We start from the raw sequence: 274447 nt of genomic DNA, 5'->3' as shown, positions 1-274447 counted from the left end.
TATCAAATCTCAGGTATGCAATTTCTGAAATAATTATAGTAACTCTTTTCAATCTGCTTTGTCTAGGTGCTTCTTCATTAATTTTTGTTTTCCCCGTGGAAAACCTCTTTGAGCATCTATGTTGCATCTGCTCAATGAGCAATAAGGAATTAAATATGTTTTAGCAAGCATTTCTTAAAAAACTTGGAAAAATTAAGTTGAATTGTTCTAATGTCCTTGAAATTCTGGAAATATAATGAAAAGAGAGTCACTTTGCTCACTGAAGGTATAGTTTAAGCATGTGGTTCTAACACATATTACGTCCTTGATGCATCTTGTAAGTATTTCCAAGCTAACTGTGCATGAGACTGTTGGTTTAATAGTTGGTAGGTTAAACAGCAGACAATATATGTGCATGAGACTGTTCTGCTTTTCTGCATTATCTCTCTGTGGTTCCTTATCCCGTTTTTTTTTTGGTTGGGGGGGGGGGGGGGAGGTGTTGTTTGGTTGTGGCAAGGAAGATGCAGATGACATCAGTTTGGTGCTTTCTTCTGGTAATGCTTTTAACATGGCAAAGCTTGATTTATAAACTAATCTTTGCAGGGAGGAAAGATCCTGACTGGTGGTTCAGTAATAGAATCTGAAGGAAACTTTGTGCAGCCCACTATAGTTGAAATTTCTCCTGATGCTGATGTAGTAAAGGAGGAACTATTTGCTCCTGTTCTCTATGTTATGAAATTTCAGGTGGCTTTTATCAGAGATTAATCAGAATCTATGCAATTCCTAGTTTTCCTTAATCCTACCTGACAACTAGGCATTATGTATGATCCAAGTGATTTTTATTCTTAACTACCATCGCTTTGCAGACGCTGAAGGAAGCTATAGAAATAAACAACTCAGTACCTCAAGGACTAAGCAGTTCCATTTTCTCCCGCAGGCCTGAGGTTATATTCAGATGGATTGGGTTAGTGGTTCACTTGTACTACGCTCAGTTTACATATGGTTTTGCTCAATGATTTTGGACTTGTATGACTTGCTGCATGCATCAGCCAGCTTTGGTACTCAAAATATTTTCTTTTGAGCTTCGTAAGACACATACTATGATTTTTCCCCCTTTCCCATATAACCTTTTTGTGTTGATTTTCAATTTACCCAAATGGAATACATTGTAAACCTAGCATCTTTTTCTAGATTGTTACTACTATTCTCGCTTCTCTTACTTTGTTTGCTGGAATTCACATGGTAAGTGATGCAGACCTGCAGGAAGTGATTGTGGGATTGTGAATGTTAATATACCAACAAATGGTGCTGAAATTGGTGGTGCATTTGGTGGTGAAAAAGCTACAGGGGGAGGGCGAGAGGCTGGAAGTGATTCTTGGAAACAGTATATGAGACGCTCAACCTGGTAAACATTATTATCCTCTTGGATGAATTCAGTGTATTAAATTTACATCAAGGAACAAGAAGTTTGTTTTCTTCTTTCCCATGGTTGGCTGCTGGGGTTTCACAACTTAGATATGTTTGCAAGTGTCGCATGTAGTGTAGGAGGTTCAAAGGCCTTTTGAACCAAAACCTCATCTGGGCTAATGTCATTTTCCTGCAGCACAATCAATTATGGGAGCGAATTGCCACTGGCTCAGGGAATCAACTTCGGTTGGTAAGTGTGGTTCCTCTTTTGACTGAGATTTTTCTTGCCTCACTTGTAGAAGCACCCTAGTCTTCCTCTGACTATAGTGCGGATATTTTTTTTTATCCTCTGCTTTTCTTGTAGAATTGACAACCTCGGCGCAGCTCGGGGCCCCCACTCAAAAGGCGACTGTAGTATCAGGCGCGATCGAACGTTATGAATAATTAAAATCCTTGATGTCTTAGTTCCTCTGATTTCAATTAGTAGGAGGGGGCAATATTATGTATGGTGTCGCCCTTTATTTTGCCCCTTTCCCCACCTTCTATGCGGGTCCGTATCCCAAGCCATTGGAAGAAAAGAACCATCTGGCAAAATCTCAAACTATGTTATAAGCTGGAGAATATTATTGATTTCTTTTCTCCTGCTTTTGGTATTCGTCAAGAGTGATATTCAATCTGCTTTCGGAATTTGTGGGGGATCTTAGGTGGACGGCTTGGACCCAACGGAGGGAGCAGTTGGTGCAAGGGAAAGCTTATTATTTTTCTTGGTTGAACGAAGAAATGAGAAACCTGAAGTAACAAAATTTGTTGACCGAATTAAAATATTTAGATACTCCAATACTTTAGATTCTCTCGTCGATGAACATTTAAAACCAGATAGATATTGGCACAAGTAAAAAGCTTAGGTAAGAAAAACCAAATCAAGTGACTTTTGGTTTCTCTCGGCTTCTCATCAAAAGAGTTGGCTAGTTAACGTGGTTGAGCTTTCAATGGCAGATTCGAATGATCCCCAAAACAAAGAAACTGCAATTGAATAGTATGGCCTAGTTAACGTGGTTGCTCGGTCATCCAAAGTATGGCCTAGCTTCGTCAATAATTGCCAAGCTTCTCTGTCGGATTGAATCGGACCTCCAATAGTATTAGCCTTTTTATTAGGTGTCGTCCTATGCATGAACAAACAAGTTGTTGTCAGTGATCAAGAATTCAAGATCAATAAAACACACCACCAGCAAGCAGTGGATCATGTCTGTTTTGCTATCCACCCCACCCACTCTCACACGCGCACACACACACAACCCCCCCCCCCCCCCCTCTTCCAAAAAAAAAAACACTACTATCATTTATCTTGCATTATTGAGCAGAGAGACGCGACAAGAACAATTCCACACCTATCCACGAACTCTAGTCTCCACCAGCTTTTCGGACCCATACTCGAGCCGGGAAATGGAGTAAAGACGAGAGGATAATTGAGTTTGTTGTCCGCAGGATTTTGAAGAGAGAGATGTCCTAACTCCCAAGGGAAGAGATGAGGTTAAAAAAAAAAAAAAGAGAGAGAGAGAATATTTATACATATATGTGTATATGGGGACCAGAAAACTGATATTTGTGATCCGTGCCACTACTGGGCATAACAAGTTAGCAACAGCGTAGGTCCCATGATGTGTGGTTATACCATCCATCCTTGTGTTTTTTTTGCGGACATGGAGGGACACAGCTGATTGATCGATCATCAGTATGGGTTTGTGGAATGCGATTGTGTGTGTTTTCGGACACCATCGATGGATCTGCATGATCGAGGGATGCATTGATTGACATTATGTCGCCTCCAAGATTTAGAAATTTGTTCAAGCGTCCCATTTATTTTATTTAGAAAGAATAAATAAATAAATATATTTGCTTCTCCATAATGTTGTGAAGAATTTAATGTGCTTGAACAAATGTTTGTGCGTTTGCATGCTTTAGTCCAAATTTTTAATCGTGCTCCTGAGACACAGAGCCTCTCTGAGTTTCGGATATTTTCATACGGCCTGGCGGTTAATTGTTGCACTATTTAGTAGAAGATGTTCTCTTCTAAATAAAGCCAAAAAGTAGGAGATAAAAACTCTTTCGTTATTGTCAAATTCTCCAACAGACGTCAAGAGTTCTTGTGTTGTCTTATCTGATAAAAAGTAATTTTTCTTTAGAAAATAACAGTCCAAAACAGCACGTGAGCATCTACGTGATTTTCTGGCTCTCTTTTTGGGCGATTGCCCTGGATATGCATGCATCATGAGGACTGAGGACGAATCAGGTTAGCTTTCTAAAGGCCTACTTTCTTTCTTTCTGCAAATCATCAGTAAGTAAATAAAACGGCAGGCTTAGGTTGTGTTTGGATTGCATTTTCCGTCATTTTTCATGGAAAAATTACTGTAGCGATTTGATATATGTGAGGGAAAAAGGTGATAGGGAAATGTGATCACGAAAAACGACAATATTTTTCGACGGAAACAAGCAATCCAAGCATGGCCTTAGTTCTCCCAGTAAAATCAGAAAGCATGAACCTCGGTAGATATGAATATGACGGCACTTGTACTTGTGAGCATGGTTCAAAGCTAGGCCGCGGTAGTGGTTCGATCCGTTCCACATCGGTTTCGACATATCGGTCGCGATTTTAGTGACACGTAAATTTTTTAAACATTTAATATTCTAAAAATTGTGAAAAAACATGACAAACAAAAATAGTAAAAATAATAAAAATTTAAGTTGACTCGAGACGATTCGGTCATTTTTATCCGTTTTGAAAACGTCTTGGCCGAGTTTTTGGTGATCCATTATCTCAGAGTCATCTCGTCCCGGTATCGGAATGGAAAGTCCCGTTCCGATGACGACTCGGCCGAGTCTTTGTACCATGCTTGTGAGAGCCTATTTATGGTTTGTTTGGATAGAGGATTATTTGTCAATATTTATTTGCTTACATCATCATTACAATTTCTAACACATCTTTTTATCTTCCCAATTACCTTTTTATCTCACATATATCACATCACAAAAAATACTACAGTAAAAATATCTCAAATAATTTATAATCCAAACAGAACTACAAGGCGCCAGCCCACCGGAATCCAGAGGCCACATCTTAAATCAAAGCTGTGCTGTGCATATTCACTACTACTAGTAGTATATATGCTCCACCGTCAGGGCACTGCTCGAATACATAAATTTATACTGACAAAAGCAATGAATCAGCCTGCTTACTGATTTGGGGAGATGCACTTTCTCCCCAGTCATCAAGCTATATGCCAGCCAAAGACACAGTCAAAAGCATTTCCAATTTTACCCTTTTTCCTACGCCTTTTCTCCTGTCATTAGGAAGTACCCAAGATAATTACTGAGTTGTAACCGCATTTGTAGTAAACCTTCATTAACCACTAGGAGGAGGCTAACAATAATTTAAATGTAAAATGTAGGACTACCAAGATCCGGGCATCAGGGCAACGCATGAAAAGATAATGCAATGAATCAGAGTAGCATTTGATCGTTGTCAACGCAAGCAAACGCAACAAAAATTTAACCAAAATCAATTGAAGCTTATAAAAGATTACGCCAAGAATTTGGACGAGAAATTATCGAGTTGACGTAACATCATTAGCTCCTCTAATTCCAGTAATACTTACTGGAGCATCTGATGACAAATTTCCATGCCTGAATAATTGAAGGGAACGGTAGCCATCAAGAAAGATAAGAACACATGCATCGACCCACTTATATCACCATCAATGAATCCATCAATCCCAACTCATTTCGTATCAATCGCTATCATATCAACTGCGCAAAAACCAAATAATCCGACCCCAAAACAAAAGCGAAAATAGCTTAAACAAAAAGAAAAGAAGACGAGAGAGGAAAAGCGGGCAAGTTTAAGAATCCTACTACCCCCCTTACTGATCAATAATATATCCACAATGATAAACACAAACTCTTGTGTTTACAAATGAGTGAGAAACGTAAAACTTAAAATAAGTCAAACTACTGGAAACTTTTATTAGTACTACTAAATGTTTGTTTGTTTGTTTCTTTCTTTGTATTATTTTGCACTTCCTTTTCTCATCTAGCGGTGTCCCTGCCGAAATTCAAAAGAAACTGCGCTGTCTACTTCTACTACTAGGGCACTATCGGTTTCTGTACCAATGTCCAACGATTGTCGTTCAGACTCTCCTTCAACCCCATGCAACCCCGCCGAGTCAACAAAATTCAAACTCGGAATGCAGCTCTCCGACCGAGTCAACCCCCCACCGACCCTAGCGCTCTCGGTCGGACTACAGGGCACGGAGCGCAGCATGGATTTGGGAGAATCTAAACTCTTCTTCAAGATGTGCCTGACAGCAGAGATTAAATGGCCGGTGGCGTCGGGAGGCGGTCCGGAGGACCTGAACTTGTTGCAAAAATTGAAGTGACGGCTCATTGCTTCTTCGGTGCTTATTAGCCTTTTGGATCGGAAGACTTCGTCCTTCACCGCCTCCGCACACAGACCGCATATCCATTTCCCCTGATACCGCTCTCGAATTCTTTCGATATACGCCAAGGTGCATTCCTCCGTCAGTCCGCAGCAATCGCATTTTGCGAAATCCACATCAATTGTGGCTGCTGCCAGTTTCGCCGTCACCGTTTGTGAATCGGTGGCCGACGCCGTCGTCGTCATCACGATTGAGTCGGTGATTACCGTTGTCACGGACATCGCTAAAACTGAATTCAAAATCCAAAAAAAAAAAAAAAAAAGAGGTAATGAATTTTTATATGTACAATTATAGTACTACTCGTTTTGTTGTTTCATCCAAATAGGAATTTAGTGTCAGAACCTGTACTCTGGCTTCGTACAAAAATTTAACTCCAAACCCTGAGTAACATGATTATCTCATTACAAGTTTTGATTTCCATCCGGCTACAAATTTCACGAAAAGCAAAACACTAAACCTTAAATTAAACGTAGATGGTAGTATAAAAGAAGCATTTAAACCTAACAAGAAAATTACCTGCACAAGTAAGATGGAAGGGTATAGATATATGAAGGAGTGTGGTCCAAGTTTTTTTTTTGCACAGAGAAACAGAAGAGATGGATCTGCTTCTGCTGCTTATAAAATAATATTCCAACGGGATATTATTCTTATTGCGTTTATCGTTCTCTTTCCCACTCGCCTTCTTCAGCCTTGGCGTCCTCGGGAATGAAAAAGGTATACATGAAAGACATTTTTTTCAGGAAAGATTCTGTCCTTCTTCTTCGGGAAATGGGGAATATCAATCAAGTGGTGAGATGAAGACGAACATAAAAAAGGAGTCAAATCTTCTGTTGCAGAGAACTTTTATTTGTTCGGGGGAGGGTTTTAGGGAGAAAGATGGAGCGAGAGGATATATAGGGAGGGTTGGGGGGGTTTGTGTTCTGGGGAGGATTGACCGACGAGGATGGAGAGAAATATATGAAAGCAAGACAGGGAGGAGTCGAGTCACTGGTAAGAAAGAAAGAAAGAAGGAAAGCGAGCGCTCCGCCAAGGAGTAAGGAGGGAGGGAAAAAGTAGAGAATGGAAGGAGCGATGATTGGAGGAATGGAGGGCGTGGACACTGGGAGGGTGTGGGGTCCAGTAATAGAATCCACGTCACCAATTGTGCTGTCAAAGAAATTCTGGCCTCATATGATTGGGTTTGCCAGCTGGGCATTATCTGCACTTTGTGTTCTGCCCCCCCAAATTTAATATATCTCCATTTTTTCTCCAAAAGGAAACTAGTAGTAGGCCGCAGCAAATTCCTTACCCACGCCTCTGTTTGGGAGATTTTTCTTTCTTTCCTTCTTTGTTTTAAGTTTTCTTCACCAATAAGTTCCCGCCGCCGAAGCTGCGCCTCCATCCCCACCTCCGCCCATTTACAACGCCTTTACCGAATTTCTCATCGTCATATGCGATAACTAGTATTCAAAGGGCGCAAGCACGAGCGTGCGAGTAACTAATAAAAGAAGTTTGTGCTAGATTTTTTGAGAAATCACTTTCTAGAGAATTAATTATATGTTGTAATAGTAAATATATAGAAAATTCGTTAAAATAAGATGTAAAAACAAATAATTATTTGATAGTAATTCATAACCAGGGTTAATAGTTTCTAATAAAAATTAAGGTTTGAATAATAAAATAAACAGGAATATATATTAGTTGGAAGAATGATATATTGAAACTTAGCAGCCCTTTGGGGTTCGGTTCCGTGGTTGTAGTCCCAGTTGGGGGAGAGCCACGTCCAGGGATCGAGTCCCCGGGTTTACCTGGTCGGTGATGTTGGGTAGCCTCTCCCGGTCACCCGGTCACGTAGTGGGATTAGTTGGATCGTACGGTAACCAATCCACGGACCCAGATACCCACTGTGTTGACAAAAAAAAAAAAAAAGATATATTGAAACTTAGCATGGGTGATTTTTCAGTGATAGTTTAGAAGGACTAAAAACTTTTACACCAACTCCTACGTCTTCCTTCCTTCCCTTTATATATGTAAATACATGGTATACTTTACATATATATTATAGACGACGATAATTATTAGTAAAATTTTTTGCGTTCTACCAACTTCCAAAACCGTCCAATTATTTGACTTGATTGTTGCAATTAATTAGTAGCAGTTTGGTTTAATTTGCGTGCGTCCATTGCGGATGTCTTCACACTTTAAAAAAAAAAAAAAAAAAAAGGGGGAAAATCCAGCCTCATACATTACTTAGTCCGTTGTGCCTCACTCACGTCTCTTGACTTCCAGACTTGCATTACGTGTCCCAAATCAATTTCAAAGGGTAGGGTAGGACGTGTGAAAGTCAAAAATTGGAGCAAACTGCACAGCTGTGGTGTGAAATTGAGGAAGGAAATCCCTTTGATTGTAGTTTCTCGCATATGAAATTATTATCCAGCAAATACTGATACATTTCAGTCGCACAATCATTTTATATTGTGACAGATGTACTATTGGTATTTGCTGAGTAGTAGTATAATACTTTCACATGTGGGAGACCAAAATCGAAGGGATGACTACTTATTATATTATGTATATAATCGGTTTTTTTTTTTTTTTTTTTTTTTTTTGGAGAAAACGAGAAAAAAAGCTATAGGTTTTTCAATGAAAAGCATATACAAAAAAAGTGGATGAAAAGGATATAAGCGGTAATTTCATGGTCGATACTTACAATCAAAGTCAAAGATATTAATTAAATGAAAAATTTTCAGTACTTTGACACGAATGAATAAATCAGGTAAAGGGAAGGAAGCTAGACAGTTGGAGGGAAAAAAAAAACTTTAAGAAAGTATCAATCACCAAATTATCTATATCTATATAAATTTGAGAATGCTGAAGTATATGTCATTGCACTTATTAAGGTTTTCTCATAGAAATAATAGTTAGAGTGTTATGTAAGTCAAAATTAACCCCAGAAATGATCGGTGCTAGTAACCAACAACCAACAAAAACCATAATACCCAGATCGAAACTAGGAAAAGAACTGACAATCCATAAGAATAATGGATATTTTTGGTTCGTTTTGTCAGAAATCAGATTAATTAATAACACGAATATGTGACCCCCAATATGAAGATCAATCAGAGAAATCTTGTCCTATTTTCTAGGATGTATGACGAAGGAAAGAAATTCTACAATTGGAACATGTATATATATATATATATATGCGCGCGCGTGGGCCATAAAAAGATAATAATATCAGGCTATATGAAGAAATCCTATTTTTTTTTTGGTTAAGGTGCTATGGTGGGCTTTCAAGTATAGCTCTATTAAGTATTATTCCCATTAATCCAAAAAATTATATAAAGAGAAACTCTCCCATCCCCTTTTTTTTTTTTTTTTTTTTTTGGTGGGAGAAACTCCCCTATCTAATGTACATATATGTCTAGAACTTTTTAAGTCAATAAAAAAGATATCTTTCAAAATGAAAACAAAGCATGTTAATTGTGTTACGAATTGGCTTTTTTGTGTGTACTTTTTACGTGTCGGATAGGACATACGTGGTTGTCGTTCATATGGGGTTCACTATCCTTGCTTGATTATTCCGATGTTGAACATAATACTAATAATCTTGGGTTTCCACTTTCCACTGATTTAGTGAAGGCCGGAACAAGAATATATATATATATATATATATATATATATATATATATGAGGAAATGAGAAGTTCAGTTTTAGCTTCAGAAGCTTTTATATATATTTTTTGAAGGGAAGATTTATTTAAGTGTTTTGTTGTAAGTCTGGTTTATTTTTCTTTGGGGACAAGACTCCAGAGCTCTATCGCTTGAGTGGAGGCTGGAGCGGGCCAGACCAGAAGTCTTCTCAAAAAGGTATTCCATTTGATTCAAAGTCGAACGAGGAGTAAAATCCACGCCATATCGAGAAAAGCCCCATTTCATTATCATTTCCACTTATATTATTAGTGGCTCGAAGCAACAAGGAAGTGGTGTTATTATGTACAATCACTTGTCACTTGTCACTTGTCAGTGGACCGGACCCTTTGGGGTTGCGAAATAGACTCCAGACTCGCATTCATCATCATGTACATATATATAGGATACATATGGGAGTTTTGCTTTGCTTTTTTTGCTAATTATTAGCATTGCATGGACCAAGCAAAAAGAAATGGTGTGATGAATTCTTTTGTATGATTGTGAAAATGACCTCCACCGGTTGCTTCCCATGCTCCACCGTTGCGAAAGATCAGCCGAACATCTCTATCTATGTACCGGCGAACAGGATGAGAAGGAAGGCTTTTAGCAGATCGTTCACGGAAATAAATAAATGAGTCTATTGTATTTATTATGTATATTAATTATTATGTTATTGTTAAAAGCTTTTTATATTTCTTTAGTGTTTATTAGACATCATCAATAGCTTTATATTTCTTTAGTGTTTGTCTCCATAGTTGAGTACAAAAAAGGTACTCCCTCCGTCCCACTTTAATAGTCCTGTTTTCCTTTTTCGTCTGTCCCAAATTGTAGTCCACTTTCCAATTGAAAAATGTAGTTGTATTTTAATTTTTCTAAAATGTCCTTATTCAATGTAAGTTGTTGTTACTATAATAAACCTACCTCATTTAATGAGAGTTGATTCTTTTTTTACCATCAATTCAAGTTCCGGTAAAGTTGTACTTTATTTAATGTGAGGGTATTTTAGGAAAATAGCAATCTAAATTTACTTTTCCAACAAAGTTAATTACTTTTTTTTAAACTGTGTGAAAAGAAACATAACTATCAAAGTGGGACGAAGGGAGTACTATATACAACAATTTTGAAGAAGGGAAATTTCAAATTCTACGAAAAATCTGAGAGTCAGAACTAGAATTTCATTTATAATCGTCTGACTACAAATTGAGTTAGGTCTTGAAAAAAGAAAAAAAGTACTTAAACTATTTAATTGTTGTATTTTTGTTTGGAGTTAAACAATTTAGAAACGAGGGATAAGTTTTAAATTTCTATTATTTTTTCTTCTCCACATCCCCAGTGCAAACTAGGCCCAAGTAGGAAATGGACTAATTAACTTCTTCTTTTTTTGTCCTAAACTCATGACCCTTCACCGTCCATCTATTCAAAGCCGCAAATAATGACGTAGGAGCAGGAGAGTGACATGACTCCAAACTGTTACGTTACGTGCGAGGTTTAGCCACTCACACTCTGCTGCTACTGTCATTGCACGTTTTCACGTGCTTTTGTTTAGGCCAAATAATAATTAATACTACTGTAATTGAATGAACCAACCTGTTGCCTGCCCTTCTTTCAGTTTAGGGAGCCACTCGTCAGACTCATCCAAGACGCAGCCAGGATCAGGATGACGTAGGTACTAGGTAGTAGCCCTACTACATTCTACTTTTCCCTCCTCACTTACCGCCAAAAGCTTTCGCATGGTTATAAATATCAGGGAAAATCGTCCAAAACGTCTCTCACATTTTTTAAAGTGACTTTTTTCGTCCCTCACTTTTAAAAGTGTAATTTTATGTCCCTTACATATTCACATCGGTCAAATTTAGTCCCTAACTAGGTTTCCGATCATTTTTTGGCCGGAATCCATCACGTGCAAGGCACGTGATCATTTTTGAAGGGTAAATTTGTCAAATTATATTTTACATAATCTGATCTATAGTCCTCCACATTTTATAAAACAAATTTTTTCGTCCCTCACATTTTATAAAATGATTTTTTCATCCCTTACATTTCACAAAATGAATTTCTCCATCCCTCACATTTCAAAAAATGAATATTTCCATCCCTCACTAATTATGTATGTGAGGGAAACCCTAAAAAAAAAATGTGTGTGAATACATTTTGTTTAAACACATGTATATGTCTATTTGATTTTGCTTAATAATACGAATAGCATAAATATATGTATGGGTCTATTTGATTTCACTTAACAATACGAATACCATATATTATACGTGATCATTTGATTTCATTGTCAAGTTGGCCAATAAAGCTATTTTCGGTCAAAATACAATAAGAATATGCAAATTAAGGTTCTATTGGTAAATATTAGTCATAATCATACAAAAAGAGAAGATAGCCCACAAGTTGGACCCAATTACATACATGTGTTTATGTTATTATTATTAAGCAAAATCAAATAGACATATACATGTGTTTAAAAAAATGTATTCACACACATAATTAGTGAGAAATGAAAAATTCATTTTTTGAAATGTGAGGGATGGAGAAATTCATTTTGTGAAATGTGAGGGATGAAAAAAATCATTTTATAAAATGTGAGGGACGAAAAAAATTATTTTATAAAATGTGGAGGACTATAGATCAGATTATGTAAAATATAATTTGATAAATTTACCCTTAAAAAATGATCACGTGCCTTGCACATGATGGATTCCGGCCAAAAAATGATCGGAAACCTAGTTAGGGACTAAATTTGACCGATGTGAATATGTAAGGGACATAAAATTACACTTTTAAAAGTGAGGGACGAAAAAAGTCATTTTAAAAAAATGTGAGAGACGTTTTGGACGATTTTCCCTAAATATCAACTAGCGAGGCTTTCCATTTCCTTCACGTGTGAAACAGAGAGATCATCCTATGGGCAGCTATTGTTGCTTTTCTTTTCCGCACTTTCCCTGTAAACATTAATTATTATTAAATTTCATTTCATAATTAAGAGTCAAAACACGCAGTAGCAAATGCACGTAGAAAATTTGAAGAGATTAAAACATGCAAGGAAATGAATTGTGCAGCTGCGGATAAGAATGAAGGAAATGCTTTCCACGGAAGGAAGGGGCAAAGAAAGAAAGAAGAAGACTACCATTTCCCTATATTATCAAATTCAAACTTTAAAAGATGCTTCCAGGTGTCTGATGACAAATGATGGTGAAAACGCACAATAAAGAATGGGGCAGGATCACCATCACACTGCTGCTTACACATTTCTTCAATTGGTGATTCATGATATAATTACACACAGGAACAGGAGCAAGAAGACACCACCACATATGACGTGCGTGTCACACGAACGAGTTTCTCTTCATCTCATACCAAAAAGAACAACAACAAAGAAAAAAGAAGCACCTCCTACTAGTACTAGTAGCAGGTGTCATTTTATTAAATAAGCATCATACCGGAGGGAGCCAGAGGGGAAGGCTGTGTCCGCCTGTGCCTGGATCTGGATGTATCGAATCGAAAGGAAAAATTTTTTGTCTTCGATGTATGTATGTGAACATCTCGATGGCATATGCCTTTTGATGCCTTAATCATCGCTTCCATAATTCAGCTACTGGCTTCAAATAAAATACTCCTGACAAAACAAAAGAACAAATCAGACGTGGCGCCGAGACGGTCAAACATCTAAACTGTCTTCTAGCTAGCAATAAATAGGATTTGGTAAAAGCATGGGTGACCAATGATTTCAGTTTGTATGCATATGCTTTGAGTTTTTTAGGAATCATTCTATGGACTTTATACACAATATGCTTCTTTACGTATAGGTGAAGATATATATATATGCTCTGATGAGTTGGGATGGATTTGGAGATCCCTTGCGAAAGTGATACGTAAAACAAATATTTTTCTTCATATTATGTGGTTTTACCCTTGCATGAACGCCGTAAAATGTTAAGTTTATCATTTGTTCTCCATTTTTATTTTTTCTTTTTTTAATATAAAGGAAAGCTTTTCAATAACACAACAAAATCTCAGCCAAGATGACTGAGGATGCAGTATATTCTCGAGTATGTATGTATCTTTAGGCTGCTGAATACTCGAATTAATTAGCATGTTTATTATATTATCGTTTGGTTATTAAAAAAAAAAAAAAAAAAACTAGCATGTTTATTAGTAGTATAAAAGTATCCCAGATTCAGTAGAAAATGCTGAGTCATGTTCGTTAAAAAAAAAAACATTTTTTTTTCAGAAAGAAACCAAAAGAAATAAAGCAAAAAAATTGAAGCGAACCCTGTCTAGAAATCGATAAAAGATGAGATGAATCATCCAACTCTCTTCCAGAAGTAAAAAAGGTAACAAAGAGCCATCGAAAAAGACCAAAAAGTTAAAAGAGCTACGTTCCTTTTTGGCTTTGTCCGATACGAATATTACAAATTTTTAAGTTGTCGGCATTAATAATGCTTTCTGATGACCGACCGACCATTCAACCCCAATTACTTCTCCCAATTTGTTTGGAGAAGAATCTGTCATGTGGCTGTATTCTCTCACTTTTCTTCAAAATTGATTAGCTTCACTTTTACTTTCCTTATCCTCCGATGAATGAACAAAATTTTTTTTTTTTTTTTTTGGCGGACTTGCATATATTTATTGAGAAAAGTATTGAATTCAGTGGCTGCTCTGATTTTCTTCGGAGAGACAGTTTTAGTTAAAGGGGATGCTGACTGCCAGCAGGATCGACCTTCGTGTCTGTACTGTATACCTATTTGGGTTTCTGATTTTATTTAAATTTAATAGATAATATGGGTCACGGAGCGGATTTATCAGGAATCCTTAAAATTTGGATGGTGCAGCCCATTGACAGCACATAAACCAAGAAATGATTCAGTTTGAAATTGAAAGAGCAACGGGTACTCCATTTGGCTTCTGTTGCATAAGGGGAATCCAGTTCGTTGGCTTCTTGTTTCCATCCTTGGGACGATATTGAAGAGTAGATTGAAGTGGCGGATTTAGATTCGGCTTCCTTCAGGCTCGAGTCTTTGCGAGTTTGTTCCCATATTTAAGTCTGCAGAAAGCAATGTGACCAAATGATGTTGTCGGAGGAGGAAATTTCACACACAATCCATTCATCAAGAAAAGAACTGTGAATCATACAACAGACACATTAGTTGTATACGAAGAAGCAAACAAGCAACCAATTATACGAAGAGGAAAAACATCCCCAGTACTGGTACTTGAGGAAGTCTGTATGAATTTTGAGAGCAGCAGATCAGTCATTAGCAAATACTCAAAAACTCCCATTAGAGTTACAATATACATAGCGGTTTCAACATCATGAAATTCGGACCCTAGAGATGTGGGATATCTTCGTCCAGTGCTCCCCTATTCTCTTTTGGTATTGTTGCTGCAGAAGTGGACAGTTGTGGATGTACAACTTTCGTATGGGAGTCTTCTCGAGCAGGTGATCCGGCAGCGTGTTCAGCTTGCTGCAATCTGAAAGCTTCAAATAGCGAAGATATGGCATAATACTCGGATTTCCCTCTTTAGCGCCTCTATCTTTGCAGGTCATGTCCCATTTTTCCCAACTACTCATGCCTGCAAATTTGAGCTTCTTCAACTTCGGGAATATGGCAAGTGCAGCTGTTGACGGTGCACCATTCGTCTGCATGCATCCACCCAAATCAGGTCCTCCAAAAGGTTCAGTGCCAATAAGCTTCAATCCATGCATGTTCTCTAAGCAGAGATTTTCAAGGGACGCAAGCCTACCCAAAGGAGGCAAAGTGGTACAATTTGGACAATCTTGAAGTCGGAGCTTTCGCAAATTATTTAGTGATGTCATCCAAACGGGGAGGCGAGCACCACCATAGAAACTGAGATGCAATGTTTGCAAATCCGAGCACAATTGAAGAGCATCAGCAACATCTGTTCTCCCCCCAGCTTGCAGTTGAGGATTAAAATCCAAATGCAATTCGGCCAAGTGTTTCTTGTTCTTCAACTGAGCTTTCTCTGCTTGATCTGCATTTGCTACATAACCCAGACCTTCTATTCTGAGACAGCCGTGAAGCTGGTTCAGACTACTGAGATCTCCTATTGTGCAAATTGTTTCTTCACCATCAGTAACGCCAGCTAGAACAAACTTGGTCAGTGTTTGAAGAGAGGGCAGCATTCCTATCCCTTTAGGCAATGTCCTTAGACTACCTGTACGATCAATCTCAAGATGCCTCAAGTTTCTTAGTTTGCCAATCCCTTTAGGTACTTGCCTAAGATGGTCGCATGCAACAAGCTTCAAGGTTTGCAAGTTATATAAATCACAAACTGTTTCAGGCAATTCCCAAAATGGATTATGGGATAAGTTGAGATACCTCAGATTTGTCAATTTATCTATCTCCTCTGAGAGTTCACACAACCTGTTACGACTCAAATCCAAAGCCTTGAGATGCACCAAGCCGTCAAATAAATCAGGTGAGATTCTGTCAACCTCACTAACAATTGGTGGGGAGTCATAAAATGATTGAACCCAAAACGTGTGTAGTTTTCCTACATTGCCTATGGACAAGGGGAAATGGACGTCTTCTGAACGTATCAATGTCAAATGACGGGCCTTATCACAGGATGAATTGATCCGGTGAACCAATCTGCCATCAACCTCCATGACATAGGATTCATTTTTTCTGAGATACCGTGCTAAATCAAGAACCATGTCATGCATCTTCAACCTAGTAGCATTATCCCGACCCTTATCCTTATCCTTTTTCATTTGGAAGAAGGACCTCATCACTAAAGTGTTCAAGTACTCCCTACCAGTTGCTTCCATTTCCCCAGTTCCATTCGCACTAAGATAACCTTGCGCCATCCACAGCTTGATTATATTGTCAGCCTCTATCTCGTAATCCTGTGGAAAGATGGCACAATACGAGAAACACCTTTTCACTGGTAAAGGCAAATCATAATAGCTCAACAGCAGAGGAGGAAAAATACCTTTTTTTGCTTCCAAGTCCCACATATCACTCTCCAGAACATTCTTCCAATCTTGAAGTGAAGTTTTGAAGCGCATTAAACTCCCTATAGTTTTTGCAGCTAGAGGTAAGCCCTTGCACTTGCTAGCTATTCTCATACCAATATCTTTCAGTTCTTGAATGTCTTTCTGGCTTCTTTCAGATAAAGCTAATTGACTGAAGAGAGACCAGCAATCCTCCTCAGTCAATTCCCCCAAACGCAGCAGGTAGCTACTTTCCATCATCTGAGCAACCCTCTCATTCCTCGTAGTGACTAAAACTTTACTACCAGGGGCACCACTGCTAAGGGAGCTTATCAGGGGTTCTAACCTTTCATAATCCTCGGTCCATACGTCATCCAGCACAAGAAGGAATTTCTGTCCCTTAATGCGGTCTCTCAGACGACCCAATACAGTTTCCAGTTCGAATAAGTTTGGTGCACTCCCTTCAAGCGATTCAACGATTGCTTTAGCAACTCTCAGATCATCGAAAGGTTCAGAAACACAAACCCACGACATGGTAGGGAAATGAGCTTTCACCTGTTCAGAACGGTAGACTAATTGGGCAAGGGTCGTCTTTCCAATCCCGCCCATACCCACAATAGAAATGGTGTGGAGGGGCCTCATTCCACGACTACCCTGCATAAGCAATTGGTCCACAAGAGTAGCCTCGTCTCCATCTCGACCTCGGACTTTAGCCACATCAACAAAAGAGGTGGTTTTAGCTCTCACGGGCCCTTCATACCCGGTGACAGTCGTGAAATTATACCTATCCTTTTCTCCGGCAATTAGATCCAAATTTCTATTGATAACCTGAATCTTAAGGGCTATGTCACGACGTTTAGCAACCCGGCTAAAGCAAAGGCAAGGTGAGGAAATGAAAAAGCACACCTTTTTGTGAGGGGTTGCAGAATCTTCGAGTTCCTGAGTTTCTGTCTTCAGAAGTGCCGTGTTCCACTCGTTCAATACATCATCCATGTCGTATACGACTTCTTGGAGCCTCTGCAGCCATTGTTCCACGGAGTTGTCCTTGACTTGTTTCTTCTCAGCATCCACCATCACGGCTTCGATGGAACGGAGGGTAGTTTTAAGGTTCTCGATATCTTTGTCCACACCCACCACGAGTTTCAATTCTTGGCGGACTTGGGTCTCCAGGATGGAACCCAGCTGGGTTAAGACCGCGGATAGAATTGGATCAGACATGGCGGTCAAACTATGTTTGTATAATCGGCTATAGATATCAACGAGGCAAGAAACTGCAAGCTAGGAATTATTAGGAAACTATCAAATGCGAACGCTCTTAAATTAGGTTTATTTGGTTTAAAATGATTGATCATGAAACTGGAAGGAGAAGAAGAAGAAGAACTAATCTAGGACTAAGTACAGTAGTACTTAGTACTTAACAGGTGGACTGGAAAGGGGTGAGCCCGGCCCGGTCAGGTCCACCGGAATCTCTCTCTGCAATTTCAGTGGAAACTAACTTGGGGTAAAAAGTAAAAACTGAAAAGCTTTTGGTCAAAGTCAATGCTCAAAAGTCACGCGTTTGTTTGTGATGGTCCCGACTGCTGATGGGTGCCTAGAAGGCCAAAAGACTTTTCTGAGTTCGGTCTGGTCTTTGCGAGATATTAAGGCACTTTGGGTTCAATGCGTAAAGGTTACTGCGAATTCGAAGAAGATTTAATTGACGGTGTTCTCCTCCCCAGCCAAAGCTTCTCTTGCTGGAATTAAACTAAGCGGGAAGAGTTTAACCAACGTGTTCATCAAAATGGGATGAATTGCGGTGACGGAGGGAGCAGTAACCGTTTTACTTAGGCTATGAGGTGGAGATGGAACACTAATAAAAGTACGGAACTAGTGTATATTCTTCCAATTCCAACAGTTGAAGCATCTGAGAAAGCTGACAACAAAAGCTGATAAGCTGACCAAAAGCTTTATAGAAACTACTAATACATAACAAGAACAAGATCATAAGCAGCAGCATTTGGCATGAATGAATGACAAAAATAATACTAGGCCTCCAAGCATCTAAGATTATAATCTCATTCGTTCAACTAAACTAATGCTGCAGCATCTAAGATTATGATTTCATTCTGTATCTTTCTTGAAGTGCAACGACCGGGTAAGAATACAATCCTCTAAGAATACACTTCTGGGAGCATTACTCCAGAGGAAGAAGAGGACAGGTGAACAACTCCAAGACCCTGTCCTCCAGTTCCTCAACAGAGTAAAGGATACACCTCTCTGAAGAACCCTCTCCGCTCATAATGTGGCTCCCGAAGTTTCTGAGATAGCTCTCATAGGTCGGGATTAGTCTATTCCGTATGGACCGTTGAAGTCCCTCCCGTAGGCCAAGGTCTGGTACAGTCCACATTGTTTGGGCGAAATGGATTTCTGCAAACAGCTTATTGAATTTCTTGAGTCTGTCTTTCGGAACATTTTTTGACACCCAGGAAATGCAACCCCAGCTCACAACACGCAATCCCTGGCTTCTTAAACAATACATGACCTGATCCCAACTAGCTTTTAGGTACCCATACATTGCCTCCCGCACAATTTCTGTCAGCTTGTTTAGATAACACCCTGCCATCTGTCTCAGAACTCTGGACTTCCTAATTCCTTGGACAATGTAGTGAATATTATTCATCACAAACAAATTGGACAGCGAGGGATCTCGATAGGATTTGGACTTGCGCTCCAAGTTATTCAGCAGGACGATAATGGTCCACAACAAATGCGCTGCCAAAGGTGTTTGCCTTTCCAGTTCTGCAACCTCCAATTTGGAACTCAGTCCATCCCCGGAACTGACTGAAGGCTTTGAGAGTATTAGTTTCATTAGAGATTCCTGAAAATCTGTAAGGCCGATGATATAATCCATCACGTACTTTGTCAACCTGTGAATTGCCCCATCTGGAGCCGGACACTCGTCGAGATCGCCGAGAATCGCAGCCTCAAAATCTACGAGAGTGAGTCTAACCACTTCACCCAGCCTGGAAAGTATAACGTCAGCGCGTGCTTGAATGCTCCTAATCTCTTCTTCCGAGGCTCCAAAGGAAGCCTTAATATCCGAGATGAGATGAGAGAAACTCGTATGTAAGAGTAACATCTTTCGCAACCTTTCCGGTGATCGACGACAGGAGCATAGAGCTTCCGGGAAGTCAAGTAACCGAGCTACGGGGTCTTTAACTATCTCAATGAAACACGAGCGTGCGGTACTGGCGTTTCCTAGACCTTGAAAAACATACATTGAGAGTCGCTTCTCAAATGCAAGGATATCCCTAAGGCTACAACGTGCTCCTCGAATCCAGCGCATGATCTTTACCTCCAGAACTTCCCACTCCAACTTCTGGGTATCAGCAGTTCCCATTTGTAAGTTCTGATCCCAGAGGTTTTGAAAGCGTAATTTGATGAAACACTTCCTTTCACTCACGTATTCAGCCTCGAACTGTCCGAGACACCCTTCTGAGTCCATCTTCTCTGCTTTAGACCTGACATCATGAAGCTCTGTCGCATTCAGACTAAGGTCACTCATTGATTCCCCAGCCAGTAGTGCTGCCAAGAGATCGGTTTCGGCCTGTGGCTGGAAATCATTACTTCGTGACTCAAAATTCTCCTCCAATATCCCTGACGTACCTAAAGTAAACGAACTCGTCTCGGTGCTGGTTCTTGGCTCCGGCGTATTAATGGCCATACTAAATTAAAAATCAGCTGGAACTGGAAGTGCTGGTGATCAGTCCTCCAGTTTCATAACTTAATGGAATTTAACAACCGAATCTTGATGAATAATTAGTAATCTAGAGGCTTCAGTTGTCTGAGTGGGAAATATATCTATTGAGCATTTAGACGCTGAGAGATCATGACTCTGGAAGTGGCCAGGAAAGGTGAAGTCAAGATAGACATGCGTGCGAGCGCGCGTGATTCAAAGTCACTGTCGCGGTTACAATCGCGGCCATAAGATGCGAAATTTTAAAATATTTAATATTTTAAAAATTATTAAAAATAATATGATAAATAAAAATAATTAAAAATTAGTAAAAATAATAAAAATTCGAGTTGATTCAGAACGACTCGATATGATTCGACCGTTTCAACTCTTTTCTGATATTTTGGAGAGTCAAATATCGCAAAATCGTACCGTTTCGATATCGCATCGAGAGCGTCGAGACTGAGACGGTGACGACTTGGCCAAATCCTTTGAACCAGGGTGCGGAGTTGACTAGCTTGGCGTCTAATGATAATCATCAGAAGAAGCAGCAGCCAAGACCAGGATACTCTATGGTGGAGGATCAAGCTGCTGGAGTCAAGCGGAACGTGTAACGCATAGCCAGTGACTGAAGTCCAGGCGGGCCCTGGGCAAGGATCACATCACATGTCCGGTTAGCAACCGGAACAAAGTTTAAAATATTCTGATGCGACCCACTGCTAAGTCGAACGAACGAAAGTACACCAAGTAGGTGTCTGATTTTATGTGGAGTCGTGTAGCCTCACGTACCAATTGGCGGGACGTAGATTTTTTTGTGAGGCCTCTTAGATTACTTTTAATTGAATCGTTTAATCGCTGATCTCTTAAGTATTTCTAATCTAATTAGGTGTATGAGTTGACAGAAAAAGTGTAGCCTCGCGTAACTTTGTTTTTATTTGCGTTTGAGAATTTTTCTTTTTTTTTTAATGTGAGGCAAGTACAAGATTCATAAGACAAGTCCATAACTCAAAAATCCAGAACTCAATTTGCTTTGTTAGCTGGGTTTTGACTTACTAAAACCTAACTCACAGAACCCATTAACAATCCTGTAAAGTAATCCCTATTCAATTTAGTTAATCATAACATGCATTAGTTGTTGGCTATTATTCTAATATAAACTTCCTACATTCATTATTTTACATAGTCGCACTTTCTTTCTTTTTTTTTTTTTTTTTTTTTACAATATTTTAGCTTATATTGTTTATTCATGAATATGTTCATTATAATTTTGACATTACCATAGTATGTGCCAGTCGCCAAACATTTGTAAAGACAAAATATATTCTTGTCAATAACATTCACAAACTAGTTTCATTTAGACCAAGGATTTCTCGACTCAATAATGCCTCGTGTTAAATTTTGCTCCCCCTATATGATACATATCATATATGAAAGCACTTAATTTGAATACTCGTCTTTTTCATCTACCTAACAAGGGTGCCAAACATTCTTCAATATTTATCCTTTTGGACATAATTCATGGTTCGTTTGGACAATATACATGTAGGCCTTTGATATCTCTTTTCCCAGGACTTACTATTCAACGCCTTTCATCTTTTTCAACAAATTTGAGTTTTTTTTTTCTTTTCCAAATGATAGTTCTTGTCTCTTTCTAACAACTAATGTTACATTCATTAGTGTTGTTGGAATGCGAAGATGGACTGTTGCATCTTTTGTTGTTTTTTTTTTTTTTTTGTCCTATAATCTAAACTAGCCTAATCTAGGAGAAAGAGGCAAGGGGAGATGATCAACTAAGATCAGCCACATATTGTGACAAATTTGAAGGAGACAGGGGTTGAACCCCTGATTTCCAGCACCATCAAAGAGGGTGATGGTGCATCTTTTGTTATTAACTGCATCTTCAATTGCATCGTTGCAAGACTTTAACTATTAATTCCAAATTACATCTATCAATCTGTTTGCTATAGCTAGAAGTGTTACTGTTGCATTATAATTAGTGCTTGTATACAAGTTTTTAAGTCTTAGAATGTGACTTCATATGTTGTTTTCCATATGTTTTTCCTTGCACTTGACTTTTCCGCAATTTTGTACCGTAAATTTTGTCGTGGGGTTGGGGGGAACCAAAATTCTGCTGCCTCTTTATTACTATTCAATATTCCGTTCCACTCAATGGCCACCAATTTTCTATTCAAAGTCAGCAGCAGCCTGTTCACGCTTCGCGTCATCGTTTACCGCATTACCTGCTGGTTTCTTCACCGTCCCTTTTCTGACTCAGCAGTTTTGCGTGGCTTTACACCACATGGAGATTTCTCCACTAAAGAGGGATCCCTAAAACCAGGTGGTTTGATTTTTTAATAGTACGAAGCTTCGATGCGAATGTTGCGAAGTCTCATCGTGGCAAAAGACAGAAAACAAAACAAAACACAACTTATTGTTCCAGAAAAGAAAAAACTCAGGGAGGTGCTTATGGACTTGAATTCTCTTGAAGGTTAGTAATTACTACTGCTAGTTAAAAGTGGAATCATTCAAATTATGGGCATAACAAATTACTTTTCAATGAGCAGGAAACTTTTACAAAGTTTTGGTTCTGCAAAGTAACAGCAGGAAGTCTATCCCGTGTTTGACTGAACAACTTTGTGATTGATCCGTAGTGGTTCGAGTCCAGAGCCCTTTTTTTCCATCAAGCCATCACCACATCTGGAAAGTACAAACTTACGCTAAGTGTGAGAAAACTGAACGACGCATATTAGCTAATAGCAGGTTAAAAGCACAAAGTTGTTAGGTATTAAGCTGCATTTGGTCTAAATGGGAGACAGGCGAACATCTACATAGATTGAACACAACTACAACAGAAAACCGACCAGGCAAAGAGTGTGCAAACTATATAGACAGACGACAGAATGGACATTCAGTTAGCTTCTTCAATTGAATGGAATGAACTTGTAAATGCTGAAGAAAAATAAAACGGTCCTTGTCCTTGTCGTTCTATGTTCTGATCCCATCCAACATGCAATACACTGCCTGCCTCCTTGCCAATCTACCATTGAGAACAGTCGAACATACTATATAATAGGTGTGGCGAACTGCAGTAGATGCACTTGGGAGCAAACTATTTTTTGTACATGATAACTAACGTCATACATCGTTTTAGAGGTAGCTGGAATAGGAAAATAAACCCAAAACCTTAGCCTCCAATTGCTCAGCAGAGTACATGATATACTTTCCTGATTGCTTTCCCCTGTCTATTAGGCTCCTGAATTTCCCGAGAAAATTCCTATACGGAGGAATCAGCTTATCTAGAATAGACTGGTGAAGCTTCGTTCGGAGCTCAAGGTCCGGTACTTCCCACATCATTTGCGTCCGATGTGTTTCTTTAAAGAGAGTATTGAAGTTCTTGAATCTTAATTTTAGAGCTTTCCTTGACACACCAGAACCGACAGTGAAACCCCAGCTGCCATTCAGTCCCTCATGTCTCAAACAGTACACAAGCACATCCCAAGTTCCACTCACATAATTAGTCATTGAATCCTGCACATTTTCAGTAAGCTTGTTGATATAATTGTCCCCAATCATCTCTGTCAATGCTGCAGACCTTCTAATTTGCTGGACGATGTAGTGAACATTATTCATCATGAACAAATTTGCCAACAAGGAATCTTTGTAACACTTGGATCTACGCTCCAAATTGAGATGTAACACGATAATAATCCACAAAAAATGTGCTGCCAAAGGAGCGCGCCCTTCCAATTCCTTGACATCCAAATCTGAGATCATTAGATTTCCTATGGTCGTTGAAGGCTTGGAAGTTATTAACTCCGTCAGAGTTTCCTTACTTTCTGAAACCAGACTCGTCACGTATCCCATCACATACTCGGTCGAGCGGTGAATTGCCCCTCCAGGAATGGGATAATTACACAGCTCGCGAAGCAGTGTTTCCTCAAAATCTGAAAGAGCAAGGCTCACCACTTCACCACCAAGCCTGGACAGTATACAATCAGTACGAACACGAATCGTCTGGCCAGCTTCTGACTCAAACACAGAGTTAATATCCGACCTCAAACGAGAAAAACTTCTATAAAGGGCTAAAATCTCTTGTAACTTCTCAGGTGATGGACGACAGGAGCTAAGAGCATCAGCAAAATCAAGTAATTCAGCTACATAATCAGTAACAATCGCAAAAAAGCAAGGCTCACCAATAGCATCATTACCAATACCTCTAAAAACATGATTTGAAAGCTGCTTCTCAAATGGGAGAATCCCCCGGAGGCAACAATGCACTGCTCGAATCCAGCGCATTATTTTCGCCTCTAGAACTCCCCACTCCAGCCTCCGGACATCACAGATTCCAGACTTCTCATCCCAAAGCTTTCGGAAATGTGCATACATGAAAGACTTCCTCTCAGTGACATACACATGGACCAACTTATCAAGATGCCCTTTTGCATTCATCTTCTGGGCAATTGATCTGAGATGGGCAATTTCTTTCGGACTTGGACCATGGTACCCTGAATAACTACTCTCCTCCAGAGCCGACAGGCAAAGGCTAAATGAACAAGTCGAGTCAGTGGTGGAGCTGGGATCAGTGAGGGCAGCAGCAACCCCTTTGACCTGCAGATGCAATATGTCTTGGAAATCGTTCTTGAGCCGATCCACTGCAATTTCCATAGCTTCATTTGCTTCAGCAGGAGTTTGATCAGGGGAGCTAGCGTCGGGCGACTTGGTCCCATCATAACCAAGGCCGAGATGAATTTTCTGGTAAACGGGTTCCGTTGGGCTCGACAAATCACGAGAGTTTGAATTTGAAGCTTCCATCACAGTAATAGAATTCATAGCTAGCAAACTTTTGAATTAGGAAACAGTTGGTAATTATGATGGTCAGACTAAACCCAAGTGGAAATTCAACCAAGAACGTAATTTTTTATGGCGACCACTCCACAATCAGCATAGTGATTTCAGTTAGCGGAAAGGTCAAAGGAGAGGAAGTTAATGAGGAGCAGAACCCTAATTGGAGATGGAGCGGAGAGGGGGAGAACGGAACTGAACGGAAAGAGCAGTTGTCCGGTCACTTTTGATCATCGCACGTTGTTCCGCGTCTCGTCAGCGTACAAAACTGGAAAAAGAAATATGGAAAATAACAATAGGTAATTTTATTTGCACTCCCTTTACTTTATCTGCACTCACACTACTCTATTTTTGTCTTGATAATGAAAATTGGGCACAATTATCGCTATTCTAATCTCTTCTCTTGCTTTATCTTGTGTTCACAATAGGGCTGCAAACGAGTCGAGTCGAGTCGAGCTTTGATCTAATCGAACCGAGTCTCGACTAAATTTTACCAAGCTCGAGCTCGAGCTCGAACTCGACGAGCCGGCAAATTTCGAGCTCAAGCTCGAAAAAAAATAAAAAATAATTATTTTATTTTTAAAAAAATAAATAAAATAATATTTTTTTCTTAATAAATAATAAAATATTAAGGATATATACGTAATTTTACTATAAAAATAAAAAATATATATATATATATAATATACATAATTTTATTATTAAATAAAAATAAAAATAAAAAAAATATATATATACCTAAGCTCGCGAGCCGGTTCGCGAGCTAACGAGCTTAATATTCTGAACTCGAGCTCGAGCTCGAGCTTGACTCGAGCCGCTCGCGAGCGGCTCGATTCGTTTGCAGCCCTAGTTCACATGCAAGAAAGTTGGGTACAATTATCGTACTCATCCAAAAGGTAACAAAAAATTTTGCTTCTCTTCTTCTAAATCTACATAGCTTTTTTTTTTTTATATTCTTATTTCAATTTCAATTTTGCAGATTTTGATGAGCGCAATTGAGGTTCAATTGCATCATCTTGATACTAGACGTTGCTATGCTTTTGTTGAAATATGTACTAGAAAGTTTCACTCCCTCTATAGTAGTTATATGAACTATTTTTAGTTGACTTTTTGAAGTATTAGTGTCCTGTTTATGAGACATTACAGTTATACTTAGTTTTTGATCTTTTTGAAACTTGGGATTTATTTATTTATTTGGGTTTGAAGTTTGGAATCTATTCATATTATATTGTTAGATTGATCATTTGCATCATGTAATTTTGTGAGGTTTTGTAGAAAAATACATAATACATATTAGTGACAATTTTAAATTAGTCATTATAATGTATAATGGAATAATTAATTGGTTTTAGAATGTAAGAAAAAAATCTAGTAAAGTTAACTCATAGGCAAGAAGAAGAAATTAGAGAAGGAGTAATATGGTCTTATTAAAGTAAAAATGGGATTGTTGGAGTGCAAATAACATTACCCAATAACAATTAACGCTACGTGTCCTTTTTTTTTTTTTTTTTTTGGGAAGTTTCGAGGAAAAATGTGAATGGCAGTGTGATGCGCAAATTCTAGAAGATGAACAAGGGCTTGACTTAAACTTCAGCACATTGCCCGGACTAATTAATGTACAGGTCTTACTTTAGATTAGAAGTAATCACACTCCGCGTATCCCAGAGTCTCATCAGTTTTCTTGTTTATATATATACATACATATATATATATATATATGGTAGTTCTACAATTATTTTGTGACTTTTAAAAATGGCGTAATGATTTTTCATTTTTTTCCTTTATTTGGTGCAAGACGAAATTATTACTCCTACAAGATTGGATTAGATAAATGGACTGCTAAAGAAAAAAATGTCGTTTGAGTTGTGAGCATTGTAGTGTTAGCTGCTAAGAAATGGTCTGGAGACTGGGAAGCCCAAGAATGGGATGCGAAAACCACTCGAGTGGGTTGAAGATCTTCGAACTAACATAACATTTGAGGAGTCAAAAATCAGAAATCGCCTTTTTTTTACACATCTACGGCAGGCATACTCACTCGACAGATGAAGATACTTTCTGTGTGCATTAAAAGTCCAAAAAGCATCTGTAAGGAAATTTCTCAGCGCCTCAGATCAGATGAGGGCTGGTCCAACTTCCGCATGACAGACGAGAAAACAAGTCGCCGCTAATAGTAGTAAAAGAATCAGTATATGCTAAGAGCAGGTTCTGATTTTTGCACCTGATAATGAATTATTTTACTAGAGATAAGAGCCACATTTCTGCGAATGCACCTGCAAGAGTTCCATTCCAGTCGTCAGTGATACAGAAACAAACTCCGGACCATGCTCTCAAGTTCCTCTTCTGAGTACTCGATGTATCGTTTTGGTAGTTTTCCTCTCTCTCTGTCTGTGGTTTCTGAACTGATCAAGAAACGTCCCGTAGGAAGGAATCAGTTTGTCCAAAATGGACCGTAAAAGTTTCTTACGAAGCTCGGGATCTGGCACTGCCCACATTGCCTGGAGTCTTTGAATATCTTCAACCAAAGCATTGAAGTTCTTGAACCTCCCAGAATTTTGTTCGACACCCCTGAGTGGAACAGGTGACTCACATGTGGTCCTTCATCTCTCAAGCAATCCAAGACCCTTTGCCACGTTCATCTCAAATAGCTGGTTGTTGCCTGCTGAATATTTTCCTTTAACTTGCAGCAGATATTTGTCTCCGATCATCTCAGTTAATTCTCCGGATTGCTGAATACATTGGACAATGTAGCGAACATTGTTCATAATGAACAAGTGTGCCTAGGATGCAGCTTGGTAGTTCCGGGATTTACCCTCTAACTTCAATCCTAAGGTTACAATTAATGATCCAGACCAGAGTGATTGCTAAAAGACGTCGTCCTTCCAATTCCAGGATTCGTTCCAAATCTGGAACTGTTGATTCACCTTATACCATTAATGGCTTTGTAATGATCATCTCCTCAAGAGTATCCTTGCTTGAGACTGACATAGCCCATCACACACTTGGTCAAGCGATGAATTGTCTCTCCAGGTGCCGGAACACTAGACATCTCGTTGAGCACAGCATCCTCAAAGTCCAACAAAGTCAACCTAATGGCCTCAGCAAGCCTAGAAGGTATTGATGTTCCACGAACGCGAAATGATCTTCGGTGTTACCTGAGATTTTTCTTCCAGACTCCGCCTGCAATAGACTGCAAAAATCACACTTGAGTTTATCTCCGTTTTGATTCACAGTGCCTTTCTCCGTGTGCACTTCCTTTCAATTTTGTTCAGTACCCCCTGCATCAAAAACCTTGCTGATTGATCTTCTGTCAAATTCCAAGTCTGGAGCTACATCACATTTAATTTGTGTTCGAAGCTGAAATTTTCGACCAAGTAAACTCATCCTTCGGACCTCCCAATAGCTTTTCAGAATATTCCCAGAAGTTGTAAATGGGATGAAATAATTTTGTGATACCTGAGAAAACATTAAATATTAGAGAAGCACGGAAAACTGGAAAAGGGGGAGACTGGACAAGTCTGTGAGATACATGACAAATTCAAAATGACAGAAAGGGAGGGGAAAGGGAACACTTGAGGAAGAAAAGAATCTGGAAAGTCATCTGGATTCATAAACTCAGTAGTCGACACATTTGTAAGATCCAATAAACCTTGGATTCTATTATAAAGCTGCATTTTGCTGCTAAAGACAAAAAAAAAAAAAAAAAAAAACTTATCAATTTTCTTTTGGATCGCAATAGCGTTACATTATTCATGTAAAATCATCCAGACCAATCAAATCTGTACGCTTCCAACTTCTAAGAGTCTTTCAAGAAAAGAAATGTAATCCTCTGCTTAATTGCTATTATTCCCGAAAAGAGTGGATTAGAACCTAATCGGAACTGATCGCAGTAAGTACCATATATATCACTCCAGACATTCATAAACATCATCTGTCATTTATTACTGGAATGATAAAGGTTACAAAAGAATTTGTGCAGATATTTTCTAGACGTTAAATTCAACATGAATGCGCAAGGGATATTACATGCCTGAGCAGACTAGTAAAAGAATTATTCTCACACGTAAAAGAAGGGCTTCACTGTATACCACTATTTCCAACATACAGCTTAACCTGGCATTTCATCTAATAGTGCAGGCAATTTTCAAGAACTGGAGAAAAGTTACATTCTCTGCTGCTAAATCTTGCCAGGTGTTGCATTTAACCACCTCCTAGATGAGAGTTCTCAACTGGGCCGTCTGATGATGGAGGTAGCCGATGACGCGCAAACAATTTCGTCATGATCAACTCCTCAAGGTCCTTGAGGGAATACTTAACATGTATCCTCTGGACGTACTGGAGGCACATTTTTCTCTGTTTTCCACTCTCTAAATGGCTACTAAACCTCATGAGAAAGCCCTCATAAGCTGGCATCAATTTCTCCAACATGGAACGGCGGAGCTCCTCCCGAAGCCCGAGATCTTGTACTTCCCGTGATGATTGTAGCGACCGAATCTCTTCAAAAACAATGTTTACGATCTTGATCCTTTTCCTCAAAGCACGAATTGACACTTGAGAAGTAAAACACCGACAAACATAGAGTCCCTCGTCTCTCAAGCAATTCAATAACCTTCCACAGGTTATTTCCTGATAGCTAGTCATTGCCCCTTTGACATACCCGTCTAACTTCTTCAGATAATCAGCACTAATCAACTCTTGCAGTTCCCCCGAACCCTCAATTTTTTGTACAATATACCTCACATTGTTCATCATGAACAGATACCTCAAAGAAGGATCCTTGAAGTACTCGGATTTATGCTCCAAATTTGATTGTAAAACTGCTATGATCAAAACCAAATGCAAAGTTAAAGGACTTAGACTCGTGGGGTCCTGAAGCTCCGAGTCTGGAACATTTTGACCCCTAATAGTCATCGAGGGCCTTGACACAATCAACCTCACTAGATTCTTCCTATGAACTACCATCAGATTAACATACCCCATGACGTGTTTTGTCAGCGGATGGACTCTGCCTCCATCATCTGAGATGGTCGAAAGCTCATGAAGCACAGCATTCTCAAAAGCCGAGAGCATCCTTCTGACCTCGTCCTCAAGTCTAGACAGGGTCGCAGCTGTGCCATTTGGTATAGCTTTTGCTGATTCTGACGGGAAAAGGGCACCAACATCCTGCGCAAGAGAGAACATTACCTCGTAAAGCATCAGGACTGCCTCCAGCCTCTCTGGAGATTGGTGACTCAAGCTCACAGATTCGGCAAAACTGAATAAACAAACTGCAGCATCTTTGGCTGTGTATAGGAAACATTCCTCGTGAGTGGCAGTTCTTCCAAGCCCGGAAAATATTTGAGCGGCAAATTGCTTTTCCCTGGTGAAGAGAATCTTGGTACACACCCTAGCAGCCTCTATCCAGCGCTCAATTTTCATCTTCAACTCTTCCCACAAAAACCTCTTAACGTCCCCAGCCTTCAATTCATCAAGCCGAAGCCTCTTGAATACTGCATTCACGAAAGGCCTCCTCACTGACTTGTACACCTCAATGCAGACATCAAGATGCCCGCAAGAATCCATTGTCTCCGCTATGCTTCGGAGATAACGGATCACCTCTGCACTTGGTGTTTCGTGCACTACAAAATCCTCATATCGAAACTGATAGCCAGTGCTGTCAGTTAAAGAGCTCAACTCAGTCGTGGAATTCGAACCCATAGCTGAATCTGTTTGCCTAGTCAATACGGTCCTAAACTCATGCTTGAGCCGAGATACAGCCATGGAAATGATGTCTTTGAGCTCATCATTATCGCTTGCTGATTGCCGAATCTTGACTACCGCCTGCAGGTATTGACTGACTTCAGCACGACCACAATCGAATATTAATCTTTCTCTTGGTTGCGGATGCCAGTTTGAGACTACTTCAACGGCTGATTGAAGTGATTGTGAGGATCCCATTATGAGATATGCCAGGAAAGAAAGCATTACATGAAGGAATTTTAGAACAAAGATTCAGAATCTTCGCATCAGAAAAAAGAGAGAATGAATTGGAATATTCACATCAAATACGAGATTAACCAATAAACTAAAATTGAAAATAGTTTCTGTACGAGTTTCAATGAACTCGTACTTTATTTGTATTAGTCTTCAGACTGGAAGTTTTTAACTTTCGAGGAGAAAAGCCAGGTTCAAAGAGATTTTCTTGGACAGGCAAGCGATGCTAGAGCAGGAAGATAGAAATGTAGGAATTTGGATGATGTTTGAAAAGTTCAGAGCCCACTTTTTGCCCATAGATAAAAGAAACGCGCCTACCACAATATTTCCGGGAAAATCAGAAGACCAAGACTTTAATCATTGTGTTGTGTTGTGTATGCAGCTACAATACAACCCGATGAATGGAAGCTTCCCTTCGTTATGTGAGTTCGACTTTGGTAGAAGGTTGGGGAAGAAATTTCAGAAATACATTTTTAGCAGAATTTGGGGCCCATATCATTCGATGCCAACAACCTTTTTGCTCCTCAAAATTTAAAATAAAAATAAAAATAAAAAAAAATAAACACACACACACTGGATTTTGTATTTAATTGCTGGGTTAAAAAAGGATTTTTTTTTTGGGGGACATAAAAACACATATAATAAGCTCGAGACAGTTGGCAGCAGAAGCGGTGACCCTCGCTTCCATTGATTGTTTCAGTACAAAAAATGGGGATTAACGAATAAGGAGAGATCAAACGGTATAATAGATGCTTGAGTACATTTCGTGATACTACTACTTATCAGTAATTTATCAAATAATAACGGTGGTATCTTAGATATGGTATGTTTGTTATACACGACCATAATGCGAAATTCTAGATGCCAAAAATGTAACACATTATTATTTGACAGAATTAATGGGATATAGCAGACAGGAGGACCCCCCATTGGACATTTTCATTGAACAGCTGACAAAGGCCCATAGCAGATGGGATCCCTAATTTTCCATTCCTGAGTCGCTCAAAGCCTACTTAATTCCTATACACCGGGGAGCGAACTGAACAGAGTCGGGTTTGGAATAAAAAGTTTCTCCCATTTGGGAGATTTTGAGGGTTACAAGTGAGATGACCATGAACAACCAAAGCAACAAAAGATGATACAATGGAGGGGCATCTCCAGACTACAAATCCCCCCTTCATTCATATATTGCCCGCACCAAAGAGCAACCAAAATCAAATTCACTGCCCCCCGACACAAAAACAAAGAATAAATTCAATGTTAAACTATACAGAGACTATAACCCACTAAAAGCAGCGCGACAACCTCTCTTTCCCTTGAACCAAAGGTCCCACCGGAAGGGTCAGTCGAGTTAAGACTTCTTATATTCTTGAGATATTACTTCTTTGTCCTGCAATAACACAGGGCCACAAGGACTTCCAACTTCTGACAATGGAGAAAATTGGAAAGCAGCATTTTGGAGGCAGATAAAGAAATAAGCCTCCTCCAGCATCATTTTCCTAAAATCTAGAATCGGGTGCACTACACAAAATATCTTCTTAAATTTCCTGATCAAAACGATGGCTATCAGAGCTCTCTTCCTCAAGTTCTCTTATGAGCTTTTCCATTTGTCTTCTATAAACTGGCATGAAGTGATCAGCAATCATGGTCTGGGACAGCCTTAGTTTACTATACAATGACCTAGGAGTCAGAAAAATTCCAACTTTTGGCTCAGCTGGTTGACAATGGTCCAAGCTACTAGAAGTAATGCTGTCAATTCCACAGTCCACCTCATCAGTAAGAAGTGTCACGATGTGCATTATTCTTCCCGGGGGGAAAAACCTGTGCACTTCCTTTGTATTAGGCAGTGAGCTTTCAGAGTCACTATCACTTACCTCTGCAATAGCTGCTGCTTCTTCTTCCCTAATCTCCTTCACCACATCAGATTCCTCACATTCAATCTGATCATAAAGCTCTTTCTCAATTTGTTGCCACAACTCAACTTCCGTCATACGATCTTGATGTCTATCATGGTCCAAGACATCCTCGCCCTCATCAAGGTCAGCATCAACACCGCATCTGATCTCACTTGAGCAACTTCCTGAACTCCACACCACCCCTCCTGATGAAGATACAGGGATTTCAGAGCTGTCAATGCTACTTGAGGTCACCTCAGAGGTAGCAAGGAATGGTTCAGATGTTTCTCCATGAATTGCAGAAGATTCCAAAGACTCTGCCCCATCATTAGTGCTCCCTTGTTTATTTGCTGAACGACGTCGAGGACCCATGCATGACCATGAGGATAATCGCATGCCAGGTCTTGATAATGCTGCCTGAGCCATGCTTTGGGCTCTCTTCATAACAACCTAAAGTCAACAACACAGCCAGCAACCATTTAATAGAACATCAACAAAAACGCAAGCAGGAAATTGACCAAAAATGATCTCTTCAATCAGACAATGTCAAGATGCTGGCATAGATAATACTCTGTATATGTTCTACACCAATTTGTTGAAATTCAGACATCTCAAATGGAAGACTGCCACATTCAGATTCCAACAGTAATACAGCAGAACCAGCTAAGATGTAGCAAGCAGCATACAGCGGTCAAACTTCTTATTGATTAAGGGTTCTAAAAGAACTCAACCGGATAGCAAATAAAGAACACAGAACAAGAAGAAAAAAGGGATGACTATTACATTTTCACAAATAAGAGTTCAAACGTTCAGTGCGACATTGAAGAGGCAAGGAGGAGCCCAGACTGGAATACAGCATTTATGATATTTTATATACCTGTGTACCAGTAGATACTGGGCGCAGTATTGCACCAGCACCAGCAACTTTTGCTTTAGCACTTGCCATGGATGGAAGACGAGAACCCAAGGCTGAAGCAGATCGATAAACAGTACTAAGGATTCGAGTTTGTTCAATCTGATTCCTAAGATCATTCAACCAGGCTGATGCTGTCACCTGAAACAGGTAAAATATTTTTCATTCCAAGAGACGCTACATATAATTATAAAAAAGCCCAGAGTACAAAAACATTCTAAACAAGAAAAAGCCCAACTCAAGGGGTACAAAAAAAACGAAACCGTACAGATGTCTGAAATCAGAAAATGTCATTTGTTTAAATTTACATGCAATACAACAATCTAAAGAGCAATGATCGTATGCAGATGACACTTATCAGGCCATCATAGACGTGTGAGATTATTATTTAATTTTCAAAAGTACCAGAACATTCTACCAGATCAACGTTATAGCCATCACTACAACAACGATTTGCCAAAGGAAGTCAGTCTTAATCAATGGTTTAGAGGAAGATCAAGGTTATCCAAGCTAAAAAAATTGCCACACAATTGAGGACTCATGCAGAATAGAGGTGCTTATTGAAAAAAGAGACAATCAGTTATACATTCTTAACTTTACTATCGGAAACCAACTTATTGTGCATGTCCCAATGAATAATTACACAAAATTCTACTCTTGAATACAGGAAACACTAAAGTAAACTCAAAAGCAACTCTAGATGCATAATTACCAATACTGGATCATCACTTATTGATGAAATCCATCAAAATAGATGTATACAGAGTACCCTAATAGAACTAAAATTAGTGCAAAGAGAATTTGACAGTAATATCTAAACAGAAATGAGAAGGCAGGTAGAATACCGGCAAGAAACGCATCATAAGTAAACTACATATACAACCACAAAGTCAACCACTTTAACAGAAACCAAAATACTTCATCGTTGAAAGCAAAAGGGCACAAAGAAATTCAGCTAGTATGACAAGACAAGGAATCAGATTCAAGAATTGACCTCAGCACGAAGGTCATCCACTGAAGCAGCAGAGAATGTTGGCACCAGATCAGCTCCATTTATTACAGAAGTAATGAATTCAGTGCCAGATTCAGCCAATTCCCATGTCATACAAGCAGCTGCATTGAACATTGCGTGAGATCTAAAGCAACTCTCTTTTCCTCATCATAAAGTTAGCACAATTATGAAGAAAAACAAAACGTAGCTAGAAGCAAAGAATCATTAGAAATCAACAAAAACCTCACGTTCCTGGTAGAAAAGCAAGACAATAACCTGGAGCAAATGCTACACACGTAGCTGTTGATAGTTCCTTCTGCTCACGCAATACATAAGTTAAAAGAGCTGCAGTACCACCACCCAAAGAATGTCCTACAATCTGTAACCAGACAAAACAACTTGATTTTATCATTACAAGCCCAGCCACACACACTATGAATAAGAAATTATGCCTAGCTATATGGTGTACACAGAAAGATCTACAAACTCGAGTAGCTGCCACGAATAAGTTGCAACACCAGTCATATCTTATCTGTTAAACTACAAAAGCCTTAAGAAGAATCAGAAAGCACAAGCATGAGGGGCTTGACCAGTATGAATGTTAGTGCCAAAACAAAGGCAGCAGTAACATAGAAGTCAAACTAGAATCAACCACTTCTTAAGACACACAACAATCCGGGCATGTAAGGTTTATCCTGCCAGCCTGCAACGAGATTAGTTGTGTTCTATATACAATCTTATACCTCCCAAACCCAAGTCATCACTGAACTATATTACCATGAGCCAATATTCATCCAGTATTTTGATTTTATCATATGAATAATGAAACCCAAGCAAAGCATCTATTGAGGACCAGCTTATGGAATCAAACACCATCCAACATGTCACATACCTTAAGTTTATACTCAGGATAATTGTTGAGGGCTCTAAGGAGACAAGGAGTTGCAAGTTTAGCAATCCAGCGAGCTGCTGCAACCATCCCACAATGTGCATAACCCAAAACCAAATTGATGACTCCTCCCTCACACACGACAGAGTGATGGAAAGGTACTACTGCTCCAGTAGCAGCTGTCAGAGTATCCTTGATACTGTGTGTTCCACGAATCAATAAGAGGAATGTTTTTGAATTTTGATCAACCAGAACTGTAAAAGCCGGTTTCAGTATCTGCAAAACAATAAAATGTTTAGCATTTCTTCAGGGACAAAACAAGATTTCTGTATGTCTTTCGGCTACAGTCTCTCACTTGCAAAAAAAGTGAACATTTAAGACATCAGAATACACTCTATTTCATCTATCACCCAACTGTATCAAGCCCAGCTAGATACAGGAACAACAAAAGGATAATCTTGTCAAGATGTAGAAACTATGGAAAGAAAGCAATGGCATACAAGGATCTTGGTCAGCATCGACTCCCAACTTGACAAATAGAAGGGATTTATGATTAGCTCATCACCATGGAAACATTTAAATAACTTACTCCGGCCTTAGGTTCTTGGAGAAGAACATTTTCTTGGGAAAAGCCCGTCTCCTCCAAAAACAGTGGAAATGGTTTTTTGGAAAAATGCCAACAAAGCGTCAACAAGTTCAAGAGATGTCTAAGCTCCAATGTAATTTCAGGTCCTTTGAGTTGATGGCTATCATTCCCTCCAAATACGCTTCCAACGTGTAAATTTCCCTGCAAACACATTCACATGCTCGTAATAACAACTAAAGTCCCTATCAATCATCAACTCTTTTTTTATTTCTTAAAATCAACAAGTTCTCGAACTATAGGCTTATTACACCAATCATCAATAACGGGCAAGCATATTGATGCCAACTTGCAATAAAGAACAAAAACCTTACCTGCCTCTTTAACAGAAAGCTGATTCCGAAAGCCAAATCACCAATGGGCCACTTTCCCAGAGTCTCAGAATATGTAAACCTTAGTGTCTCAGATAACGTTGAAATTGTCTCTAACCATGTTGCAGGAGCTTGTATGAGCCTATTTGAAACTCGATCAATCCCTGAATGAGTTTGTGTGTCCACACCACCACTATCTTCATCATCATCTCTCTTAGTGGTACTGGACACTATTTTTCTATTCAATGTATAATACAAGAGAGCAGCAGCACCAGCTGCAGTCGCCATAGTTGCAGTTGCCATAACTTTTCGATCCTTAAATCTTTAAAACAGAGGCAGAAAAGGATAACCCAATTAAATTGGTTGTTTATGGCCGATTGTGCTAAATCTCTTATTTATTCTATGTTTATCTTTTCCGAACTTACAATCAATTGCAAAGCAGCAAGATTTCAAACTGTAACTACCCTTTCAGAATGCAAGTACTGTAGACAGTACAAGCAAAAGTTACCTCTCATCGATTGACTACTAAACGCAATATATATCAAACAGTTAGTGCCTTTAAGGAAAAACAAATAGGCTTTCGAGCATAACTCAGCTTTTTGATTGCTGAAAAATCCAAACAAAATCAGAAAGCAAAACAATAAGCATTAAAGTTTGTGATTTCACGTAAAAGCATAATCTTTCAAACAAGCAAACAAATTTTTTGATTGCCCAAACTTTCACGCTCAGTAAGCAAGCATCTTTGAACAAAGCTCCCCAAAATTTCTGCCACCCTTTTGACCAAATAACTAAAAAATTCACAGTACCGTCAAACCACCTAAAGGTTAATTGGGATTTTTCTTTTCGGTCAAATTTAAACAGCCATCAAATACGGAAAGGAATAAGATGAAAAAAATTAACATCAAAATCTGACCTGTACATGAGTAAAATATGAAAAAGCAAAACCCTAAAGGTCCAAACTTTGAGGGACATGTAAAAGTCGATTCAATTGCGGAGAAGAATACTGGATAGACATAGGAAATAACAAACCTGGGGAAATCCGATACTTACGGGAATTTAGGAAATTTATTGGTGATGAATATTAGACGATAGCTTTGATTCCAAGGTATTCAAAATTGAAGTTAACAAGTTAAGTAACGGAATTTATATTGGTGTGTACGAGAAGACTTCCTTTCCTTTGTATTTTCCTTCTTTATTCTTCTTCTCTAAGTCCTACCCTGTCTTCTGTACTTGGATTTGGATTTGCGGGAATTTAGGCCTCGTCGGGCATTTTGAGGTTTTGACGAACCTTTTAACCCGTTTGCTTAATTCAGATGCACGGGGAATTTTGTCAAATTAATTTTTTCATTATTCAATTTTAAAATAATAACTTTAAATCTCTTATAAAATTAAGTCGATAAAATTTAGTTCAAACACATATTTTTAATAACTTTTTACCTTGAATCCATCATATGTCTCACACGTAATCTTTTTTTTTTTTTGAGTAAAAAGTTAGATTTCATATGTTATGAGACAAATGACCCAAATCATATTCATTTTTTCCTATAAAAAGTAAAATATGATCCAATTTATATTTATTTTTATTACTAAAAAAGTGGAATCTAACTTAATTGCACACAAAAAAATGATGACATATGGGTTATATAGTATTTTCAGGGTAAAAAATTGTTGAAAAGTTATATTGAAACCAAAATTTGCTTACTTGCATTTGTAAGAATCGTAAGGTTAATATTTTAAAAATAAAAATAAAAAGACAAAATGTAAGAGACACTTTAAATAAATTTCCTTTTACTTTTATTTTTTTCTTAAATAACCCCAACCATTTTTTAAATTTTTTATCTCAACTGCAATTAATAATAAAAAAATGCTAAACTAAAAGATCTACAATAATACCTAATAGCATAAATTATTAGAAAAACACTTCCCTTGAAAGGAAAAAAACAGATATAAATTTTTTTCACTTGCATCATAACTACATCTTTCAATCTTTTTTTTTATCTCAAACACTTCACCTCATAAAAAAGTGTTACAATATAATTTTAAATAATTTTTTAAAATAACCTCCTACCCAAACACAAGCATCCAAACAACTTTACAACTTTAAAGAAACTCTTATGCTACGCTATATGTTTATGTGGTAAATCCGTATCTCTTATGCTACACTATAATACTATATGCATGTGCAATGACTTTCCAATCATCTAAAATATGTCATTTATTTCTTTAAGCACATAATGGATTAAATGGTTTCAAAAGACAATACGGAAAAAAACGCGCGAGGTGGTCTATCTTCATATACTTAATGCAAAATCAAAAGAAGGTTGAATCATGATCCAAACAATAATAATAATAGTCATTAACCATGAAATTAATGTGTATATGTGCTTTTTTTCAAAGGGAAAATCATTTAAAATATTGATCATGTCTCGTCAAATGAATTTTTTTTGTTCTTTATTCTTAAGATGCTGACTTTACATCACTTATAAAATCCAATTAGCTTAATGTAGTTCCGACCTAAATTTTTGACCACTTTATAACTTATTTGAGACACCAAGGTAAAATTACATATGTAGTTAAATAAATTATCGAGTTCACATTCACTTTTGCCTGTAAAAAAGCGTGATTCGACCTCTTTGTACATACTGGTCATACAGTGCATCCAAGCTATGGGCCTGTTTGGAACCTGAGTTTTTTGGAAGTTTGTCTAAAACTTTACTATAGTGCACTATAGAAGTTTTTGAAAAAATTTTGTAGAAATTTTTGTAAGGTGAAAAACTTTTTTGTAGAAGTTTTTGTAAGTTGAAAAACTTCTTTTTTCTTTTCTTTCTTTTTCTCTTTCTCTTTCTTTTTCTTTTCTTTTCTCTCTTCTTCTCCCTTCCCCCCCCTTCCCTCCCCCATTACCTCTGCCTTCCCAGTTCCAAGCAGCCATGCCCCTACCATTTTTTTTTCTTTCTTTTTCTCTCTCTTTTTCTTTTTCTTTCTTTCTTTCCTTTTTCTTTTCTTTTCTCTCCTTTTCTTCTTCTTCTTCCTTCCTTCCCCCTCCCTCTTCCCTCGCGGTACCAGACGAATCAGCAGCCCCTCTCCTCAATTTTTTTTTTTCTTTTTCTCTTCCCCTCTTCTCCCCCTCTACTCCCCTTCACCATCCCCCTCTCCCTCCCGAAACAGAGAACCAGCAGCCATGGCACCTACAAATTTTTTTTTTTTTGCTTTTTCTCTCTCCCTCTTCTCCATCTCCCTCTCCCATTCTCCTCCCCTTTCCTACTCCCCTCCCCTTTTGCCCAATCTGGTCGTTCGACCAGATCGCAGCTAAGGAAGCGGGAGGGTGTGGCCAGGGAGGAGAGGGGAGGGAAGGAGAGGGGGAGGGGGAGAGGGAGAGGGAGAGGGGAAAAAAAAGGGGTTGACCGGCGCCGGAATAGGTGGCCGGCACTGGAAACAGCGGTAGAGGTGGTGGTGCCTGGCGGCGGAGGTGATGGTGGCCGGCGGCGGAGGGGTGGCCGATGATGAAGGTGTGGTGGATAGGGGTGGGGGAGAAAGAAGAAGAAAAGAGAAAGTTTTTTGTGTATTAGATATTTTGAAGTGTATAGGTTAAAAAATTTGATAAGTTTTTTTGGGTTTCTGTAGCTAAAATTGTTAAAAAACTAGTAGCTAAAAAACTTGACAAAAAAACTCGATTCCAAACAGGCCCTATAAAGCACCAATAAACTTAGGTTGGGATCAAAATTAGTGAACTTGATTTTATAATAGATGCAAAATCAATATTTTAAAAGTAAAGGGTAAAAAAATTCATTTGATAAATTATAAAAGACGTTTTAAACGATTTTTCTTTTTCCAAAAATTAGTTTTAGAAAGAATCTCAAATCACTTTTAAGTAATTTTTTTATATTACATACGTGTATATGCAAAAATAGATATGGTAATACCTTTTTTTTTAAAAAAAAGAACAAAAACTCTAATCCTTGATTTGTTGTTAACAAGATGAATTTACTCTTTATCATTTGATTCACAGTGCAAATTGTATTGCCATGAAACAAATTTTTTAATGAAAATTTTCTTAAATATTATTTTTCTAGCATTACAAATATATTTTTTAATTAATTTTTATATTACATACATCACAAAACAAAAGTAATACAGCAATATTCTAGATCTATTTCAAAATAATATTCGATCCAAACACATTTTGGCAATATAACTGGCTAATCTACATTTAGGTATTTAAAGCCTATATCAAAAGGTTCACAATCTCACACTGACAATTGTATTCCCGCTGGTTGTGTACGTACAATTGTCAAGTTGTCACGACTCACACGCAACATATTAGAATGAATAGCCAATAGGACTGGAGCACTTTGGCGGTCTACATTAACCACATCTGGACTCCACTACACACTTACACCACCCTACCCTCCCTTAACTTTCAATCCATTTTAGTGGGGTCTTTTTTACTTCGGTATTTACCTCAGTTTACCCTTCATTAATAGCCACCAGCCGGGCATCGGAAGTTAGCTAGGGTTTCTTCACTCCAAAGGCTTTAGCGGCAAAGAAGAAGAAGAAGAAGAAGAAGAAGGAGAGGGGGAAGAATGGGACACTCCAACATCTGGAACGCTCACCCCAAGAACTATGGGCCTGGCTCACGCGCTTGGTTAGTTTGACCCCTGTACTTAGAATCTCTGCGCATCTCCTCATCAATTTAATAATCTAGCAATTGATAGATTTGGCTTTTGTTCATCCTCTATATCTCTCTGTCTTTTTATTTATGTTTTAAAAAGAGTAGCTTTTATTGATATTCTGTTGAATAGAGCTGGTGATGATTTTATTTTATCTTATTTTTTTGGGGGTTGGATCAAATTGGTCAGCCGCGTTTGCGGGAACTCCCATGGGATAATCAGGAAGTACGGGCTCATGTGTTGCAGACAATGCTTCCGCAGTAACGCTAAGGAAATTGGCTTCATCAAGGTCTGTTTTAATTTTTTGTTTACTTTTATTTTTTAATCTTTTGATTGAGCAAGTTTTATCATTTAAGCAGCTTGTATTAGTTTCGTTAGCTCTGTACGATCTTTGTGGTTTTTTAGCTTCTGCTGATCTGAGGGTCGCCTCTGGGTGATTAAGGTGTATGTTCTTTTATTAGGTCTTCACCTGCCTTCTGCAATTAATTGCTCTCGATATACCTCTGGTTTATTAGCATACTTTTCTTAGTTGCCAACTTAAACTTGGTTTGTGGTTTGTAGAGACTCTGAGGTTTTCTTAATTTTCCCCCTTCGATACTGTGTGGTTGTTTCGTACAATTGTCGTGCCTCCTGTCTGTTGTTCTGTCCTTCTCCAATCATAGGTGGAATACCGGTTACTGGTTATGCATTGTCTCGGTGCTTTGAGGTTAAATGTACCTCACAGGATTTTTGTGGATTGGTTTATCCTTTGGCCGTTTTAGGTTCCTTAAAGTTGGGTTCTTGGTATGACTAATCGCTATAGCTAAGGAACTTAATAGCATCTTAAACGTTTCTCAGCCTAAATTTATGAGAACAATGATGCTTTTACAAAATTTTGAAGGCACCAATTATCAACATTGTGTTGCATTTAAATTGATAAAATGTTGACTTTTCGGCTGTAATTCAATTTTCAAGCCTTACCAGAACGTAATGTGTTTCAGGCTCTTTCGTTTGGCCTAATTAGGTTGGGCAACTAAAGACACGGTGAAAGTGAAGGGAATGTGATAGTCTGGCCTTTTGTTGTTGTTCTGTCTCTGATGTTCTGTGTGTGCTTCTTGCTTCAATACCATTATTTTGCATCTCAAATGTCTGTTATACTGGTGTCTTAACTCTGTGTTTCCTTTAACATTGCAGTACCGTTAGGGATGGACTTGGTGCTGTTCTTCGCCTCCATTTGACGAATGAATTTTTTTTCCCGCCCGGGGGGGGGGAATATTTTAGTCACATTGTAGTCAAACCTAGTATGAACTACCTGTGGTTTTTAAGCACAACTTGTAGGGACAATCAAATTGCCCCCTGGTTATTCTGGTTTAATTTCTGCTTGAGGTAACTGGGGGTTGAATTGATTTTCTATGTTACGAGACAGTAAGATATTATTTGCAAAAAGCTATTTGATTGCATCACAAATACGTTTTTGAATGTGTTTTTTATTTTCTCGATCACATTTTTATATCACATTACAAAAAGTGCGATACTAATTGTATCTCAAATAATACTCTATCCAAACACACTCGATATCTGGAGATTTTGAACCTGGTAATTGGCTGAACTGGGGATGCCATCTTAAATGCTTGAGGGCCCATTGCTGTTCACAGAATTAGCTCTAGGCATATCTCACTTTGATGCTGCCTCAGGGGCTGTGGGTATAGGGGCGGCGTACAAGGGGCTTTATGTGAAGCCTTGACCGTCCATGCCTTTTCTCAGGAATGCGTGCCTTGGATTAAGGGATACACTCTGTATTTTGAGTAAAAGACAGTTGTGATAGATTCGTCATTTTGTGTGCTGAAAAGCGGGTGGGATTTCGGCTACAGTTGTCCCACTGGTGTGTCCTACCAGTGCCACTTTGATGGGCAAATGTTTTGTCGAACTTGCCTGGGGATCCCAGCAAAATGGAGTGCCCTGTCATGTATTCGAGCTCCAAAACTACTAGCCTATGGTCATACACATGATTTTCTGTCCCTAAAACTAGCCTATGGTCATGGACATGGTTTTCTGTCTGGAAAAGTTCCAAAAGGGTTTCCCTATTGTGGACTGTGGTCTGGTCAGCGATTCTGTTCTTCTGAACTTCTTGATGCGCTATCGCATTATGACCCATCTCCCTCTCTCCATTGAAAAATGGAAGGCGTGAGAATTTTGAGAAACAAAATGTGCAAGCAGTTTCCCAAGTTATTGTGTAGTGAAAAGATTGAGCGGACAATACTGATGGTAATTCAGAATTTACATTCTTTGTCAAGGAATGGTTACCATTTATACTGGGCGAGCCCTCATTTTGAAGTGAATGAAGCATATCGTGGCAGTAACGACTATAATTCTCAATTCTGCACATGAAATGCAATGTACTATCTATTATGATGAATGGAAGCCGACGACAGTTTTTAAGTTGGGAGTGTGGACAGGTGCGAGCCGCTAAAACAAAAGGCTCCTCGAGTGTTGACCAAATAAGTAAATGCTAAGGCCTTGTTTGGATTGCTTGTTTCCGTCGGAAAATATTTGTCATTTTTCGTGATCACATTTCCCTATCATATTTTTCTCTCACATATATCAAATCGCTACAGTAATTTTTCCATGAAAAATGACGGAAAATGCAATCCAAACACAACCTAAATCTAGCATGATAAATTTCCAAGTGTGACCACGCGTCCATATTGTTTCTAGCTGGTGATGAATACAGTAGTGTTGAGGATTAGCAGAGGTGAGGTGATCAACCCAAGTTGAAGCGAGTCGAGGCGTAAAATGATGGTGTCTCCCTGATTTGAACTTGCAAGATTAAAGCTAATGAGAGTTAAGCAGTAGCATAAAATATGACGGAGCATTAGAATCGAGACTAGATTCATTCGGGAGCATTAGAATCGATGCTAGTCAGAAGGCGATAAGCAGAACACGTCAGCTAGTTTGTTGGATGTGTTTATCAATCAAGTGTTAGGTGAGTGACATCTTTTAAGAATATTTAACGACAAGACAAGACAAGTGACAACGTAAACTTTTTCGATTTCTTTTTGTTAATTTTTGTGGGTCGTAAAAGACAAGTCTAAAGTTAAGAAAGAAAAACATGGCACCGTAATCAACAGCGCTTCTACTGTTACCATATCGACGGTACAATAGTAGCGCTATAAAAGTTTTTTGGGATAATTTCACGAGGTTTCTGACAATTTCACTATCATCCTTTAAAGTTTTAAAAATATCGATTGTCTTCCTTATATGCTATTTGGGATCCAATGCTTATCTTATGGATGATTAAATGACTTTATTATCCTTACAATTTAGGAAATATTACGTAGTTATATGGAGAGAAACAATTGAGTCACTTGCACTAAATTAATCATGATTTGGAACATAAAAAATTTGAAAATCTTGAATTCTAAATTTTGTAACGGTAATTGTTAACATTTTAAAATTCTTTTTCTTCATTTTAACAGTTCTCGTAATTTCTTTCTCCTAAAAAATGATTAAAATTCCAATTGAAATATTATTATTTCATAAATTTTTCATACGAATAATAAGATGAATATGAAAATACACAAAAAAGAGGGTAAAGTATTAAAATATGTTTACAATTAGATTTTATTAAGTTATGGATAAAATGTAACTACACATAATCTATTCTCTCCTTTTTTTTTCAAAATATTTGGTGTTTCTTTTATTTTCTTTTTATATGTAATCCAAACAAGATTGTAAGAAAAAAAAAGTTCTATTTTGATTTTTTTTTCATTAAAATCATACACTTTTTATTAATCCAAACGTTGCTTGAGAGTAGTTTTTTTAAAAAAAAAATTACAAATGATGGAAATTTCTTATTAATCATGTGAAATAATGGACCTTGTAAGTTAAAAAATAATTCAAAAAAATAACATATTTTAGTGTATTTTATATTTTTTATCATTAGCTATCTATTGTGATGTTTTTTTTTTTCTTGAAAAGGCCATACGTCGTCTTGTTCAATTCCTATTTAAAATCTTTCAAATTCTGATACTAAATGTTTAGGAATTCTTGATTCCAAATTAACAAGTTTTCATCTCCAATACTTTGATTTTGCTATTTCATGATGTTTTGTGAAAAATAATCATTGTTACTAAATTCTATTATACTCATGCTAGAGTTTAGCCTTTATTTTTATATTTTTAATTAATATTTCCTTTTGATTCTAAGTCAACCAACTAGTAATAAAATAAGGGGTACTTTTTGGTATGAAATATTCTTCTCACTCGTGAAATCATTTTTTTATTATTGATTTTTTTGAATTGGGCTGATTTATTACAAGAACATTAATTTTAAGGAAGGTTAATGATATTTTTAAAATTTCATGAGAGAGCAGTAGCACTGTCAAAAACTTTAGGGGAGGTTTTTGAAATCATTCCAAAGTTTTTTCACGTATTAAAATTAGTATCCTATATTTAATTTTCAAATATTCCACCTTTCACTTTCAAGTGCACTCCAGAGTCACGACTCAGTTCCCACAATTATGAGTTGCTGCAACGAGGAAAATTTTGCTGTTTGTGGACCGGAAAAAGCCTTGACATTGAATTTGTCTATTTGTACGCCCAAAACTTGGACTGCTACGTCCTTTTGCATTTTTGTGCGCTGTCGAATTTCTGTTGCCATCGCCACGACACAATAGTCAATAGGTCCAGCGGTCCTGGTCCAGCCACCTTGGACCACCGTGGTCCGAATCAATTTTTATTTTCTCGGGCCGGTAGGTGCTCGCTTCTTTTAACCATTAAGAATGACAAGCCATCATGCGTATTAGCCACACATTAATCATCATTATCGGTGTGGCAGACACTAATCAAGTCTTCCGCTTGACTACGACGTACTAGTAATATTATTGCTTTGCATCACCTCTTAAATTATTCAAGTATGAGCACCGCTTCAAAATGTACTAATACAAGAAGAAAGTAAGAGATACCTCGATGTCTTCATTTATACCCTCACAACAAGGAGACTGACTTGTGTCTGAGTTAATGAAAATCGGAGAGGAGAGGCCAGCACGTAGTCTCGATGGACCATAATAAATAAAATAGAGATGACAAAGGACTGTGACTAGCTTTCTTTTTTTTTTTTTTTTTTTTTGGGCGGGGATGGGGGTAGGTTAACTCAAACAAGAAACCATCTAACTGTTTGGATTAGCTGTTTTTTGATAGTGTTTTAAAAATATTCTATTGTAGTAGTATATATATAAAAAATTTATTATAGGATGGTTTTTGAAATATTTGATAAATTATATGGATGAAATGTTGTTTTTTGAATTATTTTTATTTGTGTATTACTATAGTATTGTATTTGAAAAACTTGTTTTTAAAAAATAGGCCAATCCAAACGGACACCTTTTTTTTTAAAAAAAAATTTAACTTATGCTTGGTATATCTTCAATTGTAAAATTGGTTGGCAGGCAATTAAATATTTCAACTCGATACCTTACTTTCTTAAATCTTCACGATATCTAATTATACCCCTTTGATGAATAGCAAGAAAGCTCGTTTTAACTCCTCTTAAATGACTGAGAATATGCTTATCTTGATCACATTCAACCCAATAACCCACAAAATGAACATACTTAGCTTTGTTCATTCATCATCATTATTTTATTTCTTACTGCTCACCTAATACAAGTCCCCAAGCATTTTTAAAACATGGTAGCAAATAACCATTGACTGAAATTCTAGCGTAAACAAACTCGGCTCTCTCTCTCTCTCAATGTTCCAATACAACAGTGAAATTACATAAAAGTCCTATTAAAAGGGAGAAAAAAAAACACTAAAAAAAAGTGCTAGCATACACATATCCCACGTCAAATGTGTCCATTACCCAAAAGCCAATCACCACCAGTTAGTAACCACCACCACCAGTACATACAAGCAGAGAAGTAAGTAATACTTAATAGTAGCAGTAGACGAAGGAAGATCCTCTCGTCTTCCTTGTTTCATCTTTTTCTTCATCATTCCCACAGAAAAGAAGAGCCCATCAATGATCAGTCGCATTGAAAAAATAAATGCGTCTTTCTAGTAGCACTCTCTCTCACAACGGACGTCTACTCTGCTCCAGCCAGCATCAACTTAGTCCTTTTCCTCATCTTCACTTCTTTTAACAGCCCACGTTAACGAATTCATCCTCATCGATCTCTCATATTAACAACCCAAATTAAAAAAAAAAAAGAAAAAAAGAAAAGAAAGAAGAAATGGCGGACCAGTTCTCAAACTCAGTTGAGCTTGGTCTGAAGCTATCCAAGAGAATTTTCTACGGGAAAGAGAGTTCGGCACCGGCGCCTGCGGTAATGGAGAGAAAGTCAGAGACTAATTGGCCGCTCTTGCCCACGGGGCCGATGGTTTATGCAGTGATATCAGAGCCGTCAATGGTGGATAATCCTGACATACCCAGCTACCAGCCGTACGTTCATGGCAGGTGCGAGCCCCCGGCGTTGATTCCGCTGCACATGCATGGAGTGGCCATGGAGGTTGACTGTTATTTGGATACTGCTTTTATAACTGTCACCGGTACTTGGCGGCTGCATTGTGTTTCTGCTAGTAAAAGCTGCGACTGCCGCATCGCTGTCCCAATGGGCGAAAAGGTCTCTACTTACTTTCTGTTGAATTATTTTTATCATGTTTTCCTGGGAAGATGAAATGAACGGCTATGATGCTTGTTTAGAAGGCCAGGTAGTGGAAAGGAGAAAGCTGGGAGTAGAATTACTGAATTAGTAAGGGAAACGGAGATAGTAAGGGTCGTACTCCTGTTTTTAAAACGAACCGGTCTATATGCTATTGGTTTTTCTGTGTCTACGCTTTTTGGTTGGCCATTCAATATGTGTGTGATTAGATAGATCGTGGAGGAAATTTGTGTGTGGCTTAATTTTGTATTCTGTTGTTTCTGTTTTATTGTATGTTTTCTACTGCTAATTTTTTTGCAACTAGCTCAACCTGCAAAATGGTGTTTCTGCCAGTTTTTGAATTTCTCCAACGTAATTTTCTCAAGTATCATCATTTGGCTAACAGGGTTCAATTCTAGGTGTTCAAGTTGAATGCCCTCTGAGATCGTACTCTACACAATTGACAACATTGGAGGAAGACAGAGAAGCAGATAAAGCTAAAGATGGCTTCTTGTTGAAAGGCCACATATATACTTTGAAGATTCCTCAGGTGTACATTCAGTTAGATTTGGTTATTGATTTTGCTTTCTGCTGCTTTTAACTTTGCAGTTAAATATTTGTTAAATAAGGGTAACTGTGGATTTACTGTTGCATTTTTCAGGTTGATGGAGGATGTACGCTTTCAGTCAGGATCAGTTGGTCCCAGAAATTGTTGTGCCAAAATAATCAATTGTGCCTCAAGATACCGTTCACTTTTCCGCAGTACGTCACCCCTGTTGGGAAGAAGGTGTCTAAAATTGAAAAGATACTGTTGAATGTGAACTCTGGTATTGCGGTGGAGATTTTCTGCAATAGTTCTAGCCATCCTTTAAAGGTATCTATGTTTTCTAAATTTTAATTACTCAAATCATATACTGAACTGATTTTAATTCCCCAAACAAATTGCTTCACAGCAAGTAAGTCGCCAAGCTGAAAAACTACAATTTTCATATGAGAGGGAAGCTTCTATGTGGTCAATAAATGACTTCAGTTTCATATACAGTGTAAGCCACTTAACATTGATCACGAGTTTTATATGACTGTTTAATTGCATCGATTCTGCCTAAGCTGATCTTTGGATGATGGTGAGTTTGATTGTTTGAGATGCAGAAACCTGGTAATGAAATGACTCGTATATTTCTTCTGATGACTGCTTCAGGTTTCTTCAAATGACATAGTTGGTGGTGTGCTCTTGCAGTCACCTCCTCTGCATGACTTTGACCAGAGAGACATGTTTTGCTTTTATCTGTACCCTGGAAATACTAATAACAGGAAGGTTAGACTGTTGATCTTCTCATAGTTTATATGTCCTATCTCCATAAATGCTTCAGTCAGGTAAAAGTTTTTCCTTTTAGGCAAGTCTTTTACATTTCATGTTCATGTTTGCAGAATAATGCTTTTTGTTTGGCCTCGTATTCCCAGAACGTTATTTTCCTACTTTCACCTATATGTAGTCTGCAAGGGTATTTAGTTAAATGGCCCAAATTCTTCACTTCTGTAGGTCTGACTTTGATGTCAAAAGCTAGAAAATGTGGCAGGCAGTTGCTATTTATAGAATACCAGATGATATTAACTTTCTTCCTTCATCATGCAGGACACATACTTTTGTTTGCTTTTCCTGAGTTTGGTTTCAGATAAACTTTGTTCTTATAATTGATGCCACTCCATTAGAATATGTGACTTTCAAAGTTTTGCTCATTAGGGGATGCTTAATTTTTTTCCCTTACTGTGGATATAGACGGGCATTTATATTTGCGTGTAGACAGTGTTTGTTTTGAATGAGTTGCTCATGGTCTTCTACCCTTCAGCTTTGTTGCTAGTTTAGGGAGCCTCAGTTTATCTAGTCCGAGGTAGAATATGCCAGACTTAACTTTTTCTGCTTAAAATGGTGCTTAGTTTTGTAACAGGAATACATCCCCTTACTATCTGGTGTAATATCTTTTGTGCCTGTCATCCTCCATCTTTATATTTCATGGAACATGTGGTTGCCCTCTCTTCATTACCTTTTTTCTTATTTTGCAGGTTTTCAGAAAGGAAGTCATCTTTGTAGTTGACATAAGTGCGAGCATGAGAGGAGACCCTCTGGATAAAGTCAAAGCTGCAGTGCTAACCGCACTGTCCAAGCTAAACCCAGCAGACAGTTTTAACATTATTGCTTTTAATGGTCTTAGCTTATTGTTTTCATCGTCCATGGAGCTGGCAACCAAGGAGGTGATTGAAAATGCTAGTCAATGGATTGCTAATAATGTTGTAGCAGATGGCAGTACAAATATTTCACTTCCCCTAAGTCAGGTAGTTAAAGAACTTGGTCATGAATTTATATATGTAATTTTTGTTTTTATTTGACTACATTTGCTGAAATTTTCATTTCAAGAGATGATACAGGAAACAAACTAATCATGAAACCCACAAGTCTAGCATTTGATTTCTCTCAGTTGACTTGTTATCCAGTAGATGTTATTAAAGTTAGAAAAAGAATCTTGGGCTTTTTCGCCTAGTAAGTTGACTGTTGCTACATGACAGCCTGATGCAATTAAAACAAAACCATGGGTCACAATAGCTTATTTTGCAGTACACTTGATTCCCTCCATGAACATCCTTTGACACAGATTTAAAATTTTTACCAGCAGAGCACAATTGTGGACTTAGCTAACAATTTCATCCTCTAACAGTGCCTTTGCCCTATAAAATATGTGCCTTTGATATTCTGATCTAGCATGTATCGTCTGGGTTACCTATGTACTTTGATTGTCATCGTTTGAACAATCTCACATATATCATGTCTTAATATATTTCAATCCCTACAGTAGGGTATGTGTCTGAGATGGTTGTTGAGATTGCTTACTTGCAGAGCACATCTTCAGAATTGGTTAATTTTTTCATTGTTTGCAATTTTTTCATCTCTTGAGTATTTGGGTTTCCTGAAGTGAACACATGCTATAGTATTCCAGTCAAAATGTGCATTTACCTTTATAGCTTACTTATTTTAGGCACTAAAGATGATGTCGAAAGCTGGCGATTTGATTTCTCTTATATTTCTCATTACTGATGGGAGTGTTGAAGATGAGCGAGATATTTGTGCTATCGTGAAACATCAAGCCATGGAGGGAGGCTTTAATTCTCCTCGAATTAACACATTGGCAATTGGTAGGTGCATTGCCATATAGTTCTACCTGATTTTCTTTGTTGTTGACAATTTTATTCTAATCCCTGCGAATAGAACATGCCTCAGATTAAACAAAGAAGCGTCTTTATGTTCTTTCAAACCCTGCAAGACTTTCTCTCTAACCAAGTGTGGCACATAAATAAGCATCTCTTCTACAATCACAAGCTTTTTGTTCGCATCATTGATCATGTAAAATCATCTATACGTGTGGTGCTGCATTGTGCAGTGGTTCATTCAGACATTTGATCCTTGTTATTACCATATTACTCATTTTCATATTTAGATGACAAATGATTGAGTTGCATCTTTGCGATATTAATCTTGGTGGCTCATGGGGTATTCAAAAGATCTCCTCTTATGTTTTTGTCTGAACATTCGTCTCTGAACCATGTTATTTGACAATTTCAACATGTAATACTTCATTGGTTTTTCGCTCTTCAGGTTCATATTGTAACCACTACTTCCTGCAAGTGCTTGCCGAAATAGGGAGAGGTTATTATGATGCTGCATATGACATGGGTGAGTTGCTCTATTTGAGCTGACCATGTTAGTGATGTTTTGCCTTGTTTTAGCATTTGCTTATGGATGATCTTTGCTCTTTTTAGACAAATGGTGTGGAAGTAAACAGGAAAGAGATTTCAGCCCATCTGCTTCTTATGTGATGATCTACTTTATCATCATTTGAGTTCTTAAGTGCTGTAGTTACTTTGGAGTTAAATTTTATTTACATTTTTCAGTATAATGCAAGTTTCATTTACCATTAATCTCAAAGTTATTGAAAACATATAAATCAAATATTCAAGATCTTATGTTTTATCATCAATTTCATGTGGCCAGATTCAATTGACTTTCGGTTGGAAAGACTATTTGATCAAGCATCATCAGTCATTCTTGCAGATTTAACCATTGATTGTCTTGAACAGCTTGATTCACTTGAGGTAAGCTGAACCTGATATTTTTCTAGGCATACAGTGGTATTAGTTGCACAAGTTACATATCAGAACTCATTACAATTGGATATTTTTTCTTCTTGATCTATTTACCACCAATATTTTAAAGTTTATGCTGAACAATCTGATTTCTCCTTTTGGTACTTTTCCTCAGTAATGTATTTGTCTTTTCTTCAGTTCTAATGTGACTATATCTCTCCTCATTGCAGTTATATCCGTTTCAGCTGCCAGACCTGTTGTCCGAAAGTCCATTACTTGTGTCAGGCAGATACACTGGGAAATTTCCTGACTCTGTAAAATTTCGTGGTACATTGGCTGATTTGGAAAATTATGTTATTGATGCAAAGGTGCAGAAAGCAAAGGATTTCCCGATGGAAAGAGTAATGCTTTTGACTTGACCCATGTGAAGTTAACCTATGCTTTTTGTTATGATGTTTTCCTTGAAATCAGGTTTGACACTCCTGTGGTTGGTACTTAACATTGTTATAAATTGAAACACAAAAGAAAATAAAAGCATATGTTTTATTCAAAAGCATGGCTCGACTCTTTTGCAGCTAGGAGAGTTTGAATTGTTTTTGGTCCCCAAGTATCGAAGAAGTCAGTCTACCTTCTGTCTCACAGACATCCAAATTATCAAGTGCAAGAGTCATTCGAAGCAACAAAGCTTTTCCTTTTTGGAAATAATTGATACCGACTGCTCAAATTGATTACAATGTTTCACAAGTACACTGTCAAATAATGGACTTAACTGATTTATATGGATCTCTGGTTCTTTAGAGGTTTATTTTGAACTAATTGAACAGAATTTATGAGAAAAGATATCAGAAAAATGTTCATCGATCATGTTTTTTTCCTGGAGAAAGCTGCAATCAAAAGGATTTCTGTAATCTGATTACTATTTCTATTGCAGATGTTTGCAAAGAGTCAAATTGATGCACTGACAGCTAATGCGTGGCTATCAGAAGATAAACAACTAGAGGAGAAGGTTGGTCTTTACTTCTCCTTCTCATGTTTTGTAGGAAATCTCAACAGGGCAATATATTCAAAAAGTAAGGTTGGCAAGTTATAGCTAGCAGCCAAATCCTCTGGGTGGAGTTCAGTTCATTGTGGGAGAGTGTTTAGTAGCTATCTTAGTTTTGTGCATCTCTATTGGGATACTTTTATGTGTCTGGCCATGCGGCGAGCAATGAAGGCAGATTTTCTAATTCTAAGAAGCATGTTTAGTTGAGGACCACAACCCCAAGAAATCACAAGGGAAATTTTCTTTATAAGATGTTTTTAACTAATTATGTATGACTGCCTTCTTTTTGTGCTTCTAGGAGTTCAAGATCAATAAAAATTGTCAGTGTCTCTTAATGCTGTATATAGATCAGTTGTTAAAGATGTTTACTTTTTCGCCCATTCTGATCCTGGCATATTTGCTTCTTTTGTTACTTGTATGTTACTTAGGCTCGTTACGTATGGTTGCAGGTTGAGAGAATGAGCTTGCAGATGGGCGTGCCTTCAGAGTACACCAACTTGGTTTTGGTAGAGACCAAGAAGGAGAAGCAGGTGTGCGATTCATGCTTTAATTGGGCTACTAACCTATTCTTAAATTTGCTTGTTTGGTTAAAAAAGGAATGCACATTGATGTTCATTGAAATTGCTGCATGACATCGATTAAATGCGCAGCTAAGTGAATCAAGTGGCAAGAAAATAATAGTCCTGCGTACAGTGGGGGCTGGCTTTGGTAGCTTGAAGGCCACTGCAGAGAATGTTCCACCAGAAACAGCAGAACCTAAATTGCATGAAACTTCAGAAATGATAACGAAAGCTGCTAGAAATTTGTGCGGCAGAATGCTAGATTGCTGTTGTTGCATGTGTTTCATTCAGTTCTGTAGCCGGCTTAATGACCAGTGTGCAGTGGTTTTGACGCAGCTATGCACTGCGCTTGCATGTTTCGGGTGCATGAATTTTTGTTGTGAGGTCTGTTTTTCTTGTGACTTCTGCGGTTAAGAAGCCCCGCAAGAATGTATAGCTACCCTTCTTTCAGTGTACACTTTAATGAAGGGTTTTGTGTGTATATAACTATATATGTATATACGCATAGATACATACCTAGACTGAAGACGTTTCGGTTTCTATAATGTTCTATTCGTTGATCATCATCATCATCATCATCATCTCTCTCTCCCTCTCTATTATCTTGTCATGTCTATCAATTCCAAATTTTGATGGATTTTTTTTCAATCAAGATTTTGCTCAGCTTTTGATCGAGACTGGGATTACATTCATTTGGCAACAAAATATGTTGATTTGGGACCTGGATTTTCTGATTTTAAAATTAAAATATTGGGTTTCCTTTTAATTTGTGATTACAATTTTTTTTTTTTAATGGAACACGCAGATGTAGGTTTAGCACGGCAGAAGAAAATCAAGGAATTTTGAAAATTCTAGAAACTGAAAATATGAATCGTGGCAAAACTTGTAATTTGGTGATGAGAAGCGGATGCTGGTACTAGCTTCCCCTGTCAAAACAATACATCCATAGATCTGAAGTCTCAGGTTGTGGTATAACATTCGAACGTCAAGCATGCCATTATATTTATATGCTTCGAGTAGTGGGCACTTATCATCATATTCCTTCTTCAAGAGGTAGAGGAATTGTACAATTGACGCTCACAAAATCCCAATTACATTTTGAGAATTGGCATATGTCATAGATCTTGATAAACTTCTGAAAAGACAACGACTTCTCCTGATAATTTACACTAGGAGTGCACTCGAGTCGAGTCAAATTCGAATAGTGTACTATTCAAACTCGACTCAAGATAGAATAATTGAGTTTCAGTTCGAACTCGTCGAGTTTTTGAAAGTCAAACTCAAGTTCGATTTCAGTTTATTTTACTTGATCTCGAGTTTAATTAAATCTAAATTAAGTCTAATTAAACTCAATCGAGCCTATTCAAATCTAATCGATCTCAACTAATAAAAATTAATATTTACACATAATTTTAAAAAAGAATATAATTAACATTAGACAAATATAATTAACATTATAATAAAAAGAATATAAAAATTAACTTTAGACAAATAGTTCGAACTGAAGTTGAAACCTTGACAGAGTAGCTCACGAGCACAAGTAAAGTTACTTGATTTAGCTTCACTACTAATTCACATGAATATATAAGGAGATAATTGTAATCTCAAAAATATGAAGACCAAAAAAAAAAAAAGACAGAAGGGGATTTGATTTGATTTGATTGGCGGAATCCTCGGCGAAAAACAAATAGCGAATGTTTTTTCCTCTCTGACACCGCCCGACATCGTCCCGTAAACTCAGTTCTGTTCGTTCGGGAGCCGGTCAAAACACAAGAGCCGCCGCGAGTATTAACAAACAGATACTTTTAGTATATTTTTCGCCCACTTAAATTTTCCTCTATTCACAGGTAAATCACTTCTCTTTCTTTCTTTCTTTCTTTTTTTTTTTTTTCTCTTTTCTGCTCAATTATCAATTCTCTTCGTTTCTTTTTACTAGAATACCATTGTTAAATCTTATAGGCTGCTAGAATTTATTTTCCCTGGCTGCTGCAACATAGTATTCAATTTCAGCGCCTTTCAATCTTACACACGAGTCCCATTTTCATTTTCTTGGCAAGGAGATATTAGCAAACTTCTGTTCAGATACTCCATGGTTTCATCATAAGAATTAAAATCCATCCCAGAATTGATTATAAGAATCATAAGTGGTAATGAAGGCAGCAATGGTGCCAATGGGGAGATTTTGATATTAATTGTCCTTCATAAGAAAAAATGATGGAGTCGTTTGAGAAACAAAATACGTTCCGGGACTTGATGTTTTATTATTTTTTTTTGGAGCCTACTTCTAACACAAGTCCAAAGATTGACTTTCTCTGCTGGAAGTCAATTTCCTCGGTACCCATTTCAGTTATAATTACCAGCTTCTGAAGTCGATGTTGAAGAGAGTGACTTGTGTATTTTCTAAAGATGATTAAACAGTCATTTTTTTATTTGTGTATCTTCTAGAGGTGATTAAACCGTCATTTTTTCCTGGTTTTTATTAAACATAAAAATGATATATTGTACGTCTCCCGTGCAATGATCTTTTTTTTTTTGGGTATTCAATCAGTTTGATGCTGTGAAATGGATCTTCACTTCATTACGTTCTTCGAAGAGTTCAAGCTTCTTTTCCTTCTCGTCTCAATACTGCCTTGTCTTCAAACGTAAGCAGATTCTACTGTCACGAGCTGAATCTTCCCAACACCCATCCCCCCCTCTTTCTGTGTTTTCTGCAATTGCATTTCCCGTAAGTAGATACTTTATCTGTTGATGAATTTATTAATTATCAATTCTGATCTCTATGCCAACTTCCAATTAATGAGCTTTAAGAATGTGAGTGATTTACTAGTTTCCTAGGTATGAGGTCGATGAATTGTGATCTCTATAGTAATTTCCATCCAATTAATTAACTTGAAGAATGTGATTTACTAGTTTCCTAGAGATGAGCTTCATGAATTGTGATTGTTATACTAATTTCCAAGTTACGAGCTTTATTCCAATGAGATTTTTCACTTATATGCCAATATCCAAGTTGTGAACTTTATTCCAATGCAATTCCTTAATTATGCCTACATGCTAATTTTTGAGCTATGAGCTATGAACCCCATGCTAATGTAGGTGTTCTGCGGAATCAAGTACAGAAAAAGATTTGACATTTGCTATGATAAAACCAGATGGAGTGTCTGGAAATTACACTACTGCTATCAAGAAAATCATTTCAGAGTTTGGTTTTGGCATCACCAATGAAACTACGGTTCAGCTCGATGAGGAGACTGTGAAGGATTTTTATGCTGAGCACTCCTCGAGAAGCTTCTTTCCAGGCCTTGTCCGGTACATGACCAGGTATTCTTGCCTCGTGAATAATTTCAAGCCCTTTAACTTGGTAGATGGGTAGGAATTTAATGTGGTATTTGCAGTCTGCTTATTTCAATTTTTTTTATTACAAATTGACTTTGGACTTCAATTCGAATGCAAAATGGCAAATCAAGCTTGTAGATTTGCAACTGAGATTGCTCCAGTATCTTCTATTGTTGATTTATGGAAGTGATGCAATATTTTTACACGGTTTTTTAAATCTTTATCTGGTTATTTTTTCCCCTTTCAACTATTTCAAGAACCAATTGGCCTTTGCATGTGGTAATCTGAGTTGCATTGCAGTATGTGAATTTGCCGTATTCCAGACTTGAACATGATGACTTGGTCAAGACAGTCTATGTTATCAATAATTGGAGATTCCAAAAGATGGCCTCGGACCTTTTAAAACAAATTTTTTCTCCCACAACATTTGCGTTCATGTTCTTTGTTTTAGTGGTCCAGTGTTGATAATGGTTTTGGAGAAGGCAATTGCTCTTGTGGATTGGCATCTCTCTCTCTATCTCCCCCCCCCCCCCCGGCCTCCCTCCCTCCCTCCCTCCCTCCCTCATGTTCTTTCTTTGTGTTAGTGGTCCGGTGTTGATGATGGTTTTGGAGAAGGCAAATGCTGTTGCTGATTGGCGTGCTTTAATTGGACCAACAGATGCCCAGACAGCTAAGGTTACACACCCTCACAGGTTTTTTGCTGTCCTCTACTAGTCTGTTCTCTTCTGCCAATCTCATTTCTTCTCATCCACTTTCCAAGTCATTATTTGTAGAGAACTTTTCAAGCATATTTCTTGCTATATTGGTATTTATTTATGAAGTTCTTTTTGCTTCTCCTGCAGCATCAGAGCCATGTGTGGCCTGGATTTACAGAGGAATTGTGTTCATGGGTCAGATTCACCTCAATCTGCAGTGAGAGAAATAGCCTTTTTCTTTGAAAAGTCATCATCAGGTCAGTTGTGCAATTTTAGTTGCATAGCTAAACATTTTCTACATAAAAACTTTTGAATCTTAATTTGAAAGAATCCAGAAGTATGCAAAAAGAGGCATACGTCATAGGAGTAGCAAACCTAGTTGTAGACTCCGTAACATTTCAATACATGTCATTTTTATGATAAATTTGATGGTTAAGACTCCATTCTAGTACATGATCCAACATTTTCTTTTGATCTGTTCACCTTTGTCATTCTACCTCAACAAAATGTACATTAAATACAAGGAGCAGTTCTTAAACAGCTTTGTGTTCCTAGTGTTCCAGATATGGCTTGTACAACATGTTGGATATGATAAAGAAAAAACAACATGTGAAGAGAATAGCTTAATAGAAAATCAGTACTCAATGTGCATGCAATCAAGCTGAGACAGTGCTGATTGGTGTAACTTGGGGAAAGTGACTTCCTGTTCTGGTCATAGTAATAAATGCGTTAACTTGTGATCAAAGAGTTGGTAGCCAGATATAAGCAGACAGGATATGTAAACGAAATTCGTGCAGCAGGCTTCCAATATATAGTGAGATAGGTATTCTTGGATCAAGTGAATTGATGAAGTATTTTTACATGTTTTTTGCTTTTTTGGTTAATATGAAGTGACAAAAGCAACACCTACTACCATATTCGTCATGTCTAATTGGTCCTCTAAAAAACAACTTTATGGAATTCTGACGTAGCATTCTCTCGTAATCTTTTCCATCTTTCAAACATGATTTGATAGGTAATGCTTTTGAGTTGATTGCGGCACCTTCCAAACTTTGTAAATGATTGGTTAAGCTATGTGTCAGTATTTACAACCTCTGCCCTTCTGGATGAATTTAAGACTGGTTTTTTTGAAGATGCCATAAGGTTGCCTCCCTCTCTCTCTCTCTCTACTAGATATAAGCCGAGACATCATTTCACTAAATATTACAAAGAGCAGTATTCAACTTTGACAATAATTTTCTTCATCTCCTGTTTCTATATTGGGAAGTCTTTCGCATTTTGTGTGTGTGTGTTGCTTCTCATGTTTTTCATTCTGCAGGGTTTCTTCCGAAGCATGATGAATTGTAATGATCTAAACACTTGGAGTGCAATAATTATTAAGTCATCAACAGCGTCTTCTGCCAGGCTTAGTGCCCATCATTTAACTGGTGAGAGACACGTTTTCTTTTGGGCAATAGGAGCATAAAAATCTGCTTGGGAATCGAAAACTAAGTCCTTGTGATCTTGTAAAGCTTGCTTTATCAGCATGAATTGTATGAATTCTTTTTTTTTTTTTCTCATAGTGGAAAGCTTTTGACAATGAAGGTGCTCATTCACTGTAGTTTGAGTGGGAAATTTGTGAATCCAAAACCAAATTCGTATGACGTAGAAAATATCTATAGTAAATGATTACAGAATTAAGAGAAAAGAGAATCACTTGTATTGCAAGTGATTGTGTTTCAGCTGATTATAAGTGAACAAGATGTCTGCCACTCAATCAATGGGACAATGATCTACTTTAGCATTGTATGATCTTTCTTCTGTGTGCACTTTTCTTTTGTTCTATATTCTGGTTGTGGTGAATTGGGGTGGAGTGAGGGATTTTTTCTACCTTGATGTTGGAGTGTTGGTTTGATTATCTATAGGATAGAAGGATTTAAAGTCTGCTTTTCAGATTTTGAGTAGAGTCAATTCAGGACATTGCTTTGTCAAGTATTGGCAAATGCCAGGTAACAGCTATGGTGTCACTGTACATTATGGTATTGATATTTCAACTACATAAAATAAGTGCTGCTTCCACATTTCAACACATTGTCCATAGTTGTGCTGGTGAAAACAGTACTCCACATCTACTGTCTTTTAGTTCAGGTGCTTCCATATACTAATCATATTCCAGGGGATTTTTCAACTTGCACATTGAGTGGGGTTCGAAGATTTTAGTTCAGATGGTGGAAGGGTGGGTGCACTGTCCATAGACTGTTCAGAGGGAGCTTGAGCAGCTTATGCATTTTCGTGTTCATTTCTCTCAAGTTTCACATTGTTTTCGTGAAGCTAATTTGCCCGCTGACAGGTTATCTATTGTTGTGGTGCTTGATGCCTCTGACAAAGTTTATGACTCATTTTCAGCTTTTTAGATTATCACTCAATTACTCCCCCCTTAGACCTTAAAGTCTTGGGAAGAACCTTGACCTCCCACCAAACTTGTCACTTAATTGTGGCTAACACCTTTGGGTGGCTTCTTTCGACAAAATTCCCGTCGATTATACTCCCCCTGTTCTTAGATTATGTTAGATTAGATTATACAACTGTTATCGTTGTGAAAAAAAAAAAAAAAAATTCCTTGGACATAGAAAACTCCGTCCTCCACCTTGAATTGCCCTCCATTATCCGTTTGCCAAACTTCTTTCTATTACTGCAAAACGTTGGACAAACTTTTAAATCCACTATCTTTTAGTAAACGCCAAGATTAAAAGCAAAATCATATATAGTAATCCACACTCAACTTTAATGCATGTCAACGATCATATGTAGGAGACAAACGTTTTGTTAATTCTATCACGTACTCACAAACAATCGTATACAAACAGCATCAAACATATGTAATGTATGCAGCCCATGAAAACCATCAACGGCACTAAAGAATTAAGTAAGAAACAAATTGCACTCGTGTCGTATGAACTATGAACCCCCAGTTCAATCAAGGCAACAACCTGCAAGATGCAAGGAGCGAATTGAGCTGATGCTTCCATCCTGCAGCACTAACTAGTCTTTGGCCGAGAATTTTTTGTTTTTATTTTCCCCTTTTTCTTCCCTAGGAGGATTTAGGAAGGAGGCGAGTAGGGATCGTAGGAATGCTAGAAGATGGAATGGAAAGAAGTGCCAGTCAAACAAGGGAGGGTGGGAATTGGAAAATTACAAAAGTCCATGGAGGATAGAGGTCCACATCATGCAGTGCCTTAAACTTTTGGGCAACTCTTGTACGACTTTCCAGATTTGGCAAGTCTCTCGTCCTTCCGCGCAGGGTATCAGTTGGTTTCCAAACCTCTACACAATAAACTACTAGTAAATCTCATTTCTCCCCAATCACACCCTCACATGCGTGCCTCCCCTTCATACTCATTGCTTCTTCCTTCCTTCCTTTCTTTCTTTCAGGATCTTTTTTCTACTTAAAGGTCTTACATGCATCTCGAGGATAGTTCAGAATTTAGAAAGACTAGGTAGGAAGCAAGTTGGTGACCAGTAGGGTGACGTGAATCTCAATTCCCCAACCCCTCCTTCCCCCCCCCCCCCCCCTTTCTCTTTTCCTTTACCACTACTGCGCACAAATATCTATCTGAGCTTGAGCTAATATAGCATTAACACTTGGTCTTTGGTTTTTTCACCCAATCTTTTGCTTGTCATATTATATTTACACCTCACTCGAAAGAATAGGAATGCATTTTCTTGGTGCCAGTTCTTCCTTGAACATTGCCAGAAACTCTCTACCGAAAGGAAAGGCCCTTCATTTCTCGCAGCTGAAGATTCAGATATATTAATGACAATTAGGAAAACATACATCAGCTGTCTCCTATCTAGCTGGCCCTGCAAGTTTTAGAAGTAATAAGTGGTTTCTTTGATTTCTATCATCTTAATGATAAGTTGGTGAATTTGCAGTAGAGTAGCTCCCTGGCCCTTGAATATTAATGACAGAAATTAGTAGTTGTGCGTAGATAATATTTGCGTCCAAATCACAGTTAGTATACTGCCAGCGGCTGGAGCGGGAAATGGGATTATGAGCAGTTGGATCACATGGTAAGTGTCTTGAGGGGGAGAAGCACCATTTTTAATCCTCCAATCAGATGGCTTGGATTAACTAAACATTCTTCTTGAAATTACAAAAGAACTAATAAGTCCGCCATTGAATACCTCTGTCTCTCTCAATCTATCTCTTACCTGTATTATAGCATGCTTATTCATATATATATATATATATATATATATATGTATGTATGTATATACAGAGTACTTAAAGAGCAGAATCCAAGTTAAAATCTTCTTGGGGCAACAGAAGCAGAGAAAGATTATTGTTTCAAGTCTGAAAACCGTACGTATAAAGTAGCAGTAGTAGAATAATAAGATGAGACCTCGTCAAACGCTTAGACCTAAGCTACTACTGCTAAACTAATCCATCCAAGATTGATTTAGCATAGTAGAAGCATTAAGTGAGTGTTGATTACCATTTAACAACGCCAGAGAGCGAGAGAGAGCTTCCCATTGTCGTTGGCAGAACGAGAAATGAAGTCAACCCGACCCCTTTGGTACACGTGTTGATCCGACAACAATTGATCAAGTTTCTCTGTCGCGACACGTATCAATTTGTCCTTCTCCTTTTTCCATTTTTCGTTTTCTATACTTAAAAATAAATTAATATTCTTCTTGGCATGCCAAATCTATCCCCATTACGTTCGTCTACGAAATTTTCTCATCAAAATCCATAAATAAAAGTATGCTCTCGTTAAAATAGATCCCTAAATACTTTTTTTTTTTTTTTTTTTCTGTTTTGGTCAAAATGAAGTTAATAATTATAAGGTAAGCGTAATGAATGTAATGTGTGCATTCACATATTAAATTAGATTTAATTTGAGCACAATAACAAATGCCGATTGGACTGAACGCCTGTTAGAAAAAATACTTCATGTCATTCTTTACCTGCTAGATCTAAGAGGTCATTATTATTATTTTTTTTTTTTTGTAAGTAATTGAGTTGTAAGCATGTCAATTAAGTTTGTCTATAAAAGAAGAATATTAAACTTCCTTTGTCTATCAAGTCGTCCAATGGGCTTGGTTGGGCAGGAGGGTCCTCACTTGTTAATTGTTTGCAAAGCGATATGAAATAAATTAAAGAAGTTTGCACAATAGGTGTGAGTTTATGCATTTGTTTTTGAAAGTGATCATAAATAAAGCGTAAATTAAATAAATATATTAAGCAATGTCCAGTGGTTATTCATAAGAAAAATATACCATCCATTTCTTTGTATATTGCTTGAGCAAAAACATGCTAGCTCACGCATCAATATCATGCCTTTCCATAACTGTTCTTCCCTTTTAATTCTTTTTTTTTTCGGCTAACATTCTTGGGGTGGATTTTTTGACTATTTAGCTGGTTGACAATACACTAATGGTTTCAAAGGAACAAAAGCTACTGTTTTGAAGCAAACGAGTTGCAAGGAAAAACTGAGTAACCTTAGAGCGCGCGTGTTTGGATACCAAAAATTTTCTAAATAATTTAATTTTGCTTACATTACAAACATATTTTTTAATTAATTTTTTTATACTTTCAATTATTTTTTTTATTTTATATACATCACACTAGAAAAAATGTAACATTAATTATTTTAAATAATATTTCAAGAAATTTTTTATCCAACTTACACGTACTCACCAACTAACCTCAAAAATGGTGGAGGAAATACTAATACATATAATTAAACTAAAAAACTCGCACGCAACAACGCTGCCATAAAGCATATTGTGTTAAAGTAAGAGGAATATTATCTCCGCTCCGCTGGATTCCTCCGCGCACTTAACGCGTTCGGGCCGGGTTGGGGCGCCGGACTCGGGCCGCAGGGGATTAGTCGGACCCTGTAAGGATTGACCCGGACATCCCTGTGTCGAAAAAAAAAAAAAAAAAAAATAAGTAAGAGGAATATTGCTCAACGTTCTACAAAAGGTGAACCTACTAGCTAGAAAGGGGGAAAACGAAGAAAGTAAGAAAATAATTGCATAATATTCTATGCGTTCCTCCGGTACAGCGCCTCAGTCCCAGCAATTCTTCCACCTTTCCCAATGATGATTATTTGCAGTACGAACCAAACCTGAGATTAGGCTAGTCCATAGAAATGAATAAAAGTGATCATTAAAAGTTAGTAAAATCCCATGATCAATAGCTAGCGGTTAAGTGAGGTCCTAATGCAGCAACGTTTACGGCTTCAACCCCTGGCATCATCATGACCATCGGATCAATTCTTTTCGAGATCGAAGAACTTTTTAAAGAATTGCTTCAAGAAATACCAAATTGCATTCGAATGGACTTAAGCAGTGCCACGAATGCTGACTTAGAATTCAGCACAAGTACGCCCGCAAAATGCTCACCCATGTGTGGGAATACTAATAATAGAGACTAACCTAACAAATGGGCTTGAACATCATCTAATGTTAAAAGTGGATGTCTTTCTAGCCAGTGGTACTAATGTGCTGGGCTAACTAACTTCATGGTATATTTGGTGAGGATCAGTAGATTTGAGGGGATATTAAGGTTGGCAGCAAGTAGAGTGGGAAATGAGTTCAGTTGTCAAAAGGCCGCGTTTAGGAACTTGAACCAATAGGAAGGAGCTCAGGTTGGCCGTGGTTTTCATCACAACAATATCCAATATATATACATATATATATATATATATATATATATATATATATATATATCCTTATTTATCTGATCATTACTCCCAAAGCTCAGCTAGCCCTAATTGGCTTCTAGGATCTGTTAAATGTTACTATTTCTGTCAGCGTTTTTGCCATAGACCACACCTGACTCTCCTGCCTCCGGAACTCTTCCACAAGGTGGGAACAAGCAATAAGTAAACCATTTCGGCCAACGTTGTCTATGCAAAATGAAGGTGAGAATCAGCGAAAGGAGATGAGTGTTCTTGATCGATCAGAGCCTCGTTACTGTTACGTAGAATTCATTTTCTTTTTATGCCCCTTCCGCTTGGTGTTTTTGGTTTTGGTGATGGAATACTAAAGTATGGCTTGTTTTGCAGTTCTTCAACTGGATGCAAAATAAGTTGAATGGCGGACAAGCCAACAAAAAGCCAAATGCAGTTCCTGCTGCAAGTAGGTGTTTTCTTTTCAAGCTTAATTTTCCTATGCTTCTCTTGTTCTTGTTCTTTATGTTTCTGTTTTCGGAGTGCTCTTTTCAGGTCCATGTATAACATCCCATTGAGAAGGAAGAAAACTTGACTTGTGATAGTTTGTTATTGTGAATTCATGATCCCCTGATAATATGTAAAAATGACCTCAAATGCCACAGGATCAAATGTATGAACAAGTATATGTGATTTTCTTAATCTGGATCTATTACGGAGTACTCTTGGAACTTATTTTTCTTAACTTGTGTTGTTGAGTGGTTTATTTGTTATTACGTTTTCATCCCCCATCATCTTCCATCCCATGCATGTCTGCTTCTCCCAAGCTGTTCCTTCGGTCGCAGTCTAAGAATAATAATTTGAAAACAATAGATCGCAAACACATAATATCAGACCAAACTTTCCATGGCATACATTTACGTGTTTGCTGGTCATGCAGGTTAACTAGACTGTAGAGGTAGTATTTCTGTCACATGGCCGGTTGCATCCTCCCAAAAGGTTAACTAGTTCGAGGGTTAATCTTGATTACTTATTTTTCTGTTCCCTTCAGAAAAGAAAGAGAAGTATTGGAGATTGAGATGCGTTGGAAATCGTCCTGGTAAAAGAGGTTTCTACAGGGCGACAAATTTGTCTTCTTGTGATAAATGATCATTTGTCACTGTAGCGAAAGCTAAACATAATAGACTTAGGAGCTTGCTGAAACTCGGTTAGGGCATATATGATGAAGATTCATTAGATTGATTATAGCAAGAAGCTAGCACCTATGTTGCCTTGATCTAATTTTTCCTTGAACATGCAGATCAAACAAAATTTGAAGAACCCGGCAAAGAAAAATTCAGCGGCTGGTCTAACGGGTTGCTGGCGATCGGAACATTTGGTAACAGAGATCGAAGGGAAGACGAAGAGATCCAACGCGCTGCCCAGATTGCAGAAACTGATAGTCATGAAATCCTTCAGGAAGATCATGAGCAATGCTCATCTCCTGACGATTTAACAGAATTCACACCTGAAGAAGTTGGACAACTACAGAAAGAATTGACAAGGCTCTTGAAAAGGAAACCTACTTCTACCGCTGCTACAAAAGCAACTCCCCTTGAAGGATCAGAAGTTGCGGCTGATCTTCCACTGGACAGATTCCTTAACTGCCCATCAAGTTTGGAAGTTGATCGTACTATTTCGAATAGATTCAGCGTTAATTCAGATTATAGAGATGAGGAAGACATTGACCGAACTATCAGAGTGATTATCGGGAGATGCAAGGAAGTTTGCATGGAAAACAAGAAGGCGGCTATCGGAAAAAAGTCCATTTCCTTCCTGCTCAAGAAAATGTTCGTGTGCAGAAGCGGATTTGCACCAGCTCCCAGTTTGCGAGATACGCTGCAGGAATCAAGAATGGAAAAGGTAATCAATTCTCCATTTATCACTAGATTGCATTAGTTGATAGTAATACGGTGGGATTGAGAAGGCGTGACCGCCTTCTAACTAAGAGACGAACTTTTGAGGTAGCAATGAGGCGTTTTTCACGATCTTAATAGTTCACGCCTTTTTCCCAGCCTCCTATTTACAACTCCACATCAAAGACCAATAGGATAGAGCTAGCGCAAAGGAAAGAAAACTAATTTTACAAAAAAAAAAAAAAAAAAAAACCAGCCTACGACGGAAGCACCCACGACGCGGGATCTGAAACAAAAAATGGGCAACGGATCTTCCGTTCCATATTCTGTACCACTCTCTATCCCACTTTTTATTATATTGCTATTTCTCTTACATGAACATCATGTTTTAATTCTTTTTTATTTTATTAAGATCCAACAACTATTAATTGAGTAATACACAAAATTTAACGAACTCAAAAAATCAAAATGCTTGATCACAGAGCGTGATCTGCTGGAGGGTTGGGGGGAACTGCTTGATTTGCTGTATTTGGACAGAGCCTTATGAGGCCCGGCCCATTTTAATACTGAAACCTTAACCTTAGTAGCAAAACCTTGACCTTAACCATCGGACGGACCAAGGCTTCGTAGGCTGCTGCTGCTGCTGCTGCTGATGAAGCCAAGGAGTACTCTAAATTCCGACTTACTAGCAATAGCATTGACTTACTAGCATAGTAAAATGACCTCTGCTTGCTTGCTTGATGTGTAGTTACACTCCAATCCAATGCAGTGTACCCTTTTTCTAGGACTTACTTTTGTCTTTGAAGTCAATTAATGATACTTACTTGACTACAGCTTTTGAGGACAATGCTCTCCAAAAAGATGTACCCACAAAATGCTCCTAGAGCATCATCGATGAAGAGGATTTTAGTGGACCGGCATACACAGAAGGGAGAAAAAGAGGACGAAACCCGAGACAAAATACAAGAAGTTTGTAAATGGGTCAAGACTGATTCTGAATGTAAGTTCTGAATATATATATATCCTCCTTCCCAATGTCAGATGTGGCACTAGCTAACTTGGATCTGATTTTGTGCCTTGCAGTTATTGTTCTCGATTTAGATTGATCTCCTCCTCTTAATGCTTAGCAATCCCCAAAGATGCCGGGTTTTTTTGGTTGAGGAGGAGGGAGGGAATTTATAAAAAGAATAAGAGGACGACATTCTATTTAGCTCCTTGGTGAGTCGGATCATAAAGTTCCGAGTGAAGGAATGAATGGAAGAGTTTTGAACTTCATGAGCTCAGTGTCTATAAAAGTCTCAGCACTATCACCTGATGAAATTTGATCGTGATTGCTACAGTGTAAGTTGATATTCAAATTCAAGTGGACGATGGTTATGTAAGCGTCAATTGTATAATTGAAGCACCCTCTTCCTTTTTGACGAGGAAGTAGTATCTGTCCTTCCTCGTCTTTAATTTCCTTTCTGTTCCCTTCTTTTTTTCATGGTTGCTTCAGGACGAATGCAAATCATGTTATATGTAATTTATGTAGTTTGTATGAAAAATTAGAGGGATTTTTTTGGGTCAACCTGGAAAAACATTTTCTATATTTTTTCTAGCACTTGCAAACATGTTATTTTCTATATCCACCCTTTTGATTGTGTTGCTTTAAGTAAAGAGATAATAATAATATGTTTCATGATCAGCATAATGAAAAAGGGGTGTCGGAATGATAACATAAAATATATCCAATCCAACCTAGCCAAAGTTTTAAGTCTTTCTGAAATGCCACTTCAAGCTACCTACATCACATGAAAATTTCTCATAGTATTTCAAATCGAAAAAATAAATACGGAGTACTGCACTATTCTCTCTCCAAGCGTTAAAAAGCTTAATTGTTAGATTTTCATTTCATCCGAATACGATAACCGGTGTTTATTGATCTAAAATTGTTATAAAATCGATATACAATGATTTTTTTTTTTTGTTTGGGAAAAGTGTAATATCGCATTCATATATTGGAATTGCAAAACAGATGAAGAAAGAAAATAGCAAAATCATAAAAATATGAAGGGGGGGGCTAAATTACAAATACAAGTATTTTCAGGTACCAACAAACAATAAGCTTTGGGAAGGAGAAAAAGAACCGCGGGGGGGGTGGGGTGGGGGTTGGGAGGATTGACTCGTCATGAGGCTCAGCAAACGACACTCCGCCCTCAATAGTAAAACGTATTATTAGCGGCCTCCACCCCAGATTTGGGGATAGGCCCATATCCTTTCAACCTTAGGGTTTTAATTTTCCAGATCTGAACAACAATACTACTCTTAGGTCAACCAACCCCAATTTATCCCTTACCAACTGGCCCCTTTTCCTTTCTTCTGTAATTAGGAATAGGTTTTTAGACTACTGGGTCTGTGTTCCCCTCTTAAGTTAATTGTTAAGTCAAGACAGGATTTTTATTTTCTGGGTTTGAAAATTTTTTTCAGAAATTGATCAAGTAGTTGAAGGTTTTGGTGTGGGGCAATATTGGAGGGGTGAATCCTAGCTGCCAATGCAATTTGAATCGAATTGTGGGAATTTTTCGGTGATTTTTGTGATACCGAAAAACTTGAACTTTGAACACTCCATCCATGTCTTGGGCAGGCCCGGAAGACATCTATCTCTCTACTTCTCTTGCAAGCTATCTTGACAGTACGAACTACATCTTATTTCTTGTTACTTTTCTGTTCTTTTCCTATTTGTCGTTTGAACTGATAATATGGGCTTTGAGTTTGTTAAAGTTGGTGTCTTGGTAATTTTCGCTGCAGCTCTTCTGGTATCCTTTGCTTGATGATTTTCTTTGTCGAACTTTCTTGGACTGTGCTTCGGTGCCGTAAAAATCATTTTTGAACTGTTCTCTAAATAGGGGTTTTAATGCTAATTGTGTAATATATGTCCACCACTTAATATGGTTTTGATTTCTCGAGATTTTTTTCCACTGAAAGTTGTGTAGCGTGTGGAGTTAATTTGATGGATGAATATGTCTCCATTCAGGATATTTAAGTATAGTGAGGATCTTTTTGCGGTATTTGTTAGCTAATCTTGAGTGGTCGAATTAGATTTTAGGTTGAATTCATGGTTTGGCTTGTGCAATTTTATTTTTAGGACTGTTTGCCACTGTGATGAATGGTGGATACATTTCATAGCATAATCTTGGATGACCCGATACAGGTTAACTGTTGTTTATGCTTTTGCCTGATGCCTGTTTAGTTTTTGGAAGCTTTATGCAGCTTTTTTCTGAGTTTGAGAAATAGAACAATAAGGAAAGATGATTTTATAATTGTCTGATGGCATGAACATGTGAACTCTTTCTTTATGAACTTCCATCATTCTTTTGTCTTTTCTCTGCTTCTACTGCATTTGTGAAATCTATATTGGCAAACATGCTTAAGAAAGAGTAAAGGATGATTTGCCGAAAAGAAAAAAAAAACTCCAATCCTTCTTGTTCCTTTGACACTCAACATGGTAAACTTGTGGTGATTGCTATAACAATCCGAAAGCTAAGGGATTTGTATCACTTATGCTTGTAAACGCCTCTTTTGAAAGTGGTTGGCTAGAATCCAGCCATGATATGAGCTACCAAATGTTATTATTATTTTGTGGTGTGCATCTCTTTGTTGATAGCTGTGTGTTGAAAGAAGCTATCTTGGAAAGGTTTCTTTAACTTTTTGTTGCTTCAAAGCTCAGCTTCTTAGTTCTTGAAATTCATGTAGCTTGCTGTGCTGTAGTTTTAAGTACATGCACGAATTGATATACAGAGTTATATGGTTATGAGATGGAGCTTAAAATGTACTTATTTATGTTATGCACTGGTCCTATTTCTTTGTCTGTTCTGTGTAAAGTTCATATTCAAAGTAAAAAAAAAATGGCACTGTTACTGTCATCGACTTAGAGGCTGATAAGCTTTTTACATGCTCTTTGGTGTCAGCATATGTGATCCAGCTATAGTGTATAAGGAACTCAAAAGTCAACAATTGTGATTGGCTTTTATTTGGATTATAGCTTTGAGCAACCTCGCGTGCTTATTCTTTTTCTTTGTCTTACCACCTTCATGTCTTCTGAATCCAGTCTGACTACTTGTATTCCTTCCTGCCAAGATGAGGAAAACTGTAATAATAGTTCTCTTTGCTAAAAGTCATACTTTCTTTTCCTGGAGCACCTCAATGCTGGCTTGAAATATTTTGGATCTAACTGTTGCAATAAAGGCTTTGCCATTCTGACTTGTTTTCCTTTTCTCTTAACTCGGTATTTCTTCCATCAACTTTGATTTGATCAATTACAGTTCTTCGTTTCTCTCATTGCTATATTATTGGACCTTTGATTTGTAATAGAGAAATTGCTTGTTTTGCTGCGGGATGGTCGAAAGCTAATGGGGACTCTTCGTTCCTTTGATCAATTTGGTAATTATATATTCTTCTTTTACTTTTGTTGTTCAAGTTTTGCTAGCATGACCTCCCAAGGATTTTGTGAATGATGATTTCCTATCTCTCACCTGTAGCTAATGCCGTGCTTGAAGGCGCATGCGAACGTGTTATTGTTGGTGATCTTTACTGTGATATCCCATTAGGGTTATATGTTATTCGCGGGGAAAATGTTGTCTTAATTGGTGAACTGGTATGTTGCATCACTTGACCTTGTTTTCTGTTTGAGGTTTATTTTCAAAGTGGAACTGAAACCTTCCACTTCCTTCTTTTCTGTTGAATTTGATGTGATTGATCAGGACTTGGACAAAGAAGAACTTCCCCCACACATGACTCGTGTTTCATCCACAGATATTAAAAGGGTAAGTGCTACATTTGTGTTTGTTGTTGATTCGATGTTTATTTTAGGACTTTTCATGGTCTTTAACTTCATATCCACTAGTTTGCCCCGTGGTTAGATATTTCTAGTTAATTGTCTTGGAAGTGAACACAGTTATGTCCTTAGAGGTGTGAACTGGTGTTCATAGGACACCTATGATACCTTAGGTGTGAAGGACTGATCAGATGTTCAAATGTCAGGGATCTATACACAACTTCTCATGAAAACTTTAGATGTAACTACTACATTACTTAATTAATTTCTGATCATTGAAGCTTATGAGCGCCAACTTTTTTCAATTATTCAATTTTGCTTTCATTCTGCAGTCATGCATTGATAAAAGAAGTGAGACAGTAGAGAGATTTGTGATTTTTTTTTGGGGGGGGAGGGGGGAGGTGGTGATGGTGTTGGTTGAAAGTGGAAGGTGACTTTCTTCTGGGGGCGTGAGTTGTTTGCTGTATGACCTGAAGCAACTCTATACATTCATTAAGAGGTGGAACCTGGTCAGTTGTGTGTGGTTGGGTTCGAGAATGTGTCATCTTTGCTTGTTGACATAGCCTCAGTTTTCTTTTGCACTAATTCTCAAACCTATTAAGTGCCTGCTGTTATTCTTTCCAAGTTTTAGCGCTTGTGATGGATCAAAGTCAATAAGCCTAGGATACCAATGCAGGATAGCTCCGACACCTCTGGTATTCATTGTTTGATGAAAGGTAGAACCCCACCAAGACAGCCCATGATTGCTATCTTGTTTAGCTCTTTGATAAGTGTCTGCGGGCCTTTGCTTCTATTTACAGTTGCATGCAGTTTGTTATACTGCCAATGTCTTTTAGTTCTTGTATCTTCTTGGTAACGTATTGGTTTTTATTATTCAGGCACAAAAGGCAGAAAGGGAGGCTACAGATCTTAAAGGATCTATGAGGAAGAGAATGGAGTTCCTTGATTTGGATTGATGTACATGTCGCTGATGTCCAGTCCTGCAATTATGCTTGAAATTGATGCCATGTCTTGCGCAAATATTATCGCGGTAGCTGGATGCTGGCAAATATGACTAGGGACTGGACGCTGATATAGCTACCAATTTCTCTGTAGTAATTCATAAACAAACAATTAGTTCCGTAAATTGGAAAAAGGAAATGTACTAGCCGTTGAGTTAGTTTCTTTTTTATGCAAGGCTGGTTCGTATCCTCACTGTGGAGATGATGATGATGTGCAGAATTGCAGTTGATTTATGGGATTTTTTGGATATTAGCAGGCAGCACATCTGGGTTCTTCCATTTTTCTTTTATCCTGGTGTGGAAGAACTCCAGGTCTGTTTTTATATATATAATTTTTTAATGTACGATTGCAGACTGTATAATTTTAGAGGGGACTTGGGCTTTTAATGCATTCCAGACATTATTAGGTCCAGTGCTTTGATGATTTTTTTTTATCCTTCAAATCAGTACTTGTGATTGTTTAGCAAGTGTTGGACGAATATAGCGAGTGGCCGGAACAATTCCTTGTCGCTTTATTGTAGGACCGTTGGTTTGTAAGGCGATCTCCAGTCGTCAATCATATTTAGCCGGTTAACTATGTATTAGAAAGAAGTCCTCTGAAAATCCTCTGTTTGGATTAGCTGTTTTTGAAAAGTTTTGCTGCAGCAGAGTTTTTAGAGTATATTTTAAAAAATATTTTGGGATATTTAAGAGTATAAGAGTTTTTAGAATATATTTTGAGATATTTTTTATAAAATTTTAAAAAAATTTAAACTAATTTTTAGATTACCTTTTAGAGTATTTTTTAAACTAATTTTTTAAAAACACTGCAAAAACAGAGGATCCAGTTGCTCGGAATTTCATTTCAGTCGCCATCATGAGATTCCCTACCATCTGTGCTCATTCACTCGCTTGGACGGTGATGAGTGATTTTCGGACTGATAAATTGAGTCTACGACACAAGTACATCTATCAAGATAGAGGCACAATCGGGGCTTTGTCAATCAATTATGTTAGGGATCAAGAGTAAAAACAGCACTAGTTGGACAGGCTATAAATAAGAGAGAAATTAAGTCAAAAAGTTTCTCTCTTCCCTTTCAAAGGGAGGAGGGTATTTATAGCAAGAAAACTGACAAAAGGAATGATGGAATATACTACTCGTTACTTGCAAGGAGTGAGTCTATGGCGGCGGTGTTAGAGATAGGTTTGAGTATGAAAGCGGTTGCCGTCATATCAATCTGTCTGATCTTAATCAACTTTTACTTGTAGGTACCATGTCGAGTAATCAAATGAATCCAATTAATCGAAGTAGACTCACCTCGAAAGAACGGAGACAAGGATGAACACCTAGATAATTGAGGTGCTTACCTCGATCAAAAATATGTTGGATTGAGTCATCTCGACAATGTGTCGAGCCGAGGAAGTTGAGGTGAACGTCCGCGCAGCAGTGGCGCAAAGTTTTAATCTTTTTTTTTTTTTTTTGTGGGTTTTCTTTCCCCGAAAAAGACAGGAATCTCCCCACCGTCTTTTTGTGAGTTTCTATCGATGATCAGGAAGAGTCTTTTAAGAGTTATCCCGTGCAAATTCGAGCTCCTTGCAAGTGTTTTTGTGGGTTCTCCCGTATAAGTTTAGTAGATTTTTTTATTTACTATTAATTATTAGTGGTGAAGGACGTGGATTCCAGAGGGGACGGTAGGATTAATAATTAGTGGGTTCTCCCGACAGCACCGACTAGCCTGTTGTTGAGTACTTGTTTTTAACTAAATACGGCAAATGGCGGAATTGCCGACCGGACACGGCACGGAAGATGGATTTGATCCGGTGCATATTTCTCCTTGAATGAGCTCGTTAATTTGGTTATTAAACCGTGATGTGATCTCAATTTGAATAAGTTTAATTAATTTGGCCACTTATTACAAGGCGAGAACTCAACTCAAAGTGAGTACTGAGTAGCGTCCTTAGCGCGTCCACACTGCACAATGAAAGGAGGAGATTTACTCCAGCACTCATTTTAACCATACCATGGTTTAAATGTTTAGACCAACTTGACCCCACACACAGTCACACACTGAGAATAGTGAGGTGAGGTGTGACACCGCTCATGTTAGCGAGTGGAGTCGACTGCGACTTCGACTTCGACTTTGGGAAGTCATTTTCTGTGTCTTCATTCCTCAGCCAGCGCTTCCAGTCCTCAATTCTGCAGCAGTAAAGTAAACTAGTAGCAGCAGTAGATCCACCGCCATCTATCATCACTCAGGCGGGAGCAATGTTGAGGAGGAGGTCAATCAAAGCGTTCATCTTTATTGCAGCATTGTTCTGTGCTGTCTCGTTGCTTCCCGTGGAAGCTTCTGTGCATCGGTACCCCGGTGAAAAATTCGGCATCAAAGGCAATGCTTTCGTCGTCCACGGTGGTAGTGAGGGAATTTACTCTTCTCTCCCTGTCTTCAACGCCTCTTCCAAACCCGATTCTTTCATCCGGTACCCCCTCCCCTTTTTCTTTTCCTCCTCCGCCCATTGCTGGCTCCTTCCTTCTCTCACCTAGATCTCAACTTTATTTAACTCAATTTCGCATTCTTGCTTATTCTTTAGTTAGCTTTTGTAGTGGGTTCTGGTTAATTCTGCTCGCCCAGGTTGCTGCTGGTACTAAAACAAATATATAAAAACGCGGAGAAATTTAGCGGCGCTGTGACTTTTGGAGATCTACTGAGAAATGATAGAACCGCATTTGATTACATCTCGATTCGTTACTCCTACCAACAATTTGAACTTTCTCTTTTTCTTTTCTGTCCCTTTTTTTTTTTTTGGGCTGCAAAAATTTTTCCAAGTCTCTATGCAAGTCTCTGTTGATAGTGATTTCAGTGCTTGATGTTGAATGAACATTTCCAACTTCTTAACAAGTTTCAATGCAATATCTTTCGGTATGTCTCAATCTTTCTGGGCTTCCTTTAGTAGTAAAGCGAAATGCTTTTGGCTTTTGGGTCTGATTTCATGTCGGCAAAAATTCTCTATTCGTTCTAAGAATGGTTCCTCAAACTCGAGTGTTCATTGTATCTACTTCTTTTGTTATGTTGTGGCTATGGCTTGAATTTCTAAAACGTTATAACAAGGCAGTGAACTCTTTATTCAGTGTATGACTTAGACACTGGGGATCCCACAGTTTGACCTCTTATTTAGTTGATAGCAATGCTTTCTTGAAAAGCCATTATCGTTACGTTTGGACGCGATCCGCCCTAATAATCGTATGGTTATTAGCTAAGAAACTTTAACTTGAGGCAAAAACTGAATTTCGTAATGTAAATTGTTGTCTTCTGCAGACCTGGTAATCTCACAGTTACAGAGTTGGCTCTCATGAATTTTTTTGCCATTATAATTGGATTTTTAAAATGTGTACTGCCCTTTCTGCATTTTTAAGTGAATGACTCACGGCAAATATTAATGAATGATCAAATCAATTGTTTCTGCATTAACAAGAAATATTCTCTATTTATTAGCCACTAATAATAGTAAATGTAAACGGTATTCTCTGTGGATTATCTTGTTCATTTAGCTTTAGAATTCTTTTATGCAATCAGAATTGGGCTTTGTCCAAATCTTTCCATTCCCAATTCCCTGTGCTATGGTTTCTTAAGCAACTTTGTTCTTGGATTTGAGTCATTTTTCTGCTTTTAGGCCTCAAAACCAATGGCTTATCTTCACTTTCCTCTGATTCCAGTTTTGAGAAGATTGTATTTAGGAGGCCCAAAGAGTTTTCAAACTTCAGCTCGTGGCCAATTCATGCAGTTATTTTCGAGGTTGATGACAGGGAGACAATTGGGGGCTCAGCCTACGGGGGCCAAAGAGCTGTTTGTTGCACAGCAGATCTTGCAAAACTTGGAGTGTGTAAACAGGGGGATGTCATTTACCGGCCGTCAACTATTAATCCTGGTTGGCCTCAAGTGTTTGATGTCCGATTTCAAGCTGATGAGCTGGATGCAGCACTACAACCAAGTTCCATCCAAATAACTAAAACTGGGATGTACAATCTCTACTTTATTCATTGTGATCTGAATCTGAAAGAGGTCACTGTAGAGGGAAAAACTATATGGAAAAATCCTTCTGGTTACCTGCCTGGTAGAATGGCCCCGCTTATGAACTTCTATGGTTTTTTATCTCTTGCATTTGTTGTTCTTGGCCTATTCTGGTTTTCACAGTACGCAAGATTCTGGAGAGAGGTTTTGACATTGCAAAATTGTATTACTCTGGTGATAACGTTGGGCATGTTCGAGATGGCTTTATGGTACTTTGACTATGCAAAATTCAATGAAACTGGAATCAGGCCCATTGGAATAACTGTTTGGGCTGTTACCTTTGGTGCTGTGAAACGTACAGTTTCACGTCTCATCATTTTGATGGTCTCAATGGGTTATGGTGTCGTCAGACCAACTTTAGGTGGCCTTACATCTAAGGTCCTTATGCTTGGAGGGACGTTCTTTATTGCATCCGAGGTCCTTGAACTGGCAGAAAATGTCGGTGCTATAAGTGATCTTTCAGGGAAGGCAAGATTGTTTTTTGTTCTTCCTGTTGCAGTATTGGACGCTTTCTTCATTCTCTGGATATTTACATCTTTGTCTGCCACTCTGAACAAGCTTCAGGTAATTCTTAGGGTTCATTGCTGGAAACTTATTTAACAATGATAATGCATTGGTGGAAAAATGTTTTGCTAGTCTTGTATGATAAACAAGCCCAGTTTGTCGTTGCTGCATGTTTATTGTTTGGTGTCTATGGCTAGATAAGCTTTTTGAACTCTATTTCTGGTGCAAAACATGGGCAGTTTACCAACTTTGCTGACATTGGCTAAATTAGCTGATTTTTGTCAAATTAGTTTTTTATTAAAAAAAAAAAAAAAAGAATTTTTGGAGTATATGGATAACAATTAAGCTTCTTTTATTATTGAGGTAATAAGGTAGAGGTTTCTTCTTGTTGGAGATAACATTTGGAAGCATCAAAGAGCTATTCTGCTCTTGCATGCTTGACTTCTCATTTTCTGATCCATGTTAAGTGTGTCCTTGCCTGATTTTCTATTACAGGCTCGACGAATGCTGGCCAAGCTTGACATTTATCGGAAGTTCACAAATGCATTGGCTGTAGCAGTTATTGTGTCTGTAGGCTGGATTTGTTATGAGGTAATAGTTGTTTTGGTCGATAATATACGGCTGATTGCATCATGATTCCCCTTCCACTGTCCATGCATTCAATGAATGTCATAATTTAAACTTTCAAACCATGTCAAATTGACATACCCCAACTTTCATGTTGCAGCTCTACTTCAAGTCAAGTGATGTGTACAATGAGCACTGGCAAAACGCGTGGATCATTCCAGCTTTCTGGCAAGTCTTGTCATTCTCTCTACTTTGTGTCATCTGTGCTCTATGGGCTCCATCTCAGAACTCGATGAGGTACAATACCTAGCTCCACATCATGATTGCTGTATTTGGTAATTGTCTTGTTTCATTTATAAGTCATAAATGGGGGTTTCCTGGTCAGAATCTAAGTGGTAACTGGCATAACAACTGCCCTGCTTCATTGTCTTTGAAATTCAACTTGGGATGATATCTTAAACCAAATCCATAATCAAATTTTGGCAAGCAAACAGAGTAACAGGAACATGGCGGTATTTTTTTTTTTTTGGGGGGGGGGGGGGGGGGGGGGGCTGGGGAGGTGGTGGGGATGAAATGATCATGTAGGTCAAGGGAAGAAAAAGCAAATAACGTGAGAACCTAGATTTGAAGTAAGAAAGTGTTGCTGACTTTTTATCGTCTTTTCCACATTTGGTTACTCCTTATCTAAAAGACATTAATGTCATCTTTTGGCAAAATAGTAAAAATGGTTTTATATCATCACTTTGGATCTAATCAAATAGTCTTATTTTATGTCTCTGAAGGTATGCCTACTCTGATGATGGAGGCGACGAGTTTGACAAAGATGATTCTTTGACACTCATAAAACCTTCCCTTATTCCTTCGAAGGATGTAAGAAGTGCACCTGAAGTGAGACCAGCGCATGGCGGCAATGGGTTATCAAACGGTGATTTAGAAGAAGACAAAACAGAGTAAATGTGGCATATGCCTCATTTGTGTTCTCATCAAAGAAGATAAACTCCCACCCTTAATGAAGAATCGTGTACGAGGGTTGAACGGTTAAAATCCACCCAGGGGATATTTATAGATGATGGTTCGGTTTTTTTTTTTTTTAAATTATTTTAAATTATACTTTTTTTTTGTTTTATCTACTTGGTTCGTGTCCTTGATCCTTTGTTGTTTTTCTCCCCCAATTAAATCTTGTTTTTATAAAACAAATTTGTTTTATTGAATATAATTAGCACACAGGAGGAGTCAGCAGGCTGGCATCTAAGCTCTATTTTGTTGTAACATTAAGTGGGAATGTATGATCGATCATTCAGAGCTGTCTTCATTTAAATAAATTTTCCAATTTCTTCTTACAAACTAATGAAAAAAGAAAAAGACAACTCTCGCTTTCATTGTTGGGCTGTAAGATTTTGAGATGCCTAATGTGAAAATGATGGAAGCCAGGAGTTTGAACGAGATGACTTGTCGACGATGTTCATTATCAAATGCTGCTGCAAGAAGTGCGCCTGAAGTGAGACCAGTTCTTCGTGGCGGCGGCGGCGGCGGCATCGGCATGGTAATAGGAGGTTATGAAATGGGTGATTTCGAAGACGACACAACATGGTACAGTTTGAAGGCGGCCGTGCTTCGCTTCACTGCGTAATATAGCTGGAAGAAACGCTTGCTGGCTGGGGATGGGTGAACGCTGAGAATCCATCCCATCCAGGAATGTGAAACGGAACATCCTTTCACCTTTTCCCGCTACTCTTTTTAGCTTATAATAATATTTAATATATGTAGGATTGTTAGTGATCTAGCGATTACACTTTGTACTCTCCCATCATTTCTCTCAGAAGAAAATTATGAACGGAAGACGATGACACCAAGCCCGCGGGAGTTGCATGTATGACAGCTTTCCCTGTGCGTGTACAACTGATTCCCAAGTAAACATCATAGCATCATCCGCTCTTAATCCTCCTTTCCGAGTCCTGATTTCAGAACCTATCAATCATATGCTCCGGTAACGTTTTCCTCCGTTAGCTAGCTAATAGTACTACTGTTTTTGGTTATGAATTTTTATTTTATTTTTTTCAAAAATCATTTTGCCTGCATCATCATAAACATAAACACGTTATCAAATCATCTTTTTATATTTATTATCACTCTGTTTCGCATAAATTACATCATAAAAAAAGTGCTATAATAATTATTTTAATGATACACTATCCATACACACACACAAACACAAGGGTCAAGTGAGGTAAAGGGATGATGATGCCATTAGTGATACCGGGAGGCTCAACTTTTGGAGATCTATGCGCAGCCAGAACAGTGTTCTTATTCAGACAAATGTTGGCGCGGACTGCTGACTGCTGCTGACACCCCAATTCTGAATTGGAAAGGTAATCAGAAAAGCCAAGGGACTGGTCCATTCTCGGTAGCGTGATTTTCTCAGAATTTTTCCTTTTTTCTCTTTATATTTAGGATTAAAATACATACAATTCCCTTGTACCTTACATGATGCCACATGACCTGACTCTCACTGCCACTCCAAAATTTGAGCTACAGCCCTCCGACTCTACAAGCAGGTACAGCGGGCAGAGGAGGAACAAAATTGGTTTCGCTCATAAGACCAGATGCCAAGATTTCACCTTAAAGCCCTAGACAGCAAGTATATTTCAATTGTCTATCAAGCCTAAAATGCTGCAGAACAGGTCTATTGATGACAAATTTAAGCAATGCACAAAACAAAATATAACTCTTGTGCGAGAAGATGCGTGCTATAGCAAATGTAACCAAAATAAACACAATGAATCAAATGTCATTGTGATACCTACTCCAACAAACTGCAAATTGCAGCCCATTATTGGAATCAAATGTCATCCATCAGGAAATTGATATGGGATTGTTAACCTAAACCTGTCATACAGCAGTCCTCCACACATCTCTGTTAAATAGATCAAAAACTCAGCAGAATTCAAGCCTATAAGCAGGAAAAGCAAGTAAGCTTGTGAAACCAGCTAATTTCACTGGAAAACGAATTTTACTTATTTTGATTATCTCGGTAGCTTAATGAAGTGCTTCATAATGCAGTTACAATCATCAGATGATTTCTTGCACTGATTTTAACTGTTGTAGGTCATCAAAGAGATTTGGGGCTCTGTTTCTGTGCTAAAGTTATTAAATGCATGAGAAGATATTCAAAAATAAGTTACAGCAAGTCCCATATCAACAAATGAAGCGATCTAAAAAACTAACAAGAAATACAAACAACACCATGCTTACAGAGATGAAGCATTCAGGCAGAGGTTTAACTGACTCCGAAGAAGTACAGCCGGTAGTCCTGCTTCTTCAATGTCACCAGCTCGTCGCACAAATTCAGGACTCGACCTTTCTATACCATGTGAGAGCTAACCAAATGTAAGAATAACCAGAACCTCATACCCAAGCACTCCACAAAAAATTAAAAGAATAGCGTTCCTAGACTCTAAAAGGTGTATTCATCCACCCCAGCTTTCACTGAGATCTCCTCCTCAAGTGCTGAGACACCGGGTAGCCCTCGAAGAAATCCAAGACGGCATTCTCAAGATCCTCCACAGAGTATTTGATATAGTTCTCCGGATGCCTCCCACTCTCAATGTGGCTCCTGAATCGTCCAAGAAATGATCGATAAGCAGGTATCAACTTCTCAGATATTGAAATTCGAAGCTCCTCTCGGAGTTGTACATCGGGGACCAACCATGTAGCCTGAGTCCTGTGAACCTCCTCAAACATGGCATTGAAGGTCTTAAACCTCTCTCTCAGGGCACTCTTGGACACACCGGATGAAAAGCTTCCACTCACGTGTAACCCCTCATCCCTCAAACAATACAACACTCTTACCCAAGTTGATCTCTGGTAATTAGTGGCCGCCAGCCTGAATTTCCCCGTCAATCTCTTCAAATAGTCATCCCCAATCATTTCCCTCAACTCAGGTGACCCTTTAATCTTCTGAACAATATAATGAACGTTATTCATCATAAACAAATGGGACAAGGATGCATCTTTATAATGCTTAGACTTGGCATCCAAATTGAATTGCAAAATCACAATGATCCAAATCAAATGAAGCGCCAACGGGGTCTTCCCTTCAAACTCCGTCAAGTCCATATCCGGGGTATTAGGATCCCCTGAATACCTCGAACCAGTGGACGGCTTCGACACAATCAATTCAATCAAAGTCTGCTTATAATCCGAAATCAAACTTATGTAGTTCATCACGTACCTAGTTAAAGGATGAATCGTCCCTCCGGGGACGGGAACCTTGGAAGGTTCTCGAAGCACAGCGTTCTCGAATTCGGACAATATCCCCCTTGCAGCCTCGGCTAAGCGGGACAGTATCTCCACTGCCTGCACCCTGATGGACTCGGACGATTTGGACTCGAAAACAACCTCGATATCGGGCAACAAGTCGGAGAGAGCATCATGAAGATCCAATATCTTAAACAACTTTTCGGGGGATCGCCTGCTAATGCTAATAGCTTCAGCGAAGTTAAATAACTGCACGGCCGGACCCTTGATAGTCTCCATAAAGCAAGCATCATCGGAGGCCGTCCCCAGACCTTCAAAGATTTGTTCGCAGAGTCTCTTCTCACTAGCAAACAGTATCCTCACGCAAACTTTGGCGGCCCGTATCCACCTCCGAATCTTTGTCTCGAGACTTTCCCACTCCAGCCTCTGGATTTCTCCTATGCTGAGCTTCTCAATCCCAAGGCTTCGAAAATTGGCGTCCACGGCAGACTTGCGTCCGCTGCCGTACACCTGAACACACTCCCGGAGATACCCAGCGGCTATCATCCTCTCGGCGATGCTACGGAGGTCGCAGATGGCCTCGGGCGGTATCAGATCAATTTCGCGGATGCTGTTGGTGGATCTGTAGCTGGTGCTGCTTCCGCTCTCCTGATGATGGAATTCTTTCCGGCGGGGGGTATCGGAGGCGTAAGTTGAGGAGCTGGTCTCGGTGAAGTCGTCTTCCTCGGTGTGCGGCGGCGGCGGCGGCAAGCTCAAGTGGCTGTCGCTGCTGCCAATAGAAGCGGTGGAGTGGAAGGAACAAGAGCTGGGATCGGTCAGAGTGTCGGCTTCGAGAGGGGAAGTTTGAGCAATGAGAATATTGCGAAACTCGTCTTCCAGGCGGGCCATGGCGATCTGGATCGCGCTGTTGGCCTTAGCCGAGTCGTCTGAGATGCTGGCGGATTCCATTGACCGTTGGATTTCATCCACGGCTTGCAAGTATTTGTCGATCTCGTATCGATCGCCGTCGAAGATCATTCTGTCCCTGGCGTCCTCGGAGGCTGTGGAGTCCCAGCGGAGGATGATTTTCTCAGCTGACGCAACAGCCACGGCGTCGTTTTCCGGTGGCTCCATAGAGGGTAAATGTGGAAGGGGATGGAAGTAGAGGGGATGACGAGAGTTGAGGAAGCTTGGGGTGTTATCGTTCGTTGGTAAAGGGTCAAAATTTTAGCTACTGGAAGTCAGACGGACAATAGGTTGATGTCTTCTGTCCTGATGACGATGATGATGATGACGATGGATATTGCAAAACGGCCCCAAAAACAAAATAATACTACTCACTCTACTTGCTCAACAATAATAATGTATTATTGATGGTACCGTGATTTTTATTTTCTTTTTTTTTTAAGTGAATGAGTTTTGTTTGAATCATGAGAGGATTGTGAATGACCAAAAAAAAAAAATTCCCTTAAGGTTATCGAATTGTATCAACAACATTTGATTAAGATGATTTTTTTTTGTTCCGTCTTTAATTTTACAGATTATAGAGTGTTTAGCAGCCATACCGTTTCTTATTTTACGGGTTTTTTTAAAAAAAAAAAAAAAAAAAACTTTTCAGCTTCACCATTCTCTTCATATGCCAAAACAAGGAAAGCGTTAAGGATTTGATGGGATCCTCTGTCAAATATTTTGCGTTCACTTTTCTGTCCAATGCAAAACTATATAATTTCACTTATTATATCTGCTGATGTGGCACATAAAAAAGAAAAGCCCTTTGGCTGCCTTATGTTTCTTCTTCTTTCTTCTTTTTTGGGTTTCTTTTGTTTATATAACTTTGTTACAATTCTCAAAACCTTATTGCTACCGTTACAATTTCCAAAACCTGTTGCCACCGTTGTCTGCCTAGAAGACGAAGGAAGTTATTTAACAAAATAATTTTTTTCTTTTTTGGTGTAAGTAAAAGCAAACAATTTTGGGAACCTCTGTACAATAAGGCAGCCAAACAACCTTTCTTCTTTATGTGCCACATCAGCAGATATAATAAGTGAAACTATGTAGTTTTGCATTTGATAGAAAAGTAGACACAAAACATTGGACAGAGGATCCCGTATGGTTAAGGATATCGAAGTAGTAATTAAAGCGTGAGGAGATGTTATCACAAGTTCAAGTAGTAATTAATATGATATAAGTAATACATATATAGTTTCTTTTTTTTTAATTATTTTCTACTCAATTTAGTTGAAAGGAGAAGGATGTATATACTCAAAAAAAAAAAACAAAAAGAAGAAGAAGAATCTCATCTCAGAGTGTAAAAGACCTGTGAAAATTGCAATAAGGAAGACATAAGTTAAAAGTTAACATTTTTTTTTATTTTTAGAATAAAAAAAAAATTAATGCAAAGAGAAAGGTTAAAAAGCCGCACTATTACTCTACGGTTGTTTACAAATCCCAAACTACGAATGCTCCTGTTTTATTTTTTTTAAGGAGGAAAACTGCATTTCGAACATCGTCATTTTTATGGGCAAAGAAATGTACCAAAAGGCCAGAAAGAAGATCTCCAAGTGTCCAAATTTGCAGCTTAACTTCTATCTCTGGGCTTCTTTTTTTCTTTTTTTTTTTTTTCTTTTCTTCTCCTTTTATAATTTAACTGGTATTCCTGGGACAAGTATTATCTTTTCTCCAGGTGTCTTGCCGAGTAGTTTTAGCTTGTTGGATCATATGGCAGTTGTATTTTGTGATTGAGAATAGTTTAATAACCCTTTCTCAGAGTCTAATAATCTTTGAAGATTCAATGCCCTTTTTTTTTTTTTTTTGTTTTTTGGGACAAAACAGAAAGAAAATGTTAATAAATAGAAATTTAATACAGCCTCTCAAAGCTGAAACAAGATTTTATGCTAATTTCTGTGCCTAAAACAGTGGTGTGCAGATTCGACTTCTTTCATTGGGTAAGTAAGTAGTCTTGAGAGAGAATCTGCTGTCGTACTAATCCGAAAGGCATAATAATTTGCTGGTTTGAACTATATCACTAATTTCTATATTACTACTATTCGGCTGCATCTTGTTCTTATTCTTCTGCACAAGTTACCGATAAGATTTTGATCTAATGATTAAGAATGAGATTACAAAAGTCGAAAGTTCTAGATTCAAATCCTTCTTACTGTTTTTCGTTTCTTTAAATCTCATCTTTTCCTTGTTAGAAATAGAAGGGGAGGGCGGGAACCGAATATATTTTTTCATCCCTTTTTTCCTTATTTTTCTTGTTTTGATTTAGTTTGGGAGAAATAAAAATTAATACACTTTTTTTTTTCTTTCTCCATTTCCGATGCCTCTCGATTTTCTGTACTAGTATAAGGACTAATTGAGTAAAGCTTAAATAAATGCGTACTTATTAGTAATCAGGTATCATTCATCATTTCCGTTGGAAACTACTACTACTAATTAGGCGTGGTTGATTGGTGGCTGTTCGCCAATCGCCATGCATGTTACGGGGCCTGTGTGGGTTACGTTATCATTCCATCCATTCTCCAGCTGTAATGACGTACTGCATGCATCACGTCACCATATACACATGCGCGCGCCCTGTCTACAACATCAAAAATAATTGTCGATTAATTAATAATGTGTACTATACTACTGCTTAGAAGTACTCCAAAACTTCAGAACTGTCCCAAGGGTTTCAGATGGAAATTAATTACTACTTAGGATTAAAGAAATGTATTTATCCTCATCTGTAGTAAACCCACTAAGTTTGAATTCACAAATTAGCCGCCGCGCTGTGAATAATCAACAAGCAACTTTAAGAAGAAGAATATGCGCTCGGTCGAACAGCAATGCTGTACTGCTGCCCGGAAAGGAAAAGAGGTAAAAGGGACCCTCCTCTTTTTCCTGTGTCGTGTAGCTCATCCAGATTCGGTTTCTAGACCAACCGGTTACTAGTCCATTAAGATGATCATGCTCAACTATCAAAGCTTACTTCTTCCTTGGTCCGCCCCCCGTGGTGACGTGATCGAATAAAAATAATTGGGAATTCAAAAAATAAATTGATACTCCTACTCCTAGCTAGTTTTGACATGTATACTTTTTTTTCCCCTGTAAATACATAGGGAGTAATATTTAAATGGTTTAGGTTGCAGAATTTTTTCTAAGCAAATATTTATTAACTGCATTTAGAAAAAAACAAAAAAAAAACTTTTTCAAAATTTAGGACACATTTTTTATGAAAATTATATCATGAGGAATGAGGTCCAACTTATTTTGAAGAGAGAAAATTGGTACCGGTTATAAGCATCTAGCATTTCCAATTCATCACCCTAAAATAGTTGTATAAAATTTTTTAAAAAAAATAAAAAAAAAACAGTAAAACAGAGCTTACAGTTTTGGAATTGTCTTTGAAACCTTCGACTCGTAGAACCATTTCTCTTTGACAATCTAAGACAAAAAATCGTTGGAAATGTTTCCAGAGATCAATAGTCTTGTTCAGCATCACGGTAAACGGGGCGTCATTGATCACTCTTTTTCAACTTTGCTTCCCTCCACCCCACAAATTACAAAAAACAGAGAGATAAAAGAAAAACTGAAGGCAACAGGTGGAATCTGGCCAAGCAAATTAAAGATCAAATGCATCTTTCGGCCGGTTACATCGTGCAAGAAAGGGCCATTTTTGCGACTGGTCTTCAGCTTGCCAATGCCGTAATAAATGGGGCAATCCTAATTACCTGATTCATCTTCCCGATGAGCTGAGAAATTAACAGCCAAAAGCGACCCTTCACAATCTCAATCGAGGGCTGTTAATTTTTCATCCACATTCTGTTTCATTCTCCTGCATGGCGGCGAAAAGCAGATTTTTGGGAAGAGTCCAATACTAATTATGCTTCAAATGGACTAGACACTGTGTCAAAGGCAAAACTGTCAGTTGTTGTCCGATGGCCTGGTCTGTCCTCAACATTGATGCTGTTGCGGCACTGGTCAGCACAAACACGTTGTGCATTTAGCTGTTGGGATTGCGATGCATCGGCTGATTCTGCACATCCATCTCTTAGTGACGGTAGTACATTAAAGGATCTAGCGCTCTGATATCCGGCTATTTGTATGTCCTCTATTCTCCTAATGGCTTCTCTAACATCCAGCCGTTGCTCAGGGTTATTTTCTGTGCATGCCGCACCAACGTGGAGTAGTTCTTCCATCTCACTTCGGGAATTGCTCGAGCTAGCGATCTCTGGATCATATAACTCGGCCTCTCTTCCCTCAGCTATTGCTGATTTTGCCCATTGAACCACATCAGTCCCCCCAGTGCCACTATTGGAATATTGGGATGGAAACTTGCCTGTGATCAGCTCAAGAATGAGCACTCCAAGACAGTAAACATCGCATTTGGGGGAAACCTGCTGATATTGTACAACCTCAGGCGACTTGTATGCTAAAAGGGATTCTCTGGCCTGACCGCTGATCAGAGAACAATAGCCATAATCTGCTACTATTGGCTCATACTCGAGAGTTAGAAGCACGTTGTTAGACCTCAGATTGCCGTGGGGCACCTCAAAACTGGAAAGTTCGGTGTGGAGATAGCCCAACCCCTGGGCTATCCCCTGAATTATCTTGAGACGTGTAGGCCAATTCAGCTCAGCATGAGAAGGTCCTCGATCCGCTGAAGAATCAAAGCAAATATGTGACTCAATAGTATAGTGCCCAATTTCAAGATACAGGGACTGAATCATTCTGCTGATTGAATCTAAGGTGCACGGTAAGGAGTAATGGATTGGATAAGAGACAGATCAATTATCAAAAGTTAATGTAGCAGGGGAAAGGATTTCATACCATGCAAATGATAAAGCAAACTGCCTCTAGGAATGTATTCGTATACCAACAGCTTTTCGTCTTTCCGGAAATGATAAGCTAATGGTGTCAAGATGTTTTTGTGTTTCAGTCTCCCTAAACGCCTGATGTCGGCGTCAAATCCATCCCTTCCAATTTTATTCATCTCTTTTATCCTTTTCACCGCCACTGCCAAACCATTCGACATCACTGCCATGTACGTGGATCCAAGTGTTCCATTTCCAAGCACTTCTGCTGAAGCCTTCATCAAATCTGCCAGCCCAAATTCACCCAACTCATTGTTTACCATTACTAGATCTCCAATGCGATTGGATCCTCTGCGACTGGAGCCGGTACTTTTCTGGCTTGCACTCAGTTCCTTCTTATTTGCACTTGATATCCGTACCCCGACACTTCCATCAAGATCCTCATCCGCCATTACATCGGATTCCGTCTCTTGTTTACGTCTGAGCACATAAATCCCGGAACACATGAGCAAAAGCATGACACCTGAGGCTATCAGGACTCCATAAGAGATCATTCTTGAATCGTCATTATTATCGCTACTTGGCACCGTTATGCCACCGCAAGGATTACCTAATTTCTCTCCACAAAGTCCAGGATTCCCCCGGAATGAGCTTGCATTAAATCTTGATAATCCCTGTGGAATTTCTCCGTTTAAGTTATTGTTCGAGAGGTTTAGTGACATCAATGTTGGTTGTTCCAAAGCTGGGATTGTACCTGAAAACTGATTTCCTTCTAGATGTAATTCAATTAGGTGACGCAAATGCCACAGCGACACTGGGATTGCACCAGTAAATTTGTTACTAGAGAGCCAAACTTTCTTCAAAGAATCCATTTTACCAAAATAATCTCCCGAAATTTCACCTGAAAACCCATTGCCCGTCAAGTAAATAGCCTTCAATGCACCTAAGCGATTGAATTCCGGAATGGGACCTGAAAAGGCATTGAACTGAATCCCCAGGGTTCGGAGTCCAGGAATCTGGACCAGGGCATCGATATCTATTTTCCCAGATAGGTTCAATCCATTCAGCTGGACACCAGTGACAACGCCATTGGCACAAACCACCCCGTCCCACCTGTTATCCTCGTCGCAGGATGTCGTCTCTGGTCTCCAAGAATCAAGAGCTTCTGCATTGGTAAACGATTGCTTAAGTTTCAACAGGGCCTCAGAATCTGTAACCGAATTTGTCATTATCGGTATAAAAATCAAGGGAACAAAAAAGAAATTGGATGGCCTAATAATGATATTGCGAAGAAATATAATGGCCATTTCAGAATCAACCAGAAGTGTCGAGATCTGGGATTGGTCTTACACTATGTCAGGATTTATCTATGGAAAGCACAATCTTAATTTTTGATAATGACGTTGATAATCAGATTCATGGCACTCCGCTCCAGGATTTTACTAATTTCTTGATCAAAGTGAAGCGGGAAGTGGGAAGTGTTAGGAAGGAGGAGGAGAGAAGGTGGGGGCAGTCCGGGAAGCTTAAGGGAGTGAGAGAGAATCACTTCAGCTGTCCTGAAGAAATGAATGGAAAGCCGTTACTGTCGTTGCTCCTGTCCTGGTCTTGGTCCTGCCACGGTGCCACTCCCTATTTTCCCATGATTTTGGAGGGTTGGAGCATTGAGGGGACGGTCCCGTCAGAAGTTTCGATTGTGATGGATTCAACCCTTTTCGATTTCACACCCCTTAGCATTGCTTTGCCCGATTCGATTTCACCAATTTAGTGACCTTCTCCATGGGTTAAATTAATCGGCTATGAATTCTACCTACCGGTTGGTGACTAGTGCAAGTAAAAATCCGTTTCTTTTATTTTTTTTATTTTTTTAAAGACATTTTTCTTCCACCTTTAAATGTAAATGTAAATGTAGCACTTAGACTTATTATTTGATGATGCACCAGTAGAAGTTTGTCTTGATCTTAGAATGTGGTAACCTTTTCATTTTTCAACTTGCATTTACAAAAAAAAAAAAAGGAAAAGAAATTATTTCCACGTTATTAAGATTGGAATGCCTTCAAGCCTCTGTTTTAAGTAGTTAGTATTTTACATTTCTAGTCTTGACGGATCATCAGCATGAAGCCCAAAATTCAAAGTTAACTGTCGACTTACTTTTTTTTACTAACAATTTGAAATTGTATTCTAGTTTAACTAATTTATATATAAAACTAAGCTCAAATGAATTTTTATCGAACCAAATTCAAATATTTTATTAAGCAAATTTTAAAATTTATGCTGATCAAATTAAGCTTAAACCAAACTTAAAATTTTATCAACACAAAATGTCAATACGATATTTAATTTGATTATTTGGGGAACCAAATCCAAACGACGCCTAACTAAATCAAGCCTTTATATCTAGCAGCAGACTTGCATGCTGGCTCAACTTTGTGCCTTCTCGGGGCGGCCCGTAGTTTCGAACGGAAATGTTCGTCATGTACAACTGCAAGTTACGTTTTGTTTTTGCCATCCAAGAAAAATCTAAATCCTGCTGTCACGACTCACGGCGCACGGGACCGTGGAATTGGACGTTTTTAAGGCATGCAAAATTCAACTCCTGCTGCCACGTAGAAGTCGAGCTGGAATGTAAGCAGAAATTAAATGTTAAAATACACGACTAAGTTATTGTACTGGTTTCACTGGCTCATTTAGGCTGGCTTTTTATTTACTTTTTTTTTTTTGTTTTTTCGGTAGATCCGCAATATACTATCAAATATTTGCCTCAAAAATATTAGACGAAAAGGAAAAGAAAGCAGCAGAGAACTTGATTTAAAATTTTACTTAAAAATTTAAGAAAAAAAGGTGAAAATTGAACAAAAGACTTGTGCTTTTATAAATTTTAATTGGCTCGGTTCCAATGTTTGCATGGGCAACACTTGCTCCCTAATGAGATCGTTTATTAAATAAGGTATTTTAGAGAACTTAAAAGTTAATTGTATTTTTGAACTGGAAGTTTGGTTATAATTTGTGAGGGATGAAAAAGAAAACTAAAACTATCAAATAGGACTCAATGAGTATTGAATGCGGTCAACTCTTACACCAATAATTATTTTGATATATGTTTTAAATGATGCAATATAGCATCATTATTGTTGTAATAATTAATGTAAATGAATAGTAATTAGTGATATTTCTAATATTAATATAAAAATACTTACTTTTTAAAAAAAATTAATAAAATTTTCTTAAATTATGTGAGAAAAAAAAATCGAGACTATCCAAATAGGACAGATGAAATATTGGAGTTTATGAAACCAAAGATGGACCGAAATGTGGACCGGTTTCCTGTGATGGGGTTGGACATTAGCAGTTGCTGCGAAGTTGCCAAGGTGAGTGGTGGGGGGGGGGGTGGCGGGGCATCTTTTCTGCAACAGAAATCTCAGAGATTGGCCGAATGAATTTTAAGTTTACTGGGTCAAAAAAATGAACTGACTGTGATTAGGCCATTGGACCAGGCCCGTCACCCGAGTCTTCGTCTACTGCTCAGTTGCTGAAAGTTCCACGAGAGTGACTACAGTACTGTAGCCTATAGCTACAGGTGTGAAGTGGGTCCGATTCCACGATCACCTTCATTGGATCTTAGCCATCCACCTGTTGAATGAAGAAATGAAAACTCACACGCGCTTCACATGCTAGATCTATCGCATTAAATAGACAACCTTTATTTACCTTGACTAATTGGACGTGACTAGTCCACAACAAATCCATCTTTCCCCGCTCCCTCCTGACGATTGACGAAGGGCCCCTGCAGCAATTTGCCCATTGCCACGCAATTGGACCGTAAAGTATAAACACTCAAATAATAGTAAATAAGAAAAATCGTTCAAAATATATTTCAAATTTGGTCAAATATTTTTTAAATTTTTTGGTTTTAAAATATTAATTTTAGGTTCCTTATAAATTCAAATTAGCAAATTTGATTCTAACCATTTTTTTTTACTTGAAATCAGCACATGATTTGTATGCAGCCATTTTTTATACTCCCTCCGTCCCAATATTAGAGACGTTTATAGGGAATGCAACCTTTTATGTACAGTGGTATCATTATTGACAGCCAAGCCTTTGTTCCAAATTTGCCCCGTCGCAAGTACAATGGTCAGCTGCACTTTGTGTTTTTTCATGGAGTAATGATTTCGTGGGTCCCATCTTAACCAAAAGCATCCCTTTGAATGTTAGAGACACGCCCTATTATTGGCCTTATAAAGTGAGAGTTAGTCTCACGTACTCCTCTTGCTTCTCCAAATGGATAATAAATAGCAGGTCCCACCAAATTTATTTGGATTTTCTAGCACATGCACTATGAGGGCAAGGACGGAACGTTAGAAGGAAAATAGTGTAGGGTGACTCTAATTTTGGGACAATGAAAAAGGTGAAACATGACATTAACAATGGGACGGAGGGAGTATATAATAGGTCAAATCTCTTTTTTTTTTGAAAAAATGAATATAAATTAAATCAAATATCACTTTTTTAGAGAAAAATGAATATAATTCATGTTAGATCTTACTTTTTAAAAAATACAAATGAATTCAGATCGGATTTTTATTTAACTATAAATGAAATTTAACATTTTTACTTCTAAAAAATGATTATATGTGAGTCACGTGATAGATTCAAGACATAAAAAATTAAAAATATGGGTTACGACTGAACTTTATCAACTTGATTTTTTAAAATATGTTGGATTGCCATTTTAAAAGTGAGTGACGAAAAAAATCATTTGACAAAATATAAGAGAAATTTTGAACGAATTTTTCCTAGTAAACAGAGATATTAAAATATCGAATATAGACGTTAACATAATTTGTTAGCACAAGTTTCAATAAGCAACAAAATATGATGTGTTTTTATATATTTTTTGTCTTAGTATCTATATTTATTGTTTTAGTGTATGTATTTATTTTGTTAGTATATTTGTACTTCACCTTGTAATTGTAACTAGCAACTAAAGAGGCCCCTTTGCAGACTTCAGTAGGCGTGCTCTTCATTAACGAAATCAGCAGTAGTATTTAGTGCTTGTATTCTCCTCAACGAACACTACTGTATTTGGCAAATTCCAGCCGACAGCAACTAGAGCTTTTAATGGACTGACCTGTTTGCAAATGTGTCCGTATTTTGCTCGTTCGAATTCGACAAAAAACTTCAATCCTTAAATAAAGGAATCGATTTCGAGCATAACATTAGACTCGTTGTTTAATAATCGAATCGAATTGAATTTAGCTCGTATCATTTAATGAGTTGAGCTCGAGTTTAAACTTAAATATTTATATAAATAAACGAATCAAATTCAAATAATATTTATAATTTATTAAGATTCGAGTCAAAATTAAACCCCAGAACATCAAACATTAGACTCGGTCGAAGCTCTAACAGTAACCCTCAAGAACTGAACGTGCTCTATTGCGAGTTGCGTGGAAATTCAGAAAGTCCAACAAAAATCAACTCTCTATTGGCGGTCTGCATTACCGAACTTTCAACTATTGCACCTGTGTGGACTGTCGGCCCTCTCCGCTGTACACTTTTGTACTAGCTGTCACCTATGAGCTAGGAAAAAGGAATAAAACGTGTTTTTGTGGATACGTGAAAAACGTTTACTTTTATAGTGCTGTTATCTTATCTTGACAAATTCTTTGGCCGCAATGCCACGGATGTCAAGAAATAGAAATCTTAGATTTAAATTTCCCTTTTTTCCCTTTTTACTGCCTAAATTCAACCGTTCCCCTCTTGCTCGATGTTGAATTCATTAACCTTTTCCGTACAAGTAGCTTACTATAATCACGTAAAAGATGAAAACAGAAAAAACTCTTCATATTTGTAGCTTTACTTATAGACTTTGTCCACTTGTGAAACTTGTCTATAAGATGCTTGTAATTACTTCAAACTAAAATGGTAAAACGTCCCCAATATGAATGATGAATTGCCAATTAAGGATTAGTGAGTTTGACTATAAAAATATGATTGAAAATCATGACATGGTTATGCGATATAGATGCGAACATAGTTAAAAATTTTGGAGATGGTCATCTTTTGAGATTAATTTATTTTCCTCGCATAGAGTTGTATAGCATATCATTTTTCTATGTCTAGAGGTTGGATTTGGGAAGAATGGGGGAGGGTTAGAAGGGTCCAAGAAAATATTTTATTTTTTTATATATAAAAAAAGAAGTAAATGTTGTGTTGGGTGGTTCGTATTAATGAACGTATAGCTTCAAAGGAGAAGGCATTCCGTTAATGTGTAATATGATTGAATTCCACGTACTTTTGTGCTGGTGGCTCTTTCTATTTTAGCTTATTACATTCTTTTAATAATTAATTAATTTTTTATCTTTTAAATTAAGCTAACGGTTAGGTGGTAAGTTGAAAGGAGCTGTAAATCTTTTATCTTTTAAATTGAATTAACAATTGAGTGGTAATATAAGAGAAAATATAAATAAAAGATATTGAGTTTAAATCTTTAAAAAAAAAAAACTGTTTACATGTAATGCGTAACATATGGCGAGGAAAGATTAAAGAACGACAATAAGTGATGGGCCACAGCTCCATTGAAAAGGTATAAGATTAAAAAATACTTAGTTGAGAAGGCCAAACTATTACTGTACCCTCCGGAAAATTGAAGAAAATGTAAGGCCTTGCTTGGATTGCTGTTTTCCATAGAAAAATTTCGTCATTTTCCGTGAACACATTTCCCTATTACCTTTTTTCCTCACATACATCAAATCGTTACAGTAATTTTTCCATGAAAAATGACGGAAAATGCAATCCAAACGGGACCTAAAATTAGGTGAGATCTAAAATTCCGATTTGGTGTGAAATGAGGCAGTGATCACGAGACGAATTCCAGGGCTGCACCAATGTTTTGAAAATCGAGCCGGACCAGTCAGTTGAATCATGAACCGAACATGCCTTCGGCCCGGTTCAACTAAAAATCCAAAGAAGTACTAATAAAATCGGGAGGTTCAAGGGATTTTTATTAAGTTTTTTTTTTAGATAAATATTTTAGTTTTATTATAAATTTTAATACTAAAATGAATAAAAATTATTAAATCTTTGAACGGGATCAAATCAATTAAACCAAAGATTTTTCAATTCACTCTCTGATCCGAATTTAAAAATATTGGGCTGCACAAGCAATGACCAATACATTTCGCGGTAAAGGTCGTTCAAGGTGGCTATGCAGCAGTAAACGTAATTGGCCATTTGTTGCTTTCATACGGCCTTCTGATAGCTCTTTCAACTCCTACCCGACTTCCAAGAGAAACTCGAATTTTGTTATAGGATTAATTCCTGTTTAAGGGGCCCATGCATCTCTTTTTTGGTATAATCCAAAGGTATTCGATGAGATCCTTGCGGGAAAAGCTTTCCCAACGTAATCCTTTACATTTTCATGGGTTTCAAACTCGAAGTCTTATGATTAAGGAATGCAAGTTTCATCCGCTTACGCCAACATTCGTTGGTCCCATGCATCTCCTTTTTTGGTATAATCCAAAAATATTCGTATTCATTTTACGATCTATAACTAATCCTGTTCAAACTGTGTCGGATTATTTGGGGAAAGCTCTCCCAATGTTATCTTTTATATTTTCATGAGTTTCGAATAAAAAAATCTTATGGTTAAGGAATGCAAGTCATTTTATTTACACCGACATCCGTTGGTCCCATGCATCGCCTTCGTATACGAAAAGAAGAGAAGCTATGAAGAAATTCTAACCAACTAGTCAACGTGAAGAAATTCTAACCTAGTGGCTCTATTCTTGTGAAGCACCGACACTAATTCATTTTATTGATAAGGATAAAATACTCCTTTATAAAATATATGTGTTCAAAATTTATTATTCATGTAATGGCTATATTGATGAGTGATTTGTAAAAATCTCTTGAAACGATTCGTGATTCTAGGAGTATGTCTTAACCTATAGTGATTGTTGGAGTCAAATCTACGAAGTAAAGAAATTTAGTATTGTTAGATATTATACATTGACCTAATGAAAGGCAAATAGAGTTAAAACTATCTTTGAAATTTAAAAAATTAGGCCCAATCAAAATTGCTAATTTTTGAGAAAAAGGTTGTAAAAATATGTTTTTTGTTACATTTTTTTATTACTTTTTTATCTCATATATATTAAATATTTATAATGTGTCATGTACATTGAATGCTGATATTACCTTTTTTTTGAACTCAAACTTTTCCTGCAATCATCTTTTTGATCTTACATTCCATGTCTTGTTTCGCCGCTACAAATAATCATAATCACCTCTCGAGGAAACAAGGGATCCAACTAGGGAAGAAAAGCCTTAAAATCTCTCAAAACTTTAAAAATTTAGGAGAAAAAGAAGCAAACCTTACAAGAATAGGAAAACAAATTAATCGCGACGGCGCACTAAAGTCTAAATAAGCTGGCGTGTCGAGCCTCAAATCAATGGGAAGCTTAGGTTATCATTAGACGCAAGACCCCAAAAAAGAAAAAATAATCCGTAAAATGTGTAAAAGTTTATGAAGTCGCTGTCGACCAAGGATGACTTTTAGGACGAATACTAAGCGAGTGGCTACTTACCGCATTATCTTAGCTAACAGTATACCAAAAAAAAAAAAAAAAAAAAAAAAAGAGGCACGTAACGTTACGCTGCACTCAAACGCAAACATATTAGGACCAAAAAATTTAAAAAGAAAAGAAAAGAAATTTAAAAAAAATGTGTGAATTGGACCCACGTAAATTGACTATTGTTCCCATTGAAATGGTCCAGCATTAAGTAAAGAAAGTGTTCCTGTGCCGAAGGCTGCTAGGATTTATCCAACTCCACATCATTTCTCTTTCTTAAAGGGTCCAGTCTTTTTATCCAGCAATGGCAATTAACACGTGCTATAACACACGTCCATCCATCCCCCCCGCCCCCACCCCTGCTCTCTCAAGCGGTCAAGCCGCTCTTTTTTTTAACAAAAAAGAAATGAGGACCACACAGACCACAGCCAGACCCCGATTACCAAGAATAGTAGAATAGGAGAGCGGTAAACCAATTGATAAGCGTCCTGCCGTACCTTCCACTCTTCCATAGGTCCATTGTCCTCTTTTCCTCCTCCCACTTCCTTTTCAGGATATATTCCCCTAAAGGCCAAAACCAAAGACAAATCTTTCGCTTCAAGCTCTCGAGTTTACGGGGGGGAAAAAAAAAATAAAGAAGTGAAAGAAGAACAGCTTGACCAAGAGAGTTTTCTGAGTGTCTTGGAACTTCAAAGAGCCAGACGCTTCATAGTCTTGATTCTAAAGGCAACAAACATGTCTGCTTCACACAATTCCTTTGTCAGCAGCAAAGCCTCTGGTAGGGGTAAAGCACTGGAGAAATCAAAATTTGCCCACACTTGCAACCTCTTGAGTCAGTATGTTAAAGAAAGAGGTGGCTTAAGAGATCTAAATCTTGCTGGAATCAGCTGTAAGCCAGAAGCTATAGGTACATGAATTCTTCCCTTCCCCCCCGGGGGGCATGTTCTGATTTATCATTAATTTCGGTCCGTTTGAGTCTCAAATCTGAATGTACTCCCTCGTATTACTAGGATTTTCCATTGAAATGCGTTCAAGGGAGCTGCTTTCCTTGTCCCTCTTCTTTGTTCTTCAGAATTTCCAGTGTGCAAGCAAAATTGGATTTTCTTATTCCTTGGCCTTTGTCCGGGTTACAAGAAGGTTTTACAGCGACTTGAATAATTGGAAGATACTTCAGTTATAAATTAAATTAAGCTGATGGTTAACTTGAATTTGTAGCTACAATTGTTTTTTTTTCTTTAATTAAAAAAAAGGACTTAAATTTGTATCTGCACTTGCTGTGCTTTGCTTTACTTTCACTGATTGGTAACTTCCATGTATAGTAGGAGTAATAATTGGCAATGAATACTTCAATCTATAGCCGAACTAAGCGCTTCCGCTTTGATATGCTTGTTTTCAGCTAAACCAGAAGAACCTGAAACTTCCACCTCTACGCTGAACTTACTCAACAGCATGGAAATTCCGGATCAGCCCTCGTCAGAACAGAGCAAGCCTGTTGATCCCTTATCTCGATTTGCTCCCTTGGTCACTTCCAATACTCCGGAGGATGCCTCAAGAAATGTTAGTCCTAGGTTCGTTCTTCTCTTTCAAGATTCTGCCTTTGTTGTGGTGCGTTCTGTGATTTCGAAGTAACTGTCTTGAGGGTAGGATTGACTGGTAGCACGCTTTTGGTTCATATTGCAGGGAGGAGATGACAGGTGAACCCAAGAGAGCCCAGATGACTATATTTTATGCCGGGGATGTAATCGTGTTTGACGATTTACCAGCTGAGAAAGCTGAGGAAATAATGCTTTTGGCTAGCAGTGGAGGATCTGGTAATGCTAATGCTAGTGGAAGATTCTCGACACCTAATAACAGTGTGGAGAAACTCTGCTCTGCTGGTGCTGTGGCGTCCGGATCTAAAGCACCGGCTGATCCAGTTTGTACTGCTGCTCAAGAATCGCCTAAGCAACCACAGCCTGAAGCTAATACTTCTGGTTAGTCACTACCTGATATCAGTAGTTATCTTCTCCGTTAAATGCTTGATACCAATAGGATTGTTGTTTCCGTGTTTCAGAATTGCCAATTGCAAGGAGATCATCACTTCATCGGTTCCTTGCCAAGAGAAAAGATAGGTAAGGGTGGATATAATTACTTTGCTACTCTTTCAGAATAAGTTTGGTTCTCAGTTTCTTCATTACCTTGATTAGATACACTTAATTTACGAGGGATGTGTTCATGAATGACAATCTGAGGGTGCTTGTTTCCCTTTTTGCTATTTTGTTTGATTCAGGGCTGGTGCAAGAGCACCATATCAATTGCACAACAACAACAACAACAACGATCGACCAGAATCTTCTTCCAAGGATGATCAGGAACAGCTTGAACTCAAATTATAGCTACAACTTCAGAAACTTCTGAAGTCGTGTGTTTTAATTGGCTTATACAGGCTCTCTGACATACACGTATATACGAGCTCAATTTTTTCTGATCTGTAGCTGTTATCAGCCTTTTTGGGCGCTACGGATTCAACTTACCCTACTGCAGTCGACTCCAGGCGCTACGGATTTTTCAAGTTCTACACTTGTTTTTTTTTTCCCTCTGAAGCTCTTGATTTTTGTAAAATGGCAATTTTTTTTCCTTGGGTTTCAGTAGCACTGGTAGAGGCCTGAGGGACGGGGTTCCATTTTTGTGGGAGCTGTACTGGACGCTATTGTTTGCTTTGTTTGAAGTATTACTAGCATATTTGACATCATTGTTTAGGGAGGGGAAAAAAAAAAGAAAACCCAGAATCCACCAGTGGCAGAAACCTTGATCTGCTGTATTTCAAATAATACGTAGTTTGTATCATAAACACATTTTCTAACTGATCTTTTTATATTCTTAATCATATTTTAATTTTACATACATTATATCATAAAAAATATAATAATAATTATTTCAAATAATACTCTATCCAAACAAATCATTTATTATGCAGGGGTTCCGGGCTTTGCTTAGATTAATGGTACCCAAGAGAGCGTGTGCGCTCACTAGTGTAGCTGAAGTGTCAGAGTCTATGAAGAAGAATCAAATTTATTTTGTTAGTATTTTTTATTTTTGGGCAAGTTATGCCTATGTATAAATTATGAGAAGGTATACTACACATAGACTTGTATAACGGATGAAAAAGTATAATACACAAATTGAAATGTTAAATCTTTAGATTAACATAACAAAACAAATTCTCCAAGTTCCAGTATGTGTTGGCGATTTAAATTAGTGAATGAATGAAGGGAGTGTTTTCTCGAAAAATATGGAAACAAAAATTTTTCTATTATAATTACTAACGGTTGCGTAATTGTATATACTAGTATTTTGACCCGTGCTATGCACGGGTCATATTTCAAATCAAAATAATATTTTATATATTTATATATTGTGGTACAAAATAATAAATATATATATAGACTAAAAATTTTAAAGAAGTGTATGCTTAATATTTTTTAAAAAAATAATCTATAATGATTTACATGATAAAAGAATTGTTAACGCATTTAAGGAGAGGGTTAGGTTGGGTAGTAAGGTGAAAAGAGTTTTCTAAAAAAAAGTCAATTTATCAATATTCGACAAAACATATTATATTATACCCATATATCAAAACTTATAATATAAAAAAATAAATTATAACCAATTTATTTTCTTCCATTTTTAGAAAAAAAATCTTTCTCCTATCTTGTGCCCCTAAAATTGTTGATTGCATTTAGATTAGCATTTTTCATAAATTTTAACGTATATTTTTAAAAAAATTCTCCATAATATGTGTTTTTAGAGTTTTCAAAACTATTAAAAATCACCATCATTTCCCTCTTCTGTTATATGCCAGCTAGTTATCAGATGCCTCCTACGACTTTCATATTTTTTATCATGGTACCACCCTCTCTATTATTATTATTTTTTTGTCATTTCTGTTATATCCCTATAATCCCCTTTCTTCTTCTCTACCTTCTCCGCCCATCCTTGTAACTCATGTTTTTTCTTCAACCTTTCCTGCTACTTTTCAACACCTCACCATTTTCTTCCCTCCTTACTTCCCCTATACCTAACCTCTAAATTCATATCCCTGCGACCCAACATATTTAACTTTATCTATCATAATGAAAATATAAAATTGAAAATTAATTACAATGGTTGCAATTATTAGTATCTAAAAGTGGAAATGAAAAACTGATAATATCTATAATATCCTCAAGTACTACAATCAATATATATATATATATATATATTTAACATAGCAAATACATATTTGTGAGAACCCATAATTGCCCTAATAATTTTTCTAGGATTTTTCCCCTTTAATTGCATGTTTTCTGCATTTTCTGGCCTAGGAATATTTTCTTGGTGGATTTTATGATTAATTATAGTTTTTAGATGATTTTTCTAGCATTGGGTAGTTTTTGAAAAATTACGGATCGATTATGGACGTGGGCCCCACTAGTGCATAAAGTTCGGAAAAATTCGGCCAATAAGATTAAGTTTCGGATACTGTGTAAAATTTATCGGGTGTTAAGAGATAAGTAGAGGAGTGTGAGGTGATTGATGTGAGAGGTGACCAAATGATAGAAATGCATTTACTAGTGTGCCAAGTGTCATTTTTCCATTGGGTGGACTTTCTGACTTACTATTCATGTTTTTGACCTTTTGACTAAGTGGTTAAATATCTAAAAATTACCTCAAAAATTCATTATTTTCACTCCTTGGTGGCCGACTTCCTCAAGCTCAAGAAGGAAGAGAATTGCTTCAAATTTCAAGCTTCCATTTAGCTCAATCTTCCAAACCAATTGCATCAACTAGTTTCTACTTCATAAAAGCTTTCCATTAGGTGCTAGTGAGTTGCTTAGTGAAGTTTTTTGGAGGAGCTAATGTGGTCTACCACTTCCTCTCTCTTGTTTACTTGGTAAGTAGTGATTGACTATCCTCTTACACCTAATGATGTTGAATTTATGCCTAATGGTGGCTATTGTGTTAGAAATTGTGGTTTATTTCTTGGTTTGAAGTGATTTGGTTAAGTTTTTATTTTTTTGAGGAATTTTCTGGTTTTATGTGATCTTGATGGTGTGGTTGTTTTTGATGGTTGGTAATAAGGGGCTATGGCTCTAGTAGGTGCATATGATAGGAAATTGCAATCAATTTTGGGTTTGGATTGAAATGAGAAAAGTTAGGGTTGATAACCCCCAATTCTGTCCGGTTTTGGATCATAGGGTTAGAGGCCGAATTGGACTTTGCTCAAAACATGAAAGTTGTAGGTATTGATGAGTTTGAAGTGCCTGCAAAATTTCAGGGAATTTGGAGTAGTGTAGAGTGAGTTATGCCGTTTTTACTGTTGCTGTTCTGGGTGATCAGAATGTGCGAACTGTGATTGTAATCGTCTATTTTGACTGGAATTGGTTTGGATTTTGTTATTGGTGTCTTCTGATGAAATGTAGCTTGATGTCTTAGCTATCATATGCCTTTGGAATCAATGCATTTGGACCTGTATAGACTGAATTGGACTGATTACAGTTTTGTGTGATTTGGGAACCTGCAATTACGGTTCTGGGTTGGTTTTCTGCATTTTTGACCTAGTTGTGCTAGGATTTGGACTGAGTGGCCTTCTACATTGTTGTAGCCCTGTCTCTTAGCTTCGCGATGGTGGGTCTTACACCCTTATCCGATGAGCGTAGCGCATTTTGTGCCATTACCGCATTTGGAAGCCAAAACCTGTTTTTGTTGTTGGGACAAATGAGTTCCATTTCTTGATTTTCTGGTTTGCTTATATACTTATATATGCATATGAAACCCTATTGGGGTTGTGTTGGGCTTGGCTTTATGACTCGTTATCGAGTCTTATGGTATTTGTTTACATGTTCTAGGACGTGACGTTAGTGCACGACGTACTAGGGACGACGGTGCATGAAACCTCACTTGCTTAATTGGTGAGTATACTACTCACTTGGATTTATAATGTGGCTTTGCTATATGTGATTGTGATGCCTTGAAGGCTTGTTTGGCTATTGGAAATGATTAGGGTGAGGGTGTACTTGACCGCCCTCATTCCTTTTATTCTTGTGACCGATTGTTTACCGTTTCACTGTATTACTGTACTGCTATATGAATTCTTGGATTTCATTCATGGAAATTGTTTGGGTGTTGGTTGGACGAGTATCCAACGGCCCTACTGTACTGAGCTCGACCCCGTTGGCATTCAATTGAATCGAGCCAGCGAGGGCTTGGTCGTGAACATTGACTAGCCACGGGGACTGAAATGGGAATCTTGTGATAATGAGACGCTTGGTTCCGGTGTACTCGAGTATCACCTAAAGTTACTGCTTGGAGTGCGGGCCCGGTTGGGGTATGATGGGTGGAAGGAATGGAAGTGAAGTGAAATCTACGGTTTGATACTTTTAATATTGACGGAGGGTCAATGAGGTTGGATCAAGAATGTAAGCGTGGAAATGGGCTCTTGAGAGCCGTCCGTATCCTTTTACCGACTTGTTTTGCTTCTTATCTGAATATTTGCAATGAACGTTTATGCTTAAGTGATCTTGGTTGATTGTGTGATAGTTGCTCACTGAGTTTTAGCTCACACCATTCCATTTGTTTTCCTTACAGGAAACTAATCACTTTTGGAAGCTTACACTTGTTGGTTGCCAAATTGAGCCATGTATATGTCTATTTTGATAGCTCTTTGCATGAAACCCTAATGTGTATTGGATTCATCTTTTGAATGGCAAACCGAATATGTGTATCCCTTATGTATAGCTTTTGACATGCCGTTTTGGTTGTAAATGTTGAATTGCTATGTATTAATGTTTGGTGGGATTTCGGATTCTAACACTCCAGGCATTATTCATCGTTTTCATTTTTCTTATTATTTTTGTTATTTTGGTTCTTGTGGCGTGGCCGAGCGCGCTTTTACTTTCCCGAAACCTTCTAGATCGCGTGTAACTGCCCGTAGTCCTGGCGAGAGTTGGGCAGGCAGTCCGCTAACCCCTTTGGTTCGCCTTAGGGGAAGGTGGGGCTGTCACAATATTTACATATGAAGACAGCAATAAGAATACAGAAAATAATTAATGATACCAAAAGTTATCCTTAGTGTTTGGATTTTGCACTGTTATTCAATTCTAATGTCAAATTTGGGCTAGATATATACAAATTAAGTAGTATTTTAGGGTTGAATGTTCTATATCTTTCTCTTAAACTATAATATTACTTTTTAAACAATTTTTGGTAGAATTGGTATTGTTATTATCATTATTTTTTTATCAAAAATGAATATTTCAAAAAAAAATTTCCACGTTAAAAGGCTAGTAGTACTTTATTTTTTATTTAGTGATTTCATAATTTGAATTTCATGAATGGTACCATTCTTGATTTTTTTAAATCCATGACATTATTTTCTTTTTGTTTTCTATTTAATTTTGCCCTTTTATTTATGATTACTAAGCTTAAAGATAAAATATTATCAGTTACTTTTTTACTTTTACTAAGTTTGGCAATATTTTCTTTTTATTTACCCTCCTACTAATAAACTTCAAACCAAATTCCTATATAAGCGGAGCTACTACTTTTAAAATTATAAAGGTATGGGGGCCACTTCTTACTTAAGAAAATGTTATTTGCACTCAATTTTTTATTATTTGTAATTCCACCATTTGTTTTATCATATAGTCTAATTAATGAAAATTATATGATCAAAATGATTATTGAAGTATGAATAACAAAAATGGAGTGTAAATAATCTTACTTATTTAAATTAATAAGAAAGCATGAAAGGATGTTATATTTGTTATCTCTTCTTATGGTCTTATAGAAGTTTTAATTGTTGTAAAATCATAAATAACGCAAGACAATCGGTAACGTGATGGGTTGAAGTTCAAATAGGATAACATGCACATTAACCAACAATTTGAAATGAAATGATTTTAAAAAGTAATCAACAATTTCAAATGTGAATAGTAGATGTGGAAGTTGAGAGGAATATATTTTATAAATTAAATTAAATGTGAAATGTTAGAAAAATGGAATTGGTAGTGGGAATTGGTTATGGCATCAGAAGAGTAGAAACGGCAATATATGACATTGGCAAATTCGCAAATTCTTGATTGGAAGGGTTTTAATTGTAGTGGGAAGGTGTGTGTGGAGTGAAATTTAATTTGAGGGCTAATAAGAATAACAACATGGAGTGGAAAGAGAACTTGCGCAATCTTATGATGGAATTGGAAGAGTTTTAATGTAAGTGAAATTCTTGATTGGAAGAGTTTTAATTATAGTAGGAAGGTGTGTGAGGAGTGTTAATTGGAGTAAGGTGTGTAAGGAGTGTTAGTTGGAGTTAACTTCTTGTTTGAGAGAAATGTGGGGGTGTTAGTTGGAGTTAATTTCTTATTTGAGGGAAACGTAGGGGTGTAATGTGCCCATGATGTTTTTTACAAAATAAATTAAATGTAGGATGCTTGAAAAATAGAGTTGAGAGTGCGAAAGTTTGTGAAGATTTGTTGCTAAAAATTCCTTCTCAAATTTATATAGATATAAATGATTTAAAAAGAGTAGATTGATCAGTTTCAGCCCTCAATTTAGCAGATTTGATCGCATTGCTAATGAGAATGCTTTTATGCTGAGGTGTCTTCTTTTGGTCAATGTTTATGCTCAAGTCTACACATACATGATGGAAAATATGTTAATTAGTAATTAAATCTATTTGGAATGTTCACATAACATTAAGGTACAAATTGTTCGAAATTAATATTTCGAGTGTACATTGTCAACGATCCAAAATTTAAGGACTCAGAAGTATATTAACCCTAAAACATGTACAAAAAAAAAAAAGTCACTGAAAACTTTTCATATGGAACCGCACCACCAATAGGAGTACATCAGCATAGGACTATGGGACATAAAAGTAAAGATGATTTTTTTTTCAGATACGATAAATTATATTCTATACCTATTATTACTCTACGCTAAGGGAAAGGAGTAGATCCAAGAGAATCAATGGGGAACCCGAAAAGGAACTGAACCGTCACTGGACCAAACAAGTGTCTTTACTCCTGCTGTAAAATTTTCAAAAAATTTTGAATAAGAATGCAGGTCGAATTCCTTGACCTGCACCCAATAAGAGTTTTAAATCTCTCCCTAGTGAAAGTAAATATGATGAGAAATTTAAAATGCAAAGTTCTAAAATAAGTCCAGGAAGGAGACAGAGACAATTTCCTTCAGAAACTGTTTGGATTGAGGAACGGGAGGGAAATAAAATGAGAGCCCTAAATGGGATTTGGTTTTTCTTGACTATGGATCTTTTGTTACACCTACAAGTGTTACAGCTTATCCTAGTATGGTGATACATGTTCTTCTTTAATTATGATATAGAACTTAAGTCTAACTCTAGTCAGCCAAAAAAACTGTGGTTCCATTCTTCTCTCTATCAAGGAAGATTCTTCTTCCTTTTTTCCCCCAAATCACCTAATTCAACCTCATAGAAATTCAAGTATGAATAATCTAAAAAAAAAACAAATTTAGATTATAAAATTTATCTTGTCAATGTTTGAATTGAATAAAAGTATTTTAGAGGAAAACAAAATAAAAAACTGGGAGAAAGATTAGCCAACTTGAAAGAGAACAAGGAGAAGGCCTGCCTACAGGGAGAGAGGAGAGAAGAACCCCAACTTGCTTATTTTTTGTGCTCTCCGTTGGAGATAGATCATCAATTGTTGCTTGTTGCTTTGATTAATATATATAAGAGTTCAAACTTAATTAGAAGGCTTTTATAGTTTAAAGATGACACATGTCACTACATTAGGATATCTAATTGCTGTATTACATTTTAGGGTGTAATAAAATACTTCTTGTTGTTTTTTCTTGTGGCTATGATTCGTCTATTACACTTTATTTTGATGAAAAGTGTCTTATTTAATAATAACATCTCTAGTTAAGTTAATTCTTAGATTTTTTTTTTTGGTAAGTTGGAGGTTTTAAATATAAGTCTCCTACTTACATTTTCTCCTTCTTATCACCCAACCCAACCGGTCTTATTGGGTTAGTCTAAATAATCATTGTTTAACAAAACATCTCTTTTTAATATGACAATTATCCTTCCTCCTTTGCCATATTGCAAATCCTTCTTAAGCAAAATCCCTCATTTTGCAAAACACATTAAATCTCAAGAAAAATCCACCGCTGCCAATTACTTTAGTTATCCTGCTACATCACCAGGAGCACGAAAGTTATTCCGTCAGGTACAACGCTATTTCTAACAAGTTGCTTACACAATAACTAAAGCCTAGTGACCTCTAAGTAGCTCCCAAATCTTGTATATTACTTTGAAGTGTTGATAGGGATGAATTGCAGAAAATTGGTATATCAAAATTCACAAGAATGGTACCAAGATATATTGTTGAAAAATTGTCTCCTCCAAAAATTGGTGAAAATGGAGGGAGAATCGAATTTAATGTTTGGATAGAGTATTATTTGAAATATTATTTGGAATAATTACTGTAGCACTTTTTTTGTAATGTAATGTATGTGAGATAAAAATGTGGTTGAAAATATAAAAAAGCGGATTGGGAAATGTGTTTATGATACAAACAAAATATTATTTGATTTTTTTAAAAAGATCATTCTCTTTTTTTTTTTTCTTTTGCAGTTAATTAACACTCAATATTTTTCTCTTTTTTCTATGCTTGGTTGAGTCAAAATAAAAACGTCCAATGTTTTCATTCTTCTCCGTTCATATTTAACCTAAGCAAGACGGATAAATTAAAAAATATAAAAGCCCGCTTTACTCTACTTTCCCTAAAGCAAATAAGATTTGATGAAAGCTGCTTTTTTTTTTGCTGATGAAAGCTGCTTTCTACTTGACCCATTTTTTCCCTTACTTTTCCACCGGTCCTTTCTATTCCCTTCCTTTACTTCGATCCCAACGATTCCTACGTAAGCCGGAACCGTTACGTTAAAAATTCCGGTGCGGTGGTGCACCCCCGTTATCCTGGGAAGGTGTGTCGTGATCTAGGCTTGCTCTCGGGCTTGGTTAAACATGCCCGTTGTGTATTTGGGCTATTAAAAGTGGGCAGGTCTGGTTTACCTTGGGCTCTGCTACGTAGGCTTTTATTGTTTTAACGTCCAAAAACAAATAAAATTGGCGACGTCCAACATATTGGGTCATAATTTTCTTATGGATTAATCAAATTACAGATCAAACTCTAGATTTTGGCCCTATGACACTCATCCCCTGTTCCTCCACAAGAATTTTTTGGAATTCTATGCTTCAATGTTTTAATTTTGCTATGCTTTTGTCAAGTTTCAAGTGGAAGTAGATGTTTTGTTTGTGATGTTTCAACTTAAGGTTTTATAAGAATTGATATAGGTTGGTGACACAGTGACAACAAATGATCAGTCTAAATTTAACTTTTGTGTTTGATTTCACTAATTTGCTGAACATAAGATATTGAAAATTGATAGCCATGAAAATGTAATTGATAAGAAAAAGGAGAACAACAGAGTTTGGGGGATATTAGATTCTTTTTTTCTTTTTAAAAAACACAGACACATCTACTGTCAATAGATATGATTTAATGGCGAATTACGAGCAGGAACCGTCACCTTCAGGCACCATTCCTGAAGGTTGATGATAAGGATTGGTTAAAAACAAACTGAAAAAATTTATATATTACATGTGATGTTTTTTCCATAGACAGAAATAAATACACGCATTTAATTAGATTAGAACGCTCAGAAAGTCATCGCCAAATTGAGTCAGAGAGACTAATACAAGGGTGACTCACAAACCAACACTATCCAGTCAATTGGTTATATTACATGTTGTATTTCATTTTAAACGCTGTGTGTAGGGTCACAAATATTTGCTCTAAATTTAATATATATTGTGTTCAAAATGATTTACATGACCCCAAAAAAAATGTGCATCTTCATTCAATTGAACAAAATAATTTTGAAACCGTTTCATTAGCCACTGTTCCTGCCTCGTACGCTTAATGGCAATGGTTGTAGCTAGCATAGACTTACTGTTAGAATGACTGAAATACAGAAATAGGGACCTTTTTTGTAATTTGGCTGAACCTTGAGGATTAATCAGTGATTTAATTAAACCTTAGGAGAAGTAAAATGTAATTACTGGTTTACTGCATCTGTCTACGGTACGAGTACGACTCGGTAAAAAGCGTCCTATAAATATCCGCGTGAGGCGAGTTAAATTCCTCCCTTTTAGATAGGCCTCTCTTTAATTTTCTTGTCTTTTTTCTTTTTCTTTTTTTCCTTTCTTTTTTTCTTTTTTCTTTCTTTAATTTTTTTTCCTGTTTCTTCTTCTTCTTCTTCTTCGAGGCCCTTTCCTAGCTCTTCTTCTCACTCTCGAAACCCTACCCTCCATCAAAGTCTCTTCATCAATCAAGTCGATCAAATCGATCGTAACCCTAAAATGCAGCATCAGAGGCTGAAGCAACAGCAACATCAGGCGCTGATGCAACACGCGCTTCTTCAGCAGCAGTCTCTCTATCACCCTGGTCTTTTAGCTGCTCCTCAGGTTCGAAACTGTTCAATTTTTCTATTCTTTTTTTTAAACCTTGTGTAATATAACAGTTCTATCTCTTGATAGATATGTTTTCTTGTCCTTTGAGTTCCTCCCCCGCTTTTTCCTGAGAGCTGTTTTTTATGCCTGAGGATGATGAAATGGCTTCATTTTTGAAGAATCCCATTCTTTACTATTGTTGGAATTGACCACAAAACCCTCTTTTTGTCTCCCTTTTGTACTTTTTCTGTTATATTCTCCTGGATAAATTGAATTGAATGGTTTGAAATGGTAAATTTGATAATTTGACCGCTGTAAAAATAAGGTTATGTGTTGTCCTTTTTTTTTTTTTTTTCATTTTCCTGTTTGACTTCACTTGTTAATCAAGAGGCAATTGGAACTCTTTTCGTTGTTTTATAGTCCTTTGGGAGTGCCTGCAAGCTCTGTGTTTATATTTTTGTTTTGCCTTGTATGTTTATCTGTTCAGGTTTTACTACTGTGGGTGTTATTTTTCCATTGCATGATGCTGTCCATTGGCTGTAGACCAGAAAGATGATTGCTTTTTCTTTTAAACATAACTTTTTTCGTTCAAGTTCACGGATATGGCTTTTTTATTTTTCTGTTACCTGGCTTTTTAGGAAATTTGAGAGGATTTAGAGAGTTTTATAGGTCACTTAAAGCACCAGTCTTTACTGTGAAAACGGTGGTTGTCAGTGAGGATTGCAGCTCTGAATTTTGATTATTCTTCTAGCTAACAGGGATGTAACTTTCTAGTGTTCCATTGCTTCTGCGTACTATTTAGTTTCTTTCTTCCTTTATTTTCCGATCTATGGTCAAAGTGTACAACAATTCTCATTCTTTCAAGATAAAATCTCATCTAAGAAAATGCAGCAGTTGGTTCAATTGATGGATTGCCATTTTGAGGCATTTAATCCAAGAAGGTAGCGGAGGCACTGGAAAGGTAGAAGTGTTATATAGACAAGCAGGGCTTTTAGGAAAGAATTTATCTCTCATGGTGCAACATTTTTTTACCCCCACTGATTGTGTTCACTAACCGGATCTGTATTATGAAAATTTTAACATTTTGATCATTCCCCTTTATATGTCAATCTTCTTTACACGTCTTCTTTCTTCTATTTGTATTTGGTATATGGGTTTCTTCTTGCCCTGTATTGCAGAAGTTTTGGTAGTGACATGTTCGTGCTGTACTTGGTCAAATCATTGTGTTCATTTCACTCGCCTGTACTTTGGTGGTTTCAGTTGTAGAGATACAAAGCACTATGATTTTTCTTTATTTTTATTCTTTTTTTTTTTTTAATCTTTGCAGATTGAGCCAATTCCAAGTGGAAATTTGCCTCCTGGTTTTGATCCAAGTACATGCCGCAGCGTGTGAGTGCTGTTTGGAGCCTTTTTCTTAGTAGATGTATATATTGTCACATAGTGGGTTTGCTCCGTAGAAGTGAAAGCAATTTTGCAACTAAGAATTCTTATTTCCCATTCAATGTGGTATTCTATTGTCTTTGTCCCTTTGTTTGCCCTTCATTGAATGTCATATTGAGTTATAGATATTCATCCAATGCTTATTTATGTGATAAACTTAAGCATCTTTCTTGTGCCATTTGTGTGTACTTCTGTTCATAACATGCTTCAGTAATCAAAGGAGATTCTTATAGATTCATTTATTTTTTTTGTTTTCTTTTTCTTTTTAAACCTCTAGGTTTTTTATTTTTGAGAAATTGCAGGTATGTAGGAAACATCCATACCCAAGTGACTGAACCACTCATTCAGGAAGTTTTCTCGAGTACAGGTCCTGTTGAAGGTTGTAAACTTATTAGGAAAGAAAAGGTAGTCTACTTTTATTTTTTCTATACCCCATTCTGATTTTATGTTATCATACAATTGCCTGGTATATGTTTTGCCTTTGTTCACTGACAGTCAAGTCCTTCCACGCACTCCCTTTTGCTCCTTGCAGTCATCCTATGGATTTATTCATTATTATGATCGTAGATCTGCTGCACTTGCTATATTGTCTCTTAATGGGAGGCATCTGTAAGTAAACAGTATGTATAGCACTCACTATAGTACTTGCTTGATTTTTCTGCTTTACTTATGTTATGGCTATGCAGGTTTGGGCAGCCAATTAAAGTTAATTGGGCATACGCCAGTGGTCAAAGGGAGGATACATCAGGTATGGTAATCTTTTATGTTTGATGTTCTTGTGATTCTGAAGTTATAAGAAGATGACATCATAACATATTCTTTGGTTAACTGCATGTTTTTTCTGTTGTTCAGGTCACTTCAACATTTTTGTTGGTGATCTTAGCCCTGAGGTTACTGATGCCATGCTGTTTGCTTGTTTTTCAGTTTACCCTAGTTGCTCGTAAGCATCCCCCCCTCTCTTTCTATCTCTCTCTCCATGTTGTTGGCTGCACTGATTATAATGCTTAAACTTGTGCCTGATTGGACCATAAAGTTGATTATTTGAGCTGTTTTGTTTATATTACAGTGATGCAAGGGTTATGTGGGATCAGAAGACAGGCCGTTCAAGGGGTTATGGATTTGTATCTTTTAGGAATCAGCAGGTATGCCACTTTCTGCAACTATCATTTGGATATTTGATGCGCTTCACTGGTTTTATTCAATACTCAGGACTTCATTTTCTTTTCAGGATGCGCAGAGTGCAATAAATGACTTAACAGGTAAGAAAAATTGATGAAATGGGTTCGCTTCCCCCCCCCCCCCAGCGGGGCGAGTGGCATGTTTTATCACTCACAAATCATTAAGAAATTGTCCATATTTGAGATGGGGTTGCTTTTCTGGCTGTGATTATTTGCTCATGTTCATATAGTTGGTTACTTTTGTATCCCTCTAGCTGCTGTTCGAATGGTTGCATCTTAGAGTTGTTGGTTCCTATTGTTTCAGGAAAATGGCTTGGCAGTAGACAGATACGTTGTAATTGGGCTACTAAAGGTGCTGGTGCTAATGATGATAAGCAGAGTTCTGATGCTAAGAGTGTTGTGGAACTGACAACTGGTTCATCAGGTGAACAATCATATTCAGAAATAAGAAAGATATATTGTGTATAGTCTTTCCCTTTCTAATGTTGTCTTTTCGTAATTTTAAAAGAGTGAAACAAGGAGAACTGGCGATTTCAGAGTTTACTCTGTTCATTAACAAGAGTGCTATATTTCTCACCAAGGATTTTTTTGTTTTGTTTTGTTTTGTTTTGCAGAGGATGGGAAGGAGGCAGCAAATAATGATGCTCCAGAGAATAATCCACAATTTACCACTGTGTATGTGGGCAATCTTGCTCCAGAGGCAAGAATCCATCCCTTCTGCTTGTTCCCTTCCCCAAAGGATTGTTACAAGTTTACAATCAATGAACAGAATTTTTAAGTTTATAAATGAGAATGTTGCCTGTTTCATTTACTTGTGTATATATATATATATACATACACACACACACACACACGTGTGTGTATCAGACTTTTTCTTCTTTCTTTCTTTTTTTTTTTTACTACATCGAAATAGTTGATTGTGGAACTTGCGAGTTTCTGGCAGGCACTTCAAGAATGTGCTTTTACTTTTTGCAGGCAACCCAACTTGATCTTCACCGGCACTTCCATGCTTTGGGTGCTGGAGTGATTGAGGAAGTCAGGGTTCAGCGTGACAAAGGATTTGGCTTTGTAAGATACAGCACCCATGCCGAGGCAGCTTTGGCGATTCAAATGGGCAATACCCCGTCAATTCTTTGTGGGAAACCAATTAAGGTGTGCCTTTCAGGTTCCTCTGACACCTATTTTGACATTTTCTTGGAATCATGAACTTACTCATCTGTTCCCTTTTATTTTGCTGGGTTACGGTAAGGGAGCAGGGTTTGAGTACCTCCGAATATGCTTTCTTGTTTCCTTACCTTAATCAAATCCTTTGGTAAATTGTAGGCAAATTTGGTTGCTTAGGTAGTGAATTGCGCTGGGATTTTCACTTAAAATTTAGACTTTTTCAAATTTCCTTGTGTCTTAGTGTTCATGGGGAAACAAGCCAACTCCACCAGGAACTAGCTCAAACCCACTTCCGCCACCGGCTCTTGCACCCTTGCCAGGCCTTTCGGCTACTGACCTCTTGGCCTATGAACGGCAACTAGCTATGAGCAAGATGGGTGGTGTCCATGCCCTCATGCACTCTCAAGGGCAACATCCCCTGAAGCAAGCATCTATGGGGTTGGGTGCTGCTGGAGCTAGCCAAGCAATATACGATGGGGGGTTCCAAAATGTTGCAGCTGCACAGCAGCTTATGTACTACCAGTGATGCAAGAAGATCAGGCATTGTAAACCCACCTAATTATCCTGCTCTACTTGCTGTTGTTTGAGGCTTGGATTTTTTATTTTTGTTTTATGTTTATTGACATTGACATGGATGGGTTTGTTAACCCATCCTTTACCTGCTTGCCATGTGTATCAACATATAGAATGTATGCTTTTTCATTGGTTTTGTAGGGAATGAAAGGCTACTAATCCTATTAGTGTTGGACGGAGTTGCCTTGCTTGGTTGCTATTGTCTTCTGTATACCCTTACGATGAGACACGGTTGCTTTTGAATTCTGAGGGCTATATGTATGGCGCTAGCAGTGTTGGGGCTGTCGAGACATTATTGCTTCCAAGTGGAGAAAACTGTAAGGCTCTCCCGCTTAAAGAAGTAACGAGTTAAACTTGTAAAGGAAATATAGGCCCCCGATGCGCATGCCAAGAGAGCGTTCCAGGGAAGTATTACTCAGAAAAATGTTAATTGATCGCTTTAATTGTTAAGTCTGACTCTTTGCTTCTGGCATCAAAAGCAAGCTTAAAACCTTGTGATAGTGAGAATCTGAGCCATGGAGCATTCGCTCATTCGAGCTGTATCGTTCTGGTTGATCACAAATTGGCGTGTGCATATAATTGTCTCTTATTTGGAGATTGTCATCTCAAAGAGAGAAATATTTTGGGCTACCACGCCTTTCCCGTCTTTATACTGGATTTCTTTAATCGGGCATTGCTACGTTTTACTCCAAATGCCATGAACCCTATAGACAGACGCGGCAACAGCCAAACAGAGTTTTAGTATTAGAGAATGTGCGTGCGTTGCCAAATAGGTTATTATAAAATGGGTCAAGAAAATATTTTTAAAAACATTTCTACCCAAAAAAAAAAAAAAAAGGCACAATCCAAAGAGGCTCTCATTTTAACCAACTCCACAGCAGCCAGCCTATTGTCGAAGCAGCGTTGGAGATAGTTTCCTCCAATCGGAATAGGTCAATAAAGGAAATTTTCAACGGTTTCAATTCTCGGCCTCATTTTCCCCGGCCCCTATGGAGCTCCCTTTACGTGTCCCAATTTATCGAGTAAATCTCACAATTACTGAAGCAATAATTGCAAGATACTGCATTAAAAGATATAATACTTTTTCCATGGGATCATGATTCCGAGAAACTAAAAATAATAACCGTTTAATTTTCCTTTGGTGTCTACACACTTCACCCATTTAAAATGATATAAGAGACCAAAATAATTTTTCCATACTACTCACTCCCAGCATCTACATATAATGGGTTTGCTTCATCTCTTTTCTTGTCGATTTAATCCCCATTAAAAAGCATACACCGTTGATTCAATTCCCATTAAAAAGCCTTCCAAATTAAGTTATTTATTTGGTCTCAAAGCATACACTATTGATTCAATCCCCATTAAAAAGTTTCTTTTCTTTTTTTGTTCCTCTCAATAGCAAAGTATACAAGTAGAATTGATAAGGAGAGCAGATTTACACAGGCAACAAAAAAAGAATTCTGTTAGTTTACAATTTAGTTCAAAATATGAGGTGTCGTAATATAGGATAATGTTTTTATACACAGTTAGTATATAACTAGTTTTGTACCGTTCGTTGAACGGGAATCTTCGAAAAATAATAAACTATTTAGTCAATTTTATAAAAATTTCGATATGAAATACAAACTTAATGTATATTTCATTATAATCTTTCTTAAGTATATTACTATATGCACATCATATATAAAGTATTCTTATAATATAAATTTGAACATCTAATTCAGTAAATAATAATTCAAAAATGGAAAAAATAACATTCGACAATACCATAGCATTCAAAAACTTGAAAATAAATAAAAAGTGCAGTAAATAGTATCAAATAATATTCTACTCTTCAGAAACTCGTTTTTGTTTTTCTTCTGTTTGAACATTCTCCTCGATTTGTCCGTGCAAATCAGCATTTATTGATTTTCCATTATCACTGCATGATAGCAAAGCAGGATAACTAAGTATAAAAAAAATAAATGATTTATCGCATTCAAGATTGTGTATAACAATACGTAAATATTATAATTTAAGAAAGTAAAATAGTATATTAAATCTACCTTCTCATGCAAATCTTTTTATGAAGATTCCCTTCCTCTGTGATTTTTGTTGATGAGTGATTCATATAAAGTGTATTGAAATGTTGTTTATTAGAATCATCTGTTATACTAGTTGGGATCTGGGAAGAAGATGCTTTAGGTTGGTATTGATTGTCGATTCCACCAATTTGATAATGATTTATCAAAATTAAAGACAAAAATATTATGTGAGATATAATATGTGAAATATAAGAGAAATTTATTACTAATTCAAGATATATTACTAATCCTATGTGTTCATAAAAAAAACAGAAAATAAAAACAAAAAAAATAAAATTCAAGATATGTTACTAAACTTTTACAATTGAAGATCAACATGCCTTTTTTTAAAAAAAATATGTATTGAAAGAAGATGTACCTAATAATCAAGAGGAGTGGAAACCCAAAATCGATACTTTAATGTGCCAACCGCTTGCACTGAAAATACCTAACCATGAATTTGATACTTGAAATCAATATATTAGAGGTTATATGTAGTGTAGGCATAAGAAATAAGAATTGATAAGAATATAAAGAGATATTGATAAGAACATTAAAAGTAAGTTTATCGTGATTTAAGTTGTTTAAAGTACGTAACTTTGGGTAGGAAATAAGAATCCTATAATATTAAGAATTCTTATAAGAAATAAAAGTGCGTTCTCAAGATAGATTTTACTTATCTTGAAAGACCACTTCAACTATATCGAATCCTTTAAGTGCATGGACTCCTATGGTGTGGGTCCACACACTAAATATTCCCCACCATCTGAGCAGAGATGTATTATGAATTCTATAACCTAACAATGAGTATAACCTGCATGTTTTGATTAACAACGAACAGGTTTATAAGAATTTACAAACCCGTGCTCAAATAGGAATTTATATTTGACCATACGGGTCAAATACATATAGTTAATTGGATTCAATTAATTTTTTCTTTTCCATAAATTTCGTGCTATGCACTATGTCTTGATAACACACTTAATAATAAAATTTATTAAGAATCCTATTTCCAACATCAGATATTGACTTCTGTTATTAATGGTTCATTTTGAAATTAGTTAATTTTTTACTTTTTGTAGTGATAACAATTCTTATTTACTTCGGTTCCCTATGCAGTACACAAATTATTGGCATGAATTTGGAGATATATCTAATAGAGATATTTATGTCTCTTTTATTTATATCGCATTACTTTCCAGTTCCTTTTTTGGGTAGGAAATAAGAATCATATAATATTAAGAATTCTTACAGGAAATAAGAATTGATATATATCTAAACAAAAAAGGAGCAAGTCACGTAGGAAATTACTTGTCGTCTCGTTAAACCACGTAGGAAAGAGAAAACATGAAGGGATAAGACTGAGAATACGACTTTATTATATATATATATATGATTTTCTTAAATCGCGTCATATAACATGAATTTAAATTTGAAATTCAAATCATCCATACGTGCCATACATCCATAGCTGTTACTACTGTTAGTATAAAAAAATTGCTATATTGTTAGTGTATACAAACCCTAATTCTTAATAATATTATTAGGGTTAAATGTACTAAAACCTCTCTAAACTTTACCAATGTTGTGCATTACAGTTACTATTACACCCTCCTAATTTACAGTACTCTGATTTCTGATTTGTGTTGTATTGGGAAAAAAAAAAGTCTGATGTCCTTTACACAAATAACAAAATGAAAACATAAAAAAAAAAAATTGTTGGTACTGCAATGCAGCTGAAGACACTGTCTACTGTTCACAGGTCTGAATAGCTCCGTTCGTTGGAATTAAGCAAAACCCTTCCCGCGCGTAAAGACGCTAGGCTAGGGTTTAAGCTACACAATTCAGGCAAAGCTCACTGCTACCATCTTTCCGTAACAGATTAGGGTTCGAAGCTTTAATCAGAATGGAAGATGTGGATATGGAGGCTTCTCCGAGCTACTTTGACCCCGAAGATCTCAGCATCAGAGAGCAATTTCGTCGATACGGGTAGAGCATCCCCTAAGATTATTTATGCCCTTCTCTACCCTGTTCTATTTCTCTAATGTTCTGGCGCCACAAATTATTGCAGAGTGGTTCATGTAGTAGCCCTAATGTTTTATGCACCCCAAGTTCTCTATATGTTTAATGTCGCCACCACAAAATCTAAAAAGCTACAAAAGGTTGGGTGTGCTCGTATTTCAATTCAACACAAAATTATGCTCGTTGGAATAATCAAACCTAGCCTGAGCACCATAATGTTTGGCTCTCTATATTGGGGAACATCTGAAAAATACGTTCTTTGGCCTATAGCTGATTTTGGGTTTAGATAGTTAACAGGCAATCCTTTTTTCCAGGCATTTCTCCATAACTTATAGTGTGTTTGCAAAGTTGATTGGTTATATGGGGTTAAATGAATTTCTACGATGCAGGAAAAGGCATTCAGGGTCAAGCTTATCACCTCAACATGATAGCGCCGCTTCTAAGCTGAGCGAGATCAGGTCAAATGCTGCACTTTTTCTTGAAGATATAAAACAGGAGGCTGAGGGCCTTGACATGGATGATGGAGGAACACCTCTTAATGCTTTTTCCAAGAGGAGATCGTTCATTGATGATCAGGGACCATCTGAACTGGACTTTGGAAGTGGAATTCGTTCTCTACAAACTCTCAAGCAGGAAGAGGATAGACTGGTTGATAGTGGTGACACAACCTTTTCTCTGTTTGCTTCTCTACTTGATTCTGCACTTCAAGGTGCTTGACATTTCTTTGCTGAATATTCTTACCTTTTTATTTTATTTTATTTTTAACATGTCATTCTAAGTTCATCTCTTGTTACACTCCTTGTTAGTAAGGATGTGCTTTCCAAGCCTGCCAAATGGTGCCTTTAGTGTTAAAACTATTTTTTGAACCTGTTATTGAATTTTTTAAAATTATTTAGTTTGCGAATTTGTGCATGATTTTGAACTTTCTCTGAAGAAATTTCAGATGGGTTTAAATCTTTTGTGAAAGCCATAAAGTATGTTTTTTTTTCTTCTTTTGACTTGTGGATAGGAGCTGCCTAAATGAGATGATGTCATTGGAAGAAAGCTTGTTTAGACTTTGCCTAAAATAACATTTCTGGCCTAGTTTCTGATGTTGACAATTGAGTTCCCACATTGTCAGAGTTACAAATGAAAAAGCAACAAACTTAAACTTATATTTGATTACGACCTTGAACTGATTTGTTGTTCAATATCAAGAGATGCTAATTTATGCCGAGTGAGTTAACTGAACTCGTAAGCTTCGTCCTAGTGACTACCTACTCAAGTTTCTGGTGGGACTCGTAACTGTAGGGCTCTACTATTTGTAAGTATCATTCTGGTCTCACTTAGCATTCTAGTAATCTCAAAGATGGTTTTCTCATTTATACTGCCCATTAAAGTACCCATTTTAAATCAAGCAGTACTCTCTTGGTTGTTACCAATTATATACATATTTTTTTTGGAGTTCATTAAAACTTTGCAGTTAATGCTAGTGGTTTTAGTCTGTTCCATTCCTTTCTAAACTGCCCAGTTATAGGAGTGCCTACAATTCGGCTGTATGTCTGGTGCAGGGTTGATGACTATTCCTGATTTGATATTGCGATTTGAAAGTGCTTGTCGTGAAGTTTCAGAGTCAATCAGGTTTGTTGAACTAATGAAAGTCACCATGTACTCCTGAAAATGAGATCTTTTAACAAATTTTGATGGGACATGTGAATTTGGCTTTACCTTTTTGTGATGTTGTGTTATATCCTTTCCAATCACCTGATAAAGGTATAGACATCATGATATGAAAAATTCTGGACGACAATTCATATTTTGTACAGAAATCTACAGGCAACAGGTTGAGATTTCATTTGATGTGATTGTTTTTACTCAATTAGATTAAGATTTTCCTGGAAACTAAATTTACATACAGATCACATTTCATTATCCCAAAATTGCAATTAGTATTCATGTCTTTTGAGTTCTTCTTATGCACTTAAAATGCTACTGGTTAACAAATAGGAAATGGTAAAATTAAAGTGGAGACTGTCTTCTCTAGCTTATCATGCAAGATAGCCAAAATCCACCAGTTATGGAAGCTTATACTCAACATGAATTCTAAGTGGAATTTAATAGGCATAATTCACTTCCATTCCTTTCCTTTTTACTTGTTTTATTAATTCTACTTTTCCTTTCTGGTGTTATAATATTTTGCATCTATTCATGTATTTCTGCTCTATGAGGTTGTAGAAGACAACTATAACTCGGAGGTGTTTATTTCTGCAAAGAAACTAGTTGAGGATTTCCAATTAATCATCTATTTGACCATTGAATAACATCTCATAGTTTTTTGTCTTGCAGGCCTGGCTCCAATGAAAGACTTAGGATTGTAGAGGATAAACTGATGAGGCAGAAAGCCAGACTGTTGCTTGATGAAGCTGCTTCTTGGTCTCTGCTGTGGTATCTATATGGAAAAGGAAATAAGTCTCTGGCCTTTCTTATGCTATATGTTAGTGGAGACTGTGATTGAACACCTTGCTGTGAATCATTTGCTTGTTTTCAAATTTGCAACATGCACTTTTGAACTATACATAGGATATTAGCACATGGTAGATTGAAAAACATTAATTGCAATATTGTGCATGAATGGTTATATCTACGTTGTTGGGAAATTTGCATATCCAGTTTTCCATATCCACAGAAATAAGTTTGTAAGGCCTTTTTCTTTTCCACTGCAGTTATATTTCCATGACCACTTGTAGTTCTTATTCTTCTTGTTTTTTGAATTGAGGTTGTTCCATGTAAGCATGGGAGTCTTTTTGTTTTTCTTGTTTGGACTCCATGCTTCTTGGAGCCATGATTGTGAAGCTTTTTATGCTTTTGCAGGAAGTGAAGACATTCCAGAAGATCTAATCCTGGTGATGAGCTTTTTATACTCTTGTTTTATTCTGAAACATCTATTTCTCATTTTTCACATCTTGAACGCCCTCTTGATTAATGACAGTTCCCAACAACTTCGCATTTGGAGGCTTGTCAGTTTGTTGCAGCAAATCATACCGCGCAGTTATGCCTCCGGATCATTCAGTGGCTTGAGGGGTTGGCCTCCAAGGCCCTTGATTTGGAGAACAAGGTAGCAAGTTTGACAATCTTTATCCTTATTTGAAGGTTGACTGTTTTTCTTTTAGTGTGGGATGGGGGAAATAGAAAGCATTTGCCAATGGTGTTAAAAAAATATGGTGCAACTCTGTTTGCAAATCATAACTTGTTTTGAACCTGAAATAAGCTTGGGTTAAGCTTGTGATAAAGAGGGAGTCTGACATCTGGTGACGAATATAAGAAAAGGGAAGTTACACTTTATTGCGTTTATGAATTATTAGCTTCGGGGGCCAAGGTTTGGTCTGTGGTATTAATGCCCATGCTCTCTCTCTCTCTCTCTCACACACACACACACACACATCCATGCACAGACAGGCAGACAGTGTAAACCTTGAAAGAACTTGATAAGAATTTTTTGGTGAAGACTTAAGGTTGTAGGTATTAGAAAAGTTATTTTCATGTTTTTATTTGTTCTGTCCACATGCAAGCATTTTTGTTACATTGCTATCTGTTTTTTGTCATAAAAGAGTGCTCTTTTAACTTAACAGTAATTCCACTTACCTATATGTGTGTAGTTTTTTGTCTCTTGTTTTCTGCAAAAGAGTGCTCTTTAGCTTAGCAAAATTCACTTTATTCATCTCCATTTTATGTATTTGCAGGTCCAAGGTTCTCATGTGGGTACCTATCTTCCTAAATCTGGAATATGGCATCATACCCAACGGTTTCTGAAGAAAGGTGCCTCAAATCTAAAGACTGTTCATCACTTAGATTTTGATGCTCCAACACGTGAACATGCACAACTATTACCAGATGACAAGGTAAAACAATGAACATACTGTGATAGCTTATCACCTTAAATTAAAATACTGAGTTACTGTTCACCTGGGTTCGTTATTCTTGTGATGTATATTGGATGCCAACTCTATTTTATTTGTAAGGAGAAGCCTTGATTGCCTTTTAATATGGGATACCACTATTTTCACTCTGGCTTTACATCTGCATATCTGGCATGGAATATGTGTTGTATCCTATGAACTCAGGGGAAACAGATTTGAAATGACAAACTAGACAAACTACTACTTGTTCTACTTGTGGTAGCTATGTGTTGGTATTTGCTTATTGTGTATGTGCATTAGTTAATGTCCTAAGCAATTGCTTGTACAAACAGAAACATGATGAATCTCTTCTGGAAGATGTCTGGACTTTATTGAGGGCAGGAAGACTAGAGGAGGCATGCAACCTTTGCCAGTCTGCCGGCCAGGTATGGCTGTCAAAAAGTTATTCATTTCTTCTTATCTTCTGATAAAATTGCTAGTATTTTTAAGAGATTCATTCTATTTTTTTTTTGCCTTTTCTTGGTGTCATAGCATTTATTCTCTTTGAACAGCCATGGAGGGCTGCAACTCTCTGCCCATTTGGAGGATTTGACCTTTTCCCATCCATTGAAAGCCTGGTAAAAAATGGCAAGAGCAGAGTCCTGCAGGCCATTGAATTGGAAAGTGGTATTGGCCATCAATATCGCCTCTGGAAATGGGCTTCTTATTGTGCATCGGAGGTAGATGATTAACATTATAAGTAAAGCTTAGTTGTCAAGTAAAGCAACTATTGTGTATTTTTAGTTCCTATCTGAAGTATTATATGTTTTTTCTTTTTCTTTTTCATTCCTTTGTCCTGTTTATGATCTTTTAAGGTCTTGCTTGATTTCTTGAATGTATCTTCTTGCCTAAGCTGTACTGATGCTTTATGTGAATTGATGTCAATACCATAAAAGTTGTGAACAAAATTAGAAGTTTTAGTACCTATTTTCTTGACAGCCATTGTTTGCACATGATAAGCTTTAGCATTGCTAACTATATATATTCCTTGCTTTCATTGTGTTGAAGCAAATTGCCAAGCAAGATGGTGGGAAGTACGAAATGGCAGTATATGCATCACAGTGTAGTAACTTGAAGCGCATTCTTCCAATTTGTATGGACTGGGAGGTATCTATGCTCTGCTTTACTGGCTTGCAGTTGTATTAATCATCTTGTAACTGGATAGATGACAGGCAAAAGAAGCCTTCCATTATCAGTTCACCTCTTTGAATTGCTTTTATTGTCTAATTCGAGATGACATGGGTGAAGAACCTAAATCCCTAGCTATTTTAATTTTTGGTTTCCTTGTATTTGTGGTTGAACAATTATGAGATGCAGTTAGTGTTATGCTTCTGCAGTCTGCCTGCTGGGCAATGGCCAAATCTTGGCTTGATGTCCAGGTTGATAAGGAATTGGCACGCTTGCAACCTGGGGGAATGGATCAATTTAAAAGTTATGAAGAAGCTATTGAGGAAACTCCAGAACAAGGGGATGGTGGTCAGCAAATAGCTGGACCAGATAACTGGCCCCTTCAGGTTTTAAATCAGCAACCCAGACACCTAGCTGCACTGCTTCAGAAACTCCATTCGAGGTTAAGATTTCATGTTTATCCATTATGGGTGTTTTACTGGTATTCTTTGACTATCTCAATTTCCAAGTTCTGCTCATACAGTGACACTGTGCATGAAGCTGTTACACGAGCATGCAAGGAGCAACAGAGGCTAATTGAGGTAATGATCTTTCTGAAAGGAATTCTTGTTTCTGAGAAGATAGCAAATTTAACCTCAGGAATCATTTGACAACTCTCCAGTTTGATTGACAAAAAGTATTGGGGAAAATTGATAAACTGTATATAATGTCAATAGGTGTTCTACATCTGCTGCTACCTCTTACAGATTTATGTTTTCTTCCTCGGTTGTGGATTTGAAACTTCTTTGGTATTCAGAATAGCTAGATTTTTGTGGTGTGATCATCCAATGTGTTGAAGGACATGTTCGACACAAAAAAACTTGCTTATGTAAACTATGGGTCAACTTGTGACTGGCAACTGAAAATTGGATACTCATTTAAAGCTGAAACCTCTAAACAGTAAATCAGAGAGGTGGAATAGGCTGCTTATTTAGGCGGTTGATCCTGTGAAAGTTGATTTTTTCTGGATTTTACTTTCATATCCTAGGGGCTTGTATAACCTTGTACAAGTTCTATTTGGCACAAAATAGTAGACTTGTGCTGCTAACGCAATTCAAGCTGCATCACACACTGTTCTACTTAGATCTTTTTGTGATGTGAGATGTCATTATTCCTTCTTTCCTGCAGCTCTTCCAAGCTGTGACCTTTCCCCATATTTTAGATAATTAATCTTGTTTTCCACTGTCCATTTTTATCATTTTTTATAAAGAGGATCAACAGTGGTTCTCCACTTAACCCCCTTGATGACTTGAAGCTGTGACCTGTCGGTTACAGGTGAAGCGTCTTACCGACTAGGCTACACTTCGTTGTCACAGTCCATTATGTTGATTGTTTGCAAATTCAGAAAGAAAGCAGCCTTTGCGATGGCCAGAGCTCTGCTCTTTTTCTCCTTATTTTTGGTCATAAATTGAAGAGTCTTGTTTTAATGTCTTGAACACTAAATTCTGCTCGAATGGTTTTACTGTCATTGACCAAGCTTTTGAACAGATGAATCTTATGTCAGGAGACATGCCATGCTTGCTTGATCTCATATGGTCATGGATATCTCCTTCAGACGATGACCAAAATGTCTTCAGGTATATGTCCACTATATAAGCTAGAAGGCTATGTATAGACCTTTCTGCTTTATTCCCACTAAAATTTTTCCCTCTCTTTTAACATGATTAGTTGTCTCCACCTTCTGCAGGCCACATGGCGATCCCCAGATGATGCGTTTTGGGGCACATTTAGTGCTTGTGCTTAGATATTTGCTTGCAGATCAGATGAAGGATGATTTCAGAGAGAAAATCATGACAGTTGGTGATCTCATCCTTCACATGTAAGTCATTATTTTCCTTTTGTGCTAATTATATATGAAATGCTTTTGAACCACACTTCTAGGTGTCAGAGTGCATAGATTAAGAAAAAAGTGGATATGTTTGGTCACTTGGTAAAAATTTTGGATTTCAATGGTTCTTCCCCTAAAACTATAAAGGTATACCTAGAAAACTTATATCATGAGAATAGTATTTGATGCTCGGTTGGTTTTGTGATTAAATTACTGGTCCTCTTAGCATGTTACCAACTTCATTTAGTCCCCTAAATAAACTTTAGATCATCTGTTTCTGTGAATTATATAATCTGGGATCTCTTTTTTGGGTTAATTTAAAGGCCATTTGAGGATAGATGTGTTCACTTTCATATTGCTGTTCAGGTATACTATGTTTCTATTCTCAAAGCAACATGAGGAATTGGTTGGGATATATGCATCTCAGCTTGCACGCCATCGTTGCATTGATCTCTTTGTGCATATGATGGAGTTACGGCTTAATAGCAGGTCTGGTTCAATGAAGTGAAGATTCTTGTTTTGCTGAGTCCTGGTCTGGTGTAAATTTCGGTCCTTCATTATTAGATAGAAAGTTGGCTGACTATTGGTTCCTTGCCTTGCATCGCATTTTCTGGAGAAAAAGTGGGCAGGACTTTAATCATGCCTTGAACCCTTTTATTGCATATGATTAGCTGACTTCAGGAATATGTGCCTGATAAATTAGGCCATACTTGTCTTCATTCATGCATGATGGATAATAATCTTCACTTTAGATACATATCACAAGCTCTGGCCTGGCAGTTAATCAATAGCTGGAGAAAATATGCTCTTTCTCTCTACACAAGCAAACACGTGTATTATGAATGATAGGTCCATTTACTTGTACTTGTTTTCCTTCAAAATCTTTGCTTTCTTCATGTTCTACTTCCATTATTTTGAATTTGGCAGCCCTTTGCTTATATGAAGGTACGTTAGGATGATTTGTCAAATTTAAGTCTGTTTGAGCTTTTAGGTTTGTTGGTGACTGTTATGCTGCCTAAATGACATTGAGGCATATTCTGCTGAGCTTTACCGCAGCATGCTGCATATGATGTATCCCTTCTCCATTTTATGAGTTCTTTAAATTTCTGGTACCAATTCTGGTTCCCAGATGGATTTCTCAGTTCCCCTTGTTCGAAGGAACTGCTACCCTAGGAGGAGCTGCTTTTAGTCTATTAGCTTTTGAGAAATTAATTGTAAGTGCTTACTTGCCTTTGACTTGTTATTCAATGTTTTACTTGCCTTTTTTCTCTCAACAGCGTGCATGTCAGGTATAAGATATTTCTTGCTGCCATTGAGTACTTGCCTTTTTCAGCTGGAGATGACTCTAAAGGCAGCTTTGAAGAAATCATTGAGAGGTATACTTATTTCCTGAAGAATATTTTTGTGTTGTGTAAAGTTAGTGCGAAGGATGCTGTGTTCCAACGGCACAACTGATTCATTGAATTGTAAATTCGTTGTCAGGATTTTGTTGAGATCTCGAGAAATTACAGTTGGAAAATATGATAAACTATCAGATATTGCAGAACAGCACCGTTTGCAGAGTCTTCAAAAAGCTATGGTTATTCAATGGCTTTGCTTTACACCTCCCTCCACAATCAAAGATGCTAAGGATGTTAGTTCCAAACTTCTTCTCCGGGCATTGGTTCATAGGTATTTCTGTCTTTTATCTTCCTTCATGGGTGTATGCTTACACTAACAGAGGCAAGACTTGTCGTGTATAGGTCTTTTCCTCTTTCAAGTCATATTGGTGCACAAAATGGATATATTGAAGCTAAAATCTGTGCAACTAATTATTTCTGGTGCTTCACTTTGTGTATTTTTTATTGTTGGTTTTTCAAGTCCTGTTTATAAGAGTTTTATTGCTTTCCTGCTTTAATCGATGTAGATTTTGGGTTTAAATTCTTCTTAGTCTCTCAAATAAATTGATTTTTTTTCTAATGTTTATTTCTGCAATACAATTACATGTTTGTCAAGATTCGTAAGATACTTCTTTTGCCAATTTTCTCCCTTCGGTTTGTTATTTTCTCCGTATAGGAAGGGGATATGGGAGATGAAATATCATATAGAACTTCCGGATTTGTAGCAGGAATTTTTTGGTCACTGATTTTCTTTTTTCTTTTTTCTCCAAGAATGATGTTAACCTATGATTACTTTATAGCAACGTTCTGTTTCGGGAATTTGCTCTCATCTCAATGTGGAGGGTTCCAGCGAATTCAATTGGGGCCCACACACTGCTTAGTTTACTTGCTGAGCCCTTGAAAGAGCCAACTGAAACTCTCCTTTCTACAGAGGATCATCATCTTACAGAGAATTTGCGAGAGTTTGAGGACTGGGTACCTTTCTGATATCGTAGTTTACATTTCTTCTAAGTTTTTCAATTGAGTCATCATCATTAAGAGTATTATTTTCTTTGTTTACTAATTTATTTGTTTTATCAATTAGAATGAATACTACTCGTGTGATGCAACATACCGGAACTGGCTAAAAGTTGAGTTAGAAAATTCAGAGGTTCCTCCCCGTGAACTTTCAGTTGAGGAAAAGACAAGGGCACTTACAGCAGCCAAAGAAACTCTGGTGTCATCCCTTTTATTGTTACAAAGTAAGTTTTAGTGGGAAAGAGCATTCTGAGATCAAGGATGCAGGTTGATATAGATGCACTAATGTTGTCTGTCATTTGGATTGGACCTAGCTTGCTTATTCTCCTGCTTGCAGTGACCTCTACTATCTTGCTCATCATATTAATTTACTTTTGAACTGGTTTTCTAATAATGAATATCTTTTGATTATGTCTTCAGGAAAAGAAGCTCCTTGGTTGGTTCCAACCCAAGATCGAATTTACGAATCTGAGGAACCTGTATACCTTGAATTACATGCCACTGCGATGCTCTGTCTACCCTCTGGTGAATGCTTGTCTCCGGATGCCACTTTGTGCACAACCTTAACAAGTGCTTTGTACTCTTCGGTGAGCGAGGAAGAAGTGTTGAAACGTCAACTCATGGTACATTTACCTTTAAGTCCTGATTTCCTGGTGAATGAAGATGACAATTAAAAGAATATAATAACACCATTAATATTACAATGAAAAAAAATGACTTATGGTTTCGTGCGGATGCTTTGATCTCCACATGGTTTATTGGCTATTACTTGGATGGCTTAGTACCTGCAAGATGCGATGATTGAGTAATCTACTCCAAGTTTTGACTTTTTCATTCTACTGTAGATTTTAAGTGGGGAGGTCATGGTTGTTACGTCTAAATGTTATCATACTCTTTTTGGGGGATGCCTATCAGGTTGTAGTGTTGCTGTACCTGATAGGCGATGAATGTTGTTTTGGTTTCAGGTGAGTGTCTCTAGGTCAGCGAGGGATGAGTACTCCATTGAGGTGATACTACGCTGTTTAGCAGTAGCAGGCGATGGGCTAGGGATACACGAGGTCAACGATGGTGGTCTCCTATCTACTGTGCTTGCTGCGGGCTTCAAAGGTACTGACTTGCAGTAGCTGCTTTATTTACTTAATATTATATCAAGTCTGGTTTGTGCAAGTCGTGCAAATTTCTTTAATTTACTTATCCCAAGGGTCATAGCAGTGCGTTGAACTGGTTACTGGACGCCAAGCTACTTGGACCACTTCCAGGGGCTACTGCTCTCCCCATGTATGTTTTTGTGCTGAGGATGATACGAACTTGTAGAGGGTCTGAAATTTTATTTCTGGTACATGTGATGGCAATAATCCTGATCTTTCCTTGGGATAAGACTCTCTCTATTCCCTGATACAACTGCACAAATTTGATTCTTGTCCATCAACGACTTCTTCAGCACAGCTTTTATATTTGAAATTTCTAAATACTGCTGTTTAGGCCCATTGTCAGAGTTTGGCTGTATCCAACTAGTATAATTGCTGGTCCAACTGTAAGGACGATTACAATCCAAATCAAGGAATACAGATGTTAAATGAATTGCACTATTATTGTGGTTGATTATGCTTATTCTTTCCTGCAGAATCTTCTGTAGTAACCATATCTTTCGTTACAGGTGAGCTGGTTAGGTTTCAAGCCGGAGTAACTTTGGAAATCTCTAGATTAGATGCTTGGTATTCAAGCAGTCTTGGGTCTTTGGAAGGTCCAGCAACATACATTGTTCGAGGCCTTTGCCGTAGATGCTGCATTCCGGAAATAGCTCTTCGGTGTATGCAGGTGGGCATAGGGTGAAACATAATGAAAAGAAAATTATGAAATATATAGAACTGTGAACTAGCAGCCAGAGAATTAATTTCTGTGTCCTTTTTTGAGTCTCTATTTTGGTAATTCATAGGTTTCCGTTTCCCTCGTGGAGGCCGGCAATCCAGCCGAAAGCCATGATGAATTAATTGATCTAGTCTCATGTGCTGAAACTGGATTTCTTCATTTATTTAGTCAGCAGCAGATGCAGGTGAGCACAGTTCTTAAATTTGTCTCTTTTCAATTACAAGAATTTGGACCACAAAGGATCTTCTGTCCCACATTTTGTATCATTTCCTGTTCCAACATCTATTAAATTGCCATATATCCTTCATGAGCATCCTATTATAATTCTTTTTCTTGTGCCTTTAGGTTCTAACACTACTAAGAGAGTTGAATGTAAAAGATCACAGACTAAAAAAAACAAAAATTAACTAAAAAAATGTGGTTTTAATGAATTTTTTGATTTTTTGTTTCTCTATTATATATTTTTATTTAGTTTGTTATCTTTGTATTCTACCCTGTAAAAAGAATTAAAATGAGATGTTCCAGAAGGGTATATGACAATTTAATAAATGTTGGGACAAAGAGTCGTATAGGAAATGAGATAGAAGACCCCTTGCAAATTTCGACAGGGTAGTTACTTGCAAATGGCTTCATTAGTAAATAGAATTTATTGGGGTCTGGTTTGCTTCCTGTTTTGTCATATTAATTGGTTATACCAGTATCTCTGCACTTGCTTTTCCGTAAGTGCTTTGTGCAGAAACAGTGGGGCTTGTCGTCTCTCTTTCCTTATGCTTTACTTATGGATTAAATACTGAGATACAGTTAGACTTAACTGACATCCAGCAGTCTTGAATCTAGAACATCTAATTCCCTGGTCTCAAGCTTGGTTTTTTATCATCAGACCATTGCCTCATTGGCGATAGTCAAATTACTTGAGATTTGAAAATAGAATTAAATGATACCAAATGCTTTATTGTTGCTATTGTGTGTGTGTGTGTGTGTGTTTTAAATTTTTTCCCTCCTCCTTAGTGCCAATATTTATTGCATGTTCAAGTAGTGTCTCGAAAAGCCCTTGTTTTTTTTGTTTTAACCAGATTCTATCCACACTTATATGCTAAATTTTGAAATGCGAGCGTCGAGCACATCACTATAGGAACTTCTCGTGCTTTTGACATTTATTAGTTGGAATTAGGTAAATATCACTTTAGAAACTATTTGAGAGTCAATTGAAACAGAAGCCAGTAAAAAACCTTAGCCTTTTTTCTTCTGCTTGCGTTTCTGGTTTTTGCATTCTTTGTTACTCGCTTGATTGTTAACAAAGAAGGTACCGAGCAAGTTTCCCTCTGGGTTGATTGGTTGTGACCGGCACTGACCAAGCTCCTCTTGCAGAAGTTTTGATTTGTATTATTATTGCTGTGCCCATATTGCGTGCTGCTGACTGGTTTGGGATTTGGTTTGCTGCAGGAATTTTTGTTATTTGAAAGAGAATACTCAATTCATAAAATGGAGCTTCTGGAAGATAATTTTTCCTGACTCATTTCGACGGTGCAAATGGGAATGGGATCTTAAGCGCTTGGTTTCCAGTTTGGTGAAAAAAAAAAAAAACTCTTGGGTTCCGCCATTGGTGTACCATACCCTGTGCACTGCTGCACCGTTCTTGATGTAGATCATGCTGTGTCTAACTTATTGTGATGTATGTGTATACGCAGAAGCAAAAAATGTACCCCTTGACTGCAAATACCTTACATAGATCATCTAACTAGTTATGGGGGCTTAATATCCGAAACATCTATCTTTCCCATGTCAATTTCTCTTGCAATTTATTTTAACACAATTACTTGTGATGCTGAAACTCGTTTAGATTGCTATTTTTTTGGAGTTTTTGTAAAAAGAATATACAGTAATGATTTGACTTAATGTATGAATGCGAGGTAAAAGGATGATTCGAAAATACGATTACGGAAAACATAAAAATTTTCTTTTTCTAGGAAATATGGGAAATAATTGCAGTAGAGATGAATGATAGCGAGCCATATTGTATTCTGGGTTCCCTTATTTATTTACGTCTCAATGACATTGGGGTTGGCATTTGAGCTTAGTACCTCTTTCAGGCCAATTTCTTTTACTCACTCGATTAAAAAGGCTGGAGATTTTCGCTTTTTTTTTTTCCCCCGGAATTTCATAACGGGTTGAACTTTGTGTTTAAGCTTGCATTTTTTTTTTTGGAAATAATATTTAGTAATACAAAATTCTAGTACAAATTAAGAATTTACTATTAAAAAAGGAAAAAGTAAAAATCGAACCATTTTAATTGAGTTGACAAAAGACATTTGACCTACTAAGCTTAAATTAAAGTATCATTTCAAATAAGCAATTTATTTTATAGGACCAATTTAGCGTTGAACTTGAGATTTTCCATGACAAATAAGTTCAACAACTTTTGATATCAAACGCAGGTCGAGCTACATTGGAAATCCTACTAATCACAAATTTCCTATTCAGATTTGGTTTAATTGATTGAACAATGAATTAATTTTAAAAATTAATTAAAAAAATTTCACTTTAAATGAGCTAAATATCTTTGTAGACGGACAGTTCATCCAAACCGAGCCTCGACTCTGCGGTCGGCTGGCCCAAACCCAAAGTTCTACAAAACCCCTTCCTGCCTTCTCCTCACAAAGGAATTTTTTTTTTTCAAAAATATAATAATAAATAAAAGTCTTCCTTCCCTGATCGTCCCTCGGAAATTCGGTTCCTCCTCACTAACTATAATGCAGTAAATGTTCATTGCTGCTGAAGTTCTGCGACTGGAAAAACTTTTCAAATTGCAGTGGTTTTATTGCCCAATACCAGCAAAGCATTCGCCGGAGATGAATTGTTCAATTTTGAGATGAGAAGATAACTGTTCCCCATTAGACACTGAGAGATTTAATAAGCCATGGGGATTTCGTTTAAGGTTTCCAAGAATGGTAGAAGGTTTCGCCCCAAACCGCTCCCTCTTCGACCCGACAGTTCCTCCGTTCCTGCTCCCTCCGATGGAGCAGACGACGTCATCTCCGTTCGCACTTCTAAAGATGCCAATCATATCGTCGGAAAAACTGAATCTGCTTCCATGTCAACTCCTAAACCCGCAGTATGCCTTCTCTTTTCACAATTTGCTTTTTGGAGATTTATTTTTTCTTTTTTTAGTGTTCAATTTTTCATCTGTTATCAACTCAGTTGGTACGGTTCAGTATTGATGCCTTTCGCTCGACAACAAAAATAATTTTATTGGTTCGAGTTTGTTTTGGCAGTGAAAGTTGCTAGTGTCTTCTGTTTCATTAAGTTGAAAATTTTAAGTTCATTCGGTGGCTTAATGAGTAGGGAGAGATTTTACACTTGTGATCGCTATGCACAGAAATGGACGTTTTATGAAATATTCTCCTTCTTGTGATTCAGCTTTGCTAATCGCCGAAACTGATAACAAGGAAAAGAGCAAATAAATTAATCAATAGATAAACAACTACTATTTAAATGATAGTAACAATAATGTGGCTGTTCCCCCTCCCTCCCCCAACATCTTTGGTTGAGCATATGATTTTGGGAATGCATTTAGTCATGTTATAAAACCTTTTCATTGGAGTCATTTGTTGGATAATCATAATATTTGGAGAGGAGAGGTGGTAAGGATGACTATAGTTTTGATTTACTTAGAGAAAATGGATTAATCTTTCATATACTGTTAGCATTGGATGAATGACAATTATGCAAAATTTGAATTTGAAATTCAACTTTTGCACATACGTAATGCATCCAACAGTGATAATGTATACATTGTCAGCGTATATGAGATTTACTCAAAACAAAATTGCATATGCAGATATTGCTCTTTCTAACCAAACAATCATATCATGCTTCCTAATACAAGAGCAAAATTGGGAGATAATTGGGGATTTTGTTTTGGTCACTATGAAGGGAGCAAAATGGTATAGTCGATATCTATTGAAAAGGAAAAAAAAAAAAGCTATCATTTATTGATAAAAACTCTCTTGTTTGTTTCCAATTTCAATATTTTATTTTGTGTACAGGTTGACTTTAGCGAGAGGGACAATGACACTTCTGGAACCTCAGGTATGTCAAATTCTTCTGAAGAACTTATAGATGATTTCTTTTATTTCTGCAGCAGTAGTATTTGTATTAATTGGTAACCTTTCTCTTTTTGTTCCAATTCCACTAGAAACTGAAGTTTCGTTTACACTGAGCCTTTTCCCAGATGGATATTCTATTGGAAACCTCCCTCAGGTTTGTTTCAATATCTTTTATTTGGAAAGCATGCCAACATAACTGCTTGAATAACGAAGAAAAGAAAATTTTGGCACACCTAGTGCTGTATATAACTATTGGAGATGATTATTCTTTCCTTAGTTTCAGGGTGAATCTGGGCATCAGCTATCTGCTGAAGTTCCAAAATATTTGCATCCATATGATAGAGCATCTGAAAGTCTCTTTTCAGTGAGTACATAGTTAATACCTTTTGCTTTACTTGCAAATATTCCTGTTCTATGTTTTTTTTCCCTTGAATTGATATTTCATTTGTGCTTATTTAACGTATTATTTTTTTTTCCATGTAATACTGTTTTTATTGTACAAAAGTGACAAAAATGTTAATTAGCTATTTATCATCTTTTTTTACTTCTTGATGCATGAAGTAAATTTGGTGCCTTTGAGGTCTGGTTTTGTTATAATCATTTTGTCTCTTGCCTTCTGGTTTATGTAATCGAGAATATCTTGATAATTGAATGGTTTTTCTTTCCTTTTTTCCCCTCTACATTCTTGTGTATGAAGGCTATTGAATCTGGTCAGTTGCCTGGGGATATTCTGGATGATATACCATGCAAGTTCACAAATGGGATGCTTGTTTGTGAGGTAAGTTATCTCGAGTTCATTGTAGTTTTTGGGTAACTCTGTATCAGTTATATGATCGGTATGGGGATTTTTGGAAAAATTTGCATGTTGGTGTGGGCATTTGCTGACATGGTAACCTCAGTTTGAAAGCAGTTCAATTCTGGCTTTCTGTATCCTCTGGCTTTGTGTATCATCTGAAAAAATGGGAAAGGAAAAACCAGCTAATAATTTCATTCTAACTTCTGTATACACTGTGATAAATATATGTGACAGCCCAGACAATTATGTTCCCTAATCAAACTTTTGTTTTGTATTGCATCTCCATCTTTCTCTCATCTGCGTGTAAAAGAGGGACATGTTGTGGTTATCTCTTATCTTTCTTCATTTATATATGCCCTTTTTCTCTTAATCTGTTGTCTTCTAGTATCATGCTCTTGTTTTGATTCTCGTATTCTGGCTTGCCTAATACATCCATCATAGTGTGTGAGTACTTTTGCTATTTACACCTTTAAAGTTATGAATAAGTTAGTGATGAGGTGGTTGTAATCCTTATTACAGGTCCGAGATTATAGAAAGTGTTTATCTGAAGCAGGAGTTACTGTGCCTTCTGCCAGTGTTTCTCCAATTATTAACAGGGTATGTCTTAGGATGTCTCTGGAGAACGTTGTCAAGGATATCCAATCAATCTCTGACAGTGGTTGGACATATGGTGATTTGATGGTTAGTATGGTTGTCATTCTTATGTCAGCATAAGAAGGAAATATTACCTAATGTCGTGCAATCATTTGCCTTTGGATAGGAAGTGGAGTCTCGAATAGTGAAAGCCCTACAACCTAAACTCTGCCTAGATCCAACTCCAAAGTTTGATAGGCTTTGTGAAAATCGAACTTCCACTCCCATTAAGGTAATCCTGTTGTAACTTACTTCAGGAGATGTTTTTGTGATCGGACACCACTAAGGTTATCCAATTTGTTTCTGCAGTTAAATTTGTCTCTAAGTAGCATGAGGAGGGAAAGGTTAAAGCGTATTCCAGAAGTTACAGTGACATCAAATAAGAGTATCCATGGGAAAAAGATATGCATAGAGAGAGTTCCTGAGGGCTCAAGATTTGGAGATTCTGGAACTGCACTGCAGCAGCCTATCCATGATAATCTGCAGATTCAAAATAATGGTCCAAACAGTATGCTTGCCCTTAGGTCTAATAGCTTTGGGCCAAATGCATCTGTCCCATCATCTCCTTTGGTATCTCAGCAGTCAAAATACCAAATGGGGGTTGGTAGCCCAAGATATATGCAGGATCATAGGTCAGGAGCTGTTTCGAATGCATCAGGTGGTTCTCTTCCTGGGCAGGACATGATTATCAATTATGCTGATAATATGAGCTCTGGTGCTGCTATTGGTGGGAGGGACAATCAAGAAACACAATCGAATTCAAACAAGAGATCAAGACTTACTGCTATTGGTGCTCATGGAAATCAACAGCAAATTGTAGGATCACAAATGGAGAGCTTCCATGGATCGGATTCGCATTGGAAGAATACACTTTTACAGCAGCAATCACGCATTCAGTATGCTACTTCTGGAATGCAGAAGTATCCACAGCAAATATTTGAAGGGGGTTTAAATCAAGAAGCTGGGGCAGCGCCTTTCTCCCAAGGAATGAGGTATGGCTTAAAGGAAGAGCCAGTTGAGACAGAGAGATGGGACAAGCCAGAGCTAGGACAAACTAGAAATGAAATGCATATGCTGGAGTCCGAACTAAATCAAACAGATTCTCCGCAGTCCCGACTTCAGCAAAGAGTACCACAGCAACTTGTTCGATCTAGTTTTGCTCAGACTCCTTGGAATAATCTTAGTCAGCCTCTTGAAAGTAATTCTAGAAAAGAGGATCCATACCACAAGAGGAAGGTAGTGCAAAGTCCTCGTGTTTCTGCTGGAGGCATACCTCAGTCTCCTTTGTCATCAAAGTCTGGAGAATTTTCTAGTGGTTCAGTAGGGCCCCAGGTTGGAGCAGCTGTAACAAGTGGATATATATTATCCCAAAAGGAGAAGCCAGGAATCACATCGGTTTCTCCAATTGGATGTACAACTTCTTTGACGTCAAGTGCTAATGATTCTATGCAACGTCAACACCAGGGACAAATTGCTGCAAAGCGAAGATCCAACTCTCTTCCCAAAACCCCGGCTATGAGTGGAGTTGGTTCTCCAGCTAGTGTTAATAATATGAGTATGCCAATAAATGCTAGCAGTCCTGTTGGAACTCCTCCTTTGGCAGATCCAGTTATGATTGATAGGTTCTCGAAAATTGATACGGTGACTGCCAGGTATGATGCTGATCAAAATGCTATTGCACTACAGCTTGATTTGTTTGGCATGTTTTTCCAGGAAATTTCCACAAACCTTCAGCTTACTGTTTCTCCATATTACCCTTTGACGTATGTGTCTAATATCTGAGTTCAATTGCTCTAGATTTTGACCTTTCCTTTTCTTACTGTATGAGAGTACTTGAATATTGGTAAAATGCAGAAAATCATGTTTCGAATGATTCACCAAGGGTCAATGTTGCAGAGCTTTTCACATAGCAAGGATGTCGAATATGGACTGACCAATATCTTACATTGCAAAAATAATTGCCTGTTCCAAGTTTCACGAGGGATTGTAGCCTATGCGTGCTGCTATTGTATTAAGCAGTTTGTTATGCTTTTAGTTCTTATTTATGTTAAATGTCCTTAACTTCACTCTTCTTTGATCAACAATTATGTTTGCTTAATTTTCGGAGTACTTGTGAGGAAATTTTCGTGTCAATCACTCAAAAATCTTTGTTTTTGGGATTTGCTGATATTTTCAGATTCCAACTTAATTGCAAAAAGAGTAAGGTGGATGAGTACCCTATGAGGAAAACGAATGTATTCCCTGCTCAGCAGCTGTTGGCTCTTCTCTCAAATGATTCAAGCAATGAAAACTTCAAGGATGAGTCACGTAAAATGCCATTGTCAACCTCACTTGCAGGTGGGAACATGAATGTTTGCAAGACGAGGGTGTTAAATTTTATGCTGACAGAGCGCATAGTTCAAGGTTTGTTGGGACTGGAGTTTTAGATTTTGATCTTTACTGTGGGTGTTGATCTGATTGATCCTTTTGCTTACAAATTATATCCGTCAGGGAATGGTTATTCTATTGTGCCCAAGGCTCGGACTAGATTGATCATGTCAGAGAAGCCGAATGATGGTACTGTAGCAATTCATATTGGAGAGATAGAAGATGCCCAGTACTTGGCTGCGGAAGACTACCTTCCTACCTTACCCAACACGGTGAGTTTCAGGATTATCTTTCAATCTGGGTGTTTATTCCTTTCCCTCAGCTGTCTGCCTGCCTTGCCCCTATTTGGAATGATACCGAAGTCCGAATATCTTATTCTTATTAAACAATTATGTATTGCATACTTCTCATTACTGTGGTTTAAGAATCAGTTGGCTTTCCTCCTCTGCTAGCCTGTGCATTTCCTTTCATGGTTGAACTAATGAAACACCCTAAATCAAGGAGGAGAAACAGGAAGTAGAAAATGAAAATGTTGAAGGAAGAACAAGAAGAAGGGAAAAAAGGAAAATTAAAAAAACCATTTTATACCTGTAGGCGTATTAAAAAAAAGGGGGGGGGTGGGAAATTTATATGCCCAGAGGTGTATAAAGATCACATGTTCAGAACCAATAAAACTAGGTCCTGCTCATAGAACTCGGGGGCTGTTCCTACCTTTTTAAGCTGCTGAAATCCCGGTCGCACACGCCAAAAGTTTTCCGCGATAGATTTCCTTGTAGTAGTTCCTTATGCTAAGTGGCTAGTTGTTTGAGTACTGATTCTTCACATTTCATCTGCACCAGCTGAATTTTCTTTCCATCCTTTAGTCCACCAGAGACAAAATAGCATCTCTGTGCCTTTGTAGATTGTTTTGTAGTAGTTCTGACATCAATTGTATGGTAATTGTAACAGCACACGGCAGATTTGCTTGCAGCACAATTCTGTTCACTGGTACGTTACTTCTAATGTTCATATCACTCTCTTTTTCTTCTTCCTTGTCTTGTAATGATCTCATCCTTTATCCAGATGATACGTGAAGGATATCTTGTTGAAGATCTTGTCCAACCAAAACCAATTCCAACAACGAGTGCCTCAAGCAACCAACCTAGTGCTCCAGGAGTTCTTCCTAATAATCCTGCTGAAATGCAGCAGTATCCAGCAGGAGTTTCAGGTCCTCCATCAAATGACAGTAGTAAGCCATCAAACAGTGGAGCTCTGTCATTGAATCCATCCAATAATTTACAAGCACCGAGAATGCTAGCTCCTGCGAATGTACAGGGAGTACATATCTCCCAAGGGCTTCTGCCTGGGACTTCAATGCCATCCAGGCCACAGCAACCTGACCCACTACCAACTTTGCAGCAGCAGCAACTGCAGAGTCAACATCAGTTGATGCAGCAGCAGCAGCTCCAAAGATCACCCCTCATGCTTGCTGCTAATCCAATGTTGAATACTATGGGGCAGAATTCCAATATGCAGTTGGGCAATCACATGGCAAATAAACCTTCACCCCTCCAACTTCAGATGCTGCAACACCAGCAGCAGCAGCTGCAGCCACAACAGCAACAACAGCAGCAGCAGCAGCAGCAGATGCAGAGGAAAATGATGATGGGTCTTGGAACTATAGGTATGGGAAACATGGCAAATAACATGGTTGGGCTTGGAGGCCTGGGCATGGCAGGTGTACGGGGAGTTGGTGGAGCAGGAATTTCAGCACCAATGCCATCTATTGCAGGAATGGGCAACTTGGCTCAGAATCCAATGAATCTTAGCCCAGCTTCAACTATAAGCAACACAATTAGCCAACAGTTACGCTCTGGGGCTCTTACTCCAGCACAAGCTGCTCTGATGCAAACAAAGATAAGGATGGCACAAAATAGAGTGAACATGCTGAGTGGCCCTCAATCAAGTATTAGTGGTATTACCGGTCCTCAATCCAGTATTAGTGGTATTACTGGTCCTCAATCCAGTATTAGTGGTATTACTGGAGCTAGGCAGATGCATGCTGGAGCTACGGGTCTTTCAATGCTAGGTCCTGCTCGAGGCAACCTCAATCCTATGCAAAGAACTATGGGACAAATGGGTCCACCAAAGTTAATGACTGGGATGACTCCTTACATGACCCACCAGCAGCAGCAGCAGCAGTTGCAACAGTTGCAACAGTTGCAACAGCAGCAACAGCTTCAACAACAGCAACAGCAATTACAGCAACAACAAGAAACTGCTTCACCTCTGCAGGCTGTTGCTTCTCCTCCACAGGTAGGTTCACCATCTAATATGGGAATGCCACAGCAAATAAATCAACAGACTAACCAGCAGCAGCAGCAACAGCAGGCCAGCCCACAGCAAATGAGTCAGAGAACTCCAATGAGCCCACAACTAAGTTCAGGGGCTATACATACCATGAGTGCTGGTAATCCAGAAGCTTGCCCAGCAAGCCCTCAACTGAGTTCTCAGACTCTGGGTTCTGTCAGTAGCATCGCTAATTCTCCCATGGAGCTGCAAGGTGTCAACAAGAGTAATTCAGTTAATAATGCATAGAAGAATGTGGAGATTTTGATTTTGATTCCCTGGCGGTTTCTTTTAGCTGCCTTGGTCCACCTCAGCTCCTTAGCAGCATATCTGATTGGCAATATTGTTGTTACTTGGCGTGTAGTGTCTATGCCTGATGTCGTATTGTGGTGCCTTGTAAAATTTGTACGATTATATGTATGTATATTAGTAGTCATCTTAGTTTTTACAAGTATGTTCAGTCTTGGTGTATTAGCACCTTTAGTTTCTCAAAATAACACTTCTAATTACAATTTATTGCTTGCAGGAAACTTAAAATTCTGCAGCAACAAGAATTTGTAAGTATAGAAAAGTGCTTTGGTTATTGGACGGTATTGTCAAATGTTTGTTCTAATCTTTTCAGGCAAATAACAAGTGGTGCTTTGGTTATTGGACGGTATTTTCAAATGTTTGTTCTAATCTTTTCAGGCAAATAACAAGTGTTAATCATTGCGATTAATTGACCATTCTAATTACTATAGTTACTCAAAACAAAATCTTGAAATCTTTAAAATTTTCTTCCTTTGACAAGTTTCTTGTATCGTGTTATACACATTAGATAGGCAGTACTGGCGTCTATAACCATTGATCCAATACAAAACGGTCCCAAGACTCACGATCACGGTGCCTTTTCGTGTTGGTCTATCATATCCTATGTACCTTCATATTTCCCGCTACAACTACTAGGAAGGGATGAAGAATTGCGGAATACATGGATGCAACGTCAGATGTACTTAATTTGTTTTACGTCATCTAAAATGTTAGGGTTAAACTTGCAAGTTATTAATACTAATTCGAAGATGAAATTTTCTGTCTGAAGGAGAGCACCAAAGCACCAGATGCATCGGAAGCAAAGCACAGAAGACAAAATAAGACGGAGCAAAAGAAAAAAAAAACACGCTTCCGGATCTCCGAGCCCCTCACTCACTGTTTCATAGAAAAAAAAAACAAAAAAAAAGGGAGGCCTCTGCGTCTTCAACTGTTTTTGTTTCTAATTAATTACCTATGAACCCCAAATTTCTTCTTTACTATTTGCAATTTCTCAACTTCGTAGGCAAATGCTGAACACATCCAAGGATTCCATTTGTCTTGAAAATCCATTTGCTTCCTTTCATTTATCAGAGAAAGTAAAGGACAAATCCATGCATTCCACCGCCCAGTTAGTTACCCGAGAATTAGCTGAGACTTCCCAGCAGTTTATAATGCAAGCACATAGTCCTGCAAAATTTGTTTGACAAGAAAACATGGACATTTGAAGCTACTACACCCCAAAACACAGTAAAGGAATGCGGTTGAACAAATTCTTAGATTTTGCATAGCAGTCTATCATGTTGCGTCCTCACGTGGCCTCGAGTGATGTCCTTCACTGTACAAGTTCCAGCAAGGGCCATGCTTAGCTCTAGCTCCTCCTTCAGCATGTTAATGACTCTCTTCACCCCATATTCTCCCTTTGCTGCCAACCCAAAGAGAACTGGCCTTCCAATCTATAGCACAATTCCAAGCATACTGAGGATACTTCATATTTGCAAGAAAATGCATGGCGACACGTACAACAGGAGAGAAGTGGTGCTTATCAGTTTAAGACGAATTAAATGATAAAACAAATTTTACCATAACAGCTTGTGCACCAAGGGCCAAGGCCTTGAATATGTCCGTCCCTCGCCTCACACCTCCATCAAGCAGAACAGGAATTTTCCCTTGAACAGCTTCAACCACCTAAAATCGTATGACGCACAAACGCACAAGATGTTACACCAACTACTAATGGCCACCCGGTGCAAGAGGATAGGATGATACAGATCAAATTTCTGAATCTTATGAATGGTACAGTTGGGGGATAATGTGTAAAGACACTGTTCTGTTAGTGATCAAAGAGAATTGACATAGCGCAACACCTCCTGTTTAATTAAAAGTACCACACTTCAAAGTAGTCCTATCCTCTTATCTACAAACATCTGGAACTGCCTTTTATCTTTCAAGAATGGGCGAGTACACGCCAAAACAACTCAGAGCTTTGGATAAACAGCGACAAAGAAGAGCCATTGGGATTTTGGAGTCTAGATCAAGTTTCAGTCATTCTTGAAAAATCATTTCTTTAGCATAAATCTAATGCAATACCTTTTGCTGATCACCAACATTTGACAAACGTAATAAATCATACATGTTTCTGGAGAGAAACATTCAGAGTTAAAAAGTAGATTAAACTCTGTAAATAACAAAACAGAGTTAGACAAAACACTTATACTTAAAACATCGTAAGGTATTTCTGGTCGAACACTAGAAGTTAAAACACAGTATCATACTCTTTTCTCAGTGCACAACCATCACCAATAATTTGGAATACTTTAAAATGGGCTAAAACTTCTATCCATGAAGTACAGACGCATAAAACCATCAGACGTATGAGCTTAATGTACCTACCTCTTCCAAAACACTTATAGTAGCTGGAGAATAATCTAGCTGCCGAGCTCCATGATTAGAGACAATGATGCCTGAAACTCCTACTTCCAAAGCTTTTATTGCTGTAACAATAGCATTTTTACAACAGAGAAATTGAAAAAAAACTGCAAGGACTTTTTACCATATGTGACGTTGTAACCTATTGTGTGTCATTGGAGTGATGAATTTGCAACCTTAAAGCAGATTGACTCATGAATAGGATATCCAAATTCCAAGACCAGCTTTGATCAGATAACAGAAGAATTAGGATGTCAGTGGTACTAATCTCTGGCTATTACGTTATAGAGGTGGCAGTGGTGATTACATCAGAAGCACCTTGATGGACATATGGAAGTAGGAAAATTATGCAAAACATGTTCATTCTGATGTTTCAGAATGCACATATCTATAGGAATGCAGGAAATCAATAGGGGAGTTTTAAGCTTACCATCCTCAGGAGTGAGTACGCCCTTGATCAGAATGGGCAAATTTGTAATGGACTTTAACCATGTTATATCCTGCAAAAGGTGTGATCCAGACAAGCAATAGTTCACTCAACAACTATAGTTTGTCATACTCATCAAGTGGGTTACAAGTTTCTTGGATGTTGGAACAGAGGGTGTACACTCCAAGACTAATGCTTCTGAAGCAAAACCAGAAATGCATGTAGTTAATACCTTCCAACAGACAGAAGCATCCAACATAGCAGATGCATAAGCTGCGAGTTTTGAACCTTTATCCTTAAGAGAAAAATAAAAAGAAACCACATCAATAATCAACATAAAGAAGAACTATGTACATAACTAGGGAGATATGTGAAACGACACTGGAAGAACTAATGGGATGTGCTACCGCAACTTGAAGATTTCTAGCGCATAAAAGCACACATGATTCTACTGTATCTAAAGACCGGATTCTGCATATGATACAGAACTTGCAAAGCAGAAGATGGAGAAAAGAAACTTGATTAACAAATTAAAAATCACCTTATCATGTATCCACGGAAGTCCATCAAAGGTGTCATTTATGCAACATTCCCAGATAATAGTTAGACTTAAGAGACCTAAAAACCCAAGAATGAATGTTTTTCTGTTTTTTTTTTTTAATATTGAATTTGGTAAGTAGAAGTCAAAAAAAATATGATCCATCTTCATGAACTTAATCATACAGCGAGAATTCCTGCTAAAATTTCTGATGCATCTATCTTCAAAAATAAAATCAACGAATTTGGAAAGGTTGCTCTTTTTCTTTTCTGAACTATGCCTCCCATCTATTACTCTGATTCTCTTTCCAGCTAATTAGATTACTAACACTAGCTACAGATTTTTTTGCACTTACAGTAACAACATCAGTTGAAATGAGACCGTCAAAATTTCTCACTGGAGGTGCAATCATCCTGCAAGAATGATTATGCTAAAAGGGTCAAATATGCGATGAGAAAAAGCACGTCTATGTTTTGTGCAAATCAAAGTAAACTGTGACAAAGATTCTACTTGAGAAAATGGCATATATTCATGTTACTCACTTGTTTTTTATGTCAGCCTCTCTCCGACCAAGTCTAGGGGTATCAGCAGTAAGGATGACAGCCTTGAATCCACTTCTTTCCGCCCTTCGTACCAGTAGAGCAGTTATATCCCGCCTTTTGTAAACCTAATAAGAGAAGAAGACCAAACCTGAATCAACTCCTAAAGCAATAGCATAACCAAATATTTCCCACTTGGACATTAGAAATCTTTTAGAAAAACAATAAGATCTTAGTAGACAAGGAAGGATGGATACATATAGTTGAAAGAAGCGGATGGCATTGCAGCTTGAAGCAACCTCCTCCAATGGGCGGGAAGACGAGAAGGACACAGCCTGATATTGACAAAAAAGTGTTAAAACCTAGAGTTCATATTAAAATCAATCGCACCCTTCAAAAAATGAATACCATAATGGTGTCACATGCTGCTGCTGCTCTGGCAGTTGCAACTTCCCCTGGAAAAAAACAGTTTTAATAGTCAACTTAGAAATACACCAAGTTCCATGACAAACTGGTGAAGAAATACACACACCTTCAGGGTGTGCCAATTTATGCCCGCCAGTTGGGGCAATCATAAGGGGTGCTGAAGTTCTATAGCCCAAAATACTAGTTGAAATGTCTATTTTGCTGACATCCACAAGAACTCTTGGCAGGATGCTGAAGTGATGCAAAATTCATGTTAAAAACCTGTCATAGCTTGCAGATACTGAGCAACTGCAAATACACCTACTTTATTCTGTGAAATGCTTCCACATTTTCCTTAAGTGTATACTGGTCCTCAGCACCACCAGCATAGTAGTCATAATACATCTTTGGAAGGGCTTGCCTTGCGAGTTCTTGAAATTCTGTGACATTTACTGGTTCAGCAGCCATATATCCTTTAAAAAAAAAATCAGAACAACTTCTCATAATGCAATTCATGGCAACTGACATTACATTATTTCCATGTGCTTGATGTTAAAAGGATCAGTAGATTTTGACATACTTCAAGCAAATAAGATGACAAATACTTGTTCATCTTTCACGTCTGACAGTCTGAATTATCAACCCACTTTCTCATTTACATGAATAGGCTTAATTCAACATGGTGCAAATAATTACACTGCTCCCTACTAGCTTAGAGTATATATGGAAACAGAAGTAAGTGCAAGTCCTTGCTTGCTGCAATCATCGCAATCAGATGAAACCAATTGGCTACCACGAAATAATCAGTTAAATTTTGTGCTTTGCAAATCGGCTACCACAAAATAAAGTTTCACTCCTAATTGCCAATTAGCATCCCTAAACAAAACTCAGATTGACCAAAAAAAACGCTTGTCCATATTACGAGCATATCCAGTCAGAACAATCTTTTAAACTACCAACTTCAAATGGAATCACAGATTTTCATCCTTGAATTTCAGAAACTACGCCATGTACTTGTCTCCTCAACTTAATACTCTAAAAAGGAAGACACAAAGTAGTAAGAAGCAGATAAAAGCTTGATATTGACTAACAAATGAAATCAGACAACTGCCAATAAAGCCATTGTTTCAGCATGTCTATGTCTAAAGTTTTTTTTTAATTAAAATAATATAATTATTATCTATATCTAAAGTTATTTAAAGTTGATATGTAGCACTCAAAATGGATGATCCAAACCAGTTTGGAAGCAAAACAAGATGCTGAATTGCTGAATAAATCGATACAACACTAACAAAGCAACTGAATTTCAGCATCCCAATATCTTCGTTATTGGTAAAGTTGATACTGACTGCCAAGTTTGCCACTTGAAAGCTAGCTAGCTACTTTCATACAGAAATGCTCCAAGAAACTTAAGAAAAGCAAAGATTTATATTTTTAATTGGTGATCCATAACCATGCTGCCCCAGGTTGATGACGGGCACAATACTGAGAAGAACACAAGATGCTCGCTCATTACTGATACGCTAGATAAATACTGATACCACTCTGGAGAAAGTAAGAAATTGAGCAATGGGTTTATGAGAAGACTGATCAAACCATTTATTTACCGTTAATACCAAAAGCAAGATAGTATTGCACCAAATGTTGTGTACTTGCCTCCAAGTTTCTAGAGTGGAGAGACAAAGAAAAAGTTTCAACAATGGAGTGAAGAACAGACTGAAATGAGTAATTGAGTGGTCAGAACCCAAACACTTTTAACTCCAGAGGTTGAAAAATGGCAAACTCATGGTGATTAATGATCCAAGTACAAGTGAACAACTGCTGACTAGTCAATCCCCGACTCCATTTTTTAACTTTCATTTTCCATTTTTCTTTAGAATAAATACGAAATCACGGTCTCATACTTTACGTCTGGTTATCTTTTTTTACGTCTGGTTATCCAAGTATTGTTTATTAGGAGTCACAATCAGATTAGGCCGTGGGTTGATGGGTCGGGTTGAAACTCAAGTATTCTAGATAACAAGTCAATCCGAATTCGATCTGAAATTTTAAATGGGTTAACTTTCGTGATCCGAACGTGACTCGTTAATTTCGCGAGATACTAGAACCCGACCTGAATAACTCATTTACTTTAACTTTCTTTTTATTTTTTTAAACCTTCTCACTTTAGTAGTATGGTGGTTTTTTTTTTTATTAATGGAGTTTCCATGAGAATATAGAAAATTGCAATCCAATCTAGTAGTAATTTTTTTATTTTTCTTTTTATACAAAAAAAAATCATGCATAAAAACAAAACTATGACACTTTCACAAATAAAATACCTTATTTTCGTATAATATCATGATTATGTTCCCGTAATACTAATTTATAATTTTAGTTAGCTTTCTTTTTATTTATTTATGCCTCTAATTTATTAATTAAATTATAAAATTACATATTAAACGGATTAGACGGGTCAACTCGTGTTGACTTGAGTTGGATCTGTTTGCTTAGCGGGTCATTCGAGACTAACGTGAATTTGATCCGAATCCGTGAAAAGTAAATTCATACCCGTTAATTTCGTATTAGATTCGAATCGTATTTTTGCGTGTCATCGAGAGTTGCCACCCTTAGTTTATTTGATGGTTTGAAAAGATTCTTCTTCAATTATTCTATACGTGTATAGTCTAATGTTGTTGTTTGTGTCGGGACTGTTGATGGTCCTCAACAGGGTTCAACTGTTAACTATGACGATTCCTTCTTATCTGTACCGGGCTATGAACAGTTCCACAATTATGAGATTATGAGGTTGCCAACTCTTTTGAGCTTCTGCTTTCAACTTTCTGCTTTAGTTCATTTGATCGTATTGCACCAAAAATGACTCAAAAATAGTCACATTCATACCCTTAAATTGTTCAGCAATTCAATTTCATAATATGTTCACGAATACCACTCACTGCATTATATTTCTTAGTTGTCAAAATAGCCATAAGATACTTGCCAAAACTTTATCCGATGTTTAAAATTGCTGCTCAACTGATGCTAAAATCACACGAGCCCTATCAGAATCAGGAATTGACTTCCTTATGTGTTTTACAATTTTGCTCTTAATAATCATTAGACTTAGTCGGTTGAACCATTCGTAATTATCATACATGATCCTTTCCTGTTTGATGCTTTCAAGAGTAGGCTACGCAGGCTTATCAATACAGAGGTATAGATCTAAGTCTAGGCAATCCAAGGTGATAAACACTTGGTCACACCAATTAGAAAAATTGGACCCATTCAACTCCTGAATGTTAGCTGCAATTCCTAAAACTAAAGCTGGAGTAATAGCTGTGAATACAAGTCAAGCCATGAGATACATATATAGAGTAATCAAGTGCATTATCGTATTTTACCTTTGGACTAGAATAACAACGTCATGCTAACAATAGTAAATGATAGCAATTATTCACTTACAACTTTAATAGAGATATCATATTTCTTTGGATAATATAATAACTCATGACTACAGAAATTAAAACTTTCTTTCCAAAATTGTGCACATATCAATTGTCGTTGACGACGGACACTATGAAGACAAGAAGTAATAGTATATGTGCATTAAATAATTTGGGTTTCAAAAATGGTTCGTTATGGCATAAACTACTGCAACCATTAAAGTAGTATACAATCAATTATCCAATCAACCATCATAATTCAAAGCGTGAATATTAAGGTTATTGTAATAGAGCATATTTATCAGCCATATGTAATTGCTCATAAATGATGTTTTAGTTCAAGTACCATTTACGCATTCAAATTTTATTTTAATACACAAAAATCTTTTATGTCATAGAAGTAATTAAAATGCACATAATATGGTTACATTTAGAACCATTAGTAAAAATTTTGGGCACTATAACCAAACAGACATCTAACTCTCCTTAATTTCTTGCGGTTAGATGTTATTAAGATAATAATTAAGCCTTTAATAATAATATTGAATACTTTTCCAAGGATCAGAGATATGGCAGACCAAACGAAATTAATTGATTCTCATAATCAATTAGGAAGCAAAACTTCTATTCAGTCATTGCCAATTCCGCCATCCAAAGCCAACTAACAACACAAGTTGGTGCATGTTTCAAACTGACTAGAAGAGTCAATTAATTGGTCCGAAAATTATTATTGTCTATGTCGTTTTTTGTGTTCTTACCGATGTCCATTCCCAAAGTCCGATAATATGATTAATCAAGCTTTTCTTTTGGCCCATGCAATAGGCCACTTAAAGTCGTACAGATATAAGCAATTGCATAGTTGACATTTGACAATCAATCATGGGATTCATAATAAGCATATATATATATATATATATATATATATATATATGATTAAAGACATCTAACTATCACCCAACCATAACAATTAGTGAAAATATTGTCAATAGCATCGATACGTCATACAAATTTTATCGAAAATTGAGTTCCTCCATTACTTGAAATTTTAACAGTTATCGTTAGCGGAAGCAAAATCAAGACCGTCAACATGCATATGTGGTACGAAAATAACGAACCAAATTTTTGAACTCTAAGAATTTTGTCTTAAACTTTATTGCAAAATAAATCAAAATTAAGTGTGACATAATTAATTTACAAGTCATAAATTTTAACCTAACTCTAATGCCACTTGTTAGACATAAGAAGCAAGGTTTTTAGTATGATTTGTAAATTAAAATTAAGAAATAAATTGTAAATTGGTGTACCTTGAGACATTTTGGAGAAGAATTTCACAACTCTTTATCATCAAACTTTTCGATCACCAATGTTGTAAACCATAAATCTTATGCTATTTAACCTTCTCTCACTAACTCTCTGTTATATTATTTTAGTGATGGGTGAAAATAACATATGTCAGAGTGGTGAGAGAAACTAGAAACTCTAAAGTATTTGTAGAGTCACAATCGCTCCCGTAATGATAGATTTTAATATTCTTATCGTACTTCATTTGTTAAATATAATGATAAGATACAATTTAATAATCACTGAAATTATCAGATAAAGTATCACAATAAATATAATACATCCACATACAATGAATATAAGACTCCCTACTTCCTCAAATTTGTCTATCCTAATGATTATGTAACTATCAACGTAAATCTATTTACGTAGTTATTTATTCCATGAACTAGTGAGGTAATTAATGAACATTGGTACAATATCATGTGATCGTGTAGGCTACACTAATATTCCAACAGGAAAGATAGGCAATATTCAGGTTTTATTAGACATCTCCAAGCGTCAACATTCAACACTGAGAAAGAGAATCTGTTAAACCGCATTATTGCGCAAATTGCAACATGTGCCTGACGTTAACTCCTTGTGCTGGAATTGGATCATAGCTCAAATAGGTGCAAGCTTTGAACAAATGGCAGCCTGTTGGAAATTAATTTGTCGAAATGAAACAGCAATAAAGGAAATTCTTTGCAGATTAGACTGCCATTTCTTCTCGGACACAAGGCAAGCCACAAAAATGCATAGAGACAAAAATGCGTTGACAAGTTGGTGAAAGGTCAACCATTCTCCTGCCGGCAAAATTACAGCTTCTCCTGAATTAGAATCGGTGTCACTCAACCCAGACTGAACTACGAGTTTGCCTGAGTATCGCTATAGCCTCTCCAGATTGAAGCGGAAACACAGATGAGTACAAGCCGAGAGCAGATAAAAAAAAAACTAGCCAGCTCCGTAGAAAATTGAGCAGAGTGGACAAACTGGTCATAGTAGTTTCTAATTTTGTTAAACCTCGTGCAAATACTTGCACTTGTATCCATAATAACACCTTCCTTGAGCATAGTACCTGCACAGCTGCTTCTTTTCCTTTAAATGTCCTTGGACTATATCCCTGGATGCGTCAAAATTCTCAACCCAAACATAAGCACGCATCTGCTCTGAACTCTTCAGAGGATTATTCATACCACAATTTCTATGATAGAAATCCTTTTGCTGTGCATTCTCATTTTTGGCATATACATGGCTTTTTGTTGAAGAACTCAAAGAATTAGTGCTGCTAATTTCACAACCAGCTGGGGCTCTTGGATGATTTATAACACTTCTGTGGTTTGCGTGTCTGGCATTTTTTACCGCCCCGTAAACTGAGGTCGTTGAATTCTTGAACTTAGTTTGGTCCTCATGGGTTTTCATCCAAGAAGGATGCCCTGGAAGATTGCAATTCATACTGGTAAAAGGTCGCCTAGAAAGATTCCCTTCCAATGGGACATTAGCATCCGTGCAAATTTTAGACCTCATCTGCACATACCCTGGATCTTCTTGCCTAGCAGAAGTTTTATCCTTGAAGCTTCTCAACTCCCAGCATTCCTTCTTCTTAAAATGTTGAGATTGGCAAGTGTCCTGCATGTCCTCTGGCTGCTGTTCAGGTTGTATGTTGTTGTTCAAGGGAATGGAGAGAGAACATTGCATTTGTTTTCTATTCTCTTCCTGTTTTCTAAAACTGTGTTCTTTCTTCAGTACCCTGACAAAAGGATGAGAATGATGGAAGAGGATCAGTCAGAGGTTTAGATAATATAAAAAAGTTCCTTCTATCTCATCATTTTTTACAAAAATGCAAATTTTATTTTTCATTAAAACCTAAGAACATTGTTACCTATCTGACTTCAGCACTTTCCGCATGTCTCTTTCTAGCACACGAGCTTCCCTATTTGAACGAGCAACAGCACCTCTAGCATGCTTTTCTGACAAGATCCTTTTCCTTTCCTCTTCATCTTCCCACCTCTGACAGTAGGAAAACAAGGTAAAAATTGATGCCTGACATATGAATGGAGAGAGATTAAGATGCTTTATTGTTTGCAAACAAACCTGTCTCATTGTTGTTAACCTATAAAGATTTCTGCCCTTGATGAGAAGGGGATGAAGTGGGGGTAGCGATTTCTCTCCTTTGCTCCATAGTACTTCAATCTGAACAGATTAGTCAAGCAAGTTAGATTCACACAGCATGATAATTTCATTTTGAACTCAGATACCCTGCAAATTGTTGTCTTACAGCTGGTAAGCATGATGAAGCCATACAGGAGTGCGGCTTTTAGAACAATAAGAAAACCATTTCTTTTGATTTAATAGGATTCCAAGGTGAACAGTCAGCCCCTCAATTTAGTTGATATCATACATTTTCGATCAGTTTCCTAAGCCTACTACTCCACCAAGTTGAACAACTACTCAGCTCACCGTAAAGGTATGTTGTTGCTTTGCAGCACCATAACTCTCTTTTACTATCCTGCCAGCAACCAGTCGAGTCCCGCAAGGGGGCCCACTTGCACTCCTTGAGGCAATGTTGAACCTGAAAAGCAAATAAAGACCAAGTCTAAGAATCTGCATTATTCTCAACACACAGATTCAACAGAATTTATAGTAGGCATTATATAAATATCAAGTAATACATTCTCTGCTGGGTTAATTAAGTGAGATACTACTTGACTAAGTATTTTCCTGGAGTAATCAAGGTTAAGCTCAACAATTCTGCACAATTAAGATTGCCATACTGAGAAATAGAAGTATGGACTCCATCTCTTCAGAGGGCTTACATTCCATATACAGTTTGTTTGAACAGGATGATGTCACCAGTGCATGCATCACCTGCATGAGACAGAAACTTAAACTCAAAAACAGACAAAAAGATGATTTATGTTATCCAATCCTTAATACACACATTAACAAGAGAAATGCTACCCGTTAAAATCAAATCGTAATCCATTATAGGAAAACTAATTAAAAATGGCAATAAAGTTGGGAGCCTTTCAAAGTTCAGTGCAAATTCATAATGGTAAAATCAGCTATTATCATCAAGAATATCATGATCTCTCTAATTTCTAATATATATATATATATATATATATATATATATAAGCTAATAACTTACAACTATCTAAGTAACTATAAAAGCAAAAATTCTGATGGTACGCACCTTTGCAGTTCACAAGAAAACTAGAAGCAGGGTACTTTTTCTCCCCTCCACCATTGAGGATACTGAAACATATGCTAGAGCTGGTAAATTAGACTTCTAAACTAGGAAAACTCAAAAATGGTTCAACATTAAGTAGCTCATTCAATGCGGGGACACAGGTATGAACAAAAAACAAAAAAAAAAAAAGAAAATGGAAAGCAGAAATTACTCAAGATGTTCTCTAATACGCTGAATAAGGGTTTCTTTGTTGCCCGTTAATCTCAAACTATGTTTCCTCAGATACACCTTGCACTGATCCACTTTAAGCTTCTCCAACTGACCAGCTGCCAGAAAGCATGTATCAGTATCAGCACAAACAACGCATGGAACAACATATAGTCCCGAAATAAATGGACTAATTATCATGATTGCACTGTACTAACCTCCAATGACCTTTTGAATAGTCTCATAACCTTTTTGATCTTTCTCATCAAGTCCGGGAACAACCACTTCTGTAACATCTGGGTCACCTTCTCCCTCCGCATACTTGATCATTTCCTTGTCAATACTAGATTTTGACAGGAACCCGTTTCGAATACTCAGGAAAGAGTCAATAATGAAAATGTGATTGACACATTTGAGCAAACACGCAGTAGGCCAAATAAAGACATCATTATTGTTTTTATTCATGGAAAATAGCAAAAAGGAAAACGAATTACCCAAGATTGGATTTTCTCCTAATGGACAGCCCGGAAAAGCTGGATCGACTTTCTTCAAGAATATCAAAATCTGGGTCTTCTTCGGAATCATCAGAATCATATCCATCACTATGGTCTGATTCACCATTGTAGTTTTGTTGCTCAAGAAGCGCCATTTTTGGTCTAATATTTTCCTTTAATCAGTATCAGCCGAAGCACTTCTAAACAACGTTATCTCTTGCAATGAGGGATAATCGTAATTGGGGTTTCCACCGGCCTGCAGAATGCAATGAAAATTCAAGAAAAGGTGGGCGCATTCATCTCAGGATTTGAATACAGGAATGACCGTTGCACTGCACATCAGAGCAAATCGCAAAGAATGGGGTCCTTAAAACCGGATTGAGTGGAAGTAACAGTGGTGTCAAAGATATAATTAGTTAGAGATTAGATTATTCGACAAGATGGGAGTGTTGGACTTGATTATTGCTTTTGGGCCAAAATGGCTAGGCCATCTTTTTACGGGGTTGAGTATCTGAGCCGAATAGACCGAGGTGACTGGTTGAAGCATCAGCCGGCCAGCATGAAATGATCGGTTCCACCTTTCAGGCCTTCCATCTTTTTCTTTTGACCTTTTGCTAGTACCGGTAGGATACGGACTATGGTGTATGATGTACGTACCAATTTGTTTTTAACAATGAAGGCGAATTTCTCATGTGATCAGCGCCAATCATCTGATTGGATAGTTCTTCATCTTGTGATCTTCAATATTCCGTTGGAAAATTCCAAGTTGCAGCACATTCATACTCAGAAACACAGCCATGCAATTGTGAATTCCCAATCGCAAAGAGAAATGGGCTTCCTTGCTATTCCAATTAGATGCTATGCTTTTAAAAGAATATCCTGGGCCACATCACTATACTACTCCACTAAACATAAACCACATCACTATACTACTCCACTAAACATAAATCACATCTAGCGATCATTATCACCTTGTTTCAGACATTAACTAATGGTATTAAATATGTTTAATGCCAGTGCTATGAATATATACCATTTAAACTTGCAAGTTTCTGAAAAGCAATATGAATTAGTACCACGTACGTGTAGGTTTGTTACTACTGAGCTACTGCGAGTTGAATGAGGCAAATAGAGATAAAGAGTAGAGAGCTGATTTTCAAAGTCAAGTGCTACTGCCGCACCTGATATGAGTCTCTTAAGTCCTTTCTATTCTAACATGGATTAATTTTTCCTAGCTCAACTCTTGATTACTAGGCTAAGGTTGTATCGATTAACGTCTCAGGCTATTATTACTAGTAGTAGTTTGTATAAAGACTGATTTAGGCAGCTTTCCGAAAGATTAATGTAACAAGAGAGACATCATTTTCACACGAGATTTATAAATGTTTTTGCTTGGTCAATTGGACAGCGCATTGTGAAAGCAAGCAACGCATACATATCATTAACAGACAAGGTGCCATTAGAGCCTATTACTTTTAGCTAAAAGTAAGAAAATTAAGGCTGTTACTTCAACTTCAAGGTTAACATTCTTTCCAGCCTATTGTCCTCGTTCCAAGTTAACACAAAGATATCCTTTTCTCCTTCTGAATAGAGTAATATTTTTCAGAATCAGATTTGTGTTTTCGAGAAAAGAACATCAAGAAAGCTGAAGCAAAGGGGGATATTACACCACAAGAAATAAATCGATTTAGGGAGAAAATAAAAGCTTGCTATAGAACTGCACCTTCCCTTTTTGCTCGACTTTTTGAAGCAGCAGAAAATGTGACAAGTATATACAGAAGTTTCGACTATGAAATTATTAATTGAGAATAGTATGTTCAACAAATTTTGTCAATCAAACCAGCACTTTTAGTTTCTTTTTTTTTTTTTTGTCATTTATATACTTCGAATTCAACAGTAAACTAAGAATAGCATTTCAGATTTACGTCTATCTTCTTAGTGGTTTGTGACTTTGTGGACGCTTTTTCTCTTGGATCTACTCTTGGTGAAAGAGAGCAAATATGTTTACTCCAGTTCATTCTAATCTTTAATTAGATAAATGTTCTGTTCTCTTGGGCAGAAGGACATGCTGTTTTCACTTTCTATGACCAAATCTCTATGCAGTCCGAGAAGATAGGGAAGTTAAGACTTATACGGTAGATGGCGAACATAGTGGCACAGTACCAGTTGATATATCTAATTTGTGGAATCAAGGAATTTAATAATTTCCAGTCCAAATCTAGGAAATTTCTGAGGAATCTAAGCGCAAGTTTGGTCTTACCAAAGTAGACCACCAAGGAGCCTCACAATCTTACCCATAAAACAATCACTTTGTGATGGTACCGTGTTTGGCTACACATAGATCAATCTGTGCGTCTACTCCTTTGTCATCTTCTCTTTTCGCAAGTTTCATTTGTTTGTCCAATACTGCAACTGACTCAGATTTGCATACACTAGCAAACACTCCGTAACTGCCCTGCCTCTTCTTAATCTATGACAGCTCCTCTTCGTATCAAAACCTTTCCCCTATTCTATCCCAACCAAATTATCCGAGCCCACCTCTCAAAATCACTTTTTTTGGGTGAGGTACTTCTCAAAATCACTTGAAAGCCAAGAAATTATGTTATCTTGATTGAGATTCAATTAACAGGGCTGTATTAATTTGCTTCAAAGTCTCATCCTCTCTGTTGAATTTGCATAGTTTACCAATGATGGCTTCTTCTGTTGCCTCCCCACTTTGTACATGGCTGGTTGCAGCTTGCATGTCTGCGTCCTGTGAAAAAGATCACTTTTTGAAGTTACCATCGATTTTTCGATGTTCGAGAAGGCTGAGTAGGTCTGCAAGAAGAAGAAAAGTGGTGGTGCCTCAGTTCCTAAATGCGGGTGGTGCTGGTTTGGTTTCTTCGTTTTGCGCTTCTGGAATCCAAAATTGGTTGAATTCTTGTCTTACTTTTGAGCCCTGTGAGGAATATTATAATTCAGAGGGACTGGCTTCTTCTCTCTCTTGTTTTAGTGAGAATGCATTTTCACTTTTCGGGCACAAGGCAGAGCCGGTGACTCGCAGGCAAAGAAGGATGAATAGAGCTGCCATTTCTGGTAAAGAAGCACGAATTTCTGTTGCAGGTTTCTATTGATGTCGTCATCGGTGGTCTTAGTTTTTTATGCATGCCTCAAGTAGTCGTCTCTCGAGGCTTGTTTTAGAGATTCGTTTGATAGATTCTGTGGTTGGATCATGCTTTTACCATGAACGTATGAGACTAGCATTCAAAAAATGGCCTTTGGAATGTGTTAAATGTGAAGTTCAATGTGTAATAAATACTTCACCTTTGCTTTGAATGTATATTAATGGGAGTACGAGAAAGGACAGAGATAGTGATGCTAGTAATTTGGACCACTGGACACCATATAGGAAATAAATGTTCGGTAAATCTTGATGGTAAAGCTTTTTATGCCTCAAGAAAGTTGCCTGTCAAAGCAAAAGGAAGTAATGCACTTGTCTGTGCTATAAAAATGGAAGTTTTACTCCAGTGAGATGTTGTATTTTTCCGTGATTTTAAAAAAATTAAAAAAATATAATCCATATCATACCAACCAACTGAATCAGCTCCTAGACTGAAATGTTTTTGTTCTAGGCAAAGCGATGGCTGTTGCAGTCAAACCACAGAAGGACACCATAGCAAAGAAGAAATCTCTTACTGAGAAAAGGAGGATAGTGGTAACAGGGGTTGGTGTAGTATCCTCTCTTGGTCATGATGCGGATATATTCTATAGTAATCTTCTTGAAGGAGTTAGTGGAATAAGTCAGATTGAAACTTTTGATTGTTCTGAATTTCCAACGGTAAATTGTGCATCAAAGCAGAACTTTTTATGTGTTTCTTATTTATAGCACTTCTTTGGTATTGGTTTTTCTGTTGACAGTATATTTTGTATAACAGAGAATTGCAGGGGAAATCAAAGATTTCTCAGCTGATGGGTGGGTTGCTCCAAAACTTTGTAAGAGGGCGGACAAGTTCATGCTTTACATGCTAACTGCAGGTAAAAAAGCATTAGCTGATGGTGGCATCACAGAAGATGTCATGGAGGAAATTGACAAGGCTAAATGTGGTGTTTTAATTGGCTCTGCCCTGGGTGGAATGAAGGTAACTTACTAATAAGCATTTTTAGAACCTTGAGAATGAATATGTATTTTGACTCGAACATGCCTCTATCTTCCAGCTCAGAGTGAATTCTTATGAAACTCACACAAGTGCCAAGTTTTAACTTGTCCTTCTAGTCCTCAAATGAGGGTTCATTGTATTGTCTCTCTCCCATAACAGTTATTAAACTAATTATGGGCTTTTTGCTGTTTTGCTTCCTATGCTCTTTTGGCTTAACTGAGTAGGTTTTTAACGATGCAATAGAAGCTTTGAGGGTGTCATACAAGAAGATGAATCCTTTTTGTGTACCTTTTGCTACAACCAATATGGGGTCTGCAATGCTTGCAATGGATTTGGTATGCTGCAGTTCATTATTTGCCAAAATTTCAATCGAGTTAAATCAAGATTATAATCCTGTAGCTGTTCTCTAATTGCTGAAACTGTAGGGATGGATGGGCCCAAATTACTCTATTTCTACAGCTTGTGCAACAAGCAATTTCTGTATGCTAAATGCAGCGAATCACATCATTAGAGGTGAAGCTGTAAGTGGCTAAATCCTCCTCTCCCCCAATTCTTGTGACATGTAGGTACTTAACAGTCCTTTGAAAATTTTGTAGCAGCTGATCTAGTATTCTGTTTCAAATATATGGAAATCTGCAGGATATTATGCTATGCGGTGGCTCAGATTCTGCAATTATTCCTATTGGTTAGTAATGATTTCAGTCTGACATGATTGAAGTTGTACCTTGTTTACTGTTAATGAAGCTGTCATTTTAAAATATGATTACAGGATTGGGAGGATTTGTTGCATGCAGGGCACTTTCACAGAAGAATGGTGATCCAACCAGGGCTTCACGTCCTTGGGATGTGGTATTACAGCAACCTATCCTGTTCTCTCTCTCTCTCTTCCTGGTTCTAGTTCTAAAAAAGGGAAATCATGGAAAATTTCATCCAAAATGTCAATCTGGAAAACTTTTTCTGGACACATTTCTACTTGCTCAAGGAAATATGTGTTAATTTAGTGATGCTTGAGTACATGAGGTACAATTGACACTCCATGTCTGCAGATTTTACTGCCTATACTTATTGGCATTCAGAACTTGGTTAACCTATAATATTGCAGAATCCAGCAATCTAAAGCGATATTGATCCTTAAATCTTGAAAATATTCTTGCTAGTCATGGATTTTTCTGTACATTAATATCTCTCTCTCTATCTCTGTGTGTGTGTGTGTGTGTTTTTTTTTTCATGTGAGGGCTCAATACTTCTTTATTTTTTTGTGGTTATGCAGGACCGTGATGGATTTGTTATGGGGGAAGGAGCTGGCGTGCTACTTCTGGAGGAGTTGGAACATGCAAAGGTATACCACTTTTGTTTTCTTTGGGGAGGGGGGCAGGGAGTTGTTTCTCTCAGCCTTATTGAAGCTTCTTTCTGTTTCCATTCTGATTAATGCACTAGAGAAGAGATGCGAAAATCTATGCAGAGTTTTTAGGTGGAAGCTTCACTTGTGACGCTTATCATATGATTGAACCCCATCCAGAGGGTAAGCTTGTGTTTTTTTATTTTTTAACAACTCTTCTACCTTCCTTAATGGACTTTTTATTAGATTAGTGATTCTGCTGATGTGTTTAGATCCATATCCCATGTTATAAATGGAGTCAAGGAAATGGATTCCCAATTCATGAGTTATCTTGATCAATAATTACTTTTCCATTTAGGCAAGCAATTGCCATAAGCTTGAGGGGGTCTTTGACATGTCATGCAGGTGTAGTAATCTTGTTCTAAAAGAGAATGGGCAATAGTGCTTGTTAGATTGATTGTTTAACCCTGGACCTTTGGTTATAAAGGAGAGCATGAGTTTTCTTATAAAACTTGATGTTTGGTTTCAAATAGATGCTAAATCTGAAATTTGTTTTGAAATCATAAAACAGGGGCAGGAATTGTTCTTTGCATAGAGAAAGCCTTAGCTCAATCGGGTGTCGCTAGAGAAGATATTAATTATATAAATGCACATGCAACATCAACTCCAGCTGCTGATCTGAAGGAGTTTGAAGCGATAATGCGATGTATTGGGCGGAATCCTGAGGTAATTATCTAAAAGGCCCTTATCATAGTTCCGTTTGCTGTTCTTAACATGTTCTAAACTATTACAGCTCAAGATGAACTCTACAAAGTCAATGGTGGGCCATCTACTTGGTGCTGCTGGTGCAGTAGAAGCTGTTGCAACAGTTAAGGTAACTGGAGTGTTGATTATAGTGGACAAGAAGTTTATAATTACATTAGATTGAACTGGACATGCTTTTTTAAGAGTTATATATATATATATAATTTTTATAATTTTTCTTTCTACTTTTAATTCTAGGAAATCTTTTCTAGATGCATATAACAATCATGTGTGTTTAAGTAAGAATGATTTGCAGGCTTTACTCAAGTTCTGTTGTACATTGATAGTTATAATGTCTAAATTTGTAGTTGTTGCATCTCTTGATTGCATGTGTATAAATGGTTTTTCTCATGAACATTTTTTTTTTTTTTTTGTTTTGAAGGGAAGGGATGGGAAGGAAGAATTGTTGAGGGGAATGGGACTGTCAGATTTTTAGAAGAACACAAACTTTTAACTGATGGGCTGCATTCGTTTCTCACAGTTGTATCCGAAAATGCTTATCTATAACAAGTTCAAACATGTTAAGATTTGAAACCAAATTGGCTGCAATGGAAGTTAGTGAACTGCATCTTGAGTGGCTTGTATTGCTGTTGAGCATTACTCCATGCTTTCATGGTTTCTGGGAAATCCATTTTTCAGATTTGGTCTTGTACTTTCTACTACCTAGCATACATTCAAAGTTTTAAATGCTATTGTTTCAGATTGTGTGTGACTTGCTTTGGAGAGCCTCAGGTGAGTATTTAAGAGTCAATGTCAATGGTTTATTTGTTTACTTATTTATTTATTTTTTTAAATAAGCAGGGGGAAGGGTGGGATTTAAGAAGCGGGGTGGGGGAAGGGTGGATTTGGACCTAAGACCTCTAATTCTTGGAACTTCAACCTTAGCCACTAGACCAAGGCCTTCGCAGCCAATGTTAATTGTTACTCAGTCCCTGGATGAGTACTCTCTCTTCCATGTGAGGTTTGAGAAGGCGGCGCGGCAATAAGCCCTAAGTTTAAGGATCCAAAAAATGATCCTGGAATACACCTTACATTTGGAATGACTTTGTGCAATTTTGCCCTGTTTATTCCCTTCGTCATTTCCTGCTGGGGTTCTTGTATACAATGAAGGGCAATTTTTAGCTTGAGCATTCCTGCATAGAGAAGTTCTTGCTTCGCGAAGGCTGAAGGGCCTATTGAAGGCTCTTATTTGAGTTGATATTAGATAATTTATTATCACATGAGCACTGTTCTTCGTGACATTTTGTCTATGTTCTTATGCCCTCTTAGCTGCTCTTTTGTCCAAACTCTTGCTGATATCTGGGACTTGGTGCTTTTTAATAGGCCATACAGACAGGATGGATCCATCCAAATATCAATCTCGAGAATCCTGACAAAGGCGTGGTATGATTTTGATACCCTTGTTCCCTTGAGTTAAGCTCTTAAGTTGTATTCTACTATTAAGGTTGATCATCTTAGAAAATCTATGAGTGGTTTCTTTATTTAAGTGACTTCCTTCGTTATTGATATATCGATCCTGTAACAACCTAGTGCAGGACACCAGTGTGCTTGTAGGCCCGAAAAAGGAGCAGTTGGAAATAAAGGTGGCACTATCCAACTCTTTTGGCTTTGGAGGACACAATTCTTCCATTCTCTTTGCTCCTTACAAGCCAGATGAGGGTGACTGAAGTATTCTTCCTTATGACTGGGCAAGTAACTATCAGTTATGAAGTCACCCCCACAGAATGGACTGCTTTCTATTTTTATGAAGCAGTCATTGCTCTTCTTCAGCATTTTTCTCATTGGCTAGGATATCCTTCCAACTTAATTTGATTTCCCTGGAAAGATTAGTGGCAACTCATTGTATGTACGCAGTTGATACTTCTTTCTTCTTGAAGTTGTGTATGGTGGCTTGGAGCAAACTGCGGAGTGCTTCCATTGGAAGCACAAGAAATGAAAAACTGGAATTGCAGACAAGCTCAAAATACATGAACAAGTCCATGAAAATCAGCAAAAATTTTAATGGAGTCTTCTATGACTCGAAAAGTCGAGCGATTGCTTTGGTCCCTGGTGGATCAAAACTCATTAGGTTATTATTCTGATGTTCCTTCCAAACGTTTTTTCTTGCCCCATTCCTTCAGATTGCTGTCGGATTTCGTCCGTGTTTATATTTATATATACACACTGTCCCCTATCATTAGCAAATGATATTTGCCACGATGAGAATTCTAATATCAGCAATTTTTTTTTTTTTTTTTTTTTTGTATCAATTGTCAGAAAAATGACCTTTCCAGTCAACTCTCCTGGTCATGAGTTAAAATTGACTATGGAGGGTATTATGACCTTTCCAGTCACTTTCCATTTGCATCTGTTTTGTTCGTGGATTTCTCACTGGGCATCAAAAAATTTCCTCTCATTTACCTGAATCTTTTGATTGAGAATGATGCATCGATGCAAACCAAATTACTTTAAGTTGCGTTTAAACTTTAAGCAGCTGCTTTAACACGGGAAATTCATACATTTCTATAAACAAATTTGGGATCCAACAGCATGAACATGCTCTCAGCAACCTACAAGAATTTGTCCAGCAATGCCAGGCTCCACCTCACTCCTAAACATAGTACACCGGCACCCTATATAAAAGATACGCCTCTCACATGTTTGTATTACTATGGGCCTGGGAAACTCGGCAACGTAAGCAGTACCATTTCATGTTTATACACACGCACGCACACACTAGCGCAACACCATAATTTTAAGCACTTCTTTTCACTTCACATTCTGCTTCGGACCCTCCGCAAGAAAGAATTTGACCAAATATCCTCCAAATTTCTCGCAATTGTCAATGTAGGAAAATTTGATGCAAGAAGTGATGAAAGGACAAATATCAGATAGACAAGGTAATGAAGTCTGTACGAGCCCTACAATGACAATGAGCTCCCTAAAGTTGTCAATAATAACTTGCTTCTGTTTGTATCTTTTGATTCTCAAACAAGGGGTAAAACCACTTGAGATAAGCCAGTATAATGGAACACGTGAGAGATGACTTTCTTCTGCCTCTGTAGGTGGCATCTTCATGCAAACTAAGCAAAGGCTCCCCGACATCCATCACCAAATCTTCTTCCTAACCCAGAACAGGAGGATTACAACGCCGAGCACTACCGCTACAGGTGCCCATTTACGAATCAAGGCCTATAAAGGAGCAAATATCAATGCAAGGTGAAACACACAAAACTGAAAAAGCCCAAACACATCTTAGGACTTGATGCAGCCACCAACAGATTATACAATTTCAAAAGATAGGATGCAGTCAACAACGATTAACACAACAGGCTCCAAAAGAAGAGGCTTATATCAACAAGCTCATGAATCACTTGAAGAATAGCAATATACCTTTTCTGCTCCAAATTAAACCATTAATTTTGCTTAACAAGCATTCCAAGGAGTGGTAGTAAATCAAGATGTTTATTATGTTTACCCTTAATTTGACCATATATTGGCCACCCTAGTTAAAAATCTCACTTAAGAGAGAAAAAGATTCTATACCAAGAAGTCAACTTAACCAATGTGGGGAAAAAGTAGTGGTCATTTCAGTGTGTGCATGGTTTTATTTATTTCTTTATTTTTTAATATAAGCTTCAATGTTTTGACCTCATATTGAGGATTTCACACTAAGCTGTGTCACAGTCATGCAAACCCAGGCCCTATAATCAAGGTAAACAATTGGCATTTGCCTTCTAAACTTTGCCATTTGACCAATCTGACCAGTTCAAAGCAAGAAAAATATATTCAAAGCTAAAAACAATTTAAAAGAAACAAAATGAGAAAAGCTTACAAAAATCCCAGCTTGTCCTGTTCCTGTTTTGGTCAGATTCTTATTAACTTGAACTGGATCATGCACATGATTGGTCGAAACCATTGATCATGTGTCCAGTTTTGATGGCATTAATGCAAAATTATTTGCACAAAATTTATTTGCTTGCATCACAAATACAGTTTTATCTTCCCAACCACCTTTTTAACTCACATACATCACATCACATCACATCACCAAAGGTGCTACAGTAATTATTCCAAATAATATTTCAAATAAACTCCTATCCAAACACACTCAATATTTGTATGACAATTAATCTTAAAGCAGCATTATTGCAAGACACAAGAAAGGAGAATCAAGCATTTATAAGAATGAGAAGCCAATTTCAAGCATCAAAAGAGTTGGACCAGCAACAATTGTCCTGAACAATACAAAAGCATAGACACGCTAAAGCATAAAGTGGGTCAAGCTTGCAAATCTAGGACATCATATTATAGCAAATCAGAATGGTAGGCATAGGCAATCAGACGCTTGACCGACAGAAACAAAACCATCTTAATGCTTGATAAAACTAACCTGGCGATTCAAATCTCTTGCCTTTTCAGCATATATGCGAGATTCAGAAGTCAAACGGCTAGAAAGCTGACTCACCTCTGCATGATTGGCATATTAAACGTTTACTCAAAAAATAAAATAAAATAAAATACAATCAGATATGAAATGAAAGAAAGTACAATAGCAGGCACCAAAAAGATTCTTAGCTTAGAAAGGGCAAGGGAAGCTGAATAACAGTAATGGGCTACTGCTAACCCCATTTAATCAGTTAAGACGCAAGTAAGAATAAAGAATGATCCACTACAATCTACGGAATGAATTATCAAATGCTCTCCACCCCCAAAAACTACAGAGCCAAACAACAATATTCCAGACCGAACAATAATGTCGCTCAAGTAGGATAATGGTAATCTAATATAGTAAGTTGGCAATTGGCAATTGGCAATATTAGTTAAATAGCATTGTCATAGACTGAGGTTGCCCATATGTGACTTAATTCGAGATGTAAAGCTGAACAACAAAATGCATACCTACTAAACCAGCCCTACATAAACATTATTTGCAATGTTGTTTTCCATCTTTGGCAAGTCACTAGCTATAAATAGCTAATACTAACAGGTCAAAGACTTCATGTTAATGACTTGACACCTACAATATTCAAAAAGGAGATCAAACAAAAAAGGGAATTGGAATAACTCACGGTCCAATTTTTCCCCGACACCAAGAACTTCTTGTACATTGCGAGTCATAATCTGGTGTACTTCATAAAGTTCATCATTCAACTTTGCAACGTTCCGCTGGGTTCTTGTATCCTGGTATAGTTTCTTTGTTTTCTGTATGAATGTATCTTCCAGATACAAGGAAGAAAAGAACGTATTTAGCTATGGGAAGAGTAGAAAAGCTGGTGAAAAAATTTTAAAAAAAATAAGCGACAGAAATATTACCAAATTTTATAAAAGCATAAGGTCTGGCAGCAGTTTCGATTTGACTACCATTTACACGTTCAAATTCATTCTTAAGGTCTTCAAGGTATTGAAAAGCAAGCTTCTTAGGATAAGCACGGTCACACATTGTCAGATAACAAACTCGCCCTTCAATGATATAACTGGGGATCTTTTGTCAAGGAAGCACAGTGATTCATATAGCACCAAAATCACCATTTGACCAAACAAGAAATGCATGTGACTTTCCCAAGAAATAACTAAAGCAGCATAAAATACCAAGATAGTTGTCCAAATTTCTATCCAAACTTCCTAAAGACCATTATTATACTGAAAAAAAGTCATAAATACAAATTTCCAGACCACATAAAAACTGCCAACTGCTGCTCTAGTCCTCCATTTGAAGATATACATGTGCAATCCTTTCAGGATTCCAGTATATTTACCAAATCCATCCAATTGCAGCATCTTTTCATAAAATCCTCCAAGAGTTTCGGGTGTTTTTAGGTTGAAATTGAAGGAAATATGTACTCATGCACAATCAGAAGCCACATGTACAGTTCTCTCAATGTAAAACCATACCAAATAAAATATTAAGGCCAAGAAATTTATCAGTTTGGAACAAGGAATGCAGTGGGAAATGGTGGTTTAATCACTTGTCATGACTAAGACAGCTTCAACAGACATGCACTGACAGACAGTGAGCAATCAATCACTCCTGGTAAAAGCCGAAGTGTCCTAGTTATATCCCAAGACCAGCACCTATGGCATGTTCAATTCAGGTTTAAAACAAAGGGGTCAACAGGTTTTTATTTAATCCCAGCTCAGTTAACTACACTAGCGAGCAGTGATTAATCAGAAGCAAATCTCTTAAGTTAAACAAATCACAAATTTCAACAACATAGTTTGCAATGTTAGGGTTTAAGATCATTATCACACCAATTGTCTTCCTTCTGGGCTTTGGCTACCAAATTTACTACAATTTGATAGTATAAGAACCATAAAGAAAGGAAATTAAACTACTTTGTGATATTAGAAATATGCCTGGTGGCATAAAGTAACAAGAGCACACATAGATAAAATAATGCCTAGCGGCATAAGCAAGAGGATACTGGAAAACATAAGGACCGGTTTCAATAGACATTCTGGAAGCCTCATTCTGGCCCCTTGACAGATTTGTGAACAACGCCTTGGCCTGCTTTTTGTAGTAATCCACGTCTGGCATATCTCGGCCATCATCCAGCCCCTCCACTAATGGAAGGCCATCAGTAACACGAGCAATCATAGTCAATTTCACCATTTTTCTTCCTGGAACTCTATCCTATAAGACAAATGACCTACAACGTTATTTCTGTAAAACTTTAACAACAATGCCAGAATAGCCCTCTTCTCAAGAATTTTTTTTAAATTAAGATAAAATAACATTAAATTAGAACAATGGCAAAACGATCCTTTGAATTGAATCAGTCGATTTGAAGCAGAAAACAAAATCCAGCGGCGAGGAATGTTAATTTTCAGTTTATACAACGATAACTAGTTTTATTTCACTTCAGACAGATCATAACAGCATTAAAACCAAAAGGATGCAGGACTGAGTCGAAGAAAAAATATTTATTAAAAAAAGGAAAAACAAAAGGATTGTCAGCATCCATTACCTGAGCCTGAATTAAGTGAGTCGATCAGGTTCTTTTCATACGCATACGCGGCTCCGCAATAGGTAGACGCACACGTATGTGGAAGGTATGTAGATTTCGATCCTCAATTCGAATTGGCAGCAATTGTAATCGGTTACAGCTACAAAATTCCGATGATCCGAGCTAGGGCTTGCCGGAATGACGCGAAATTTGGGAGATCCGATGGTGATTAGGGGATACGCCTGCGACAAGTTTTCCAAAGAGAGGGAGAAGGCCAGACTAGATGGGGCTGGTTTTTTTTTTTTTGGGTCTGTTTGGTTTTAAAAAAAGTACTACTCGTCGTATTAAAAACTGGCGGAAGGAGCGGCTACTAGTACAGTACTACGGAAATACTACTGCCACTAATTAATGGGTTAATTCCATTTTGTCCCCTCAAACTATACACGTAATCTCACTTCAACCCCTGAACTTCAAAATGGGACATTTAAATTTCTAAACTACAAAATATGTTCCAGTTAAGTAAAATTAGTGACGGAATAAAAAAACTTGACGGTGTATTGGGAGCGTGAAGAGCACCCTCCATTAGTGTGACTCTGTAATAAACCAAAAGAATAGGAACATAAGATAATTTTACCTTTTTTTAATTCCTTCTTCTTTCATCCTTCCATTTTCCTTCTTTTTTTTCCCTATTCTTCTTCTATCCCATCCTCCCCAGTTGCATCCCCACCTCTGCCACCCAGCATCCACCACCATCACTCTCTAACCTCTCCCCTCCCAACCCCCACCAGCCTGCTATTTCCAATCCCTTTTCCACCCCTATATCTTGTTGGTCACCAAAACTCATCACCGCTAATCCTTTTTCACTATTGACTCTCCCCAGCCACGGATTTAAGGGGGGGCTGGTGGGGGCTTAAGCCCCCCCCCCAAGCCACCGGAAAACCCCCTATATATAGGGGATTCCGGCGGCCAGCCCAGCCATTCCGCAGAGGGCAAGCTCAGGCTCCTGCTTGATGATTTTTTCTTTGTCTGATGAGGTCAGACATTCCGCAGAGGGTTGCACGTATCCATACCCAAACCCTATGGCAGAGTTGCAATAAGTCTCTACGGTACCATCCCTAGATTCTAGGTTGATGTTGTTCAGCACAATGTGGCTGCAAGGAACCGTGTCGCTGCATGCAAATTTCATGGCATTTTTGCTTTTGGAAGTCCCGCTAATGTTCTTGTACATGATTTCACTTATTTCAACTGCAGAACTCTGGATATAAAAAGTCGTTGTCAGGATATTTTAAGGATGAGTAGATAAACAATTGCCTGCACTTTTTTTTTTTTGGGTCGAATTTTAGTATCATTCAGAGTTTATTCACCAAAGAGAGCAGAAAATACAAAGTCCGTCTGGTTCCCAATTAACCAGCTATTCTGGAAAACCATGAAGCTAGACGGTGAATCATACCTGGTTCTGGCCAGGCGTCGGCGAATCACAGTAGAATTGGTCAATGATAATGGGATTTGAAACGTCATCTACTCTCACATTCTGATATCGTACCCCTCGAACATACCCAGATCCTCCCTGCAGAGCTACCATTTTTAATCATTCTCCATATAATTATATGTTTTTATTATTTTTATAATTATTGATTCTAAATTTTACTTATTAAATATATTTATTTCGTCACAAAAAAAATTTTTTAATACACTTCGCCCCCCCCCGCCCCCCGCCCCCCAAAAATAAATTTCTGGCTCCGTCCCTGACTCTCCCCTCTTTCCGATCATGGCTGATCTCCACCCGCCTTAGCCATAATCGAATTTCCTACTTTTCTATGTTTCTTTTCAATATCAAGATTTCAGGGATAAAACATGCATCAAGAAGTTAAAAAAATTTTCAACTTGAAGCTTGAAATTTGTTTCTGGATCTGTTCGTATGGGATCTTCCATGGAGATTGCAGTGGCCTTGAAGGTTTTATTGAGTGAAAGAATATTGCAAGAAGAGGCAAGAAACTTATCAGACAGCAATTCCCATAAATTTTCCCCTTTACCAAACCATACTAACCTTCTGTATTTGAATCCGATTGTGATATCAATTTCGAAGTCTCATCCAAGTACCCCTTCAATTTGTTTTCATATTTTAGCCAATTTAGTTCACATCCCTGCTTTGCAGTCTAAATTATACATTCAACTTGAAATTTTCCTTTTTGGCCTGACGATTTTTTACGATGAGCATAAAGATGAACTAAGAGGCCTTTCCATTTTACTAATGCAATCCAATGATTTCACTTAGCATATTACTAATGCAATCCAATATTCAGAGTCAGCATGAAATTAGTGAAATTTGCGTTGCCTAAGCCTGTTTCTGAACTCTATTAAATAGTCCCTAAACTTTACAACTGGAATTGGATAGAAAAATGGACTTTCCATCGCCCAAAAAAAAAAAAAGTTATGTGAAACAAAAGAAAAATGGAGTTGCGTGAATTTCTACAGCACAGAATTCAAATTCAATTATAAATTCTAGCGTTAATCATAAGAAGTCCCCTAAAGTTTGGTATATTTTGCAGTTTATCTCCTAACATTTTATGTTTCTCATTTTATCCACGCTATTAGTCCATATCTCAGCAAATGGGCCGTTTAAATATTGCAATTGATGAAAATACCCCCATTTTAACCGTTAAAATTTATAACTAAAATGGTCCTCATCATGTTCTATAAAAAAACGGTTTTTGAAAGTTTTCTAATATGTTTTGAGCATTTATCACGCCAAAAAAATTTCTCTCCTTCATTCGCAATATTTACAACTAAAATAGAAAAAAAAATGTCCCAAGTTTCTTCAAATTTATTTCCTTACTCTTCCTCTAAATGTTGTTTTATCACACCATATGGAAGAAATCAATTCAGGAAACCTATGAATGTAGTAAAAAAAACACCCCTTGAGAAGATTTTGAACACAAAAAAAAAAAAATTTGGAAGGAGATTTCTTAGATGTTCAAATTATAAGGTTTGATTTTTATGGTAGATTTTTTTTTTTTTTTACTTTTTAGAAAATAGTTTGAAATGCAAAATTTTTTTATCTAAAATCATCATGCACGTGATTAGTTTAAATGATTAGACTTGAAACTTTGCTACAAAGGAATAGAAATATGTGTTATATCTGACCCAAACCTATAGGCATTTATGTTTGTTCATTGTTTTTTTTTTTAGAGATATCATTATCCTTTTTATATCAACTGCGAGCACTATTACTAAATGTTTGCTTTGACTATCAATCAAAGGAGTAAAGTGAGAAAAATAAAACGCTACGAGATAAATTACAATAGACCAAACCTTAAAGGTACTTCTTGTGATTAATCCTAAATTTTAATAAAGAATCGAAAACGACCTTTAGTCCATATAGTGCATCGTGAGATTAGTGAGACTTTTTGTGTTGCCTGAACTAGTTTCTTTGGAACTATATTGGTGGAAAAAAAAAAGATTGACATTTGGAATTGGATTAGAAATGGACTTTTCCTAAAAAATACAAAAGGAAAAAAAATGGAGTTGTGTTAATTTCTATAGCACATAATTCCAATCCAATTCTAAATTTTTTGAGAAAGAACAAAAAAAAAAAAGCAACCTTTATTCGATATAATATTGCATGCTACAGATACTTAAATTCATAATAATGTGAAAACATCGGGAGTGGCGTTGATCTGAAAGGAAATGATGGGGCTTTGATCCTTGGTGTAGCTCCTATTACAACTATTGATGCGGCGAGGTCAGCTCGAACTTGACCCGCTCTATAAGAGAAAAAGCTAGATAAGCCTATAAGTTTGGGCCTAAATATTATTTTCAAATTAAATATGAATCGAGTTTGGTCCTTATTAGATTTAAACCCGATAATCAGTATATATATATATATATATATAATTATATATAATATATTCATATTTTTGTATATACAATTATATATTTGAATATTAATACTAATACTTTATATTTATGAATTATGTGTCAAAATATATTAATATATATAAGAAATATTAAATATACAAAATTATGTCAAAAGATTCAAAACATAAGCAACAATATACAAAGCCCTAAATATACTTATGAGTTGAAATCAACAATTCTATTGCTTTCATGAGGGGTCAATAGTGGTAACTCATAACTTAAATTCTAACTTTGTTTTTGTTTTAGTAAATTTTTGTGTTTGTATGATGTTGGCTACTTCTTATACCAAGTAGTTAGATTATTGGTTTGATTGTCTTAATGTCTCTGGTGTATTATCTACATGCTCACTCACTGCCTTATATGGGTAATAGTTGCTTGTATTTTGACTAAGGATACATGGGTAGTTTTTAGCAGCACACACATGGGTAGTTTCAATGACAAAGTATGCCTTTTGTACCCTCCACCAGTTTAAATTCCATTTTAACTCGCCACCATTATTTCTTGATCTGTTTTATTCTTTTTTGTAGGTTTTTATGTAACTCATGAGTCAAATCAATTTATTTACTTCTATTTGGATTCAAAAGTTGTGCTTTTATACAAATTGGTCACTGTGAACAAATGGAGTGGACAAATCTTAATACAAGCAAATTAAGAACATTTGAAAATATACTGACTGTTGATCATCTTTTATTACTATTTTTCATGTACTTTAAACTAATTAGATATGTTAAAAAATTCTTGATTTATGTACTTTTTAATGAACTATTATTGGTTCGTGTATAATTTTAATATTGTGATCCTATGAGTATTAAATTAATTTTAGAACTTAATAGTTATAGTAACTATATTAAGAAAATTAAGGAGTAATAAGTAAGTTTATCCTAAATTTGAATTAATCTCATAGGTCAAATATTGCGTAAGTCAAGTATGAACTTCATATCTATCAATCTGAAACTCATAACCAGAATCTTGATCTCTGATACTTACATCAAAAGAGAAGAGAGAGAAGGAAAGCTTCTAGATTTACGTGTGTTTAACATATTAGGAGAAGGAAAAATTGCACAGACTGTCCCTCAAACATCACTGATGTGAAATTTTAGTCCCTTATAATAAAAATGATCACTTTTAGTTCTTAACAAATTGAAAATGATCAACTTTGATCCTTCATGAGCAAACCACATGATCAATTCTTAAAAGGTAAATGTGGCACATCAGTGTAATGTTGATCGAAAATATAAGGACTATTAATTCTTTTCTTTCCAAAACCCTAATTTCCCCAAATTTTCATCTTCAATCTCTTCAAAAAAATTATAGACCAAACCCAATAAGAATGGGGGATGTGGCAGATAAATTGGCTTACATTCAATCAATTCACAGGGCTTAAAGACCCCGATTTATGCACAGAGATCCTCTCCGCTCATGCTGGTACCTCAAGCAAACGGTTTCCTGTTTTACCTCCACCTCTAATCTCCTTTGACGAGCCCACCACCGCTAAAGATACTTCTTCTACCTTCGTCCCTACAATCACCTCCTTCAATTCTAACACTGAGGAAGCAATAGTAGTCTCAACTCTTATCCACCATAGCAGCTAGAATCGATGGGGCCCTCGATTTGGTTTGAAAAGTTGTGACTCTCCCATTCTCCATCATTTCCAGTAGTCCAAAACAGTAATATTGGCAGCAATCGATCTCGGGATGTGGGCCACTCGGTTTGATACAATGGAAATGATGCTTGGTTTGACCACGATGAAGAGTTCAAGATGGTGCTGTTTGGTTTGACCACGAAAAATGATTAGTGTCTTTGGATTATAAATTATTTGAGATATTTTTATTGTAGTATTTTTTTTGATATGATGAATTTGAGATAAAAAGGTAATTGAAAAATGTGTTTGATGATGTAATCAAATCAGAATCTGTAAATAAGGTGTAAATATAGTGAAATAATCTTCATGCAACATTTGAGCTAGAAGACATATTTTTGAGGTTGAGATTTCATGCAACATTTGTCCGGGGAATCTTGCCAAGGTTGTTAATTGTTGTTTTGTTTCATTTTGGCTTTTTGTTTATTTTGTAATTGAATATTGGAGAAAAATATAGTCAAACTTAAAACAATAATTTGAGATTTTAGTTGGTTTCTCATCTATGCAGAACACGAATTACTTGTTTTTGTTGTAAGTAATTCATAAATTACTTGTTGGAGTATATTTTTTTGTGCAAATCTACTTTCTCTATGATGCAATTTTTTAGTATATAATGAGGTTTGGGTTCATGATATATAAGACATCATTCCACTTATTTGGAGCAAAAGGATTGTACTTTTGTTAGTTTTGGATGGAATTAGATATTTGTTCAAAATCATTTTTTTTTGTTGCACAATCCATGTGTTTTTCACAAGGTATTTTTGGAAAAATTTAATGTAAAAAAGTGATTAGTCATTTTTGTATAGTGCTCAATTGAGATATAGGACTTTTAGTCTCTTATATTTTCGGTCAACGTTACACTAATATATCACATTTACCCTTTAAAAATTAGTCACGTGGTCTACTCGTGGCTAGTTCCGGCTAAACTTCGAATGGAAAAGTGATAAAGGACCAAAGTTGATTATTTTTAATTTGTTAGGGATTAAAAGTGATCATTCTGTTCTAGAGGATTAAATTTTCACATCAGCGATATTTGAGGGACAATTTGTGCAATTTTCCCTTAGTAGATCCACCTTGTTTTTTATTTTTTTTTTTCTGTCAATCGTTACTTTTTATCTATATCATACTCTATCATAATCTAACAAGGAAGGCTCAGTTCCTACAAGGGGTCGAGATAGGGACAAAATCACCATCAGATCAAATAAATACATTAGGCACCCGTCTGAATTTTTTAAAAAACTACATAATGTGATAATTGATGGAACCCTTGCATCCCACGCTACCGAAGCCTTAATGGCTTGGTTTAGGCCCCCACCCCACCAAAGCCTTAACGCGTGCACCTTGTTTCTGGTTAGATTCGGGCATTTATACCTGCATAATTTTTTGTCCCTGTGCGCTGTACCGATCTAATATCCTACTGCAACGAACATCAGTCTTGGGAAGAGAAACGATCAAACAAGACTAAAATCCATCGGGATTAGGATATCAGAGAAGATGAAGGTGGAAGTTCTCTTTGGTTTTCCCCACGAATGAAAGGTTCTTCAGGGCTGGTGGCTTCTTCACATTCTTCAGGGGTGGCTTTACCACATTCCACTCTCGCCAAAAAGTCCAAACCTGCTTAGCTGCTCGTGTCGCGGGACAAAATGAACTGCCGTCGGACCCTAAACGTCGAAAACCAGCAGCTCAACACACCCAAACGCCCATCACCATCGCCTTCTCATTTTCCCGCCAGTTATCGCAGCCCTGTAAGTTCATCTTCTACCTTTTGATTTGGATTATTTGTTTAATCTTATCAATTTTTGTTTAATCTTATCAATTTTTACTATGTTTTATCCAAGGTAACCATCTCTAATCTTTCTGGGATGGACTCCTCCCCGCCCCCAACCACCAAAAATCCCTCCCTGTTATTCTATTCTTTTCTTGTACTCTTTCTCCAGTCTTATTTTTTACTCATGGAATCTTTGCTACATAATCGACTTGGTTAAAACTGATTCTTGCTTTCTTTAATTGAATTGTTCTGTTTGTGACTTGTTCCAACTCAAACAGAAAAAGGTTTGAGTTTTCTCTAGACAAATGGGCTGTGATGGTCAATAAAATACCCTTTACATGTCTGCATTTAGGCCTTGTTTGGAACCTATTTTTGGCAAGTTCGTTTGCTACAAGTTTTTTAAAAACTTTAACTACAATAATATCAAAAAATTTCTTAAAATTTTTAAACTATACATTTTAAAATATTCAAAAATTTACACATTTTAAATTTTTTTTAAAATTTCTACAGTAAGATACAGTAAAGTTTTAGACAAACTCCCAAAAAACTCACCTTCCAAACGATTTTTAGCCTAGTAGTGGTCAAAACTCTGTGGAGAATGGCTCTAATAGCTTTTTTTTTTTTTTTGAAAAATGCTAATGCATATTATTTAGAATTTTTTGTAACCCCCGTGGGCCTATATGTTGCTATGAGCCATTTTGCCTTTGCATGTGGATATTAATGGTAGCTTGTTTACCTTTGACTTTGTGTAGTATGCAAGAAAGTTATCAAATCAAACCGAGGAGATTGCTCTATCGGGTTATGCAGTTTTAATATACCGTTCTCTTTGACATCACTGTACGCTCTTATTAGCATATTGAGATCATCTAGTATCATCCACATATCTAAATACCGGAGGAGAAATTTATGATGCTTAAAATCACTTCACGATGTTCAAATCCCAAACATTTAGCAATTTTGACCCCACCTTTAATTTTCTATTTCTACATCATATTGACTGTTTCTAATCTTCCAAGGTGCCCCAGCTGGACTTGTCTGGAAAAATGGAAGAATTTGCATTCCTACTAGTTATAACATTATTTGCTGTTATTCAGGTTCTAGCATGGTATCTAATTTAATTGGTGACAGATATAAATAAGCTAGTGTTATTTATCCATATGAGTCCCTGCATCTAAAGGTATCACCAGTCTCCATTGAACTAACAGGTCTTAGAATGGTGCAAAAGGATTCTCATGTTTGGTCGAATTATTTCATTCTAAACATTTCAGGATGAAGCTTGTAGATCTTCTGATCATGCACTACTGGCGCATCCTGGTGGATTGACGGAAAGTTCAAGAAAAACATCTACTTCTGGCACACCATGTCAGTTTGATGGTATGCCAGCTTCAGATCAATTGTGCAAGCATAATCATCAGCAACACTTGCCATTTGACATGGGAAACCTTAATCTGATGCATAATTCATCAGTACAAACACATGGTTCAGGTCACTCACCATCCTACAATTCCAATTTGGAGAAGGCTTTTGCTTCAAGAGATACTTGGATTGATCCCAAGTGCAAGCCCTTACATGTGAGGAGAATGCAGAGGGACCAAACACAGTATGCAGAGGAAGGAGATTCTAACTTACCAAATTCAAATTCCTCTAGTGTTTCTGATGCTGCCAGCATTGGCAAATCATCTCCATTAGCTAATTACATTATAAAGGGCAGCACTTTTGAGAAGGGCAGTAACCATGAGGAAAGTTCTCATGGGAAAATGGGTATGAATGACATACCTGAAGATTCTAGATTCCATTTTGACATCTGTCCATCTGGATCCGTTATCAAGCTAAAAGCCCCGCTTCATCTCATGAATAGAGAAAAGAGGAATGAAACTAAGCGCAACACAGGTGGACTCTGCATTACATCATTGAGGCCTGGGATGATTTTGTTAAAGAATTACATTTCCTTCAATGATCAGGTGCAGTAATGTGGCTTTCTGACTATTTGTCTACATATCTTGTGGTGTTCCTTCTTGACGTGAACTTCTCTATTTTATGTCCATAAAATTTTTCAGTCCTTGTAATGCATTAAGTCTCATTATTATGAATGAATGCATCACGTTGATTTGAATTTTTATGTATCCAAGTACTTTTCTTTCTGCAATTTTATTTGCCCTCATAAAATTGTCTTAAGATACATTAGAATTCGACAATTGAAAATTCTATTTCATTCACTTTGCATCTTGCTTCTGGGAAATGCTTCTACAACTAAGCCTAGATTGTGGAATAAAATATGTATCCCATCCCTATCCAACTAGGTCAAATCCAAATTTTGAGCATAAATATAAGGAACCACAAAAAAAAAGGGAATATTGCTTTACAGATGAACTACTATTTTAGCGAAACAGTAATTAGCTGATGAAAGGCTTTGCTCTGTTTAGCTTGACGGTTTTATATCAAAGGAGAGCCATGTCTGTGGCATTCTTCTGTCAATCTGCACAATGCTAAAGAATTACAGCTTCTCTGTGAAAACAATGATAAGTTTTACATGTTTTCATGGAATTAATTATTAGGAAGTTAAATTCCATTTTTTCATGAATAAATTTTTTAACACAAGTTCCATGGATTTGGGTATTTGCTACTCTCTAGCTTCCCTTCTTTGCTGATAGACCTTTTTATTTGTCTGTCTAGGTTAAATTGATAAAGAAGTGCAAGGATCTTGGACTGGGTCCTGGAGGCTTCTATTTACCTGGCTATCGTGATGGAGCAAAGCTGAACTTGAAGATGATGTGCCTTGGTAAAACTTGGGACCCTGAGACAAGTACTTATGGCGATGAAAGGCCTTGTGATGGCTCCAAACCTCCCATTATTCCTAAAGAATTTTGTGACTTGGCTAAAAGGGCTATAAAAGATTCCCATGCACATATAGAGAAAGACTCCAGAAAAAGAAATGTGGAAGATGTTTTACCCTCGATGTCGCCTAACATCTGCATAGTCAATTTCTACTCAACAAGTGGCCGCCTTGGTCTCCATCAGGTTCTATCTTAGCTCTCTGTCCTATACCATTACCAATTTTCTGGACCAACTCTATGTAGATGCGACACAGTTATTTGCTTTCAAAAGTATACTTCGGACTTTAATGGCTCAAACAATGAGAAAAAAGATGGTGATTCTTTATTTGCTTCGGCCTATTATAAGATTGCAGAATAATGACATCTAAGACAGAGGCAAAGCAATTTATCATATTCTCTAGTTGAACAACACTAAATATATTTTTTGTGCATGTCACTTGCAACTGTACAGGACAAAGATGAAAGCCAAGAGAGTCTTCGTAGAGGAGTGCCCGTGGTGTCCTTTTCAATTGGTGACTCTGCAGAATTTTTGTATGGTGACCAGAGAGATATTAACCAGGTGGAGAAAATCAGACTGGAATCCGGGGATGTGCTGATATTTGGTGGTAAAGCTAGGAACATATATCATGGTGTCTCAACTATTTTTCCAGACACAGCTCCCAAGGTTCTGTTAGAAGAGACAAATTTGAGGGCTGGCCGTCTGAATCTCACTTTTAGAGAGTACTGACGACATTTTTTGTGGGTTGGAAGCTGGATCAATTCTTTGAACTCAACTGAATTGTAAACTTAAATCCTTTCTATGTCCTTTGATGTATTCCTGCAAAGACAGGAAATTGGTAAATCGCCAAAAAGAAAATTTGCAAGAACTTGAGAAAATCATGGTTGCTTAGATCTAAAGGAAATCACGTAGCCTTCGGTTTGCATGGCTGCCAGACTACCATAATTGTGAAGCTGAGAGCATCATATGGTTGTTTTCTTTTTTTGGTGCAAATCTGCATGACATGCTTATTGACTGATAGAGCCATAGACATTAATTGGGGAGATCTATAAGAATAAAGTAGATCAATCTTATGCTCGAGTCTGGAGACTGTTGAAAGTGTTGATACAATGCACTGAATGGGCTATTGTGTGGCAGAAGCTTTTGTCGGGATTACATTCCACTGGTTGCATTGTAGGAGTTGGAATACTCTCTAGAATAATATACAGGAGGTCCCCAGCCAGTGAAGCTGTTCTTTTGGGGATCAGGAGTCAGCTAAATCCACCTCATGCTCGCGGAAAATGAATAAACACACGAAGCCTAAGAGAGTGACAGCTGAATCATGAAATGTTGGACTTGTGCAATAGCTCAGAGGTATGGGCTTCAGAATGAAGCTGACATACCAATGTAGGGGTCGACATTCAACACCAAAGAAACCCCTTCTTTCTTACAAATTTGCATGGGTTTAAGACCTCAAGCAACGCGAAGAAGAAAATGGTAATAAAAATGTGAACTCATAGGCTCACCTTATAATATCAGTAATGGCGCTCTTACCTTCTTGTTTTTTTTCTTTTTGGTACAAATCATAGGTATTCGCACCTATTTTGCGGTCTGCGACAAATTTTATTCGAGTCGGATAGGGCTCTTTTCAGGGAAGGAAAACTCTTCCAATACTATTTTTCTATTTTTTATGGATTTCAAACCCAAAATTTCATGATTAAAGAATGCAAACTCCTTCCACTCCCACTTGCGCTCTTTCCTTCACGGTTCTCATCACGGACTTTCTCCTTCTTGTCTCAGTCACCATCCCATTAGTTCAAGCCGCCAATTCCAAAAATGCCTTGGCCTCTCCCTCTGTCCCGTTGCAACTTACAATGTGATAAAACGATGATATGTTGGATGTTTTGTGTTGAAGTAGCTCCAGTTCAAGAGTGATATGATCGCAAACTTCTGACGGATTTTTCAGGGACATACTTCTCCACGATGTCTAGTTAAATGACCACGGCAAGTGCTATCTTAACAGCCCCCAATGGCTTCCTTGAAATGTCTAATAGTAGTGCTTAATACGGTTGATGCCTTGGTTGGAAACCCTACTTGTGCTGCTCCCTTGCTGCATGATCAGAGAAGAGAGAGCAAGCGAGAACTGAGAAACGATTACCATTACAGAAGAAGTTTCACATAAATGCTTTTCTGCACGTTCTTAATTCTTATTTGTGCTTGTTTTATTATGTCTAGGCAAGACGCTAACCAAACGTTTGATTGATCTTTGATCGCTGTTTGCCCCCCAGTTTACGTAGTAGGGCTGTCTTCCATAATGAAAATTTTGTCTGCCGCTACATGTGTATATATTGAGTGGAAATGAATCTGTTATTGATTTTTGATGGAATGATATCACGTACCATCAATGGACAGCATTTCCAGCAAGTTTTGTTTAGGTAACGTTTTATACCCAATGGAAAACTAAGAAAGTCCCTGCGAAGTGGGAATTTCAGTTTCAGCACAGGCTTTCATTTCTATCGTACTGCGAAGTGTGTATTCCTTCCTCCGTGTTTCTGATTTTCGTTTTCCTCTGTTATGCGTCTTTTATTTGGTCATTCAAGGATCTCATGCTAAGTGCTTTGGTTAAGCTCTTATATTCGGCGGCGACTCTTAAGCTTACAAGATTTTCTGCTAATATTTTTAGCCAGAGATGCCGCGGCAGTCTCAGAACAATCATTCTCCGATGCATCTATTATGGGCTGCGGTTGGTGACCGGCCTTTGCTTCTGTAATGCTTGTAACGACTAACGAGGGCACTAAACACATCTGAAATATTAGCGTAGCAGATCGAGTAGACCACAGGACCTCCAGCTCCTTGCATACAGTGAACTACTTGCTGCTTTATTGACTCCCTTTTTGGCAGCCAAACTTCAACAGTCCCCGTACCAAAATCGCCGGGCAAAACTTCCATCCATGCATCACTGTACATTTGCTTGAAAAGGAAACCATTTGCTCTTTGATTGATTCTTGTCTAGTAGATTACACCAAAGCAGCAAGATCAACTACCTAGCCAACCAACGAAACACAATTCCCCAACCAACAATTGTCTTTGTCTACGCATTTCCTAGACAGCAATATATAATTCATAAGTGCATCATGCACATACATATTCCCTCGGCATACAACTTTTCCTGCGGACTTCGGACCGCAGAGAAAACATTCTTGGTTCTACTGATCGTGTCATTTCCTTTAACCATTTTTGGTCCTTCTTTTAAAGGATTTGGTATTTTGTGCCAGAACTAGAGGAAAGATGTCGAGTGAGACGAAACGAACTATTCAAACGGTGATCAGGACAATTTTTTTTTTTTTTTTTTTTTTATTTGCAGTTGGAGAGGAGAAAATCAAATACGGGTAGCCCAAGGTGGAGAAGCAGGGCACATGCCAAATTTCTGGGACCTTGATAGAAAATTTTGCATGTGCCCTGATCCTCCATCTTGGGCCACTCCTATATTAGGCCGTGCAACTCCAAAGCCAGCAGTTCAGCAGAAATGTTTTATTAGTAAAGGTCAGTTTTTAAACTTAGCTCACATTGTAGTGCATTGAAGCTATATCTACACACTACAACAATATTAAAGCACTTTCCTCCACTGACATTACCTTGTATGTACATAATTGTTGAAGGAAGAGTTTGCTGCCAGAGATGAATGGTCAATCATTGTGACCTTGAATAACTTATTCAGGTACATAAATAGTTGTGCTTGGCAATCAGATAGATCAAATAAGAGTTGATAGGGTGAAATTTAGTACATGTTCGACTTACTCTTCTTTCATCACTTAGGATCTTATCGGCTTTCCAGAGCTACTGCAGCTGAATCGACATGACGAAGCAAACAGGAATAAATTTTTTGCTTCAATCTATCAACAATTTCGCCCAACTCCTTTTTCTCTGAGTCTGCATCATTTCTTAGTTGATCCAGCCATTCGTTCGCATGCTTAAGCTGTGACAACGTGAGAGCAATCTGGTTACCAGGATCTGTTTGGTTTATAAGATAATCCTTTCCCTTTTTGTTCTGTTTACCCCCTTGGAAGCCTGAATCAAGTGCCTCTTCCAAGAACTTCAAGAACCAAGCTTGTGTTTCATTTAAAACAATCTCTCTTAGTTCCTTGATTTCCTTTGAACCATCTACATTTGCCCATTCGAGTTTATCGGTGCCAGTCAGATCTGTGGAAGACTTTGAAAGTTTCATCCTATCTCTACTAACTGAGGAAGATATCCTTTTGCCATATTTGTCTGTATTTTGCATGGATGAGTTGACGGTGAAATGATCTGGTGTATCCTTTGATGAGTTTGTGGCATTTGGATGTTTAATAAGCTGGTGGAGCGTAAAGAACATTGAAAGATAGAGATGGGGGTTCGTTGGTGAAGCGGATGAGCAAAGATCAGCAAAGATACTGGAAACACAGAATGCATTATGTTCCCAGAAAGTCTGAAGATGATCTTATGTAATTCTTAAATAAGCAAACATTTTAGGCCTTCTGTCTACTCAATTTACGTACTTAATGTCGAATTTATTTTTATTTTTGCCAAAAGCAAAGAATAAAAGGAACAATTATCTGTAACTACCTGAGGCACTTTACCAGATTTGCTGCTGTGGAAGCTTCTTTCTGGGCTTCAGCTGCTACTGAAGAGGCCAAGTTTTTCCTCCGAAGCAATCCCTAGGTGTAAAAGTTGAAAATGAGAATTATATCAAGATGGTAAATTGGTACTATTTTAGCAATTTTTTATCTGTATGGATTATATGTTTTAGCAGCTATATCCTATTACGACTAAATGCCTTCTCTCTGTAGATAATTCGCATTTTAATGATAAAAACATCGGATGTTTGAGTTCATACGAGTAATCAAAACTATGAAAAAGGAGCAGCATATTGGGCTACTAGATAGGGTACTTGATGTGTGTGTGTATATATATACCTTGCCAGGCTTCAGCAGGTTTGCAGGTAGATTTGACCAACATATTCCCTCAGAAGATTGGTGTTTGTCTCGACTGTTAGGCAAGCAATTCGAGTCGATGTTTTCTTGTTTGCTGCTGGTGTGTTTGATAGCTGGATATTTAGAGGATGCAAAGGCCTCCTTGCCGTTTAATGTGTCAATGTCTGAGTTTGTAGTAAGTCCATCAGGGCGAGTTCGTGAAGGAGTCAGAGTTCGAGTCTGTAGGGCAAATTTCAACCATCAGTCTTGTCCAGATTAATGAGCATATGAAAGTGAATCCAAGGTTGAAGAAAATAGACCTTATTCTAACATACTGATTCTCGTTTTCTGTCAATTGTATCATTTTAATCACGGACGTTCAAAGTAGGACTGGTACAGACAAACTGCTAGATTGCAATTGTTCCCTCACGAAGTATGATCATTAAGGCATGAATTTCCTTGCTTCTTTCTCATCAAAGCAAAACTAGAATCCTACCGAGTAATGCAATTAATGTTTACTCTGTCATCCAGACAAAGCACCGGAACAGAGAACATACGCTACAAATTAGAAAAGCACGTTCATCACATGGTTATTTGGTGGTGATCAATTTCTTGTAAATCTATGCATTCTCAAAGCAGAAAATTTCTTATGAATTAAGACTGTCAAGGGAATTCCTAAATTTTGAGACAGTAAAAAGTCAGAAAATACACAGATGGTTCTAAGTTAGTGATGTCAAAAGAAATGAAATGCAAAGAACGATTGTACTTGTACCCCATTACCTCTTGCTAAGTTGGATATAAACAACTGAAGGGCAGTACACTATGTTGGTAAGGAAATTATTTATACCTGAACCTTGATCTCTGCTTGTTTCCCTTTCAAAAATCCATTCCTCTTTCCTGCTACAGCATTCTCACCGCCAGGGTCAGCTCCATTTGCTTTTCCATTTGGTGTCAAGACACCCTGCATATACCTTGAGGAGACAACAGCCTTGTCCTCTTTAATAATAATTTTCTTTCTTTGGCCATTTTCTTTTGCTCCTGGCGGTTCAACTGATACTGAACTATCTTCACCTTCCTGATCAACTTGAACAGGGCCTTCAGATGGCTCTAACACCTGCATCAAATCCTTGGGATTACCAATGAAAGGATGTCGGCCTGGAAGCGGTCTAACACCAACTAAGACGGGAACTGGAGTTCCAGCCTCCATCCTATCAACATAGAAGAACTGCCCAAGCTGCAGCTTGTTGTTTAAGATAAGTTCATTGTCATCTTTTGACAGAGATACATATGTTGAATGGGAAGAGTCGGAGACCTTTATGAAAAAGCCATGGCAAGGCCACAACTCTGATCCACTTAAGGCTGGGACAATGCTTATTACTTGTAAAAGGATAGACCTATATTCACCGCGAACCTTAACAGATGAGTTTATAGTCTGCAGAAGCTTAAGCAGCACTCCAGGTGTAAGGGATGCCATCTCTTTTTCCTTGTTCAAGGGGAAACTGAATTGGCTCGTGCAAATCAGCTTGAAACTCGAGACCTGTGATTAATAGGTGGTAAATCAGGTGATTTTGCTGGTCATGATCATTGAAGTATTGCTGCTGTCAAGTGTTGATCAAACTTATCAACTATGTAAGTACTAAAGGAGGGTAGCAACTAGATTCATTTGACTCTTGGTGGATGAAAAATAGGTCTCATCAAAGTGCTTGAAACATGAACTGGGGCTGCATTGAGGTTGGTTTTTGTTTTTCTCTTGCTGGATACCCGATTTGAATTAGGATAAAAGGTTTTCCAGTAAGTCGATGGTTGCATTTCTTTGATTCATTGTCTTCGTTGTCCTAGTCTTTGATCAAGTTAAATGCACAGTAAAATCAACTCTAGGAGAACCAGAAAGCAACAAGTGTTAGCGGAGAAAGACGTTTTCTGTTTGGAAACAGTTTTCCTCCAAAAAAACAGACAGGCGATCTATATACTTCGCAAACCAAAAAAGAAATAAAACGACCCACAAAACTGATTATCAGGAGTTTTTGTTTAAAAGACGGAGGTAGGAGATATGCACACCTGAAAGAAGAGCCAAGGATACAAAAAACACAAGAAGGATATAAAACCAAGCGTCAGCCTTTGAGGGAAGTGATAAAAGAGTTCAAAATGTTAAAAGGTAATGGATTCCAAACGAGGTGGAAGCGGACAATGGAGTTAGCTTCATATTGCAGGCACGTAATCATCCAAACTTCACTTCCCTTGGCTTTGAAGAAAAGAGACAATCTTTCTCGAGAATTAAATGTCCCGAGGACATCTTTCCTCAACTTTGAATGACTGCTTTGCCCCCACGTCTAAAGTAAGATGTTGAAGACGTCCTGGACGATGCTTAATGTGGCTAATATGGTAATGTCAGTCATGATACCATTCAATAAACCCATTATCACACACTCAGGCAGAGGAAATGGAGCCATTTGGAAAGGTAGTGGAATTGCAATATCTTAATCTCCTCTGAGATAAAAAAAGCAGATGAGTTTGACCAAATCACGTAAATTACTGTGTTTCTCTGTTTGATTTATTTGTTTTGTTATTATTTTTATTGGGTTGTCAAGAACCATGTTGGTGTCCAATTACTCGAGGCCAAACATGATTTACATATTAGAGAATCATTTGACTTTAATGTTCCACTATTAAATGGAACAAAAAGTTTGACTTGTTACTCTGCTTTTCCAGTTTCGTAGTTGAAAAAACCTCACCTTTGAGTTCGACTTAAAAAAAATGCAAGATTCATTGGTGTCCAAACTTTATGGGCCATGTCATTTATGTTATTGCCCTTTAAGTGCACAAGGCGGCACAATACAGTTTCCAGCCATACCAACTTGCCGCCACTTCTGAAGGAAACGAAAAGGAAAAGATTGGTGGTCTTTCTTGCTTAGGATTTTGCAATCTGATGCATTGAACTCCTCGTCACCATCAAATTTTATTGCTTATTCTGCATAGTATAAGTGGGAGAGGGGAAGCAGGTGTTTGGGCGCGCAGTTGTTTCTACGAGACAGGGAAAAATAGAACATCAACTTGCCTTCGTGTGTTAGTTGACAAAACAGAGAAAGGTCTTCAATGGTGTAACTGTTCTCTACGGCCCACCTTGCCCCTGGTCGAGTAGAATTAGATTACTCTTCATAGCAATTTCAGATGAGAGGGTCGCATATCAAGTTGACAACTCTTACAGAGCTTTAGTACTTATTGAGTTTGTGAGTTGTTTTAAACTCAACACTTCAACATTACTGTGTAAATGTTCCTTGCAATTTCACTGAAAAAACTGTTCTTTCTGCAATCAATATAGAATTTTGAAGCATGTTTCAGTTTTCACTGCTTATGAAAATGCTGTTGCTTCCAATTCTGCACGAACCAGGCTAGCGTAGACACCATCAAGGTGGGAAGCCATAAGTTTTTCATGGCTTCCATATTCTGCCACCGCACCATCCCTCACAACTGCAATTGCATCTGCTTCGCTGATTGTTGAAAGCCGATGAGCCACCACAATGGTGGTGGCTCTTTTAGCAATCTTCTTGAGTGCATCTTGGACATGTTTCTCTGATTCCAAGTCTAATGCACTGCTAGCTTCATCTAGTAAGAGCACTTTTGACTTCTTCAGTATAGCTCTGGCTATTGCGATCCTTTGCTTCTGGCCACCAGACAACTGTATCCCACTGTCTCCAACCTACAGCAGGACGAGAATTCACTCAGCTACACAAGTCAGTTGATAGAACAGCAATAGGATGCTTAAGATTTATTTTTCACTTTGCAGTTATTTTTCATTGAGTGTACTCGCAGAAATTATCTCAGCTGAATGAAGCGTAGTAAGGCAAATCATCCAAGTAAGTTGCTATTTGCACCAGCTCATTCCTCTAATATATTGTTTTTCAGTGTTGAGGAACATTTGAATCTTTACCTGCTGTTAAAAGGAATTCTCTAATATCATTACAGAATGTTTTCTCATTAACTTGAATTTTTGGTCATGCATTTAGGCTAGATTAAATATCAAATCAATACATGTTCAACTCAAGAGATCGACTGCATCAGCTACCCAGAGTACTATTTTCGTCACTTTCTAAAGTGTTTCGGTTTAGTGTAAGAGAGGTCATATAATAGTAGACATACCTCTGTCTCGTAGCCTTCAGGAAGGCCACTGATGAATTTGTGAATGTAAGCTTCCTTGGCAGCATCTTCAATTTCGGCCCATGAAGCGTTAGGATTGCCAAATGCAATATTCTCTCTTATGCTTCCAGCAAATAAGGCAGGCTCTTGACCAACTAATGCCGTCTGCCTTCTCAACCATTTCAAGTCAAGCTCCCTAAGATTAACCCCTCCCATCAAAATCTTCCCCCGAATTGGATCATAAAACCTCTGGACCATCCATATTACTGTTGATTTTCCAGATCCACTTCCTCCAACCAAAGCAACCATTGTCCCACCTTTTATCTTCAGACCAAAATCTCTCAACACGATCACATCAGGCCTAGAAGGGTATGCAAATGTCACCATTCTGAACTCAACATCAAATGGCTTCAACATTTCTATCTTGCTGCCTTTCTGGCTTTCATCTTGTATTAATGGCCTACGACTTAGTATATTAAGAACAGCTGGAACTGCAGTTGGGGCCAAGTAAGTGTCCGGTGCAAGTCCTGCAAGTTGTCCTACTGAAAATGAACTCAAAACAAGTATCAGAAAAATCTTGTACACATCCCCGAAGTTGGTATAGCCTTCTTTCACAAGATAAGCACCAAAGAATAAAGTTAAGGTATAAGCTCCATACATAGCACCTTGAGAAAACCCAAGAGCTAAACCAAGAATTTGTGTTCTTTTGACTGATAATTTTTTTGGCTTAGACAAAGCTTGATCAAAAGATTGAACTATGCGTTCATGAGTTGAGAAAGTGGCCACTGTTCTGATATTGGACACAGCATCTGCAGCAATATTGCTAGCTTTGGCATAAGAACTATTATCTAGTTTTGGTCCAACATTAATTATCAAGCTGAAATAGCTTGCACCAAGAGTGAATGGTGTAAGAGCAGCGGCCAAGAGAGTCAATCTCCATTCAAGAAAAAATGAAAAACCGAGGCCAACTGCTGCAGAACTCAACCCCATTAACAGCACTGAAATCTTATCGCCCAAAATTGATCGGAAACTAACACAATCACTTGAGAGCCTTGACACAAGTATCCCAGTGGAATTCTCATTAATGTCAAACCAGCCAGGTTCTTGTTTTAGTATAGCTCTGAACAAGAAATCTCTGACTCTCTTTGTGAGTTTGGTACCAGCCCAACCACAGAGACCTTGTTGGCCTGTCATGAATCCTATACACCCAAAGCCAAGTCCAACCAGAATCAAGCAGAGCTTTCTAATTTCTCTTTTCAAATTTTTGGTGTTTGGATCAAAGTAGACATTAAGTGCTTGGCCAAGAACCAGGGGAAAGACTGATAGAATAGCACCTGCATGCATACCCAAAAGAAGCCCCAATAACAGTATCATGAGTTCTGGTTTCTGTAGATTCCATACCTCTGAAAGTTTATATTTCCTCAACTCGGATTGTTTATCTTCTGCCTCTTCAACTTGGCCCACATCTTGATTGGATTTCAAGTACTTTGATCTTGATATCTCATATACATTCTCTGCTTGTGAGGGATCCTGATTCAATTTGGTATGGAAACCAATTGCAATATCGGATTGTTGCAACGTTGGTTTTGAGACAGCTTCCAAAGCAAGCTTAACCAGGTTATAGTAGGATCCAGAATTTTCCATGAGTTCATGATGATTTCCAATCTCCACAACAGAACCTCTATCAAGCACAACTATGGCATCCGCATGTTTGATTGTTGCTAGCCTATGAGCAATGACAATGGTGGTTCTACCCATTGAAATTTTATCTATGGCTTTTTGAACCACTGTCTCAGATTCAGGATCTAGCGCACTTGTAGGCTCATCTAGGAGAAGGATCTTAGGGTCCTTGATCATTGCTCGAGCAAGGGCAATACGCTGCTTCTGACCACCAGACAGTAAGGTTCCCCGATCTCCTACCTGCCCATGAGGGTGGGATTAGAATCTGAAGAGGGCAAAATATATTGTTGTAGATGTAACATTTGCTCCTATATAAATTGGCCTAATTGGATATGTAAAAAAATCAAAACATTTTACCATGGTTTCATAGCCTTGTGGAAGTCCAGAGATGAAACTGTGAGCATTTGCAGCAATGCAGGCTTTAATTGCCTCTTTCTTGGTGGCATTCTCCTTTCCCATCATCACGTTTTCTAGTATGGTTGTTGAGAAAAGAACTGGTTCCTGACCAACCATACCAATCTGACTTCTCAACCATTTAACTTGTAATGTCCTCAAATCGTTACCATCAAGGGTAACAATACCTGTCAAATTACAGCAAAGTTACCAATTTTTTTCTGTACACCAAAACCAAGAACCTTCATTTGTGATCGCTTATCACTGAGTGTAAACCTTTTTCTTTGTTATAGAAAGAAACAAGTATTTATAACAGACCAACCTTGGGTAGGATCATAAAATCTCTCTATGAGAGCAAAAATTGTTGACTTGCCGCCTCCACTGGTACCAACTAATGCCGAAGTCTTTGAAGCTGGAATAACCAAGTTGAGAGACTGGAGAATCTGGATTGTAGGGCGAGAAGGGTAGGCAAAGGTAACACCCTTGAACTCTATCTTCCCTCGTGGGTTGGAAAGCCTCTTCCCCTCAGCACTATAGGGATCAATATCTGGAACTCTGTCTATAACTTCAAATACTCTGCTTGCTGCTACGGTTCCTTGTGCAAATTGAGCAAAATATGACAAGGACAAAGCCAAGCCCCTGCACAAATGGTTTATTTGTTTACAGGATTTAAATTCTGGTTAGACATGGTAAGGTAAACAAATGTGATTTTAAAGTTCTGGAGAAGTCAAGTTTACTAGTTTCCATAACAGCAGAATGCTTTCATTCTTTCATCAGAGAAAGAGAGAGAGGAGTCTACCTTCCCCCTACAGTAACGCCAAAGAAACATGCAATGGCTTCACCTCCCTTTATCTCTTTCCTTGCAACTAAGATTGATCCATACCAGAAAGCCAATGCCCATGTAGCATATGTGACCAAATAGATAACTCCAATCCCTGCTCCCTTGGCAAACCCAATCTTTATCCCTAATGGCACCGACTTATCAAGCACATCAACGTATTTTTCAGCTAAAAGATCCTCTGCTACAAATGAGAATACAGTTCTAATTGATGATATGGCTTGCTCTGCTATGCTGCCTGCTCTACGGTAAGAGTCCTTAAATACACCATCAAAGAAAAAGTCAGCAAAGAAAACTAAGCTTCTCAGAACTTATAGAATTGTCACCGGAAATTTTTTGTTCTTTACCTCTTCTTTTGCAGCTAAACCACCATATATTGCCTTATAGGCAATGCCACAGAACATAGTCAATGGTGTGACTGCAAAGATTGCCAGGGAAATCTTCCATGATCTTAAGAATCCAACAGTGTAACCACATATGAATGTGAAGATGTGATGCACAAAATGTGCCATCTGCATTAAACAAAAGAAATTAATTGAAACCAACCCTGGAAAACTTAATGCATGATATGGCTACTGTACAAGTATACTACCACACAAATGGTCACTGTCAGCTGATCCAGGAATGTTAAGGTCAGTATTTGAAATTCAACTCATTCATACCTACATTCACGTCGCTACATCTCTGAATATCTCAGTATGTGGCAAACCATCTAGAACTTAACTAATTCACCTCATTATGTTGCAACTCTCCTTAGATTGCTTTTATTGATGCAAATTGGTGTTAGTCAATGCAAGTCATTAGAACAATAACCTAAACCTATCGTCACCTTCTCTCCCATCACTTCCTGGATTTGTGCAACATCACTTGAAATTCCGTGCATAATGTCACTGGTACTGATATCAGTGTCAAAAAAGCCTATATCCTGTCGCAAAACTGCTCTTAGATACTGAGTTCTAATTCTGAGGGCAGATCGTTCCCCAACCATTCTCCAACAAGTAATTTCTACCATTAGAAAAAAAAATTGCATCAATAGCGAATACTATTGCAAATTGAAGCGTACAGAAAATGGAGAAGAAAGTATCTAGCCTACCCATATATGCTCCAACTACCACGACTGCAGCCAATCCAGTCATAAGCAAACAAATCTGAAATAAGAGAACATATTATCAGCCCATCGTTGCATTCTCATATTGATGTATGCTCACCTATGTATCTGGTGTTATGCATAATGCATAACAGCATAGTTGTATTGTATTTGCAGCTAGAATATTGACGGAGGAATGCCAAGTAAACTTGGTCATACAACATTTTTTCTTCTAACCAGTAATTAAAAATTGGCAACCTTACGTTAGAACAACATCCTACTTCTGAGTGCCCATCACATTACCAGATACTGTAGTGACAAAGCGCGTACCTTTTCCACATCCTTCGTCATCTTTTGTAAATCAGTTTTTGATTCCTTCGCAATTTTATTTACAAACCGTCCGAAAAGATAGGAATACCAAGGAAGAGATCCCCCATTTATCAAAGATCCCAAACAACCTAACAGCACAAGTAACAAATCAAATTTGGTTGAGTACTTGAACAAACCAAACAGTCCGACTGACTTGGGCGCCCCAACATCATCGTCATCAAAATCTTGTACATCGTATGCCAATTCCTGGTCAACATCATACCCACTGTGACTGTGAGTGCGGTACTGATGACTTGTAGCTTCATGAACTCGGTGATTTGGAGTCTTATGATCATTATTAAAAGAATACAAGTCATCATTGATGTTTTCCAGGGCATGCGCTGTATGATCGTAGTCCCCAAGACGATATGGCGCTGTAGCCAATGATGTCGTGTGATGATAATGACGATGATTCAGTCCATACTGACAGTTTAACTTCCGATGGCTTTGTGCATCGCCGCCATGAATATGGTGGGTGGTGTGACCAGGATTGCGAGGACCATGAGCACCGCTATACAGGTCATCTTCTGTTCCTTTGTGCTTATAAGCGTTTGATATTGATAACCAACTAGGGTTCTGGCGTTGGAGGTGACCTGGATCAGTCTCTAACAAGTTGATTTGATGATCTAAATCCTCCGGTGCATCATAATCAACTAAGCTCAGCTCGTCTTTGTCAGCCAAAGGCCCACTACTTGCAGCACTCCTTTTAGTAGCAGCTGACAAGTGACGATGAGCTCCATGCGGCATAGTTGGTTCACGGGGAGCAAACCTTCTTGCAGAGAACGCGTCTTCTCCATCTCTGGCAACATAGCTCTGTAGCTCAAGCCTTCCAGACGGTAATGCTTCATAATGTCCGGAAGAATGATCATAGTATGGATTGGTAAAGCTACGTAAACCAGCAGCAGCAGTAGTACGTGAAAGAAAATAGTCCTTTGCTGATCTCCTGAATATCCTACTGCCACTTGAATATCCTACTGGGCTCAGTGCAGCACTAAAATCGCGATTGTCACGCCATCCAGTAGGGTTGAACTGCCATGACAGCTCACCTTGCCATGACCTGTCATCATCAGCTGCAAAAGGGCTGGCTGGAGTGGGGTTTCGAGGCCTGCGTGAGCCAAAAGGAAAGTCGTACGAAGTGGAAACTGAAAATGAGGCGGATTGAGGTTGAGATCTCGCAGGGGTAGTGTGGTATTGCCGGTGAGAATTACGTGGGGTAGCAGGTGTTGAGTGCTCAATTTCGGAGGAGTATGCAATATCCATGAATGGAAGACTACTGTACAAGGCTACAAGCAGGAATAGAAGGTATGCAAATTTAAAATTTCACTATGCTACAAGTTGAGTACCACGCGAAGGTTTCTAGAATAGAATGAGGGTTGCTAATCCATCGTGACTGGATTTGCTCCTAGGAAAAGCTGTTACGCGTGTTTCTCGATGCAAATCCAAAGTTCTTTCACGTCACAAAGTTTGGTTGCATGTGAATGTGTAGCATTGGGGTTCAAAAGATGCTACTGGCTGATTGCTGGAAGCCGGCACCGTGCATTTGAAAAGTGAAAACTAGGATTGCCGGCATGACACTTCTGGTTGATTAATCTTTTTAGAGATCTTAAATAGTAGCTTTAATGAATAGTTTGTTGCTTCTTAAGTTACAACGGCTGGGGTACGTGTTGTTGCAGCTTGCTTGTCCCTGCCCTTGCAGTGCTAGCCCTGATCATCTTCTTCTTCTTCATTCGTTTATATATTGGCCATCGGCCATCATCATCCTCTCAATGGCGATACTCTTATGCCTGCCTACTGTGAGATTTTGAGAATGACTTTGCCCAGTAAGCATCTTGTCCTCCGAAGGACAAGTTAAGATTCAAACCAAAAAGACAAATAAACCAATGCTAAGATTAAGTTTGACGCGGTGCTGCATAGTCGGAGAATCACATTTAGTTAAGACAAATAAAGTATGACGTGCACCTTCAGGTGGACTTTTAATTTTGATTGCAGTCCGAAATGTCAAGAACGTCAGTCATTCTCCTATGAGGTACCCGGCTGCGAATGATTATAGCTAACTTCAACTCAGGATACCGGGGTGTCAAGAATAGGGTACAATCCGGTGGTTAAACTTTGCTGTTCTCGTCTGTAACAGTTTCCGTTTGTCATTTTGATACGAGAAATTATTCTGTCTAAAAAGAATAACGAAACCAGAGACCTTTGTCCTGTCTACACCTTCACTTTCTAAAAACCTGACCATCTACATATCACGAACCCTCTAACCGGAGGGCCAGAACTCTGACTACGACTGGTTTGAATATGATCTGTATAGAATATGTTCACCTGCTGTCGGCCCTTCTCTAGGGCACGACTCCTTCCAAATGTCACTTTTTGCAACAACAGGCGTGCAAGTCTTCTGGTCGCAAGTCTCTGGTATTAGCGGATGATGGATTTGTCATGTTTTTGTGTCATTTGTCCAAGGGGAAGTGCCCCGGCTTTAACAGTCAAAACAAAATCGATATAGAAAGGTCTATATATTAAAGAGAGAGAGAGAGAGTGAAAAGCTGAATGTGGAAAGACAAAAGTCCATTGCTTGCTGGGATTATTGATCAGAAGAACGTCCACTATCAAACTATCAAGAATAATGAATATGAGCAGCAGAACGGGTCTACGACTACTAACAAGTCATGTAACCACACAAACAAGTGGCTAAGTACAGAGTCCAACACTACTACAATCATCCCTCTCTGTTTTATCACAAAGCATAACCCAAAAATGACGCGCCCATGTCCAACATGCAAGATTTCAAGAAATTAGTCAAACAAAGTCCATTGTCTCCTTGGCGACTGGATTCAAATGAAGCGGAATAAAAACACATTTGCCGTTTTGTTCTCCCTCTTTTCTCTGGAAAGTGGCTTACCATTTCCAAAATCCTTGCCTAGATCCTATTTCTATAGATGTACAATACCATTTCCGTAATTATTGACTAGATCCTATTTCTGTATACGTATATATAGCACAAGTTATCTTTTAAGTTCCGAGGAGTTAACACAAAAATTCTGAAACAGCCTCATAATTCCCACATTAAACTATCAAAATGAAAGAAAATACACGTGGCCTCCATTTTTGGCTTAAAACATTGCTAATTATGACAGTAATACAAAAGCTTCCTGATCCATATGACCCAATCATGCTATCATCAAGTTCATGGATAATCCCTACATTACATGTACCAAAACGTCACCTCTCCAAGTATTTGAATTTGTGTTTTCATTCTAAAAATTCTCAAGCTAGAAAACAGCCAGTTAGTAATCATAAATCTGTTTCCACAAGCATCACTATGGACGTCAAACTTAGAATGCCTAACATCTGTTTCCAGACGTTAACACAATCTTCACGGCTGAAATCAGCTTTGTGGCTTCCTTATCCATATATTTGGATGCAAAAACTAGGCAAAAATACAGAAACATACAAAACAGGCATCATCTACAGCATATCACAATCCATGAATAAAGTGATGTTCTTGCTTTGGATTATCTTAATATGCAATATGTCCAATCATGCGAATTCAATGTAATGTTCTTAAGTTATCTGGATCTGTAAATAGGTCCCTCTTTGTCTCTCCCTGTACATTTGTGTGGTTTACAAGAATGTAAAAATTGCAAATAGCAAATGTTCTCATATCAAGACTCCAGAAGAGTTACATTTGGTATGGCATCAGCAACAAATAGTCAACGAAGATGTATAGACATTTTTGTGCTATAGGCATCTTATACAAGCTGTTGCATCGCATAATCACATAGTTCTCCTTTAAAGCTGTCCCATATGATTCCAACAAGAATATAACTTCTGATATACATTCGGACAGGTGTGATACAAATGACAAGATTATAAAGAATGCTTTTACTACCAAAATCACATTAGCATTCCGCCAATTGGAACTGTACTCTCAAAGATATACATGTATTTAAGCACTACGACCTGAAAGTTGGGCAGGCCCAATCAAAGTTCACTAGCTCCATCAAGTGTTTGAAAAACCAAACAGACCTTTCATTGCATGGCACCTCCTTGACAATTGCTCGTTTGTTCAAACATCACATTGTCGATCATGGAAATCACAAAGATTTTATGGAAGGGACTTTCTCACAGAGACTCAATCATCTAGGTTTTGACTCACTTCCTTTGCTCCGGAATGATGATAAGGAGAAAAATGATCTTGGTGCTGTAAATTCATGGGATGTTTTAGTCAAGTTAAACAAGAAATCATTTCTTAGAAAGCTGTACGCAATAATCTTTGCTAAGAAATCTGACTAAAGGCAGCTACATAGAATTCATTTAAATTCAATGATACTATAAAACATTTGCTTTAGTTGTTAAGGATGAACACCAATCTCCTTCCTCAATGCCGAAGTTTCCAAAATTTTTTCATGCTTGCAGCAAGCAACTTCTCAGAAGCAAAACTATCACACACGAGACCTTTTTCTTTCTTATTTAGGCCCCTTTCTTCATCAAATTAGTTAAACTAAAAAAAGTGATCAAAAGAGAAGCCACTAGTGCTTCAGAGCACAGGTCAACCAATCTATGCAAATAGGCATCGAAAATCTTCCCAGTTAATAATCAAATCCATCTACATACATCTATGAGTGCAACAACAATAGATTTTTTTTTTTACATACAACAACACTAGAATCAATGCAAATTCAGTTATCATTTCCCTACTTTACAACACCATGAGTTTGGACCCATAAGCAGCCAAAGTATGAAGTCAGAATGTTGCCGAAAATGCAGCACAAACGAGTACCTAGTGAGACTTTGAAGAAATATGAATTCTGAAACCTCACCACATAATATCAACAGAAAGTACCCTCATTTGTAAAGTAACAGGAAAACCTATTTGACAAACAGAGTGGGACTTCAGATCACAGAACAGCTGTTTGATCATCAACTTATACTGTAGTCACTGAGAAGTTAAAACAGAGGCCTCTTCACTCAATGCTGATCTAAATCGGCACTATGTAAGTCTAATATTTCCAAGCACCTAAACGTCTAAGACAACTTGTCAAAAATCTAAACCATTCTATTCAAGTGTTCAATATCATGCCAGTACACAGAATTCAGTAGACACGTACTCCACCATCTCATGACTTCAATCCACTTACTGGCAAAGAAAATGACAAAGAAGCAACATTATGTTGTAAAGAGTCACCTTTAATTGAGCTCCCAGACACATGGTCCTCTCTCAGTTTAAAGTTTGCTGGAGGTGCTGGGATAGAGCTCCGCAAGGATTGAACTGTTTTAATTAAGAGCATGCACATAAGAAACTTGATAAACAAATATACATATTAAAGAAATAGGGGCAAAATGCCAAAGATATTTAAAGAAGAAGCTACTTGATAGATCAGAAAGAAACTCATAGAAATGAAAATAACAAGCCATTCCAAAAGTCCATATATGATCCTGTACTGCAGAACTTAGGAATTGAAGTTTTGATGACTAGAGTCCTTATAGCTAGTAGAGTAGCTATTAAACCGAATCTCTAGAATAAATTTTCTAATGAAACATCTCAATCATCCAAAATTTCTACTGGCATGCATTTGTAAAATTTCAATATAGAACAGTAAATTTGTGGAAACCATCATATGCACCAATCACAAATAAAATTGATATAGGCAGAAGAAAAAAAAACTAAGCTAAACTAGTAACTAACAGTATTTAATCAAATAAACAATATCTAGGCGAACAACTGTCAACTCAAACAACAAAGGACTCTGCTACAGTTAATCCAACAAACAAAAATGAAGATATCAACAAATAATTAAAAACTACATGTGTGAGTGTGTGTGTGCGTGTCTATGTCTGTATGTTAACCTTGTTCGTTGAAAAATTCGCTCTCATTGAAGCTATCATCTGAAGGATGTCCCTGCGATGATCCCATTCTTGACTTCCTAAGGTCTTCTGATGACCGATTGGCAGTATCACGCCCATCTTCTGTGTCATCATCTCCCTCAGATGTGGTAGCAGAAATCCAGTCAACAAGAGTTTCTGCGCCACGGCTTTTCCTTCCAAATTTTAGTAACCTTTTAAAGCCTCTAGTCATATCCTTGCGTGACTGATTATTGGAAGAATTACCAACCAGCATTGGTTTCTGAGCTGCTCCCCATTTCTTCCTCATCCGAGCTGCATCAGTCTCAGTTTGACTCAGAGAATGCGAATTCCAAGATGCAGGACTCCCAACAGGGGAATCAACAGAGGCATCAACGTCAGACGTCTCATGAGAATAAGCAAATGAATGATGAGTCCGTGAATTCCACGACACAGGGCTCTCTCCTGGTGAATCCTGTACATTTTCAGAAGGATGAAAACCAGAAGGAACTGCAGCAGCTAATTCAGCCACTAATGATGAGTCCACTTGCGCAAAGGATCTCACAATACCATTTTCTGATCCAAAATTCAACTTCAGCGACTCCTGCTCCAGCTCTGGTTCACCCTGATGTTTAGTTACCGCTGTCTCAAACTCCTCCTCCTCTTCATCTTTGACTAGATCCGCTGAGTCTTCTCCCTCAAAGGCCAAGTCATCAAAGTCATCCTCATCATTAGTGATATCGGATGCCATTTTGGTATTCTGCAAAGCAAAAGTTGTTCTGGCTCCAAGATCCATGCCACTGGCCTTCTTAAGGAAAGATTTAGACTCTGAAGTCTTTGAATACTTGAAAGAAGAATTTTGCTCAGTCTCGTCCTTGTAAAAGTTTTGTGTTGTCAAAGAAATGCCCTCGGAGTTCAATGGAGAAGGCTCTCTGCACTCAGCTGAATTTGCTAGGCTCTTTCTCAGGGATTGTGATCTACGTGACTTTTCCTCCTTGACAAATGAAGTGTCTTCATTGGCACTTTTGCTGCGGGTATAATTTCTCAGTTGTGGCCGAGTTGTTCTACTGGCTGTGAAAGAAGGTTTCGTGTTTTCTTTCCTCAGATCAGAGAAATTGGGAACGGATTGTGCAACAGGATTTTCCGACTGCATCTTACGCCGGCCAGAAATACTGGAAGCTCGAGTTGCAGATCTTGGAACAGGTGCTGCAGTCATCCGAGGTGTGGATGAAGACAAACTTTTTGTAGGTAAACTCTTCTTACTCTTAGGTAAACCATCTACAATGGATGTCTCAGTGAAGGACCCATCCTCACGATACAATTTCTTCTCTGGAAAATCAGATGCACCTTCATCGTCGCTTTGCCCAAAATCTAACTGCTGCTGCCAAATGGAAACTTTTTGATGGTTGGTAATAAATGACAGGAAAAACTCCAATCAACACCTAGAACAAAACTAAATGTTTTAGTACCATTTATAACCAATTAAAAGTAAAACTATACCTGCTCCCTTCTCATAATTGATCGCGTATTAAACGATCTGAGCCTCTCTGCACGTCTACAAGCACTGAATACTGAATCCTGTCTATCAGAAGATACTGAAAATTTAGCCTTCATCTCAGATTTACTACGCTCCAGGCTATCCTGCATTGCCTTCAACTTGGCTTCCTTCTCTGCTCTATTGGAACTCCAATCTTCCCTAAGCTTTGCATCCCTTTTCTGCATATATCTCTCATAGAATTTCCCTCGAGAACCATCTGGAAAATTAAGCTCAGAAAATTTCATATTTTCAACATCATTATGATCCTGGCCACCAACCACTTTCACCACAGGAACATCACTGAATTTGGCCAAGTTTTTTGAACTCTCAGCAGGCTCAGATAATGTGCCATCATGAGACAAATGGGCAGTATCGGTATCTGCAGATGATTTCCTACAAGGTTTTGCAGGTGAGTCATTTTGCCTGTCAATAGGCCTGGTCCTCCATGTAGTATTAGATTGATCTCCAGGAGCCCGCAGTTTGTGCTCAGCAAAGAGCTTTTCAAGTTCATTAGCTTTCATTTTCAGCTCATCATTCAGCTCCTGGTTTCCTTTTGATTGCCTAACCCTAACATGTTCTGGAGGTGGCGTTGAAAAAGAATCAAACCCATCCTGATTCTCAGTAGCTACTTTACTATGGAAAGATGCCATATTACTTCCATAAACAGGAACACTATCATCCTTCCTGCCCTGGGTTTTCTTGATCAGTTCAGAGGCAGTAATTTGCTTGTCGAACTTCATCCTCTCGGATCCAGTTCCTTCAAGTTTTATTGCAGTAACACCACCGTTCTTCTCAGCTGAAGCCAATTCTTTCTTTTGAATATCCTCAGTCTCCAAAAAGGACTCAAACCTCGGATGAGAAGATGATACTTTACCTGCAACTCCTTTGTGCTGAGCAGCAAAAGCATCACGTATTCTTGATCCTGAACCACCTTCTTGTGGTGCATATTCACCCACTGGCCTCTGGGGGGCCCTCGAATAAGTTTGTGCTAAAGAACCATCTCTTATTCCAACTTCCTTTTGATCTGAAAGTTCAACTTGACTAGGTTGGTATGGACCAATAGCTGACCTTGTGTCACTGCCTTTTCCAGCAAAATATCCAAATTGGGCCTGAGAAGTACCCTTCTCCTTGTGGCCAGCAACCTGTGCCTCAGAAAGTACTTGCCCTTCTGTTTTGACAAGGTCATCCCTCTTTTCAGGACCCTTGAACTTGGGTTGATTGTCCGAACGACCTTCCTCAGCTTTTCCACTTGGCAAAGACCTGAACTTTGGTTCAGAATTTGCTAGATCATCTAATCTGCTATCCTCAGCCCTGTTAAGAAATGACCTTGACTGAGTCTTCCCACGTGTTTGATCTTTCCAAGCAGTGACACCAATAACGCCTACAGTAGAATTTGACTTTCCTCCTTCAGAAGCCTCCCCTGACTTATCAGAGGAAACTGTAGATTGCCTCTCCTCAACAATCTCCTCTCTCCCAGAACCTGCACTATCATCTACCCGCTGAGGAATGCTCCTAAACTCCGGCTTACCAGAACCTGCCATATCTTTCTGATCCTCAGACTTGGAATGTGAAACAGAAGACGAAGGGGTGCAAAGAGGGCTCTCAGTATCCCTCTTTTCACCACTCAAATCAATGCTCATGTCACTAGCACCACTCCATCTCCTCAACACCGCCTTCTCTACAGCAGCTGCAGATGCAGATGATGACACATCAGAAGAAAGTCTCTTGATCTCGATTGATTTTCCTACTGCAGGCTTCCCACCAGAATTCTCCTTCTGCTTATTCTCAAACAAGTTAATACGATCCTGCACGCTGAGCCGCCTAGATGGTTGACTCACTGCAATTGACGGGGCTTGATCAAGAGCAGAAGGAGGAGCATCACAGCTACTCTCTTGTTTCTTCTCTTTCTCAGTAGCGAGAGGGTCGTTTTGTTTGCTTCCTTCTTCTGGTTCTGTGCTTGCTTCTCCACTCTTTCGTAGAGAAAAGGATGGTTTCAATGTGGTGGCAAGATTGGGATGTTGATACTTTTGGGATGTGTCTGTTTCTTGTTGTTGGCCGGTATGCTGCTGCTCATGCCTCGGGGGTTGGCAGGACCCAAAGCGAAGGCTGTCTGGAGAAGTGGGCTCGTCATCTATGGACATATCCGACCCATACGAGGATCGGATGGCTGGGTCGTCCCCTCCGGCCTTCCATGTAAGGATCAAGTCCGGCCGTCTCTCGCACAAGGATATGAATTTACCGCATGCTTCGCTGCAATGAAATTGTAGTTGAACAATATTAGCAGTTAATTGAATTCATAGTAAATACTTGACCAAATATTACATAATGATATTTTTTTTTTTGGAGTTAGTACCTAAGGATAAGCTTTGTATGACATTATGTTGTTTAGCTTGTAAAATTCAATTTCCTCCTTTGCTTATTAATTTGAATTTTTTTCTTCTCTTTATTTTTAAATTTTTAAGTTTTTAAGGTGCACAATCAATATTTGTTCGAGTAAAGACATTTAAGTCCAAATCGTCGGGTAGATGATGTCGACTGCAGCACTACTCAGGGTGCTGGGACCAATGGCATCCAGGGAAATTGGAGCTTTTCATCTGGCCCTGTAGAGAAAAATTCTATACGAGCCCATTCACAGTAGACTTTTTCAGCTAGTTCACCAGCCCAATAAAACATACTGACATCAATTCAACTGCAGCTTGTCTTTCACCATGCCATGCTAATGAGGAGTAGAAGCCTGAAAGAAGAGCAAACCAGCTTAAGGTATTAACTCTGTTACTATAACGTGCAATTCTGCTTACACAACCTACGACCCTTTCGTTTCGAGAAACCAAGATAACCCTCCAATCACAGGTCTTCATCTTCCTCCAGGACCAAAGCCACATTAGCAAACTTGCTAAATTCACAGCAGAAAACCTGTCTTTACAAACTTCTTTTGAGAAATAAAACCCCACCAAGTTTCATTCCACCACAAGAGCCAGAGCTTCTCTTTTGCATGGTTTTAACATTTTGAAACACTGCAGTCTGCACCTCCACCTCTCTCCCAAACAATTACAAAAAAAAAGAAAAAAAACTAGAGGAGCAAAGGCAATTAATACAATAAATATCTGACAGAGCGCATACACCAAAATTTGGCAGTTGACTTGTTCATGTACCATCATACATAAAGCCACTGACCACATAAATTAGGCCAAGACACATCTTATTTTCTAACCAAGCAAACAGGGAATTGCACGAGATGTCCTTCAATAAAGCATTGCCTTTGATCTATTTCTCATTTTGATCTAACCCTCAAAATCTCTTTCTCCGGTTAAATTTTACTTGTCAAGACACGTCATAGACATCAGTAGTCAGTGGTCTGAAAACATTTTAAACCAAATCCTAGAACTGGAAAAAGACGACCATGGCAAAAGACGACCATGCAGAGCATTTTCTATCCATCTTTATATACAGCATAACCAAACATCCGATCCTCATTGAAGCTTTGGTCTACGCAGCTTTTCATTTCAGAGAAAGTTATAAAGATTTTCCAATAAATTCAGTGTACAGCTTACTCTAACTTGGCATTTTCCACCATTTCTTTAACTAAGCAATTGTGAAACATGAGATCAAAACAGTACTAGCCCCCCCCCCCCCCCTTTTCTCCAATTATGCAGAAGAAATTAAATAAGCAAGCTGAGAACTGTAAGCTATACCTGATGATCTTGCAGCAGTTTAGACACAAAAACAAGCTTCAGCTTCAATGTCTTAAAAAGTCTACAAAGAACCTTTTTCCTTAATTTTGCCTTACTTTAAATGCTTCACATTTGTTATCTGGAAATAAGCACATGCCTACATCTAAACACAAGCACATCTCTGCAGGCATGTGCAATGTGGGCACAGACGGAAGAAGTTGGTAAGGAGAGCAATAAAAAAAAATGAAAGGTAATCAAGATCTTACTTTAAGCGTAGGGCACCAAAATGATCTGCAAACATTTGAAGGTCCAAGACTGTGTCTGGATTGAAACCGGCAGCAGTAGCCCGAGCACAGGCTGTTGTTAGATCCTGCTGGACTGCAAGAAGCCGCACATCAATGGCTCTCAACAATTCTTTCCTGTTTAAACAGGAACATGTTCAAATCAAAGTCAATAATTACATACTCCTAAAGCCAAAACCACAAGCTACAATTTAGCATTTTATTGGTGGAAAGTAAATAAAAAGAGACACATATATCTTTACACACAAGGCACAAGATCTGTGAGTGTTTCAAGCAACAACCATCATTTCTACTAGCTGGATATCATACATTTGTGTTAGCATTTTAATCTAGTCGATTAGTACAATGTAATCTTTCTTCTTTTGCCGTCTATCACACTAAGATTTAGATGCAATGCCACCTATTCACTAGTCCATTCACCATATAACCGGTAGAGTGACCTCACAGGTTCTATTCATTAGATCAATCATCTAAGTTCAAGTCAAATACCACTTGACAAATCTTGTAGACAAAAAGATGCTCTTCTATACTTTCATTTCTAATTTTTGACCTAGCCATGGAGGCAAACTGGCAACAGGAATGGTCTGTTAGATAACAGGTTTAACCATACGGCAGCCCATTATCAGTTTGTTAAATACGTAAAATTGCCTAATATGAAGACATTCATCACACTGCTATAACTAGCAAAGTAGCATTTCTCCCTTTCAATTTTCGACAACATAATATCTCATTGTCGATGCATTAAATGAGTTTTAGATGAGAATTGAGGTGTATGATATTCCAAGATGAATTGAGATTATGGGAATTTATATGGGTGACTGAAGGATTACATGTAAACCCATAAGTTATCTCATAATCTTAAACATTGAAGGGCAGTTCACAAGGCCCAGTTAACATTGTATGCCAGTTGTCTTGAGCTGGCTTTACAAGGTAGCCAGTGCACAAAACTGAATGGTACATATAATATGCTATGGAGGAGTAACATAAACTAATGCTTTAGTAAGTAAACTAATAGGCAAGTTATTTCTAGTAAATTGATAAAGCCTTTAGAACCAAAATGTTTCCAAGTCTTTGAGATGAAACCTCAATAATTCATTGCATCTCATTTTCGCGTTCTACACACACAAGTAAGACCTAGGAGTTAAAGGAGCAATACATGCTAGCCAAAGGAATATCAGTAATAGGATTGCAGACAATTTTAATATGTTACAATAGGAGGTAGAACACATTCAACACAGATGCAGTCTATGAATTTAATATTCCTGGAAAAACCTTCAGATGACATATGCTTCTAATTTCTCCATTCTGCCATTGTAGTTCTCTTTTTCTCCCAATTATCCTGTCATTTTCTAGATAAATGTTTTAGAAACAAGAAGCACAGACCTAATTAGGGAACAGAAGAAGCAAAAGGCTGATATGAGATATGAATCTACTGCTTTCTTTTTGGTTTTTCTATCCACTATCCTCTGGCAAATGTGTATGCTAGTTAATGTACATTAATATCTGTATATCTTATGCATGGCAAAGGTGCCAAATGAGCCATTTCTCTCTTAGGATTATGGACTAATTTGATTTAGTAAACCAGCTAAATAAACCTTTAATAGAGTTCTTGCACATGCTGCATATGTCGCATGCACGGATGATTAATTTTCAACCAATATCATAAGTTTTGTAGCATCATTAGCCACAAGTTTCCAACACTACAGACACATTTTAGGCTTATATAAGCCATTTAAAAGTAGGCCAAAGAAACCTCTCCGTTTTGCAACAAAAGAAGACGGAGGTCAAGGCTTGAGCCTTATTTAAGAAGCTTTCTTCACTTCTAAAATACATTAGTGATACCAGTAACCATATTAGTGAAACCACTCTTGGTGGTGTTACTTTAGCTCAACAAAAAGCAACTAAGGCACAAATCCGTACTATTGAAAAGGAAACTAAGAGCCAAATAAAGAAATGGAATCGAAACACTGCAAGACAGAGAAGAATCAATGGAGAGAGAGAGAGAGACTCATTACTTTGTTGCATCAGCTGCTGCTGCGGCTCCAGATCCAAGCCCACCTGCATCAACCCCCAAATGCATTATCAATCCAATAGAGTTTTGAAAACAATCCCTCAAAAAAAAATCTGAGGGCAATTAATGCTTCTGATTTACAGCTAAACTCTTAGAAATATATATGCCTTGTGGCAGAAGTCCATGAAGCTAAGCACAAAGTCAACACAGCAGATAGGATATTACAGCAATATCAGTGTGAAAGCCAAGATAGTGAAGCTTCCATGTAGATAGGACTCCATTTGCTTGTCTTGTTGCACTAAAATGCCTATTTACATAGTTCTTGCTACACAGAATCCTTAATGCAGGTGGGCAATCATGCATATGGCGCAATATTTCAAGTCTCAATCACCTATACGTGTCAAATTACACCCAGATAACCCTTAGTGCAGGTGGACAGACATGCATAAGGTGCAATATCTTTCCAATCTCAATTTTCTATATCCGTCGAATTACAGCCAGATTCAACCTTAAGACAGAAGAGAATGTACAGGAAGTATTAGGCAAGAATTAGTTGATCTATTAACTAATTCTTCACCAGGAAATGGCCACAAAAATTAAATGCTCTTTCATTGCGCATAAGTGAACTCTTATAATCTATATTTGCAAAAGTGACCAAAGAGGAAACTTGCCCCATACTTGAGAGGAAAGCTAAGAACAGCTTGCAGGGAGAATGCATATCTACAACTAACAATAAACTTGACAGACAAAACCAAACAGTAGGCAACAAAGCTTACCAGAACCAGAGAGCTGTTGTCCAGTACCCTGACATTTTAGGGAGCAAATCATGAGACCTTTCTAACTTGGTGGGAAAGCTGGCAAGTAAAATCCTCAATGTACTTATCTAGAAGCATGAAAGAGTTACTACCTGCGAATATATTCTTCGAGCTGATTCCAACTGGGACATCTCTGTATCAAAGGTATTGGCCAGTTCCAAAATCTCTGGCGTGCTAACAAACCGCACAAACCTGGAATGAGGGACCCCCAGCATTGTTAAAGTGCATCTGTCTGGTGAAATGAAGTATTCATCTGCAAGGTGCATTAGTACCTCTCGAGTGTTCCCTTGGTGAACCACATTTCAGCATTTTTCTGCCGCTCAACTTCGAGCTTTATAGAGTGAACTGACATAGCCACCTGCTCTTCTGCAACCCTTAAATTGGCAACAAATGGCTTCACCAATCCTGAGGCCAATTTCTCCGTGTTTCCACCACTGGATACAACCAACTCACATCTGCAAAAGGGAACTTCAGCAATGAATAAATTGAGGAGCTAAAACCTTAATAATCAGACATGAGAAAGGGAGCATCTCACCGAGACCGCTTCGGTGACAGCTGGAAGGCAGCATAATCAAGAGGGGTGTCAGACTTCATCGCTGGGCCTTAATTAGAAAACTCACAACCTTTGTTGCTCTTCTTTCATATAAAGACTCAGCGCCGCCAATTAAATCCCAGAGTTAGATCATTCAATTACCTTTCCTCAAAAATCTTAACCCATTACTATCTCCTCCTCATTCTGCCGAATAGGTCCACGAAAGGAAACCCCGTTGTTAAACGAAAAAGTTTCGGCACCTGAAATTTGATACTCCAAAGTGTAAAATCAAAACACTGGTTATGTAAATGACAGATCCTATAGTTCAAAATCCTGGCTTCGTCAAATGTACCTAAAATTGGAGCATTTAGCCTACAGTAGAATTAAACTAAGAATTCCTTCAGATCTGATTGTAGACCCAAAAAAAATTCAAATGCCAACCAAAGCAGGTAGCTAAACCTACAACTAAACTTAAAAACAGTGCCACTATAGTTGGCTGAAACTTAGTTCACAGGAGAATCAATTCAAAAAAAAAAAAAATCATCAAGTAAAAACAAAAATGGAAGCACAATTAAGAAAATGAAGAAGGATAAATAGAGAAAAATGCGGGACGATCGTGACAATCGAAGCCTACCATGGAAACTGGGATGAAGAGATCTTCAAATTCCGGTGCCGGATCATCCAATTGCGGTTCGCATCGAAGCCCGCATTTCCGTTACCGTAACAGAAATGTGGCAGTAAAGATAAACTTTATCCTTTTTTTTTTGGAAGAGGGGGGGGGGGGGGGGTTGGGGATATGTGTGCGTGGGTTTTTGCGGAGGGGAGGGAGAGGGAGAAGGTTTTGGTGGGTTTACTCTGGGCTGGAACTGGAAGGAAGCCCTAGAAGGGGAGTAGTAAGATAGTTGTTTTTGCGGTGTTTTTTGGGTTGGGGCGGAGGGGGTGTAGGTAGCTTTACTCCTCCTTGAAAGTTGAAACTCAAATGTTGTAGATGTAGTACCACTGAGTATCTTTTTCTTTCTCTCTCTAATTCTTTGAGTTTGAGGAGGAGGTGGGGTTTGTCATTTGTGGGGAGGAAGAATGGAGAGTGGGAGGGAAACGTAGAGAGACTACTGCTGTTTGTCGTTTGATGAATGAAAGTGCTCCTCCTTCAGACAAAACTTACAACCACCTCGTCCTACTTTCATTTTTACTCTCCACTCCACTCTGCAATTAAACCCATCCCTCTTTTTCTAAATCACCTCTTTTCTTCTTTCATCTTATAATAAATACATCCTTAACGGGGGGTGAAATTGAAACACTTTCGATTTAAACGACACTGCCGTTGCCGGAGACAGACACCGCTGTTGGATGGATTTTCACTTTTCTCTTCTTTTTTTCTCCCTTCTCCAGTTCACGTACCACCAGTTACCATTTTGTCTCTTTTCGATAGCTTATTATTATTATTATTATTTATTTGGCAATTTTTTTTTGGTATTTTTTAAATAAATCAAAATCAATTACATATCTTTTTAGTTTTTAACTAACTGTTTATTACTAACAAACACGTACGTCACATCATCGAATCCCAAAAACTCAAAAAGTAATGTAATATATTAAAATAAATGTAATATATTAAAAAAAAAGTAATATATTAAAATAATATCCGACCCAAATAGAATAGGGTAATTATTCTTTCTTTGGATGCACTACTGCTACCCGAGGCAATTTCATCATACATGCATAATCCGCCGTCAATCCTTATCTTCATTTCTACCCCAAAAAAAACTTAAAAGAGAGAGAGGGGGATGATGGTAAGTACTGCAGTGCATGGTGAATCATCATTTCCTGTTCCTAAAATCGAGATGTAAACAGCAAAACACTTCACTAATAACCATGTTCTAACCTTTTTTTTAGCTGCCTGCCAATCAACGTTCTTTGAAACATCAATCAGTACTCAGTAGTAGTCCGTGACACTTTTTGATGTATATAAAAAATAATAATTAAAAATGTGCTCATAATATAAGTAAATAAATTTTTATAAGTAATTCATTATCCAAACAATTTTTGCACGTCCTAGTGCACATGTATATCCTTTTTGTGAACTAAAGATCACACCGTGAATTTTTCTTTTTTCTTAGAAATCGATTATATAGTTCTCATATATCATCAAGTTATCTACGCCGAAGGAGAAATGGATCGGGTAATTGTAAGAGTCCCAAATCCAAACCATCTCATTTACACGTATTAAAAAAAATTATTTACAACTTCCGCGAATAATCTTTTAGTCGACGTCATAGTCTGAAATTTTATTTTGGTCACTCTTCTCATACCAAATATTAATTAATTGCTGTTTATTTATCGGGTTTTTTTTGTGGGGGGGGGGGGGGGGGGGCAGCAGGTATTGCCGGGTATAAAAAGGCAACGGAAATGATAATTGATTATGGGCATTGTCAACTTTCTTAGCCAACACACTACACATCCCAACTTGGTAATGTTGACAGAAGCTTTTTTTTTTTTTTTTTTTTTAACATGTAATAAGAACATCTTGCACGACGACAAGTTTAATAACTAAATTATCTTTTTTTATATGTAAATACCCTACACTCGTATCAGTAATATACCTTCGTACACATATTTTAGTTACAGATATCCCCCCTTGAGTTAACGTTTCTCACAAATAAACAAAGAAAAAGGTTTTTTTTTTTTCCCCCATAAAGTAGAAAACATTTGCCTTGGATTTGAATCACTAGTACCAATTCCCGCATGCCAAATTCAAACATAACTAGCCAACATTGTCGCCTACTCCCATCAAACCTTTTTGTCATTTGTCATACAGACACACCCAACAAACACCAGGACCGGTTTATAGTTCTCATCTGGCTTTAGTCTATAAAAAAAAATTATTATTATTTTTTTTTTTACAGAATTCAGATTTGATTTGTAGAGCCCCCTCCGAAAGCATTACATAAATATTTTTTTTTTTAAAAAAAAGTTCAACCAATAAAGGGTTATTGGTCGAATTACTTGATCAAAACGTCAGTTTCTTTTTTTTTTGTTATCTTTTTCCAAGCAAAAAATTAGTTCCATCTGTGGATTGGCATTTGGCATGCTGAGCATTGAGCACTATGAATCGCCCAAAAGATGGACGGCGCGCGCTTCAGAAAAAAGAATGCCGTGTAGGTGATACAAGGAACTTTGACAAGATCTGCTGTAGATTCTGATTTTAAAATTGAGGTCCGTTTGAAAACGACGGGATGAGCGTCCCCGTTCCTGGACGCGAGCCAGGTTTTTATTCTTTATTCTTTTTTTTTTTTTTTGAAAAAACACACTACTGTATCACTTTTTAAATATATTGTACGTGAAATTAAAAATTGATGATACAAATAAATAAATTTTTACAAATTGTGCGAAGAAGTTATTTATAGTGTGAGCTTTTTTATTTGGTTAAATCCGGTCAGAAAAAAAAAATGCATATTGGGTTGGGTTGTCAAGATCTCACTTAATTATATTCACGATGAAACCTACTAATTTTCAAGTGCAATCTTTTTATTAATTTTTCTAATATTGTCATTGCCTTTTAATCCCAGGACTTTGGATTAATCATTCATGCGAGTTTTCAAAAACATAGGAGGCGTCGTAGGATTTAAGGTTATTTTTTCTTGGCGCAAAATAGAAGTAAAAGCCTGCACGATGTGCATGCACGAGACGAGCATAAGAAACTCAAAAAAAGGAAGTTCCTGGGGTTGCATAGGGCCCCGAAGGATGGTTGGATCACAAATGTGGAGTGGAGTGGACTTACTACATTCTTCATTCCAGCAATTGAACTTAGATTTGAATTTAAAGGCAGGCAGAGCCAGAGACAGCTCCCCATCCGTGCAGTCGGTGGGGCACGTGACTGCAATTCTTGACTTGTGATAGCGAAGACAATTGAAAAGTCGTTATAGATGTCTCAACATCCTAGATTTCATCCATCAGGTCTTGCGTTAAAAGTTTTACTATGAGAAAGAGCTTGACATGGGTTGGCAATTATTTTTAGGACAGCTTAGTTTGGCTACCAGATTACCGCTGCTATTTGGAGGTTGAACGAGTCACCGCCATGTGCTTCATGCCAATGAAGCAAGCAAGTGAAACAATCCCATCAACACAAGACTCTTTTCGAGAAACTTCTGTGATGCTGCTTTGACATTGACGTACTGTGATATAGTTTTTTTTTTTTTTTTCAAACCCAGGGAATATCTCAGTTTTGCCAGACTAATCTCCCTGAACCTGGAGTACCCCGCCCCCCAAGAGCATCCCGGCGATATGTGAAGCCAGACTCGAACCGCGTCCCACCACGAGGAATACCCTCGAAGATTCACCGGTTGAGCTAACCCCTAGGGGTACGTACTGTGATATAGTTAAGGCAATCATAGTTTTCTGACAACCCTCGGGTGTGTTTGGATTGCCTTTGAAAAATTGTTACTTTTTTTTTATATATTTTTTAATTATTTTTTTATCTCATATATATTAAATAGTTACAATAATTTTTCTACAAAAAATCCATAAAAATGCAATCCAAATAAAGCCACTTAGAGAGACTGGATGGAAAATTGTTGTCTAAAGGTACCATTTTTTCATTTCATCATGCAGTCTTGAGAGTTTAGTTTATTCATGGGCTTACTGGAAAATATGTTATGAGTAGGAACATCATTTTTCCTTTTCAATTGCTATTATCCATAAATAAAACCCTAAAAGGCTAAAACACAGCCCTCTATAAAAATTTTAAAAAAATATTTATTAGTTCCTTTGGTTATTTATAACTATTTTATATATCACAATATGTGAACTTTGGTTGCTATAAATAAAAAATGCAGTATATGTTGATTAGTACATTTGAATTGTATCTATTTTATTATTTATTAACAATTATTATTCTATTTTATACTTATACACTTCACGCGTCTAACTTTACTTTTTCTATACACTAACACTTGAACCCATCTGACATTCATATCGTATGAATATTACGCCACCAAGCTCATGCGTAGTATCAAACCAACTACTTTGGCATATATTCAATGGTTTTGATTGGCTGAATTTCTTGCGGACAAAAAATATAAATTCCAGAAAATACAAGGGTTGTTCGGACTACTAACAAAGCCAATCTAAGTATATAATTTTGGGCAAAGTCACGAAAACTCACACTAACATTTGTGGTGTTTTTTACTTTATCCTCTAATATTATCCTTTTGACACGTTATCCCCTTAACTAATAGTCAAAACATTGAATTAGTAATAGCGATGAAGGTTATAAGCTAAATAACAATAGTGTTCTTGATAAAATAACGGATAGACAAAATTTGCCAATGAATCCTAGTCAGGAAATATTTTTTTCTCAAAAAATACCCTTCATGGAGGGAAAAAGCCTGCTCTTGCTAGTGTATTTTTGTCCCCTTCATTTTTTTGCTTCAGTCTTGCATGTCTCACTTCTAATTCTTCATACTCCCTTTGTAAATATTTTAGCTTCTCTTTTTTTGTTTTCACAATTCTTGATTATAGTATAGCATAAATTTCTCTTCCGTTGTCTCAAAGTTCGAGGTCTATCCACTTAAAATAATCACATGCTTAATGATCCCATAACAAAGCAAAACATAAATTTTTTAAAATTATTTTATCTAAAAGTTAAAAAAGACATTAATTTATCATACAAATCATACCTTATAATTTGATCATCCAAGAAATTTCCTTTCAAAGGAAGGTGTCCATGGCCTTCTCAAGGTGCTAATTGACCGCATCCACAAGTTTTTTAATTTGGTTCTTATAGATGCTATGATGGATAACATCTAAAAGAAAACAACAAAATGAATTTGAAAACATCTGGGACTTTTTTCCCCCTTTTTTGCTGCAAATATAAGACTTGAAAGTTTAAAAGCTTTGTTGAATGATGAAATTATAACAAAAATATTTTTGGTCTTGGGAGGAGACTTTTCTTTATATACAATGGAAAGGGGCATTTTCGTCAAAAAATTTGAACATTTTAAATGGGTCATTTTCATCTACCATGATATTTCAACTAGGGTTGCAAACGAATCGAGCCGCTCGCGAGCGGCTCGAACTCGAGTTCAGAATATTAAGTTCGTTGCTCGCGAGCTTGAGTATATATATATATTTTTTATTTTTATTTTTATTTAATAATAAAATTACGTATATTATATATATATTTTTTAGTTTTTATTTTCATAGTAAATTTACGTATATATCCTTAATATTTTATTATTTATTAACAAAAAAATTTATTTTATTTATTTTTTAAAAAATAAAATAATTATTTTTTATTTTTTTCGAGCTCGAGCTCGAGCTTGAAAATTGCCAGCTCGTCGAGCTCGAACTTGGTAAAATTCAGTCGAGACTCGGCTCGATTAGCTCAAATCTCAACTCGACTCGGCTCATTTGCAACCCTAATTTCAACGGGTCTTTTGCTGAGCTGGATTGTATAGGATAAAGTGCCAAAAAAATACTAATATATTATAGGGTAAAGTAAAAAACACCACAAATCTTAAGGGGATTTTTCGTGATTTTCCATATAATTTGTGGTGTTCGTAAAATACTTGCTACTTGTATTATCCGTATCTTTATCCTTATAGGCTTATACCATCACAAGCGCTATTAGTAATTACTGCTCTTAAGTCTTCTCCGGCCCCTGACTCCAGCCGGAAACTAAACGGAAACAATTTGAATCTATTTCTAGGGCCTTGGTTACCTCCGAAATCTTCCTGAAGACATCGGATACAAATTCTTACGGCATTATACTTCTTCGTTTTCCCAGGTACGCTCCCCCCCTTTCCTCCTGTCTCTCATAAAAATAGTTATTTGAACAATGCATTTCTTCTGTTTGGAATGGTTTCGTCATTAAATTCTGCAATTAATTATGATTTTCCCTTTTTCCCCTGCACCTCCATTTGGAACGTAAGAGTTGTTAGCATTGCCAAAAATTCACGCTTCCATGTCGGTGATTTTAATTGCGCCAAATTTCATATTGTTTTCAGGTTATGAGTAACTGCAATACTAGGTTGCTTAGCCTAAAATCACGCTCGTTATGATACCCCTTTGTTGTACTTAATACATTTTCTAATAGCATCTATTGCCCGTTAAAGAACGTCCCTTTCAATATGCTGTACTACTAATTGAAAAAGAAAATGTCAACAGTAGAACTTCTCAAGTACTGTTAAGCTCATTCGTATAGCTATATGCCTGGTTTTCTATTAAATAAAAAATGTTTAGGGGAGAGGAAGGGGAAGAAGCCTGGAGGAATGGGGGCATACTTTTTCTGATCGTTATTTTGAACTTGTTCACTTTGCATTTTCATAAAAGTTAATGCAGCTGAACTTGTTGATATCAAACACACGACCATCCCGTAAATACAGTGTAAAGTAATGTCCATCTGTTTAATAGTGCAAGACTGATTTCTTTTGTTTGGGCGGTTATTTTTTCAATAGCGTTTTTTTATTGATTCAGTGCCCATCTTGAATCAGTTTCATCAATATATCTATCGAACAAAAAAGTTTCATCAATAAAACGACTTGCTTATTCAAGATCGCAGTTCTTTTTGATAGGTTACTTATTTTTTGTTGCTTACACGGCTTTTGGTGTTAGATAACAGTAAGAATAGTGTGGGATGTAAATAAGGCTAAGGGCATTGGTTAAAGGTTTAAGTCATGAACTTTTTCTGCAGCAAGTTGGATGTTGAACTTTTCTCCAATTATGTCATTCAATGAGTCGGCATGCAAATTATGATTTGTACTAATTGGTCGTTATGCTTTTCTCCATTGTTTTTGTGTGTGGTGATATCTACTCACCGAAGTTTGTGTTGGATGTTCCTTTCCTGAGTATCATACATGGATTGTTGCTCTGGTGAACTGTGGAGATCACCAACTCAGACAGATTTGATATCTTTTTAGACGATTAAAGATTTGAAATTCCTATTATTATTTGTTTTTATTTCCTCATCATGTTGACCCCATTTGACTTTTTGCACCATTAAAGAAGCAGTATACTTCATTATCATTTGATTAATTTCCATTGATTGGTTTCCAATTCAGTTTTTTAAACTTTACAACCTCAAATTCAGTGAAGCTGTTAGGAGTTCTTGTCACAAACTCTATACCTTGATTAATGCATGAAGTCTCTTCTAGAAACAGGTAAAAGAAATGCTTTACACCATTTGAAATATTCCAAAAGGGGATTAAAATAAATGATGAGTGCATATCATAAGTCAACTAGTAATGTTTTGGCTTGTCAAAGGATTGGAATTATCCTTGCTGAACTGTGGGAGACATTACTTGATATGCCTACCACTGTACTACCTTATTAGTAATTCTAGCCCTGATTTCCAGGGAAGAAGTACCTTTTTTTAGGGCCTTCTTTTCTTCCTTTGGTAAATCTTAAAGATTCCTGATGTACTGTGTCACTACTTTGTCTTTACATCTTTGAATTTACTTTCCCCCCAGTGTATCAATGCGATGAGTCTTCTTCTCCTTCTCCTTTTTTTGTGGCCCCACTCTTAGATGAAGATTGCACTTTAAAAAAAAAATTAAATTGCACAGGCCATTTGACATAATTTTGGGACGAATTAGTCTGAAATTTGGTGTATTATGCGAACTAGAATAAAGAAGACCTGTTTCTAACTTTGTGCCTTACATCAAAATGTCATAGAATTGCTGAATTTTATCTAAAGCAGTGGCTTAAGGTGGCTTTGGAGCTTCAAGAAATGATAATTAGATTCTTGGCTTGACATATTAGATGACAGTCCAAAGATGGAGTTCTTTTCCCGTTAAGCTGAAAATTGGATAGAGGAAGTTAGAGAGATCTTGAATTGCTCGTGGACTCCTTGTACTTCTACTGTGGTTTGGGTTTGATGGTTGGTTTTGGTAATGCGAACATGTTATCTTTAGCTGCTTTTTCCTAATTTCTCTAGTATCTCCACGTAACTTAAGGAACAAAAAAAGCATATGAATCCTCGCAATCACTGATGTACTGGTTCCTTTGTTATCAATCTTAGCAGATAAACTAAACACAATAGAAACGTATCAATCCCTTGCTGGTTTCTGATTTCTAGTTTCTAGTTGATTTGCATTGGAGTATTTGGTAGATTAAATAAGTGCTAAATTCGTCTGAAGAGCTCTTTTCCCTATTGATCTTCCTCTGTTGTAGATGGTGTTGATCTTTTAGTATTACTGCGCTTCTTTTGGGATACCTTCAGAATTTAGAGTCTGATGTACATCTTTATGGCTTAGGCACAAACCATATTAAGCATAACGTCACAGCATAAGTCTAAGTGCTTTTCTCTTGCTTATAAAGCATAATTTTACATGTCCACACATTAAGTAGGATTCTGGAACCCAACCCAGAGAGGTTTATTTTAAGCGTTAACTTGTAACACCAGACTGCCCCGCACTTCTACAGCACTAGGATATGGTAGTTAACATAGGCCAATTTTGATTGCGATTATGTGCTTCAACTCGCCCAATTTTCCATGTTTGCAAATTGCAGGTGATTGATGGACAAAACTTACAGCTTTCCAGGGGTTTGGTTTGAGTACGTACATTCAGAAGCTGTTCATGGCTTGCAGAGATTGTTGATGACATCACTTGAAAATCCAGTACTGGAATGATGCCTTGTTCTTGCCTCTGCTTGATTTAACTTCCTCTATTGAGCTGATGTACCTCTTTAAAAGCTGTAGCTATTTTATCACACAATTAAATCAACAAAGGGGCCAACTTCCTCATATGAAATGAGTGGAGGTCGTGGAATATTGTTCCAAACTTGTTGAAAGAAGCTTCATAGTTTATCGCAAGATGATCTCAATAAAAGTTTGAAGCAGAGGCTTCCTGAGATAGAGAAGGAAAAAAGATGGATGCCCTGAAAGAATTAATTTTTCATTGATGTTTCTGAATCAAGATCATCTTTTGATGCTGCCAGCATGACGAGTGACCCTCATTGCCGCCGGAGCTGCTCCCTTTGCAAAGCTTCTTCTGATGAGTCCGAGTTTCAATAGATGATTGAGCATGGTCAAGGAGCTGCCGGGATACTCGCTTCTAAGATGTGCTCGCAGAGGACTGCTGAACCATTTTAGTAAAAAGCTTTTCCATCGAAATGAGGACTGCTGAACCATTGCTTTGGGAAGAAACTATGGACTTCTAAGATGCGCTCGCAGAGGTTGTACAACTAGTACTCGAGTTGAAGAATGTGAGAGTCACGGATATGAATAGCTTCCCCTAGCAGGGAAGAAAGGTATGTACTGGATAAAAGCCCATCTGTTGCAATGAGTAGTTCTAGTCCCAGGTTAGATGAACTTGCAAATGTTACCGGAGGCGGCCTTCCTAACTGTATACATCTGGCATGATTGAACTAGTTGCTAAGAAGGCTAATCTCTCATATGTTAAAAGAAAAGATCGACAGAATGTTTTTTCTAATTTACCCCATATGTTCATTGCAATGACCGTTCAGAAACACGAAATGCATTTTTTTTGAGCTGGCAAATGCAGGAAAGAAAAGCGATTGATGAATCTTCAGTTGGGCATTTAATAACTTGTGTAATGGAGCATTGTGCTGTATCATAGAGTGAATTCTTGAAACTGGTTACACAGAGGAAAGAAAGAAATGAGGATGGAAACTAGCAATTGCCTTGATACAGACACAAATTTCTATTCAACAACATGGGTGCTTCACCCGGAGATTCAACCCAATCTAACTTGAGTAAATCTAAGTTATATATTCTTCTAGTTACTGCTATCACTATGGTGGTTGTTAGTGTGGGTGGTGGCATTGATGTTATTACTGCTGTGATGGTGGTGGTTATTGTTCCCAACTCTCCTACTACTACTGGTCTTGAGCTGTGAGAGCTCCAATTGCGTTTTCATGAAGAACTGCATTCTCTGCAATTCCAGCTCTTTGGCAAACTTCATCCTCTGCTTTTCCATGTCCACCAGCTGCTGCAGCTTCGAGCTCTCAGCTTGCTCGTAAGCTTCCCCAAATTTAAGTATAGCTCGAGTCAGCTCCCTCACTGAATTCCCCCAATTCTTCCCCACAACAACACTTGCTTTATCTGCACCTCCCTCTCTCCCCCTGTTCGTTCCAGGCCCAGCAGGCTTTACTCCTCCTCCCAAATTCATCGGCTCCCGCTGATTCCTCGGCCTCTTCCTTTCGTACGTTGCAGGTGGAAAATCATCAGCCGAGTCAGGCGAACCATCGGGCTCGGACTCCTCATCCGAATCCACCGCAGGAGGAGGGGGAGGCCGTTTCCGGAACTGCTGCTTCTGCTTCTGAAGGTGCTGTTGTGGAAATTTCTCTTGCTGCTGCCTCAGCTGAGGAGCTGATCTAACTCCCATCGGGATTCCCATAGGAACTACCCTTTGGCTTCCGGAGTAGGACGGCCCTGCCCCCGCGCCACCCCCGGAAGCCAGTACGGAGGAGTTAAGCTTAGCAGAAGGTCCAATAAGCTGATCAAGCCTCTCAAAGAAGGGCCACTTACTGGGGCCACCACCGGCGGCGATCTTGGCCTTCTCCAGCTTGTACTTCTTCTTGACGGTATCAATCCGGTTCTTACACTGAATATCAGTTTTAGGGGCTTTGGTGTAGTCTTCGCGGCTGCTGACGATATCGGCGACATCCTTCCAGTGCTTCTGCTTAAGATTCCCCCGGCTGAGCTCTAGATACCTTTCTCCCCAGGCGTCAATTAGCACCCCGGTGGCCCCTTCGCTCCAGCAATCCTCCCTCCCACCACCTCCACTATTTCCAGTAGGCCTCGTCTGCTGCTGATGATGTTGTATGGGTAACGCCAGAGTTAGCGTGTTCTGAGAAGGCGGAACAGCAGCCACCGTCACCGTTATCCTGCCGTTGGGACGCGGTGACACCGGAGATCCGGTACCTCCCGATGGATGTGACTGAGTTTCTTCGTCGTCTTCCATGCCGGAGGTCGAAATCTCGCAGCGATCTAGAGGGAGAGAGAGAGAGAGAGAGTGTGTGTGTGTGGGCGAAGGAGTCAGAGGGAGGGGAACTAGTGCGTGACTGTGCGAGAGAGAGAGAGAGAGAGAACGGAAAGGAGAAAGAGGGGGTTTGGTTATTTAGGGCTTATTGTAGGTTTTAGAGAGAGGTTGACCGGCGGAAATTAATGACCGGGGAGGGGGGGCGTTATTTTAAGGCTGACGACTTTGCAACGGATGTAGGAGTAGGTTAAAAATTGCAGGAAAAGATGACCGGGAACGGGGGAAGCAAAAAAATTGCAAGCACGCAAATTGGGCTTCTTTTTTTTTTTTTTTTAAGTGTTTTGGGATTTTATCGGTTGACGGAAAAGAACGAGTTGGAAGGGGAGGTGGGTGACGGCGTCGGTAAAATGAATGAAGGAAGGGGGTGGGACACGTGGAGCGAGAAAAAGGGGATGGTCCGAATACTTGTTCGGATGTTATTGGGTTGGTTACTGGGAAATCGGTCATCGGCGTGATGAAATGATGCCTCATCAGTCTCCTCCACAGCCAGCGCCATCATAGTCGTACTATTATTACTACTACGACGACCACTAGAGCCCTTCGCCTCCTCTCTTAGTCTTGGCAACTACTACTGCCGGCTGGCTTGGTGGACCTTTTCCCTGTTTTTGTCTGCTTATCGCTATCCTCCCTCTGCCATTTCTGATTTTTTTCCTTTTTTCCTTTCTTTTTCTTTTTTCTGAAGGCAGGCACGACGTTAATCGGTTGCAGGCACTTAAGTACTACTACTACTAATACGCTTCTCTTTTTCTTTCACCAACTGGACTTTGCTTCTTCATCTTTGTGTCCGTTTTACAGGACAGAGTTGTTCTTGGTTGGTGGAAGCTGTCTGTGGAGAATACTTGGAAGCCAAAGGGCTCTCCCTCTCTCTCTCTCTCTCTCTCTCTCTCTCTCTATACAAGACTAGAACAACTACAAATGGTAAAATCCCGGCAAGTGATGATACCAGCGGCCATTCGGATGAATTCGATTAATCAATCAAGGCTTTGTAGGGAAAAGTGGATAGGTTCGCTACATCAGCTTTCATTGAGCACCAAAATCTAAATGCAAGCCAATTCAATGCTAATACCAGACACATCTCGCTATAAATCCTTAGCATCTACTCACGTAGTACTATTTGGTTAGTAGCAATTATTATTATTATTACTACTATATATTTTTGGCCTAAGGACACATTAATTTCACTCAAATTCACGTGCTCGAGTATCATAATAAATTCACACATTATGTGGTTCTTCGAAAAAATTCAAACGGATGCTTAGTGTACTCGTCTGGTCTGGTGGTGATTCTGTCTCCGTAGGTCTAATTGAGTCTCCTTGTAGTTAGATTAGGATAGAGTGGAAGTATGGATGATAATTACCATAATAAACCTGCCAAGAAACAATTGAGGAGAAAATTATTGGCCGGACTCGAACCCTCTCACCGTTCTGTCTAAACAGAGCTTGACGGCTTACCTGGCGGGCAACGACCCCGGTGCTCTGCTACCGCGTCTGCTGATGTAGCATGGCTTGGTACCACAAATTGGTGAGTAAAAATTGGGGACGATAATTAATCTCGCTTACAGGTGTTGTTGACGATAGCGAATTTGGATACATAAACATTACTTAAAATTTAAATTTTACCATGCAACGTCTATCCAATTTTGCTAGCAGCGTATAAAATATTAATCTTTAATATTTTTTATTGAGAAAAATAAAAAAGAGGCCAGTAAAGCCATAATTGTTAACTCTTTCTTCTTCTTCTTTTTTTGTTTCGCGCATTCCTTGGGATAAAAATAGTAAAGCAATCAATTTGACATTGTGAAAATGCAAGTTGGTTTAAGACTGAACAATTCTCGAATGGGGTTTGATGATGAAGTGCAAGCTGTCGAAGGGCCAAACGATTCAAGTATCAACATTCCGTTCAATATTAATTTGGACCTTACAAATACATAGAAGGAGGTTGAGCATTGCATGTTGATCCAAGCTGAAGAAGAAGGGACTTAATAGATCCGCCCCATAGATTGGGTCGCAGCGCGTTTCATTTCAATTTTCTTAGTTCAATCTCTGCCCACAATCCCTTCACGGATTCGATTCAAATAACTAACTTTTAGGGTTTTTTCTTTCTAATTGTCGTTCTATTAATTAGGATATTTTATTTAGTTACTTAATTGTTGGTTATTAGAAATAAATGGCTAGCTGTATAAGTTATTTGGACCATTAGATTAGTAATTTTAATGGAATAAGTGATGTAATTCACGTTTGATCCGAATTTAGACTAGTTTAGCTATTTTGATTATAAATAACCTTGTAATAATAGTTAGATAGACAAATTTCAGCAAATAATAATGAGAGCTTTCTCTTGGTTTTATTGAAAACTTTTCTCCAATACTTTAGAATTAATTTTAAGCGTTTAAATCAACGTATCAACATGTTCGCAAATGCGAAAATTAGAAAGGTCTTTAATTTTTCGCAATACAAACTTAAGTATCAACATCGAGATTTGAACTTGTGAAATACGAGTTTCGTTTTCAGTAACCGGAAGGTTCGTGTTAGGGTTGGAGCGAAATCAAATTGATGCGATCTACTGTTTTTTTTTTTCTTTTTCTAAAAAGTGCATTTATAAAATGGGATGCTGATATTAGCGGGTCGCACAGAGCGACTGTCTGAAGCCGAAGGGGATAAAAACGTGGCGGTGCTGGCTTTTGGGGATCAGACGATGGCGATGATGATGTCAGCAGGAGTCTAGAAACAAAAGAGGACGGACCTCTTCTCACGTAAAATGGATGCAACCAAAGAAGTACTGGCGTGGATATGTTGGTGGCTTAGCAGACGTCATTTTTTACAAGGCGCCGTTAACAAGCAGTACTGCATTCCTCAGGTGAGAGTAATGGGCTCATGGCTTTGGGCTTCAAGTTTAAAAGCGCTTGCAAAAGCTGAGAGAAATCCAAGAGTCTTCCCCACCATTTCCACTTCGATTCTTCTAAGGGTATGTTTGGTTTCCCATGGAATTGAGATTTAGAATTGGAATTGGGGCCCCAATTCCAAATCTGTTGTTTGGATACTGCTTCCGTCAAAGAATTAGAATTGAATCTGAATTCTATAGGGGTCCAATTCCATGATTTGAATTCTTTATTGGACCAAAAGAATTCTAATTCCAATTCCACAACTAAACCCTGCGAAACGGGTCTACACGCGGATCTTGTGGGTAAAAAATTAAAATCGGGTCAACTAGGTAAGCAGCCCTCTCTCTCGATCACTTTTCCTCAACCGCAACTGCTTCTGCTCTGCGTCATCGCCTTCACCTCCACCCTAACATTTTGCCTCTTCCACCACCGTCTCCGGCATCGCTTTTTGCTTCTCCAGCTATCCCTTACCAATCGCAAGACTGCTCCGAGTAAGTTGAGCTAATTCTTCCAGGATTCAGATAGTCACTTTAAGCAGTAGCCATTATTTGCAAATGTTTAAAAGATTAAAAGCATGACGTTTTTAACTGAAATTCACCCTATACGAAGTTGAGTGTTAAGAAGGAAAGAGGGATAATCTGATCATCCTTTGAATCTTCTATGTGATGCAAGTCTTTCATCCTTGAAATAGTTATAGATGTTTGCAAGGTAGTGAAAAATGCAGGCTGACTTGGTAACTTGGCTCGAGTTATACTTTTGCTGGCCAAATCGTCAGTGTTTCACATTAGAGTGGTTGTGATGATTTTCTTTGTTGTTTTGAGGAGAAATTTCACAATTTTTATTCCAGTAATTGAATGGTTTCCAACTGATTTGACCTTGATTTATGGAAGTAAAGATGAGAGTCTAATAAGATCCAGTAATATGATAAATACTACCATGACAACAAAGATTCGGATTTGCAGGTTTTAGATGATATTTTTGCCTCACGGATGCAACAATTGCTCGGGAATGCACTACAACAAAAAGACGTGGAACCCCATATGAAAAATGATTTTCAGGGGATTTTTTTAAAGTTATAAAATATTTTAATCGATTTGGACATAAAAATTTTGGGTGTGAAATGATAGAATTAGAATGAAATCTGGAGGAATTTGGGATCTCAAAGCCATGCTCCTAAGATTGATACGTACTAGGTTGTTGCCCAGGGATACTAATGACAACCTTTTCAGATTGGAAGGCTTAGTTATGACTGTAAAGAATGAATCAATTGAAAATCCCTGGGACAGAGTTCTCTGAGGTATGGAAAAGTTTGCAGTAGATGGTTATACAACAAAGTTCAGTTTATCTTAACTGTAAAAATTAATATAATAATCACTTTAAAAAATTAAGTGGGTTTTTCACTGTCGCTCTAGTATGTTTTTCACTGCATTCCACATCTTCCACCATTGGTACTCTTGGTGATAGTGTACTTATGTCCAGAGTACCCCATTGATCAGAGAGCACTCTGCAGAAATCATCTAATTCCTGCATCTTCGGACAGCTATTGCTGCTAGAGAAAAAGGGATTGACAAAAGGGGCTTTAGGCAGCTTTTGATACCTTCCAAAGAGATGTCAGATGCTCTTCTCTGTCTATTATCCCACTGAATAGCTGTTTTTTATACATTGTATGGAGAAAAAAATTATGTTCCATGGTCAATATCTTGATTTTATATGGGCTACTTGTCAATAAGTTGCAATTTCAACTTCTGTCCATCCTAAGGATCTTATAATTCCATATGGTCATCACGTTACTCTTGTCTATATGTTTCAGCTTCAACTTCTATCCAACGGTTTCAGATTGCTCAAAGTAGGTGGATCTCTTGTGTACAGCACTTGCAGGTGCATATTCCCGTATTTCTCAGTAAATTACAATGCCTTGTATCTTGTGTCTGGGTAAAGATGTACAACTAATTAGTATACTTTTTCGTTTTATGATGGAACAGTTTAACTGTTCCCAGAATGAAGGTGTGGTCGAGAAATTCCTTTCTCAAAACAAATCTGCTGGTAAGCCTTCTAGTGCAGTTTTTGATGCTCTTGCTTAACATATTATTCTGGCTTGAGAAAGTGTTAGTACTCTGGTCAATGAAAATTTGAAGCGCTTATTCTTCTTGTTATAGCTTTAGTATATCTGCTAGTAGTTGGTTCATGTGTTGTTATATTACTGAACGACCAGATTAGATTCTTTAACTTCTGTATGTGATAAAGATAATCAAATCAAGTTAATCCATTACAGAGTTTGTAGAAATGATAGAAATTGATGGGACAATGTTGATTGTTGGAGGTGCTAGTTGTAGAGTTTTAAAATGGGTGCCAGACTTTTCATTTTTCTTGTCAAACTGAGGTGTGAATCTTGAGTTATGGCATCATCCGAATTCTAGACTAGAAGCCGAGTATCCAGAAGCTGGTTTAGTTACTGTGAATCACTTGGGTCTCATTTTAATCACCATTGTGACATCTAATTATGCCCTTGGTTTTACAGGCTTGCTGGAGATAGATTGTGCAAGAACGTGGCCTTATAAGAGCGGGCAGATACCTAAAACTTTGCGCTTTGATCCTAATACATCATGTACGAGTTTTCCAATAGCTAATTTGGTCTTTTGAATTAATAGCTAGTTTGGCATGATTTGGTCTTTTGACTTACCTTTTCTTATTGTTGTCATGATTTTGAATTGCAGAATTGGATATTGACATGGATAAAGAAGGAGACGAGCAAAAAGCAAAAAAGAGAAAAGTGGTAGTTGCAAATTATATGGTAACAATAGCTACATTAGTAGTTTGGTGGCATGAGAAACATATAGTAAAGGAGCCTTACTTGGACTTTAAAGTAGCACGTGAAATATATCTAAGGCGTCTTTACTATGGAAACAATAGAGTTTGTGTAGAGCAACTTAGACTCAATAAACATTGTTTTACTGTTTTATGTACAAATTTAAGAGAGCATTGTGGGTTGATGGATACTAGAAATATTACTGTTGAAGAGGCAATTGCAATGTTTCTCTATGTTCTTGCTCATAATTTTAAGAATCGCACTGTCAATTTTAATTTCATAAGATCAGGTGAGACAGTTAGTCGATACTTTAATATAGTTCTACGTGCTATCATAAAATTGGGGAGACACTATCTTATCCAGCCTGAATCGGAAATGGAAGGTTACGAGCATGAAAAGTGGGAATGGTTTCAGGTAATCAATATTTTTTGATGTTTATTAATGAAGATAATATTTACAAGATTCATCAACTTATGATATTTTGTTTATAATACAGGATTCTCTTGGAGCGTTAGACGGTACTTATGTTAAAGTACATGTTCTTCTTAGAGATCAAGGAAGATATAGGAATAGGAAGAATGAGATAGCAACAAATGTTTTAGGTGTATGCTCCCGTGACATGAGATTTACATATGTATTGCCTGGATGGGAAGGTTCTGCAGCAGATGGTAGAGTTCTACGGGATGCGTTAGTTAGATCAGATCCATTAATTGTTCCCAAGGGTATGTGACAATTAGATATCAAGTGTTTTTTTTTCTTTTAACTATAAATGAGTAATAATTTGTTGTCTAACATTACAGGCAAGTACTTTCTTGTTGATGCGGGTTATGCAAATAGCTCCGGTTTCTTAGCTCCATATAGGGGAGTTAGATATCATCTTAGCGAGTGGTCTGCTAGTGGGAGCAAGCCTCAAAATTTTAAAGAGTTATTCAACCTTCGACATTCAATTGCTCGAAATGTGATTGAAAGGACATTTGGTTTGTTCAAGAAGCGGTGGGCCATTTTGAGAGATGCATCTTTTTTTGATGTTAAGACTCATGTCATGATAATTAATGCATGTGCCATCCTTCATAACCTTATTCGAGTAGAACAACCAAATGACCCTTACTTGGATGAAGTTGATGCTGAGATGCGAAGAGTACAACATGAGGTTGATGATGAAGATGAAATGGAAGATGAAGATGAGGAAAATGGAATGGAAGATGATGGTCCAAATAATGATGGTGGTGTAAATGATGTTAACGAGAATCGAATTCGAACAGTACAACCAACTAGCGAGTGGACACAATTTAGGAATGCTTTAGCACGAGCAATGTTTATTGACTATCAAATTAGACAAGGCCATCATGGAAGTTGAAATTTGATAGGAATTTATTCGAACTTAATTTCATATTAGAATGGCCATTTATTGAAAAATAGTAGCAATGTATAATTGTGCTTTTCTTTCTCTTTTTTTTTTTTTGGCTAAAAACACTTTGTTTGCGTATTCCTCTATTTCTTGTATTCCTATATTGAAATTTCTTGTAAGATACAAAACTCAAATATTTATAATAGGTACAAGTTATGACCTTCCTCCCAATTCATATCATAGAGTAGGCTTTTGATTTTCTAAAATTTAAAGTTCTTAACTTTAAAAACGTATCAAGGTTTTAACTCGATAAATATTAACTACTTTTTAAGTTAGAATATACAATTATTTTTTATTTAATATAATTTAATTTTTTTTAAAAAAAGAATTTTTTATTTTTGCAAAAAAGGAACTAATTTTTTTTCTTTTAAAGCTTTATTAACAATTAGTTAAATGCAAGAAAAAATAAATTATTAAAGGTACTAATTGGTTTTTTCCTTAAAGCTTTAGTAACAATTAGCTAAATGTTAAAAAATTATTATATAGTAAAAAAAAGAAATTTTTTATGTAAGAAAATATTAGTTGGAAACAATTCTAATTCCTAATGAATTCTTCTCCCATACAAACAAAGAATTTGGAATTTCAAATAAATTCCGTATCAATTCTATGCATTTCCCAAACGAAAGAATTGAAATGACTTGGAATTCCAATTCATAGAATTCCAATTCTATAGAATTTCAATTCTAATTCAATTCTAATTCTGTAGAACCAAACGTACCCTAAGATCAGAAAGAATAGGGTAAGTTTGATTTCATATGTAAGTACAACGGCTCTAGTGCGTTTTCTGGGTCCGGAAGAAATTCATTCATGTTCAGCCTTAACGTACGTTAATATTTGCAATTAAACCTTCTTTTTTCTTTTTTCATAACCTGGAACATGCCCTGATTCGAACATTTAAGATCCGAACCGGCAGACCAAACCGGAGAAGTGCGCTACGACCCCACGCAGCTATCTCGGACAAATCACGAGAATTCAAGTTCAGGATAAGATTCTAACCCAAAATTACAAAGGGTACGTTTGGTTCTACAGAATTATAATTGAATTAGAATTGAAATTCTATAGAATTGGAATTCTATGAATTGGAATTCCAAATCATTTCAATTCTTTCGTTTGGGAAATGCATAGAATTGATATGGAATTTATTTGAAATTCCAAATTCTTTGTTTGTATGAGAGAAGAATTCATTAGGAATTAGAATTGTTTCCAACTAATATTTCCTTACATAAAAAATTTCTTTTTTTTACTATATAATAATTTTTTAACATTTAGCTAATTGTTACTAAAGCTTTAAGGAAAAAATCAATTAGTACCTTTAATAATTTATTTTTTCTTGCATTTAACTAATTGTTAATAAAGCTTTAAAAGAAAAAAAAATTAGTTCCTTTTTTGCAAAAATAAAAAAGGATCTGATCTAATCTAACGCATCCCGTAGAACTCTACTATCTGCTGCAGAACCTTCCCATCCAGGCAATACATATGTAAATCTCATGTCACGGGAGCATACACCTAAAACATTTGTTGCTATCTCATTCTTCCTATTCCTATATCTTCCTTGATCTCTAAGAAGAACATGTACTTTAACATAAGTACCGTCTAACGCTCCAAGACAATCCTGTATTATAAACAAAATATCATAAGTTGATGAATCTTGTAGATATTATCTTCATTAACAAATATAAAAAATTATTGATTACCTGAAACCATTCCCACTTTTCATGCTCGTAACCTTCCATTTCCGTTTCAGGCTGGATAAGATAGTGTCTCCCCAATTTTATGATAGCACATAGAACTATATTAAAGTATCGACTAACTGTCTCACCTGATCTTATGAAATTAAAATTGACAGTGCGATTCTTAAAGTTATGAGCAAGAACATAGAGAAACATTGCAACTGCTTCTTCAACAGTAATATTTCTTGTATCCCTCAACCCACAATGCTCTCTTAAATTTGTACATAAAACAGTAAAACAATGTTTATTGAGTCTAAGTTGCTCTACACAAACTCTATTGTTTCCATAGTAAAGACGCCTTAGATATATTTCACGTGTTACTTTAAAGTCCAAGTAAGGCTCCTTTACTATATGTTTCTCATGCCACCAAACTACTAATGTGGCTACTGTTACCATATAATTTGCAACTACCACTTTTCTCTTTTTTGTTTTTTGCTCGTCTCCTTCCTTATCCATGTCAATATCCAAATTCTGCAATTCAAAATCACGACAACAATAAGAAAAGGTAAGTCAAAAGACCAAATTTTAAAAAGTGAGTGTTAAATTCTACATAGTCAATTGAAGCTAAAATGATAGCTAATGAAACCTCTGACATAATAATCTGCAATAATATTTTTGCCTTTCCTGAAATATTACATTTACAGCTTGTGAATACAACTATTGACAGAAACAAATATATTGGCTTATACACCTTTAATACTTTAGAGATCGCTTAGGAAATAGCTACAATTTTGTAATTCATTAGTTTGTGCAAGTTGTTGGTAAACATAATTATTAGCTTCTGTGATTCATTGCTATGATCAGGTTAGTGTTTCAATTTGGTACTGCCCATTTTGCCTTGAAAAACAAGCTTGGGAAACTATTACACTCAATTCTGTGAGTTACAGAACAAAAGATTAATTATCTTCCCCTTGAAACTCCTCTATATATGTGTGTGTGTGAGATAAAGATAGCTATTTACAATTTCCTAACTAGCAATGAATTGCAGGGAAGGCCCAACTGTTACACCACATAAGCTTTAAAATATGCGTAACAATTGATTATATACAGAAACATACACCAAAGAACTGCAGGACAACTGTAGTATAGAACTAAAAATTCGCTCTGTCAAAGTAAATTTGTGATTCCTTCTATGATTCTAGATACTAAGTTAAGAAGAGTAGAACTGGTTTTAAGAAGATTTTTTAATCTGACACTATCTTAAGAATAGATTCAACAGCCACTGCATTATAGAACTAAAAGTGAGAGGCAAATATGCACCAGAAAAATCCATACATATGTTAAATGAAGAACTTATGCTGACTTATTTGGACGGAACCTTTTTGCAAAAGCAATTTGGAGATGTTGCTAAGATCATCACTTATGTGCACAAAGCTTTCTTTCTAGAAACAAGACTAATTGGCTACGAGAAACATCAAAATCCTTCTAAAGCCTTCTATGAGTCTCATCAAAAGGAAAGATTTAGTAGAGTCTCATTTAGAGGGAAGCTCTAATGGAGTGGCATCCTTAAAATTATGGATGGATAATCAGCTGAAATTCTACATAACACAGCTAAATATCTCATCTTTCAGTGTAGAATCCAAATGCAGTATCAATTTGTGGTTCCACAATGCAAAAGCTTCTAATAGATCTCAAAAAACCATTTTAAGGAAGACATACGAGATTACCCCTTTCATCTTCATCACCAATATGATTTTAAACTAACATTATATATTCCAACAAGCTAAAACTTGGACTCGATTTAACTAATTGAACTCAAACCCAAAATAAGAAAAAGGAAACAAACGATCAACTTGTGCTTTTTTTTTTAATCCTTATTAACAGCATAAATCTAGAAGCCAAAAATACTAGAGCAAAATATCAGAAAATACAAAAAAAAAAAATGTTGTTTGATTGGCAAAAATTTAGACAAATTTACCTTCACAAAACAAAACAAACCATTGCAATGTATCCAATGAAAAAAAAGCTATGTAATAAAGCCCATAACCAATGATTAATTGAAAAAATTAATCATAATTTTCTTTTTTTTTTGAAGCAAAAAAATAATTTTGTGCTAGAAAGATGCTGGAAAGATTAAGAGATTATTCTGATAGTAGATTATTTTGATGCTGGAAAAATTAAGAAACAACTCTTACCAACTTGGCTTGTAATTTCCCTAATATGATGGGTGTTTAGCGCGAACCACCGGTACCCTATTCGAGGTTGCCATGTGTTAGTACATCTTTAGGCTCAAAGTTCCGCACAGGCCATTTCAATTCGGGACAATAGTAGCGGCAAAATCTCAGAGACCAAAAGGTGCTCCTCTGCTGTGTTGCGTTCGCATTATCCTTCCTGGGTGTCTCACAAGCCCTAAATGTGTCTGAAATTTGGGGTGGACAGTGGCGAGAGTGGCGAAGAATGGAGGAAGTGGCCAGAGAAATGGAAGGCAGGGGGGAGACGGTGGTGGGAAAGGTAAGATATTAGGATTGCAGGTGGAAGTGATGGTGGAGAGCAGAGCCCTAGCGGCTGAGGAAAATGGTGAGTTAGACAGGAAGAAAGGGGTGCCAATATCCTTTGACCCGATTTTAATTTTTGACCCATACTAGATCCGCGTGTGGACCCGTTTAGTTGTGGAATTGGAATTGGAATTCTTTGGTCCAGCCAAAGAATTGGAACCATGGAATTCGATCAATTTGGAATTGTAATTCGATTCTAATTCTACAGGAAAGATAGTACCCAAACACAAGAATTGAAATTGGAGCTCCAATTCCAATTCTACACTCCAATTCTATGGGGAACCAAACGTACCCAAAGAGTTTTTAAGAACCCGCTTATCGCTGGATCACCCCGCGAGGGCAATTAAACCTTCTTCGTTGACCGAAAGATGTGTGTACGTATGTTTCGTGTTACTGGAAGGCATACAGCTTCTTCCACGGCCTCGTTGGCAAAAATGTTTAGGATCCCAGTAACAAAGACAGGACATGCATGCGTTCGTCACGCTTTAATTTCTCCGTGATATAACTCTCACTTTCAATATTGAAAGTAGCTATATAGAACAAATTTTTATGAATCCAACACGTAACATGTACGGACAGTGATTTGATCCTGACATTTTCTTTTGCCGATCTCTCAAGAGCAGACATTCTGATGACGGTCGGGTCAAATTTAATACATACGCATCAATCTAGCGAGTTATTGATGATAACCTTGACAAATCTAAATAACAGAAGAACTTTAACTATTGCATTTCGAGACTTTCTCTCGATCGAAGATATGCAATTGCAGCAGCTGCCATCACCAGAGAGTGAATAAGTTCAGCTTGTGTCGTACCTTAATTCTTTTAAAATTGGGAAGCTTTCCATTTTTTTCTCTTTTATTTTGATTCAACCTAAATATCCGGTGACATCAAAATATGCTCGTCTCTAGATCGATAACACCCATCCAAAGTGTTTGTAAAACAGGCAAATAGCTGCATCCGTATCATCCGCACCACACATATACAGAAATTTCATTAATTAGCGAACACAACTCAAACAAGATACATACGTAAACTAGAGCCATGCTCTATGTACAGAAGACTCAACAAAAACACTAGTAGAAAACCAACCAAACCCCCACCACAAACACAAAACGAAGAAAAAAGGACCAAAAAATCAAGTGTCCATCTATTCTATCCACTTGATATGGCAGCGGTCCTGTCAGTGCATGCCAAGTACACTCTCTCCTACTACTACTGATCATCATATAGGTTACTACTCATCCCAGACTTGAGAAGCGGAAGCAAGGGGGCAAATCATATTCATGGCCACACAAGGCCAGGTTTACTTCTTCTGCTTCAACCTCTGCAGTTTTATTTGCCCTAACCCTCTCTCTCTCTCTTTTTTTTTTCAATATGCAGCTCGCTTTAACCATGCGGCTGTCCTATATTTACAATCAGATATATACACACACACCATGAGATATGATAAAAGAAACTTGGTTTATTTTAGTAGTATATACTTTTGGGGGGACGTATGTACAAAAAGGAATTTGCCTTGGCGGGTGTAGCTGGCATCTAATTTCCCAGACAAAAATGGTCACCTCTCGCTTCTCTATTAACGATCCAAAGCGGTTAGTACAATCCTGCAATTGTATCATTACACCACGCGTGAGAATCCTGAAACCTTACAGGTAATTACATTAGCATACCAAGTAACGTTAACAAAAACGTTTGGCCACCCCCCTCTTTTTCTTCTTCTTTTTTTTTTTCTCAAATGAATCCAGCTTTGATGTTGATTGCAATACAGATAAATTGATACCAGAAAATTATTATCCCATTTCTTTAACCGCACTAAAGAATTATCACTATATTAGCATCGTGTGATCGATATTCGATCGTACCACAGAAGAAGACAAAATATACCTCTCCGTGTATTCCTTTTTTTGTTGTTTTTTTTGTGGGGGTGGGGGGAAGGGGGGGGGGGGGGAGAAGGAGGAGGGAGTTTGAAACAATAACAAAATTGTTGCAACGAGATTATGCATAACTAAAATCAAATGAAAAACCAAAAAGGTGACGGAGAAGAAAATCACCAATCGTAGCCCGTCGGGCTTTTTGGCTCCCCTGGTTGTAAGGCTGCCGAATTGGATTTTCTCCTCGTCAACTTCTTAAAATTTCCACCATGACCAGGAGCAGTCGCTACACCACACCCAACCGGAGGCCCAAAAAAAAGAAAAGAAGCAGCAGAAAGGTTTCAAGACGAGACAACACAAATCGTTTAAAGAAAAACACCTCTGAATCCCGAGTCGCATGCAAAAGACTTACGTGAAAGTGGAGAAGTTGGGGTGGTAGAAGCAGAAGCAGCGGGAGAAGAAGGGACTGAGCCGGAATCAGGGGTAGCAGAGGCATATCGCATGGTAGGAGAGTTGCCACGGAGGATAGTAATGCTCCGTGAAACAGGGATCAGATGATCATCCACTGATCCCATCATCATGGTAGCTGGAGCAGCTGGTGCAGATGGACGAGCGCCAGAAAAGGAATTGTACTTGCGGAGTTTGCCAAGCCCGGATTCAGGTGTTGGCCCGGCAAGCGTTTCGTCCCAGAGCTTGTGGAGGAAACCCATGTGCTTTTACGGATATTTTTAGTACTGTTTCTTTTGTAACAACCGAAATAGGGTGATGCTATCTCCTGGGTTTAGCAGCACTAATACGTTGGTGACACCAAACGATATACGACTGTTACAAAGAGGAAAGAAAATGGTGTGTTTTCTTTAGAATTTTTTTTTATGCTTAAAAGCAGGAAGGAACTGTTAGGAAGTTCTTAGGCTTCTTATGGAAGAGAAGAGAAGAGAAGAGGAGGAGAGTGTAACAGAGAAAGTTGGATAAGATTGGCTGGTATGGCTTTGGGTAAGTGGGTGGCTCCGGCTAATATGGCTTGGTTTGAAGCCATTGATTTCTTAATGGAGGTCTGAGCTCCAATGTGAAGCCGAATGAGGTACGGTAGCTAATTATCAAGCGCAACGGATCTTCTGTCCCACATTCTGTATCATTCTTTATCTTATTTTTTATTATATTATTATTTTTCTTACACAAACATCATGTTTTAGTTCTTTTTTGTTTCTTTAAGATTCGATCACTATTAACCAAAATTCAGGCTCAGTCGAGCGATAAAATTCAGGCTCTCCGCTTACCTTTAATAACAAATGATAATAATAATAAGATTCTCTGTCCATCATTCAAATCTCAACTGCTTCGAGGCAATCAATACTTTGTTCATAGGTTCTTTTAGGACATAAATATGTAGTCGGTGCTCATAATATTTATGAATGTTTAAAATCACAAGTTCATATATTTTATTGTTCTTTATCATATTTTTCTTTTGAAGCTCAGCCTCAGAAGAATGTAATCCACACAAACAAAGGCAATGATAACTTGTAGAACCAAAATATATATCAAAAAATTATAGTAGGAAAAAATTTCATAAAATCAATATATATGCGGAGCCAAATTACACACATAAAATTATATGTGAAAAAATGCATCAATAATATGAAATTTTTTAATAAAATACTAATTCCTAAATAATAAATTATCATAACTTGATTCTAATAGAATTACTGATACTTTAACTTAATTAGCACACTGCTATATAATAATATGAAAATATTTATTTTTTTTTGAGTCTTGATTTAATATGCAAACCTAATTGTAGAGAAAATAGAATGACTAGTGTGAAAATTAATAAGAGATTACTTAAATTAGACGTTAAATAGACTCCTTGCATGTGAAGTTTAAGTGCGAGAGTAGTGACACCAATCATTGGTTTAGCTATTAAGCATCAAATATAGCATTAAGTGTCAATACAAAGTTTATGAATGCAAGCGATATTAATTCCTCAATATCAATTTTTAATTATTGCATGTTTATTCTAATTTGGGTACTTTATTTCATTAGGAAAAGAACTAGATATTATTTGAATCATTCATTTCATACATATAAATGTCAATTAGAAAGTACCTTAACAACAATAATATTGGTGACTTTAGTATTGACACGAGGAAATGAAGTGCAGATTAATATTCAGTCTGTGTTCAAACTTAGGAATTAGAAGCCATTTGGGTGGATATAATTTTTTTAAAAATTTTTTTAAGTATTTTGTATATGTTTGCATTAGACTTTCATATTCAATAATAGAAATAGGGTAGTAGCAAAAATGTGAAATATGGAGTGGGTAAGAAATAAGAGCTAGTGAAAATTTTAGTAGTACTAGTGAGTATTGAGGGAAATTCAGCTGTTTAGCCGCTAGTGGAGCTATGGGGAACGAGTCAGTTAGAAGCCACGAGTAGTATAGTGTAGTGTACTAGGTGTAGTGTAGCCAGATGAGAATCGAGATGAGAGGTAATAAGCAGGCGGGGGTGGTTCTTTGAGTCATTCATTCAACCGATTTTCGGAGCAAAAGATGGAGACAGGGGACGGTGACTCGGTCATATCCTTCCAAATTCGACAGGCTGGCCCCGCCATTTTCTTTCTTCCATCTTTTTTAACTTCTTCACTTCAACACGTCAATCTCGTCATCACTCATCATCAGATAAGGTTGGGTTCGGTTCCAAGTGTAAATTACCTACTTTTCCATTTTTCCTTGAGAAATTTGAGCTCCATGGGACCCGGCCCATCCCATGCTTGATGGTCACTTCGTAGATAGTAACGTACTAGTCTATTTCATTCATAAGGATTTGTGCATCCTCAATCAATTTTCCTTTCCTTCGACCTCTTTCTGTCTGTTATACGAGTAAGGTCCCGTTTGGATTGTATTTTCCGTCATTTTTCATGAAAAAATTACTGTAGCGATTTGATGTATGTGAGGAAAAAAGTTAATAGGGAAATGTGTTCACGAAAAATGACGAAATTTTTCTACGGAAAACAGCAATCCAAGCAAGGCCTAAGTTTTCCAAGTACGTGTTTGATATAAATCACAAGTCCTCGCATCATTTATTTTATGTTTGCGATTAATCTTGCTTGAATTGTTTTGATTTTCTTACGATTGAGAAGTTTTTCTCTCCCAATGTACTTCTTTTTGTTTTCATGGATTTCAAAGTCGAAGCCTCGTGATTAATGGATGTAATCTCCTTCCATTTGCACTAACATTTGAAAAAAAAAAAAGTTTCCTAAATACGCACTGCTAAACACATATCAAGATCAAGTTATCACTCTTTAGCCGCGCATTTAGATGCGATAAAGAGTTTGATTACACGCCATTTTTTTTCTGCTGCTTTCTCTTCTTTAAATAATCACCCTCGATTATATCTCTGCATTTTGTGACAAAATCAAAGCGCATGTCCCCTAGTTTTTTTTATTATTATTTTTTTTAACAAGCAAACAAATATGGGTGTACGCATGGATATGCGAACTATTAACAAATTCGATTTGCAGAATTATTTTGAAGCAATTGAGACGGATCCCATGTTCCAGTTAACAACCGGTCTTCATTCCGTACGGGCTCGTGCGTTTCCATTCCCCATTTGTGCGTGCGTAAAGGATGGCATAGATGAGCTATTAAAAGGGTGAGCCAAATGGGTTATATCAAGAATCAGCACAGTCGGTGAGACGTGATTTCTTCGGGGCCAACCCATTGGTGGCCGGCCCAAATCTAAATTAGCCCAAGTTTACATTCCGCCATCCTCTACTTAGGCTATCAGAGTATCAATCAGTCCTTTTTTTTTTTTTTGTCATCACAGGGTGTGCGGGTCAAGACCCGAAGTCGATCCGACTAATCCCCTGCAAGACAGTCCAACTTCAATCGTACAACTGTCAGTGTTTTGTCCTCAAATATGCAACATGAAACCTATCATAGCGAATTTGACTGCATTGAACCAAATTTGAGAGCCCATTTTGCAGAAATCCCAATTCCCAACTCAACTTTGTCGAGACGCTGCTCTGCCTGTAACCAATTGATTGCATTGAACATTTGAACATACGTACCCTCCCTTTGTCTTTTTACGGATCGTTGTCCCCCCAAATTTCCATCAATCCTTCCAATTATTGCTTTTAGGGAGGCGAAACTTTTCATTCTTTTTTTTTTTTTTTTTACCGCTTTATCTTCTTAGAGAAATTACTACATGCAATTACTACTGAAGCAGTAAGCCTGAATCAACCAGCCCTACTGATATTATGACTTGACCATTTCTGGAAACTTAATCAATCACCATCTACCGCCATCATTTTATAAGGGGGATTTTGTGACTCGCTCTCCCTCCTGATTAGTGTGATTTCTGTTAGTATTTGGTTGGTAAATGTCCACGGCACGCAACAAGCCTTTGAACCTTGCTGCAGGAAAACTGGCAAAGCTGGAAATTTGCCAAAACTGCAAGTAATGTTTAATCTTTCGGGACTTAATTAATACTCGTGCTTTTTTTTTTTCAACCGATAAAATGTACTAGTACTCATAAATTGCTGGTATCATCCGCCAAACAGAACAGTAGCGGTACAAGCCGACGTCTGTCGTCATATGTGCAGCCAGAAGTTGCTCGCACATGCACTTTTTTTTTTGGGGGCTGCTGCTGCTGGACCTCTGGAAACCTTGGGTGAATTGTGTGTTGCATTTACTTTGCAAATTGCATGGACGCCGTCTCCTCTCACGAATAAATTCATAAAAAACTAATTAAAAAAAAAAAGAGAACAACGGAGGGATGGTCATCGGGACCCACGCCACTCTGTTATGGTTTGTCATCAGACCGATAAGGTTGAGGGTTGCCTTCCTTTTGTACGACTAGTGTCAGTGGCGACTGAAGCAGCAGTTGGTCAAGTCAGTTTAGTTCCGCTACAGTAAGACAGTTCCGCAACTTGGCTTTTCCCTTTACCCACCTGTTCAGTTCCTTGTGGGCCCTTCACTTGCAACTTCTTAAATAATTATTTACCATCCTAATCTCTCAAGTCTCATCCCATTATATGCCACCACCGGCGGCGGCTAATGTTATTAAATTTGCCAAACTATTACATCAGAGGTCAACTGGTAGAATCGGTTGAACCGTTTTTAAAAATTTGTTGACATCAATATGATGTTATAATTATTTATATATTTTTATAAGTTTCAAAAATATTGAAATTAAGTTCTTTAGTATATTTGGTCAATTATAAAAAAATGTTTCAAAAATATTAGACTAGCAATTAAGGTTGTGTTTGGATTGCATTTTCCGTGATTTTTCATGGAAAAATTACTGTAGCGATTTGATGTATGTGAGGGAAAAAGGTAATAGGGAAATGTGATCAAAGAAAACGACGTAATTTTTCGACGGAAACCGGCAATCCAAACAAGGCCTAAATATACACCTAATGATTGTATATAAAAATGTAAATTCAAGACTAAAATATGTCCATTCACCAAAACTGCTTGAAAAACTAAATTAAAATAAATTAATGCAAGTTAAAATCACTAATTCTAAATTAATAAGATCATAGGAACGAAAACATATTGATTTAAAGATCATTCATAAAAGCGAGTGATTTTGATACTTACACTAAGTGAGTGACGTTTTCTTATTCCTATTAATAAATGAATGTGTTACAATTTCGATAATTCAAATTATGTTTGAAAGAGAGAAGAAAGAAAAATTTGAGAATAAGATCAATCAGTCGAACTGAAATCACTAATTTAACCAAATTTTGACTGTTTTAACTGATTTTTAACCAAAACATTTTTTTTTCTCCAAATCAACTTGAAAAGAAAGCCAATTCACAATCAGACCGATATCGAAGCAACCGATCTGATTCGAGTCTAACAACACTGGCAGCAGGCAGGCGCAAAAAGACTCTTGAAGATGTAAATATGCCACTACTTGATGCACGTAAAGCAAGAAAAAGATATTTTAAATTGACATAAATGTTTCTTGAAGAACGTTGTGGCATTCAAGAAATTAGACGACAGCTCAATGTGAGTAAGATAATACTTGTAACGACGAAATTTCGATCTCCTCTACCCACTTACAGAGCCAGAAGAAAGTTTTAAATTCCTTTTCCTTTTTGGTGACCAGTAGGTTGGAATTTTACTTCCTCGGCTACGAATTTGCATTTCAAAGCAGTAGCCGCGGATCTTCTCTCATTTCAATTTTTTTTTTTTTTTTTTTTTGCAATGCTGAATGCTTGAAAATAGAAATTGAAGGCCACCCCTACCATGACATCGGAATCCTAGACACCGCCGCACCCGACGCCCGCTCTGTGAAACTCTTCAACGCCACAAACCTGAACTGAATCACGGGGGATTGATCGAAAGAATACTGAAAAATGGGGAGGATCACCGATTTTTCACAGGTTTTCCAATGAAAAAAGCCAATGCCCGTGTGGCCTACATAGGCAGTGAAGTGACTCATCTGCCGCCTCGTTATGAAGGAATACAAATACCAGCTAAGTACTACCCATCCGGAATTAGAGCATTATTACAAGGCTACAACTTTCTTGTCCCACCATCACCGGATGAAAACTGAAACACTTATTGAGTCCTGCCTCAGCTCTCGAGTGTGGGATGAAACTTTCGAATTTCCACACCTCTCCTGCTATTAAATGCCTATAATCTTACGCTCCTAGGCCAATATTCTGTGTGTCTTTTTCGATCGTGAGCCAACAAAAAGGCTCTTCCATTCATGTGGTCATAAATCCAGCTGTAAAAATCATGCACAAACTTTGAACCAAATCCAGCATTAGGTGAAATTATCGTCAACATCTAGAAGAAATTACTAGGATACTTATTGAAGGAGACGTCATCACCAAAACAAATTTTCTGCTTCCTGCCGTTTCTCCTACTGCCTCCAATACTTCCCCGCGTTCTTGCCCCGGTTCCTCTTCCCATCCTGGTTTCTCCCTGATGTTCCACCTGTCTTTAGACATCGTTAATTTAGCTAGAAGATGTCAGATTTGCAATAGGAAACGGATACTCAGGAAAGACTAGTTGAGACGCAGATAAAAACAACATACCCCTATACAAAATCCATTGAACTGAGTACCCTCCACCTGAGAACTACTTGGGCTCATTTCTGAGGAATTTCTCTTGTTTTTAGCATTGTAAGTCCCACTGCACGATGCAAATGGTGGTTTAGGCGTCGTACTTTGCGAAGAACAGGAAGCAAATGCCTCGACATCACTTTGGAACATCTCCTCAAACAGCTCTTGCAATTCCTCAAAGCTCTCTTCCTGATTTTCCTGTCAATTCAAGCACTACATTTGAACACCGTACAACTCCTTAGTAAAACCTTGACAAGATGATAAACTTTGTATGAATCCTCAAACCAAACATCGGATCCGCCAACCAGCAGGCTTTCATGAGATAAACTTGACAACGGATAACCATTAAACGCGGCACTTTGTTGGTAACTATCCAGCCAGACAAAAAAAGTTTGTCCCGCCTTGTGTAACTTGCTGTTTGTATGGTTTAAGAAGAGAAAAAGAGACCCAACAAAGAAAACTGAAGTTCAAATCCCTAGATCCATCCAATCCCCTTCCCCCCCAGACAACAATGGAAAACAAGAATCTTCAATTCAAGCTACACCACGAATACATATACATAAAATAGAATAAAAACTACTACAAGGGAACAGCAACTCACCTTGGACTTGTTTTGGCTCATCATGGCCGCCATTTCGTTGAGAAAGTCTCCCATTCCCTGCATTGCATTATTGGAAAATATATGGGGAACTTCAGCCACAAAAGAAAGACCAATATATAATTGCCAAACACAATTGCACAGTTTCCATGGAACCGTTAAATAAGTTCAGCAGATTCATTTGAAAAAACAACTCAAGATTTGGTGTTCCTTTCAAAAAAAGGAGGAAGAAGATTTCTTGACCATGAAAATCCATAATATCATTTAGGTATCCCAATTGGAGTACTTATTCAAGACAATCAATTATTCTTTAAATTGAACACCCTGAACCCACTCAAAATTTCCTTGGTAGACAAATCTGCTATCGTATCGAGGACAATAAAATGATGAATTGGGATTATTAGTTTTGTCATCCGCATTGAAGCGTCTACACAACTTTTGTGGAGCTTATTGAAGGAGCGTGTGTACACGTGCCAAAGAGATTATTACTACTACTACAGAATGCAGTAGCAGTTACTAATAAATATAAAAGAAAAGGCACTGCTAAATGCGGATGGAGTACAATAAATACAAAGAGGAAAAATGTAAAGAAAGAAAGAAAGGGGGGACGTACATTTTCGTCGTCCTCATCGTCACAGTCGTAAACTCCTACGTCGTACAGAAACCTTTTGTTGGCGTCCGAAAGTACTGTCAGGTGTCAACCCAAGAATCTCGTGAGTCCAGCATTTATAACTAAGAATTATAGGACTACTGACCTTAGCATTATGATTTATGACTACTAACAACACCGATTATATGTGTTGATAAATAAACAAATATGACAGCTGAATATACCATTGAACAAACAAATACTAGTAGTAAAATTTGAACTACAAATTTTTCAAATTTTAGGGGAAAAAAAAAAAGAAAAGAAAAGAGAGAGCGATAGCGTCCTACCAGAATAGGCTTCTTGAATTGCCTGAAATTTCTTCTTGGCCTCCTCCACGCGCTTCGGATTCCCGGATGTCGAGCAACGATCTGGATGCCATTTCTATATCAAAAACCAGATTCCCCATTTCAGGAAAAGGAAAAAATTCAGCCCAAAATTTATTCTGGTCAAGACATTTGAAGCAGAACAATCATCATCTTCAATGCTTTCGCACCATCCGCATAAGCCTAACAATTTTTTGAAAAGTCCAAAAATTTTCTAACTTTGCGCTCGGATACCACTCATCACCCAATTCAGTTTTGGAAAAAATACTCGAAGATCAAAATACTAGCTCCTTCGCCCTCGCCACCCCACACCACCTAAAGAATAAAATAAAACAAAGATGCCTTCTTTACACGCCTATGGCATTGATCGACAATCGACAATCTGTTTATCGTAATTTATTTCTGATTTGGTTATTTAAATTCACAGAATTAAGAGGTTCAAATGCTGACCAGTGCGAGTTTCTTGTAAGCATTCTTGAGCTCTGCAGCACTGCATTCCTTCTTCAGCCCCAAAACAGCATAAAAATCACTTCTTTTATCATCTGCTGCAGCCATTTCCGGACACCCAAACAAAAGCAAAAACTGAGACAAAAGAGACCTGCCCCCAACCCCCCACAAGCCACAATCCCTCCTCTGCTGTTTCTTGTCGACAAATTTTCTGGGCAAATGTATGACCCTTAAAACCCAGCGTAAAGATTAGAATATCTTTTCACGTAATTATGGGTTGTTTGGGCTTTTTTTTGAATGTAACAGGGAGCCATAGCATTGTTGAGAGAGAGAGAGAGAGAGAGAAGAGGAGAACAGAGTCTTGGTTGATTTGGGGCGGCGGTGGGGGGCGAGATGAACTGTGCAATACAAATGTCTCTTGAGTCAGTCAGGCAGACTATTCCTTCACGCTAAGGCAAACGAAGGCTCCAGAAAAGGGTTTATTTATATGGAGTTAGGCTGCTAGGTGGGGAGATTAAAAAACCTTAAAAGCTTTAACAAAGAACAAGGAAAAAAAGGCAAGGTAAGGAATTGTGTAACATACTTGTTTGTTCGTGTGACCTGGATGAGGATGGTCTCGGTTGAACGGCTATGATTTGATTAGGAGGATAGATATTTTTATCGTACTCTGCCTCCAGAAAGTTCTGTATTAACTGTTTTCATAATGTTGTTTTTTGTTTTGATGGCTACTGATATACTACTGCTAAAGCTACTAGTGAGGGGTGACAAGTGAGTGGGGAGGAGGAGGACGATAAATTAAAGGATGCAAACGATGATAGCCCAAAGGCCCTTTTGAGTTTTCATCCGACATGTTGCAGGATATTTGGGTGGGGGCTGTTTTACGTTAAACACGAAAAGGCAGTAGGCCCCACAGTATTAAAGCCCTTTGCAAGCCCACTCAAATCCCTGTTTGGAAGCCAGGTTTTTGGACAAGTTTTTTACCTATTAGTTTTTTAATAACTTTTGCTACATGAACCCCACCTACACACTTAAAATATCCAAAACATAAAAAAAAAAAAAAAATTCCCTTTCCCTTCTCTTCTTCTTCTTCCTCCCCCACCCCAACCGACCACTACCTTCGTCGCCGGCCACCACCTCCGCCGTCGGATCCGGCACCGATCACCTCTTCCGGTGCCGGTCTTCTTTTTTTTTTTGCTCTTTTTCCCTCTCCCCCTCTTCCTCCCCTGCCATCCTCCCCTCTATCTTTTTTTTTCTCTCTGCGTCTGCCCCACTCCTCCCCCACCACCCTTCCCCTTCCCCTCTGGCCGATCTGGTCGCTAGACCAGATCGCACAGGGGAGGGTGAGCGTGGCGGGGGAAGGGGAGGAGGGGGAAAAGGAAAATTGCCCCAAAAAAAAAAATTCATTTCGTTGCTTCATCTGCCGGCAAGAGCAAGGAAAAGAGACGGGAGAAGAGAGAGAGAGGGAAAATGTGAAAAAAAGAAAGGGGCAGAGGGAAGGTGAGAAGCGAGAAGAGGAACAGGGGAAGGGGAAGGGGCAGAGAGGGTGGCGGGGGAGAGGGGAGGAAAGGGATGGTGGGCATAGGGAGGTGGCGGGGGAGGGAGTGGGAGGGGTGGCGGCCCAAGGGGGGTGGCGGGCAGAGGGGAGGAAAGGGGTGGCGGGGGAGGGAGAGGGAGGGGGGAGAGGAGAAGAGAAAAAAAAAGAGAGGTGGTGTTAGCGGAGGTGCTGGAGGTGGGAGGCAGAGGTAACAGGGAAGGGGGAGGGGGAAGGAAGAAAAATAAGAAGAAGAGAGGCAAGAAAAGAGAAAGAGAAAAAGAAAGAAAACAAAAGGGAAAAAAAAAAATTTCACCTTACAAAAACTTCTACAAAATTTTTCACATTAAAAAAACTTTTATAAAAAAATTTTTCACCTTACAAAAATTTTTCAGAAACTTCTACGGTGCACTACAGTAAAGTTTTAGATAAACTTCCAAAAAACTCAGGTTCCAAACAGGCCCCCAATTTGCAGAAGTACTTCCTTGTTTGATCAAGTAAGTGAGTAAGTGCACCTATCAGGCTGTAAACCAGGCAGCAATAATTCTGGAATAGGTTGCAATTCCCTGTATGCTCGAGTACTGTTCACGTGAGTCATTACATTGCATGTTTGATTGAATGTGTTTTCGTTTCATTAATCAACTTTGAATCATTTGAGATGGTTATTTGTCACTTACCATCTACGCAAAACTCCCATGCGCTTCTTCGTCCACTAATCATATATAATTATCTCGAAGCTTCATTGACAGCATTGAATAAAATATACTAATATGCATGTATTAACCTATTGATTGATGACAATCTGCATGTTTACGTATGTTCTCAGTTGCTGCTAGCCTTTTATATATATATATATATATATATATATATATATATGGATAAGAAAACAAACAAGAAATCTTTCTTCGTCATATCATAAAACATTTGTTATATAACCTCAAAAACGACCAAGAAAAAGCATCACATGACCAGTTGAGGTAGTGGGGGCATGGCAGGGGATCCGACACGAAAGATAATAATACCAGGATTAGTCAGTGGCGACGATCAACCGCCAAGATTGATGGGTGCTGACAACGTTGTTAAAGATGATATGATATGATTAGGTGCACGAAATATCAGAGATGAAAATGTGGTTGGTTCAAGCGTAAGTTCATGAACTAAAAAAGTTTTTTTTTTTTTCTTCTTTTTCCTAAAAAGGCGGAAGTTCATGATGGGCAGAGAACCTCTAAATGTGTGCATGCTTTTTTTTTTTTTTAAATAAAAATAAAAATAAAAGAAAGTGAAACAAAAAAGGAAAAAAATGACGAATAAGCCAACAGGTTAAACGCCAAGAGTACCTCTAACTGTGTGCGTGTTTTTAGAAATGAGCAACGCGCAAGTAGTTTGATTAAAAAATATGCTAACAAAAAGTAGTCATGACTCACAGCTGCTGCTCGATCGAAGTCACCTGCTGAACAGACAAAAGCTTATAGCCGACGACTACGCCAATGTGGTCTTAAATTAATTCTACGAAGACGACAAAAAAACCTGCCTGGTGGAGAATGCGCTAATTGCAGAAAAAATAAATATGTAAAAAAGGGAAAAAAAAAAAGAAAGAAAGAAAGGCGAGTGGTGGACGAGCAGCTGATGGAAAGAAAATGCTAATTAAGTAGGGGAATGGCCATGCATGATGCAACTGGGCAAGGATTCATCTCTTCTGATGATGAGATCCTCCCAATCCCCAATTTTCGTATTGTACCTACCGTGCATTGTCCCCTTCATCCAACTTGCTCATTTTGTTCCTCCATTTTCGAGCAGGAAGTGGATGCAACTATCTAATTAGTAAAAAGAGTTAAGGAAAACAAATAAAAAAAAAAAAAATTTTTAAAAAAAGGGGAAAAAGAAGAAACAGATTGAATTGAACCGGGACGGCGACAATAATGAATGGCCCTGTCCTTGCTTAGTTGCTTAAGTTGGATTTGATAACCCGTGGTGGGACCGGGCGGGGGGCAGCATTTTGCACGTACCAAAAATTAGATTCAGCCTAGAATGAAAAAGGCTAAGGACTTTTTCTGGTTGTTTGGTTGGCTGATCCCTGCTGTTCCGTCGATCCATGACAGCTGAGCGGAGAGCCCTCAAGGGGGACCGACACATAGTATTGTTTAAGATGAGAAATGCCCACGTGATTTTCAGCCCAAAAGTGTTGGAAACTGCTGGATTCTCACGTGTCCGATGCCTTTTCTTTGGATGAAATCAATCAATGTAGCCAAAGATATTTTTTCTCAGTTGTCAAATATGCTCCGCTACAGCCACAAACAAAACGTCCACTCTCCTTAACGCATCAAAATCAATATTGATCTTCCACTGCTGCTGCTGCTACTACTACAAGTGTGTACCCATTGATTGATCATATGCTCACGCAACAACAGAACAGTGAAACTGAAAAAAGATCTTCATCTGACGAAGAGTCACCAAAAGAGCAGAGATACTCCACAATTGATCAGCATCATTCCAGCGAGAGAGTATCCTGCAGAACCAATGAAACAAAAACAAAACAAAACAAAAAAAAATCCTTCAGCCAATGCAGCCTAAATGTTACAACGTTGCACCCTACCTAATGTACTCAAAGTCGCTCGGATTCGATTCTAATGTTCGCAGCATTTGTCATTGCAATCGCTCGCTCCTATCTGCTGCTGCTCAAGAAGTCCTGTTCTGGACTTAAATTGTTTCAAGTAGGGTAACTCTTAACGATGAAAACCCCTTTACAGACTTGATTTGCAAATAATAACGAACCATTCACGTAGAGTAGCAACTCAGAAGATAGTGCGGCCACAAGACATGATGACACACAGAAGAAGTCCTGTGTGTGTATCATTCCCATCACTACTATTCATCAAAGCTATAACAAAAGAAAGGAAAAAAGAAGAAGAAGAAGCTCTGCGACAAAATTTGTTGTGAATGGTGAGCAGAATACTAAGCTGTGTTTTGTTAAAAGACAAACAAGATCATCCATATACACGAGTCTCATATTTAGTGCCACAAACATTCTTCATAGGGAATCACTGCGTTCTAAAGGCTTTGATCCAATCGATTTCCACTCGAAAATCACCTGGACCAGTCCTAGCACCTGGAACTCCACCTTCTGCGTTAACAGAAAACGACATGCCAACAACTCGAGAAGGATTCATCTCCAAATTTGCGTCAATAACATTCCCTCTCCACGTTGGCAAATACCGAGCAATGGGTATCTGTAAAGCACAACGTAACCTAAATTCAGCAACTAAGAAGTAAACCATATTCAAGGAAATATATTTATTCAGTTAATGTGGTCCTGATTTCTTAATGCAAGAAGGAAAAGAGCCGAAGGACACTTACCTTAGCTATATACCAGTTGTCTTTAGGCACAAAGACAAATGCTTGCCACGAGTTATCTTCATGTTGTGCTGGAGAATTCACCCAATTCTCCGTATAAATCTGCACTTACATTGAAATAAGGCTCAGCAATCTCTTTCCAACCTCATAGTCAATTAAGGGATGGTAATCACCTCCCTATTGCTTCTATGCACCCATTTTGATTGGTTTATGCATGCACAGTTCCCCACAGAAATGAATACCACAACCGGCCCAGCATACAAAACGAATGCCACTAAAGATAATTGCAAGTCAGAAATGAAGTGTGGAACTCACAGTAGAAATATAGCATCTCCCATCTCCTTTAAGTTTTAGAGCTATTGTGTCATATGATTCCAAGTCAATAAAGCCATCAAACTGGGAAAGGAGAGAGCGAAAAATAATTACACAAGCAAAGCCATGGAATATGAATAAAATTTGGAAAAGATGCATGTGGATTACACTCATTGCAGTCTTATTAATCTATGTTTCTGGATGCCTAAGCATGTTGGGATAGCCGTTACCTTTCTAGAACGCATGCCACAGAAGCCACTTCGACTGATGTTCCACCTTGAACCCTCAGAAAGATCAGAAGAAAGGTTCCCAGAAAATATTCCTACACAAAATAAAGGCATAAATTAAGAAACCAAAATATATACTTATAATGCAGACTCGTAATAGCCGATGAGATGTTGTATCACTAGCCTCATTTTCTGAATGCTTAATGAACTAGATTTTCAATTTTCAGTAGCTCAACAAGACATTTAACACATTTAATGTAAACCACAGGAAGTTTTTAATTTAGCTGATGAGGCCTTATATTAGTCATTACTTAATTACCCTACAATGAAAGTATCTAAGTACAACAATGTGTACAAAATGGGCAACTGAAGGAAAAGCAAATTCAAGCTGCAGTGTGGCAAGAGGCTGTAAAATTTTACAGACCGGTAGTAACACTTGATGCATTTCCAACATTTTTGATTTCTAGAGATGCTGTAGACAGACCTGGCACATTATAAACAACAAATACATGAGTTCCCTGACAAATTCCACAAGTACAGCATGTAACAAAGCAAACTGTCTTCATTAAGCAAAAAAATTGACAAATGGGAAAAACTGGTAAATTCAGTAAAATATCATGCTTCAACTCTGAGAAACATTAGTGCACTTTCTTCTTTCACGATGTTCTAGAGATCTATGTAGCCCCATGTATGTATCACAGATTTTTTTTAGAACAAAGTACATGAAATATGAACCCAAAAGAGCAGTTAGATTAACTGACAAAAACAAGAACCATAAAGAATCTTGTATAAGAAAATTCTGGCACTCACACCTATAACTGTCAATACACACCTCCATACTCGGAATCGGAATAGAGATGCCACTTTTTAAGCTCATCCTTTGAATTAAAGCTAAATATGTATTTTTCACTTGGTGGAATCCAGTCATCGACGTTCCAAGTTAGAGCTGCAAGATGCGAACAGGGCAAATAAGTGAACCAGATAGAGAACATGAAGAGATATTCAAATGAACCATGTAAAAAACATGATTTACTCCAAGCAAATACATAACCATATAATGATAAAACCCGTGATCAGTTATATCATAGTGAAAGCTAAAGCAAAAAGACAACCATGATGGCAGAAATAAGCGGAGAGAGTCTCTCGGGAGGAGCATACAAGAATACTAAGGCATCACTTTGCAAAGAGAAATGCAGCGACGACCTATGAGCGGAACAAGGTCATACACAGACATGCTTAAACTCATGAATCATTGACAAAAACTTAAAAGTGGAAGCTCCAAATTATTCTGGCATCCAACAACATACTTAACCTTTTAATCAGTAAGATTAATAGAATGACCAACTGGCCTTGAGACGTCAAAGTACTGGACAAACATACCCGAGTTGAAGATCTGAATGGAACGCACATGCAACATATCTTAGATATACTTACCAGCAGCAATTAAAAATCACATGGACTGTCAGTCTGACGGAGGACGAATAGGAAAACAGATAAGAAACTTCCTGAATACAACAAACTATGTGGTAGCACTGAAGATGCCTCATGATGCATAGTATTCATGGTAACTAACAACAGACATGTGAAAGCAATTGCTCTCTAAAAGAGCAAACAAAGAGGAATTTTTGTACTTAGATATTGACACCACAATCCGAACAGTAGTTGAAAGTTATCTCGTACCTTTTTTAGTAGCATTAACAGAAGCCTGCCATAATCCACGGAACCTTGACATCTCTCTACTGGTCCTTCAAGATGCCCTATGACATGAAGATAAAAAAAAAAAAAAAAAAAAAAAGTTTCATATTTCCAGGTGCAGACACCAAAAGAGAAAGCCAGATAACAGAAAGAATAGAAGCATCATAAAAGAAGAGATAGTTTAGATTATGAAGGTTGGACAAATGAAGCACACAAGTGGTAGATTATCCTGAGAAGCAATTGAACTAGGTCTATCATACTTCCATCATAACAATACCTTTAATATAAAATGAGAATAAAACTGAAGAGGAAGTTGAGAATATATGCATTTGTTGTTAAGAACGGATAGCAGTTTTGACAAAAAAGAATTCTGAAAGAACGACATTGCACAAAGCATACATACACTAGGAAATAAATCGTTGCAGGAGAAAATGCACATAAGGTCCAATGATGTTTCATTTACCAAAAACTCTCTCACAGCTGTTTGTCAGGAGTAAATTTCCCATGGATAAGTGTTAATGATGAAATTTTTTTGCTAATACATCACTAACAAACTGGAAGAAATACATGCAAACTAGCCTCCAACTCTGGCTGATTGAAAACTTACAACTAATTATATGGCAGTATCAGCATTTATCTGTCTGATAAGTCAACTTTTAACATATGTTCGTGGGCTTGTAATTTGTTCGGGACAAAATAAAAAGAAAAATGAATTTGTGGACATGAAAGAAACTCTGATATCAGTTTGAGAGATGTATACATATTTCACCGCCCTTAATGCTAGTATAAAAATGCCAGCTTTATCAGCTGCATACGATAAGGAGTAAATTCCCTAAAAAGAACAACGTGAAAAAAGAACTCAAATGAGCAATGACAAACTGTATAGCCCATCATAGAAATAACAAAAAAGATGCAATCTTTGAGCTTAATCAAAGAAAATCAAGGGATATTGGTAATGTTGCAGCCTTGAAAGCTACTAACTGAAAATGAGGGTAATAAGATAGCTTTTAGATCACTTGAACTCTCAAACATCAAAATACAGAGAAACCAAGACTTTTTAGATTCACAATAGAACTAAAAACTGTTATTTTGTGCGAAAGAATTGAGGAGACTGGACTACGTCAGCAGATGAACAGGCACCTCACCTTGAGTTAAAAAAAAAAAAGCATCAATTTTTCTAATTTTTTTCAATCCAACATGAATTAGGAAACGGTGAGGGAAATTTGGAGAGCTGAGGGAAAAGAGGTAATACCTGTATTGGAGACGTCCAGGTGTTGGCATCGCCGTCAACCGGGCGGTGCTCTTAGCAGAAGCGGCGAAAAACTGAATAGTTAGGATTTCGTTACTGCCACACAGAAGGTGCGAGGAGGAGGAGGAGAGGGAGCAAAGGAAGGGAAGAGTGAACTATCAAATTTCAGAAAATTACAAAACTTACCCTCAACTTTTAATATTTTGCAAAACAACCTCAACTTGTAATCTGGATAGTGGATACGTGTATACTATATAAAATTTGAAATTTATTATTGAACCATCCCATGCAAGTCCGAAATGATTAATGGCTTTCTCTCCTATTGGTCATTAACCTATTGGATGCAGTCATGGAAATACTCAGATGCACCTGTTGATAAAAGGATCTCCCTCCCGACGGCTCTAGTCTTCTAGATGGAATATAAGGGCACAGATTGCCTCCAAATTTGAAACATGTTAAAATTTATGATAGATTCAAAATGAATACAACAAAATCAAGATGAGACAATAATGACGGGATTAGAATATTGAAAGCATAGGCTGGTCATCTTTTGTGGCAAGGGCATGGAATATCTACCTCCTAATCCTAATCCTAATCCTAATTCCTAACAGGAGGAAGCTAGCTTATAAGTAATATCTATGCCACGCTAGTAAATTAAAGATATAGCTAATCAACCTCAAACTCACTCTTAATAGGGCCGGGGGCATGTGTTTGTGAGTAAGATTAAGCGCTCCAGAGAATATTTGCTTAATTCAGATCAGACCTCAGAGAGACAGTTGCAGGCAGGAGGATATGATATGGGAGTTAAAACTTGCATGTTATGCAGGATGATGAATAGTTTCGGAGCAAATATAAGACGGCTGAGAAGATTAAGATCACCACCTGCTCTAACGCCAAGAGGTTATATTAATTCCAGTTTCAGTGGGTATGAATGGTGAAGCGCAGCTTTTTCTTGGAGTTGTTGCGTAGATCAGCTGAGGAGTACGGATTCACTAGTCAAGGCGTTCTCAAGATCCCTTCTTGTGAAGCTAAAGCTTTCGCGGAACGGATGACTGTTACTCCTAAAAGAGCCAACAATCCAAAGGTGCTCAAGATTCCACCCGCAGCTAAACATTATTAGCATTATTGATCTGTGGCCAGTTAAGCTTTCCGGCGACTTTGGCAGTATATGCTTTTAGTAGTAGTAGTAGTATATCTCCGCCGTGTTTTCAGATCAAGTTGCCTTTAAATTTGTGTAAATTTCATGCTCTGATGGATCTACCCGGTGGAATATTTCGTTTGAAACCATCAAAGGAGTGTTGTAAAATTAGGCGCATGATGCAGCTCGGGCACCATATACATTGATCCAAATGGGTTTGTTGGATTCGTCCAAACTATCCACATGGCGCTTCTGCTTAATTATGATGATTATTTTTCTAAACTTTAGGGTGGGACGAACTTTAAAATAGAACACTTCAATTCCTAAAGCATAAACTATACCACATTTTAGTTCCTAAAATATAAAGATATCCACTTTAATTAGTCTTTATAATATAAAATTTGTTCCACCTAAATGTAAAAAGTTGTCTCGCTTATGTCGATAATTCTAATTAGGCGAGACAAAAATTTTATATATTATGAATTTAATTAGTGCAAATTAAGTTTCAAGGTTCAAAGTAGACATTCGAGTATATGTGAAAAATGCAAAGTGAATTAACCAAAAAATAATAGGCAAATGATACTTACATTCTAAAAAAAAAAAAAGTTTCTAGCACTCCGCTCTTACCTATTATTATTGAAAATGACATAAATACCTATGCATTACATTCTCTGACAAATTAAATGTCAAAATTGCCCTCGATGCATAATTTAATGATCATTTTGTATTATTTTTGTGGAGACTTTTACACTCTTGATGACAAAGTCTTAAATATTAGAAAAGAAAAAAGGAAAAGTATGAAATTGTTCAAAGTTATAGAAATTAACATAAAAAATAATGAACAAACTAAAAAAGCAATAAGCAACTCACAAAATCTAGTATTTTAGTCGAGGATTACCAAACAGTTCATAATTGAACGGTCTTTTATTTCTTCCATCATTTGTTGTACAATAATTTAACATTAAGTTAAGAGTGAGGAGAACTAAGTGGATTAAAGAGACAAAATAGAGAGAGATAGTGATGAATTCATGAAGGGGCAAATTCGTCTCATAAAATATTTCATAAGTTATATTATTGTGTCATTCCATTAAGCAAAAAAGAACGGTGCGGTGTCAGGAGTCAGCAGAGATTTTTTATTATTATTTTTTAGCACAAATCATTCGATATATAAAAAAGGTTATTGATAGTCATTGCTTGGCTACCAAATTTTGAAACGTGGACGCACAAACGTTGCTGATAGTGATGGCCCCAATCCAAGTGTCCCTCCGATGCCGATACTCTGCAATGAGTCGGGAGACTTCTAGACTTTTTCAATGCTGCCCTCTCGAACTTTCCTCCATTCCCCTTAATTACTCCTCCAAGCTCCAGACCAGCTACTCCTCCATGGTTCTAAAGCAACTTGACTTCGTGCAAATCAATTACACTTCTTAGAAGTAGCAGCATTCATTCATTCGGTTTCTGGGCAGCTTGGTTCTAAGGCATCACAGCACAACATGAGCACTGTGGTGGAAGCAATAAATCATCTTTTCAATTTCCCAGAAACCCTTGACAAATTCTTGCTCAATTCGTCTTCCCGGGCAGGGGAAGGGGCTGGCAGTGTTGCCAATGACAGCAGGGGAGGAGTAGGTTCCCTCCCAGCAGTTGACATTCTTGATTCGCCCAAGGCTTACGTCTTCTACGTGGATGTTCCTGGCTTGTCCAAGTCTGACATTCAGGTAATAATACTACATCCCCAATTATGCCATTACTACTACTACTGCTACTGTTTTCAGGCCAAAAGGAAAGCTACATACTAATGAAGTAGTATGCTGGCTGACAATGTATTTGTCTTTGGGAGCAGGTGACTTTGGAAGATGAGAACACATTGGTGATCCGGAGTAATGGGAAGAGGAAGCGTGAAGATGGCGAAGAGGAAGGCTGCAAGTACATAAGGTTGGAGAGGAGTGCACCCCAGAAGTTGTCGAGGAAGTTCAGATTACCCGACAATGCTAATGCGTCTGCCATTTCTGCCAAATGTGAAAATGGGGTCTTGACCGTGACTGTGGAGAAGCTGCCTCCTCCACCCAAGTCCAAGACCGTTCAAGTTGCTATTTCCTAGGCGGTGCCTGTGTCCACAGTAACATCAACTTGCTCCTAACGATGGCGATTTCTGAGTGTCTGGGCTGTACTCTTGCTCCTCCAATGAAGTCACGAGGCCCTTTTTTTTTTTTTTTTTTTTTTTTTTTTTGGGGATTCGCTAGTTCGATGTACTGAATATAATAGCAAGCAGTAGTAAATTTGTCTTGAACGCTTTAAAAGTGCTTTGATTTATCTGGACCCTTTGGAAGAGGATGGATTTAAGGGGCTTATACTTGCCTCGTTTCGTAAACTCTCTTACCTCGAGCTTATTTTATTTGATATCATTACCGTCTTTTGTACCAAAAATGAATGCTTTAGAAGTTTGCTCGTCATCTCATTTCTTGCCGACCCAATCAAAATTACCACTGGATTATGCATCTGTTTCTTTTCATTTCTCTAGTTGTGATATAGTACCACAATTTGAAAATATACAACTCAGCAGGACGACCATTGCGGCTATAGCAAAATTTCAAGGGGACAAACCCCATTACACATGGCAATACGTAAGAAAGCTCAACGACAACATTTGCGAAGATCTGCAAAACATGTTAGAACGATCCCTCACTTGGACGTCCTCCTTTTCTTTTTGGTCCTTACATGCTTCTTCTGATTGGGAACCTCTGTTTCTGGAGTTCCGTCATTGATGATGAGATGCTCATATTCTTCCATGCTTGCAAAAGGCGATGCCAAAGCATTCCTACGTGATTTTGATTTTCCTTTCCTCCCCCTCTCGTCGAAGCTGTCCTCATCACTACTCCCATCATCTGCTTCTCCTAATCCTACATCAACACCATCATCATCTTCCCAGCCGCTGATCTCAGAACCCTCGAGTTCACCACCAGCAACATGAGAAGGGAGATCCGGCTCCTCATCACTTACCTGACCAATTAGCTCGTCATCATCTTCATTGGCTATGTTGTCCAAATCATCGTAATCATACTCTCCATCATTTTCCAAAGGAGGATTTGATGAATCCAACATGTTCTCAATCGCTTCATTGTCGCTTTCATCATCTTCACCATCAACGGCGTACAACTCTTCAGCAATTTCGTCCTCTGCTCCTTTCTTCTTCTTCTTCTTTTTTGGTTTATTGGAGGAATGCATCTTGTTGGTGTAGAACCTATGGAACACAAGATCCTCCGGAGGCACATCACTTTCTGCCAGTGAGAGAATTTCAGGTCCAATCAACAGGTTGTTCGTGTCAAGCTGCAGGACAAAGAATAACAGTGTTGGGCAGAAAAATCTCCACAATGCAGCATGCCATGCCTCCAGAGCAAAGACCAATTGAGCTAGTAATATAGAATTGACAACTGACCTTTTTGGTAGGTTCAATTTCGGAGGCACCGTGCCATGTGCTCTGTTTTGGTTTCTTTTCAATGAACTTGTCCAGAAAGGCGGTAAGTGAAAGATCATTAAGAGGGTTGCCATTGTAAACAATGTTGGCCCCAGAAAGAAGTGTGTTGGCCATGGTAGCAACAGATGGGTGCACGTGTGATGCCAATACTCTCAACTCCCACCAACTAGCACGATCTGCATTACTGTCAAGCCAAAAAGCAGATCATCATTGAAAAGTGATTATGAAAAGCGTATGCTGTTGTTCTGCACAATATAGCAAGTATAAATATAAATGGCCGAATTGGCATATTTTATGCCAGTTACATTTACTCAAGAAACAGAGAATCAAAATAGCTTCAAAATACAGCAGATCCAACTTAAACAGGAGGACATCCAAAGTTAAGCAACAAAACACGCTTTAAGTACCAGTATAAAGGTTCCCTGTGTCGTGGGCTGTAACCTCCAGGGGAAGTGGTCCTAATAGTTGTCACTTCAGACGCAAGCCCACTACCATCAGCCATTGGCTTGGAACCCTGAAGTTTACGTTGACCACCTTCCAGAAGTAGATCATTTGCATCATCTGAAGCCTTGCCTTTAGAATCAGAAGGTGCAGAGCCATCTTCACAGGGTAAGGCATCAGAATCCATGTCAATAGCAGCACCACCCTGAGCATTAGCTGATTCAACCATTTCATTTTGTTTTGGATTGGCTGCATATTCATCGTCCTCCAGCACGTCTTCAAAATGCTCAAAGTCCTCATCAATCAACTCATTCTGAAGCACTATATTCCTGCATGATAAAGTTATATCTTCAACTTTGGGAGCTATAAAGTGGAGTACTAAGAAGCATACAAAACTAGGTAAAAACAAGTAGAATATTTATTTTCTTTACAGAAGGCAGAAGAATATCGTGTATGTGTAGCCATACCAAAGGGGCGGTCTTGCTTTAAGAACTTCAGAGAGGAGGAAAAGACATCCACATGCATATTGAGGTGGCTGCTGAAGAGCAACCTGTAGAACGGTCACAGTATATCCTCAATTATGAGTTGCAGAAGGCAGAGTAATCCAAATAGTTCTCAACTTAAGATTCCTCGAGGTCAAGGATTCCCTTGACAATTATTTACTTAACGAACTAAATTGAGTCAAAAACCACAAGCAAATAAAAAATCAACGCTATCACAAACCTGTAACAAACGCTTAGAGAAAGCAGCGACCCTCCTTAGATTGATGTCATTTTTCATCGCCCTTAGAAGTAGCCCAATAAACATTTCCTCCTGAAGATTAACACATTGAATACATATCATAGTCAAGAAGTGGTACAATTAGGACCCTCTCCAATAAATCTACACGAGTAAAGAAAGCATTCAAGAGCAAATGAGGAAATATTTTCAAAAAGCCACTTGATCATGCTGAAATTATGTTCCAGATAGAAGTGGAACTAGAAAACACAAAACTTGCAAGGCAAAGTGTCAAATAATAATCCAAAACAGGCTGATTTGCAAGCTTGCATTTCAATAGAAGATAAGACAGCAGCAGCAAGCCAACCAGAAGAAAAGACAACAAGAATTCAGTTTTTATGTCCAAGGGAAAAGTCCATTCATCAGATACAATATCTGATACTGGAGGGAAGAGGGAAACTATAAAAGACAGCAATAGTTTACATTTAGAAACAATGTCCAGTGTAGTATTTGTGCTCAGGTACATGCAATCATACTCTACAAACAATTCATTGGCATGACCAGTTGGAAAGTGGAATTCAAATAACTGCTCCTAGGTGCCGCAACTACTAGTTCCTTTGCCCTGTACACAATGCATTCTCTTGGAAGCCTTTTGACAAAAATTCTCTATAGTCCTAATTATAAGCTCATAGAAATCCGTATCAATAATAAGACCACATGCATTAAGCAATTTTACTGTTCATCACAGAATGTGTGAGAGGGAAGACTATCAGTCCGAACAAGTCAGACATTTAGAACAATTAAACAAAACAGCATACCCATCATTTTGCTTTCTCATCTCACATCATTTCATGTCTAAATGGTTTAAACAATGGAACATTGAGGAATTATAGTACACTTGACACACCACAAAAGCATCACTTCAGAAAGCGTTGAAACACGAACATAACAAATAAACTGGCAGAAACTTTCTAAGAACTACTACAACTCAACTCACCTTTGAAGAGTTCATGGCAGCTGGTAGCAAGAGTTTTGAATATAAGGCTCGGTAGAATCTATCACTAACAATTTGATTTCTGGTAGAGATCTTGTCAAGAAGCATTAATGCTTGAACTCCCACATTAAAGCTCCTAGAATGAACCTAAAAAGGGCAAACAAATTTTTGAAAGGAGGAACACCACATTATACTATCTGCATAAAATTTTCATTCTTTCTGGGCAATTAGGAACTAAGCTTACCAGCTGAAATAAGATTGGCGTCTGGGTTTCAATAATCTTGTCAGATTCATCGCTAGAAACAAAAGGAAACGCTCTATTCACACCCTGCAATGGAAGAAAGAGAACTTATACGAAGTGCCCAAAGTATCTTTCAACACCATATAAGGCGATAACCACAAGCAGCATGATGAACTGGTATAATAATTATCTGCAAGCACGCTGGTTCAGACAAATCCTGTACCACTTGATTAATCACACCCACATTTTAACACATAGGTATGTTTAATTTAGTGCCTGCTTCATCACCAATTCTCAATAACACTTTCCCAACTACTTCAATTCACTTTCAAGTTGGATCCTTTAGTCACAAAACACAGCACCAACTTGGAAGAATTAGTTCAAAAAAATTATATAGAGAAAAGTTGATTCTTCATAACAAACATATACTAAATAAAGTGTAGAATATTTTTCTTCGTACTTGAGAAAGAGCAAAACATTAGTTAGGAGTAACCTACAAAACATTCACTGTCTTTGAACTAATCTAAGGCAACTTAGTTGAAGCAAGGTGTGTAGGGAGGGAAAAACAAGAAACAGTGCCAGAATTCTACATAAGATAATTACATGGTAAGTGCCAAAAATTAGAAGCATTTATAAAGAGTACGCCTAAATTTGTACAATAGCTTACCACAAATATTAGCATTTTCTTACTCTATGGCTTTCAAAAGATAAAAAGGCCTTGAAACTTCTAGCTGATACTACATGATCCCAGAAAAAAGTACAAATCCAACTTTAGCAGTTTCTTCTACTTATATGTTTGCAATCATCAAATAATAAAGAAGAGAAAGAAATTAATCTATACTAACTGTTAAAAGAGCTGTTAATAACCGGGAATCCATCTCAACATGAGATTCTGGCGTAGCGTTCTTTGGATTACATTTTGAACTAGAAATTTTTCTAGTTTTTTCTTTACTGCATTTGTCCGTCCCATGCTCCCTATTGGCATCAGAAATCAATACCTGAAACAGAGACTTGCATATTAACTTGTTGCACAAGACTAACATGTCTTACATGTTAATTGACTACAACTTTGAAATCCTTAACTTCATAAAAGAAAACAAGCACAACACTTTTTTTCCATACCTTAAATAGTGCAAAATACACCTCGATCAAACGCTTTGCCACTTTCGGCCCATCTCCCTTGTGACTTAAACGAATTTGGCTTAAGAAGTTAACCTGTACACGGACAGCATTAGATAAATGAAGTTCACTCAGAAACACAAATATCAACAAATGCAGCAGAGAAACACTATACTTGAACACTGAAGCTAAAACGTCTAGCATACTGAAATAAAACATCTAGGAATGGCATACTGAAAGTAGTGTATGATACACTCCTAAAGCACTAGTAACCTGAAATGTGAAAGCAAATAGCATAGATATTATACTGTGTACAAAAAAAGGGACTACTATTAAAGACTTTTGGTCAACTAACTGACAAACATTGGACATGAAACCATAAACTAAAGATATCAGCTAATGTATAATAAGAATAAAGGCCCAAGTATTATTGACATCAAATCAGTCAAGATTGAATAAATAAGCTGAAGCTATGAAAGTATAACTAAAATACACAAAAAAGAGATTATCTGAGACAAACTTATTATGTTACTCATGGCACAATATCCAATCCACGCATAACAGAAATCGTAGATTTGAATTTTCTCGCAAATCATGTAGATAAAATGAAGTATATGGGCAATTGTCTCGGTAAACATAAAGCAAACACCTCAAAAGAAATTAAAAGAATAAAGAGCATTTGGGACATACAGCATAAAATTTGGCTTGTAACCCAAGATGAGGCCGGAAAAGAAAATTGTCCACTTCATCAATAACCACAGCCTGTTACAATTGATAAGATGTTCACGAGTTTAGAATAGCAAATTAGAAAAGTCAAATAAACCAGTTTAATAAAAGCGTCAACATAGTACATCAAATCCCAAGACCAAAACTGAGGCAGTTAAATATATATATATTTTGCACATGGTTTGCTCAATTTTAGAACCCAGGATGTTATACAAGGGGGAGAGACAGACAATAGAAACATATATTAGAATAGCAAAACAGATGTTAAATTAAGAAAGAAGCTGAAAGTGTCAATACAATGATCACCTTCATGCTTGGATGGTCCGCTAAAAGCTTTGACAGATGAAAATCAGCATTGGATGCAGCTTTCTTTCCAGGATCACCCAGCTGAATTCAAGCCAAAAAACTAGAGAAAGTTATCTCAAGAGGGTATACACACTCTTGAAATGCTATGAACATGAGATAAGAGATGTTTATTTCAAGTGATTTTAAGGAGGAGAGAACTGTTTTCATCACAGAAATTTTTTTGATTCTTTCCTTTTAAAAAATTTCCATGATCCGTCAGAACAATCTTTTATAGGATTTAATGATTCATAAGAAGAGATTCATTTCTTTTATTACCTTATTTTACTTATTTTATTTGATTTAGTTCGGCCATTTTATTTAGTAAAATAAATAGAAAAGAATAATGGTTTGGGTCGTGTATATACGGCCAATCTACAGTAGGGCAGAAGGTTCCATCGGAACAATTTTATATTTCAGTTCAGGGTTCCTCCTCCCTTTTTTGAAAAAGGGGGGATATGGGGAGAAATGACAAGAAGATATTGGAACATCAATTTAGAAGAGATGATGGAGGCAGGGGTTCATTTTGGCCATGGTACTAGGAAATGGAATCCTAAAATGGAAACTAATGCAGAAAGCAAACAAAGAAGACATACTTTATTCACTAATGCAGAAAGCAAACGACGCTCTTGCTCTGGTTTGCTCTTCAACAGAGTATAGATGGTCTGTCAAAATAGTAACACAATACGGACAGGTTAACCAAGTCTTGCATTATGTTTAGCATGAATGACTCAAAATCAGAACACAACACAATCAGCAACAAAATTGCCAGAGAAAACATTGCTGAAATTCCAAAATTTTACCTTAAATGTTTCTATAACACTAGCAACAACAGAACATTCTGTTAAAGACTGGAGCTCAAATAGATAACAATTACAAATATATGTGCAATAGAACATTGATAGCAGATATACTACAGAAACAAGCACCTTCAGCGCCTTGTCTTTAAGTATTGCTAAAACATCTCTTGATGCTTCTTCAATGGCAGAAACAAAGCGTTCATACCTGTAGTAACAATAGGATTTGTCTAATCAGCAAAAGTAAGTTCAGCAACTCCAATGGGATTAAGATTTAAAAGGAAAAAAAAAAACAAATTTTAGTACTGAAGATGTATTAAAATGCTCTCTCTCAGAAACTACTTTAATTGGTCACTAATCGCCCCATGAATCAACCCACAAATTACTAATGAATAGTCAAGATTTCTGTAGAAGCATCACATATTTAACTCGCCAGTCCTCTTAAAGCAGAGAGTGAGCAATTCTATACAAAAAATTCTGAACATCTCATCTAATCTAATCATGTTTGACTACACCAAATGGAATATTGGCATACATCAGTAAAGTCAAATTTAGATTGGTTTGCCAATTATATAATGCAGCCTCTAGTTCAGTTCTGTTAATAATCTTATATCATCTATGTCGACCCATTACAGCTATCAGTTGAATCTTCAACAGAAAAGAAAGAGACAAAGTCACCAATTAAAAAATCATCTTTAGATTTAACTTATTATCCTGGATAATACAATGTAGACTATGCACAAAGACACAATAGCAAAATACCTTTCTTTTAGGCATTCCTCCCAATACCAAAAAAGTAGAAGAGAGTAGCCATCTTTAGTCTCAGGAAGAAGATTTAAAGGCCGCTGAAATAGTGTCTTTAGCTTACGATCTGGTAACAAGCTGGAAACATAAGTTTAGACATGGTTGAGTGTTATATAAACCCACTAGATTATCAAATTAATATTACACTGAACCGCAGTATGGCCATCCATACATGTGCAACCAATAATATAAATAAGCAAAACTAATAGATCATTATACATTTCCTTAGGCCTACTCTCTTTTCCATAGCTATATATGAATGACAAAAAAGAGACTAGAGGGCAAAGAGAAGGCAATGCTTCTTCACCAAATTAGATATAAAAGTATAATGAATGAAGCTTACCTAGAAACAAAAAGCTCTTTCAGTACTTCAAAAGCTGTCAAGGCATGGCGCTTTCCAATTTTTGAAGTCACCATTCCTGCATATGGTATTTGTTAGCTGTAAATCAAAACATAACAAACTTCAGATAAATGTAGGCATAACTACTATATAAATCATTCCCTTGAAACAATTTAAGCAACTCAAGGAATTCCAACTGGTAGATCATTGCTAGCTTGGTAGGTAAAGAAGCACATGCTCATTAAGTAATTCAGATGAATTATAATCCTACATGCACTAATGACCTCCCTGTATCAGAAAAATCAGATGACGCAATATCTGCAGATTTTGATCTACAATTCCTCAAGAAAAGTATATTTGAATACCCTAAAAACTTAATTTCATAATATGAACTGACAAGGTACAAATATCTCCACCATGATTGCCATATTGAAGAAAAACAACCGTAACAGCAGACAAAATGTGAAGCGGTGCACTACTTGGGGCAAAATATACAGCTGTTTCTTTCTTCCTTTTGTCCTCATCTACCTCAATTCAAAGAGAGAGGACTAAGGAGAAAAAAATAGCCAAGATCAAACTTTACTCATTTTTTACCGAACTAAGTTTGCTGCCATTGACTTAATACTCCATCCTATAAGCACTTCTCTTCGATTACTATCATGCCCTTTAGTAAACAAGGACAACTAAGAAAAAATATACCTTTCTCATCAATGAAAACACACACAAAATAGAGGGAGATGATAGCAAGCTGAAAACTATCCCATTAATCAAACACGCTCCGGGGAAAAATTCACAGGAAATGTAACCTAAGAGACTGTACCAAGCAATTCAAAACTCAGCCCCGGGTGAAAAAAAAATTACCCAAAAGCACGTCAAGCGATCTGATATTAGCAACCGTGTTATCTCCAACCATAACCGAAAAAGCAGAAACCTTATCCACAGCTGTTCCAGAGCGCTGAGTGGCAATGAGCATCTTAATATCTCCACTTTGGCCTCTGGAAGTCTCATAGTCCCGCGCAAATTGAGCCAACAACCTCTCTCCCTGCTCCTTCTTCTTCTCCACCAAAGCCTTCCATTCCTCCAAATTCTTAATCTCAACTTTCTTCTTTGCTTCCGGCCCTCCTACCACTTTCTCCTCCAGCTCAGCAGCATCGACGTACCAGACCCCCAGTGCACTTGCTTTCACCAGCGGAAGCTTAGGTAAATTCTTGAACTTCTCGGTGGCAAATTTGGAACCGTCATTTTCGAGTTGAAATCCAGGTTTGGGTTTGGGTCTGGAGTCGGATTTGATTCCTTTCGTCTCCGTCACCTGCTGATTGTTTTTGGGTTTGTCCCTCTTGCTCAGCGGTGACCTGTTTCCATCATGGGGTTTCTGGGGTCGGGGTTTAAGGGGGCCTTTCTTGCGAAAATCAGAATCGTCGAAGCCCGAGGAGGGGGCAGCGGAAGTAGAGAGGCCAATGGAAGAAGCGAATGAGGCTACTTCGGATTTGAGGGCGTCTACGTCTTCGTCAGATGTTTTGGCCTTGAATTTCTTAGTCCCCATTTCTTTCATGTGCAGAAACTAGAGAAGCATTCGCCGGACGGAAGGGGCCTTTGGTTAGAGAAATCTTATTAGGGTTTAAGGGCCGTTAGATGAACAAGTCCGAGAGTCCGGTGGTACGAGGTCTAGGTGATCCGATCCAAACCCGGACTTGCCTAACGATAAAATGATAAAATAATGGGCTGCTATGGTTACGTAAGTAAGACTTACTATTTCACTTTCCACTTCAAAACTTGTATCAGTTTCTTCGCTCTGTACTTAAATTTTAATTTTTGATAATTTACACTTTAAACTCTCAAGTTTGTCTTATTTAACTCTAATCAATGATAACTTCAGCAAAATTATCAATATAAAGGGCTTAACAAATCAATAAAATATGCCAAAAGTGGGTCAAATATGCCAAGATTTCATAGCAAAAATAAAACAACACACTGTCATTAGTGTACACCATCGTTTATCTCGTTAATTTTGTTAATAATATTAGTGATCATGATCATATAAATAAATGGTAATGCATTGAAAGTGATGAAAAAAACTAGGGGGATCGCACTTAGAACAAAATATTACATTGTCAACAACTTTTACTACCATCTTTTAACTCATTAATTTTGTGAATGTAATTATTGATTGAATTTAAATGAGACAAATTTAAAAGTAGAGGGTGCAAAGTGTTTAAAATTGAAAAATTCACAGTGCAAAGTGATAAAGAGGCATGTGTTTTAAGTGAAGTTAGTCCTGTTTAAAAAAGTATTTTCCTTTTTCCAACTACAGAAATTGATCGCGTCCCTGGTTGGTTTGATTGGCTTTAATAAGTTCAAAATTATAGCCCCTTCCAAACAGACAGTACTAGTATTGAAAAACCTGAATCCAATTCAAGTTTTATCGAGATTGTAAATTTTGTGTTTTTCTAATCCTGGCTGCAAACGACGGAGATAGAATTTAGACATGGAAGTGGCAATAATATATATTTTTTAATTGTGAATAGAAAAAGTTAATGACAGCCTTTTTTCTTTTTCTTTTTTTGGCTTTGGCACCTGCAATACCTTATATTTTTCTTAATAATAGACTATACATACGATAAGGAAAATGGCTTAATGATGGAATATATCATGTATGAAAAGGAAAATAGTAAGAGGATGATTAACAATTGCCTTGTTTTTTCTTGTAAAGGCCTAATTCGATAATCTATGGACATTCCTTAATCATACATTATTGTGTATTCCAACACTGAACCAAGCATGACTTACCCTCTTCTATTAAAATAAAAGGACTGAGCCATGTACCGAGAACGATGGCAAGTCTCACAACTTGTGAGGCTTCATTCCGCTATTTTTTTTTTTTTTTTTACGAGCAGGTGAAACCTTCCGTACTTTAAAGCGCTATATTTCTCATTGACCTGTAAATTCAACTAATCCCCATTCTCTACATAATTTGTGAGGGCAAATCCAACAATTAGAGTTCATGCCACTGACCTCAGAAATAGGAAAGAATGGGCAGAGTGCAGTGTAGCCTGGTGGGTGCGAAGTTTATTAATGACATTTTTAACTAATGATGATACGTGTGTCTAAAGGTTTAGGTCTAAGCCTTGATCTAAGCCTTGACCTTTGGCTGTTCTGCAGTACAAAGACGGCAACCATTTCTCTGCGACTTTAAAGCAAGCATAGTCCACCCTGCACTCTGCCATGACAAGCCTTGCAGCCTAGGCGGAATTAAAAATGCTCACGGATTTCAACCCTAACTTAAGAAGCCAGCAAGCTCAGTCAATTCACCACCACTGATCTATGCCTTCTTTTGCTACAGATATAAAAACTTGTAAGGGCTAAAAAAGAAATGGAAATATGATACATCCAAAAGTTTCTTACTGAAGCTCCAAACAATACATGTATATTCACAAGAGCACGGACTCTAAAGAATTGTTAGTCTAGTAATGAGGAACTGGGAGCTAAGAGCCCGAAAAGAATTTCGTTTTTTTTTTTTGCTTTTTTATTCTTTGTGGCCGATGTTGTTCACAGGGGGGATTTTGGCAGACGCATTGCTGCAAATTTACAACCTAAGAGCATCTTCAATTAGTTTATCTACCTTTAACTGAAATTCCGATTTCTTTGCTCTCTCCTAATTTTGATCACCTGATGCTGACGGAGTATAAGTAATCCACATCCTTCGGATGGGGTGTAATTAAATGATGATGGCAAATTAACTGCAAGGGACCATGGTTGATCTTCAAGGGAAAAGCATATCCCCGTGGATAACCCAATTGACGAATGACTCCGAAAATTCAGAAACCTCACCAGCACCAACGCTAACATTACCACCAGTATCTTCCTTCTCCTGAAAAAGGTTAACCAAAAGGTGATGTTGACAAGAAGAAGATTGATGAGATATAACAGAGAGGTTTCTTGTACCCGTTCAGTAATATTATGTAATAAATGACGCAAACCTTGCCTTTACTTTTTTTTTTTTCAACAAACGGAATTAGTCAAACCTTGCCTTTACTCCCCTTGAAAAATAAAATAAAGGGCTCGATGTGCTTGACTACTTTTCATAAATAAGTTGCCAAATTTGATTAAACTAATTTGCAGGAGGAACACCGTACCGCCAAATACAATAACAAATAAATTGACTGTATGATAGCAAACCTTGATGCTCAAACTGGATGCATAAGCTGAACAGCTTCTCTCTCCTTTAAACTTGTTTACATCGCAATAGGACGTAAGATCAGCAGACGGAGTGCTGATAAGTGCAGATCTACAAACATTAAATTTACACTGCAACGATGAGCTTATGTGAAATCGTATGGCCAAAACACAATGAAAGGAATGTTATGAACAAGGGAGGCTACTTGAAAAAAGTTTTGGTCAATGAAAAGATAAACATGCAAGACATAAACATGGGAGTAAGATCATTTTGACTATTGCATTAAACAAATAAAGTGCAAAAGACGAGCGCAACAACGGATATCAAATTCAAGACCACACCAATCATGATTTTTATTAAATCTTAAAGTACGCTTTCAACAACTTAAAAGCCAAAAAAAAAAAAAATGCGATACTTCAAAAAAGAACAAAGAAGGTCAAGCATGCAAACACGATGTATGAGAAAACACTAAAAATGGAGCTAAGGGAGAAAAGGCATATGGGGAAGAGAAGCACCACTTTCGTGCTTCTACTTTTGGCTGAATATCTTCTCTCACTCTGTAACTAACATAATAGATTCAACTCTCCTTTGAGGTCTACAATGCCCACCAAGGATAAGGATACATAAGCAAAGATGACAATTGCACATTCAGATGATAATAGATACCAACATATTTAAAAGAGGTTTTTCTCTTTTACACAAGCATGCATGCTCAAATAGACGTAATCTTCCCCAGTCTTTATGATCCAAAAATTTACCTTTCATAAGTCTCTTCTTCAATAGAATTTCCAGATGAAGAAAGCCAGTCAATATCAACAAAATTTGAACAATCAAGTGAATCCCCTAGATCATGAAAACATATAGCATCATCTTCCGGGTCCAGTGTCCCAACTGGAAACAGCTTCCTAGAAGACATTGATGGTGTATAACTACGACAAACAAGTGATTAATCAAAATGCTGGCAGGGAAAAAAATTTTGCAACCACATAAATCTCAAGAAATTCTTGTAACTAACACTCGTTATAGCTTTCAATAAAACAAAAACAGTTAAAAGCCGATTTGTCAAGATGACGGAAGCTAGAACTAAAATAAAACAGACCAGAATAGATGCATCAATATTGTCTCCAGTTTTATTGCAAGCTCATGGGATTAATCAATATATACTGAAGCACTAATGGAACGGATAAAGAAGTGCGATTTCATAATTTTGTTTCCCTTAACACATCCATGATAAAGTATGTGAAAAAAATATTTTGCAACATAATAAAAAAGGAAGCAGCCAACATTTAGATAAATATGAGTTACCATATTTGACCTATTTGCATAGCATCACCCCAAATGACATACTGCTACAGCCATAAATGTTTTCTAGAGTTCAAAAGGTTAAAAAACTTTAAATGATGACATGATTTCTACCTAAAAAAGTTTACAATTAGCTAGATTTTAAAGCAACATTATACGAAACTTAGAATAACTTGAGTTAAATCAGCATTTCATGATCTTTAACTAAAGCTAAAGTGCTGACCTGGAATATGATATGTTGCTTTTCGAAGTTGAGATTTCTGGAGAGGACTCAGAATGCACGGTATTACCACTTTCTGCTTCATGAAGCAATATTTTATCACAATCTTGATTCTGTTCAACATTACCATCTTCAATAGGTGAATTGCTTTCACAGAGAATATTTCCATCTGACAAAGATCTTTTCATTAATAACCTGAGATGGAGAAAATTAAGGAGTTTAAGGTTCACAAAATGTTATCAGACACGGCATGAACAACTTAGTGCTAATAAATTTAAAATCAACACTCTCTTTTTCAACAAACTTGAATGAGCTCTAGGAAACATCTTTATTCATTCTTAATAGTACTACTAATGTCTGGTGTGCAACTTAAAAAGAATCCACACAGGTAAGCTTACTATTACAGAAAAAACAAGTTCTCAATAATTGGACACCCCCACCCCTGGTAGAATAATTTTAAGTTAAGCGTTAGCCAGAATTAAAAATAATGAACAACGTAGATGCTATCAAGTACCTTACGGGAGTTTAAATGTAAAAAATGCATTTTGTATTCCAAGAAATATAAAGAATTAATTTAGACAAACATTCCTTGATCATACATAAATGAACATTTCATACCTAGAATTTTCACCAACAAAATCGGAGCCATGTCTTCCAACATTGAAATGCTGATCTGAATCCAACTCCCATAGAGCTGGTTTACCCAGCTCTGGCTGGAAATGCCCCAAAAACCTGCTCATATAAGAACCAACAAAAAAAGCCAATTCAGGAATCAACTTTTAATCCATAGCAGATGACAAGATGGAGATACATGCAGTACATTGCTACTAAATTTTACTAGTTGCAACAACAATGTTTCAATGGAACTATAAAAAAAAATGTGAAGAACACTATGCGGGCATATATTAAAAAGAACTTATTATGGAATTCAAAAACAGCAGGTGCCACTTTTTGAGTCCTGCTACAACATACGAATGGATATTGGTTAACTTACACATTAATCGAGTCTTGTTTCTCAGCATCCATGTAGGCATTGCTATAATACCGTTGAAGAGTTCTAAAAAACTCTTGGGATTGTGTTGCTGCTTTCCACTGGCCCCTCCTTGCTGCAAATATCTGTTTAGGATGATGAGTACATGAAAAAGGAAACATTAATCTAGAAACAAAGTAAAATGTAGAAACCAAGTAACGATTCATGATTTATCTATGGTTGCAATTTTTAATGCTTCAGGTCAGCGAAATAATAACGCAGCGGCATACACATGGCATTCCTCTCGTAAAACTCTAAGGTTGACATTAAGAAAATGAAACACTAAACAGAAGCATCGAAATGGATAACATGGAAACTATAAAATTAACTTTTAGATCTGGAACTTTAACTGATAACACGGTTTAAAAATGTGCATCCATGCCAATTATTTACATTTCATGAACATATATTCAAATGCGAAACAAATCTCCCTTATAGACAGCTTTATACTTCTAGATATAGAAAAGCTAGAAAATTCCAAGGGAACCTTTAAATAAGGTTGTCAGTTTAATCTACTCTAGCTTTTGTCATAATAATAGACTGCCTAAAATAATCTGAGGTCAGAGAGCCAAACATGCTTCACACAAAATATAAACAATTATGTTCTTTCCCTAGAGATAATATATCACATGCAACACAATATTTACCTTCTTGTGAGCTGGAGAACCACCATACTGTAGTGCAAGGGTGTCTCCCATTTCTTCATAAACTTTCATTAAGCTATCAGCGAGAGGGGAATCTATATAAATAGTACGTGCATCCACAAATCCAAAAGCATGTAGTTGACGCCCAAGAGCAACTAGCCCATACGCATATTGAGCAACATTTGTTCGATCCAAACAGTCTATGCAATTTGTTCTAAGAACACCATTTTGGAACATAACGTACTTCCCAACATTATCTCTGCCACTGCCACGAGTACTTTTATGAATTTCAGTTTTGGTACTTGTATTACAAGCGACCTTCTCAACATGATCCCACTCATTATTACTGCATCAAATAACTAAGGCCAAGTTAAAAATTTGATGGCCAAAATCAACAAGTGAAAACATGCAGATGGAAAAAATATGTAATGCATTGAACTAATGCAAATCTTGAGGGGCACACGTTGCCTAGAAACTGAAACCTTTAGTATAATAAAAATATTGTCATGGAAACTTTATCTTAAAAAAAATATGCAGCAATAGTATCATCATTGTAAAGATTCTGATATAGAATGGTCATAACTTATTAACTCCTTTGATTATCAAAAACCCCAAGCAACTTAGTGAATACAATATTTAAGAAAAATTGTAACAAAATCAGAAGTATGTACAATAAAGTCACCCGTTGCATATGTCAGTCAACTAAAAAGTTATTTCCTTAGAATGCATAATAAAACTTTGGTGAAACTTAAACTTGCGTGAAACTTACCCAAAGTACAACCAATCTAGCAATTCATCATTTTTTGAAGACTGCACTCCTTTACAATAAAGGAAGCCTGTCAAATCTAATGCATAAGCAGCCACATCTACCAAACGTGCCAATAAACTTCTAGCTCTGAGAAAAAATACACATTCCGACTAAGATAACTATATTGTTAAATATATAACAAAGGACATGATAAATTATAAAGAATAAAGAAGACAGTCAAGTGTACTTTTGGGAGTGTTTATTTATATCCCAATGCAGAAACTTCAAGTGGTCCTTCTTAGATAGATCCTTATTAATAAATTCAATAGCATTGACAAACTCTGCACGGAGAATTGATTCTCTAGGCTTCTTCTCGTGATTCTGTAACCATGAAAATTGTGACAAAAGAAGTAAACAACTATTTAGATATAAGAAAGTTCAAGAAACTTCTAATGCGAAAACCAAATAAGTAGGCTAGGCCCAAAACAATATAAAAACTCTACCTTAACCAAATTCAAAATAATAATTGGATTTCCGTATCTCTTAACAAGATTCTCAAAGTGAAGTTTAGTGGCTTCATATTTGCTATCCTTCCTAGACACTAAGGAGAAAAGTCAAAACAAGAGAGTCAGCAAGCAATTTGACATGTTAACACCTTACTAATAAATTTCAGATTGCTTGACTCATACATATAATATCTGGTTTTAAATTAAGTCGTGAAGTTTCCTGTGACCAGAAGAGTGGTATTGAACCCCGATTTTGCACAACAGAACTTATTTGTGGTGAACATGCTTCATGACTATCTTCAAGAACAATTTGTTCAGTCTCAACATCATTTGCAACACGACCTTTCTCATTTACTCCTCGTTTCAAGTACCTGACACAAAGAAAAGATCAACAATTATGTGCACCACAAATATTAGAAAATCCTTTATTACCCTTTTGCAACTAAACAAAAGAACCTAAGTAAAACTTTAGACCAAAATGAAAGATTAATTGTTAATGCATAAGTTCAAAATCTTTGAAGATAGAAATGGTTTGAAATCCGTGGAATAACCTTTACATGCACTAGTGAAGGCATAAATTCATTGTTTAATAGCATTTCCGTAACTTCAACAGTTGAGGGGGGGAAAAACATTCAAACCTGGTTCCAGCGTAATGACGAGAGCGCCTAGCAATGAGTGTCAAAAATACAATCCTTTCAGATACCAAAAGTTTCACCTATCATCACAGTGGACCAATCTTGTCAAACTACACAACTGGAAGTGAAAACTAAAAGCAAGATGTAGACTCATACAATATCAGCTATTAAATCAAGCATAACATTGTCACAGGAAGTATTCATTATAATTAAGAATGGACAAAACAGTTCAATAACCAGTAAACATATTCTCAATAAAGAATGTACATGCTTAAGCTAAACAGTTTACAAAGGTGACTGCAAGCAATAGGCTAGTAACTTTCCAATGAGCAGATAGTGATAAGAAATTCACTATAAACAAGGCAAAATTCACTATGAATTCACAGTGAAATTCGCAATAACCATCCTACACATGGATTACGCAGGCAAATGAACAATGAAAAACAGTAGAGTTAATTGAACCTTACATGGACACTGTATTAAAAAGCAAAACAAACTAATAACCATTTAAAAATCACATACCTGTCTAAAAAACCCATACACTAACGCTACCGTCCACATCGTATTCTTGAGCTGATTGCGGATTCCGCGAGTTAAATACTCATTCCACACAAACATTGTCTCATAAACACCTAATCCTGTCTCATGATTGCATAGATTCTTTTGAAAACTAAGCATAATATTGTAGGAGTAGCTGAAAAAGAAGTCCTTCGTGAGATCCACTGTGCGTAGGAGCCTCTTATATCTATGTCATAAAATGGAGAAAACAAAATGTGAAAGCAAATTACAACAAATCCACTAAATTGATCAAATAAAAAAAAGAGAGAATGTAAGACAAAAAAACAAAAAGATAATAGTCTCCCCTTGGTACCCGGATGATACCTTGCCTGATTCGTCATGTTAAATTTACATCAGGAGACCAAGTTTCTCCCCGTACAATTGCAGGAGGAACTGGAAAGTCTCTATAAACAAATTAACTACACACAAATGCATAAGTGCTTGTGTCTCTCAAATTTGAGTAGCTGTACTATTCAGCCTCACAAGAACAAAATCACACTACCTTAGGAATGTGAAGTTGTTTAGTCCACGTAACTGAAAATACAGTGAAAGGCATAATCACAAAAGGTATCTCCATCATCAGAATTTCTGGTAAGATACCAAAATTCATACTAATCCTAAGAAACTTAAAAACAAAAACAAGAAAAAAAATAACTAAAGCAAAAACAAAAACAAAACTAAAGAAAACAAAACCAACAACGTTAAACACCTCCAGATACAAGATACAAGGGAACTATAAATCAATTTCAAATCTAACAAAATATTGGTTTAGAAGTACCAAATACACTTTACATTTACATATAGAATTGACAAAAGACCTGTTCTCATTCTTAGATAATGCCATATTGGACATGATAGTAGAGTTTGGAATTGGAATCATCTCGCTCTTGATGATGGAGTACACAGCATGACCACAAATCATGCCAATCTTCTTTCTTTTGGTAATAAGAAGCATGTAATATGGTCCCAAAAATTTGACGAACCCTGCAATGGCAAAAATTTCAAGATTAAAATTCTATGCTAACAACAATTTACTTTACTTCAATAACAAGTAACAAAGGCCGAATAGACAAAATACTAAAGTATAGGCATGCCTTACCAACAATGCCATAACACATGGTAACGAATTTTAGTCCACCAGTGGACTTGTTTCCATCATGTAATCTCTGTAAGAGATCATAAAACTCCACTTCAGAGTATACAACAGAATCTTCAACAATGTTGAGATCACTAGCCTCTGATCTGTCTATCTTTAAAACCTTCCAAAACGTTCTATTCTTGTCCCATCCAATCATGTAAAATTTCTGCCCATAGGAGAAGGCATCAAAGTTTTAGCAAAACAAAGTGAAATAAAAGAAAAGAGGCATTGAATATGAATTAAAAAACTTATGAGTCGTGAGGTGATAATAAACCAGCATTATAAATTAGGACAAGTAATCATAGTGCATTAGAAACTACTAGAGAAAAGAACATTTAGATCATTTATTAACACAATCATGAAGCAATAAATAAGTGGTCTTCTAGAAACATAAATGCATTTCTGATGCTATGTGGCACATTTTAATTCTTACTAAATTTGTAAGGGCATATCTTGATAGTGAAACATGTTTCAGCACTCTGTACTAAGTTTGATTAGCTAGGGTTGTACGCAACTGATGCAATAAAATACAAATGGATCACCTTTTCTGCTTTAATCCCAAGCCGTAGCTTCATTGTCTTTCTATAAAGCATCCTTCCCCCCCCCCCCCGGGAAAAACAAAAATTGACAATCTTAATCTTCATCTTGTAGAAATTTTACGAGTTACCTTCATACACTCTAAATATTATAGGAAGAAAAAGTAAAAAGGACACAAGAAATTCATATTCATGTCACTTGATTCCATGTAATCCCTGAAAATATCTTCCTGCAAAATCCCATGGTTTATTTGTATACCGAAACTACATTGTAGTCCTTCCATATCTAAAAACAACATATAACACATTCTCGTTACCGCATCAGTAGTTCGTTTCCCTCACATACATGCTTGCAAACAAAAACTTTAATTCACGACCAGAAACATCTAATTCAAGTGATTTTTTCACCTGGCCTCCTACTCAAACAATTAGTACGAAAGAAGTACATCAGTGGCAAACTGAAAAAATTTTCTCGGTAAAAAGAATGGGACGTTATGGGGCAAAATCAATTCCATTGAAACTTCATATGAAAAATTGTTTAAAAGACTTGAAAAAACTAGATTTAAAAATAAGAACCTTTTTGAAAAGTTTGCAATGCAACTTCAAATTTTTTTTTTTTTATTTTGCAAGCATATAGAGTAGAGGACAAATCACAAGAACCTCACAGCAGTCATGTAATCAACAACGAAGTAAAAATACCCCTCTTTTTTTTCCTTTTCTTTCTTTTCCTGAAGAGGGAAAATACATACCGAGAATGTCTCATAAAGCTTGAACTTATGCATATAGCCGGCAGCTTTGCTGTAATTTTGCTGCAAATTCATCCAAGGCAACTGGTCTTGCTGCCGACAGCTATCCGACCCCATTCCACAGCTTCCGATTCCAAGTCGCCGCCACCAAGAAATCGGAAAGTCAACTCAACCACAGCAAAATCCTCAGCGCCTCAAGTCGTTCTTCTCCACACATATAATCTGCCCCGCCTTAAAACTGCGCAAAGTTTTTATATTCAGATAAAAACTCGAGAATTTAACAAAATCAAGTAAAAAATACAATGAGACTTCTACCCACCAAAATCAAAGCTACCTTTTGGTCATCAAAAAACTCAATTCTTGACTAAATTAACTAAGAACCAAAAAAAATAAAAAACTACCGACAGAGGAAAGTTCGAGAAAGATTATGGATTAGTTAAGAGAAGGTAAAATGTACAAGAAGGTAGTGGAAAACGTCAAACCACAAAATTGCCGGGAGTTTGAGATCGGGAGAGGAGTGAAGGCTGGCGCTGCCGAGGCTGAGCTCCGCCGACTACTTGTTGCAAAACTAAATCCAGAGCATCTAAATACATGCATATATTCGTATGTATTCTCCAATATAAAGTATTTTACGGAGAGGGAAAATGGAGCAAATTAGGGGTTCTATTTAAGAAAAGGGTTACAGCTCAGACACGCGAAATTTCGAATCAGGAATATATTTTTGTTTCTAAACTGGGTAGTGGGAACTACGTACTCCCTCTCTTTGTCGTTTTTTATTATTATTATTATTATTTTCTTTTGATACCTGTGAGTGTTTTACTGCTATACAATGATTGTATGGACAAGATTGCGGCTGCGTTGAATGGACCTTTCTCACAGGCTCATACTAAGAGCCAGGGATGACACTACTAAGGAGTCACATTTTAGGCACCGGTTGGATTAACGGTAGCTTGAGGGAATTGGTTTTCGTTGATTGGATTGATTTTTTGGGTGGAAAAGGAAAGAAAATTGATGAAAAAAGTCTAGTTATTTTGTTGAATTATAATTATTCCTCAAAAGTTAGTAAAAATGGAGGGAAATTAATTTAATTTAATTTAAATAATTTAAAATTTTTTAAAAAACATTTTTTCCTATCTTTTTCAATAAATTAACACTTGATTGTTTCCTTTTCTTTCCTTTTTTCCCCTCAATCCAAACAATAAGAATCCAAGCAGGATGTGATATAGCACCAATACAATGAATTTACATATATAAATAACCAATTTAAAACAATAAAAATTCTTTGCTTGTTCTCACGAGGTGTATTTCAAATCCATCCCAACTAGTATCATATTTGAACATCGCTCAATCAATTTCGTCAATTCTATACCCCAGAGGTCATCATCTCAAATAGCAAGCTAGCACTGAGTCAAATTGGGAAAACTTTAATGCAACTCTGCTACATTAGTTTTTAAATGCTATAATTAAAGTGTTTGGATAAAGTATGATTTGAAATTTTTTTGAAATAAATACTGTAATACTTTTTATGATATGATGTGTGTGAAATAAAAATGTAGGTTGAAAAATATATCTGCAAACGAAATATTATTTGACAAAATTGAGCTATCAAAACACACTCACTCACGTGATTGTGTTTTTTCATATAGATGGGTATTATTTTCATGTACGTATGTATATCAAGGATTGCATTGTACATCTAGTAATGTTAATGTGCTTTAATTAACTTTTCTTGTAAAATCATATTCATAATCAAATTGTCAAAATAAAAATATATTTGATGGAATGGATTAATTGCTATAGGTCACAGGCGGATTTAGATATCAAGTTTCTCATGTTCAGGAGAATATAATTTTTGTCAAATACATTTCAAGTTTTTAAATAACATAATCCATAGAAAAGTTTTTTGCCTTGATAGCGAGCCCATTTGAAGTGAAGTTTCTATTTAAAAAAAAAAGAATACTATAGTGACGTCATGTGAGTGAAATAATAAGGTAATTGAAAAATATATAAAGAGAAATCATCTAACACATATGAATACATTGTAGAGTTTGAATTGTCTCCACATTACGCAATAATACATACTTGGTGTTTAAGAAATTGTAAAGTAAGTACTTTAAAAACGGAAACAAGATAAGGATAAAATATGTTCTTCACTTGATGAGACATAAATTCCAAAACAACATGATGTCGTCATAATTTGTCTTTTAAACTCAGTATGGGTCTACTTGCTTTGTTACGACTCATTGTTAGCAATAATATTTGAATAAATTTTATATACACTGACAACATATATATTATCACCATTAGATACATGACATGTGTACAAATGTTGAATTTGAAATTTAAATTTTGTATAGTTATTATTAATTAAACGTTGACAGTGTATATACTGTTATTGTAGAAAAGATTAATCTATAATATTCGGACTCCGCCTCTTTTTTGTGATGATTATAATATTGAAGGCGGTAACAAAAATATATATATTTTATATTCAACTATCCTTATTCACTTAATTAGCGCTACTATACAAGTATACAACAAGACGCCTTTAGGGGGGAAAAAAACACACTACAAGAAAGTCGGGTGTAAGAAATGAAAGCTAATAGATGCTTACCACAAAAAAAAAAAAAAAAAAGGAGCTAAAAGATGCTTTGAAATATACTAAGATGGCTTTTAGACGTAATTGACTGATTATTATCGTTTAATCGTAATATGGGAAGGATGAAGATTGACAGGGTTTGCAATGCTACGACGCATAGCAGGTCTTATTGACTTAGTCCACTTCTTATCTCCAATGAAGGAATTGACTAGAATGAATTTATGCGAACCAGTGAATTGGTTTCAATTTCAACAAGCTTGACATAAAATCAGATTGATGGAACCATGGCATGTACCTCCAAAAGAGCCCGGCCCCTCCCTTTGTTCGAGTATTTTATGTAATGCAAATTATTTGAATAGGAGTTTGTTTGGATGATTTATTTGAGATAATTACTATAGCATTTTTTATAATGTGATGTATGTGAGATAAAAAGGTGATTGGAAAGATAAAAAGGTGGTTGAAATTTGTGAAGTAAATTATTTTATCTGAAATCAAGTCAATCCAAACAATGTCCGAAAATAATATAATGAGATTTTAATCACATAATTTGCTTTTTTTTTTAATGTAATGTATTATTGAGAATTAATTTGAGGAAAGAACGAGGAAAATTCGTCAGAATGTCTTGGAAACAGGTAAGTTTTTGTGTTAATTTCCGGATGATTAGATATAGGGGATACCGTAATACTGATTGGCGTATGACTAGATCTTCCGCGCATAATTAACCACAATTGTCTCACGAAAATATTAAAATAATGTGAACAAATGTATATTTGTACGGCATAATTATCTCCACCTAAAGGCGAATATGCCAATATACCATATATATATATAATATTTTTTGTAGTCGTATTGACCGGGCAACCCAATCATTGTATCCGATTTCAAGGAACCTTTATAATACAGTGTATACTGTATCCTCCCAATAATAGAAATGAAGACTATCATCATGTGACGAGCAGTACTCGTTTGGGAAGATACACTGCGCTCACTTTCCTTGAATCATTAGTACTCGTTTGGGAAGTTATAGAAATTTCGTTTTTTTTTTTTTTCCATTTTCAACGTTAGAAACAGTTTATTTACGCGTTCATCTCATTATCAAGTAAATTTCATACTTTTTTTTTTTGGGTTAAAAAACTACAAAGGGATCTCTTCTACAATAAACAAAAATTTCACGTATAAAACGGTTAATATCAGCATGTTACCTTCATTATTTTTTTTAACCACTTGACATCATGGAATGGTTAAATAAAATACGTCAACTGAAATTTTGATGGAATTTAATCACGTGGGAGGGTAATACCAGACAAGTACACAATTCAATATGAAAATGCATGACTTTTGCCTTTGAGTAAGCCAAGTGGTTGCTCAAATGAATATAAATAATTCGGCTGTTAAGGCCGGAATGCTATTATATAATGGATGGATTATATAGTTTATTAGTACTTTACATTTTTACTATAATTAATTAATTATCAGTGTTAGTCTTATACTACACACTACACTGATAATTTATATATTATTAAAATTAAATATACAATATATGTGTAAAATTTAAATTTTGATTAGTTGTTATGCATCAAATCCAATCATAATAGAATATATAAAAGATTGATCTTTATTATTATTGTTGTTATTATTATCTTAGAAAAGGGGTTTTAATATTTTTTCCGGAAATCGAAAGAAAACACACACACGCACACATTTAGATTACACTCGAAGTTAATAGATAATCGGTTCGAAAACAATCTAAGAAAAATTCATAAAGAACCCACGTTCAGCCAATTAGTGACACGCGCACACAGCCCTCTCTTCTGATTGAAAGATAAAGTAAACGTTTGGACACATCACATCCACATCCAGGTTGATGCCGATTTTTCCTTTCTTTTTTTTTCGGGATGAACCATGTGGATGTGGAGGTCCTCTCTCTCATGTGACATGGTAACAAGATAAAGGCACATCGCATAGTAAGTTAGCGGACGCCCATGAATAAATGTCTCTCTCTCAACTCTCACGGTTAATTAAGTCCGGGTTGGAAATGGGCATCCGTTGGTCGTAAGCAGGTCCCAAAACGTGGCAAGCAATCGGGATCTCATGCGTGGATGGATCCGGACAAGGTGACGACGTGGCAATAAAAATGACATTTTTTTTGTTTATTTATTTATTTTTGAAGTCTCCTTCCACGTGAAAATTGGGACCTTGTCTGGGCTGGTTGTGTTAAGCCGACACTGCCCCCACGTGCCTAAGAGCACTGGGTGGGAAGGGGTGTTGGTTGTGTTCTTCTCCTGCCTGCCTCTTGGTTGAGACTTTTTTGTTTGGACTTTGAGACTTCGAGAGCTGAGCATTGATAAAGAGAAGAGAACCCCAAACCTGAAGGGGGCTGGATGCAGACTACTAGTACTGTTCTTTGTTTTTGGATTAAAGAATTATTGAAAAAAATATTTCTATTTTTAGAGAAAACTTCATACCTTCCACAAGAAAAAGAGCAAAGAGAAGGGCTCGGACTAGTCCACCTCGTGTCGGTGAAAAATGCTACGTGGTTGATCCTGCCAGTAGTCATATGCTTGTGTTAAAGATTAAGTCATACATATGTAAGGATGAACTAATTCACAATATAAAACTGGGAATGACTCATTAAATAAGTTATAATTTGTTTGATGATACTACTATATGCTACTCGGATAATCGTAATAATCCTAGAGTTACAAATCCCGACTTTTGGAAGGAATGCATTTATTAGATAAAATGTCGACGCGGGCACTGTCCATTATTGCGATGATTCAAGATAAGTCGACGGATCGCATGGATCTCATGCCGATGACGCATCATTCAAATTTCTGCTCTATCAACTTTCGATGCTAGGAT

The 274447-nt window shown here is 37.4% G+C and overlaps 37 protein-coding genes across 74 annotated transcripts in view; 15 read left to right on the top strand and 22 right to left on the bottom strand.

Moving 5' to 3' along the window:
* LOC113742464 (aldehyde dehydrogenase family 7 member B4) overlaps nucleotides 1–2039 on the top strand; it is a 6886-nt gene extending 4847 nt beyond the window's left edge. Inside the window, exons 11-16 of one of the 3 annotated variants that reach the window (XM_027270300.2) lie at nucleotides 1–13; nucleotides 583–723; nucleotides 846–943; nucleotides 1235–1384; nucleotides 1583–1636; nucleotides 1751–2039. The exon at nucleotides 1–13 is cut by the window's left edge and continues 152 nt beyond it. In XM_027270300.2, the coding sequence (XP_027126101.2) occupies nucleotides 1–13; nucleotides 583–723; nucleotides 846–943; nucleotides 1235–1384; nucleotides 1583–1636; nucleotide 1751 (457 nt within the window). In that variant the 3' untranslated portion in view covers nucleotides 1752–2039. Of the gene's footprint in view, nucleotides 14–582; nucleotides 724–845; nucleotides 944–1226; nucleotides 1385–1582; nucleotides 1637–1750 lie in introns of those variants that run through there. The other 2 variants (XM_072046930.1, XM_072046931.1) reach the window with 2 other exon arrangements.
* Nucleotides 2040–5281: 3242 nt separating this feature from the next.
* LOC140005845 (uncharacterized) lies at nucleotides 5282–6906 on the bottom strand. Of its 4 annotated transcripts, none has more exons than XM_072046929.1 (3): nucleotides 6396–6906; nucleotides 6222–6304; nucleotides 5282–6108 (listed from the first exon to the last, which is right to left on the bottom strand). In XM_072046929.1, the coding sequence occupies exon 3, from the start codon at nucleotides 6098–6100 to the stop codon at nucleotides 5474–5476; it is 627 nt and encodes a 208-aa protein (XP_071903030.1). In that variant the 5' UTR covers nucleotides 6101–6108; nucleotides 6222–6304; nucleotides 6396–6906; the 3' UTR covers nucleotides 5282–5473. The 4 variants fall into 4 exon arrangements, with proteins under 4 accessions (XP_071903030.1, XP_071903029.1, XP_071903028.1 ...); XM_072046928.1 differs by having other exon boundaries at nucleotides 6222–6259; XM_072046927.1 differs by having other exon boundaries at nucleotides 5282–6259.
* A 7777-nt stretch (nucleotides 6907–14683) lies between these two features.
* LOC113742377 (putative disease resistance protein RGA3) lies at nucleotides 14684–17732 on the bottom strand. Its single transcript, XM_027270215.1, has 2 exons — nucleotides 14883–17732; nucleotides 14684–14779 (listed from the first exon to the last, which is right to left on the bottom strand). Exons 1-2 carry the CDS (start codon nucleotides 17730–17732, stop codon nucleotides 14684–14686), a joined length of 2946 nt encoding a protein of 981 aa, XP_027126016.1.
* Nucleotides 17733–18687: 955 nt separating this feature from the next.
* On the bottom strand, nucleotides 18688–20217 carry LOC113742378 (exocyst complex component EXO70A1-like). The gene has a single exon (XM_027270216.1). It carries the CDS (start codon nucleotides 20215–20217, stop codon nucleotides 18688–18690), a length of 1530 nt encoding a protein of 509 aa, XP_027126017.1.
* Nucleotides 20218–23376: 3159 nt separating this feature from the next.
* Nucleotides 23377–25059, bottom strand: LOC113742379 (exocyst complex component EXO70A1-like). Its single transcript, XM_027270217.1, has one exon. It carries the CDS (start codon nucleotides 25057–25059, stop codon nucleotides 23377–23379), a length of 1683 nt encoding a protein of 560 aa, XP_027126018.1.
* Nucleotides 25060–27105: 2046 nt separating this feature from the next.
* Nucleotides 27106–31601, bottom strand: LOC113741519 (exocyst complex component EXO70A1-like). Its single transcript, XM_027269049.2, has 2 exons — nucleotides 29130–31601; nucleotides 27106–28524 (listed from the first exon to the last, which is right to left on the bottom strand). The coding sequence occupies exon 1, from the start codon at nucleotides 31030–31032 to the stop codon at nucleotides 29269–29271; it is 1764 nt and encodes a 587-aa protein (XP_027124850.2). The 5' UTR covers nucleotides 31033–31601; the 3' UTR covers nucleotides 27106–28524; nucleotides 29130–29268.
* A 352-nt stretch (nucleotides 31602–31953) lies between these two features.
* Nucleotides 31954–37980, bottom strand: LOC113742521 (uncharacterized). Of its 3 annotated transcripts, none has more exons than XM_027270350.2 (8): nucleotides 37597–37980; nucleotides 36687–37005; nucleotides 36319–36516; nucleotides 35733–36005; nucleotides 35117–35219; nucleotides 34844–34962; nucleotides 33814–33990; nucleotides 31954–33386 (listed from the first exon to the last, which is right to left on the bottom strand). In XM_027270350.2, exons 1-8 carry the CDS (start codon nucleotides 37653–37655, stop codon nucleotides 32580–32582), a joined length of 2055 nt encoding a protein of 684 aa, XP_027126151.1. In that variant the 5' UTR covers nucleotides 37656–37980; the 3' UTR covers nucleotides 31954–32579. The 3 variants fall into 3 exon arrangements, with proteins under 3 accessions (XP_027126151.1, XP_027126153.1, XP_027126152.1); XM_027270352.2 differs by having other exon boundaries at nucleotides 37713–37980; XM_027270351.2 differs by having other exon boundaries at nucleotides 37734–37980.
* Nucleotides 37981–41083: 3103 nt separating this feature from the next.
* Nucleotides 41084–42796, top strand: LOC113742522 (small ribosomal subunit protein uS14z/uS14y/uS14x-like). Its single transcript, XM_027270353.2, has 3 exons — nucleotides 41084–41325; nucleotides 41540–41639; nucleotides 42524–42796. The coding sequence occupies exons 1-3, from the start codon at nucleotides 41264–41266 to the stop codon at nucleotides 42530–42532; spliced, it is 171 nt and encodes a 56-aa protein (XP_027126154.1). The 5' UTR covers nucleotides 41084–41263; the 3' UTR covers nucleotides 42533–42796.
* A 4406-nt stretch (nucleotides 42797–47202) lies between these two features.
* Nucleotides 47203–54280, top strand: LOC113741533 (uncharacterized). Of its 2 annotated transcripts, XM_027269069.2 has the most exons (13): nucleotides 47203–47951; nucleotides 48376–48519; nucleotides 48631–48843; nucleotides 48923–49012; nucleotides 49168–49284; nucleotides 50031–50300; nucleotides 50999–51155; nucleotides 51616–51693; nucleotides 52012–52112; nucleotides 52334–52504; nucleotides 53035–53109; nucleotides 53595–53675; nucleotides 53796–54280. In XM_027269069.2, the coding sequence occupies exons 1-13, from the start codon at nucleotides 47562–47564 to the stop codon at nucleotides 54117–54119; spliced, it is 2211 nt and encodes a 736-aa protein (XP_027124870.1). In that variant the 5' UTR covers nucleotides 47203–47561; the 3' UTR covers nucleotides 54120–54280. The 2 variants fall into 2 exon arrangements, with proteins under 2 accessions (XP_027124870.1, XP_071903026.1); XM_072046925.1 differs by lacking the exon at nucleotides 48923–49012.
* Nucleotides 54281–55341: 1061 nt separating this feature from the next.
* On the top strand, nucleotides 55342–59524 carry LOC113741673 (probable nucleoside diphosphate kinase 5). 5 transcript variants are annotated; one of them, XR_011813390.1, is made up of 7 exons: nucleotides 55344–55552; nucleotides 56254–56347; nucleotides 56802–57026; nucleotides 57626–57733; nucleotides 57884–57993; nucleotides 58752–58879; nucleotides 59055–59524. XR_011813390.1 is itself a non-coding variant. In XM_027269263.2 (6 exons), the coding sequence occupies exons 2-6, from the start codon at nucleotides 56268–56270 to the stop codon at nucleotides 59081–59083; spliced, it is 552 nt and encodes a 183-aa protein (XP_027125064.1). In that variant the 5' UTR covers nucleotides 55351–55552; nucleotides 56254–56267; the 3' UTR covers nucleotides 59084–59524. The 5 variants fall into 5 exon arrangements, 2 of the variants coding, with proteins under 2 accessions (XP_027125064.1, XP_071903024.1); XR_011813391.1 differs by lacking the exon at nucleotides 55344–55552 and adding an exon at nucleotides 55618–56152; XR_011813392.1 differs by lacking the exon at nucleotides 56254–56347 and having other exon boundaries at nucleotides 55342–55552.
* A 5110-nt stretch (nucleotides 59525–64634) lies between these two features.
* LOC113742381 (protein DEEPER ROOTING 1-like) lies at nucleotides 64635–67684 on the top strand. The gene is made up of 5 exons (XM_027270218.2): nucleotides 64635–64706; nucleotides 64792–64864; nucleotides 65696–66297; nucleotides 67125–67290; nucleotides 67374–67684. The coding sequence occupies exons 1-5, from the start codon at nucleotides 64635–64637 to the stop codon at nucleotides 67394–67396; spliced, it is 936 nt and encodes a 311-aa protein (XP_027126019.1). The 3' UTR covers nucleotides 67397–67684.
* A 736-nt stretch (nucleotides 67685–68420) lies between these two features.
* Nucleotides 68421–72516, top strand: LOC113742778 (sm-like protein LSM1B). The gene is made up of 5 exons (XM_027270732.2): nucleotides 68421–68961; nucleotides 70641–70709; nucleotides 70808–70923; nucleotides 71030–71092; nucleotides 71982–72516. Exons 1-5 carry the CDS (start codon nucleotides 68901–68903, stop codon nucleotides 72057–72059), a joined length of 387 nt encoding a protein of 128 aa, XP_027126533.1. The 5' UTR covers nucleotides 68421–68900; the 3' UTR covers nucleotides 72060–72516.
* A 1415-nt stretch (nucleotides 72517–73931) lies between these two features.
* LOC113743041 (uncharacterized) lies at nucleotides 73932–78525 on the top strand. Its single transcript, XM_027271108.2, has 5 exons — nucleotides 73932–74561; nucleotides 75796–76714; nucleotides 77150–77245; nucleotides 77382–77518; nucleotides 78004–78525. Exons 1-5 carry the CDS (start codon nucleotides 74350–74352, stop codon nucleotides 78173–78175), a joined length of 1536 nt encoding a protein of 511 aa, XP_027126909.1. The 5' UTR covers nucleotides 73932–74349; the 3' UTR covers nucleotides 78176–78525.
* A 794-nt stretch (nucleotides 78526–79319) lies between these two features.
* Nucleotides 79320–82741, bottom strand: LOC113743040 (exocyst complex component EXO70A1-like). 4 transcript variants are annotated; one of them, XM_027271104.2, is made up of 3 exons: nucleotides 80474–82741; nucleotides 80022–80135; nucleotides 79320–79848 (listed from the first exon to the last, which is right to left on the bottom strand). In XM_027271104.2, exon 1 carries the CDS (start codon nucleotides 82589–82591, stop codon nucleotides 80705–80707), a length of 1887 nt encoding a protein of 628 aa, XP_027126905.1. In that variant the 5' UTR covers nucleotides 82592–82741; the 3' UTR covers nucleotides 79320–79848; nucleotides 80022–80135; nucleotides 80474–80704. The 4 variants fall into 4 exon arrangements, with proteins under 4 accessions (XP_027126905.1, XP_027126906.1, XP_027126908.1 ...); XM_027271105.2 differs by having other exon boundaries at nucleotides 80026–80135; XM_027271107.2 differs by lacking the exon at nucleotides 80022–80135 and having other exon boundaries at nucleotides 79320–79577; nucleotides 79701–79848.
* A 3201-nt stretch (nucleotides 82742–85942) lies between these two features.
* LOC140005684 (pollen receptor-like kinase 3) lies at nucleotides 85943–88572 on the bottom strand. Its single transcript, XM_072046711.1, has 2 exons — nucleotides 87272–88572; nucleotides 85943–87101 (listed from the first exon to the last, which is right to left on the bottom strand). Exons 1-2 carry the CDS (start codon nucleotides 88560–88562, stop codon nucleotides 86323–86325), a joined length of 2070 nt encoding a protein of 689 aa, XP_071902812.1. The 5' UTR covers nucleotides 88563–88572; the 3' UTR covers nucleotides 85943–86322.
* A 7726-nt stretch (nucleotides 88573–96298) lies between these two features.
* LOC113741559 (protein TIFY 10B) lies at nucleotides 96299–98658 on the top strand. 2 transcript variants are annotated; one of them, XM_072046922.1, is made up of 6 exons: nucleotides 96611–96735; nucleotides 96839–96965; nucleotides 97225–97396; nucleotides 97509–97801; nucleotides 97882–97939; nucleotides 98098–98658. In XM_072046922.1, the coding sequence occupies exons 3-6, from the start codon at nucleotides 97278–97280 to the stop codon at nucleotides 98201–98203; spliced, it is 576 nt and encodes a 191-aa protein (XP_071903023.1). In that variant the 5' UTR covers nucleotides 96611–96735; nucleotides 96839–96965; nucleotides 97225–97277; the 3' UTR covers nucleotides 98204–98658. The 2 variants fall into 2 exon arrangements, with proteins under 2 accessions (XP_027124897.2, XP_071903023.1); XM_027269096.2 differs by lacking the exon at nucleotides 96839–96965 and having other exon boundaries at nucleotides 96299–96735.
* Nucleotides 98659–108052: 9394 nt separating this feature from the next.
* LOC140004148 (oligouridylate-binding protein 1B-like) lies at nucleotides 108053–112869 on the top strand. Of its 2 annotated transcripts, none has more exons than XM_072046920.1 (12): nucleotides 108053–108354; nucleotides 109667–109728; nucleotides 110082–110184; nucleotides 110312–110388; nucleotides 110466–110527; nucleotides 110632–110719; nucleotides 110846–110921; nucleotides 111008–111038; nucleotides 111262–111381; nucleotides 111572–111657; nucleotides 111933–112109; nucleotides 112363–112869. In XM_072046920.1, exons 1-12 carry the CDS (start codon nucleotides 108250–108252, stop codon nucleotides 112645–112647), a joined length of 1272 nt encoding a protein of 423 aa, XP_071903021.1. In that variant the 5' UTR covers nucleotides 108053–108249; the 3' UTR covers nucleotides 112648–112869. The 2 variants fall into 2 exon arrangements, with proteins under 2 accessions (XP_071903021.1, XP_071903022.1); XM_072046921.1 differs by having other exon boundaries at nucleotides 112214–112424.
* A 3605-nt stretch (nucleotides 112870–116474) lies between these two features.
* LOC113741749 (nuclear pore complex protein NUP107) lies at nucleotides 116475–129808 on the top strand. 3 transcript variants are annotated; one of them, XM_072046917.1, is made up of 25 exons: nucleotides 116476–116522; nucleotides 116642–116749; nucleotides 117172–117491; nucleotides 118333–118402; nucleotides 119108–119226; nucleotides 119636–119664; nucleotides 119751–119876; nucleotides 120502–120660; nucleotides 121011–121103; nucleotides 121230–121397; nucleotides 121726–121824; nucleotides 122055–122287; nucleotides 122369–122426; nucleotides 123373–123461; nucleotides 123572–123703; nucleotides 124079–124201; nucleotides 124990–125088; nucleotides 125195–125383; nucleotides 125892–126066; nucleotides 126176–126332; nucleotides 126529–126731; nucleotides 127074–127215; nucleotides 127766–127926; nucleotides 128045–128161; nucleotides 129421–129808. In XM_072046917.1, exons 1-25 carry the CDS (start codon nucleotides 116491–116493, stop codon nucleotides 129487–129489), a joined length of 3270 nt encoding a protein of 1089 aa, XP_071903018.1. In that variant the 5' UTR covers nucleotides 116476–116490; the 3' UTR covers nucleotides 129490–129808. The 3 variants fall into 3 exon arrangements, with proteins under 3 accessions (XP_071903020.1, XP_071903018.1, XP_071903019.1); XM_072046918.1 differs by lacking the exon at nucleotides 124079–124201; XM_072046919.1 differs by lacking the exons at nucleotides 128045–128161; nucleotides 129421–129808 and having other exon boundaries at nucleotides 116475–116522; nucleotides 127321–127804.
* A 739-nt stretch (nucleotides 129809–130547) lies between these two features.
* On the top strand, nucleotides 130548–138790 carry LOC113742289 (protein PHYTOCHROME-DEPENDENT LATE-FLOWERING). Of its 2 annotated transcripts, none has more exons than XM_072046916.1 (12): nucleotides 130548–131089; nucleotides 132024–132066; nucleotides 132173–132237; nucleotides 132367–132447; nucleotides 132781–132861; nucleotides 133399–133560; nucleotides 133640–133744; nucleotides 133822–135164; nucleotides 135689–135915; nucleotides 136003–136151; nucleotides 136828–136866; nucleotides 136942–138790. In XM_072046916.1, the coding sequence occupies exons 1-12, from the start codon at nucleotides 130895–130897 to the stop codon at nucleotides 138454–138456; spliced, it is 4005 nt and encodes a 1334-aa protein (XP_071903017.1). In that variant the 5' UTR covers nucleotides 130548–130894; the 3' UTR covers nucleotides 138457–138790. The 2 variants fall into 2 exon arrangements, with proteins under 2 accessions (XP_071903017.1, XP_071903016.1); XM_072046915.1 differs by having other exon boundaries at nucleotides 130565–131089; nucleotides 132361–132447.
* A 758-nt stretch (nucleotides 138791–139548) lies between these two features.
* LOC113742288 (peroxisomal (S)-2-hydroxyacid oxidase GLO3-like) lies at nucleotides 139549–144667 on the bottom strand. 4 transcript variants are annotated; one of them, XM_027270093.2, is made up of 12 exons: nucleotides 144439–144667; nucleotides 143157–143304; nucleotides 142959–143083; nucleotides 142835–142881; nucleotides 142684–142761; nucleotides 142430–142554; nucleotides 142243–142300; nucleotides 141582–141644; nucleotides 141353–141422; nucleotides 140887–140987; nucleotides 140077–140181; nucleotides 139549–139949 (listed from the first exon to the last, which is right to left on the bottom strand). In XM_027270093.2, the coding sequence occupies exons 2-12, from the start codon at nucleotides 143297–143299 to the stop codon at nucleotides 139770–139772; spliced, it is 1095 nt and encodes a 364-aa protein (XP_027125894.2). In that variant the 5' UTR covers nucleotides 143300–143304; nucleotides 144439–144667; the 3' UTR covers nucleotides 139549–139769. The 4 variants fall into 4 exon arrangements, with proteins under 4 accessions (XP_027125894.2, XP_071903013.1, XP_071903015.1 ...); XM_072046912.1 differs by having other exon boundaries at nucleotides 144488–144643; XM_072046914.1 differs by having other exon boundaries at nucleotides 143157–143271; nucleotides 144439–144642.
* A 3598-nt stretch (nucleotides 144668–148265) lies between these two features.
* Nucleotides 148266–152337, bottom strand: LOC140005843 (uncharacterized). 2 transcript variants are annotated; one of them, XM_072046911.1, is made up of 10 exons: nucleotides 152125–152337; nucleotides 151468–151723; nucleotides 151192–151316; nucleotides 150978–151092; nucleotides 150770–150831; nucleotides 150390–150441; nucleotides 150034–150145; nucleotides 149668–149766; nucleotides 149456–149583; nucleotides 148266–149323 (listed from the first exon to the last, which is right to left on the bottom strand). In XM_072046911.1, exons 2-10 carry the CDS (start codon nucleotides 151620–151622, stop codon nucleotides 148591–148593), a joined length of 1581 nt encoding a protein of 526 aa, XP_071903012.1. In that variant the 5' UTR covers nucleotides 151623–151723; nucleotides 152125–152337; the 3' UTR covers nucleotides 148266–148590. The 2 variants fall into 2 exon arrangements, with proteins under 2 accessions (XP_071903012.1, XP_071903011.1); XM_072046910.1 differs by having other exon boundaries at nucleotides 151468–152337.
* A 1188-nt stretch (nucleotides 152338–153525) lies between these two features.
* On the top strand, nucleotides 153526–159821 carry LOC140005841 (3-oxoacyl-[acyl-carrier-protein] synthase II, chloroplastic-like). 3 transcript variants are annotated; one of them, XM_072046907.1, is made up of 14 exons: nucleotides 153526–154032; nucleotides 154148–154542; nucleotides 155079–155284; nucleotides 155382–155585; nucleotides 155828–155938; nucleotides 156029–156124; nucleotides 156243–156288; nucleotides 156373–156452; nucleotides 156874–156942; nucleotides 157041–157125; nucleotides 157514–157668; nucleotides 157736–157816; nucleotides 159070–159129; nucleotides 159282–159821. In XM_072046907.1, exons 2-14 carry the CDS (start codon nucleotides 154155–154157, stop codon nucleotides 159411–159413), a joined length of 1713 nt encoding a protein of 570 aa, XP_071903008.1. In that variant the 5' UTR covers nucleotides 153526–154032; nucleotides 154148–154154; the 3' UTR covers nucleotides 159414–159821. The 3 variants fall into 3 exon arrangements, 2 of the variants coding, with proteins under 2 accessions (XP_071903008.1, XP_071903009.1); XR_011813389.1 differs by having other exon boundaries at nucleotides 153526–154542; nucleotides 158129–159129; XM_072046908.1 differs by having other exon boundaries at nucleotides 153526–154542; nucleotides 159277–159821.
* A 774-nt stretch (nucleotides 159822–160595) lies between these two features.
* On the bottom strand, nucleotides 160596–165037 carry LOC140005842 (25.3 kDa vesicle transport protein SEC22-1-like). The gene is made up of 6 exons (XM_072046909.1): nucleotides 164694–165037; nucleotides 164151–164359; nucleotides 163042–163202; nucleotides 162798–162944; nucleotides 162119–162195; nucleotides 160596–160917 (listed from the first exon to the last, which is right to left on the bottom strand). Exons 2-6 carry the CDS (start codon nucleotides 164336–164338, stop codon nucleotides 160834–160836), a joined length of 657 nt encoding a protein of 218 aa, XP_071903010.1. The 5' UTR covers nucleotides 164339–164359; nucleotides 164694–165037; the 3' UTR covers nucleotides 160596–160833.
* Nucleotides 165038–165615: 578 nt separating this feature from the next.
* On the bottom strand, nucleotides 165616–166254 carry LOC140005815 (probable polygalacturonase At1g80170). The gene is made up of 2 exons (XM_072046774.1): nucleotides 166123–166254; nucleotides 165616–165927 (listed from the first exon to the last, which is right to left on the bottom strand). The coding sequence occupies exons 1-2, from the start codon at nucleotides 166252–166254 to the stop codon at nucleotides 165616–165618; spliced, it is 444 nt and encodes a 147-aa protein (XP_071902875.1).
* A 5222-nt stretch (nucleotides 166255–171476) lies between these two features.
* On the top strand, nucleotides 171477–175781 carry LOC113742761 (DNA N(6)-methyladenine demethylase ALKBH1D). Its single transcript, XM_072046906.1, has 4 exons — nucleotides 171477–171974; nucleotides 173266–173958; nucleotides 174671–175015; nucleotides 175283–175781. The coding sequence occupies exons 1-4, from the start codon at nucleotides 171873–171875 to the stop codon at nucleotides 175556–175558; spliced, it is 1416 nt and encodes a 471-aa protein (XP_071903007.1). The 5' UTR covers nucleotides 171477–171872; the 3' UTR covers nucleotides 175559–175781.
* Nucleotides 175782–178415: 2634 nt separating this feature from the next.
* Nucleotides 178416–181977, bottom strand: LOC113741896 (uncharacterized). Its single transcript, XM_027269555.2, has 5 exons — nucleotides 181816–181977; nucleotides 180605–181294; nucleotides 179761–179997; nucleotides 179411–179502; nucleotides 178416–179238 (listed from the first exon to the last, which is right to left on the bottom strand). The coding sequence occupies exons 2-5, from the start codon at nucleotides 181229–181231 to the stop codon at nucleotides 178629–178631; spliced, it is 1566 nt and encodes a 521-aa protein (XP_027125356.1). The 5' UTR covers nucleotides 181232–181294; nucleotides 181816–181977; the 3' UTR covers nucleotides 178416–178628.
* Nucleotides 181978–182885: 908 nt separating this feature from the next.
* Nucleotides 182886–189672, bottom strand: LOC113742398 (ABC transporter B family member 19). Its single transcript, XM_027270235.2, has 9 exons — nucleotides 188220–189672; nucleotides 187896–187950; nucleotides 187632–187807; nucleotides 187150–187314; nucleotides 186764–187059; nucleotides 186287–186603; nucleotides 185929–186152; nucleotides 183895–185811; nucleotides 182886–183454 (listed from the first exon to the last, which is right to left on the bottom strand). The coding sequence occupies exons 1-9, from the start codon at nucleotides 189516–189518 to the stop codon at nucleotides 183107–183109; spliced, it is 4797 nt and encodes a 1598-aa protein (XP_027126036.2). The 5' UTR covers nucleotides 189519–189672; the 3' UTR covers nucleotides 182886–183106.
* Nucleotides 189673–191887: 2215 nt separating this feature from the next.
* LOC113742819 (uncharacterized) lies at nucleotides 191888–204385 on the bottom strand. Of its 3 annotated transcripts, none has more exons than XM_027270811.2 (11): nucleotides 203599–204385; nucleotides 202968–203224; nucleotides 202705–202887; nucleotides 202525–202624; nucleotides 202394–202421; nucleotides 201622–201664; nucleotides 199571–199723; nucleotides 195597–197883; nucleotides 194103–195477; nucleotides 193441–193524; nucleotides 191888–192456 (listed from the first exon to the last, which is right to left on the bottom strand). In XM_027270811.2, the coding sequence occupies exons 2-11, from the start codon at nucleotides 203024–203026 to the stop codon at nucleotides 192392–192394; spliced, it is 4377 nt and encodes a 1458-aa protein (XP_027126612.2). In that variant the 5' UTR covers nucleotides 203027–203224; nucleotides 203599–204385; the 3' UTR covers nucleotides 191888–192391. The 3 variants fall into 3 exon arrangements, with proteins under 3 accessions (XP_027126612.2, XP_027126614.2, XP_071903006.1); XM_027270813.2 differs by having other exon boundaries at nucleotides 194103–195474; XM_072046905.1 differs by lacking the exons at nucleotides 199571–199723; nucleotides 201622–201664; nucleotides 202394–202421; ... (2 more) ...; nucleotides 202968–203224; nucleotides 203599–204385 and adding an exon at nucleotides 197987–198127.
* A 9125-nt stretch (nucleotides 204386–213510) lies between these two features.
* On the bottom strand, nucleotides 213511–215066 carry LOC113742607 (trihelix transcription factor ASIL2-like). The gene has a single exon (XM_027270479.2). It carries the CDS (start codon nucleotides 214886–214888, stop codon nucleotides 213701–213703), a length of 1188 nt encoding a protein of 395 aa, XP_027126280.1. The 5' UTR covers nucleotides 214889–215066; the 3' UTR covers nucleotides 213511–213700.
* Nucleotides 215067–218006: 2940 nt separating this feature from the next.
* LOC113742397 (protein ALP1-like) lies at nucleotides 218007–222220 on the top strand. Of its 2 annotated transcripts, XM_072046904.1 has the most exons (7): nucleotides 218007–218338; nucleotides 219658–219725; nucleotides 219830–219890; nucleotides 220366–220452; nucleotides 220562–221067; nucleotides 221150–221375; nucleotides 221454–222220. In XM_072046904.1, the coding sequence occupies exons 5-7, from the start codon at nucleotides 220576–220578 to the stop codon at nucleotides 222008–222010; spliced, it is 1275 nt and encodes a 424-aa protein (XP_071903005.1). In that variant the 5' UTR covers nucleotides 218007–218338; nucleotides 219658–219725; nucleotides 219830–219890; nucleotides 220366–220452; nucleotides 220562–220575; the 3' UTR covers nucleotides 222011–222220. The 2 variants fall into 2 exon arrangements, with proteins under 2 accessions (XP_071903005.1, XP_027126035.2); XM_027270234.2 differs by lacking the exons at nucleotides 219658–219725; nucleotides 219830–219890.
* A 1248-nt stretch (nucleotides 222221–223468) lies between these two features.
* On the bottom strand, nucleotides 223469–226553 carry LOC113742396 (protein ANTAGONIST OF LIKE HETEROCHROMATIN PROTEIN 1-like). The gene is made up of 3 exons (XM_027270233.2): nucleotides 225927–226553; nucleotides 223756–224262; nucleotides 223469–223673 (listed from the first exon to the last, which is right to left on the bottom strand). Exons 2-3 carry the CDS (start codon nucleotides 224245–224247, stop codon nucleotides 223473–223475), a joined length of 693 nt encoding a protein of 230 aa, XP_027126034.1. The 5' UTR covers nucleotides 224248–224262; nucleotides 225927–226553; the 3' UTR covers nucleotides 223469–223472.
* A 700-nt stretch (nucleotides 226554–227253) lies between these two features.
* LOC113741868 (dormancy-associated protein homolog 4-like) lies at nucleotides 227254–229245 on the bottom strand. The gene is made up of 3 exons (XM_027269514.2): nucleotides 228572–229245; nucleotides 228340–228445; nucleotides 227254–227892 (listed from the first exon to the last, which is right to left on the bottom strand). Exons 1-3 carry the CDS (start codon nucleotides 228867–228869, stop codon nucleotides 227865–227867), a joined length of 432 nt encoding a protein of 143 aa, XP_027125315.1. The 5' UTR covers nucleotides 228870–229245; the 3' UTR covers nucleotides 227254–227864.
* A 5007-nt stretch (nucleotides 229246–234252) lies between these two features.
* Nucleotides 234253–238487, bottom strand: LOC113741671 (uncharacterized). Of its 4 annotated transcripts, none has more exons than XM_072046902.1 (7): nucleotides 237257–238487; nucleotides 236771–236864; nucleotides 236448–236521; nucleotides 235838–235894; nucleotides 235210–235434; nucleotides 235003–235108; nucleotides 234253–234896 (listed from the first exon to the last, which is right to left on the bottom strand). In XM_072046902.1, exons 1-7 carry the CDS (start codon nucleotides 237359–237361, stop codon nucleotides 234877–234879), a joined length of 681 nt encoding a protein of 226 aa, XP_071903003.1. In that variant the 5' UTR covers nucleotides 237362–238487; the 3' UTR covers nucleotides 234253–234876. The 4 variants fall into 4 exon arrangements, with proteins under 4 accessions (XP_071903003.1, XP_071903004.1, XP_027125062.1 ...); XM_072046903.1 differs by having other exon boundaries at nucleotides 235003–235112; nucleotides 237257–238468; XM_027269261.2 differs by having other exon boundaries at nucleotides 234253–235108; nucleotides 237257–238478.
* A 3050-nt stretch (nucleotides 238488–241537) lies between these two features.
* Nucleotides 241538–246904, bottom strand: LOC113741762 (probable complex I intermediate-associated protein 30). 2 transcript variants are annotated; one of them, XM_027269383.2, is made up of 9 exons: nucleotides 246501–246904; nucleotides 245622–245692; nucleotides 244355–244431; nucleotides 243507–243620; nucleotides 243099–243158; nucleotides 242678–242769; nucleotides 242451–242531; nucleotides 242139–242237; nucleotides 241538–242011 (listed from the first exon to the last, which is right to left on the bottom strand). In XM_027269383.2, exons 3-9 carry the CDS (start codon nucleotides 244404–244406, stop codon nucleotides 241823–241825), a joined length of 687 nt encoding a protein of 228 aa, XP_027125184.1. In that variant the 5' UTR covers nucleotides 244407–244431; nucleotides 245622–245692; nucleotides 246501–246904; the 3' UTR covers nucleotides 241538–241822. The 2 variants fall into 2 exon arrangements, with proteins under 2 accessions (XP_027125184.1, XP_027125185.1); XM_027269384.2 differs by lacking the exons at nucleotides 243099–243158; nucleotides 246501–246904 and having other exon boundaries at nucleotides 245622–245778.
* Nucleotides 246905–248031: 1127 nt separating this feature from the next.
* LOC113741763 (17.4 kDa class III heat shock protein-like) lies at nucleotides 248032–249124 on the top strand. Its single transcript, XM_027269385.2, has 2 exons — nucleotides 248032–248471; nucleotides 248597–249124. The coding sequence occupies exons 1-2, from the start codon at nucleotides 248250–248252 to the stop codon at nucleotides 248852–248854; spliced, it is 480 nt and encodes a 159-aa protein (XP_027125186.2). The 5' UTR covers nucleotides 248032–248249; the 3' UTR covers nucleotides 248855–249124.
* A 109-nt stretch (nucleotides 249125–249233) lies between these two features.
* On the bottom strand, nucleotides 249234–258435 carry LOC113741761 (protein SLOW WALKER 2-like). Of its 2 annotated transcripts, XM_027269382.2 has the most exons (16): nucleotides 257611–258434; nucleotides 256753–256828; nucleotides 256368–256487; nucleotides 255738–255813; nucleotides 255405–255473; nucleotides 254773–254853; nucleotides 254431–254502; nucleotides 253744–253836; nucleotides 253467–253619; nucleotides 252625–252708; nucleotides 252384–252527; nucleotides 251393–251482; nucleotides 251137–251219; nucleotides 250636–250998; nucleotides 250190–250412; nucleotides 249234–250080 (listed from the first exon to the last, which is right to left on the bottom strand). In XM_027269382.2, the coding sequence occupies exons 1-16, from the start codon at nucleotides 258299–258301 to the stop codon at nucleotides 249436–249438; spliced, it is 3063 nt and encodes a 1020-aa protein (XP_027125183.2). In that variant the 5' UTR covers nucleotides 258302–258434; the 3' UTR covers nucleotides 249234–249435. The 2 variants fall into 2 exon arrangements, with proteins under 2 accessions (XP_027125183.2, XP_071903002.1); XM_072046901.1 differs by lacking the exon at nucleotides 255405–255473 and having other exon boundaries at nucleotides 257611–258435.
* Nucleotides 258436–260109: 1674 nt separating this feature from the next.
* LOC113742260 (phosphoinositide phosphatase SAC2-like) lies at nucleotides 260110–269736 on the bottom strand. 4 transcript variants are annotated; one of them, XM_027270057.2, is made up of 17 exons: nucleotides 269469–269735; nucleotides 268990–269224; nucleotides 267666–267870; nucleotides 267385–267550; nucleotides 266531–266753; nucleotides 266012–266088; nucleotides 265557–265744; nucleotides 265371–265468; nucleotides 265115–265248; nucleotides 264889–265014; nucleotides 264123–264465; nucleotides 263440–263561; nucleotides 263064–263177; nucleotides 262449–262640; nucleotides 261682–261828; nucleotides 260926–261034; nucleotides 260110–260617 (listed from the first exon to the last, which is right to left on the bottom strand). In XM_027270057.2, the coding sequence occupies exons 2-17, from the start codon at nucleotides 269101–269103 to the stop codon at nucleotides 260510–260512; spliced, it is 2466 nt and encodes an 821-aa protein (XP_027125858.1). In that variant the 5' UTR covers nucleotides 269104–269224; nucleotides 269469–269735; the 3' UTR covers nucleotides 260110–260509. The 4 variants fall into 4 exon arrangements, 3 of the variants coding, with proteins under 3 accessions (XP_027125858.1, XP_027125856.1, XP_027125855.1); XM_027270055.2 differs by having other exon boundaries at nucleotides 261682–261852; nucleotides 269444–269734; XM_027270054.2 differs by having other exon boundaries at nucleotides 261682–261852; nucleotides 269469–269734.
* Nucleotides 269737–274447: the final 4711 nt, after the last annotated feature.

This window comes from Coffea arabica, chromosome 4e, assembly GCF_036785885.1.
Source record: "Coffea arabica cultivar ET-39 chromosome 4e, Coffea Arabica ET-39 HiFi, whole genome shotgun sequence".
Classification (NCBI taxonomy): Eukaryota; Viridiplantae; Streptophyta; class Magnoliopsida; order Gentianales; family Rubiaceae; genus Coffea; species Coffea arabica.
Note: the sequence above shows the minus strand (reverse complement) of the source record. Positions and strands in the feature narration are given on the sequence as shown.

Bases quoted from the DNA above. Each gene is read 5' to 3' on its own strand.
- LOC140005845 (XM_072046929.1), bottom strand. From the start codon at position 6,100: ATGTCCGTGACAACGGTAATCACCGACTCAATCGTGATGACGACGACG.
- LOC113742377 (XM_027270215.1), bottom strand. From the start codon at position 17,732: ATGTCTGATCCAATTCTATCCGCGGTCTTAACCCAGCTGGGTTCCATC. The intron at 14,780-14,882 runs GTCCGAATTTCA...AAATTCATACAG, and splicing joins AGATATCCCACATCTCTAGG to ACTTCCTCAAGTACCAGTAC.
- LOC113742378 (XM_027270216.1), bottom strand. From the start codon at position 20,217: ATGGCCATTAATACGCCGGAGCCAAGAACCAGCACCGAGACGAGTTCG.
- LOC113742379 (XM_027270217.1), bottom strand. From the start codon at position 25,059: ATGAATTCTATTACTGTGATGGAAGCTTCAAATTCAAACTCTCGTGAT.
- LOC113741519 (XM_027269049.2), bottom strand. From the start codon at position 31,032: ATGCTTTCTTTCCTGGCATATCTCATAATGGGATCCTCACAATCACTT.
- LOC113742521 (XM_027270350.2), bottom strand. From the start codon at position 37,655: ATGTCCCTCAAAGTTTGGACCTTTAGGGTTTTGCTTTTTCATATTTTA. The intron at 36,517-36,686 runs GTAAGGTTTTTG...ATGTGTTTGCAG, and splicing joins GCTTTCTGTTAAAGAGGCAG to GGAAATTTACACGTTGGAAG. The intron at 36,006-36,318 runs GTAAGTTATTTA...ATTGTTTTGCAG, and splicing joins TCCAAGAACCTAAGGCCGGA to ATACTGAAACCGGCTTTTAC.
- LOC113742522 (XM_027270353.2), top strand. From the start codon at position 41,264: ATGGGACACTCCAACATCTGGAACGCTCACCCCAAGAACTATGGGCCT. The intron at 41,326-41,539 runs GTTAGTTTGACC...CAAATTGGTCAG, and splicing joins GGGCCTGGCTCACGCGCTTG to CCGCGTTTGCGGGAACTCCC.
- LOC113741533 (XM_027269069.2), top strand. From the start codon at position 47,562: ATGGCGGACCAGTTCTCAAACTCAGTTGAGCTTGGTCTGAAGCTATCC. The intron at 48,520-48,630 runs GTGTACATTCAG...TGCATTTTTCAG, and splicing joins ATACTTTGAAGATTCCTCAG to GTTGATGGAGGATGTACGCT. The intron at 49,013-49,167 runs GTAAGCCACTTA...TGACTGCTTCAG, and splicing joins ACTTCAGTTTCATATACAGT to GTTTCTTCAAATGACATAGT.
- LOC113741673 (XM_027269263.2), top strand. From the start codon at position 56,268: ATGGATCTTCACTTCATTACGTTCTTCGAAGAGTTCAAGCTTCTTTTC. The intron at 56,348-56,801 runs GTAAGCAGATTC...ATGCTAATGTAG, and splicing joins ATACTGCCTTGTCTTCAAAC to GTGTTCTGCGGAATCAAGTA. The intron at 57,027-57,625 runs GTATTCTTGCCT...TCTTTGTGTTAG, and splicing joins CTTGTCCGGTACATGACCAG to TGGTCCGGTGTTGATGATGG.
- LOC113742381 (XM_027270218.2), top strand. From the start codon at position 64,635: ATGCAAAATGAAGGTGAGAATCAGCGAAAGGAGATGAGTGTTCTTGAT. The intron at 64,865-65,695 runs GTAGGTGTTTTC...TTGAACATGCAG, and splicing joins AAATGCAGTTCCTGCTGCAA to ATCAAACAAAATTTGAAGAA. The intron at 66,298-67,124 runs GTAATCAATTCT...ACTTGACTACAG, and splicing joins AGGAATCAAGAATGGAAAAG to CTTTTGAGGACAATGCTCTC.
- LOC113742778 (XM_027270732.2), top strand. From the start codon at position 68,901: ATGTCTTGGGCAGGCCCGGAAGACATCTATCTCTCTACTTCTCTTGCA. The intron at 70,924-71,029 runs GTATGTTGCATC...GTGATTGATCAG, and splicing joins TTGTCTTAATTGGTGAACTG to GACTTGGACAAAGAAGAACT. The intron at 71,093-71,981 runs GTAAGTGCTACA...TTTATTATTCAG, and splicing joins CATCCACAGATATTAAAAGG to GCACAAAAGGCAGAAAGGGA.
- LOC113743041 (XM_027271108.2), top strand. From the start codon at position 74,350: ATGTTGAGGAGGAGGTCAATCAAAGCGTTCATCTTTATTGCAGCATTG. The intron at 74,562-75,795 runs GTACCCCCTCCC...CTCTGATTCCAG, and splicing joins AAACCCGATTCTTTCATCCG to TTTTGAGAAGATTGTATTTA. The intron at 77,519-78,003 runs GTACAATACCTA...ATGTCTCTGAAG, and splicing joins CCATCTCAGAACTCGATGAG to GTATGCCTACTCTGATGATG.
- LOC113743040 (XM_027271104.2), bottom strand. From the start codon at position 82,591: ATGGAGCCACCGGAAAACGACGCCGTGGCTGTTGCGTCAGCTGAGAAA.
- LOC140005684 (XM_072046711.1), bottom strand. From the start codon at position 88,562: ATGGCCATTATATTTCTTCGCAATATCATTATTAGGCCATCCAATTTC. The intron at 87,102-87,271 runs GTATGAAATCCT...TTGATTCTTCAG, and splicing joins TTTGCTTTATCATTTGCATG to CGGATCGAGGACCTTCTCAT.
- LOC113741559 (XM_027269096.2), top strand. From the start codon at position 96,564: ATGTCTGCTTCACACAATTCCTTTGTCAGCAGCAAAGCCTCTGGTAGG. The intron at 97,397-97,508 runs GTTCGTTCTTCT...TTCATATTGCAG, and splicing joins TCAAGAAATGTTAGTCCTAG to GGAGGAGATGACAGGTGAAC. The intron at 97,940-98,097 runs GTAAGGGTGGAT...TGTTTGATTCAG, and splicing joins CTTGCCAAGAGAAAAGATAG to GGCTGGTGCAAGAGCACCAT.
- LOC140004148 (XM_072046920.1), top strand. From the start codon at position 108,250: ATGCAGCATCAGAGGCTGAAGCAACAGCAACATCAGGCGCTGATGCAA. The intron at 111,382-111,571 runs GTGAACAATCAT...TTTGTTTTGCAG, and splicing joins ACTGACAACTGGTTCATCAG to AGGATGGGAAGGAGGCAGCA. The intron at 112,110-112,362 runs GTGTGCCTTTCA...CTTGTGTCTTAG, and splicing joins TTTGTGGGAAACCAATTAAG to TGTTCATGGGGAAACAAGCC.
- LOC113741749 (XM_072046917.1), top strand. From the start codon at position 116,491: ATGCAGCTGAAGACACTGTCTACTGTTCACAG. The intron at 122,427-123,372 runs GTAATGATCTTT...GCTTTTGAACAG, and splicing joins AGCAACAGAGGCTAATTGAG to ATGAATCTTATGTCAGGAGA. The intron at 123,462-123,571 runs GTATATGTCCAC...CACCTTCTGCAG, and splicing joins GATGACCAAAATGTCTTCAG to GCCACATGGCGATCCCCAGA.
- LOC113742289 (XM_072046915.1), top strand. From the start codon at position 130,895: ATGGGGATTTCGTTTAAGGTTTCCAAGAATGGTAGAAGGTTTCGCCCC. The intron at 133,745-133,821 runs GTAATCCTGTTG...TTGTTTCTGCAG, and splicing joins GAACTTCCACTCCCATTAAG to TTAAATTTGTCTCTAAGTAG. The intron at 136,152-136,827 runs GTGAGTTTCAGG...TAATTGTAACAG, and splicing joins TTCCTACCTTACCCAACACG to CACACGGCAGATTTGCTTGC.
- LOC113742288 (XM_027270093.2), bottom strand. From the start codon at position 143,299: ATGGCTGCTGAACCAGTAAATGTCACAGAATTTCAAGAACTCGCAAGG. The intron at 141,645-142,242 runs GTAAGTGCAAAA...TTTTCTCTTAAG, and splicing joins TTTCAACTGATGTTGTTACT to GATAAAGGTTCAAAACTCGC. The intron at 140,988-141,352 runs GTAAGCTTAAAA...CTATTGTTACAG, and splicing joins CGTACTCACTCCTGAGGATG to CAATAAAAGCTTTGGAAGTA.
- LOC140005843 (XM_072046910.1), bottom strand. From the start codon at position 151,622: ATGGCGCTTCTTGAGCAACAAAACTACAATGGTGAATCAGACCATAGT. The intron at 149,584-149,667 runs GTTTGTTTGCAA...TCCTACTGTCAG, and splicing joins GGTTAACAACAATGAGACAG to AGGTGGGAAGATGAAGAGGA. The intron at 149,324-149,455 runs GTAACAATGTTC...TCCTTTTGTCAG, and splicing joins AAAGTGCTGAAGTCAGATAG to GGTACTGAAGAAAGAACACA.
- LOC140005841 (XM_072046907.1), top strand. From the start codon at position 154,155: ATGATGGCTTCTTCTGTTGCCTCCCCACTTTGTACATGGCTGGTTGCA. The intron at 154,543-155,078 runs GTAAAGAAGCAC...TTTTTGTTCTAG, and splicing joins GAATAGAGCTGCCATTTCTG to GCAAAGCGATGGCTGTTGCA. The intron at 156,943-157,040 runs GTATACCACTTT...TTAATGCACTAG, and splicing joins AGGAGTTGGAACATGCAAAG to AGAAGAGATGCGAAAATCTA.
- LOC140005842 (XM_072046909.1), bottom strand. From the start codon at position 164,338: ATGGTGAAATTGACTATGATTGCTCGTGTTACTGATGGCCTTCCATTA. The intron at 163,203-164,150 runs GTATCCTCTTGC...AAAGATCCCCAG, and splicing joins ACCGGTCCTTATGTTTTCCA to TTATATCATTGAAGGGCGAG. The intron at 160,918-162,118 runs GTTAGTTTTATC...GCTCCTTTATAG, and splicing joins CAAGAGATTTGAATCGCCAG to GCCTTGATTCGTAAATGGGC.
- LOC140005815 (XM_072046774.1), bottom strand. From the start codon at position 166,254: ATGGTAGCTCTGCAGGGAGGATCTGGGTATGTTCGAGGGGTACGATAT. The intron at 165,928-166,122 runs GTATGATTCACC...TTTTATATCCAG, and splicing joins CGACGCCTGGCCAGAACCAG to AGTTCTGCAGTTGAAATAAG.
- LOC113742761 (XM_072046906.1), top strand. From the start codon at position 171,873: ATGAACTGCCGTCGGACCCTAAACGTCGAAAACCAGCAGCTCAACACA. The intron at 173,959-174,670 runs GTGCAGTAATGT...TTGTCTGTCTAG, and splicing joins ACATTTCCTTCAATGATCAG to GTTAAATTGATAAAGAAGTG. The intron at 175,016-175,282 runs GTTCTATCTTAG...GCAACTGTACAG, and splicing joins GCCGCCTTGGTCTCCATCAG to GACAAAGATGAAAGCCAAGA.
- LOC113741896 (XM_027269555.2), bottom strand. From the start codon at position 181,231: ATGGCATCCCTTACACCTGGAGTGCTGCTTAAGCTTCTGCAGACTATA. The intron at 179,503-179,760 runs GTATATATATAC...TTTTACACCTAG, and splicing joins ACCTGCTGAAGCCTGGCAAG to GGATTGCTTCGGAGGAAAAA. The intron at 179,239-179,410 runs GTAGTTACAGAT...CTGTGTTTCCAG, and splicing joins AATCTGGTAAAGTGCCTCAG to TATCTTTGCTGATCTTTGCT.
- LOC113742398 (XM_027270235.2), bottom strand. From the start codon at position 189,518: ATGGATATTGCATACTCCTCCGAAATTGAGCACTCAACACCTGCTACC. The intron at 187,315-187,631 runs GTGACGATAGGT...TGTTTAATGCAG, and splicing joins AGGAAGTGATGGGAGAGAAG to ATGGCACATTTTGTGCATCA. The intron at 186,604-186,763 runs GTAGACTCCTCT...CCATTTGTGCAG, and splicing joins GGCGTTACTGTAGGGGGAAG to GGGCTTGGCTTTGTCCTTGT.
- LOC113742819 (XM_027270811.2), bottom strand. From the start codon at position 203,026: ATGAAGTCTGACACCCCTCTTGATTATGCTGCCTTCCAGCTGTCACCG. The intron at 202,888-202,967 runs GTGAGATGCTCC...TCCCTTTTGCAG, and splicing joins CTGTCACCGAAGCGGTCTCG to ATGTGAGTTGGTTGTATCCA. The intron at 193,525-194,102 runs GTTAACATACAG...TAATTAAAACAG, and splicing joins CGAATTTTTCAACGAACAAG to TTCAATCCTTGCGGAGCTCT.
- LOC113742607 (XM_027270479.2), bottom strand. From the start codon at position 214,888: ATGGAAGACGACGAAGAAACTCAGTCACATCCATCGGGAGGTACCGGA.
- LOC113742397 (XM_027270234.2), top strand. From the start codon at position 220,576: ATGGATAAAGAAGGAGACGAGCAAAAAGCAAAAAAGAGAAAAGTGGTA. The intron at 221,068-221,149 runs GTAATCAATATT...TTTATAATACAG, and splicing joins AAAAGTGGGAATGGTTTCAG to GATTCTCTTGGAGCGTTAGA. The intron at 221,376-221,453 runs GTATGTGACAAT...CTAACATTACAG, and splicing joins TCCATTAATTGTTCCCAAGG to GCAAGTACTTTCTTGTTGAT.
- LOC113742396 (XM_027270233.2), bottom strand. From the start codon at position 224,247: ATGGATAAGGAAGGAGACGAGCAAAAAACAAAAAAGAGAAAAGTGGTA. The intron at 223,674-223,755 runs GTAATCAATAAT...TTTATAATACAG, and splicing joins AAAAGTGGGAATGGTTTCAG to GATTGTCTTGGAGCGTTAGA.
- LOC113741868 (XM_027269514.2), bottom strand. From the start codon at position 228,869: ATGGGTTTCCTCCACAAGCTCTGGGACGAAACGCTTGCCGGGCCAACA. The intron at 228,446-228,571 runs GTAAGTCTTTTG...GGTGTGGTGTAG, and splicing joins CCCAACTTCTCCACTTTCAC to CGACTGCTCCTGGTCATGGT. The intron at 227,893-228,339 runs GTGATTTTCTTC...ATACAATTGCAG, and splicing joins AGCCCGACGGGCTACGATTG to GATTGTACTAACCGCTTTGG.
- LOC113741671 (XM_027269261.2), bottom strand. From the start codon at position 237,361: ATGGCTGCAGCAGATGATAAAAGAAGTGATTTTTATGCTGTTTTGGGG. The intron at 236,865-237,256 runs GTCAGCATTTGA...TTTTTGATATAG, and splicing joins CTTACAAGAAACTCGCACTG to AAATGGCATCCAGATCGTTG. The intron at 236,522-236,770 runs GTAGGACGCTAT...GACACCTGACAG, and splicing joins AATTCAAGAAGCCTATTCTG to TACTTTCGGACGCCAACAAA.
- LOC113741762 (XM_027269383.2), bottom strand. From the start codon at position 244,406: ATGTCAAGGTTCCGTGGATTATGGCAGGCTTCTGTTAATGCTACTAAA. The intron at 242,238-242,450 runs GTGAGTTCCACA...ATGTAAGTGCAG, and splicing joins GGAGATGCTATATTTCTACT to ATTTATACGGAGAATTGGGT. The intron at 242,012-242,138 runs GTAAGTGTCCTT...TGTGCTTTACAG, and splicing joins ACAACTGGTATATAGCTAAG to ATACCCATTGCTCGGTATTT.
- LOC113741763 (XM_027269385.2), top strand. From the start codon at position 248,250: ATGAGCACTGTGGTGGAAGCAATAAATCATCTTTTCAATTTCCCAGAA. The intron at 248,472-248,596 runs GTAATAATACTA...CTTTGGGAGCAG, and splicing joins TGTCCAAGTCTGACATTCAG to GTGACTTTGGAAGATGAGAA.
- LOC113741761 (XM_027269382.2), bottom strand. From the start codon at position 258,301: ATGAAAGAAATGGGGACTAAGAAATTCAAGGCCAAAACATCTGACGAA. The intron at 254,854-255,404 runs GTATGTCTTCTT...GCTTGAATTCAG, and splicing joins TTTCTGCATTAGTGAATAAA to CTGGGTGATCCTGGAAAGAA. The intron at 250,081-250,189 runs GTCAGTTGTCAA...TTTGTCCTGCAG, and splicing joins AAATTGAACCTACCAAAAAG to CTTGACACGAACAACCTGTT.
- LOC113742260 (XM_027270055.2), bottom strand. From the start codon at position 269,103: ATGGGGTCGGATAGCTGTCGGCAGCAAGACCAGTTGCCTTGGATGAAT. The intron at 266,754-267,384 runs GTCTTTTGTCAA...TTTATGACATAG, and splicing joins TTATCTAAGAATGAGAACAG to ATATAAGAGGCTCCTACGCA. The intron at 265,015-265,114 runs GTACACTTGACT...ATTTTTTCTCAG, and splicing joins ATAAATAAACACTCCCAAAA to AGCTAGAAGTTTATTGGCAC.